Genomic DNA, 262150 nt, shown 5'->3' on the forward strand with positions numbered 1-262150 from the left:
CTAGAATTATCCCCAATGTTTCAGGAATTTTTCTTGCAATCTTAAAATGATGAATTGCCAAAATTCTAATCTAAAATGTTATTTTTATTATATATATATATATATATATATATATGTATATATATGAGAATCTAAGATATTATTTTAATTTTAATTAAATTTTTTATGTAGCCCTCAGCTTGGCCAGAGCTGAAGTCCACAGAAAAAAAGTTAGACTTTTGAAGAGATCTTCCCAGCATTCTAACTATAGCATAGAAGTTTTCTCTTGTTGGTTGTGTTTTAAATCTTTCCAGGTAACAAAATCTAGCTTCACAGAACAAACATGACTTAGACATTATGCACAGAGATGCAGACACAGACAAAATGACATGAAAGAGGACTGTCCCATCTTTGCCAAAAGCCATCTTACTCTTCTCTTGTCCCAAGTGAAAAGGCAGCAAAGGTTCCCTAGGAACTTGACTGAAAATTGCAAGAATTTCCCAGTCTGAGCATCCCCCATCAAGGAAAACTTACTGAGTATGGAGCTCACCATGATGACCCAGACAAGCCTTCTCCTAATAGCTTGGGGTGTCCCACTATAGGATTGTGGGAGAAAAAATGGGGGAGCTTACCTTGACAAGGAGGAAATCAAGCTGAGGAGAGCAGACTTTCCCCATACTAGGCTACCAAATGTACCAGTGTCATAAGGAGTCTCAAAAGAATTTTCAGACTTGAACTCATTTCCTAGTCAAGGGGCAAAGTTTTATTGTAATTGTAATGCCATTTCAAGTGAGCTGAATTCCAAAAGAAGTTAGCAAAGTCCTAAGCCAGAAGAGACCCCTTTATCCAGCTTTCTATCATTGACATGCTAATTCTGTGGCCTAGAGCAGTGGAGTCCCAAATTTGCTCATCACTGACCAACAGATTATCTGACTGATCAGCAATGAACTGAGGAGTGGTCTATTCATTATTGTCTCCAGAGTATGATCTGTGGGACTATCTTGATGCCAGAAGCTATCTGACTGAGAAATGATCTATTTAGAATCAGGCAGATCAGGTGTGGGAGTTTTCTGAGGTAGATTCCAAAGGCAGAAGATTTAGGACTAATGATTTACTGTTAGAAAAGAAGCCCCCTAAAATCAGAGGACCACAAAATCATATTACTTCAATCCCACAGCATAACTCCTAAGGCCTCACTACAACTAAGCCCCAATTTAAGAGCATGTTTGCAGCTGTCACAGGATGCAGGTTTCTAATTGTCCTGTTTATACAAACTGTACCCATGAAAACTAGACAGTAGTCATGTTATCCTGTTTCTTTTCAACAGCAGTGAGTGACATTTGGAGCCATAAATGAGCATGTTAACCATTAGCCAAGAGTGTTATTAGCTGAACTTTGGAGCACTCCAGAGCTTATCAATCTTGTTCTACCTACAAGAAAAGTTGTTGACTGATTATGGAAAAATAAAGCATAACCAAATGTTGTTGTATGTTTTTATTATAAAAACAAATTAAATAAATGTATGATCAGACATAAACAAGAACTTAGGGGAGTGAACTCAGTTCATAGTTCATGGTGGAGAAGGCTGAGAAGAGGAAGAAGAGGAAGTAGAAGAGGTGGGATGATCAACATTCACAGTTTCTTTTTCTTCATATCTGGGAGGTAATTCAGATGAAATATGTGAGGCAGGTGATGTCTCTGAAGATAAATTATTTCCAGAAATTGTATATATAGATTCAGTATCTCTATAAAAGGCTGCTCCTTGAACCTCAGGAATTTGGGTCCTATTAAAAAGAGAAAGAAAAAGCATTTTTTTAAACTATATGAAAACACAGAATTATAATTTTTTTCAATTTTTAATAGCATTTTATTTTTCCAAATACATGCAAAAATAATTTTCAACATTTATCTTTACAAAATCTTGGTATTCCAAAATTTCTCCCTACTTCCTAAAACAGTAGGCAATCTGATACAGGTTAAATGTGTGCAATTCTTCTAAACATATTTCCATTTGTCATGCTGCACAAGAATAGTCAGATCACAAGGAAAAAAATACATAAGAAAGAAAAAACAAGTAAATAAACAACAAAAAAGATGAAAATAATGTGCTTTGATCCACAGTAAGTCTCAATAGATCTCTCTTTAGATGTGGATGGCACTTTCCATCACAAGCCTATTGGAATTACCTTGAGTCACCTCATTGTTGAAAAGAGCCAAGTCCCATCATACTGGTTTATCACGCATAATTTTATTGTTGTTTTGTACAATGTTCTCTTGATTTGGCTCACTTCACTCAGCATCAGTTCATGTCAGTCTTTCCAGTCTTTTCTGAATCAACCTGATTATGATTTCTTACAGAACAATAATATTCCATTACATTCATATACCATAATTTATTTAGCCTTCTGCAACTGATAAGCATCCACTCAGTTTCCAGTTCCTTGCTATTACAAAAAGGGCTGCCACAAACATTTTCATACATGCGGGTGGTTTTCCCTCTTTTATGATCTTTGGAAATACAAACCCAGTAGAGACATTGCTGCATCAGAGTCATAGATTTGAAAGGCCTTCTACTCTAATCCATGCCTTCCAAAAGTAAATAAATAAATAAATCCCTCTACAGTGATCTGAGTAAAAATGGTCATCTCTACAAGGGAAACTCATAATCTTCCCAAGCAACCTATCCAACTTTTGTACAGTCAGAAAATCACATAAATTCTGGTTTGAGAAAGAACTTGGTAACCATCCTGTCCACTCCATTAATCAGAATTGAGTACCTCATTCATTTTGCTCCTTTATTTTTTCTCCAGGGATGACCAGGAGTAAGCTTGTGGACAAAGAGGAGAAAGCTTTTGAAAGCTTTGGTATTGGGAGGCAGCATGCCTAAAGTGAGGAGTAATATTATCAGACTGCTCAGGATCAGCCCAAAGGAAATGATCAGTTAGTCTATCAATAAGTATACCCAGATATTGGGTTGTGTTGGGAATACAAAGAAAAACAAATGACAGTCCCTGTTCTCAATAATCTGATGTGAAAGATACTATGCAAAGATCCATATGCAAACAAAATAATAGGCAAAATAAATTGGAGATAATCAGCAGAGGGATGTCTTTTACATTAAGGAAGATCATAAAAGGTTTGTTATAGAGGGTGGGATTTTTGTCTGGGATGTAAAGGCAGAGATGAGAAAGAAAAGAATTCCAAGCATTGAGGGGAAGGGGAGGGGAGGGAGAGCCAGGAAAAGGTGCAGTTGGGAAGTGGAATGTTATATAAAGCATTAAACCAACCAGCAGATAGAGGGGTAAGGTGTCAAGAAATCAGTAGAGCAGTAGTATATACAAAGGATTTTTGCAAATATTAACTGTTTTTATCCTTGCAACAACCCTGGTGGCTAGATGCTATTATTCTTCCCCTATTACAGATGGAGAAACTGACACAGACAGAGGTTAAGTAACTTTCTCAGCCAGAAAGTTTTTGAAAGTGGATTTCCTCTTCCCTCCCATATATTAAGCCAACATCTGTTTCTTCTATCTATTAACACTAATTCTTTCTGGGGGCAAATAAAACTAATCTGATCTCTAACATGACTGAAAATCCTTTAGATATATAAAGATGGCCACCTTCTAAATCATCTCTTCTTTAGGATAAAGATCCTGAATTTTTTTAGTGAAGAAAACATAATCTCTAGTCCTCTTTTCTCACAAAATGAATTTATTACTAAATAAATTTGGGAGCATTGATGGTTGTCTCAGTGATGACTAAAATTATGCTACTGGCAATTATATTCTTAATGTGACAAGATTGCAATTCCTTAGTCGTATTTTTTCTTAGACTTTAACTTGGTAATATTCTCATAAGTCTTTATCCAAATGAGTTTCAAGTCTTGCCGATTCTGACTCCATAATGTTCCTTTACTCATTACTTTTTTCTACTACCACTGTCCCCTCCTTCACTAATCTCTCACCTGGATTATTACAACAGCTTTCTAATTGGTGCATCCCCCTACATTTCTTTTCCTCTCCCTCATACCCCAATATAACTTATACACCACTGTCTGATTAATCCTGAAATAAAGTTCTAGCCATATCAGCCTCTGCTCTGAAACTATAAATGGGTTCCCATTATCAAGCAAATGAAACCTAAACTTCATAATCTGGCATGTAAAACCCTCCTAGGTCTGACCTCAGCTTACCTTTTTCCCCCACTCCTTCCCTACATGTTCTCTATGCTCTTGCCAAATGGATCTACTTTTTATTCCCTTTCTTGCCTCTCCTCTTTGCTTGTGCTGTTCACACCTTCTGTAGTGTTTTCTCTTCTACTGCTACCTGTTAAACTGCCACCCAACTTTTGAGTCTCAGATCAAATTCTGCTTCTTTCTTGAAGTCTTTACTGACTTCAGTAAATCTCTCTATTCTCTATACCCATAGTACTTTGTGCTCCTTTTTATTGTACATCCAGTTTGTACCTTGTAATACAATGTTATCCCCTGTGAGATCATAGCTTTAGGGTTAGAAGGTACCTTTCACTTCTCACCAGACTGAATCCATTATTTTCTATCATGCTCTAAAAAACATGGAAGATCATTTCAGTCCTAGAATTCATACATTAGAAGTAGCCTCAATCTTTGCAGGTCCTCCCTCTAAACTTCCATTTAAGGAGGATACCCAGGTCACCTATTTCTTCCTTTCCACCACACTGCACTCTGAACTTCTCCATCATGCCTTTCCTCTACAGGAGGTATCTCCTCCCCCTTTATCAGCTTCCTTTTGTGTATTTTCTTCTCCCATTAAAATATAAGCTCCCTGCAAGGAGGGAATCATCTTTCTTTTTTGCTTGCATTTGTATTTCCAGCACTTTGAACAATGCCTGGCACATAATAAGAGTTTAAATGTTTACTGACTGATAGTTGAAAGACTAAGCTTAGACAAAATAATGTTTTGGTCATGTATACTTATTGTGTATCTAAGTTATATTTTAATATATTTAACATCTACTGGTCATCCTGACATTTAGGGGAGGGGGTGGGGGGGTAAGAGGTGAAAAATTGGAACAAGAGGTTTGGCAATTGTTAATGCTGTAAAGTTACCCATGTATATATCCTGTAAATAAAAGGCTATTAAATTAAAAAAAAAAAAAAAAGAATATAGGACAAACAATAAATAAGTCAACAAGCAGAGAGAGTAGCAAGTATGGCAAGGCTTCTGTCAATTACATTGAGCTGTCAAATATCAGGCCTGGAGATTTTGGAATGGATAATAAAACCATAGATATACAATCAAAGCAATAAAGTCTATCTAATCCAAGCCTCTTAGTTTATAAATAAGGAAAATGAGTTTCAGAAAACTTAACTGATATGCCCAGGCTTGAATACCTAGTGTCGGAAGACATGTAAACACTCTATCCTTTGCACTCTATTGTCTCTCACCATAGCCAAAGGCACAAGAGTCAGTCATTGTTTTCTGATTTTACAGGGAGAACATAAGAAGCTTTCTCTCTGAAATTGGTTTAGATCAAGATTCAAAGTCCTCTTAGCTCTGGTGTGTTGTATATGAAATATTTATTGGAGGTATTAAAGTAGCTGATTATTTGTTGGAAATTCCATAAAGAGAATTCCTACTTAAGTATGAATAGTCCTAAATGACCTGTAGGTCTACTGTAACTGAAATTCAACGATACTGTATCTGCTGCATTGGGTACTCAATTTGTCTCTGATTCTTTGTTCTCTAGAATCTTTGCTTCTATTAGCACAGCTTTGATTCATCTCAGTATGTAGACCTTTGGTTTCCTGCATCTTAACTCATTATGCCTTAGCATTTCCTGGTTTACAAAATGCTATTATTTATTCTCCAACACCCATGATGAAATATCTTAACACACGTTTAAAGAATTTCTTTATGAAATACTTCAGCAATGAGTTGAAGAACAAAATAAAAATGTAATTCATAGTTATTGGGTCTATCAAAGCAATATATATATACATATATATATATATATATATATATATATATATATATATTTCACTATTTACCTAAAGGATTGATTTAGTGTTTTGATATCAAGTAGGAATAACTGGAAATCATAATTAAGTCAATTCATATCTGTCTCTTCTCCAGCTAGTTTCTTTCTTGCTCTATTTTCAGACCTGATTTTCTAATCTGTACTAATCTCCAAGAATTACCTTAATGAGTAGTCCTTGGTATTGCCCAGCAACTAACCCATATTTTTAAATTAATAAATCATCTTGATTGTACCCCTTTCACCACTTCTTCATAATTCTTTGCAATATGTTATAGACATTTCATGACCATTCTTCATTGATCCATTACCTTCTTAGAGATTCTTGACTTAGATTCTTTGTAGTGTTCCATGAGTTGAAGGCATAAAATGTTATATTAAAAATATTGAAATAAAAGTTACAACATTGTTTCTACAAAAAAAAAAAAAAAAAAAGACTAAGCTTAGAGATCACCTTCTAACTGGATAAAGAACCTGAGACCCAGATAGATCAAGGACACAGAAATGGAACCTATATTTTCTCACTTTAAGTCCAGCATTATTTTCACTGCATCAGAATGGCCCATCAAAATAATTGAATGTTTGCTATATTCACGGAAATTGGACATTGACTAGAAATGTCTCTGTCTCACAGCAGTTTATAGTTAGTTGGAGAAACAGGATCTGGGCATAAAAATATGTATAACAACACAAAATAACATGTTCATAGGACTGTCAAATGATAGATTTCTTTATCTTTAAAACAAAAAAACAAAACAAAACAAAAAAACATTTACCTAACTTTACTGGTCTCCCTAATTATTGTTATATTTCTTTTTCATCATGTTGCCAGTTTTCAAAAATCCATTTCCTCTTTCCCTCCCTATTACCTGTTATCTACTCCCTCCACTCTACTGAATCTGTCCTCCCAAAGATTGCCACTGACGTTATCAAATTCAATGAGCTTTATATTTCAACCCCAATTTGACAAGCTCCCTACTATCCAGTGAACTTTTTTATGTGATGAAGAAGGGAAGTCAGGGGAGGAGAAGAAAAAGTAGAAGAGGAAAAGGTTTTTTTTTTCCCCTTAGAAAGTATATAGTCTAATTGTCTATAGTCTAAGCTACACAAATAAATACAATACAAAGTAAAATGGAAGCACATTAAAAGAAGAGAGGTATTGATTCTGATTGGGGAATAAAAGAAGGGCACATGGAGGAGAGCTCCAACTATAATCTTTACACTTTTCAAATATTATCTCATGTGATCCTCATAACAACATTGAAAGGCAGGTATTATTATGATCTCTATTTTACTGGTGGAGAAATTGAGGCAGGGGTTACATGACTTGTCCAGGGTCCAACAGCTAGAAAGTGTCTGGATTAGTCTGAAAGTATCTATATCCAGGATTTGAATTGAGATCTTCTGGACTCTAGGTCCAATGCTCTACTTATTGAACCTCCTGGGTACATCTCTAGATACTGGTGTTGCGTCAAAGTTCCATTTTGAGGTCCTGACCTAGTTTCCCCATTGCCCTATTTGGTTATTCTGCCTCAGGTTATAACCTTTCCATCTTAATGTTTGATGAGATAAAGGTTTTATATCTTTAGGGTATAGACATTCCTTCTTAATGTTTGACAGGACAAAAGTTTATCCATTTTAGATATCATTAGAGTATCAGTAACCTCCCTCCATTGTGTCATCCTAGGGGTCTCCCCAACTATTAGGTTATCCCCACCTAGGTACCTCCCCCACTATGTCATTGTTCTGTTATCCTATAAAAAAGCTTGCTGTCCTGATACTCCGGGCTGGACTCTTTGAGATGATAGTCTCGTCCAGCTCTGGGACCAAACATTGGTCCCAGTATATCTTGCCACTTAATAAACTATTGAATTGGTCTCTAATCTCTGTCTTGCTCAGTTTCTTCGGCATTACACTGGAAGAGACAACATTTAGGTTGGATGGTTAAGATCTGAATTTCCAATCAGAGATGTCGAAGTGGGCGTTCCAGGTGTCAGGAAAAGATGCTCTTTTTTCTAGCTTTACTTTTTCTATACATGAGCCAATCTTTCTCACAGCTTCAGCTCCATGCTCTAGGACTAGAATAATGGAAAGAATATTAGATTTGGAGTCAAAAGGCATGGATTCGGACCCAATTTTGTTACTTGCTAAATGTTTGACTTTGGACTCCTCACCTTCCTCTTTATACTTCAGTTTCCTTGTTTATAAAATGGAGGAAGTGGACCCTGTGCCTTAAGGCTACAATTGGGTCCAATTCTATCTCAATGATACTAGTCTAAGGATTGTCAAATCTGTATGTGTGTACATCTGATCATTCCCCCTACCAGGAAGTAAACTCCTTAAACACAAAGGCCTTTTGTTGTATTTATTGCCTAAGCAATTACCTAAGCAAAGCACAAGATTTGGGGGGACCTTTGAGGGGAATAAAGAAAGTCCTGGTTTCATGGAAGTGCAGGCAGGATATGTGAAATGGAGTTGTATTATATATGGCTAGACTTCTCAGCAGCATTTGACTCTTCAAACACCCCTTTCCTTCTTGAAACTTTTCTTTTCTTTTCTTTTCTTTTTTTTTTTTAAATTAAGGAGATGAATAGAATTTTAGAAGAGTTAGGTAAACCTCTGGAGAAAACTGAATGGGAGTAAAAAGGAATATATCTTTTTCTGAGATTTATAAATACCTTCTTTGAAACCGATCATGAATTAGGGCATAAAAACTTCATAAACAAATGCAAAAAACCAAAAATTTTAAATACATCCCTTTAGGACCCTAATGCAATAAAAATACATTCAGTAAAAAGCTTAGGAAGAATAAATTGAAAATTAATTGGAAATTAATCTAATTCTAAAGAATGAGTGGGACAAAGAATAAATGACAGAAACAATAATTTCATTAACAATAATGACAACTATGAAACAATGCACCAAAATTTGTGTCAAAAATTGTATCAATCAAGCAGTACTTGGAGGGAAAGTTATATCTCTAAATGCTTACATCAAATAAAAAATGAAAAGAATAGATCAATTCACTGAAAAAAACAACACCTTGAAAGATAGAATTAATCAAATGGAAAAAAAGAGATACAAAAGCTAACTGAAGAAAATCACACATTAAACTAGAATGGGGCAAATGGAAGCTAATGACTCTATGAGACATCAAGAATCAGTCAAACAAAGTAAAAAGAAAGAAAATAGGAACAAATGAAGCTTTTTCTTAAAATTATAATTAGTATTTATCTAAAACAATCAATTTATAGGGATAAAACAATCCCTATCTGTAATAGGGATAAACTAGAAGCCTTTCCACTAAGCTGGAAGCCTTTCTATTATCAACATTATTATTCGATAATGTACTAGAAAAGTTCATTATAGCAATAAATAGGAAAAAGAAATTGAAGGGATGAGATTAAGCAACAAGGAAACAAAACTATCACTTTTTGCATATGATATTTTGGTGTACTTAGAAAATTGTAGAGAATCAACTAAAAAAGTAATTGAAACAATTAATTTTACCACAGTTGCAAAATAGAAAATAAATCCATTTCGTCACTACCAACAAAACCTAGCAGGAAGAACTAGAAAGAGAAATTCCTTCCATTTAAAATAACTGCAGATAGCATAACATACTTTGGGAGTCTACCTGCCAAGACAAACCCAGAGACTACATAAACAAAATTATAAAACTTCTCACACAAATAAAAAGAGCTCTAAACAATTGGAGAAATGTTAATTGCTCATGGGCAGGCTGAATTAATATAATAAAATTATGATTCTACCTAAATTAATTTATTTATTCAGAGCCAAACCAATTTTAAAAACCATACAATTATTTTATATAACTAGTAAAATTACAAAATTCATCTAGAAGAATAGAAGACCAAGAATCTCAAGGGAATCAATGAGAAAAAATGTGAAGGAAGGTTACCTAGCAGTATTAGATTTCAAACTATATTACAAAGCATTGGCTAAGAAATAGAGTGGTGAATCAGTGGAACAGATGAGAAACATAATATACAGTAGTAAATGACTATAGTAATTTTAGTGTTTGATAAACCCAAAGATCGAAGCTTCAGAGGCAAGAACTCACTCTTTCACAAAACTTACTGGGAAAGCTAGAAAGCAATTTAGCAGAAAGTAGATAAAGACAAACATCTCATACCTTATATTAAGACAAAGTCAAAATAGGTACATTATTTAGATATAAAAATTGATATTATTAGGAAATTAGGGGAACATGGAAAGTTTTATCTTTCAGATCCGTGGATAAAAGAAAAGTTTGTGTAGACAAAAAGATTGTGGAAAGTAAAATGGTTTACTTTGATTGATGAAATCACAAATTTCTCATACAAACAAAAGTAATGTAGCCAAAATTAGAGAGAAAGCAGGAGACTAGGGGAAATTACTTTGATTTCTCTGATTGAGGCCTTATTTCTCAAATATATGGGGAATTGAGTCAAATTTATAAAAATAAAAGTCAATCCCCAACTGACAAATGGTGAAAGTATATAAATAGGCAGTTTTCAGAAGAAATCAAAACTAACAATAGTTATATGAAAAAATGTTCTAAATCACTATTGATTAATTGAGAAATGCAGATTAAAACAAGTTGAAGTTAGTATTTCACACCTACCAGTTTGGCTAGCAAAATAAAACAGGAAGATGATAAATGCTGGAGAAGATATGGAAAAATAGATCCACTAATGCACTATTGATGGAATTTGAACAGTGTAATCATTCTGGAGAATGTAGTGCTGAAATGGATTTATTTGCTATTTTGCAACTGTGGTAAAGTTAATTGTTTCAAATAGTTTTTTTAGTTGATCCTCTACAATTTTCTAAGTATACTATAATATCATATGCAAAAAGTGATAGTTTTGTTTCCTTGTTGTTTAATCTCATCCCTTCATGTTTTTCATGTTTTTCAATGTTACCACAAATAAAAAAATAATGCTTCTTTAAAAAGAAATATTCTTCCATTTCCTCTAAGGCTTCACTTTCTCTCCTGGTTGTCTTCCTCTCTCTTACCACTCCTTCCTTATCTTCCTTATCTTTCCTATCCTATTTTTTTTTATATATATTTTATTGATATTTTATAAAGTTCAGTACTGACCCTTTACTTTTTTTTTCTTACTATATTCTTTTTTTCCATAAGCTGATCTTATTTAATGGATTTTATTAGCACTAAATCTCACATCTCTGTCTCCAGTCTGAACTCTTACCTAAATATCCAGTCTGGATCAATCCACTCAAAATAACTATAAATCATCTCCATTTATAAGTATCACTCTCACCTATCCAAAACCAAATTTTTCACCTTTCCCTAGAAATCCGTTCCACTTTCCAGTTTCCTGTTCCTGCTATTAATCCCATTGTTCTCCCAGTCAGTGATCTTTCCTTTGTCCTGATCCTTTAGAGAAGGAAGGAAGGAAGAAAACAATCTATTAAGCACCTATGTGCCAGGCACTATGCTAATCACTTTACAAATATTATCTTTGTTGATTTAGTGCCTAGCTCAAGTCCAGATTTCTCCAAGAGGTCCTATAATTATGATTATTCATCTTTTGACTTCTAGGACTGCTCCAATTTCAACAAAAGGAAATGTTTCTATAACAAAAATTTCCCAGAGAAATAGCCTTTTTCAGACTATAAGTCTCCATTATCTCCGTTCAAAAAATAAGGTCGCCACACTGGTGATGTATAACACACTGTTGATATTACCCATTTAAGACTTAATCAGATTCTACCTTGTATCTTTTTGTGATCTATATTGTTTCCTATAAATTCAATGTGTAAATGTGGAGGACAGGGACCTCATCTTTTCATTCTTTTCCCCATCCATGGTTCCAAGAATATGGCTTCCTTATATCTAATCAGTTGAATGAGTTAATACTAATTTGGGTGAAGAATTCTTTACTTTCAGCCTTTCTTTCTCAACATTTTTTAGGTCTTGACCGTCTCCTTGCTTTCATTCTTCATTTCCAATCAGTTGCTAAATCCTAGTGATGTTTTCTCCTATTTTTCTTTTTTCTCTTTTCTCCAGACCACCCCACTTTTTGAGGCCTTCATTACCTTTATAATAAATAGCCTTCTAACTGGTCTTCCTGATTCTTGACTTTCCTTCCCCTCTCCAATGCATTCTCCACCCAAATCTGCCCACTGTATTCCTTTACCAAAAACAACAACAACAAAAATAGAAAAAAAATTTCGATGGTTTACTCTAAGATAAAACATAAACTTTTTTCCTGTGGCATTTAAAATCCTCCACAATCTGGCTCCAACTTACCATTACAGCTTGGTTTCCCTCTACTCCCCATAACGCCTTCTGCCCCCAGCCAGATCTAACTCTCACCTTGTACTCTCCCACCTTTGTGCATTCCTGAAGGTTGTTTCCCAATCCTCATTCCAGAAATACCCTCCCTCCCACTCAGCTAACTCAGCTGAGCTCTTTCTCTTCCTTTAAGGCCCAGCAGGTACCACCTACTCTGGAGAGTTTTTCTGATAGCTTCAGCTAAAAATGCTTTCTTCCTCTGCAGATGTATTTTCCTGGAACACTTTATCTATCTTTTTTTCTCATTTTACAATCTACTTTGCACTTGTGTAAAGTAGGTAACATATCTGATATTAGATTTGTAAGTTTTTTGAGGGCATTATGCTATGTTATGAAGTATATTAAGAAGTCACTTGGTGCTGTGTGTGCTTCATAAATTCATGTTCAACAAGGCTTCCCTTTGACTTCCCTTACATGGTAGGGAACAGCTAAGACCAGAGCAGTTCCCCTGATCATGAGATTATATTGATATTTTTGATGGACTGTTTAAGAGGCCCAGAGAAGAGGAAAGGGATCGACCAATGATACCTTGGAATACAGAAATTGTGAATGAAACCCTTGACTCAAAGACCTACTGATATGGGAGTCTCTCCTCAATGGTGGGATAGTATTTTAGTGCCTGTGTGAGGGGTAGGCCATCAATAAGAGCTAGTGAAGGAGAGGTATGGGTTCTTCTGGCTTCTAGATTCAAGAGAGAAGGGCTATCCCAACCCTTCTGCAAGTCCCCAAATGGAGAGAAAGACTTAGGAAAAAAACCTGTAGAGGAACTGGCAGTTTCCATTATCTCCCTATCCCCAACTTGCTAGCTACACCAGAGACTGAAAGGAATTTCATTTTGGTCAAATATGGGGCTTTCTCTTTCTTGGTAGAGCTGAGTTATCTTGCTCCCAAAGTACTATATTATATTACATTGTATTGTCTGGTATACATTTTCCTATGTATTTCTTCTTTTATTTGTTTGTGATAAATGAGCTTGTTTGCTTTTTGCTATGTATTTTCATTGTGGAGCTGATATCCGGCGGGCAGAGAGTCACGCCTTGGCTATATAGCTTGGGGCTGGTGATCAGGAGCTTAGCTTGAATCTAAAAAATCACTTACACTTGTTCTTTTAAGTCTGACTCTTCATGACCCCATTTGGGTTTTTGGGTTTTTTGTTTTGTTTTGTTTTGTTTTTGGGTTTTTTTTTAGCAAAGATGCTGCAGTGGTTTGCCATTTCCTTCTCCAGCTCATTTTACAGATGAAGAAACTGGGGCAAACAGGGTTATGTGGCTTTCTGAGGTCACACAGCTAGTAAGGACTTGAGGCCATATTTGAACTTAGGAAAATGAATCTCCATACTCCAAACCCAGCACCATCTCCAATGAGCCACCCAACGGTCCTAATGACTTCCTCTAGGAAGCAGATAGATATATTTCTATCCCCCGTAACAGACTCTCTCTGAGGAGAGCAGAATGACCGTCCTCTGGCCCCAACTTTCTGCCTTCCAGCAGCAATCCGTCTCCCTTGGAATAGGGTGGGAGGAGGTACTAGAAATATCTACTCTGCCTCCCTGTGAGCCAAAGAACCATCTGGACACACAATAAATAAAAGGGCACCCATGCCTCCCCCACCCTAACACTGGGTGGTAAAAAAGTGCCTACATCATGGAAAGAATGAATGGAATGTGCAGCAGGAAGAGACCAGGTGAGGCTGGAAGATACAAGCATTGTCTCCCCTTAGGTTCCCTCTTGTTTCTCCTCCCCAGGTGACCTCATTGGGTGTTCCTTGGTCTCTATTTCAGTTTGGAGTCACAAGAACAAAGGATTTTGAGTCAGAAAAGCCCTTAGAGATTTCTAATCCAACCTCCCTGCCTAAAGGAGGAAACAAGAGGTTGAGATACTGAATAACTTGCCCAAGATCGCATCTCATAGGCAAGACGGAGCAGAGATAGAATTAAAACCCATGTCCTCTGATTCCAGATCCAAGCCCCTTTCCACCACAGTTGGAGGATCAGTAGGTCCTGAGGTAGCGGGGTACATGAAGAGCTTGCCCAGAACCCATGCTTTAGGCACTCCTGTGCTCCAAACTCATACACAGCTTCACTGGACTCTGAAGAAATAATTATCAATGATCAAAAACTGTGTCAGTACAGCCCAAAGCTGCCTCTCTGAATTGCAACATCTACCACAGTGCACAGAACCCCAGGGCTGGAGTCTGGAAGGCTCATCTTCACTAGTTCGATTCTGGCCTCAGACAATTGAATTACCAGTTGTGTGACCCTGGCCAAGTCATTTAATTTCATTTGCCTCGGTTTCCTTATCTGTAAAATGAGCTGGAGAAGGAAGTGCCAAACCACTCCAGTATTTTCGCTAAGAAAACCCCAAACAAGGTCACAAAGAGTCAGACATGACTGAAAAATGACTGAACAGCAACAAAAGCTTATTCCTGATTTTCTCTCCCTAGAGAACAGTGTTTGCAGGTCATCAAGCAAATATAATAGGGCAGGACTATAACATTTTTTCCACACTTATATTCCTAGTACTAAACACTGTATCTTGCACATGGTCATCTTTTATTAATTAATATAACATTAATTAAAATAACATTAATAAACATTTATAAAATCAGATTGAAGAAAAGAAGATTGGGAGTTTATATTATTATTTGTTAAGACAAATCTTTTGCATTTCATGCATGAATCAATCCAAGACTGAGACAGGGACGAGATATAGATAGAGAGCAGACTTATGACTTCATAGATATAAGGAACCCCCAAGTGAAGAAAATCCCTCTTGCAATGCACATATAAACTTTCTCTGTAATTTGTAAAATACTGCAGAAGCAGGCCATGTATGGTCCAAAGCTGTGTGTGTAACACCTTTTGACTAGATGATTAAGAAGTTACTAATGAGCACAAGATTATACAACTAGTATATGCCAGAAGTTGGACTTAAAATCCAGGCCATTTTAAAAAAATCATTTTAACCCCCTATTCTTCAAAACAAGAAGAGTATGATGGAAACACTTCTAGATTTGTCATCAAAGGTATGGGTGACTTTAAGACCTTTTATTTATGAGACCCTGAGCAAGTCAATTAATTTGAAATTAAATTTGTAAAAAAAAAAGGTATTGGACTAGATGATCTCTAAAGTTCCTTCCATCTCTAAATATTATTATTCTGTTATCCTAAGAAGGTTTTGAGAAGATAAAGTAATGATGGGAGCTTTGGAAAGGAAGTCATATGGAAATATGTTTAAAAGAATGGCATGTATTTAAACTATATCATATTGCTTGCTGTCAGGGAGAGAGGGGGGTAAAAGAGAGAGGAAGGGAGAAAAATTTGGAACACAAAGTTTTACAACATTGAATGCTAAAAACTATCTTTGTACATATTTGGAAAAAATAAAATACTATTAAAAATAAAATTATTTGTTCTATTAAAAAAGGGAATGTGATCAGCTGCTAGGCTATAGATACTTTGGAGAAGTCCCCAACAGCAATGGTGACTTTAAGCACTTCTGGAAAGGAATGCCGAAGAAAAACCAAAGAAGTGAGATCATCCATAGCAGAGGAAGTAGGTCTTCTTAATTAGCCTCCCACAATAATTTGGAAAACAGTTTGTTTTAACCTTATGTTATTCTTGGAAAAGTGACTTCTATAATACAAAGTCAGTAAGACTGAGAAGCAATGAAAACAAATCTATTCAGAGAGAACTAAGAGTCTCATCAGATGACATCACAATACTTTTTTTAATAGCTAATACTATCTAGGCTTATAATGATAAACATTTAGGCAGGTGACAGGTTAGAAACAAGTACCAGCTCATTAGAGATTTAATTTAATCAAATATAATTAATATGTATCTTTCAATATTTTATCCAATCTCATTTCTCCTCCGCCAAAAAAAAGATCTTTTTAATGAAAAGTCATTACAAAGTGAAATCAAGGATAAGGCAGATAAAGCAGGAGACTCTCACCAAATAAAACTCCTTGTAAAAAGGACCAGTCAGGCTCTCACTTCTTTTTTTCAACTGGTTAACACAAGGCTCACCACAAATACGCAGTTGTTAGTTAAAAAGAAAAATTATCAACATTTTTTTCCATGTTGCAGACCCATATAAGCCTGCATGAGCCAAGGTTTTGAGAACATACGTGCAGTTACGCCAGGGACAGGCTGATTGACCAGCAGGGATTCAGGTTGAACTGTCCAGTTGCTCTGGCACTAGGTAGTCTCTGTTCCTATTTTCTTTATTTACAGAAGCTTAATGGGATCAGGAAATTGGGTTAGTGCAGAGACCGCTAGTCTAGGCAAGATGCACAATCTCCACTCCTACTTCTGCTATTCTTCCCTTTGTTCCGTGACCACATTCCAGTTAGGCAAGTTTTTCTGTCTCTCTTTTCTGTAAGTGATACTGTACCTGATTCATTGGAATGAGGACCAAACTAACTTTTGAAACACTGGACTTCCCAAGTAAAAGTAATATTACACACATGAGAAGAATGCATTAGTTTTAGAGGGGAAGAGGCAGGATGACAAATCTTTCTAAATTCAAGATATAGCATGAGGAGGGGAAGCTAGATAATACAGCGTTAGTCCTGGATCATGAGGACCTGAGTTCAAATCCTATCTCGGACACTTAAAACTGTATGACCTGGACGACTGTCTCCCCAAGAAAAAGTTTTTTAAAAGTTATAGAATAAGAAGAAAACCAATCAGTTCTACCCCTAAAGTTTTATATGGTGTATCCTAAAAGTCTTAATTTAGTTTTAAGCTATTAAAGCTATATACATACTTACATATATCATATACAGAAATGCATATCTGTATGTGTATAAAATATTTACAGATGATATACCTTGCATGTGTTATCTATACATATTTTATATATATAATATTTATTATATATAATGTATTACAAATATAAACTATATATAAATGTACACACATTTCCCCATTACATTTTAATCTAGCTCAGGTCCTCACCGACATGTTTGATACATGTAGTTAAGCTATATTTTAATGCTATAGTAGACCTGAACCAAATTAAAATGTAATTGGGAGAGGCAACTAGGTGATACATTGAAGGAGCATTGGTCCTGGAGTCAGGAGGACCTGAATTCAAATCCAGTCTCGGACACTTGACACCTACTAGCTGTGTGACCCTGGACAAGTCACTTAATCCCAATTACCTCACCAAAAAAAAAATGAAATTGGGGAATTGCTTAACACAATAAATAAAAATCTAATACTATATGAATTATGCTAATTATAAAAATTAATATACAGCCAAAAAGGATCCATTTTTGTAATTTGAATTTGACACCATTGGCTTAAGCGCTTTAAGCTTTAACATCTTTTGCCATTGTTCAATCCATCATGTGTAACTCTTCATGATCCCATTTGGAGTTTTCTTAGTAAAACAAATGGAATGGTTTGCTCTTTAAAGTTCTTGTTCAATTTACAGGTGAGGAACTGAGGCAAATAGGGTTAAATACTTGTCTGGGGTTACTCAGCTATTAAGTATCTAAGGTCAGATTTGAACGCAGGGAGAAGAGTCTTTTTGACTTCAGACCCCACACTCTATCCACCCTGTACCACCTAGCTACCCTCTAATACCTTTTAAATGCCCTAAGACTTTTGAGACACTATATGGTTAAACCCTATAAGGAATAAAAACATAGTAAAGTAAAGTAAATAACATTAAATCATCTGTGGCTTGAAGAATTATAAGTTAAACATCTGGTTCCCAGAAATTATAGTGGAAAGTCTTACCCATAATTAAAAATACTGTAATATGATGGTGGGTTCTCACTCAGAGGCAAACTATTAGATGAAGAGTTACGTGTTACCACTGTAGGTGTTGAAACATCCGAAAAATAAGGTGGAGGTGGGGGTGGAAAGATTATCACAGCATCACCTAAGGAAAAAGTGAATAATTAACAACAAGAAGGTAAAAGGAATGACTTTTTAAAAATGCCCATCCATATAAGGCAAAATAAAAAACCCAGATAATAATAATAAATGATATTTATATAACATTTGATACATATTATTTCATTTGATCTTCCCAAAACGCCATGAAGGAATTCCCACTGGGATTTGTGTTCCCATTTTTTAAAATGAAAGAACAGAGATTCAGAGATTTTACTTAAATCTCATAGCGTGGTTATGTCAAGAGGAGGCCTTTAATCCACAACTTCCCTTGTTTCAAGTCTACCACATTTTCCATTACAAAATTGTACCTTTCAGGATAAAAAGCATAAACAAGTCAGTAGAGTTCAATATAAAATTCATTTATATAGTATTCTCTGAAATTAAGTTTTATAGTTGTTTCTTCTTCTCAAAATCTTTTTTTGATGTTACCCAGGATCCAAATGTCCTCCCTTTCAAAATCCTGTATATTTATTTTGTATGGATTTTCTATGCTTATTTATATTGTAGTTGTTCCTCTGTTTTTAAAAAGGACCCATTACATCATGGGATAAAATTTTGACTCATGCATGAATTGGTTTTAAGTGAATCAGAGTTGCACAAAATCATCAGGCTCACTCTCTCTTCCAGGGTCACTGAAGTCCAGAAGACAACTGGTGACAGCCAGGATGCAATGGATGACCCTATTAGTACTTTTGAGGATCTAACCAAGCTCCAAGCATTCCAAGACTGCCTATTTCCGCCACTCATTGAGACAAATTGTTTATATCCACCCATTCTGCCAAAGGAAATCTTCAGGAGGAATGCTTGAGTTAGACCTCCCCTAATTCAACCTGGCTTACTTAGCCCATCTGGTGAAAGGGTTTACTGACTGTGGCTGCTGAGAATACTAGAGCCACAGGGAAGAGCTTGTTTTTATACATTGGTATCAACTAGGTGGCACAGTGGATAGAGTGCCAGGCCTGAAGTCAAGGAAGTCTTGAGCCCAAAATTAGCCTCAGAAAGATGTGTGATCCTTGGCAATTCATTTAACCCAGTTTGCTTCAATTTCCTCATGTGAAATATGAGCCTGGAAAAAGAAATGGCAGCTATCCCTGTACCTTTGCCAAGAAAAACCCAAATGGAGTCATGAAGAATAGGATACTACTGAATATAAACAAAAATTGTGTGTGTGTGTTCTTCCTTGAGAGAATGGAAGTTTCCTGAGGACTGGAACTATTTCATTTTTGACTTGGGATCCCAGTGTCTTAATACAATGCCTGACACATTGTAAGCATTTAACAAAGATCTGTTGACTGAATGATTGAATGATATAATATTTAAACTCTCCTAGACAATTTACTTTTTAAAACTTTATATGTTTTTAATCTAGAAGTTTAAATTCAAGTGGATTGTAATAATTAGATGGAGAGGAAAATGCTAAGGAAAAAATAGTTCTATATAAGAATTTTTGTGTATATATATCCATATATATTATATATATATATATAAAAACACATTATATGTTATATGGTATGTAGTATGTATGGCTACACATATACTTATATCCCACTACATTTTAATGTTTTCAGAACCTCCTTCCCTGATCATTTGTTCCAATGTTTCACAAATTGATAAAATAATAACAATTCATATTTATAAACAGTTGTCTCTTATTTTCAAAGCACTTCTCTCAAAATAAATATTACTATATATTAGACCAGACCTATGATTTCATTAGTTGGGAAAATTCACAATAAAAAAAATTCCCTCTGTTTATGCAGGTTTTCATCTTTTCAGCAACCAAAAATCCTAACAAATTTCCTACACCCTAGATAGTGATTTGCCTAGGGTCACACAGGCTAAACAAAGGTGTTTCTAACAATCAAGCCAGCTCTTTATCCTGTTTCCTGGTAGTAGGAGTAGCAGTAATAATAATAATAATAATTGTACTTATCTTATTTGACTCTAATAGCAATACTATAGAGTAGATGTCATTTTACAGGTAAGGAAACTGAGGCTGAGAAAGATTAAGTAATGTGCCCAGAATCATACCTGGAGGCTGTATGAACTCAAGTCCCTTTCTGAATATAAACCTAGTGCCGTAACCATTGCCTCTCAGGAAGACCTAATTAATATATATATATATATATATATATATATATATATATATATATATTATGCAGATTGAAGTCACTTTCTGGCTGGAGCCTGGAACAAGCATGACTTTTTCCCACTTTAAAAAATTCTAAATTTAACAAAAATAAAATAAGAACATTTCCACATATACTATTGATACAAAGGAGGAGAATTGTATATAAAATTCTACATTTTTTTTTAGAATGTATATAACAAATCCATTGGGTTAACTGTTAAAGATGTTCTTCTCATCTATAATTCATTCTTCTGGCCTTCCTTCAGTTATATTCTCATTAAAAAAAAATCCATCTTCTGTTCCCCAAATTTTCCTCCCCACCCTAAATTAAAAAGAAAAGAAAACTTCTTGTAATAAATATGCATAATCCAAAAAATTCCTGCATTAGCCATGTCCAAATATGAATGTCACATTCTGCATCTTGAGACCATCACTTCTCTAATAAGGAGGTGGAATACCATGCTTCATCATTAGTATTCTATAATCAGGGACAGCTATATTGATCAGATTTGGTTTTCTTTACATTATTGCATAAATTGTTCTCCTGGTTCAACCTACTTTACTTTACATCAGTTCATATAAATCTTACCAGGTTTTTCTGAAACAATTTCTACATCATTTCTTATGGTACAAAAATATTCTATTAAATCTATATTCCATAATTTGTTCAACTATTCCCCACTGTTGGTTTCTAATTCTTTACCACTACAAAAGAGATTCTCTATGTTTTTGAACATATAGATTTCTTCTTTCTTTCTTTGAGCTCTTGGAGGTATAGGAAATGTAGTGAAATGTAGTACTGGAAACACTGTATACATGAATGATGACAATGGTGATGAGATTCCCCACATATCTCTTGAGCATCTTTTCATTATCTGTTTATTCATTCTGTTGATCCAACTGATCTCTTTGATTATGTTATTTGAGGATATATAATCCTGGGACCACTTAGAGGTAGCTTGGTGGTAGAGTAGATAGAGTGTCAGTCCTGGAGTCAGGAAAACTAATCTGCATGAATTCAAATATAGCCTCAGATACTAGATATTAACCTCAGTTTCCCTTTATATCAAATAAGGTGAAGAAGAAATGGCAAACATCTCCAGTATTTTGGCCAAGAAAGCCTCAGAGAGGGTCACAAAGAGTTGCATACAACTGAAATGAATGAATAACAATTCTGGGACTAGCCTTTGGGACTTGGTGAATTTGGTAAATTCATAAAAGCAAGACAAAATATATGCTCCACCTACCTCACTTGTCTTACTAAGAAAGTTTCTAGAGACAATTTGCATATATCCAGATTAAAGACCAAAGGCATAATAGAAATCAAAATGAGCATTACCAGCCCAACTAAATTTGTAAACTGAGTCCAGGCTGAAATAAAGCCGTACAAAAAAAAAAAAAAAAAAAAGATTTAAAAGCTCAAGACTAACTGGCTGACCAGTTACAGCCATGGGTTTGAGCCATAAAAAGGCTGAAAATAGTTATGGGAACTGTGGGCTAAAAGAAGCTAGAGCTCATCCTCTTGGGAGAAAGAGACTAGTTAGAAATTTCAATTCAGGGGAAGAACAGGAGATGAAAGGGTTGGAGATCAGCAAAGGACAAAAAGCAGCAGCACAGTACACCAGCAGATAGTAGCAGTGGAGACAAGCTCAACAGTAAAACAAACAAACAAACAAAAAATCACACATGAGCAGAAGGGCAGAAGATGGAAAGTATATCAAAAGAAGCAAAAATTGACAATCTTGGGGATGGGAGTGGAGATCCAATTGGGATATAAATTTTCAAATTTTTTTTCCTTCCACCAATTTGTAATCAGATATAAATAATCTCATTTGTATGAGGGAAGATGCATTTTTGTCTTTTATGTTGTTTAATTAAATGTTTTATGCTTTAAACAAAAACCTTCTGCTTGGTGTGGTAAGATAAAATAATAGGGGACTTCTGAGTTATGGTTTTGAATAGATGAAAACTAAAAGCATTATCTGATCATGGCATTACTTTCAAGGGGTCTAAATTTGAGAGGAATCTATCCTCTACTTGTTTTCTAAAATCCCAAAGAGAAACCATTATTTCAAGCAAGAAAAAAATCAGCATCCAGGAGTAACTATAACTGGAAATGATCATTCCAGTTTTATCCAGAAAGTGAAAAATTAATATGGATTTTTTGACAATCAGAAATGAGATGAATGTGTGTGTATGTTTATATGTATACATTAAAATAGATCTGTGACTCACTAATATATGAACATCTCTTCCAACAAGGCCCATATCAACCCATCTATGTGTGCTCATCCTATTCAACTCTTATCTATAAGTTCTTCTTTAAATTCACATAGGATGTTAACAATTATTTTGTGTAGAACTTGTTTTCTTTCTCCTGGGGATACTTCATGATGTAGTTGAGCTTTCTACCTGTCATCCTTCATTCTTCCCATGTGACAATCCATCTTCTATTTTGATCAAACATTTTTCCAATTATGTGATTTACTCTAATTCTTCAAAGTTCCTTATTATGCTGTTTTCCTATGTCATGTTTGAACTCAAACTCTGTGGATTATTATGTGTATGATACGGGGCAAGTCAACCAAACTTTCTAGACTTTAGTTTCCTTATGTATAAAATTAAGGAGTCGAACTATATAATAATTTAGAAATGCAACATCTGAAGAATATTGGTATTAGATAAATAAGTCTTCATTCCTTGGAAAAGTTTGGAACCATTTAAAAAGCTTTTTAATTTTCCAAGGACAAGCTAGCATGATGTTCTGTTTTTTAATGTTACACCCAATTATTTTTATCCATTTGTATGAGATGTGTGTGTGTGTGTGTGTGTGTATACTCTGTTATTCATGTGTGTATGTATACTTTTGTTATAATGTGTACTATATTATATGTATTCATATACTATGCTATATATGCTATAGCTCATATATCATGTACTAATATTATAGAAATTATATTACATACTAATTATATTCTAATATTATATTCATGGACAGTTAAGTGATTTAGTAGGTACAGTACCAGACCTGGAGGCAGGAATACTCCTCTTCCCAAGTTCAAATCTGGCTTCCAACACTTATTAGCTATTTGATCCTAGCCAAGCCACTAACCTCATTTTCCTTAGTTTTCTCAAATGTAAAATAAGCTAGAGAAGGAAATGGTCAACCACTTCAGCATCTTAATCAAGAAAATTCCAAATTGGGTCACAAAAAATCAGACATGACTGGAAAAATAACAGAACACTTACATATATACATATATATAGTCATAAACAATGAAGTAAGGTAAAAAGGTGGAACCTGAAGGACCAAGAGAGATCATATCTTCAGACAATCTCCCCATGTTACAAATGAAGAAACTACAGACTGGATAGGGGAAGTGACTCATCCCAAAGTGACATAGCTAATTAGTAGCAGAGCTTGAATAACTATTGAATCCAAGGTTAGTATTCTTCCTTATTTGCCATTCTGCCTTTAAGAGTGAAATGGAATTGAGCTTTCTTATTAGGATGGGAGACATAGTTGAAAGAGCATTGGATTTGTCAAAGGACTTAGGTTTGAACTCAAACTCTGTTGATTAGTACCTGTGTGATATGGGCAAGTCAACTAACCTTTCTAAACTTTAGTTCCTTTGTGTGTAAAATTAAGAAGTCGAGCTTCATAATAGAATTCTTTCCAGTTCAAATTCCATGAATTTGAAGAATTCAAAGGAATGAATTCAAGAAATCAGAGAATACTATGGATACGCAAACTCTATAGCAAGAATCAGGTCTATTAGCTTCTTTTTTCAAATGAGCCTATCTACCTGGTTTGACCTACAATCTGTTCTATTGTTGAGGAGTTTTTCAATCATATATGACTCTTTTTCTTGGCAAAGATACTCTAGTAGTTTTCCATTTCTTTCTCCAACTTATTTAACAGATGAGGTTGCCCAAGGTCACCCAGCTAATAAGTGTCTGAGGCCAGATTTGAACTCATAAAGATGAGTCTTCCTGACTCTACCTACTATAGTATCACCTAGTTGCCTTTATCTTTAATGAATCCAAAGAGCTTACACTCTGGGACCTTTCCAACCAATGGAAGGCTATCCAGACATTGTCATGATAAAAATACCCACAAGTCCTAGCCTGAATGTAGAGAGGATAGAGTACATGCCTGAAGGAATGTATGTAAAGAGAAGTGTTTTTTTGAGCAGTCATACCCAAGTGAAAAAATAAAAGGCATCAACTAAAATCACCCTATTGAATATTTATAAATACTGAGTCTCTTGCTCCTCCTCAATGTCAACCCTACACAAAACAAGAAGTCTAGTTAATGGATTGACTCTTTAGTAATTGAATTAAATCAAATAATTAAATTGAAGCCAACTAAAGGAAAAAAATACAAGTGGTCTCCTGCCCCTGAATGTTAATCTTTGTCAGTCTCAAACAAGAAGGCCTCTAAAGATCATCTTTCCAATCATTCTTCCTCCTTTTCAACTAGGGTGTGGGCCTCTGGAGTTGTTTATCCTTTGTAATCACCTTTGGCTAATTTTTTACAAGCTGAGGTTAAATATAGTTACCAACTAAATATAAATGACCGCAATAACTAATGATCCTGAAAAGGTGCAAAATGTGTGGTTCATGTTTTCCTTTGATTTAAGCCCCAAGAGAGAAACGACTGGTCCTGATTTATAGAGCTCTGGAATCTTTGGAAAATACAAATGAACAAGCCAAGCTGGTGGTTTTCTAATCACATAACACAGAGCTTGGGCTAGTTTGATAAACAAAGTGCTGACTTTGAGCTGCCTCTGATAGACTGCATAATAAAGAACAATTACTTAAAGCAATTCCTTTTTGGTAAAGTGGGGATTATCATATTAACAACAATAATAGTAATAATAGCAGCTGATGTCTATATTGTACTTATTACATGCCAGGCCCTGTGCTAAGAACTTTATAATTATTATTTCATTTGATCCTCACAATAGTTCTTCCAGGTAGTTGCTATGATTATCCTCATTTTTACAGATGAGGAAATCAAGGCAAACAAAGATTAAATGATTTGCCCAGGATCACACAGCTAGTAAGCATCTTAGGCTGGATTTGAGTTCAGATCTTTTTGACTCCAGGCCCGGCATTCTATCCAATAATCTTCAGGAATTTTATGAGGAAAGCATTTAGAGAATACAAAATTGTTGCAGAAATGGGCGTTATTATTACCCCTTATTATCTTATCAAAGGTCAATTTAATAATAATAACAATCCATCAAAATCTGAAGCACTTTAAGACTTGCAAGATGCTTTTCTCACAATGAAATGGAAAAGACAAAAAGGAGTTAAATAACTAGCTTTGGGTCAAATAGGCAGTAAACATTAGAGCCAGGTTGTAAGCCAGAGTATCCTTTTGATCAGTTGCCTGAGCCCAGGACCTTTCAGTCTGATGCTCTAAAATTTGTTTAGAGAGTCATTATTTAAGGAATTTGGAGCAGTTCGGGGAAGAGGTACAAAAGTTCGACCCTTTACTCCATCATCTTGACTCCTCCTCTTAGCTCTTCAGTCTAATCAATGTCACCATCAGATTGACTGTTGTTTGTTCCTTCAATTAATTAGCCCAAGAACCCCATTAAGTGAACACCCCAAAATGATGGGCTCCCTGATTTGGGAAGGACAGCAATGGGCTGGAGCATGTCCACCAAAGGGTGACCAGGATGGCAAGAAGATAGAACACATTATTATCATCATGTTCTTAAAGAGCTGATGCACGAAAGGGAGGTGGTCCCAGAGAGCCAAAGTAGGAGTAATGATTAGAAGTTCTTAAGATCATAAATTTAGACCTAAAAGAGATCTCAGAGAATTCATCAATTTTACACTTGGTAAGTTTTTGAAAAAGCGGAAAGATTAAGTGATTTGCCCCAAGTCATATAGCTAGTAAGTATCTGAGGCAAAATTTGTACATTGGTTTTTCAGATTCCAAGTCTACTCTTCAATCCACCATAACAAGTTGTCTATCATTTTTTTTCCCTCTTTTGGCTACCAAGTTAAGTGACTTGGCTAGGATTACACAGCCAGTAAGTGTTAAGTGTCTGAGGCCGGACTTGAACTCAGGTCTTCCTGACACTGAGCCATCTAGCTGTCCCCTGCCTCTCAAATTTCAGAGATAGATTTTGTCTGGGTGTACAGTTGTCCAAGATGCAGCTAGATGGTACAGTGGATAGCATGTTGGGCCTGGAGTCAGAAATACTTATCTTTATGAGTTAAAATCTGTCCTCAGACATTTACAAGCTGGGTGACTCTGGACAAGTCATTTAAACCAGTTTGCCTCAGTTTCTTCATCTGTCAAACAAACTAGAGAAGGAAGTGGAAAAACACTCCAGTATTTTTGCCAAGAAAAGTCCAAATGGGATTACGAAGATTTGGACATGACTGAAAATGACCTGAAAAACAACCACACAACAGTTGAATAAGTCACCTTGGAGGGAGTTCCCCTTCATTGGAGTTTTTCAAGGAGAAGCTTAAGAGCTCTAACAGGGAAGATGGAGAAAAGATTACTTTTCAGGTACAAGTTGGCTTCTTGATTGATTTTTTGAACCCAAGTTTCTGGACTCTTAAGCATTGTGTTCTTTCTACTTTAAAAAAATATATATATTTTTCCTCAGTTTCATCATTTGTAAAATGGAAATAATTATAATACTTACTTCCCAGAATCATTATGGAGATCAAATGAGGTAATAACTGTAAAGCTCTTAGTAGATGTAGATAGTTCCTGGCATATAATAAGAACTATATAAATGTTAGCTATGATAACGATTTCCTACAGATTACCTTTCCAATTCTTCCAGGATATTCTAAATTCTTGCTTTGCTAAAAGTTTGTTATGAATCCTAGGGGAAAATCACTCAACTCTGTACCCTCAGAAGTGTTTCAAATACGCAATCCTTCAATGGCTCTGTGCTCTCATTCATATGGGTACTCCCTCCAACGCTGCAAGTCCCAACCCATCAACAGTTTCTCATTCATTGCAACTCTTGTCTCCCCTGTCTCACAAAGATCATGCTGGGAACTTTCCTCTACATTTCTTAACCTTGTCCTTTGGCCAGTGGTTCAGGGGAGGCTATATATCTATCATTCCCTGGCTCTTGGTTCATAACTGGCTCATCTCTTTTCCAGGCATATATTTGATGGGATGCCATCCTTATGCGCTTTCCCTTGTATAAATCTTAACATATATGTTACAATTTATTCATGCCTCCAACATCCCTTTCTTGTTGCCTCTTTGGATAGCTAGGTGACATAATATACAGGGTGCTGGGCCTGAAGCCAGGAAAATCTGAATTCAAATCCATAAACCCTTACTAACTATGGAACCCTGGGCAAGGCATTTTACCTCTGTCTCCATTTCCTAATATGTATATAAAATAGGTACACAAATTAAACATTTACTGATAATAAATCATAATTATGCACTCCCACATTCAGTTATGAGATCCCACATGAGATTATGACCCATAGTTTAAGAAGCTCTAATCTAGATAATAGTCATTATTTATCAAGTGGCTTTTTCCTGTTGAAAAGAGTATAATGAAGGCTTGGGGGAAAAACCTTCAGATCTTATTACTATCCCCCTCCCAAGAAAAGGGCTGAAAAAACATTAATGAAATACCAACCTAAATCTCCCTTTTTCATTGCTTATACATTTTTTGAAAATATCCTGCACTTGCATTGATGACATTCTTGATGAAGGTGAGATAAAGGAATAAATAGTCAGGCTCTTGCAAATAATATTCTATAGTAGCCCACATCTTTACCATCATAGACTTGAGAATATAAAATTTCATGGTTCTTATTGTTAATTGATTATTCAAAAAATATTATTTGTTAGCTATAAAAAAAAAAAAAAAAAAAACCCTTAAGATTCTTCTCCAACAAGATGTCTCCTCAAACTACATAAGATTCCTTAAGAGATTTAACAGAAATAATTTGTTCAATGATTCTCTGGCATAAAACAAGGAAATGTATATCCCACTCCCAAAGGATTCATGGGAGAGAACCAATATAGAATCCAAATGTCAGGATTCCCTATGAATGCTAATAGGGTCCGATAGATGCTTATGTTTGTGGATGAGATTGCATTGTTTGCATCAAGCCCTGGAATATTGCAAAGCCTATTGAAATGAGATCCATGATTCTCATAGGTGAAATAAAATAGGAATATTGACCTGTTTTCAGGGTTATTGTAAATTATATACATACACACATAAATTACATATATATATATATATATATACATATATATATATATACACATAAATTATATATATCCATACACATGATTCCTAAGGATTTTTACCATTATCACTTTGGGTTTGGAAACCATCAGCTATAGCCTAATGTAGCCAATATAAATTCATTGTAGAATAGCCTCTAATGGCAATCTCAGCACATTGGTGTGATTTACCCACCTACAGTGACTTGTACAGGTTCGTTGAGCTGTGATCGTCTTTCTTCATTTTCTGAGGAGTCTTGGCTAGAATTCAAGTTGTGTCTTTTCTTAATGTGAGCTGCCACAAAGAAACATAATCCAATGAGCACTATCAAAGGCCCCATTATCTGAAGAGACAGAAACCCACATGCCTGTGGCTCAGCACTGGAAGAGTCTGTGTCATTGAATGGTGGCTGGGGCCATCCTGAGTTACATCCAGGGACCCAAATGCCCAGCACACTAATCAGCATCCCACTGGTTAAAAACAAGAATCCAAAGATGAGGAACTGGGCAAACTGGCGACTTTCTCCACAAAGAAAGAAGCTGTCTGGGTCAATCTGGTTGCCTTGCAGCTGCCTTTCTCTGAGCTGAAGCTTTGCCCTGGAACGGGCCAATATGATTGCTCCAAGGCCAATCACAGCACATGAAGGCCCCACAATTTTCAGTACTGCACTGCAGTCAAGAAAGGTTTCATAATGGCATGTTTGGAAACCAAAGATGGAAAGCAAGATTCCTGCACATAACAAGATGACTCCAAACACGAAAAGGAAAAAAATTATTTTGCTGATGCGCCTTCCACTCACATCCCCACCAGGCTCAGGAGCAGTAGCAGGGGACATTATTAGAAGTGCCCCTTCTTACTCTGCCAATGGAATCCTGAATATCGCCAGCCCTTGGGAGCTCTGAAAATAAATAACAGAATTTAAGTGCACGTGTCTGTCCAAACACTATGTCCTTCCCTACTGTACTTTTCCCTCTTGCCAGAATGTCTCCAGTCCTTTCAGAACGGAAACCCTTCCTCTTTTTTAGTTTGGAACTTCACACAAGTGAACAACATCTGAAGGAATTTTAGAACAATGACTTGGCATATGAGTCAGAAAGCCTAATGCTCAGAAATTCCCAAGTGGGAGATTTTATGGAGATACTCAAAAAAAGAGGAAGTAGAATTTTAGTGGTAAGGAATAAAGGTTTTCTCGGTATCTTTCTTTCTTTCCTTCTTCCTTCCAAAAACTGGGTGTGATTTTTCATATCAGAGGTTTAGATGCTGAAAAGAATTGTCCTCAATGGTGTCCTCAGAAGGAATATGGTACAGTACAAAAAGCCCTGTTACTAGAAATTAAAGGACCAGGGTTCAAGTCTTAACTTTGGTGCCCATCACCTGTATGACCTTAGATAAGTCAGTTTAACTTAGCTTCCTCCTGTATAAAATCAAAGAATTGAATTAAAAGATTTCTGAAGACCCTCCCAGCTCTGACCTTTTGGGGGTTTATTCAATAACAATTAGTGTTCCTTAAATTCAAATTAAATCAAAACTATCCAAAATGATGGTCTTGCTCCAGCAATGTGGGCATGGCCTGAAATGTCACATTTATCATCTTGGACCCAGATAGTTTTTCTATTTGTGGAAACAGCCAACAGTTTTCTGGCACAAGCAGGGAAAGTCAAGGGCAGGTAGGTGAATCAGAACCAGCTTGGTTTAGACTGAATGGAGCCTCTGCACTCCTATTTTTTGAGCCAAGCTGGCCATACTTCAGCAAAAAGTAACTGAGATTCATTTTAAAATGAACAACAGATAGCAAAAGTCATGAGTTAAAGATACTACTCAGTTCAAGACTGGGAGTAGAAAAAAAAATGCCAGAAAAATCTACTAGGAAAAAATGCTATTCTCCAAAAGCTACTCCTTGTCAACATTTTTTTAATGTAAAGGACAGATATTTTTGTGATAATATTGGTTAGTGTTTATATTGTTCTCTGAAAATTTGAAAAAGCACTTTAGATGTTATCTCATTTGATTTGGGATAATTTTGTCATAATCAACATAATAGCTAAAACTAACTAGTATTTATCTCTTTTAAGATTTATAAAGCATTATGGCATGTTATCACCTGTGCAAATTATTAGTGGCAGCTAAGTGGTACAATGGATAGATCACTGAACCTGGAATCCTGAGGGCTTGAGTTCAAATATGATCTTAGTTATATGACCTTGGATAAGTCATTTAACTTCTGTGTCTCAGTTTCCCCATCTATAAAATGAGAACAATAGTAGCACTTCCCTCCCAGGGTTGTTGTGAGGATCAAATGAGATAATATTTGCAAGACTTTGTAAACCTTACAATGCTACATCAATACCAGCTATTACCATTATTCTACTTCAGCTTTTTAAAGTTACTTTTAGATTGCAAACATTATTTATAGATAATTTAATTACTAGACAATTCTTAAAAGGGACTACTTTCAGATGACTCTTATTCTTTGTCATAAAATATATTCAAATGGATTCCAATTTTCAAACATTGCAAATCATTAGGATATTTAAAACTTCCTCAGAGGAGGGAAAAAGTTTTCTAAAGTTTTGACACATTCCGGATCTGTGACATTATGAAGTAACTAAATAGATAATCATTAAAACCCAACTCAGACTGACATTGAAAACACAGTATTGTAAATTAATGGAAAAACAAATGGGCAGTACATTTCCAGGAAGAAACAGAGATGACACAAACTAGGAAGGATGATAGAAACTGGGAGGGGAGAGGGGGGAGGAGGGAAGCAGAGGGTAGTGGAAAGTACCCTGGGTTTAATAATGGAAATCTATTTTGTGCTATACTCAGCTGTTATTTACTACTTCTCTAACTCTGAGTCTCTTTTAATTTACTACTTTACTAAATTTTTAATTTAAAAAATTAGTAGATCCCTTTTATATCAAGTAATACTCAAATTCGTTTATATAACATTTAATAGTTCATGTAGTGCTATGAATGGGGGAAGAAAACTGGCCTGGGAATTAACATCTAAATTCTAGTCTAGGTTGTTCAACTGACTATTATATGACCAGAGGCAAATTATTTTCCTTCCCTGGGCCTCAGTGTCCTCATCTATAAAATGGGAGTGGCCCAAGATAACCTGTAAACTCCCTTCCAATTCTGAGAGTCTAGAATTTTTTTTTTCTTTTTTGGCATGGCAATTGGAATTAAGTGACTTGTCCAAGATCACACAGCTAGTAAGTCTTAGGTATCTGAGGCCAGATTTGAATTCAGGTCCTCCTGACTCCAGGGTCAGTATTCTATTGGCTGCCATTATAGCTGCACCATCTGGAATTGTCAAAATAGTTATTCAGAATACATTTGTTAAAATTCTGATCTCAAAGGATAAAAGAGAAGTTCTGACTCATACTACATGGCCATGCAATTCAACTGAGGTACACATTTAAAAAAAAAAAAAAAAAAAAAAACCTGTACTTTTTTAAATTTTCTCAAAGTTGCACAGAGAAGTACATCCAAAACTTTGTGTATGGTGATTGAGAGGACTAAATCCTCCACTAAGCATTTTAAAGGAGGATTCCTTTTATTTTTCATATTCCCAACTTAGATGATCACTGCAATCTTGGAAAGGAAGGTATGGGGGCAGGGAAAGGGGGATGATAGACAGAGATAAAGAGACAGAGACAATGACCAGAGATAGAAAAAGAGAGAGAGACAAAGAGGGAGAGAGGGGAAAGAGAGAAAGAAGGAAGGAAGGAAGGAAGGAAGGAAGGAAGGAAGGAAGAAAGAAAGAAAGAAAGAAAGAAAGAAAGAAAGAAAGAAAGAAAGAAAGAAAGAAAGAAAAGAAAGAAAGAAAGAAAGAAAGAAAGAAAGAAAGAAAGAAAGAAAGAAAGAAAGAAAGAAAGAAAGAAAGAAAGAAAGAAAGAAAGAAAGAAAGAAAGAAAAGAAAAGAAAAGAAACTTGAAGCGGCTTGTGGTCCCTTTAAGAAATTATATTTTCTATTGATCTCCGATTCCTTTCAAATTCCAATCCCTTCCTAGTTAAGGCATATGCTCCCCAGATAAATTGTCTTCCCAGGATGCCAGAGCCTTTGATTCAATTACAAATCCTGGTCAAAAAGCATCCATTTGAATTCCAATAAGGCTTGTCCCAGCCCCCACTGGATCTGATCTGCTCTTTCTACTAATTATCCCACTAAATTCCCTTTTAAGGGGCTTACCTAACTTCTTTCAAATCCAAATTAAAGTGTCTCCAAATGCCTGCAAACTCTTCCAGTTCCTCTTAATTCCAGGACTTTCTCTCGGATGATCATTTCCCTTTATCCTGTATGTAGCGCATTTGTACCTAACTTTTTTGTTTGTTTGCCTGTTCTCTATCCTATTTAGACAAGGAGCTCATCGGGAACAGGGACTGCCTTTTGCCTTAAGAGCTAGACAGTAGTGTTTATTTACAACGTGATAGAGGCTTAATAAATATTTATTGACTGATTGATTGAAGCTGCAGAATTATTTCTTATTTTGGTGATCTTCATTTTCTAAAAGCAGAACATAAAAAAAGAATTCCTTAAGGGCCCAAAGCTAACCTCTTTCCATTACCTCCCTCCCCCCACTATTCCCGAGGGGCATCTCCTTAACAAAATTTAGTTTAGGCCAAAAGATGTGAGATGAATATTGCCAAACCTTAGCAATTAGTTAATAAGCATTTATTAAGCACTTACTAAATGTCCGGTGCTGTATTAATTGTTTTACCAATATCCTCTCATTTGATCTTCACAATAAGCCGATGGGATAGGTGCTATTACTATTAAACCCCTTTTTGCAGCTGAGGAAGCTGAGTGGCTAGCCTAGAATTACACATCTTAGTAAGGATCTGTGCATGAATTTAAACAGATCTTCGACTCAGCTCTCTAACTACACTGAGGCACCCAGATGTCTCACACACGTACCTCCCGCCCCTCCAAAAGTGAGCCCATCTCTGCCCTCACGTTGAAATATTCCCGTTCAAAGATAAGGAAATGCTAGAGATTTATAGACAATAAATACAAAGTGATTAGTCTGAGAACAATCAGTAAAGGACCCTAGTCAATGAGAAGCGATCATTTATCCTGCAGGAAACTAATTTATAGATTACAACCCCAGAGCAAATGTCCCAGTGTTTGGCGCCTTCAGTCTTCCCGCAACCACCATGTCAATAGCTCAGAACTACTTTTTATTCCCAAACTTTGCAGCCGTGAGGCAAGTGAAGCGAGCGAGTGAAATCCGGCTGGCTCAGCAGAGTTTGGGCTCGGAGGAAAGGGGGTCCCGACATTCCCAGGCCAGGCTTGCCTGGCTGCTAGACCGCCGTGCAGAGCAGAGCGAGTCCCTTACCTGAGCACACTGAGCCTGACCTGACTGCTCCACCGCGGGCGCTCACCAGCAGCCCAGGGAGCCGCCAGAGGGAGGATCACTCTTAGCCCAGCCGGTGTCCTCGGCTTCTTCCTCCTCGCCGGTCAGTCCAGCACTTCCCTTTCGGACAGGGCACAGCGGCAACGGTGTGTTTATAAGCGAGCAGCCCTCTCGCCCGCCCCTTTAGCACCCCCTCTTCCTCGCCCGTGCCAATGCATCTAAAGCACACAGCACCTGGACAGGCCACAGAGAGAAAATGCAAGAGGCCGGTAACTGATGCTTTTATTTATGAGGGAGGAAGAGGAGGAGAAGCAGGTTTAGAAGGCTGAAGTAGGCAGGTGAAAGGCGGAGCGAGCTCGAACTGGCCACCGCCGGGTGGTGCTAAGAAGCGAACAAGTCTCCTTAGAACCCCTGCCCCTTCCTCCAACTGGCCGCCGAGGAGCTAGTCCTAAGGGACCCGGGGAACCAAGGAAGGAGGAGGAAGAAGGGGACAATTGTGCTCCTGAGTATGTAATCCAGAACCTTTCCGACCCGCCGTTTCTGAGGCACATCTCAGAACCACGCCCAGCGACCTTGAATGGCCCTGGGGGCGGGGGCAGATCGCAAAATCCACAGTAGAGTCCCATCCCCGATCCGCCTTTAATTATCTCCATCAGACTCCTCCGTATCCTGTCAGCTCCGAGCACAAGGACTGCTCTGGCTGGGAACCAGGCAAGCTTTGATCCTCTTTTCCCTTCCCCCAGGCTTCACCTCACCCCTGACCCATCCCCTTCCCACTGGTGGCAATCATCTGGTGGGACTTGAATTGGGGCCCGAGAGGGGACCAGGAACTAGGAACAAAGTGAGGTTTCTCTGAGCCAGTCTGAGACCGGATTCCTCCTCCCGAGCCTTGCTCTGCCTTTATTCCTAGATTTCCCGACGCGCATACCCCCTTCGCAAGGCTGGTTTGGAAATGTGCCCGATGAGCTTTTCTCCTAAGCCTTCCTCCCGTGGCTTTAGGAACAGGTTGTCACCGTTGCCGCCCACCCGTTTCGTCCTCCTCAAACCGGTTTAGAGTTCACCTAAGAAGACCAGGTGGGAGCAGTGAAGCAGGCTACTTTCCTAGTGAAAGCATAAATTTGCCGAAAGAAATAGATTTGGGAACCGAAAAGTGGAGTGTGGAGAGCGACACCCTTCGCCTCCAACCTCCTCCCGTCCTTATCCTGCAAATCAGCTAGCAACAATTTGGGATTAAAGCATTGAGATCCCGGTTCCTGGCTCCGGGCTCTTCCAGCCAGTGGGCTGGAGTAAACTCCCCCTTCCTTAGAAATAGAGTTTTTATTAGCATTATGGAAAGGTTTCATGCCCTAATTATTTAGGATTAAATTTCTTTACAAGAAGGCTCCCATTAGGTTTCGTGATATTTCATTCCGCCCCCTACTGTGATTCTTCTCTCTCTTCATTTCAACTGTTGAAACACCCTTTTTAATACACATATCTATTTAATACACATTGTTAGGCCAAGAATTAAGCTGTGGTCTCTTCTCCTACTAGAAATAATGTGGGTATAGAGAATTTTAATCCTACTTCTATCAGAAACTTGTTCCGTATAACTGGAAGTTTATTCCTGTTTCCAAAACAAAAATCAAGGCTTTTGTAAAAAGTATGACAAGAAGGGCTGGCCTGGGCAGAGCAGAAGCACACATGAAGGTGCCCTTGTGTGGGATAAGGGGAGGGAGGGAGGGGAAGAGAAGAGGAAGGATTCTTCCCTCAAGCTGCTGTCAAATATTTTATCTTTAGAGATATAGCCCTTTACACACCATTTTAAAAATGCAGGCCTGCCTGAGATAGATAATTCTATTTTCACTCATTTAAATCATGCATATTTTTTCTAACAAATATATTTATTTTTAATATTCATTGCTTTATGAACCATGGTGGGAGAGAAATATTAGAGCAAAAGGGGAAAACCACGGGAGAGATTTAAAAAAAAAAAAAAACGAAAAAAAGAAGTGAACATAACATGTGTTGGTTTACATTTAGTCTCCTTAGTTCTTTTTCTGGATGCAGATGGCATTTTGTGCCCAAAGTCTATTGGGATTTCTTTGGATCACTGAGCCACTGAGAAAAACCCAAAGTCTTTCATAGTTGATTATCACACATTCTTGCTGTTAGTGTGTACAAGGAGAAACTGAGTAAGACGGAGATTAGAGAGTACTTAATAATTTATCAAATGGAGAGATATACTGGGACCAATGGATTCATGTTTGGTCCCAGGGCTGAATGAGACTATCGTCTCCAAGAATCCAGCAAACAAGAGTTCTCAATGACATATATACTCAGGGCTCAGACACAGAGGGTAAACTGAGGCAGGGATGGAGTCAGGGTACTGAGAGCAGGAATGGGATTCTGACAGGGTGGGGTGAGCCTCTGGAGAGGGAATGACAATCAGGGGAAGGCACCCCAGACTTGGGGAAAGGCATCTTGATAAGACAATATCTGATATTCTAAATGCTTGGGATGGGGAGATGCATTCTGATGTTCTATTAAGTATTCTAATAAAGAGAGAGGGGAGGTTTTGCAGAACTGAGAAGCAGGGAAAGTGAGGCAGGACTGGGTCAGGATAAATTAGGGAAACTGAGTCAGGACAATAAAAGAGAACTGTGGTTCTGCTTGTTTAACCCAGCAACAGTTAATGTAAATCTTTCCAGACCTTTCTAAAATCGGTTTGTTCATCATTTTTATAGAACAATAATATTCCATTACCTTCATATACTACAACTTGTTCAGCCATTCCCCAATTGATGGTCATCTACTCATTTTCCAATTCTTTGCCACAACAAAAAGAGCTGCTACAAACATTTTTGCACAGGGGGTCCTTTTCCCTCCTTTATGATTTCCTTGAGTTACAGACCCAGTAATGGCACTGCTGGGTTAAAGGGTATGCATAATTTTATAGCCTTTTGGGCATAATGGTTCCAAATAGTCATGTATATCATAAGTTGAGGTATGAATTAATCAAATTCCTTTCTCCTGTGGAAGCTAATAGATCAGGGTTTCAGAGAATGAGACTTTTGAAGGGAGAAGGTGAGTGAGGAGAGCAGGATAATTTTGGAATGTGAACTAAAGGGAAGAGAGAAGAATAGCATTTATTATGTGCCAGATACTGTGTTACATGCTTACAGATGTACTTCATTTGAGGCCCCCAATAATTCCAGACCTGAGTAGGGAGATGAGAGAGAGAGAGAGAGAGAGAGAGAGAGAGAGAGAGAGAGAGAGAGAGAAACAGAGAGTGACAGAGAGACAGAAATACAGAGAGACAGCACTTAGGGGGGAGAAATACACAAGGGAAAGGGGAAGATTAAAAATGTAAACTTCATGTATTTTGCAGTATTTTTCTATTACTGATGGTGAATGTGAGTTCTGCCACAGCCTGGCCATTCCTGGATTACTGGCCTAAGGGTGAGAAATAATCATTTAAATTACATATAACTCATTATTGCATTTGTGTGAGATGCAAAGACCTTACTAATAATTAGAGCCTCAGGATAAATGTAGTAAAAAGGAAGTTAATTACCTTTCTTGAAAAAGGACACTCTCCAAAGATCAAATGTGGTGTTAATAGAGAAGTGTGCATGTGTGTTCAGCAAAGCTGATTTAAACTATCTGCTGGGTCTCAGGAGATACAATCTATTCACAGAAATCTATTCCAATACAAAAGCAAAGAAAACTATTTTTCATACTCTCATCAGATGGTGAGGCAACAACCCCTTTCCCTTCTAGTCTGGCGGCTTTGATAACTTTTTAGTTTTGACTACAAAAAGTATGGTTTCAGGGTCATGATGTACTTTAGCTGACATACGATACAGAATATTCTGGGTCCTTCAGAATAAGAAATACTTCACTAGAAAGACTCAAATAGCAAATCTCAATAATCAAAGCTTGAGGTGAATTAAACTGTCAAGGATCACATATCCTAAATAAATATTGACTATAATCTTACATTGATAACAGTAAGAGATTCATACTAGAAAGTTTACAATTTATCTTTCATATCTAAGTAGATAATACAAATCATTTTGCTTTAAGATGCTCAATAACCAATAATCAAATGCTCAATTTTAGAAATATAAAAAAATTCTAAATTGCATATTGACTATACCAAAAGCATATTCAGTTATTAATCATGTTCAAAGGGACAAAGGCATAGACTACTATTCTCAGAATCCCTTTAAATAATGGATATAGCTTTAAGATGATTCAATAATATAAAGGACTTACCTCCATTTTCTTTTCTTTTCTTCTTGAGCTTAAATTCATTCTGGTATAAGAGGTACATTTTAGAAAACATTTCTATGCAATGAATTTGTAACATTTTTCACCCTCTTCTACTTACTTTTAACATCTTTACTGTCCTGAATATATTTTCCCCTTCTCCTCCTTCTACAAAGCTGCTGCAGTGGGCCCTCTTTCCAGAGGGAAAGAGAAAAAATTTCTTTCCTTGCACTCTCCTGATCCCTAAGGAGCCCAGAATTAACTCCCAAATTACCTTACTAAGATTAAAGACCAATACACTCAACCATCCAAAGTGACTTCAGTTTCATACATTGTACAGTCAGAGTTTCAGTTTCAAATGAATCACAACCTCAAAGTTGTCTCCTTGGGATACATCCCTTCTCCTTCCACAAAATAGGTAAGATACTGAATCTGCTAGTTCTTATTTGTAAAAGTGTAGGTTCCTGTTCCCAAAGTTATCTGACATTCCAATTTATTCTCCTACATTCCCTTGCTCTCCTACATTTTCCAAACCTAGGCAGTCTCCTATTTAAAGGGAACTAAGAAAGATACTTCATTCAGCACAAAGTCTGACACAGAGAAATTTAGGACCCTGAATCAAGGATCAGGAGCCCTGACATTGAAACAACAGGATGATTTGAAACTTCTAAAGATCTTTCCTTGAGCCATTCTGAAAGAATTATTACTCTGAATGAATTCCAGCTATTCAACCTGATATTTTTCCGATCCAGCAATACAGAGGCTGAATTCTTCTCTCTCACAAGCTTGCTAACTTTTAACACAGAACACAGAGAGTGCAAAACAGACATCCACACAGACACCTACAAAAATCTCCTATTTTCAGCTTTTACATACAGATTTAAGTCTGACATATTCAATTAGTCCTGGGAGTATCCTCCCAATTTTTTTTTCTCTTTATATTTTGACAGTTCATCCCAATTACTAAGTTTGGACTGCCAAGGGGCTTTCATCTGGCATTTCTGGTGATAATTCCTTTCCACCCAACTTTGAATTTACCTTTCCCATCCTTACATACTCTAACCACTTAGAAGGTCTGCCTTATTTTTCCACATTTATGGACTCTACCCACTTAGGCTCAGGGAGCCCCAGTCACCTAAATTTCATTTACCTGGGTTTGTGCATACAAACTTACGTGACCAATGTCAACTATTTTACTTTGAGCTGCTTAAAATGGTTTTCACCTTACCAATTTCAGAAAGAGGGGAAAAGAAGGGGGGGTTCCATTTACTACTCTGAGGTCTCTTCTTATAGGGTTTTTCTCTCTTTCAAGGGAGAGTTCCAAATCTAGGGTCAAACATGAAAGCTACCTGAAGTTCTGCCATGCACCTGCTTTCGAGTTTGGGTAGGGAACATCCAAGAAAGGAGTTGAAAATCCCAGAGCAGTTCCCAGCTGTGTAGGATGTGAAGTCCCTTACCAGTAATTTTAGAGTCTCAGGATAAGCATAGTAAAAAAGGAAAGTTTATTAGTTTTCTCAAGAAAGGACACTCTCCAAACCCCAAAGGTGGTGTTAACAGAGAAGTGTGCATGTATATTCAGCAAAGCATATTATACAGACCTTAACTGCAAACTACCTCCCCACCCCTTTTTCCCCTTTAATCCATCTACTGGGTCTCAGGAGGTACAATCTATTTACAGAAATCTACCCCAACACAAAAGCAAAGAAAACAATGTTTTTCATAACACATCTCACCAGACCCTTCTAGTCTGGAGGTTTTGATAACTTTTTAGTTTTGGCTAGAGGAAGTATGGTTGGTTTCATGGTCAGGATGTATTTTAGCTAATATAGGACACCAGATATTCTGTGTCCTTTGGAATGAGAAATATTTGCCTAGCATAACGTGAGAGGACTTCATCATCTCATTCACATTATTCGTTGAATCCTAGAACTTTACACCTGAGACAAACTGAGACCTAGAGAGATTAGGCAATTTATATAAACTGCACAGGATCATAGATAGTGCCTGATACAAAGAACTATTGATTGGTGGATTCCATTTTGTTTTCACCCTGTCAGATTCTTAACCCCTGGCTGTGGCATATATTCCTATGGGAACAAGAGAGCAGAAAAAGTTCTTTGTGTAGTTTTGTATGAACTTTGTGAATCTAGTACCTGTAGCCTTTCCATAGACTTGGGAAAAAAAAAACATTTTATTCATCAGCTCCCTGTGACATCATTTCACTTGTAGAGTTAGTGATACTTAGTTCATGTGAGTCTAGGGGAGAACAATAAATATATCAGAGTTTTTTTATCTTCATGGTTCTAATAAAAGTACCTGAGGCACTTTACCTATGAAAAAGCTATAAGTCAACAAAAGCAAGAAAACATTATATACAACAATTACAGCAAATATAAATAGTATAAATGAAACTGAGTGTGGTGTAATTAGCTAAGCTGAAAAGGACCTCAAAGATTATTTAGTTCAACCCTTCATTTCACAAAAGAGGAACTGAAGCTCAGAAAAATGACATGATTATCCACAGGTACACAGGTAGTAGTAACATAACAGGATTCAAATTCAGGTCCCAGGACTTCAAGTTCAGTGTTCTTGGATCAGGATCTTTTCATTGAACTTTCAAAAAAAAAAATTTTAGATAATGTTAACCCTACATCAGGTTGTTGAAGTAAAAGATTATGGGAAGATGTGGTTATCTATCTCTTTTCAATCAATTAACAAACGTTTATTAAGAATTTACTGTATGCCAACATTATGCTAGACTCTGAGCATAAAAAGAAGGAAGGAAGGAAGGAAGGAAGGAAGGAAGGAAGGGAAGGAAGGAAGGAAGGAAGGAAGGAAGGAAAGACAAATCTGGCAGATGTAGTTCTGTTTTCAGTCCTTTAAATCTTAGAATAAGCTCTGACTTTGAAAAGTCACATCTCATTCTTCTGTGAAAGAGTACCAAGGGAATAGGAATTCTGATAAAGAAGAAGGAAGATAGGATAATTTTGGAGCCTATTACAACACCTAGGGATTGCTGGCCTAGTAGAGTATCTCAGTGCTGCAGACATACTAAGTGCATTAGATGGCTAGGAGTGCAGAAAAAGGAAGGGGGGAGTCTAGGAATACCATCTTTCACTTATTTCATAAAGTGATCCAGAACCCATTCTTTCTGACACTTAACTATTAAAGGACCTCCACCAAGAAAGCTCAATATTTCAAGGATACTAAAAAGATGTAACTTTTAAAAATGGAGCAAATTAGGTAAAATTCAAGCATTCATATTGTTTTATTTGTTAAAGTCAGACAGCTATCATCAGACCTTATTGGCTAAGTAGATTAAAGCTATCTATTATTAGGGAAAGAAATTTCCTGGTCATAATGTCAAATGTCAAGAAATGTCAGCTTCTGAAATAAGCCCAAAGCTTGTGCAGCTAACCTGGAGATAACCTAGGACCCCATAATACAATGGGTGCTGAAAAAAAAATAAAGAAGTGCTGTCTCCCTTTTAAAAAAATTTCTCTACTAAGTAGCAACACAATTTAGATCAAAAGATCTGTGTGTCTCCAAAATGTAGTTTTGCTCAAAGGAAATTCTTTCTGCACAAAAAGTCTCTTTTCCTCCTCTATTCAAGCCAAATACTTCAAAATCCTTTCCAAGGGAGTCTTACATGTACTGATGCAAAGTCAAGTGAGTAGAACCAGATCATGGTGCAGTACAAAATAACAGTAATATTGTAAGGATGATCAACTAAAGACTTCAATACTCTGATCAAGACAAAGAATCCTAAAGAGAATTCTAAACGAATTCTAAAGGACTCATGATAAAAAATGCTACCCAAACCAGAGAAATATCTGATGAACCCAAAGCAATTTGAATTATGCTTTTTTTCAATTTCTTTATTTTTCGTGTGTATGGATGTGTGTGTGCTTTTGCAGCATAGCTAATATGGAAATGTGTTTTGCATGATCTTTTATATATATATATAATTGATATTACATTGCTTATCTTCTTTTTTTTTTTCCTTTTTTTTTTTTAATTTAATAGCCTTTTATTTACAGGATATATGCATGGGTAACTTTACAGCATTAACAATTGCCAAACCTCTTGTTCCAATTTTTTACCTCTTACCCCCCCATCCCCTCCCCTAGATGGCAGGATGACCAGTAGATGTTAAATATATTAAAATATAAATTAGATACACAATAAGTATACATGACCACAATGTTATTTTGCTGTACAAAAAGAATCAGACTCTGAAATATTGTACAATTAGCTTGTGAAGGAAATAAAAAATGCAGGTGGGCATAAATATAGGGATTGGGAATTCAATGTAATGGTTTTTAGTCATCTCCCAGAGTTCTTTTTCTGGGCATACATTGCTTATCTTCTTAAGGGATGCAAGAGAGGTTAGAGGAAAAGAGATAATTTGGAAGTTTTTTTTTTAATGAATGTTAAATTTTTTTAATGTAATTGGGAAATGTTTAACAAAATCATATATATGTGTATACAAACACACACACACACACACACACACACACACACACACACACAAAGAAGGCAATCCTCCCAAGACAATTGTCTTAGTGGTCACCAGATGATTAAAGTTCCTGCATTCATGAATGCTTTGGCTGGCGGAACACCAAGGAACAATCAGATTAGCTGCCAGTTGCATTATTTGTGGTTTGAATTGTTTGTATTTTTTGGAGCTCTCTTTGGGGAAAATTAAACAGCTTGGAGATTTATCACTAGTCAAGTAGAAAGCAAAAGAAGGAACCTAGAGCAGAAAACTGAATGAAGGAAGTGTTCTTATCTCAGTAACAGACTCATTCTTGATAAATGTTCATTCACTGACTTTATAATTTCTATGGTGAATACTTTTTTCCATTGTTCTAAGAAAGTGGATTATCACTTAGAAAAATAGTGCCAGATGAAGACAAAAATGTGGGCAAAGATCAGATTCAGGTACTAGAGGTGAAGAAACAAGGCCAGAAATAAGTCTAAAGCAAACAGTAGCCTGTGTAAGGGATGAGGAACCACCCTCAGTTTTATAGCTTTCTAGTTTTCAAAGGACATTCTTTGCAATAAGCTTATGAGGTAGATGTTATAAGTACTATTATCTCCATTTTCCAGAGGAGGAAACTGAGGCTCAGACAAGATTTACCCATGATTACAAAACAAATACAAGCTGGTCCCCAGTCAGTTAATATGTATTTATTAAGTTCTTACAATGTAGCAAGCACTGTGCTAAGAGCAAGGGATACAAAGAAAAGCAAAAGACATTCCATATCCTCAAGAAGATCACCAGCAAGTAGGGGAGACAAGAAATTAATGAGTAAGTACAAACAATACAGGATAAATAGGAAATGATTAATAGAGGTACTAGACTTAAGAGATTGAGGAAGGATTCCTGTAGAAAGTGGGCTGTTAGTTGGGGAAAACTGGAGAAGTCAGGAGACAGAGATGAACAAGGACACCATGCCAGAGACTCCATGCTTTTCCAGTATACTATACATGCTATCTCCATGGGGAAAAGAGTGGGGAAAGTCGGGGAAGAGACAAGCATTCCTTAAGCACTTTTTGTATGCCAGGTACTGAGATAAGTCCTTTACAAATATTACCCCATTTGATCCTCACAAAGACTCTGAGACTTAGGTACTCTTATGATTCCCAATTAATAGCTGGGAAAACTGAGGGGAAATTATAGCTGGAAAAAACAGAGGCTGTGACTTATGGAGTCTAGCTAATAAGTGTCTCTGTAGTGAAAGTGTTGGATGTAGATAAGAATTGTAAATACAAAGCTTGGCTCCATTCTTACTGGCCATGTGACTATGGACAAAATCATTAATATCTGTTAGTTCCAGTCTTCTCATTTGCAAACTCTGGACAATGGGGACTTCTTGTTTTTACTTCATAGTTTTGTTGTTAAGTAAGCACTTTATTCATTCTAAAATTGGTTTTCCTCCTGCCTCACCCTCTGACTGACTCATGCTCAGACTGCCTAGAGTTTGGGCAGGGTCCTAGGGGGAAGCATGGAGCAAAAAGAGCTTCTCAGATCCAGAGAACTTCACATTAAGGTCTCTGACTATTATAATTTTGCTTTGTGTTTCTCCCTGAAATTTGGCTAATTCCACCTTGGTGGAACCAAGCTGCCTGGTTCTCAGGTCTGCCCTTCCAAAAATTCAGGCTCTGATCTTTGGCTGCTATGCTGCTAGCTTTGCTTTCACTTCATCTTGTCTGAATCCAGACAACCATATACTTCCCAGTTTCCATATGGGTACCCCACTTCTAATGCCCCTTAGTGTGTCGTCTTCCTCATTTTAATGTTAGTTCCTTGAAAGCAGGGGTTGTTTTGCTTGTATATGCATCTCCAGCACTTAGCATAGTATCTTGCACATTGTAATTCCTTAATAAATGCTTTATCTGTATATTTGAGTTTGGGGTGCTATGTTATATCGCTTAGTTAGGTTTCATGTTGGATATTTGATTGTCTGATATCTTTGAGTGTGATGTAACTTCCCTGATTATCTCTTTTGCTCCTGTCTTGTTTTTGTTCTTCAATTGGAGAACATGGTTGCTATCACTACTTTTTGGATTTCACTCAGGATGTAATGTGTTCTGCTTTACACAGACCCTTAAAGAGTAGTAAATTACTAAACTTCTGTCTGTTCTTATTTACTTGTATATGTATGCTGCAACCCAGCAACTATGTTAGGGATACATATACAAGTAAATGACAATCCTATTTTAAAGAAGTTTACATGTATTTGGGACAAGACAACACCTAAAGGACATTTTCCCAATCCATTGTAAAAGCTCTTGCATGCCTTTCAAGTAAAATAATTTTCCCCATTCTTCCTCTTCCTTCTCTCTTCTCCCTATTCATTTTTCTTTCTCACACATCCATTTTTTTTTAGATCATCCAACTTAATCAACTCACTTCAGTGTTTTCTGTCAATGTGGAGACCTGCAAACTGTCCTAATGATGATTTTTTTTTAATTTTAAGAGTCACATGTATCATCTTTCTATATAGGAATGTAAACAGTTAAATCTTGAGTCCCTTATGATTTCTTTTTCATTTCTCTTTTTATGCTTCTTTTGGGTCTTGTATTTGAAAGTCAAAATTTATAATTAGCTCTGCTCTTTTCATCAGGAATGCTTGAACATCCTCTACTTCATTAAATATTCATTCTTCCTTTCCCCTTCCCCCAAAGGGGGAAGATTTTGCAGGGTAATTACTCTAGATTATAGTCCTAAATCCTTTGTTTTCTAAATTATCAGATCTCAAACTTTCTGCTCCCTTACCTAGTAGGTGCTAAATCTTGTATGATCCTGATTGTGATCCCACTTTTTTTGAATGTTTACTTTATTTGAAGTATTTTCTTTTTGACCTGGGACCTGTGGAATTTGGTGATAATGCTTCTTGGAGTTTTCATTTTAGTATCTCTTTCAGTAGATGATTGGTGATTTCTATGTCTATTTTATCCTCTGGTTCTTTCTTAAAAAATGGTATCTAGGCTCTTTGTTTGATCTGGCATTTAGGCAATAATTCTTAAATTATCTCTTAGATCTATTTTCCAGATCACTTGTTTTTCCAATGAGATAATTCACATTTTCTTCTATTTTTTTCCATTTGTTTGATTTTGTTTTATTGTTTCCTGATGTTTTGTGGAATGATTAGCTTTCATTTGCCTAATCCTAATTTTTTTTAGGAATTATTGTCTTCAGTGAACTTTTCTCCTTTTTTCATTTGGCTAACTTTACTTTTTAAGAAGGTATTTTCATTAGTGAAATTTTGTATCTTTTAAAACCATTTAATAGACTGTTTTTAAGATGTTATTTTCTTCAGTATTTCTGTGCCTTTTACTTTTACTGTCTTGTTGTCTTTTTTTATAATTTTATGCAACATTTTATTTTGTTTTCTCAATTTTTCCTCTACCACCCTTATTTGACTTTTAAATTTTATTTTTAGATCTTCCAAGAACTCTTGTTGGTCTTGTGCCTATTTTTTTCCCTCTTTGAGGTTTTGCATGTAGTTTTTTTTTTTTAAATAATTGTCTTTTTCTGTGCTTGTGACTTGATCTTCTCTTTCCCCATAATCCCTTTTTATGATTTAAGTTCTTTTGTTTTTTCCTCATTTTTTTCACCATGTTTCTTGATTTTGAACTTTATGTTAAAGTTGGGCTTTTTTCATGTGATGTGAGAATCCCTGCCCAGTGTCACAGGCCTCACCTCCTAATTTCCTAGTTGTCTTAGGCTGAAAATATGTCTAACCCAATCTTGTATTGACTCTACCATTATGGAACTTGATTTTTGGCATTATTTTAAAGTTGTTTGGAAGAATATGTTGAGAAAACTTAGCTATAGTGCTTCTTCTACTCTGCCACCTTGGACCCAACTCAGGAAGTATACTCATTCTCTCTCTGTCTCTGTCTCTATGTCTTTTTGTCACTGTCTCTTTCTGGTTCTCTGTGTCTCTTGTCTTTTTCTTTCTGTTTCCATCTTTCTCTGTCTCTCCCTCCCCTCCAATTAATTGGAGTCATTATTTAAGTACAAAATAAAGAATAGAAAGCCTAATAGAAATCTAGTTGGATGGGAATGAGACATTGATGAAATATTGAATTAAACAAGCATATTTGGGACATCTATTATATTGTAAGAACAACTACAAAGAGAAACTTATGAAATTATTACAAATGAATGTGATACAGCATACAAGACACATGGGGGCCAAAGAATCATTGTGAGTAGGGTTAGAGATGAGGTTAGCTTCTGCCTATCTAGTAGTGGTACTGTTATGCTTCTCCTAGATGGAGACAAGGAACTTACATGTGTGTTGTCTTCCTTTTTAGTGTGTGAGCTCCTTGAGATCAGGGACTGTTTCTGCTTTTCAGTTTGTGTCCCACTACTTAGTACAGTGCTTTACACTTAAATACTTAATAAATACCTTTTTTTCTTTTCTTTCTTCCTTCCTTTCTTCTTTCCTGCAAAAATAGAAGCAGGTACAGAAGATATGGAGAAGAGTAAGGAGAGAAATGTATTGAAAGAGAAGATGTAGTGGTGAGATTCAGTATTTTCTTGATATCTTGTGCTTGCTTTGATCATTCATTTTCTTGTCTGTCCACCCACACACTCACTGATTCCATTAGCTCCATACTCTGCTCCAATTCCCTTCTACCTTCTCCAAGTTGTTTTTGTTATTGTTTGTCCTTGGTTCTTGAAGAGGACTATGGGATCAGGGAGGGGACACCATGACATGCAAGTGAATTGGATTTACATGAGGGAGGCTGTGCAAGATCACCTGCCTCACTTTCCCCTCCAGAGCTCATCTGGATTCAGTGACCAGATAGAGATTAGGATGACTGGATGGCTCTGGATGCATGGGAGACCTTGACATTTTTAAGCTAAAGTCTTCAACAGATCTCAGTTTGACTGAGGCAGCACCCATTCAGTAATTAAGTCTAGGTAGCAGTTGAGGCAAAGAATTTCTAGTTCCTCATCCTCTGTAATCTCCCCACCCAACATGCAAACACATTCTTTCTGTCTACTTCACTCACTCCACTTCTAGATGGACACAAGATTTGACAAGATAGCTTAAAGGAGAAAATGAAAGGGAAAAGTGAAGAACTAATAGTTTCCAAAGAGAAAAAAAAAAGTTTCTTCTAGCTTTAATATTCTATGATGATATAACCTGTGACTCACTTACCCAAGCTCTGGGCTCACTCAAACCAAGTATAGTCTTGAAAGCTTTTCAATAATAACTGTATAATCATGCTTCTACCCAACTTTTCCCCAGAAAATATTGGACACTGTTTTACTTTGCCCTTATCCAGATAATTCCCACTTACCATGGCTTAACAACCAAAGTGTCACAAAGTGTCAAACAGAGAACTGGCTTAATTTACCTCAGTAAAAAACCCAAAGGACTTGTACCTAAGTCCATAAACAGAGTCTCCTTCTTCCCTAGGTTCCAGTTTCTTAAATTGTGGGTCATGACCCAATATAAAGTCTTATAACTGAATATGAGGATTGCAAAATTATGATTTATTGTCAGTGAATGTTTAATTTGTGTATTTATTTTGTATACCTATATATCCAGGATCATGTAAAAGTTTCTTAAGCAAAAAAGGGATATGAATGGAAACAATTTAAGAAACCCTGGCATAGGGACTTAGGTAGTTCTTAAGATTTATAGCAACATGCCTGGTAGTACTGCTGCATGCACACATACACACACACATAGTCCTGCTTTGAGGTAATGATTAGGTCAATTCATAAGACCCATTTCAAATAACTTTTCTGAGGAAAGAAGATATGGTCTGGTACATTATATGAAAAAGTAAAAGAAAATCCTGGTCTTATCAAGCCAGAGTTAATGGGGATCCATTAAATTCAAAAGTTAAGCAGGAGATAGAAAAGGAATTTGTAACATTGGGGTAATTAGTGGTATACTGCTAATTGTCTAACAACAAGTATTCCAAAAAATTAAAAAAAAAAAAGAAAATACAAGAATGCACAGCATATTCATAATCTGTATTAACATTTTTCCATCACATTTTTAAGTCTAGACAAGCCACAAAACAATAAAGTCAGCCCTGATTTGTAATGTTGGTTGATTTCTGAGTTGTAGATGCTCCCATTGAAAAATAATATTCTGATCTCCAAAACTTATACAATATGAGTCCAGTATACCCCTAAGTAGGATATGCTATGAATGACAGTGGTCTGTGTCTCCCTCTGGTGCCAGTATCTTTCCAAAATATGACAAAGAATCTTCCAAATCTTAACTGGCTAGATGTCTACTCCCCACATCTGATGGCTTTTATCTCACAACTCTTTCATCCAACACAACATTTGTTATTGAACAGCTTTCTAGACGTGCACTCTCCTTGCTGAGATCATAGATAATTAATAATATGAAAAGAAGGAAAGAAATAGCACAGCTAAGTGGTACAGTGCACAAAACTCCAGGTCTTGAGTCAGAAAGACTGAGTTCAAATCTGACTTCAGACACTTAGTTGTGTGACCCTGGACAGGTAACTTGACCCTGTTTGTCTCAGTTTCCTCATTGGTAAATTATCTCAAGAAGGAAATGGCAAACCACTCTAGTATCTTTGACAAGAAAATGGGGTCATGTGTTTAACTTATATTGGACTACTTGTTGTCTAGGGGAAGGGAAGGTGGAGAGAAGGTGGAACACAAGATTTTGTAAGAGTGGATGATGAAAACTATCTTTGCATGTATTTTAAAAAAGAAAAAAATTATTAAAAAAAAAGAAAATGGGGTCACAAAAAGTTGAACATAACTAAAAACAATTGAACAAAAATGTAAAATGCTATATGATTAGATATGATAGATACCATGCTACCAGATAGATACCAACTATATGATAGATACCATGCTAAGAATTTTACAAATATTCCTTCATTTGATCCTCACAATAACCCTTGGAAGTAGGTGCTATTTTTACCACCATTTTAGAGCTAAGGAACTGAGGCAAACCGAAGTTAAGTGACTTGCCAGGGATCAGAAAGCTAGTAATCATCTAAGACTGGATTTGAACTCAGAACTTCCTGACTCCTAGCTCAGCATTTTATCCACTGCTCCATGACTTGTGGGACAAATTAAAATGGAATAAAAGTCTAAACTTTGAAGAGAACTTAAAATAGAGTTGAGGATGGAGATATTTTCCCATTTTCTTTGACCCAAAAGCCATAGAATCTCATTGGGTGCTGAGAAATGAAGACATTATAAAATAAATTTCCCCAAAATGAAGTGTGCAGGGTTCCTCAAACTTTTTAAATAGGGGGCCAGTTCACTGTCCCTCAAACTGTTGGTGGGTCGGACTATAGTAAAAACAAAAACTTTGTTTTGTGGGCCTTTAAATAAAACTTCATAGCCCTGGGTGAGGGGAAGAAACGTCCTCAGCTGCTGCATCTGGCCTGTGGGCCATAGTTTGAGGACCCCTGGGCCTAGGGGATCATTGACTTAGTCCTTCCAACCTACTCTGCCAGGGGTAAAAAAGAAGGCAGGAACCATATTTGCCCCATGCAGCAACAAAAGTTGTGATGTCTGTTACGTTTCTCAAAGCCAAGAATCCCGAATAAGGAAGATCCTTGCTTCATTTTTCATCTGCTCATTTGGATATCTTTGTAAGTATGACCCAATATGTATCCTTGGAGTGGGGTGGGGATACTGCTTTTGTAATTGTTTTGATTATGGCTTCCACCATAATCAGAAGACCTATGTTTGGACAGACCCTTAAAAATCCTGATATTAACAATAGAGTTGTCTTTGGGGGCTTGGATTCAAGAGAAGACCAAGAACATCCTAATGCTTGTCAGACTGCATGGCTACTTCTAGTAACATCTTGTTATTCATATAGGAAAAAATTATACTCTTGGAAGGACGCTAACAAGGATTGGTAAAGATTATGAAGTCTTGGACAAGAAATTTTGGGACACATGACTTTGTTTTGTTTTGTTTTTAATCATTGATACATATTGAAGGCAAGAGATAACGGATAAAAAAGCAGATATGGAAAATGAATAGCTGGCTAAGAAGGTGGTATATGAAAATGGGATTTAGATTTCTAGACCTTAAAATATAAGAATGATAGGCTCCTGGTCAGGGATGGAATATATCTAACAAAAACTGGTAAAAATTCATTTGCCTGGAGTTTTAAAAAAGTAAATCAAAGGTTTACAAAAGTAAATTAAATAAGAAAATGGAGGGATAAGGCTGCTTTTGGCTAGCCCTTAGAAGTTTTTCTGGCTGGCTGCATTTTAAATATTTCAAGGTAAAAGAATAAACACGACACAGCACAAACATCCTGCTTTTTACAAAGAAACATAGACAAGATACAAAAAGAAATAATAGAAAAGTACACATGTATTTAAAAGAGAGGACTCATGCTTCTAACACCAATTAATGTTCACCAGATGGAACTGGCCTCTAACTAGACAGAGGTGGCTGGGAGCAAAAATAGAGCAAACTAGAGACTGGACAGGATACAAACACAAGTTTAATTAACTGCTTTTCAAAATATTTTGACATTGTAGAAAATAAAAATAACCATAATATAGAAAATAACCATAATACAGGAAGAATAGCAGTAGATATATATACAAAAGTTCATAGAAAACAGAAATTCAAGAAAAGAAATAAAATGAAACCCAATGCCTTAGATACTCAAACACGAGTACATAAAATATAGTCAGTCACTTAGAAATTCTACACAAGGAAGCAAATTTAACTTCTTAAGTATCATTTAGACTTGTGGTCTAGGCCCCATGACAAGAATATAGTTCAAGAAATATATAACTAATTTAAAAGAAAGAGAACTAGCTAAAAAAAAAGTAGGTAGTGGAGAATGGGAAAATGGAACAGCATCATATATTTAAGATTCATGAGAGAAAATTCAAGAAGTAGAGAGGAAGGGATGGCAGAGAGCAGTGGGGTGAAGATAAGCATATTTACAGATCATCTAGAAATAGGGAGGAAGCATTTTTTAAAAACACTTGCTTTGTGTCAGCCACTGTACTAAGGACTTAAAAAATATTATCTCATTTGATTATCACAACAACCTTGCAGAGATAGGTGCTGTTAATATCACCATTTTGCAGGTGAGAAAACTGAGGCAGGCAGCAGTTAAAGGACTAGCTCAGGATTTGAATTTGGGTCTTCCTGACTTCAGGCCAAGTGCTGTAGCTACAGAACTACTTAACAGACAGTGTCCATGTGGAAAGCAAAAAGAAAATAATTAAGTCTAAGAAAGAGATGACAAATGTGGGGCCATAGCATGATATATTCACACTGTTGTTTGGTTATTTCAGTGTTCTGCCCAGTTCTTACACTGGACATTTGGATTTTCTTGGCAAAGATACTACTGGAGAGATTTGCCATTTCCTTCCCTGTCTCCATCCTTCCTGGGTAACCCACAGGCCTGCTCCCTCCTTCTGAATGGTTAGCCCAGGCCCCTCTAGCTCTGTCTCCATTAGGCAAACATGATTGTTCACACTGCTTGAATGAGTAAGATATAATTCTCTGACATCATTCTGGTTATATGGAGAACTGCTAGACTCACCTGTAGACCTCATAGACATTGTTGTTTGATTTTCCAATGCACCTAAAAGCCCCATGAACTTCAAGTTCCTTTCTCTACCTGCCACCTTCTACATATTCTGTCTCTCCCAATTAGAATGTGAACTCCTTGAAAACATACTTTTCATTTGGACCACAAGGTTTTGCAAAGGTGAATGTTGAAAACTATCTTTGCATGTATTTTGAAAATAAAAAGCTATTACTTATTTAAAAAGAAAAAAGAACATACTTTTCAAGGAAAAAGGATCTCCATGTGCAAAAATTTTTCACTCTTTTTACGGTGGTAAGGAATTGGAAATCGAGATGAATTTGTGGAATGGCTGAATAAGTTATAGTATATGAATATAATAGAATATTATTGTTCTATGAGAAATGGTGAATAGGCTGATTTCAGAAAATCCTGGAAAGATTTATAAGAACTAATCTGAGTGAAGTGAACAGAATCAAGAGAACACTGTACACAGCAACAGCAAAACTGTGTGATGATCAGCTATGACAGGCTTAGCTCTTCTCAGCAATACAATGATCTGAGACAATTCTAACAGACTGGATTAAAAACACCATCCACTAATTTTGGTTATATTAAATTTAAAAGTTTTATACAAACATTATACCAATGCAGCCAAGATTAGAAGATCAGAAGGCAAAAAGCTGGGGAAATTTGTTTATATCTAAGGGTTTTGATAAAGGCCTCATTTCTAAAATATATAGAGAACTGATTCAAATTTATAAGAATATAAGCCATTCTCCAAATGATAAATGGTCAAAGAATATGAACAGATAATTTTCAGGTGAAGAAATTAAAACCATTTCTAGTCATATGAAAAAATGCTCTGATCAACCAAATCATTTCCAATGGAGCAGTAATGAATTGAATCAGCTACGCCCAGAGAAAGAACTCTGGGAGCTGACTAAAAACCATTACATTGAATTCCCAATCCCTATATTTATGCCCACCTGCATTTTTGATTTCCTTCACAAGCTAATTGTACAAGATTTCAGAGTCTGATTCTTTTTGTACAGCAAAATAACGTTTTGGTCATGTATACTTATTGTGTATCTAATTTGTATTTTAATGTATTTAACATCTACTGGTCATCCTGCCATCTGGGGGAGGAGGTGAGGGGTAAGAGGTGAAAAATTGGAACAAGAGGTTTGGCAATTGTTAATGCTGTAAAGTTACCCATGCATATAACCTGTAAATAAAAGGCTATTAAATTTTTTTTTAAATGCTCTGAATCACTATTGATTAGAGAAATGCAAATTAAGACAATTCTGAAATACCATTTCATACCTTTCAGATTAGATGAAATGACAGATATAAATATTGATAAATGTTAGAAGGGATGTGGGAAAACATGATGAAGTTGTGAACCGATTCAGCCATTCTGGAGAGCAAATTGGAATTATGCCCAAAAGGGTATAAAACTATATAGCTATCCTTTGATCCAGCAGTGTCTTTACTAAGTCTACAGACCAAAGAGATCATAAAAAAAAAAAAAGGGAAAAAAACCCACATGTGCAAAAATGTTTATAGCTCTTTTTGTGGTGTCAAGGAATTGGAAACTGATAGCCATCAGTTGGAGAATGGCTGAGTAAGTTATGATATATAAATGTTATGGAATATTATTGTTCTGTAAGAAATGATCAGCAGAATGATTTCAGAAAGACCTGGAGAGATTCATATGAACTAATACTGAGTGAAGTGAGCAGAACCAAGAAAACATTGTGCACAGAAACAGCAAGATTATGTGATGATTAACTCTGATGGACTTGGCTCTTTTCAACATTGAAGTGATTCAGGCCAATTCCAATAGATTTGTGATTGAGAGAGCCATCTGCATCCAGAAAGAGGAATATGGGGACTGAATGTGGATCACAACATAGTGTTCTCACCTTTTTGTTGTTCACTTGCTTTTTTTCCTTTCTCATTTTTTTCTTTTTAATATGATTTTTCTTGTGCAGCATGATAAATGGGAAATTATGTATAGAAGAATTGCATATGTTTAATATATATTGGGTTATTTGCTGTCTAGGGGAGGAGGATGGGGGGAAAGGAAGGAGAAAAATTTGGAATACGAAATTTTGCGAGGGAGAATGTTGAAAACTATCTTTGCATGTATTTTGAAAATAAAAAGCTATTATATAAAAAATGTCATCCCCATCCAGAGAAAGAACTATGGAGATTGATTGTAGACCAAAGCATACTGTTTTCACCTTTTGGTTGTATTTTTTCTTGTGCTTTTTCCCTTTTGTTTTGATTTTTCTTTCCCAACATGACTCATATGGAAATGTTTTGAAAAAATAAAAAATCATCAAAACAAAACCAAAATATATCTATATACTTTTCTATTTGTATCCCCAATGCTTAGAACAATGGCTGGCTCATCATAAGTCTTTAATAAATGCTTTTTCATCCATTTATCTCCATTGCACTCTCTGTTTTAACAAAGAAAAAGTATTAAATTATTTTAAAAGACTAGCTAGCCTAATAACTCACTTCTGTACCTAATGGTGGTATAAATTTATTTTCTCAGGTCACATTTAGAACTCTACTCTCTCCCAAGAAAATATAATTGCATTCCTTAAAGACAAACAATAGAGATTTTTAAAAAATCTATATATAGGGCAAGTTAGTAATGCTTCTGGATCAAATTGCATATTTTTATTTAAACCTCTAGTTGGTAGACTTTGGAGAGACTGGAGAATTTGAAGAGAATTTAAAATGAAAAGAGAAGGGTATAGTATGGTGAAAAATTTTAGTGTCCTTATCCTACCCCTTCTATATATTGTCCAAGAGGGATTGGGAAAGTATCACCATAAATCAGAATCTCTCCTATTTTCAAATTCAGATTTTCTCCACTGTCTGGCTCCCTAGTTTCCAACTCTATTTGGAGAATGTAAGGTCCCTTTAAATGAAGTTAAGTTGTGAGTGTAGGCTCTCAGCTTGCCTTAGGCCTCCCCTCTGGGCTGGCCCACCAGGTCAATTATTCTGCTGGCTCAGCTGTAATATCTGACCAGGTAGAAAATATAATTGCTTTGCTTAAGAACACGGCCTACTGATAGCACATCAGATAGCTATGTATCCAGGATATCTCACTGGTGCGCTGATGGAAAAATAAAACCAACTCCCATTTCAAGTACTCCTGCCTAACCAACCAAGCAACTTCTGATTCCAACCAGGACAAATTTGCCATGTAAAATAATATCTCATAAATAATTGTACAGCTTCACAGATCATTAATGAAACTTACTTCCCCAGAGGTCTAACGGGAGTTTTATTTTTAATTCCATCTTTTACTGTTACAGATTACAAACAACCCTGAAATAATTTCCTCTCCCAAATAAGTTTCCCCAAAGATCTTTGTTATATGATCTATCTCTTCATGTCATCTATAGAAAATTTACCAAATAATTAGTGGAGGGAAAGCATCCACTTAAAACTCAATGAGAAACCAACTTTTAAAGCCACAAAGAGAAATTTGTGACTATTTCACATGTAAATTCCTAGAGGGAAAGTGGCTTATTTTTAAAATTGTGCACACAGCACAGTATACCAAACAGTAGTTCTCTGAGAAGATTTCAAATACTTGTAATATGAGTTAACAGACTGCAGTAAAAAAACAAAACAAAACAAAAAACCACTTTGTTTTGAGAAAGGCATACATGTATTACTGAAAAGTCTGTTCTAGAGACTATTTTAAAAGAAATATAGTCATATTGCTTTCAAAATAACTGAAAGGCCAGAAGGCATTTCCATGAATAGGTGACTCATTTGTAATTTAGGGCACTATTGGTCCATAATCAAAATGTCACAGTCCTATAAAATGGCTTGTTCTTTTAAGTATGCTAAATTGTTTCCACTCATCTGGAAAAATTATTTACATTATTCAATCGCTTGCCAAATTTTCTTCATAGAGAGAGGAAGGTAAACATCAGCCTATCCCCTATCTGTTCATTCCAATTTTAATTAGTAGAGTCTTTGGTGAGGTTTTGCTCTATTTGTATTTAAAACATCAAGTTTTAGCCTTGTTACTATTCACAAGCTCACACAATTAGAAGAAAAAGGGACCTGAGAAGTTATTAACAAACTAGAGAAAAATGGAAACAGGCATCATTTACAACTAAGACTGGAAGAAGAAAAATTATCAAAAAGTGTTGTTCTATCATTTCAGCCACATCCCACTTTTTGTGATCCCATGTGGAATTTTCTTGGCGCAAATACTGGAGTCATTTGCCATTTCCTTTTCCAGCTCTTTTACAGATGAGGAACTGAGAAAAACAGGGTTAAGTGACTTGTCCAAGATCACATAGCTAGTAAATGTCTGAGGTTGAATTTTAACTCAAAAAGAGTCTGGCTCTCTATCCACTGCATCACCTAACTGCTCAATACATATATATCTATTAGCTATATCATCTATATCTATGTAAAAACATTTTTAAAAGAAATACAATATATACTAGAGATAACCATTCATATATAATCATCTTTTGGTATTCTATTGTGTATTTATTATTAATTTATTTTGTTGAAATAAAACTTTTAAAGTATCATGTTTTTTCCCCATGTTCTCATCAAGAATAGCTTCAGCATATGGATAAATGATTCTCAAAAAATATTCTATGATAAAACAAGTCCATGGCTTAGTAGTTGTTGAAGGCTATTTATAGTAAATTCTTCCCCACCAAACTTCTTGATAATCATTTTGTGTTTATTTGGTATACATCTTATATTTATGTATTAGTAAAGATATTCAGTTTCCTCCTTTCCAATAGAATACAAGCTCCTTGAGGACAGGGACTGTGCTATTTTTGTATTTGTGTTTCCAGTGACTAGCATAGTGTACATAGTACATAATACATAGTAGGCATTCAATAAATAGTAGTTGATTGATTGATTGATTGATGGTAAGGGGAAAAAAAACACTCATTATCTTCTCCATCCTTTTAGAATTTTCTCTCCTGTGAGATAATTTAAAACACCAATCTCCGTATGCCTTTAAAACCATATGGCCTCTAATGCAGATTTCCTTTGTATAAATTTGGTCATGTTTGACTACCCTTCCCAGTTTCAACTTTTTAAATGCTACCCCATCTCTTAGGTGGTACACCCTGTTCTAGGATGTACTAGCAAATGAAATTCAAATGTGGTTGTTCAACCATCACCAATAAAAATACTTTGATCTTTCAGTAGATCAAAACAAGGACTCTCTCCAATATCTAGATCATAGTCCATCCATATTAGGTCATCCTGTGCTACTGCTGTTCATATCCTGTAGATCCTCTACAGAGCATCATCCAACATGCTGCGGGCCTGGACATTCTTTAATGGCATCCTTTATACTGCTATTTCTATGAAGTTCTTCCTTGATAACGTGGCACTGGCCTGTTCATGCTTATCATACAACATCTCTCCCTTGCATTCTGTGCAACATTTTGGCATGAGAATAAATGCTTTATTAGCCAGACTTCTATTTCATTTAATCCCACAACAATGTTATGAAGAAGGTGCTATTGTGGATCCTATTTTATAGTTAAGGCAACTGAGGCAGATTGAGATGAAGTGGCTTGCCTAGGGTCAAATAACTAGTTAAGTGTCTGAAATTGGATTTGAACTTGAATCTTTTTGATTCCAAACTCAGCACTCCATCCACTGACCACCTCAAAGATCTGCAAAGCAGTTTACAACTATTATTGGTACTCACAATAATCCTGGGAACCAGGTGCTATTATTATCCCCACTTTACAGGTGATGAAATCAAGGCAAATAATGATTAATTATTTAATTAATAATTAATAATAATAACTATTATTATTTTATATATTATAAACTAAATATTAATAATAATTAATAAAAAGTAAAAAAATAATAAATATCTAAGATTAGATTTGAACTCAGGCTGTTCTAACTCCTGGTCCAGTGCTGGACTCTGGCCCTCACTAAGCTGTCTCTCAGCTTTAAGGCTATGGTATTCAATGACCCCACAGACATAAAACATCACCAGAAGACTATTATTGATAAGCCATTATTTGAAGAAACCTGGGGTCTTAAGTAACCTAGCCTATTATCTTTCTGTTGTTCAATTCTAGGCCAAGCTCATTGTCCATTTGTAGTATCCACCCAAGAGATATGTACTTAATGGATCAGTTTATTGTTTTCTATACAAGTGCATATTATAGGCTTCACAATAAAATTTTCATCCATCTCATTCTTCCTTTCTAGACAGATAGATCAACTGACCAATAGATCACTGAATAAATATGTGGATATAATATTTAATTAATTTTACTACATTTACTATGTGTTGGATACTGTGCTAAGTGCTGTGAAAACAAATATAAGCCAAAAAAAGATAGTACCTGTCCTTAAGGAACTTTTTTTTTTCATGGTATATTATTTTCAACATTAACCTTTACAAAACCTTGTGTTCCAGATTTTTCTCCCTCTCCTGCCCTTTCTCTTCTCTCCAAGATGGCAAGCAATTTGATATAGGTTATGTGCATGCAATTCTTCTAAACATATTTCCATATTTGTCATGCTGAGTAAAAAAATTTAAATCAAAAGGGAAAAATGAAAAAATAAAAAACATGCAAACAACAAAGATAAAAATACTATGTTTTGACCCACATTCAGTCTTCATAATTCTCTCTTTGAATGTGGATGACACTTGCCATCACATATCTATTGGAATTACCTTGAATCACCTCATTGATAAAAAGAGCCATGTCTATCACAGCTGATCATCACATAATCTTGTTGCCATGTACAGTGATCTCCTGATTCTGCTCATTTCACTCAGCATCAGTTCATGTAGGTCTCTCCAAGCCTCCCTGAAATCATCCTGCTGGTTATTTCTTACTGAACAATAATATTCTATAACATTCATACACCATAACTTATTCAGTCATTCTCCAATTGATGGGCATCCACCCAGTTTCCAGGTTCCTGCCACTACAAAAAAGGGCTGCCACAAACATTCTTGCACATGTGGGTCCCTTTCCCTCCTCTAAGATCTCTTTGGGATATAAGCTCAGTAGAAACACTGCTGAGCCAAAGGGTATGCACAGTTTGATAACTTTTTGAGCATAGTTCCAAACTATTCTCCAGAATGGTTGGATGTATTCACAATTCCATATGGTGGTACTATTAATAAAAGCAGGCATGCTGATGTATGTACAAGAATGTTTGTGGCAGCCATTTTTGTAGTGGCAAGAAACCAGAAACTGAGTAGATGCCCATCAGTTGGAAAATGGCTGAATAAGTTATGGTATATGAATATAAATGGAATATTACTGTTCTATAAGAACCAATCAGCAGGATGATTTCAGAGAGGCCTGGAGAGACTTACATGAACTGATGCTAAGTGAAGTGAGTAGAACCAGGAAATCATTGTACATGGTAATAGCAAGATTATACAATGATCAGTTCTAATGGATGTGACTCTCTTCAACAATGAAATGATTCAGTCTAGTTCCAATGATTTTGTGAAGAAGAGAGCCATCTACACCCAGAGAGAGGATGTGAGAACTGAGTGTGGAGCACAACATAGCATTTTCACTCTTTTTATTATTGTTTGCTTGCACTTTATTTTTCTCATTTTTATTTGATTTTCCTGTGCAGCAAGATAATTGTATAAATATGTATGCATATGTTGGATTTTATATATATATATATATATTTTTTTTACCATATTTAACATGTATCGGATTGCTTGCCATCCAGGGGAAGGGGTGTGAGAAAAAGGGAGAAAAACTGGGACACAGGGTTTTGCAAGGGTTAATGTTGAAGAATTATCCATGCATGTATTTTGAAAATAAAAACCTTTAAGGAAAGAAAGGGAAAAAAAAAAGAAAAATTAGATTAGAAAAAAAAAAAAGAAAGACATAGTGGTCCTGCAAAGTAATTCACACATCAGAACAAGTGCTACAGGGGCAGAGGTATCTTCAGGTAAAGAAGGCTATTTATTGGCACAAGAGTGGAAGAGGCTAGAGTCAGAAGCGGGACCAGAAAATAAATGAACATGGATGGAATGTTGTTTTTGAGTCGTTTTTCAGTTGTTTCCAATTCTTAATGACTTTATCTGGGGTTGTCTTGACAGAGAATGACTTGCCATTTCCTTCTTCAGCTTATTGAAAGATAAACAGGAGGAAAAGACTTTTTCAACTAGCAAGTGTCTAAGGTTGGATCAGAACTCAGTTCTTCCTGACTCCAGGTCTGGTGATCTATCCTGCTACATAGCTGCTCAATGAATAGAATTCTTTTAAGTAATTATGGGCTTCATTTAGGAAACTCTGTAATGTTTGGAGGTTTAATGTATTTTGTGCAATGTCATCACCAAACAGAAGCAAGTGGAAGTTCACACCATGTAGGGAATCACTCTACTATTTGGATGTTGCACTGAATAGATACCTTCCACAATGGTGATGAACCCATTTGTAGGGTGTCTTTCTATTTTATGACTTGTTTGATATTAATAAACAAAGGGTCATTGAACAAAGTTAGCTCTATTGTTACATCTTTCAAAGGTTGTCACATTATTTTGACATATGCATGAAATATACCTTGTTGGAGAAAAGGTGGAGCTTTGCTCTATTAAATCAAATACTTTTTTTATAATTCACTAACAATAAGCATGGAGAATAGCTAGATAGCACAATGGATGAAGTGCCAAGCCTGGAGTCAAGAAGACTTATCTTCCTCAATTCAAATCTAGCCTCAGACTCTTGCTATATGTGAGATGCTGGGCAAATAATTTAACCCTGTTTGCCTCAATTTCCTCATCTGTCAAATGAGCTGGAAAAGAAAGTGGCAAACCACTTCAGTATCTTTGCCAAAAAAAAAAACTAAAAAAAAAAAACCTAAATGTGGTTAAGAAGAGTTGAACATGGGTGAAAATGACTGAACAAGGATAACAAGCACAGTGTGATCTTGTTGGTCTCTATATTTTTAGTTACATGATTATAAAGATATAATCTGTTGCAGAATACTATTTAAATCTATTAAAAGAATGATAGATCTGTTGTAGTGATTGTGTTTGCTGTCTTGACTTTTGGTTCCAGCTATATTACTCTCAGCACAATCTGGTCTAATTGGATCTTTCTTTACAGCCTTGATTTCACTTTAAGTATTTTTCCCTGTTTCATAAGGCAATAGTTCTCCACCTTACTTTTCCACAATGTTTTGTGAAAGAGTTTCTATTATAAGCCATTGCTGCCCTTGGTTGCTAAACCTCTTTGACAAGGAAATTAAGTACTTTTTGTCTCTGGTGTTTCTTCTTTCAATCTTTTTGTTGTGGCAATGATTTTGCATATGTGACCTGTGACTAAAACCCCATTCTCAGGGCAGAAGAGTGTAGGAAGGTTTGACATGTTTACCTTTGTCTAAAATGTATTTGTTCACACTTTGCTTCACAAGATTGATACACATGAATGGAGTTCAACCTTTATTTAATTTTTAAATAGTATTTTTCTCATTATATGTAAAGATACTTTTTAACATTCTTTTTTTTGAAAAGTTTGAGTTCTAAATTTTTTCCCTCTATCCCTCTCATCCTCTTTCCCAAAACAACAAGCAATATCATATAGGTTATGCATGTGCAATAATGTAAAACATATTTCTACATTAGCCATATTGTAAAAGAAGAAATAGAACAAAAGGAAAAAACATAAAAATGAAAATAGTATGCTTTGATCTGCATTCAGACTCTACCAATTCTTCCTCTGAATGTAGAGACTATTTTCTATCATGAGTCTTTTAGAATTGTGTGTGATTATCCCAGTGTTACTGTTACTGTGTACAATGTTCTCCTGGCTCTGCTCACTTCACTCAGCATCCATTCATGTAAGTTTTTCCATGTTTTTTGAAATCTACCCACTCATCATTTCCTACAATAGTATTCCATTATATTCACATACCACAACTTCTAAACCATATTTTCCCACATTATTTTTACTGACCTCTATACCCACTTTCACATTAATGAAACTGAGTGTTAAAAGTATATAATGACTTAGAAAGATCTTTTAAAGTCTTCATCTGTCAAATGAGCTAAAGAAGAAAATAGCAAACTTCTCCAAGAAAACCCCAAATGAGGTCATGAAGACTTGGACATGACATAAACTACTAAGCAATAAAATGAAAGAAAGGATATGTGATTAACTTGGACAATGTGAGACTGACGATGTTATATTTGTCTAAAACTGTATTGCTTCTAAATGTGGAAATGGAAAATTTGCCAGATTTGGAGTCAGAAGACATGAAGTCCAATTCTGCCTTCGTCACTTGCTACCCATGTAACCTTGGACAAATTATCCAATCCTTCTGAGCTTCAATTTCCTCATCTTTAAAATGACACGTAGGATTAGAAAACAAGTGATGTCCCTCTCTAATTCTATGATTAATTCCCTAATTCACTTTCGTGAGGAAAATCTGCAAACTTTCCTTCCATTTAGTTTCCTTCTACCTAATATATGTCAGAGAGGGAACTTGAACTCAGGACTTTATAACTCTGAGGTCAGATCAGCATGCCACTCATTCAAGTAATCAATAAGCATTTATTAAGCACTTTTTAAGTGCCAGACATTATGCTAAGTGCTGAAGAGACAAAAAAAGGCAAAAGATAGTTCCTACCCTCAAGGAGTTTGATGGAAGAAAGAACATGCAAACAATAATGAATAAACTATAAACAGGATAAATTTGAAGTAATTAACAGAAGGAAGGCATTAGAATTAAGAAGGAGTAGAGAAGGTTTCCAGCAAAAGATGGAATTTTTTTTAATATTTAAAATTTTTCTCGATAGTATTTTATGTATTCGAAAAGACACATGTAAAGATAGTTTTTCAACATTCATTTTTGTAAAACTTTGTGTTCCAAATTCTTTCTCCTTTCTTTCCTTCCCTCCCCACTGCCTAAAACAGCAAGCAATCTGATATGTTATACGTGAGCAATCCTTTTAAATATTTCCATATTTGTCAAGTTACGTAAGAAAAATCAGATCAAAAGGAAAAACACAAGAAAGAAAATGCAAACAAAAAAAGGTGGAAAAGATGGAATTTTAGCTGGTATTTAAAGGAAGCCAGGGAGGTCAGTTAGCAGAATTGAGTAGGGAGAAAAGTCAGACATGGGAGACAAACAGAGAAAATATCTTCTGTATACCTTCTATGCATAGTCGAATTTTTGATTTTTTAGAAGTTAGATCTGTGATTTCAGCGGTGCAGAGAATTCCAAATAAGAAAATCCCTTCTACCAAAGCATACTCGCACTTGTTCTGCAACTTATAACTGTAACAAGTTATCTGGGACCAATGAGAGGTTGAGTGATCCATCCACGGTCACATAGCCAGTGTATGTTAGCTAAGTCCCCATTCCCCATTTAATTGATATAGTTATGAAAACTCACAGATGAGGTTTTCCTGGACTAACAAGGTGTCAGCACCCTGTTTTCCCTTTACAAAAAAGTACGAACACATTCTCCAAATGAGTTAGAAAAGAGAAATTTCATTATACAAACAAAAAACTGGGCCTTTATCTTTACAGTGCTCCAAATAGCTAAATAAAACTTAGGGCAGGAATCAGATTTCAGGGAAGATTTCAGCTTCTCCCTCCTTATCCTAAGCCATGGCTCTAACAGAAGAGACACACACACCCCATTCAGCAGTTGGCATATAAATTTAAGAGAGTAGGGGAGAAGAAGGGGAGAAGAGACACACATTTCCAGAGAGACATGAATACAAAAGGCCGTTTACTCCAGGCTTGAGGCAAATACAAGTTCCATGACCCTTGGAAGTGGAGAAGAGAGGCAGCTATAGACCCAAGAGAGTCCCTGTGTCCTATGAAAAGCAGTCTAGGAGAGTCTAGCTGAGGCACCCTCCCAGAAGAGATGCTGCATTTAGAAGGCGGCTTTGTAAGAACTCCAAAGGAGAGAAAGGTCCTCAGAACTGGAAGGAAAGGAGGAATGAATAGATTTGATTACATATACATATGTACATTTGTTGTACTCTAACTTTACACATACTATGTTAGTGAGAGGTAGCACCCAGAGCGTGTGAGGGGAAAAGGTATTTCATAACTATTATTTTGACTATACTATTTGAGTAAATGCCTTTGATTAGAGCTAATTGTGTCTACTGGCATGATTGTTAAAGGGAAACACAGTAGTAGAAGAATGTGAACTATACTTTTTATGAATTGCATCCCTTAGGGACTCTTGAACCTGGAAGTGATGGGTGCTTTCTGGGGATCTAACCTATTTGTACATGTTCAGATTCAAATTCATATATGTGTGTATGTGTGTATGCATATGTGGAGAGAGTATATATATATTTACATATGTTTTCATATGGTATGTGTCTATACATATTGTCGTTATTGGTCATCCTTCATTCCTGCAGAGGACCAATGAAATCATGAAGGTGATGACTTAACTTGTGCATAAATTGGGTTTACATGAGGCAGAGTTCCACAAAGTTGTTAGTTTCACTCTCTCCTTCAAAGTAATCAAAGTCCAATGGCAAGACAATTGATGATTGCCTAAGATTCAGTGGATGATGTTGGCCTTTTTAAATAATTCATACACATATAATTAATTATATAATAATAATAATAATAATTACACAATTTGTCTATAACAACTTCCATTTACATAGTGTTGGATAGTTTATAAATTATGTAGCTTCCCTCTAAGGCAACTAAGTGATACAATGGAAAGAATACAGGACTTCCCTAAAAAAAAAAAAAAATTATTATCATTATTTCATCTCAACATTATAAAGTAGATGGTCTCAATATTATTATCCCTTTTTTACAGATGAGGAAACTAAGGTTCAAAGGTTTATCTAAAGCACACAGCTGGTAAGTGTTGGAAGTGGGAGCCAAACCCAGGTCTTCAATGCCTTTTTCACTTCACCATTGTGATTTCCTGACAGAAAAGGTTATTAAGCATGAAAATGAATCACTGAGGGAGGCCTTGCAACCTCCTCCCCCTGGAGGCTTTTAAAAATGAGGGAGATTTTCATCAGTCAAGAAAGGTTTAGCCCTTCATGATCCTTTAGTCCTTAGATTCCATAATGACATGCTCATCTTTCCCAGGCTCCCCATGACTGCAAAATCTGACATATGTCCTATCTAACTGTGTCAATCCATTAAAAGTGAAAGAGGAGCTCTGAAAGGCAGACACATTCAGACCACAGCAAAGAGCCCACATTTGCTGCACCCGGTGAAATTTGAAAATCTCTTCTCTCTGTCAGTGCCTCAGAATGGAGACACTCTGCCTCCCCTTTTCCTAAGAGGCAGAGAGAAATTTCATTTTCTGTCATTATCATTACACCCCAAACGAGCAGATGGACAGCTCCAGCTGGGGTCTGTCCTCGTCAGCTGTTTGATTACATTTACAAATGGATCTCCTGGGCAGTTTCAGCTCACCAAGATCTTTTTCTTTTTCCATTTAAAATCACAGTTTAATTTCCTGTGGGATCCCTGCTTGGATGTTCTAGCTAGACTTGTCAAAATAAGCAATCAAGTTGTCCAAAGTTTTAATCATGTAAGATATCCTATTTCTGGAACAGAAGAAAGGTTTTTTTCTGTCTATGCTCTTACTGTTGGTATGGAAATATTCATAGCTATCAGTGGTGTGAGAGACTTTTAACAAGAATAAGAATACTTAGCATTTATAAAGTGTTTTAAAGTTTGCCAAAATCTTTATATATATGTGAATTCCTTTGGTTCTCACAACTTCTGAGAGGTTGTTGTTCAGTCATTTTCAGTCATGTCTGGTTCTCTTGGCAAAGATACTGGAGTGGTTTGCCATTTCCTTCTCCAGCTCATTTTATAGATGAGAAAACTGAGACAATTAAGTGACTTGTCCCAGGTCACACAACTAGTAACTGTCAGACTGAATTTGAACTCAAAGATATGAGCCTTCCCCACTTCAGGCACAGTGCTCTATCCACTGCCCTAGGTATCATTATGGTCTTCATTTTACGGCTCACAAGTGGTATGGTAGACCTCTGACATTATTTGAGTCTGGTCCATCCTTTCTTTTTTTTCTCAATAGTATTTTATTTTTCCAAATACATTTAAGATAGTTTTCAACATTCATTTTTATAAGTCTTTCTGTTCCAATTTTTTTTCTCCCTCCCTTACTTATTTCTTCCCTCCCCAAGATATCAAGCAATCTGACATAGGTTAAACATGTACAATCCTTTTAAACATATTTCCAATTTGTCATGTTGTGCAAGAAAAATCAGTCCAACAGGGGAAAAATCATGAGAAGAAAAAAGCAAAGAAAGAAAAAAGATGAAAATACTATTTGGAACACAAAGTTTTATAAGGGTGAATGTTGAAAACTATCTTTGCATGTAAAAAGATTTTATAAAACATATTTTAGCAGCCTTCTTCTGGCATACAGCAGTGGAAAAACATGGATGGGAGTCATGCACCCTAAGATGGGAAGAAAATAGCGCAGTAAATAGAGCACCAGCCCTGAAGTCAGGCAGACCTGAGTTCAAATTTGACCTCAAACACTTAAAACTTCCTAGTTGTGTGATCCTGGACAAGTCATTTACCTCAAATGCCTCAGCAAAAAAAAAAAAAGGGGGGGGGAGTTAAAATCCTGCCTTAAGGGGAAGAGTAAATGAATAAACAGGATGGGAAAAGGAAAAGTTGAATTTATGAGGAATCTGTGATGTGGATAACTAAATATTATGAAGCATTAAAATTGTTTGTTGCTGATTCATTCTATACATATATGTTGAACAATGTCCATGCTATACAAGGCTTTATGCAAGAGCTTGAGATTAGTGCAAAAGAGGATGCCCTCATCCTGGTCCACAAGAAGTTTACAGCCTCACTGGGGAGGTGAGACATATAACATAAGGTATAACAAGAAGCTGTGGGAGCTCAAAGAAGGTACTGCTAATGAGATTAGGAACAGCATTGTGGAGAAGGAAGCATCTAATTATCAGGGGTCCTCAGACTACAGCCCACTGGCCAGATGCAGCAGCTGAAGACGATTATCCCCCTCACCCAGGGCTATGAAGTTTCTTTATTTAAAGGCCCACAAAACAAAGTGTTTGTTTTTACTATAGTCTGGCCCTCCAACAGTCTGAGGGATAGTGAACTGGCCCCCTATTTAAAAAGTTTGAGGACCCCTGAATTAAGACATTCCTTAAAGTTGGGTATTATTGGAGCAGTAGAATGAGGGAAAAAAACATTTTGGATTGAGTGATCAGTAGGGATGGCCACAAAGCAGGGAAGCATCATTTGGATAAGTTAAGGCCAAATATGAAAGGCTATAAATGTTAAGCTAAGGATTTTAGTCTTTAGATGATAGGCAATTGGGAGTCATTGGAAGGTGTTTTGAGCCTTGTTTTAATATGTTTTTTCTGGCAGTAATGTGGCTGAATTGGTGTGAAAAAAGAAATTGTAGTCAGGGACACTGGTAAAGAGGTTATTGAAGTAATCCAAGTAAGGAGTAATAATAGAATGCAAGATCTTCATCTTTTAATTAACCAGTTCAACTCTACACATTCTTCCACCTTTAATTTCTTGTGCACTTGTTCTACAATTACTCTTATTTTGCCAGATTCCAAATTTGTGATAGCTTAAATCAGTCAATAAGAATTAAAGTGCTTATTACGTGCCAGGTACTATACCAAATGCCAAGTGCTAGGGATGCCAATACAAGAAAAAAAGAAAGGCAGAACCTGTTCTGAGGGAACTGACATTCTGGTGGGGAAAGACAACACATAAAAGGAAAAGGAGGACATAGCACCTAAATCTCGAGAATGAAGGATGGACTTTTCGCCAGAATGGAGCTGGCTGAAGAGAGGACCCACATAGCAAGATTTGCATTTAAGAAAAATTACTTAGGCAACAATGTACAACAATGGTGTCAAAGTCAAATAGAAATAAATTTCTATATTTCTTCCAACTGCATATTGACTTAGAAAGCCATAAATTAACATTATCCACATTTTATTGTATTTTTGCTTTATTAGATATTTTCCAATGACATTTTAATCTGGGAGTGTGAGAATTTACAGTTTGAGTCTTCTGGATAGGATAGACTAGAGTTGTTGGAAATTTGAGGCAGGCGAATCAATAAGAAGACTGTTTCAATAATCTAGGGAAGAGATGATGAGGACCTGAACTGTAGCAATTATATGAATACAGAAAAAGGTCCATTGTGAAAGGTGTCAAGGTAGAAACATCAAATGACTGGATAAATGGGGTGAAGGACTGTAAGGAATTCAGGATAATGTGAAGTTTATGAGCCTAGGATGGAAGGATGGTGGTATCTTTGTCAGAAATTAGAATACTTGGAAGGCTTTTTCAGTTCTGGAAATGCTGAATTTAAAATGTTTCCATCTGGAAGGTCTGTTGGCAATTCGTCATATAGGACTGAGACTCAGGGGAGGAACTGGGGTCTTACATGAAGTACATGCATACATATATATGTACATATACATAAGCTCTCATCTCTATGCACAGTATATCATTCATAGGGATGAAATTAAATCTATGAGATCTGATGAGATTATCAAAAATGGAGAGAGAGGAGGTTCCAGGGCAGAACCTTGGACAGTACCATATAATATAGATAATGAGCCAGAAAAAGAGACTGAGAATGGTAGACAATATGGAAAACCAGGAGAGAATAGTGTCCATAAAATGAGGGGGCTGTACTAGTTGAACTCTAAGAGAGGCAGAATAGTCAAGTAGAAAGTCTGATGGAATTGAGGCAGAATTTGGAATTTAAATCCTGATTGTTCAACTTACAGCAAGTCCCTCTAAAGGCCTCAGTTTCTCATCTATAAAATGAAGGGGTTGTACTCTATAGTCAAACCCATCTATTTCAGTTGTAAATCTATGGTCCTAAGTGCACTAGAGAGCTGTACAGGTCTGGTAAGATTTTTTTGAGCTAGTCTGGTAAGAGATTTTGATTAGCTAGTGACTTGAGGGAAGGAGTGGAGAAGGTGAAGATGGAGGGCACATAGTAAGTGCTCCATAAATTTTATGTTATTTTTAATCACCATCATTGAAAAAGTCATGGGAAGGTAGATTCCTAGAGCTGCTTTATAGAAAAGAGGGAAAGATTTTGGCAAATTGCAGCATAGAAATGTTTTATGCACACAATAAATAGGATCTCCTTCTTTCTCTCTCCCCCAACCTCACAAAAAAAAAAAAAAAAAAAAAAAAAAAAAAAAAAAAAAAAAAAAAAAAAAAAAAACAAAAACCCAGTATGGAAGCTTGTGAACTTCTGGAAGGTCAGCAAAGAGAAAGCATGACAAGGAGCTAGGTAGCCAGGAACCAGGAAAACTTTGGTTCCAATCTGGGCCTTGGACATTTACTTGCTCTGTGACTCTGAGAAAGCCATCTAACTTCTGACTGCCTCAGTTTCTTCATCTATAAAAAATGAGGGTAAGAGTACCCACCTCCCAGGGTTCTTTTGAAGACAAAAACAGAATAGTATTTGTAAAGCAAACCTAGAGCTATATAAACACTGGGTACTGTGATTTTACTTTCTTTCACAAGGATTTTTTTACTGGTCTTGCCTCCCAAGACTGTGTCTTTGTTAAACATTTTCCTTGTTTACACCTGACTTCCTTTTTTTTCTCTTTGAGAGGGAATGCAAGAATGAAAAAGCATTTATTAGCCACTCACTGTGTGTCAAACAACAGCACTAATCCCTGAGGATAAAAATGGAAAAATTGACAGTATTTGTCCTCAAGGACCTCACATTCTAACAGGGCAGACAACACAGAGGAGATTTTCTTTGCAAGTTAGATGGAAAGCTTGTCCTAGGATTCTTAGGATCTGCAGCAAAACAGGTGGTGTCAATTAAAACAATATTTGATTTTTTTTAACGTTGATTTGTCTGATAGGGTCAAGAACTTTCTTTTTTTTTAGTAGATGTGGCTGTTAAGGAATCAGGGGCTGCAGCTTCAGTTGAAATAATTATCAGATAAAATTTCTACAAGGTTTGCTTTCCCAGATTGTGACTACAAGGGCCATGCCTGGAAGTAGGGCTGGTGATCAGGGAAATACAGCTATTTCCAGGGCTTTTAGAACTGGCTGATGACACAGATAGGGCATTGGGCTTAGAGTCATAAGGACTTGAGTTTAAGTTCAGCTTCAGACCCTTATTAGCTGTATGAGCTTGGCTAAGTCACACAATCTCTATTTCAGTTTCCTCCTCTATAAAACCAATTCCCAGGGTTGTTATGAGTATCAAATGAGACAATATTTGTAAAAAGCATTTAGCACAGTGCCTAATATATACAATTAAAGTTATATTATCTTTATATATAATATTGTTGTTGTTCAATTGTTTTCAGTCATATCTATCTTTTTGAAGGCCCATTCAGGGTTTTCTTGGCAAAGATACTGGTTTGCCATTTTCTTCTCCAGCTCATTTTATAGATGAGGAAGCAGGGGAAAATAGGATTAGGTAACTTACCTAGACATACATACAGCTAGTAAGTGTCTAAGGTCCTATTTGAACTCGGGTCTTCCTGGCTCCAGACCTGCCTACTCATTCTATTTCTCCTTATAACACTCTCATTGCTAGGTTCCATCTAGTTGAATCTGACCTTCTTTTCTCTCTCTTCTCCACTTTCAGTGGGAGGATCAGGAGGCTAGGGTTGCCTCAAGAAGCCTGTGAATAGCAGGAAGAGACACCAGCAGCAATCTGCAGCTCACATATGGGCAACAGTCTAACCTTCACCCGAAGTCAACAAGAAATGCAGAAAGGTTGTTATTAATGGCCACAGAGGCAGCTAGATGGCACAGCAGATAAAATACCAGCTCTGGAGTCAGGAGGATCTGAATTCAAATTTGGCCTTAGACACTTAATACTTACTGGCTGTGTGACACTGGGAAAGTCACTTAACCCCAATTGCCTTACAAAAAAAAAAAGATATTAATAGCCACAAAGTTTTCCTTTTCACAACCTTCAGTCTAATAGTATAGAAAATGAATTGGGTTTTAGAAAGATCTTGGTTTGAGGCCTGCCTCTACTATTTATTAGTTATGTGACATTGAGCAAACCACTAAACTCCTCTGAGTTGAACAAATTTAAAAATGTAAAAGACCTTAAAAATCATCTAATTTAACTCTCTCATTTTACAGACAAGGTAGCAGGTGCATAGAGAAGAAGTGAAATCACTTCCCAACCTGCCCAGATAATAAGGGCCATGCTGGGATTTGAATTCAGGGTCACTGACTCCAAATCCAGAGCTCTTTTGGTAAGGAAGCTTAAATGATAAATGTTAAGAGATGTCAAACTCTTCCTGCACTGCCTGAGGAAAACTCCAACACAGACTAAAATTAAATGGGAAATATTTAACAAAATAAATAAATACTTTATGTTAATTTTTTTCCTTTTTTTTTTTTCTTTTTGCTGAGGCAATTGGGGTTAAGTGATTTGTCTAGGGTCACTCAGCTAGCAAGTATTAAGTGGCTGAGACCAGATTTGAACTCAAATCCTTCTGACTTCAGGGCTGGTACTTTATCCACTGTGCCACCTAGCTGCCCCTTTTTTTTATTTTCTAAGTCAATATGAGTCCATTTCTATTTAAATTAGACACCATTAATGTAAAGCATTACATGAACAAAAAATATAAGATGGCTGAAGAGGAGGCAGATTCCCACATATCTACTATAGCAAAAATCTGAAATATATACCAGACAGAATATGGTTCAAGAAATATGAGAAACTATAATAACTCACCTTCTTACTCATTTAACTCCAGCAGTTTTCTCTCACGTGTAGGATCAAATATAAAATTCTCTGTTGGCATTTAAAGCACTTCATTATCTAGTCCCCTTCCTACCTTTCTACTCTGCTTACACCTTACTCTCCTCCACTTTTAGATCCATTTGATACTGGCCTCCTGCCTATTCTGTGATGAGGTGCAGCATCTCTCAGTTCTAAGTATTTTCTCTGGCTCTTCTCTAGAACTGAAATGCTCTTCCTGCTTATTGGTTCCCTTGGCTTCCTTTGACATTCTACAAAATGCTTTTCCTAATTCCTTTAAATTCTGGGGCCTTCCCTCTATTAGATCATTTCCTTTTTTATCCTGTGCATAGCTTCTTTGTACACATTTCTATACATATTGTATTTGCCATTAAGATTGTGAACTCTTTTGAGGATAAAGATTCTTTTGCCATTTTTATCCTTTGCACTTAGCATGGAGCCTGACACACAGCAGACATTTAATAAATGCTTATTAACTGACTTACAGTAACTTCAAACATCCCAGAACTACATACACAGCTATAAGACTACAGGCGATAACAAAGGGACTACAAGCAAAACCAGAGTTAATGTGGGCAAAGAAGCTGTGAGGACCTCAGCATGATCAAGATGGACTATGGACAATTATAAACTGCAAAAATCTGTGTCTTATGGAGGTGGTAGGATATGGGGGGGGGGGTGGTAAAATTTGGACTTATAATTATTATCCTCTCTTTCCCATCTTGATCCTTTAGTAAATCAGTTCACTGGACAGTACATTATCCTCTTCTCTCAAGTCCCTTACTCCTTTATCCTATTGCAAACCTTGCCCTATTGTTTCTGCTTCTACCTATAGTGCTGCAGAACAAAGTTGGAGAAAATTATAAAACGGTGCTGAATCTTCTACAAATTTGTGTTACATATTATCAACTAAGCCCTTGCTAGGGAAAGTCAATCCTCTTATAAATTTTCCTCATCAATATACTGTGCCATTCATCACACTGGTTTTTCCAAATTTTTGCATCCCTCCTCAAATCTCTCATGCTCCTGCACTTTTGCTTTATATTTCATTTTAAAAATTGAGATCAAAAAGAGCTTCCTCTTTTCTTCCCCCACCTCATCTTATATCATCTAGATTCCTCCTGCCACTTTCTCCTCCTTCATTCTTATCTCATATGAAGATATCCTTTCTTCTTGCCACTCTCTACATGCGCACGTAATCTTATTCCACCCAGTCTTCTCCAATACATTTCTATCATCTTTACTCTCTAACTAATCTTAATCTCTTTCTGTCTCCTGGATGCTTCCCTACTGCCCAGGAAAACATCCTGTATCCAAAAAAAAAAAAGAAAAAAATTCCCCCTTGATATTCATGAAACCTTTTCTTAGATAGGCCATCTTTTCTCCTCTGACACTGCTAACTCCCTAAACAGGCTCTTGTCCCTTTATGCCAATGCTATTGCAATAGTCTTTTGTTGGTCTCTCTACCCCAAATCTCTCCCCACTGCTGTCCATTCATGTTTCAGCTATCCAAATGATCTTCCCAAAGCACAGTTCTGACCTTACCACCACCTCTGTCTTCAATGAATGTTAAGAGCCTTCTTGCTACTTCCAAGATCATGTATAAAACCTTTTTGGCATTTAAAACCCCTCATAATCTGGCTCTTTCCTACTTTCCAGTCTCTTTATACCTTCCTTCCTTCTATATATTATGTGATCCAGCATAGTCACTGGCTTCCTTGCTGATCCTCATCTAATATCCCATTTGCCTGGTCTTGCAATTTTCTTCTTTTTCATTTCCATCTCCTGGATTTCTTGGCTAAAATTCCAGCTAAATATTCTACAAGCCTTTCCTCATACCCCTTAATGCTAGTGCCTTACCTTTAAGGTTATCTCCAATTTATATCTTCTTTTATTATCTAAATCTTGTTTGTAGTTGTTTGTATGTTAACTCCCTCACTGGACTGATCTTTTTGAGAGCAGGAATTTTTTTGGGGGGGGAAGACCACTGCCTAGGGAACATATATTCCCAATACTTATAAGGTATTTAAGAAATGTTTGTTGATGAGGCTTTATTTTAATAGAATGTTAGACTTACAAAGGAAAAATGAGAAGAAACTTATTTTTTTCTGAGAATTTGAGAGTATAGGAATATGGAAGAAGTAGGCATCAGACAAACTTTGTGTGGATCTGACATGGACAAATGAGAATTAAAAACATAGAATTTGGTCAAGAGAGAGATTATTACTAGGGAGGAAATAAAATAGTTCCAAACAAATAAATCCAAACCTTCCTGATTCTGAGGGCAAAATCAAAGGGTGGTTGGGGGGTGGGGACTGAGGGAAACCAGAATATAAGGGAGTGTACATCAATTGGAAAATGGTTGGTCACCATTTTGGAGAGTAGTTTGGAACTATGCTCAAAAAGTTATCAAACTGTGCATACCCTTTGATCCAGCAGTGTTACTACTGGGATTATATCCCAAAGAGATTATAAAGAAGGGAAAGGGACCTGTATGTGCACGAATGTTTGTGGCAGCCCTTTTTGTAGTGGCTAGAAACTGGAAACTGAATGGATGTCCATCAGTTGGAGAATGGCTGAATAAACTGTGGTATAGGAAAATTATGGAATATTACTGTTCTGTAAGAAATGACCAACAGGATGATTTCAGAAAGGCCTGGAGAGACTTACACGAACTGATGCTGAGCGAAATGAGCAGGACCAGGAGATCATTATATACTTCAACAACAATACTAGATGATGACCAGTTCTGATGGATCAGGCCATCCTCAGCAACGAGATCAACCAAATCATTTCTAATGGAGCAGTAATGAACTGAACTAGCTATGCCCAGAAAAATAACTCTGGGAGATGACTAAAAACCATTACATTGAATTCCCAATCCCTATATTTATGCACACATGCATTTTTGATTTCCTTCACAAGCTAATTGTACAATAATTCAGAGTCTGATTCTTTTTGTACAGCAAAATAATGTTTTGGTCATGTATACTTATTGTGTATCTAAGTTATATTTTAATATATTTAACATTTACTGGTCATCCTGCCATCTAGGGGAGGGGGTGGGGGGGTAAGAGGTGAAAAATTGGAACAAGAGGTTTGGTAATTGTTAATGCTGTAAAGTTACCCATGTATATATCCTGTAAATAAAAGGCTATTAAATAAAAATTAAAAAAAAAAAAAAAAAAGGAAAATGGTTGGTCAATCTGTGTCACACAAATGTAATGAAATTTTATTGTACAGTAAAAAAATGAGATAATTTCAGAGAATCCTAGGTAGTATGAACTAATGTAGAGTGAAGTGGATAGAACCGGCACAATTTCAACAACTCTTCAAAGAAAAGTGATTTTGGAAGGAGAATTCTTTTTTTCCACATATCATGCTACTTTATTTTTTTATTTTTAAATAACTTTTTATTGACAGAACCCATGCCAGGGTAATTTTTTACAACATTATCCCTTGCACTCACTTCTGTTCCGATTTTTCCCCTCCCTCCCTCCACCCCCCCCCCCCCCCCATGGCCAGCAGGCCGGTCCATGTTAAATAGGTTACAGTAGATCTTGGACACAACATATGTATGCAGAACCGAGCAGTTCTCTTGTTGCTCAGGGAGAATTGGATTTAGAAGGTAAAAATAACCCGGGAAGAAGAACAAAAATGCAAGTAGTTTACATTCATTTCCTAGTGTTCTTCCTTGGGGTGTAGATGCTTCTGAGAAGGATAATTCTTAAGAATTCTGAATAATGCAATGAATTGAGGAACTATGATGAAGCATGTTACCTACCTCCTGACAGTGACAATGTTTTCAAAATCTATGTATGTTGTCTGAATCTGGTTGGGGGAGGGGGGGGAAGGAGAGAAAAGAGGAATAAAGGAAGAGTTGACAATTAACTAATAAAAAGTTAGGGTTTTTTTTTCCAATTTTCAAAATAATATAGAATATATGATGCGTTTTTTTAAAGTAGGTAGTACAAAACAGCTACTCTTCTATGTTCTATACATATGGAAAGGTTCTTTGTGTGTGTGCAAGAAATTTTTTTTAACATATTTAACATATTTTTAACTATACAGAAGCAGAAAAAAAAAGTAAGCTCTAACTACTATTTTGACCTTTCTTTTTTCTCCAAATAGTTCTTGATGTTCACCTGTATCAAAATGTTGGAGAGGGAAATGGAGAGGGAAAAAGACACAAGAAATTGCTCTGATAAGTCTCATGACCCATTTCTTCCTCCAGTCTACTATATCTCCCTTCCACATACATACCAATTTAGATGCATTCCTGGATTCCAGATTTTTTCTCTAGGAATAATCCTTTCTGGATTCCTAGGATACCATTTGGTTGAACAAATGTCTAATAAGATGGATTTAAACTAACAGGTTAAACTTTAAATTCAGCCATCAGATCTCAAACCTTTGGCGGGGAGGGGAGAGGAAGAAGGGAGCTTTCCATGCAAATTAAAAAGTTCAAATTTCCAAAGTAATCAAACTACTCTGCTAGATTAGCTAAATCGAGCCTTTTTATTTAGCTATAGGCCAACCATATTCACAATAATGACTTAAATGACACAGTCAACATGTCTTCATTGAATATGAAATATAATTAACTTGGTAGGCAGCAGACACTCAATATTCAAGAATGGGTCTCCTTCAGTTTGAGAATGAATCTATAGCCTATGGTTCAATCCTAAAGCCTCTGGTATTCATTCTTGGGGAATGACACAGGGTTATGAAGACTGGAGTTCAAATTCACCCTCAGATATTTAGGAGCTATTACTCTGGGCAAGTCACTTAACCTCTACCTGCCTCAGTTTCCCCATCTATAAAAAGGAAATAGTAATAATATATAGACATTTATAAATCTTAAAGCTATATAAATACTGGTTATTTATTCTGGGATACTTTAGGTTCCCAGACACTTTTTTTTTTTTTTTTTTTTGGACAATCTAAAGGAACTAAAATGAGTGGCAAGTTTTTTGTTAACTTTCTATAAATATCCACTTTACCACTTTTCCCTAAGGAAACAGAACAGGTTTGCACAATAGTTTCTATTCAATAACAACATTTTTCAGCTAAAAGTGTCTCTCCATTGGAGTATTTACTGTGATTCCTATCACTCATAACACTATAGTATTTCAAAAGCAGAGAGAACTTGGAAAGGGATGAAACTCTGAGTTGATGCACTGAGGTTGGACAACCAAGCATTTAAGACTAATTACTGATTGAACACTACTCTATTAGCATATGCTTGGAAAATGGCCCTTCCCACTATTCTGTGCTGGCTCCATCTTTTGGTGTATACAGAGAATTGTGGGAAGGATTAAGGGATGGAGTAAGATAAGCCAGAGTCACTTTGGCAGTAGACGAAGAAAAGGAAGGTCTTGGAGATCCTGTGTCCATCCTGTTCACTTCTACCCCTAAAGACCAAGAATAAAGACTAATCCTGACTCTGAAGGCATCCAGGGTGCTAACTCGGTCTTCACAAGAACTTAGTCAGATTTCCAAATACCATTGATTGTTAAACATTATTTTAAAATACCCAATATCTTGCAAAATACCTAGCTTCTGTTTGGGCACTGACCTTGGAGGCACTACTGAAAGAACAGAGCTAGAGTTTTTTTCCCTTGACTGCAGTAAAGAACAGAGGGGTGATACTAACTTAAGTCTTAGTCATTCTTGAAAAAACTAATCAGTGCTGAACATTTCCAGGATTTCCACAGTAATACAGATCAGTATCTAGAAAAACCTGAATATGTAACATCTAAAATGTTTGATGAGTAATCATTAAAGTTAATATATTAACAAACCCCTCCACAGACCTAAATTATTCATTGCCCCCAATATCAATGTTTTAGCATATATTTTCTAATAATGTGCACCTAAAAATAAAACTTTTAGCAGCAGATGTAACTATTAGATCTTTGTTATTAAATTACTTATACTCCACTCGGCCCCTTTTCACAAACACAAAAAAAGTTAGAAAAAAACATTTTGGCTCATTTAGGGTGATATTAATTTGTACTGCATATTAATATAGTATTGTGTAATTGTGCATATTGTTAACTGCAAGGTACATAGATATCAACCTTCACTATTCTGTTCCTAGAGTAAGAAGCTATACTTTTAAAAATCTTTGAGTTCATACAATCCTTTTTTCTTGCAAAATGAGAATGAACCTGAAGTGAAGTCTAAACATTCTCTTTAAATGTCAAGTAATTTGGGTATAAATACATGAGGAATAGCAATCATGCCTTGCTAGTTAAAACATGGTGATGTAAGACTGAATTTTCACTGGATAAAAAGCACATACTTAATAACAATCTTCTTTACTTCCTTTCTCTGAAAGGGACTACATGATTTTAGCATTCAGTATAGCATTTGGTTCCGGGCCTGGGTCTCATAACACTTCTCACCCACACTCTCTAAAGACTCAAAAAGGTTTTCCAGTACTGGAAATGAATTAAAAAATGGGGGGGAAAATTGCTGGTAAGAAAGCTGAGTCACTCTTCTTTCTTTTCCTTCATTGGGAGAGGGAAGGAGATATAAAATATGATTCAGACCTACAATTTCATTGATAGAAGGAAGTTGCAGTAAGAAACCACCCCCCAACAATGCAGATTGGCAAATGATCTGCAATTTATAATCTCAGAGAGTTGCTTGAGGGCACACTGAGAAGTTCAATGACTTCTGAGAGTAACACAATCAGGACTTCAACCCACTTAACTCAAAGACTGTCCCTCCATCAATTAAGTTAACAGTGTCATTATTTTTTAAAAGACATGGGGGAAAAAATCAAGCATATAGGCAAAAATCCCAATAAAACAAACTATTACATCTTACAATTTTAAAGAAACATTTAAAATTAAAAAGCATACTGAAATTATACTTACATTTGTGATATATTATCTATTTAGATTTATCTCTGTATCTGGTGCATATAAAATAGAAACATTCTTTAATTTCAATCACATGGTTCCAAATTCTACTTTTTTTGGGTCATGAAACTCTTGCTACAGCATGTTTTTTTTTTAAAAATACTAATAACTAGCTGAGAAAGCCAACTAAAATGATAAACACAATCTACAAATACTCAGAAAAACTAGCCTGTACCAGGAGATCATTATATATTTTAACAATACTATATGATGATCAATTCTGATGGATGTGGCCATCTTCAACAATGAAATGAAACAAATCAGTTCCAATAGAACAGTAATGAATTGCACCAGCTTTTACACCCAGTGAAAGAACTCAGAGAAATGAATGTGAACCACTACATAGAATTCCCAATCCCTCTAATTTTGTCCACCTGCATTTTTTATTTTCTTCACAGGTTAATTGCATATTATTTCAAAGTTCGATTCTTCTTGTGCAGCAAAGTAACTATATGGACATGTATACATATATTTTATTTAACACATACTTTAACATATTTAACATGTATTGGTCTACCTGCCATCTGGGGGAGGGGGTGGGGAGAAGGAGGGGAAAAATTGGAACAAAAGGTTTTGCAACTGTCAGTGCTGAAAAATTACCCATGCATATATCTTTTAAATAAAAAGCTATAATAAAAAAAAAAAGAAAAAAGAAAAACTAGCCTGTGACTGAAAACATTTACATACTGGAGTTAATATTTCAAATTTAAGATTTACTAATCTTGCTCAATTAAAACTAAATATGGGTTCTTGGGATAAGAAAATATATTGAAAAACGCAAGCAATGTTAAACAAGATACAGTTATTCCTTCCGCATCACAGGAGTTAGGAGTGTGGGACTCGATCTGGAAAATCTAAGTAAAATTTTTTGACTCTTCCTTTGTAGCAGAGAAAAAAAGTCTGAATCTTTTCTTTTATCTTTTATGTGGTGTTTATAGTACCTTATTATAAAATTTGGGTTAAGTATTTGATTATAGGCTTTGTGTCACCTACTGGCGTTCTTCACTTGTCATCTGTGGCTTCTGCAAAACTCTCCCCAAAATTCCCACTTAATTTCTTAAACCAACCCATAATGTATAGAAACCATATGATGGGGAAAGTCACAATGTGGAAAAGATAACTGTGATTTTTTTATATGTAATTAAAAAAATAAATATCTCAATTTCTTTGATTTATGAAAAATAACTATAAATTATATTAAGTAGTGATTCATCCTTTTGATATATCTTTGGATATGTGTTGTAACTGTTGTGATCACTTAAGAGTCTTCTAAAATTTAAGTACAAACAATAATACACTGTTGATAAATTATATATTACATGTTTATTAAGGGTGCAACTTTTATGTAAAATTTACATTATATGAAAAAAAATCAGATATTTACAAATTTTTGTAAGATAGATTTGCATTGTTCTAATTACAACCCAAAGTAGTAACAATCCATAAAAACTCAGATTCATTAAGAGTTCTGTGTTTACAAATTCTTGGTTAAGACACAGCTACAAAGTATAGCACTATATAAGAGCAAGGACCAGCTTGCTAAATACATTTCTCAATGAATATCTACTGGCATTTGGACACTAGTCATGGGTTTTTAACAGTGAAAAACCAATATAAGCTTGTATGGCTTCAAAATTGTAACCTGCACCCAATACAAATTCGTGTGTCAACACATGGGGTGAAGACTGGTAGTTTAAATGTAATGAAACTTAACCATTCCACTAATTTAGAACTTTTAAGCAATACTTGATTAAAACAAACATGGCAAGTAAAATAATGTCTGGATTCCAATAATAAAATGTTAACTGCCCAATAAGCAGTTTTACAGCAAAACAGATTCCAGTAAGAGACCACAATTGGCAATTAAAGTAGCACAAGAGGAGTTAGAAAGCCTATACTATTTATCCTCACCATTTAGCAAAGATTAACATTTTAGCAAATGATGGATGTGTATTGCTTCAGTCAAATCTATTCCAAAATTTTCTAATAATGAACAAAAAAAAGCACATATAATATTTAACAGTGAGGTGCTTCATTTTTACTGCATTTAGTGTGTAAAAGAATTTACATAAATGTCTGATAATATGGGTCTTAATTTCTGTAAAGCATAACTGACCAATTAGTGGTTTTATAAAAATTGCACACAATATAATATATTATTGCTTCTACTATGTAAAATGAAGGACCTTGGTTTTCAGCATTATATATAATTTCATTTACATTTACATTTGATCAGGCTTTATTTGTAAAATCTGCTAGGTGTTGTGCTATCAAAAGTTAGTAGCTTATTTTAAGAAATGTTAAATAAATGCATCACTCCAAACCCTATTTTTACTGTGTGGCAATTAACAACATACTAATTGAGCATTTTTCCCCACTTGCTTAAAATGAACATAAATGGCAGTATTTTTCCCTCTGCTGCCAGAGATGAGCCTTTCTAAAATGCTATTCCTCACTAACAGTACATTTATGCTCACAAACACATAGCTAATGAACACTTAAATCTCAAATAATGAACAAAAAGTAAAGGGAAAATGCTAAATTTACAGTTTAAAAATCAGTTACATGGTTATTATTTTTATTCCAGAATGTTTTAAACTTCACACATCTTTGTTGAGGTTAGAATTAAATAACTGAAGGCAATTTTTTTTTTCCGTGAGCATATTAAAAATTCTTCATCAGGTACTTCCTTTTATAGTAGTTACATTTATTGCAATTACCCCACAAAGAAGTAATCCAGTATTTTAAAATGCAACTAAAGAGCATCCTCCAGTTATCCTAATTTTCCTTCTGTATCCCAAAGGGACTATAAACAGTCTGTATTTTATATGAAGAACTTTAACCATCCTAAGTTTCTATATGGAAGATCCAGACTTTAAGAAAGGAAGTGAGGCACATTAATAAACACAAAGTGGACAGGCACAATTCTGTTGTTTTTTTTTTAAAGGCACACATTATGTAATTCATATAAAAATAAATTAAATCTACAGCATTAATTCATCAAAACAATCACAACTTCCATAAAGTTAACTAACTGCAGAAGTAAGTCTCTCTGCTGTCCTTTGCAAGCTTATTTTTAAACACATTGCACTTGAGGATTTTTTTAAATCTTATATAAAACACCATTTACACTTAATTAATATGTTATATGGGAATCAAATTATCCTTTTTGCATGCTCTGAGCCTGTTCTCTGATGGCACATAGACACAATGTGAACGAGAGGGTTAAGTTGACATTATCCCAAATTTTGCATTCTTGTTCTGCTTGCATCCAATATCAAACAGATGAACCTGCAAAACTATCTTGGAATTTAAAATTTATGGAGAGCTATAAACATTTTGTGCTTGCTCTCCTTCAATTTTTAAAAGTTTGATGTTTATGCCATAACTTTTCTTTTTCTAATACAGCAACTGGTTATTTTGACTTTCAGCCTATATAAATTTATTTCACTAAGTATTTGAATAAATGTATTTCCTGAATATTGATCATTTACAGTGTTGAAGATCACTTCAGTGCTATTCCTTTCAAATGACTTACATTAAAAGTGCATTTTTAGGTTTTGTAGTCAGCTCCAAAGTAGGTCAAAGATAAAAATATATCGAATACATGTTAAAATAGTGTTTGGAAGGTACAGTTAATGCAGAAGAGCAGGTTTGTACTCCTTTGATCCAATAATTTTCACAAGGACATCAGCAATCTGCCAGGTATCGTCCTGAAAATACAAACAACCCTTTGCAATTATGATTCCCAAAGCAGTGCAGCATTTACACCCCAAATAAGGAAATTTCTGTTGTTATAGATACAGAGTTCAAGTTCATATCTGTTTGAAATACAGACACCATAAGAAGGTTTAACCTAAAATGAATATAATTTGTTGAGCACAAAAACCATTTTCACATGTGCATTTATCTAACATGTCAGGAACATTTCAACTTTATGCCACTGATGATATGACACTTTACAAATTAAAAAAATTTTCTTTGCCTTCCAATTTCAATTTGTATGAAGGGTCTTCAGAAATGTATAGAAAACATGCAAATATTTACTCAGTGAATTAAAAGGTTCAAAATCTCACAACTTACCAGTAGCAAAACGTTTCTTTATTAAGGAAAGCCTATAACCAGTGCCTAGAAGCTCAATGTCAGCACCTGATAAGGTACTTCCCTCACTAATGAACTGTACTGCAAGTGTTGTAGGTTTACTGGGTCCTTCTGAAAGATCAAATTTTGCTCTAAGAGATCCGGAGCCTGTAATGAAACACAGGATGTGAACAATAAACAACTGGCTGTACCATTTTCAAAACACAGTCTGCTGAGCCAAAACACATTTGGCTTTAACTTTTATAAAATAACCAAGAAGTTAATTGCTCTTGTGTTAACCTAAGTTCTGGAAGAGTCTCACCTGAACAGCACCTCCAGAAAACAGCCTTCTTGCCTGACTTATGATGAGTATTAAAGGAGGCTGTGTGTGTGTGTATGTGGGGGGGAGGGGGAGAAGAAAGAGTGAGGGGGGGGGAGAGAGAGGGAGGGAGGGAAGGAGGGAGGGAGGGAGAGGGAGAGAGAGAGAGAGAGAGAGAGAGAGAACACGAACGAGAATGAACTGGCAGGAAAAACTTTTAAGAGAAGACAGCTAAAGGAAGAACAAAGGAGGAATAATAAGAGGTGAAGTCAAAAAATGACTGTTAATGAATTATTAAATGGGTCGTTAATGATAAGTCTTTCATAGCAACTTGGAAGTGTTATGGCAACACTAATCTTCTATTAACTTCTTTCAAATGCAGGATTTAGTTATTAAAATAAAAGTAGTTCTAATGCTTTATTAACCAAAAATCTCTTACAGGAACTTTTAAGTATCTGTATATAATTAATATTCATTATGCTAATTCTGGGGCATTACTGGATCCTGATGTGTCTCCAGAGCTCTATTTATTAGAGAAGCAGGCATAACAATGTGGGCAGAGAGCTAGTCTTAGAATCAAAACAATGAGATTAAGTCCCACATTTGACACATACCAACTGTATAATTATGGGGCAAGAAATTTCACTTGTTAGTGCAACTTCATAAAACCATAAATTAAAGAGCAGGTGTGGATCTGCACCGGTTGACTATGTTTCCCAAAGGGGAGTTCCCAACACCAACAAATCCTAAAGCCCTCTTGATGCAGAATCACACAAACTGATGCATACTGAATGAAGCAGAGCCAGAAAACAATATACTCAATGACCAAAACAATGTAAAAGGAAGAAACAACAGAATGAAACAGAATGTCATGCTATGAATTATCATGACCAAGCTTGGTTCTGCTGAAGAGCTGAGAAATTATACCTCCCTTTTTTCATTGCAGAGAGGGCTCTTTATAGGCATGGAATATGTGCAATGGATATGTTGGTTAGTGCTTCTGAACTGCTATGTTTTTACCACAATCTTTACTACACAGGATGAATCACTGTGTTGGAAGAAAAGGGGAGGGATATTTTTTCAGAAAAGAATGTGACACAGAAACAAACTAAATTCATAGAAATAGGATGAAATTTTAAAAATAAAAACCAAATTATAATAAGTATGATAATTTAGTGTTGATGGAAAAGCCAAGGAAAAAACTTTGTGATTTTGATCAATGTCTTGATGGTGGCAAATTTTTCATTGTTCATTGCCTTTAAATCCCTCCACAATCTAAGTCTCATCTACTTTGCTTTATACATGCTACATTCCAGGCAATCTAGTTTATGCTAATCTGCCTGAAACATGCTCATTCAGCTCCACTCAGCTTCTTAGATTTGACCTCAGGTTTCCTTAAAGGTTCAGCTCAGGGACGAAAGTTCTTCAGGTCCCACCAGTTCTCAATGCTTCCTTTTTTCTAAAATGACTGTATTTTCTGTGAGCATATAGTATCTCTTCCCTATCCCTCCAAGAAGATAAACCCATTGAGGGCAAGAACTGTTTCTTTTTTGTCTGTTTTTGTGTCCCAAAAGCCTAGCACGGTGTCTTGTACATAATCAGTGCTTAATAAATAAAGTCTGGTACTAGGTATGCCATTCCTTGAGATACAATTTATAACAGACCCACAAGATTAGAAATCTTGACCTCTCCCTTACTGGTCCAATCTAGTCCACCCTCCTCATAAAAGAACAAAATCAGCAAGGAGAAAGGAATACTTGATGACAATTCCATTTATGCTTGTCTTTGCAAACATTATCCAGCAGTTCCTTAAAAATTTTAAGTACTATTCTGGCTACATCACCCAATTATGTGCAAACATTATTATAGGCAGAGGTCAAGACATGAAGAACTGACATCAAGTTCAAAATTTCTAATCCTCCTAATTAGACACTTGTCTTTTTATAAGCGCCATTATATCTAATAGTATGTTCTAGTTTTCTATAATCTGGTCTGGAGTTACTTTAAAAACTTAACTAAAGCTACTAGTGAATCTTAACAAGGGAGGCAATTTTTCATTTCCTGACATATATTTTTTGATATTTAACTAAAGGAAATTCTGAAGGTCTCTAGGCTAAAGAAAACTCACAAGTATAGATTTTCTTTCCTTTGTAATGGCTACCTACCTAAGAACATATAATAGTTTATTTCAATTATATAGGAACATATTTCCCTCCTACTTGATCGTAAGCAATTTAGGGAAGAGAAGGAATACCTAAACAAATCAGCACAGGATCCATGATGTTTTTCACCTAGAAAGCAGGTAATATTTGCTTAACAAAATTTTATGAATTAGAGATAAATGGGTTAAATTGGTTCCTTCTAGTTTTAAATAAATTTAAGACTTTATCAACATGTACTACATAATAGCTCTTCAATATTTCACACAACTCTCTGAGACAAAGAATTGTGACTCTTAGCACCTGAGTACATAAGGCACTTCCCACAACAATGAAATCAGAGCTCTAGAAAAATGTAAGAAAACTTTCTTTTAGGCTTTTATATTCTGATAATATCATATTTAAATTTTTAGGAAAAAATTTAACTATAAAAACTATAGCAGCTACCAAAGATACTTAAACATTTTAATGGGATTATTTTAGCAAAAGAAATAAAGTTAGTGCATATGTTAATTTTGTATTTCCTAGAAATTCAATTCAATAACAAGTATTTGATGAAATCAGGAAGGCTATAAATTCCACTTGGTTGATGTGGCAAAAAAAAAAAAAAGCAGATGAATTACCCCAAGTTACAAACTAAATTATCTCAGTAACAAACTAAAAGTTAAAGAAAAATAGGGAAGTTTTAGAAGAGAAACACCCAGGAGAACATTCTCCCTTTCATTCTGGATCCAAAAAAAAGTAGGTTTGGCAAAGGGCAGAGAACCTGTGATACCAAATTGTAATAAAATAAAGTGGCCCTTCAGTAAAAAGATTTGTCCAGGAATTTGTAGAGATTTATTTAGGCCAAGATTGCTTATTAACACTGGGAAGATTCAATGTGAATTCTCATTAGTTTGAGAGAACAAAAGTGAATGGAGTTAAATAATGATTAAAACCATTTTAATTTAGGCAATTTAATTGTACTAAGTTGTTCTACTTCTTTAACTTTTGTAACAAATAACATTTCTTCCTAATATTGCACAGGTAACTAATATTTTAGAATAATAATACTGATTAAAGATTTACAGAAAAACCACCTCCAAAACCAGAATTATTTTGGGGAGAAGTGTGGAATAGTGGCTAGAAATCAGAAGACCTAGGTTTGAAGCTTGGCTTTGCTACTGATTAGCTACAAAAATGTAGGATAGTTACTAAATCTTTGTGAGATTTCTCATGGCCAATGAGAAATCAAGTCCTTGTCCACCTTCTTCTTGGCTGGACAGACATGCTTGGAGGAGAGCCCACACCTCTCTGAAAGCCTGCCACCAATCAAAGTAGAAACCAAATGAATTGTAGGGACAAAGATTCAGGAAGGGACCTTTAGGGACCCTTGTAAATATAACATCTATTTTAATGACTTCACAATGAAAAATATAGTCATATGCTTACTTACCTCCATTTTCTGATTTTTCTGAAATGCCTGACAATTTCCAATAAGCTTTCATTTGTTCTGCATTCCTGTATTAAGAATATAAGATTACCTTTTTTTTGCTCTCAAGGTTTTCACATTTTTAAATTTCTATTTTTATAATAGCTTTTTATTTTCAAAATACATGCAAAGGTAGTTTTCAGCATTCACTCTTGTGTTCCAAATTTTTCTCCTTTCCTTCCCACTCTCCCTTCCCTAGATAGCAAATAATCCAAGTTAAACATGTGCAATTCAAGAATACTACTTTTTAAAAAATGTTATATAAAAATATGTAAGTATGTAATTATGATAATAAATTTGCTATTATAAAATGGAAATGGTATATACTAGTAAAAATTGATAACATACTGTTATTCCAAGGCTAAGAAAATTATACACAAGCTATTTAATTTATCCTGAACTGATATTGGTTACAAAGAGAAAGGTATTCAGAAACTGACACAAAACTACCATCAATGTGAGGCAGTGCAGGTGCAAAGCATAATGGACTGTCACCTCAGCTCTTCTAATCACTGTCCAGGTGACCTTGACCACAGTAAATCCCTAAGCTTCATTTACTCATCTGTAAACTAAAGGGACTGAATTGGACAACCTCTGAGCTCCTTTCAGCTCTAAATCTAGGATCCTGGAAGATAACTTAAAAGTTACATTCTTCCAGTCAATAACATCATTTGGCTTGAAAGGTAGCATATATTAGATGCTCATAATTATTCCTTTTACAAATTCTTTCGACAAGCCAAATATCCTAAGAATGGGGAATCCCCTATCCTAAAGAACTCAACTCAAGAAAGATTATTATGTGTTGTTGCCTTTCACCTTCATCACTTCACTAGTTGGGAGTCCTTTAGAGACTGAAGCTTCTGAAAAAGTATACTACGTTTTTCATGGTCCCTTTGCTTATCAGAGCTCTGGTCTGACTGAAGACTCAGCGGGTGTAGTAGTTATGGGGAGTCCTCCATCTTCTATCTGTACTGATCCCTTGGAGGTACCAGTGCCAATGAACCATTTCTTCTTCCTATGATAAGCAGGAGTCCATCCAGAATGGAAATACCCATGAAGGAAAAGAACTGAACAGAACTGAACTATTATGAAGGAAAATAGGTATTTAGCAATTCCAATTGAGTCTCCAAACACCTGCAGGAACACCCAACCAGGCAACCTACTACATTTTCAGTCACCTTCAATTGTCGAAAGTTCTTCCATTAGAAACTATAAGCAGTCTGCCTATGATTTTCATTCAATAGAACAGATCTAGTTAAAGAAACTTGTGTGAAATAACTTAGGAACATAAGCAGCCTTTATGCTCACCCCAGAACTTAATGGATGTCTACTCAAGTTACTAGAAAAACAGGAGTCCGGTTCCAAATAGCTTACTTGTAAATTAATTTTTGAAACTCAAGGCCTTTGTAAATTGGGTACTTCCAGTATTACAAATAGAAATTTGGCACAAAATCAATAGTACATTTAATTTACCATACTGCAGGGGGAAGTGACTGCATGTTTGTGACACCTCCATCCACTGGTACTACCACCTGTATATTGGAAAGCACACTTGGTGCAATCATAGCCTCTGGATTGTATTTATAATCCACTCTAACATCTGTAGTGCTGGTATTACATTTCCAGTAAGTAGCAAGGTTCAGAGGAGTTGACTGGATACCATTTGATGATACCTTTAAAAGAGAAAGAAGTTATAAAAATCAGTAATTAATTACAGAAATTAATAATTAATAATGATAAAAATGAATAAAATAAATCACTAGGAAATAAAGTAAAGTAGATTCATTTTTAGGGACATCACTCTAAGAGTATCTTTCTAAATCTAAGAGCCTTCTCCTTTATGAATTTAAAAGGCAATAAGGGGGAAAAAACATTATGAAAGAGTTAAGTCAGGATTTCAACAAAACTCAGAGAATAGGAGATAAGAATCATAAATTGAGTAAATTATCTTTTGATAAACTGATCTACAGCAAAATGAAAGAATATTGACTCAAAAGTTATCATATTAGAATGTATTGCCATTGTGGCCAATGCTATAATTACTCACTATCAAAGTTAACTGAATTTGATGACTTGATAAAAGGCATTTTGAAAATTCTGGAACCAATTTTTTCTTAACAAGTATGTACAGAAGATTTATTTTTAAAAAGCAACAATGTGCACAAGTAAACACAACCCAGATAGCTGTAAGCAAGAGACAATGCTGAAACATATATGTAAAAGGAGAATAAATGATTCACCAATATTTATCATAACATTTTTATTCTGCTAGCTAGTTTATTAATGAATATGAAAACTCTCAATTTTCCGTATGTCAACATTATTTATCAAAATATTTCAGTCAGTTTAACATGGATGCAAAGTTTTTTAAATTGTTCTGCAAAAGGGTAAAGGAAATAGTTACCTGATATTTTAAGACATCCACATTATAGTAAGAAGCAGATGGATTTTGCTCAGCTAGCTTTTTGAGGTAGACAGTGACAGCTTGCATGTTCATCCAAAAATCTTTTGCACTGGAATCACACTGTGATGGATCACTATTTGCAATCATTAAGATATAAAGAAAAGAAAGAATTGTTTCATTAGAAGAGAAATTTATTTATCATTTGTGTTTTAAATAATAAGCATAAGATTAATCTGTAAGTACAGAGAAAACCCACTGGAAAAGGAACCATAAAATGAGATTTAAAAGTTGCACAGAAGGAATGCATGTGATAATAGTAAAAATTTGTCAGGAAGGGGTTATAGTAAAGATAATTTTTAAGGGTGTGGGGGGGAGTCTATAGTATCCGTAAAGGATGTCACAGATAAGAAGTCACAAAGCAGAATAAAGGCTAATGACATACAAATGTGAACTATGATGTCTACTTAAATATTATAAGGCATTTCACATGTAAGCCAACAATTTCAAAGCCTAAAAGGGTTTACTTGAAAAATAAAGAAATCACATTTTAAATCTTTTTTTTTTTTTTTTGATAAATAAAGTATACAAAACCTGAATATGAGTTGTGCATTTGGAAGAATCTGCTCTAGTTTGCTTGTATTTTTAACCCTGAAGCAGAGTACAGCTGGAGAGGGATTGCTGGTGAACACTTTAATAATTCCACTTGGAAATGACACTGTCATGTCACCAGTAATCTTTACAATACACCTGAAAAACAATTTAAGAGAGAATTTTTTAAAAAGGCAGCTCTATCTAAAAGTAAACCTGCTAAAGACTCATACAAAAAAAGTATTTTTCTGATACTTGCGGCTGAATATCTTGTCAATTTGAATCATAAAAGAGATTCCAAGTGAGAGCTTTATAATCTATGGGAAATAACCCTGCTCTTTCTTGAGATATGGGTGCAAACATAAATACAAATAAATAAATGAAATGGGAAATAAAAATATTAATAAGAACCACTTTCACAAAAAATTTCTAAGGAAGATTTAACTCCTTAAAGAAAGAAGATAAAGCTGGCCTAAGAGTCTTTATATTAAGCAAGTACATCATATCTCTGCTGTAAAGTTTACAGTCTTACTAGCAATAAATCATAACTTATATTTCCATATAGTGAGCCAGCCAGGCTGACTCTTCCCAAGTTATACTGTATCTATAATTCTGTCCTACAAATATGTAATATTAGGCAAGGGAAGAACTGGCCAAGATTATGGATAATTTAAGGAAAACCCACTACTGATTTCACTGGCAATTTTTAGTACGAAATGGTATATTACAATTAAAATGATAAAATGAAAGGCAATGTAATAATAGCAGCCATGAATAAAGGAAACCAAGAGTCTCAAACCTGTCTTTGACCCATGCTGTCTTTGAGACCATAGGCAAATGATTTAATAACCTCTTAGTATCCCAGGAAAGTCTCCAAGACTATATATTACAAAAGATCTGTATTGATCAAGGGAATTCCTCACTGGGAAAGTTCCCCATACCAATGAAATCACTAATTAAAAATCTAGTTTAAAAAAAGTTAAATAACAAAAACAAAAGAATACAAAGAAGCAAACCATATTCATAATAAAATTTGCAAAGTAAAGTATTGACTAACTTGGAAGGATCTGCTCCTTTAAAGTAAGCATTCACAGATTCAGTAAGGGCTACTGCAACAGGTAAGGTATCCTGATTTCCAAGACTAACAGGGCTGGGACCACGTGAAACGCCTAAAATATACATAAATCATATGTTTAATTCATCTTAGTTATCACAAATGCTCTTAATGTTAAGTTTCAGTGAAGTCCAAAGCATTAATCTGGAGTATAAAAAAAGACATCAACAAAAACAGAAATCGGAAGACAAAAAGAGTAATCTGACACACTGATTTTTCTTTTTAATATGAAAGACCAAAAAGACATAAAAGGGAAAAAAATAATAAATTAGAGTTTAAAAGAGCATTTAAAAAGACACAAAACTTTTCTTAAAACCACCACAGCTTAAAGAAAACAGAAACTAAATCTTTCTAAATACCAGTAGGCAGAAATTGAACAGGTTAACTTTTCATATTTCAAGATCTCCTAAAAGGGGGAATGATGGATGATTCAGATTACAAATACATTCAATTTAAGAAGTTAGTTAAAGTATAAAAGAGTTAAAAAAAAAAAAAAAAAAAAAAAAAACAGAGTTCTACTTATCCTGTTTCTACTGGTATCACATTTACCCTTATTTAAAAGAGCAATAAATAACTTCATTTTATCACATACTATTATTTAGTGGCCACACAAAATCTTTACTATAACAGAAAGATTAGAGAATCTGTTACTGCTATGCTACTTCCATAAACCAATTAATATCAATCTTCTAAAAACCCTTTAGCCTTCTATTCTACTATCTTCCTCTTTTCCAGAAGAAAGATAGCTTATACTGCCTTGTTCACAGAATAGGTATATCTTGTTTCCTAACCAGATAATACGCTCCTTTTGAATATGAGCAAGGCTTTTTATTGGACATTCAATACATCTTGTCTCTAAAAATTTGTAAATAACACTTCTTCTTTTAAAGGATTTTTAGCATAATGCTTATATTCCAGGTCAAAATGATTACAAATTTAACTCTTATAAGCCACTTTATAAAATAGTTAAATTGAACCCTTATATAACTAGAAAGTCATATAGATAAGACTTATAGAAAGCGTATTCTTTATGAAATAATTCTTGTTAAAAACTAGATTGGTTATCTATATTGTAGAACCAAAATTACCTTTGAAAAAACCAGGATGGTTAATTTTGGTGACAATATCTTCCATCAGCCTTTTCTGCTGTTTTGTTAAGTGTGAAAAAAGTTAAGTGAAGAATGAAATTTTTTACAAAGTGGGGATGACTAAATTCTGAACAAAAAGTTAATAACATCAGGTTCACAGGAAAAAAAAAGAACTCAATGTTTAGAAAATACAAAGACAAGAAGAGCTGCTTAAATTTCTTTTAAATGTAAAAACTAAAAAATTCATAAATACTGCCTTCTTTCAAAATACACAATCATAATGGGAAAAGTTAGAAGGAAATGAAAAATGAAGACAGAAATTAAACTTTAAAATCTTAATTGGCACACTTTGAAAGGGGAGGAAAGTTAGATCAAATTCTTCATTCTGTGAAAAAACTGCAAAAACCTATGTCTTGTTCTTACTACAATCAAAACATTTGGGGAAACAAAGTGCTGAATATTTTTTGCTTGATCTAATTTTGGATTGTCAAAAATTAAAGGTGATTGAAAATTTAATATGAAAACAACAAGGCATTAGGGGAAACAATCTCTCTCCTTTTTTTAAAATAGCTTTTTATTTACAAATATATGCATAGGTAATTTTTCAGCATTGACAGTTGCAAATCCTTTTGGGGAACCAATCTCTTAAGAAAAAAGAAGTTGTATGCTAAATTTCCTTAAGTCACCTTCACATATGACAACTTACAGTATATAAAGGATAACATTTATTACTGTTTTGACATATCCAGGATCAAAAGAAACTTATAAAATTGTTCTCTTTTTAATAACTTTTGCCTAGTAATAGGCCTTTTTCTCCCATATTTATAACAAGAAGTATTACCATGATTAATTATGTATTATTTTATTCAAATAGGGCAATAGGATTGCTAGATGGTGTTGTGGATAGCACACTGGCACTGGAGTTGAAAAGATCTGAATTCAAATCCAACCTCAGACAGTTGACACAAGCTGTGTCACCCTGGGCAAGTCACTTAACCCCATATGTTTGCCAAAAAAAAAAAAAAAAAAAAAAAAGAATAAATTAACATGTAATAAGGTAATTCAGTGAGACATTTATTGCTGACACTGATGTTTCTCCTAAAAATTCTAAATATACCATGTGCTGTAAGTTAGAGCTCCTAAGCCTGAGCCAAATAAGGAAATCCCCTATTATACATCTAAACATCTAGAAATACAAAATTTCTCCTAAGAACAGTTTTGGATGCATCCCATAAGTTCTAGTATGCTGTCCCATTATTGCCATTCTCTTGGATGAAATTATCTATTGTTTCTATGATATGTTGTTTGATACACCTATTCTTTAGGATTATATTATTTAGTTTCCAATCAGTTTTTGGTCTATTTTTCCATGATCTGAAAAGAATGCACTTAATATTTCTGTCCTTTTGCATTTGACTACAAGGTTTTTATGTCCTCATATATGGTCAATTTTTGTGTATCATAAAGTGCTGAGAAAAAAGTATATTTCTCTTTAACCCCATTCAAATTTCTCCAGATTTCTTTCATATCTAACTTTTCTAAATTTCTATTCATTTCCTTAACTTCTTTCTTGTTTATTTTGTGGTTAGATTTATTTAGTTCTGAGAAAGGAAGGTGGAGATTTCCCATTAATATAGTTTTGCTGTCTATTTCTACCTGCAATTCACTTAACTTCTCCTCTAAAAATTTGGATGCTACAATATTTGGAGCATATATGCTTAGTATTGATATTACTTCATTATCTATGGTAGTACCCTTTAGCAAGATGTAGTTTCCTTTCTTATCTCTTTTAATCAGATCTATTTTTGCTTTTACTTGGTCTGAGATCAGAGAGATTTCCCTACTCAGTAGACAGGGCCCAGGGCTTCAACATTTTAGTTTCAGTTCTTTGCTTCAATCCATCCCACTGTCTCTAAAAGCTACTTCTTAGTTCACTACTCTTAGCCTTATACAATCTACATTTTTAGTAGAGCTAGTGAACCTTGATTTGAAAAAAAGTAATAAGCATAATATAGGTAAAAATTCCATTATGATAACTATATAATAAAGAAGAGTTGAATACAACCAAGATGTTTCATGCCCAGAGGGGAAAAATCTGACCAATTGTCAGATTGTCTCTTGGTTCATTAACAAATTAACTTGACTTGTCTACTATTTACATTATAAATGTTCCACCTTTTTGTTCCTCTATCAAACAGTAAAAAAACAAAACAAAACAAAACATTTAGCCTCTCTCTACCTGAACTTTCAAATAATGTATCAAAATAAAACAATAAATAAAATGTAATCCAAGAGCTTAGATAGTGGGAAAAGGTTATCAAAGATACCTCAAAGGTTATCAAATGATACTTCCCCCTCCTCCAGTATCTATTTCTTGTTACTTATTACCCACAAAGGACATTGGAAAGAGGTCACATTTCATCTCTAGGTCCTGTAGTTATTTTATGTATTTATTTTTTCTCCCAGTGTATTCATTTTAATAAATTTCATTACAACAAAGGTATTGAATTAGAAATTCCAATTAAATTGTTAAAACATAATACTATCAATATGTCAAATGTTCTTCATAATCTTAGGGGGAAAAAAGCTTACATTTAAGTAATGCACCAAGGCAAAACTTTTTGTAATTTACATGCCAAATTTCAATGGATCCTGGAATATCAACAAAACATTATTAATACAAAATTGAGGTTATTAAACTTCAGAATTATACATTATTTCTATGACACCACACATTGCTGGAAAAGAAATAGGCCACAAAGTGCGAGTATTTTAAGTACACTTTAGGGTAATTAGTTAACATGTAATTTTTTTTTCTGGTACAATACCTGATGATGTCTCAGACTGCTTTTCAATTTCAGAGAGAATTCCAATGAAATTATCATCTTCTACCATATTTAAATAAAACAAAATGTTGCAGGAAAGCAAAACAATTTCAAGGGCAAAAGGAATCAAAATTTCAAATCTATACAAAAGCAATTATTCAGCAAGAGGTTTAAATATAACAAGAATCCTTGACTGTTTATAAAATGTATATAAAATTTTTAACTTCATCACCATCACCCACTTTCTACTGCTTATCTTTTCCCAAATTATTTACAAAACTGCTTATAAATTTCCACCACATATCTCTATTTTCATGAAAAAAAAAAGCCCAACATTTAAAATATAATGGAAAAGAGGTAGTCATTTTTTTCAGCCCATCTGCCTAACTTCTGTTAAAACCCAACCTAAAGTTTTATAAATACTAAAATATTAATTCTGTAAAAACCTATTTTTAAAAATAAGCTATTTTTAAAATATCATTAAAAATAAAAGGACAGGGATAGCTAAGTGGTACAGTGGATAGAGTACCAGCCCTGAAGTCAGGAGGATCTGAATCCAAATCTGGTCTCAGACACACTTAACACTTCCTAGCTGTGTGACCCTGGGCAACTCACTTAAAACCCCAATTACCTCAGCAAAAAATAAAAAAATACAAGAATACTCTATAAGTCTATGTTAAGATACAAATGTATAAAATTTGGAAAAAGACCTATGCTTTTATTTATGCCAAATTTAAGAATATACACATATTTCCCATAGATACAGTACTACATATACTTTTAAGAAACAATTTTTTTTGTTTGTACTATATTTTCTCACATTGAATATGAAATTTCAATATTTTACCTCCACTTACTCTTGAACAATATGAATGTGATTTTTTTCCCCCTAAACACTCATATTTAAAGATAAATCTAGCCAAGCAGCTATATCAGATATGACAATGGATTAACTCTGAAAAGCAAATTTTCAGAATAAAAACCTAGTTCAAACCACCTGAATTTCAACATATTAAATCTTGGCTATATTTTAGGTACTAAAATTTCAGATCTAGATGAGAAACTGTTCAAAAAACTTTAAAGTTTATATATATTTAAAATAAGAGAAAATTCAACAAATCACTTGCCTCCCTTTTTGAATTACTTACCTATTGTGGGTGTATTTGCTGCACTCAGTGAAGCAGATGAGGATATGGAGGAGGTGCTTTCTGCCCGTGCTAAAGGAGCAGCAGGAGGTGGACTGGTATTAGAAGTCACAGGTGGGCTAAATGGCCTGGGCTTCAAAACAAAATATTAAATGTCAAAACACTAAAAACTTTATGCTTAAACTTTACAAAATATTAAAGTCACATGAAAGTTTTATTGGACCTACTTAACAGTTCTATGGTTAACTCTCAGAGAAGCAGCATAAATATAGCTCCAGTGAACCACTGGAGGGAGTTACTTGGGAACATTCCCAGGGGTCGGAGAGGAGCACTCTGGGAGTGGGATTGTGGGATATCTCCCAGCATGCTCTCTTGGCCCTAAGAGCTTCAAGGGAGGTGTGAATTCAGATATCTCTTTCTAAACCCTGAAATCTCCCAAACATGTGAACTCCAATGAGTACTTAAATATTTCTTGCTTCTATGAGCTCTCTGAAGGTGTGAACACAAGCATCGTTTCTATCAGTTGTACTTACTACCTTGTTTCAAGTTCTGGCCCAAAATATCTCCTTCTAAGATCAAATCAATCATATTGAACTATGCTAAATTAAATAATTATTATCTCTATCAACTCTAATGGCTTAATACTTTGTAAAGATTCCAACAAAATATAAAGGAATTCTATTGTAATATGACTTATTAAAGAGATTCAGATGAGCCATGGATCCAACTATGCTCCTTCTGTACAACTATATATGCTACTAATCTAAAAGGAAGCTCTTCAATTGTCCCAACACAAGCAATTTAGAGGTTACAGGAGCTTTTTATTATATTTTACTTTCTAGATAATGAAATGGGTCTTTTTCCTATAATATTCAAATAATTTAATGAATCTATGACTTTATAACATAAATTATAAATAATATAACAATACTTCACATTCCAACAATGTAGATAACAATTCAACTATGTCTTTCCATTCTAGGATGCTTTCATTCACATTATCCCATAAATACACCACAACAGTCCATCCAATGTGCTAGCTGTTTTGCTTGTATTCTCTTGGCATTGCATGAATATCAATGGAATGTGCAGGCTGTCCATTGATTGTCTCTCACTCCAAATGACTGATTCTTCTTCTCCTCCTTCCCCCAGTTATCATCTACCATGCATTTCTCCCTTGTCTTTTAGTGGCCCTCCAATTTTTCTATCACTCAAAAACAAATATCAGTGGAAAACCATTGGTGTTTAAAAAGATTAACTTTATTTCAAGGTGAAGTTTGGAGTCAATAAAAGAACTATGTAATTTCCCAAAGACAATTCAGCCTGTTTTCTTCCTGTTCCATTCTGGGTCCAGCTAGCTCTCACTGTCCCTTCTCAGTATGTGTCCCATTATATATGTATTGAGGGAAAAACTCTATAGAATATTCATTAAATTGGATATATAATCATCTGGACAACAAGTTTAAATTTATTCAGCAATCCAAGAAACCAAGGCCTATCTAGACAATCTTGCCATTTACCCTTCCAGTGCCCTATTTTTCTACCCACCTAAAACAGCCATTCTTTGGATCTGACTTCCAGAGGCCATGACCTCACTCTCTAGAGAAGTTAATTTATTCATGTATAGATCTCAGCCCTGTCCCAACTGACTGATAACTGCTAATTTACCTAACCCACCACATCTAGCCAGCTTTACATCATACTTTTACATTTTATCTAGGAATCTGCAAGACAAAGTTCCAAGCATGATCATTTTATCATTTAGGTTAACAGTATCCAATAAAATTGGGTCAATTGTCTTTTTTGATCACCAAAGACCTTGAATGAGGACTAACAGGGTCTTTACGACAATAAGCAGGATGACAGAGCAAAATCTTGAGCAACAAATTTGCAAATAAAATAAAAACCAGGAATAATCAATGATGGTGGGGTTATGGAATGATAGGATCACTAATGAATGCACTAGTGGTGTAACTGAATTAGTACCATTTTGGAAAGCACTTTAAAATTACTCAAATATCCTTTGACTCAGAGAATCTACTGTTAGGCATATACCGCCCTCACACCCAAATAATGAGTTCAGGGATGGTTTTTTTTAAAGGCCCTATATATAGCAAAATATTTATAGAAGCACTTTTTTGTGGTAGCAAAAAAGTAGAAACAATGTAACTGCCCATTCAAGTGAGGAATTGGTTAAACAAATCACAGTACATGAATTTAATAAAATAAAATTATGCTGCAAGAAATGGTCAATATAATAAATGCAGAGAAGCATGGAAAGAATTATATAAATGGAGGCAAAGTGAAATAAGTAGAGCTAGGAAAATGATAGGAAAATGGCTATTAATATTGTAACAGAGAAATTCAGCAATGTAAAAAAAAATTCACTGAAAATCTATTTTTTAATTTATAATTAGTTTCTTTTTTGTGATGTTATTTGGTGCTTGCTATATCCTGTACCTCCTGATTCTCCTGTCAAGAAAATATTCATATTCTATAGGTCTTAGACATCAATGTAGTCTTTAAGGTTTTAGCTTCCATCATTCCTAACTCCTGTATCATATTTTCAACAATCCTTTGCTATATCCACCTTTCAACAAAGCCAATGAATACCATATTATGTGTTGGCTGAAGTTGAAGATTTTCTCAAGTTCTTTGTAGAATCTCTGACTACATGGTTTTCTAAATACATTATCAGTCATCTGCAAGTAGGATTACTTTTGTCTCCCATGTGCCAAAGTCCACTTTGTTTTTTGTTTTTTCTTCATCCTACTGTTAAGAGCGAGTAGTCCTAAGAACTACATTAGCAGGAGATAGGACATCTTACTTTTTAAAATGGAGCAAGTAGCTAGTTTAATCATTTTTGAATAGTGCTAGCTTTTGATTTCAAGTATACTTCTCATCATAATTTTTTTCTTTTTTTTTTATTTGCTTTTTTTCTCTCATGATTTTTCCCTTTTGTTCTGATTTTTCTTTCACAACAGGACTAATATGGAAATATGCTTTAAATGATTATACATGTATAAGCTATATCAAATTGCTTGCTGTCTTGAGAAGGAAGAAAAAAATTGGAACTGATAATCTTAAAAAATGAATGCTAAAAACTACTTTTACATGTAATTGGAAAAAATAAAATACAACTGAATTTTTAAAAATCCACAAATACATGCTTCTGATCATATTAATAAAAGAAGTTTCCATATTAAGCTTTAGAACATGAGATACTGTATTTTGTGAAGGGATTTTTCTGCATCTATTGAAACATTTTGCAATCTTTGTTGGGCTTAAGAGCATAGTTTTTTCCTTAATGTCAATGACACCTGCATCCCCGATAAAAATTCAATTTGGTCACACAGTGAATCATTTTCTAGACATAGTTTAACTGTTTTGCTTTGTTTCTGAATGAATTTGGCATATAGTTCTCTTTCTATAATTTTTTTCTTCTTTGACCAGGTCTAACTCATAAAATTGGTCTGTAGAATAGCTTCTGCTACTATTTTTTCTTGGAACAGTTTTTTATACCATGGCTACTATTTGTTCTTTAAATAACCTGTAAATCCACCTGGTATGAAGTTGTTTCCTTCCTTGTGACAATTTTTTAAGGCTTGTTTTTTGTCTTCTTTTGAGATTGAATTATATTTGTCTTGCTAGTTTTTGAATTTTCATAGAATTTCATTTCTTTTTATCAATTTCGTTTCATTTATCAGTTTTGTAGAAATAGAACTATTGAAATCCTCATCTTGTTTTTTGGGTTTTTTTTTCCCCTAGTGATTTGATTTTCTTCCTTTTCTAGTTTTCCAAACAAATACTCCAAACTGTCCTTAGTTTTGTTCATATGTTCTAAAAAGGGTCTTTTATTTTTCAAATTTCTTTCTCCTCTAATTTTCTTTTTATGTACTTTTTTAGGTTTGCCAACTTGTTTAATTTCTATTCTTTTGAATATATATTTAGCTAACTGATTTTCTTTTTCTGTTTTATCTTTACTAAGTTTTAATATGTTTCACTGTTATCAGCTCTAATAACACTAGAAATTTAAAAGATTTAATAAGTCTTTGACCCAATCACTAGGTCAAAGAGGAGAATCTTTGCCACAATTGCTACCTATCCTTAATCAATGAATGGGTATTGCCTCAATCAAACTGAGACCTATTAAAGATTGTGACTAGCAAGTTCAAGCTCTCCCATTTCATCTAGAGTCATCTATAATTGTTTTGATCTATATCTTGCCACTGGGCCCAAATGACTCTGGAGGGAAAAGTGAGGCAGTTGAACTTGCACAGCCCTCCCTCATTTAAATCCAATTCACTTGCATGTCACGGCCCTCTTTGAGAATGAAGGACAAAACAACAATTTAAATGCTACCATATATTAAAATTGGACTCAGTGCTTCATATAGTTTAAAAAAAAAACTATCAGGAGTTTTCAGGAGAACATATCATTACAGTTATCTACATTTTGCTACCCAGCTGTAGGTTAGCCCTACACATCCCAACATTCAAAAAAATATCCTTAATGAATATTTTAAAATTTTAATATATTTTTACTTGTCTTACACTTCTTATAAGAAGTCTCTGAATAAAGACTTCTTATTGGCCACTCAATTATTACTATGAACACTGCTTATTGTCACATATGGACAACATAACATCTACAGATAGTATCTGACAAAGGACTCACTAGATAGTGATTTTTGTTAAGTGCTTTCCTTTAACAAATTCTTGGTGTCAGTATTTATACCTTTTTCACTATGTGCATGAAACATGGTTGCTTTTCTGCAATATGAATGAATCAAAAGCCAAGTCTTCTAGCTTTTCAGTATTATCTTCACAGATGCCATCAAGGTCTTAGATGAAGCTGACAAATCAAAGATCATTATTTAAGATTTCTGCACTACCAACATAGTAGATTAAAGAGTACCATTCTGTCTGACAGCATTCTTTTATCTTCTTTGCTAATGAAAGGTGAAGATGGAATATTAGCTATCTTAAAAAAAAAACTTATTTATTTCATTAGATATTTCTCAATTTCAGGTAAAAAGTCAATCATTTAAAATTTTTCTCCCTCCCTCCTACCTATCCTACCTCCTTGAGAAGGCAAGTAATTTTATTTGAATTATGCATGTGAGGTCATGAAAAACATTCCCAAATTAGCCATATTGTAAAAGAAAACTGAAACAAAATAAAACAAAAATGAAAATAGTAAAAATAAGTACGCTCCAAATTTGCACTTAAGCAGGAGCAGTTAGAAGGCACAGTGGATAGAGCACCAGCCCTGAAGTCAGGAGGACCTGAGTTCAAATCCGGACTCAGACACTTAATACTTCCTAGCTGTGTGACCCTAGGCAAGTCACTTAACCCCAATTGGCGCAGCAAAAAAAAAAAAAAAAAAAAAAGTTTATCTTTGGAGATAACATTTTCCATCATGGGTCTTTGGTATTGTGTTGGATCACTGTATTGATTAGAGTAGTTAAGTCTTTCACAGTTGTTCATCCCTACAACATTGCTATCACTGTGTACAATGTTCTCCTGGTTCTACTCATTTCATTTTGCATGAGTTTAAATAAGTCTTCTCAACTTTTTCTGATAATATCCTATTAAGCATTTCTCATAACACAATATCACATCACAATCACAAACAACCAGTCATTCCCTAACTGGTGGGCATCCCTTTAATTTTCAATTCTTTAGCACCACAAAAAGATTAGCTTCACTCTCTTAAATATGCTTTGGAGTGGTTTACTGTAAATTTAACAGAAGTGCACTTCTATTTTACATAATGCCAGACCATATTTCTTTTCCCCCAAGATTTCCTTATAATATGTGACTTTGAAAAGAATTTCAGGCATAAGCAAAATTAGGAACTGCATTTTTAATATAACAATATTGACAGTTATGTCTATGTCTGTAGGATGTATCAAGTTTATCATTAACTCTTTTATAACAATACTGACTATTCTGAAAAACACCCTGATCCATAGTTTGAATTAGTGATTTAACATAATGGGAAAAGATGACAATAAAGATATTTTCATATATTTTTATTTTCTCAGAATAAGAATCATAGAATTCTAGCAATATTATAACTTTGCTTTTTTTAAAAAAAATATATATCACACAAAAGGTGTAAAAACTGACAACTCATCATAAAAAAATCTCATTCCACATATTAACTCATCTGCAAAATGGGGATTATAATATAGCATTATCAACCTGATACTGTAATGCTCTAATATAGGCTAAGTACAAAACAGCTAAGAAATATATCAATAAAATTTCTAAGGACCTAAACCACATATAAACGTTTCACACATGCTTCATAAAGGAACAAAATTTTAGAAGTCTACAAGTGAGGACAAAGGGTATAGATATGAAAAACAGCACAAAAAGGAAGCAAATATTTTTCTTGAAAAATATGTAATCTGAATCTTTGTAAGTTAAATTAAATCAGTTTCTCATTAACTGACATAAATTTAGCCTATAGAGGTTTTATTTTGTTTTTGACTGGTTGTCATTACTATTAAGTAAACAACTTAGTCAACAAACAAGAATTTAAATGGACTGAGTTTATTTAAAAAAAAAAAACAAAAACAAAAAAAAACACCAAACTATGATGAATCCTTTCATCATCCAAACCAATATCTCCTCTTTAGTTTCAATTCCAAAGGCATTTAGTGTTGATAAGGATCTTTTTTTGTTTTTAATAGGTGAGAAAACTGAGGCCTTAAGAAACTGTTGTTTAACTAAGGTTGCACATCTAGTTACTGGATGAAAGAACCAAAACTAGAATCCAGAACAGTGGATTCTTTGATTCAAGTACTTCTTCCCTCTATAACACAATGCTCTACAAGTATTTTCTTTTCTAAAACAGGATATACCTATATTGTACAAATCAACAGAATTTATTAAATGCTTACTCTATATTAGACATGGTACTAAGTTCTAGAGATACAAAGTCAGTCAATCAATGAACATCCACTTACTGCTTACCATGTGCCAGGCATGCACTGGGGATACCAAAAAAAAAAAGGCAGTCTCTGCCCTCAAGAAGCTTATCTCCCATGGGGGAATACAACACACAAAAGAAAGATGAAAAGAAGAAGACAGAAAGGAAAAAAAAAGTCAAGAACAAAGGAAAGAAAAGCAATCCCTGCCTTCAAAAAGCTTACATTCTAAAGAGATAAACAACATGCAAAGAACTAAGTATGTAAAGGGACATACAGAGTAGGCAGAAGACAAACTAAGACACGAAGGTCCTAGTAATTGGGAGGACTGATAAAGACCTCTAACAGATGATGAAATTCAAGCTGAATCTTAGAGGAATTTAAGGATGCTAAAGTGGAAGTGAGGAGGCAGAGCATTTCAGACAGGAAGATAGCAAGTATAAAGGAAACGGGTTAGAAGAATAGCAAGAAGGTCAGTGTGACTAGAATATGGAAGAATATGGAAGATTACAAAACTAAGAAGGGGCTAAGTTTGGAGCTTTAAATTACCAAAAAGAGAAGTTTATATTTGATCCTGAAAGCAAGAGGTAGCTCACTGATCAGAGGAATGTCAAACTTGATGCTTTCAAAAAAATCACTTTGGCAGGTAAATGGAAGATAGGTGGCAAGGAGAATAGATTTGAAGCAAGTAGATTAGTTAAGATGTCTACTCTAGTTTTCTAGATAAGACATGGTGAAGAGCTGAACTAGGATAGTTCCTATCCTAGATATCTAGGATAGGATCGATATCTGGATAGGATAGATATCCTATCCAGAATAGAACCTATACTCTATTCTCTACAGAGAACGGAGGGGGAGGGAAAGAAAGGGGGAAGGGGTGTGTGTGTGTGTGTGTGTGTGTGTGTGTGTAAATAAGAGATGTTTCAAAATATTAAAGAGAAGTTTGACAACTGATTGGGTATGTAGGATGAGTTAGTGTTGAGCATGACACTAAAGTAAAATGATGAGCTCCTATGGCCCTTCCTTTCCATTTCTATAATTCCTTTATCTTCTGTATGGTGAGAGATGTGTGGCATTTTCTTGGCCCAAAGTCAGAAAAGCTCAAAGAGCTTCAGTGGCACAAATTACAACTCTTTTGTAACTTAGTGTTAGAGCCTGAGGTTTGAAACCTTGAGTGATTTGTCCAAGGTCACACAAATGGAAGGTATCAGAGGTGGGAACTGAATGTAATAGCTCTTTCTGACTCCAAGGCCAGCAGAATGCCAGTGGTATATATAGAGTTGTTTTTTTCATAACACACAGTATATATATGTAAAATCTGTACATAGTGCTCAAGCTCTACAAAATTGACCTTAAAGTCAGAAATATCAATCAATCTATGTCTGTCTGTCTGTCTATCCATCCATCCATCCATCCATAATACCACAAAACTTAGCAACTAATTATATATAATCTTATATTGGTTTATGATTTTTCCATGTCTATAACAAGACTTAAAAGTCAAATCTTAGGGCAGTTAGATGGTGCAGTGGATAAAGTACCAGCCCTGACATCAGGAGGACCTGAGTCAAATGTGGTCTCAGACACTTAATACTTCCTAGCTGTGTGACCCTGAGCAAGTCACTTAACCCTAATTGCCTCAGCGGAAAAAAAAAAAAGTTTTTTAGCTTTAAACACTTGTACAACCATTCCCTATCCAAGAAAGTATATTACTTTCTTCAAGATGGATATGAATAATAATCCTTCATAACTGTACTTTTTGTTTTGTTCACTATTTTGGAGCAAAAAAATTTCTTTGGACTCATTTTCCTGCCTGGAAAATTCTATATACCAATCAAAAAATGTTTCATGGGATATTGGTTGTTTTGAACTATGGGAAAAAAACTTCAATCTTAATAGTAACTTCCCTCATAAATATTAAATATGTATATTTAATTTCTTGTAATTTGCTCTAAAATTTCTCCAATCCTCTGTAATCTCGGTAGCATTCTATATCTCTTAGTCAATAATACCCAAAGGTATTGTAGCCAAATTAATTTGTGAAATGCTGCTTTATGCTATCTTTAACAAACTTAGTTTATTAAAATTCCCAATATGAAGCTGTGTTGTTTTTTTTCCCCCTTTTTTCAATGAAAAGTATCTACTTGTATGCCTGGATTAGGAATAGTATTTAAGTTACTAGTTTCAAACTCTGAACTATAATTCTTATGTAACAGCTTCTATAGGGATCTAAATCTAAAGAAAATGTTTTTCATATTTCTTATTTTTAACAGTTTCATTATCCTTAGACTTCCCAAATTCCTAAAGGCAGAAAACCAAACATTCAAGTTAAATAAGTGGGTACTTCTCAGGTGACAGTAATTTAGCTTCCAGAATCAAAGAATATTATACCTGAAAGGAATCTTAACTCATCCTATAATTCAATCTTTTTCAAGTTGTATGAAATGATTTGGCTAACATTAAATCCCAGCTAAAAAGTGGCAGAAGAGGGAAACTTGTTTCCACAGTTGCCATGACTGATCTTTTCACTTCAACTATATCATCACTAATTCAGATAATTTGTCTACTTATAGTACACAGTTTATTTACAGTTGTTTAGCTGTACACATTTCATGTGTACAAAGAAAAATCATGTCGAATCAAAACTGTGATCAAATTTTAAAAACTTAAATACATACTATTTCATTTATCCCGCTAAGCTTGCTTGAAGTAAGCTTCGGTCTTGAAGTAGGTCTGGGAGGTGGGACAATGGTGCCTGCAGAAAGAGGAGTTGTAGGCCTGGCTAGTGAGGAAAAAAAGAGAATTTGAAGAAAATAATTAGTAACTAGAAAAATCTGAGCCTCTCCCATCATAATCAAAGTAAAAAAATTAAATTAGGCAATAATTGCTTTTGTGAGCTCTATTTTCAAAATAAAGAGTAAATTTAAATTTTGATTATCAATTATGATTCAAAAATCTATCAGATATGGTTTTAAAAACATCACTAATATTACTGAGGAAATTAATACCCTCCTCCATAACATGACTGAAATGTTATTTCCATTATCATTATTATTACCATTACTATTAGCATTAAATCTATGAAACTGAAGAAAAATAAATATAATACTCAAAAATTAGCCTTCAATTTCTCCCTTCTGCGTTTGCTTTATATGGAGTTATTACAGGATAAAATTTAAAAAAATATTTTAGGGTTTAAATCCAATAACCTGGACCTAGTAACTTTAATTACAAATACAATATAAAAAATACTTACCTGAACCAAAGAGTAACTTAACTCACAATTCAAATATTTGCATATGCAGATAAAAAGCATTAAAACTCCGTACTGAGTTACTAAAAAATCTTCTAAATTAATAGAAGCTAAAAAACTTAAAAAATAATATATTTTAAAATTCAAATAGAAACAATAAAAGTTCACTTTTCCCCAGAGCTACTTGTTGACTCCTAAATGTTTAGGTTTTTCGTCTAATTAAAAAATATAGGCCTGAATATTTTCTGTTAAACTATATTAAGTTATTTCCACTTGAAACATGAATTGATTTTTTCCCACAGAAGGAAATTACTGAGTGGTCAGGTAATCAGATACACTATAATGAAGAAGCCACAAATGAACTAGTATAAAAATTATTGGGAGAATGAAGTGTGGGAGCAGAAATGCACAAAATCATTATTTCAGCAAAGGAATTATTTGATAACTTAAAAGCTTTCTCTCATGGACTAAGAGGTCCTAAGACTTAAGGAACATCATATATTTTTTCACTTTTTTTAAAGAGTGGTCTTTGCAAAAGAATACATGTATAATTTGATTGTACTGATATAACATAAAAAAGGGAAGTAGATATGGAAAAGGGATGATGGCAGAATAAGGTGGGAAGGAGGGATAAAAAGAGGGGAACCACATCCCACAAAGAGGCTAAGGAAACTTATCATATCTGAGGGAATTTAGAGAGGGGGAGGAACATTGTGTGAATCTTACTCTCATCAGAGTTGGCTCAAAGAAAAAATAATTGACATTTGTTTTAGAGAAAATTCTCTCTCGCCTCATTAAAAACGGGGGAGAGGAAAAGGGAAAAGAAAAAGAGTAATAAGGGAAGGAAGGGGGAAAGACTCAAAGGGGGGGGAGGGAGGGATTATAAAGAGGATAAGTATCGTGATACAAGAGGGGTACATAAGTTTAAAAGGGGGAAAGAGGGTTGGGGGAGGCAAGAATAAGTAAAGAGTGGTCTTTGCTTCTCTTTTTCCTTCCTGTGTCTCCTCACCTCCCTCTATTGATATATATTTCTATATCTACAAGGATATATCTAAAGAGATGGTGGATATATGTGTAGAGATATAGGTGTAGAAATATTCTTAAAAGGGGGAAGTATGTTCAGCATATTTATATCTAAAAAAGACATGAAATTTAGCAGACAGCTCCAGTCAAAAAAAAAAAAAAAAAATTAGGCATAAAGGGAAGGGCCTAAGATAGGCAACCACAAAAAGACATATGGCAGGGATGGGAGGTATGTGGGGAAAAGAGTATTGATTAGTGAACTGGAAGAAAGACACCAGGAACTAAAGATGAATTGGGTATATATCTATATTTTTAAAATATTAAGATTAAACTTGATGGGTAAAAAGAACAAAGGTAGAAAGGAAGGGAACTTCAGTAGAGATAGGAAATAAGAAATAAGGGTATTATTTTTGATGATGCCGTTTTAAAACCAGACTTGTCATTTCACTGGGTAGAGATTTCCTAGTAAGGAACTTCCTCTACCAATTCAACCCATAATTACCTAGAGTTGCCTAACTAATAGGCTAAGTGACTTCTCTAGAGTTATAAAATATGCACAAAGGCAGGAACTGAATCCAGGTCTTCCTGACTCTTGAGGATAGTTCTCTGTCCACTAAAGTACAATGTCCCTCTCTCATTCCACATAGTCAGCAATGTGTAAATTCAGAAAATGGAATCTGCTGTGACTAAGCCAGCTGGAGAAGATCACATAAAAAGACGTAAAAGAAAACGAGGGGATAGGAATGGGGCTCAATAAAAAAGATGTGCAGGAAGAGATGATTTTCAGATGAGAGACTAAATTGTGTCAAAGAAAAAATAAAAGGAAAAAGAATGAGAAGACATATGATCTTGGGAGATATTGCCTAAACTAGTCCAGATCCTATTATGTGCTTTTCATTATACCCAAAATTCTTTTGTTGTCATTTGTAACTTGTACATTTTAAGCTACAAGTCAAAAGATAAGAGAGTACAAATTGAGAGCTATATCTAAAGAAATGCATAAAACCAGGTCTTGGTTAGCACTGTAATAGGAAAAAACAGTCATATTATTCAAATTCTCACTGCATACTTTCTTTGGACTGGAATCAATTGCCCTATTTGCATATAATTATAATTTTGAATAGTGTGAATTCAAATAATATAACTACATCAAAAGATTATTTGTTCTCATTAATCAGGAGTGACTTAATTGTGAATGTAACATGATCATTTTTAAAGCTTTAATATTTCCAAATCACCATTAGCTCTGTAAAGCTTTTGGTTATTTTAAACTTGAAAGACAATTCAGAAGAATACAGTCATGTATCTGAAGCCAGTGACTACCTCTTTCTTTAATATAATTCTAATTTATGAAGGAGACTATGGGCTAACTCAGAACAGTAATTACAATTTCTGCACCCATAAGCTCCCACATTTCATTATCTAGGAGGAGAGGAAGGGATTGTTTATGTGTCAAGAAAATTAGTATATATCTTAAATGTCATGTAGCCACTGCTTCTAAAAGGATCTCATGGGAATAAAGCGTTTCTTCAACACATTATTACAGTGAACAACCTGTATTAGTCTCCATAGGATAGCCCTGATTTACTATTTTTTAAATGTTGATTAGTTGGGGGGCAAGACAGGTTCCACAGAAGTGAGTATTAATTTTTTAAAAGTGATCAGTAATAAACAACAATAGGAAATATAGTAATGTGAGCCTAAACCACTCTTCTGACATTAGCTATTAGCTAAGAGCAATGTACAATGCATGCTTGCCATACCATCATATATCTGAGCAAAAGTAGAAACTATACTAGAGTCCAAAGATATTGAAGATGATGTGGAAGAATTTTCAGCAGCACTCTCAGTCTCTTCAGTCAGCATTATTTCAGGACATATAACATTATAGCCACGGTTACTTTGATCCTCAGAGGTATAGTTGTTGGAAGATCTCCCAGGAAAAGTATCAGGGAACTCGAAGACATTTTCAGTTTTACAATGCAATCTTTGGAATGCCTTCTGGTCTGCATTTGTGTGTTTAATTATAACAAGTTCATCAGTAAACGAAATCCACTGACTTTGTGACCATGATGCAAAAGATAATACATCTGTGCTTTCTGATGATGCTGCTACATCAGGGTGACACAGTGAGTTAATAGAAAAGTCTGGTGAGGGGCTCCTGGCCCCAAAATCTGACTCACTTCCAAGTAAAGGTTCAGTTATTATACACCCAGGCAAACCAATGGGAAAGGAAGAGGAGTTCCTATTCTGCTCTTTAAGGATAGCTGAAGGAGAAGAAAAAGATTGAAAACTAAAAGCAACAGGAAAATTCTAAAACTTGTATTTTAAATGTACATAATAAAAAGCTATACTGTTTTTAATACTTTTACATGACTTGAAACTGCTAACCAGTATACATTGTATATAAACACTTGGCTAAAAACATATTAAGTTTGAAAAATAAAGAATATGTAAATATATTTTAAATTTTATACATATATAAAGAGTATTTTCTTAAGAAATATAATAGGCTATAGTATTAGGTTTTTTTCCCCCATACAACTACCACAGAGCAGACTAAATTCAACAAAGTCAGAAAATAGTACTGGATTTATCTGATCTATAATAATATAAACACCAGATCTGTAAAAACAAAACAAAACTTATATTCTTTTGAGTTTTAAATATGCCTCACTGAAAATTTTTTTTAAAAATGACCAAATTTTCTAAAAGATGGATTATAGTGGCTTTCTATGGCACCTGGCCAGTTCTCCTTAGGCAGGGCAGGTAAAGTGAAGAGGACTCTGACAGAAATGTCTTCCCCACCCAGACTAGGGCAAATCATTTCATCTCTAAAGGACCTCAATTTTCTGATCTGTAAAATGAGGGGATTAAACTAAATGGCCTCTAAGGTCCCTCCTAGCTCTGATATCCAAACCTATGATTTCATGACAATGTATACCATCATGCCATAAGATATTTAAATATCCTTTTGAGATTTTAGAGAAATTAATAGTCATAAGCAGTTTAGGATGATTTTTATTTTCTGACAGCTAAGGTCAGACCACAAGAGGACTTTGATGGACAGAGGAGATAATGGTAAATAGAACATTGCTAAGAGGGAAGATCTGGGTGGGATACTAGTAGGGAGAATGAGGTGCTAGGTTTAAGGGAAAGAATAAATACCGAGTAGAAAAAGGAAGTAGAAAGAAACAAAACAAATTGTGCCCAATTTTTTAAGCTTCAAGATAGGAAGGAGCCATTCAATATAGTTTAGGATAATGTAATATAATTTGGCAAATGGTTTATTTTGAATTCAAAAGCAGATTTAAATGATAGTTCGATAGAATAGGATAACTTGTCAAGTCATCAATTTTTTTTTAAGCAAAATGTGTTCTAATGCTGTTACACAAACAATACTGAAAGGTTGTTTTTTCATGCATAATGAACTCTGAACAAATTAGAAAAAAGTTTAAATAATGGCTTTGATAAATATTTCAAATAAGAAACGGTTATCAAATGGATTACTACATGAAAAAGTTTTACCTGAGGAAAAAGTAAAAAATTCTTTGGATGGAAGGCAAGAGCAAGATAATACTCTGAGATAGGGAAGAAATGCACACATTATATTAAAAAAGAAAGCAGCATGAAACAAAAGATTGATTTTAAAAATATTTTTTCTGACATACTAATTTAAAATTTTTCTTTTGTGATTAGTTAACAGTGATTTGTTGATTTTAGAAGATACCACTAGCCACACTGGGGAGAAAAAAGAACTCTATTCATTTAAAAAAAAAAAAACCTCATTTAAAAACAAACTAAACCAAAACAACTTAAAACAAAACAAAACAAAAGACTTCGATAATAAATCTTTGTTGCTCTTGCATTTTTTTCCATATTTTGTCCAATCACATCAAAAGATAATCCAATTGGGGCAGCTAGGTGGCACAGTGGATAGAGCACCAGCCCTGAAGTCAGGAAGACCTGAATTCAAATCTCAGACCCGTAACACTTCCTAGCTATGTGACTCTAGGCAAGTCACTTAACCCCAATTGTCTCAGAAAAAAAAAAAAAAAAAAGACAACCCAATTTATGTATTCAACTAGGTTGGTTAACAGTATCATAGTACTTGAAGTAGTCAACATGTATAGAAAAAATACTTTTCAGTAACCAAACTAATTCAAATATTAAAAAGTAAATTTATAAACTTGCAATGATCTAATATATTTTAATAGTGTATAATTTTTCCAAATTATCTCCAAAATTGTTAGGCCTGAGGTTGCTGAAAAATCTTCTGCAAGGGGCAGCTAGTTAGTGCAGTGGATAGAGTACCAACCCTGAAGTCAGGAAGCCCCGAGTTCAAATCTGGCCTCAGATACATAACACTTCTTAGCTGTATGACCATGGGTAAGTCACTTAACCCCAAATGCCTCTGCAAAAAATAAATAAAATTTTAAAAAATATCTTTTTCAACCTTAAATCATTCTGTGGAGCTAGAGGTACCATTAGAGATCTAGTCCAATGCCTTACTTTTACAATTAAGGAAATGAAGCTTAGCAGGATTAAAAAATTTTCCTCTGGCCACATAGCTTGTTATGAATAAAACTCAGCCTAGAATCTACATCTAAATCTTGATATTACATTGTATTAAAATAAAAATTAGGGAATGAAAATGACTGAAGTAGAAATTCTGACATTCAGGAAAACATGCTAAGACATGTTTTGGCCTTTATGTTTTGTAATCCCAAATACCATATGCTCATTCTGTAGTCCATATCAGTAAATGAGTGGAAATTTTGCAATCAATCCAAATAAGATGTTCTAAACAGGCTGTGAACAACTTGTATCTGTCTTTGGTAACTAGTACAACAGTACTTTTAAGAAAAACATGAAGATAATTCTATTTTATTATCACCAAAATTAAAACTAAAAAGCAGTTACAATTTTTGGCAAGCTTTAAATTTCATGAGTGATTTCTTTTTGTCTTAATTGAAGAGTGATTAAAATTAATTTTCTTTCAAAACTGCTTCCTATCTAAAACTACTTTGCCAATGAAATGAAACATTTTCCCCAAGTAATTCCATGGTTTTTGTTAACAAAATAATACATACCTAAGAAATACAGAAATTAGTTTTTTAAATTGTGAAATTTATAAATAAATAAATAACCCTAACCCTAACCCTAACCCTAAATTTCCTTCTCAAAAAGGATGACGCATATTCAAAATTTAGGTTATAAACAAATATCTACAGCTAAGTTGTATAAATGTATTTCATATTTTAATTTCTGTTATGGTGAGTAGCAGCAATAGCTCAAATGATTGCAAATTATACTATACTATCATGTAATCATATAAGAAGAATTTCCCCCCCCTAACATAATTCCTCTAAATTTCTTTAAATAATATTCTTCAATACCTATGCTTTGCTCAAAATTCCTTTTTGTCCATGAAATATTCCCAAATAGCTATAATTATTCATCAACATTCCCTTCTCTCAGTGACAGCATTTACTGACAATAGCACTTATTTGGCAATTAATCATTTATCACCTTAGGATAACTTTTGTTTATTTTCTCCTACCCAATATTAATAAAATTACTGTATTAACTGATGAAATAAAATAACCTTTAGTTATTAAAGTCATAGGAGTACTGGTAATAAATACCAATGCCATTTTAAAAATGAATAATTTCTCTTTGCCAAAAATTTAGACTTTTTTGCAACAAAAAAATGACTCATACATACTTTTTAACACATAACACACTACTTCATAGTATCTAAGTATCAGTAACATCTTCATTACTAAACTTAAATGTAGAAATAGTAAATAGCACACAAAAACTTATAAATGCTATTGAACAATTTAATGCAAAAAATAGCTAGTTGATACAATTTTTTCAGAAAAAAATTCTGGTTTTTACCTGATGTCAATTGTGTTGAGTTAGATGTATCAAGAGATGGTCCAAACAATGGGTCCCATACAAGTAAGTCATTGTTCCCCTTTCTAACAAAACATTCCAAAAACAAAACAAAAAAAATTAAAGACCAAATTTCCTTTAACAACATAAAAGACCAAATAACTTGTCTTTGATTTATATTAAGATTCATAAATGATCAAAGGTATCTAATTAAAACAAAATCTTATGTTTCATAAATGTTAAGTTTAAAATACATTTCCATTTTTAAACTATACTGTAAACTTTCCAATGGTCCTAAAAACAAATTGCCTAAATAACATTTAAATGTAAAAATGTAGAAATTTTCATTCTGAAAAAAAAAAAATTTTGTGTCCACACAGTCTGCTTCACTTGTATCAAATCAAAATTTTACTTTGCAAAGTTAATTTTCTTTTAGAATTAAGGATCAGGTACAGAAGAAAACTAGTGATATCTTCTCTCAAGGAAAGTGATTTCAAAGTAAAAATGTTTATTTCTGGACAGATTCAAAACAACATCTTCAAAATACAACTCACTAAAACGGCTTGCACAATTTCATTAAGCAAACAGTTATAATTAAGGTTTGTATGCCTGCCTCACCTATGTAGAAGTACTATTCCAAAATCAAACTAGAATTTTCACCATCCAGAAAGATTAATATTCTAAAACAATTCCAACAGAAAAACGTACTATTGTATTCCAAAGAATTAACTGTCCGTAGCCTGAACAAGAGAAAGAGCTAAGGATTTGACACTGGAAAGGCAAATTTTAAAAAATCAAAACACATTTTAAATTTATTTATATATCCATGTATTTTTAGTACCATTTACCTTCCTGAAAGAGTTAATTTGTTATCTCATTGATCTTTATAATGCTCTAGTAAAGTTAGTAGGTTAGGCTAAGTAAAATAAGCCTAGTTTCAAGGTGAACAAGAAGAAAATTGTCAAGGCAGTCATCACCATGGAGATGCTTTCTGTGGTTACTGTAAGCATTGTAGAATACATACAAACTCCACAAAGAGAATGGTTCAAAACTATCTTGGCCTGGCACATCAGTAATGAGCTCAAGATGCTTTAAAAAAAATTGTTACACACTGAAGGAGAGGTCTTTATCAAGCACTGCAAAGAGGATGCAGATTGGCAGGATGATGAAGGCAGGAAACAACTAGACGTTCAATGGCATAAAGAGTCATTGCTAAGTTATCTGAGTCATTGACTATGCCCAGGTGTTTCTGATTCCTGTAAAGCAGAAAGGTCTCACCTGATGGAGAGCCAAGTGAATAACAGAAATGTGGCTACTGGACAGGGTCCAGGAAAAGCCGAAACAGCAGATGTATGTATCCACTGTCTATGGGCAGAATAAAATGACTGATGTCAATACAGTGACCAAGGACAAGAGTTACAAAGAAATCACCAACTGCTGACAGGCAAAGAAATTGTCATAAAATCTACCAAGGCCTGCACAAAGTGATCTGTATTGGAGTTCACCATCCTGTTCATGTGGCACTCTCTGTTGTCCAGGGTGGTCAAAAGGGCTACTGCATTGAGATCAACAAAAAGAATCTACAAAATGGGACAAGGCTACCAAATCAAGGATGATAAACTGATCAAAAATAGTGCATCTACTGGTTATGAATGACTTTTTTGATAAGAACATTATTCTTTGGGAGGATTTTGCCCACTATGGTAAAGTAACCAATGACTTATAATAAAATTGGAAGAAAGAAACATGTCCTCACTCTATGAAAGTTCTTGCTGGTACAGACTAAATGTTGTACTTAGGAGATTAACTTGACATTTGTCAAGACTCCCTCCAAATCTGGCCATAGCCAAATTATTAAGGAAAAGAAATCTTTCATGAGACCACTCAAAAAGGATGCTGCCAAAGAAAAGGATACTTAACAATTGCAAATAAGCTGGGAGCTGGTGGATTCTCAACAAAACTGCAATTAAAAAAAAAAAAATTTAACTGATATCAAAACATGGGTAATTTTTAAGAGATTAAACTTGCTCACAAACTTGAAGTTATAAATTATAAGACAGAGATTGAAGCTTGCTTTAGTTATAATTTTTTCTTTTTTGAACACATTAAAATTTTATAAATAATTCTTGAAAATAAGATCTTCCTTTTAAAACAATGACTATTTTACATTTAAAATATAACAGGAAATTAACATCATGATGTATAGTTTCTACCTCTAAGGATGCTATTAAAAAATATCAATCTGTTGGGGGCAGCTAGGTGGTGCAGTGGATAGAACACCACAAGTCAGGGCTTCAAACCTGGTCTCAGACACTTAACATTTCCTAGCTGTGTGACCGTGGGCAAGTCACACCCCAATTGCCTCAGCAAAAAGCAAAAAACAAAAACAAAAACAAATTATGTATACATATATTGTATTTAACATATACTTTAACATATTTAACATGTATTGGTCTTCCTGCCATATGGGGGAAGGGATGGGAGGAAAGGAGGGGAAAAGTTGGAACACAAGGTTTTGCAAGGGTCAATGCTGAAAAATTACCCATACATATATCTTGTAAACAAAAAGCTATAATAAAAAAAGAAAAAAATATTAATCTATAAATGTTCCTAAAATTTATCTTTGTAGATGGAAAAAATACAAGCAAAGAAATAAAACAAAGAGTTCAAGACAAAATTTGTAATTATGGCTTAAGTAATAAACAGCAATGATTTTCAATATGCATGTTGACCAAACTTTTTGCTAAGTTGAAATTCACACCATGCCTTCTTCTTCTTTTCCTAACTTTGCAAGAACAGAGTTATAACTGATGCATCACATAGTCCATTGATAAAAGAAATTAACTTTTTTGAATGAAAGTCAATTGAAATGAAGACATCTGTAGTCTTCTGAAACTTCAGCTGAGCTGAAATAATCATTTTGTGTTTCCTTAAAATGTGAAATAATTTTAAATATCCAGAAACAATAATAAAACCATAGCAATGGAAAAAAAACCCACGTCAGATTTTTTTTCTTTTAAAATAAAGAGGAAAAGGATGATTGATAGCTAACAATTAGAAATAAAAGCACAACTGGATAGTCAAAAGTAATTATTTTCAAAAGTAACTTTCTACTTAAAAAAAAAAACACAATGTAAAAAAACTGATAGAACATGTAAAATACAACTTTAAATAATGAACTTACTCATTTGATGGAGCAGAAAGCTTTGATTTTGTTAACTCTTCACCTAATTAAAAAATTAAAATATTATGACAAATAAAAATCATGTAATTTGAGTAACAAAATCAGTCAATGCCATGAGAACAAAAACACAAAATACACACACACAGATAAGAATGACATCGCATGCACATAAAAACCTGAAAATGCAAGGAGCAAATATGAAAAATTATGAAACAAAAAAAAAATTAAGATTTTCTACAAAGTCTAGGAATGAATGAAATCTTAACTAAGTAAAAATGAATGTGTGTCAAATAACCTGTCCATAACCTTTACTAGGACATTTTTTGCTTCCACTCAGCTACTATATTCACTTATTTCTTTAATAATAGAAAATTTGGCTTGGGGTTAGGAGATGAGGGTGAGGGAAAATAGCAGAGAAGTAATTTCAAGTGAAATATGTTTCACTAATTTTAGTTTTTAATTAGCAATAAAGCAAACCCTTGTATAAACTTCATTGCCTAACAATGCTGCCATTGAGAAAAGCTAGTTTCATTCATGTAGTTATATTTGCATCAAAAACCTAACTGAATAGAATACTAATAAAGTGTAATATGTATGTACAAGTACATATTTAGATTTTCATTTAAGTAGCCTTTAAGTTATTTTTCAATGTTACAAGCATTTTTCAGGTTAAAAGATACTAGAATTATTTGGGGTCAAAAAGGATTGAAGAAAGAAGAGACTTAAGATTCTAGTTTTGAGCCATGTTTCTAGTTCTAGACTTAAGAACTTCTTGGTATACCACTAATGATGTCAAATTTCCTCAAAAAGGTGCTTTCTGGTATAAAATTCCATGGGCCCAAATGAATGAATTAACTACTGAATCAAGTAATCAATTTTAGTAAAGCAAAATTTAGCTATGATTTTTATGAAATTTAAAATAAATTAAGATGACGTTTCAATTCCAAACTTCCAAAAAATTATTTCTGAATTCTTAAAAGTTTAGGGTTGGGAGAGAAGGAGTGGGGATAGCATATACTGCCATCAAGAAAAAATTATGTAAAAATATGTATTCTCAAACTCTATTAACTTTATTTAATAATAGCATCTGGTCAATTTTGAGAAAAGTAGAAGGAATTTCAGCTGAATAATCTCAATATTGTTATCTTGTTCACAAAAATCTTCCTTGAACTTGCCATCAGAGTAACAGGAACCCAAAAAAGAATATGAGATCACAGAGCTTTCCTGTGCTCTCTAGTGGAATCCTCCAAACATATAATGCCATTAAAAGCCAATAACTAAATTGAATACTGTCTTATTTAAATAAGATTCACTCCTTAAGTTTGTAAAGAAATATAAAAAAATAAATTTACTTGTTCCTATCTTTTGGTGTTTTTCTCTTCTTTAAAATAATAATAATACTTCTCTCTGGGAGAAAGCAGGTTTCTCGAGTAGGTTTTCTGGAGGCAGCCTTAGTTTCAGTTACAAGTAAATAATTACTCCAAAATCGCAGCCAGCTAATAAAAGTTCAGATCTTTTATTGTGTCCTTCAATACATCCCGGTTAGCTCAGAGGCCTATCTCTCTGCTTGGTTCCAAGAGCTCTTGCAGCTTTGCCCTTGGCTTCTGCCTCCAGCCAGCACCAAGGTAGAAGATGCAATGACTCTCTCTTGCCTTTGAGAGAAGGCTTGTGGGCTTCCTCCCAGAGTGCTCCTCTCCGACCCCAGTCATTGTTCCAGAGAAATTCTTCTAAGCTCTAAGAGCTTCCTCCATATATATATATAAAAATCTCCCAAAGGTTAACTCCTCCTTCTGGAGGCAGGGATTATGGGTTATCTCCCAGAGTGCTCTCTGGTCCTAAGAACTTCAAGGAAGGTGTGAACACAAGCATTATTGTCTATCAGTATTAGCAACCCATCATCCTGCAAGGATTCTCTCTAAGGTGTGAACCAACAAGCACTGTATCAATTCTACTGAGTTAACACCAAGACCCTGACATCACCCTTGAGTTTTCACTTTGTTTCAAGTTGAGTTGACACTAGGATTCCAACACCTATCTATGAAATTTAACAACAACAACAATAACAAACAAACAAAAAAAAAAAAAAAAAAAGAATAAACTTTTTTTCCTAATCAAATACTGTTATATTCTTTATATCCTGTCCCTTAAATATTTACTGAGTTTTAGAAAGGAGAAATAATTCTACTATAAATGCCAATTTATACAAATGTTTACCAAGTGACTTAGAAAATATTTATGGTATATCATACAACTTGAAGTTAAAATTTATAAAGCTAAAAATATGCTGAATATATTTGACATATCTTGAAGCCACATAGGACACTAATGTCTTTTATCTCTATAATGAATAATATAAAGTTGTACTAACTTAAAAAAAAAAAAAAAAGTTACATGTACTCAATTTCTGCTGTAGCTGTGAGGAGCTGAAAAATTAAACAATCTTATAGATATGACAGGAGAAGGATCACCAAGACTTTAAAGGGACCCAAACAAGTCTTAAACAGAACTGTTGTGGGTTTTTTTGCATTACATTACATTTTATATTACATTACATTTTTACACATTACATTACACCTTTTCATTTCTGGCCCTCCTACATCCAACTCAGAACCACCCCATGTCTTTACTCTGCTATACCTGAATAAGGGAGTGGGGCAGGGAAGGGAACATTAATACCACAGTGCTAGTCATGTATAACACTGTAATGCTTTATCCCTCTCCCACGTAGCTCTGCATGTTGAAACAGCTAACCTCAGATTAAAGGAATGAATTTCAGGGACTGTCACACCTGAGTAAAGAGTTATTTTGGTGATAGAAGACCTTCCCAACAATTCAGATAAGTGTAAAAGACAAAACAAACAAAACCACTGCAAAATATTAGCAACTATGTGAAAGATTATTAAAAAGTAGAAATGAAAATTAAAATAATTCTGTTGGGAGTCCTTTGGGATTACAGATATAGTTAATGTACTGTTGGAGCTGTGATTTGGTCCAATCTTTCTGAAAGTAACAGAAAGTAACTGAATTACTCAAGAAAAATCACTAAATTGTTCATATCCTTACAATCATCAATCCCATTCTGAACGTCTCCAAAGAGGAAAAAAGATAAAAAATTTTATGTGTATATTAGAATGATAACAATCAGTATTTTTTTAATGGACAAAGAGAGATTTGAAAAAAGTAGATACCAACTGGATAGCTGAATACTATGAAGATAGCAGAATATTATTACACCATAATAAACTACAAATATGAGGACTTTAGAAAAATTACAACATAAATATAGCTAACAGATTTTAGAATCCTTCTAAATTACACATATCCGACCTCCCCCCCCATCCACATATTTGAGATTTATTTAAAAAGACTTGGAGAAAACCTATCTGATTTGGGAAAATACCATATATGATTGGTAATGTAAATGAAAATTTAAAATGGTAACTGTAATCCCAAGGAATCACTGATGTATTATTACTCATCCCCCCTTTCAGTACAGGAGGGATCAGATACCTGCTGTCTTGGCTGATTTTGCTTAACTCTGTTCTTATGATTACAAGGGGTGATTCAAGGATGGAGTAAAAAAGTAGGAGAGGAGGAAATGACAATGATGTACAAATTTTAAAATAACAATTACACTTTAACAACCATGACAAATTTCCAAGTCTGACATTCTCCACCATTTTGTCTACTTGTAAAAAAAATTTTTTGGAAAGAAATATTTGGATAATACTGAACTTTTTTTTCCCCTTTGTTACCAGGGATGGCTTTCTGAATAAGGTGGTACAGAGGATATATTAGGGAGAAAAGACGCTAATAAAAATATTCTTTATAAAGAAATGTTTGGTCCAATTGTGACTTCCCCATAGTATTAAACAAATAACATCCTTCCAAATATCAAATAGGCTAAGAATTCCTTATACAAATTATTACTATAATATTCCTATTGAAGAAACTCTTTTCAAAACAAATTTTATAAAATCTTTCAAAATATATATCCTAGTGATGAAAAAAATTTATGTAAAGATGACCTAATAGCCTTAATTGGTATAAGTTGTACCTAGCAATGCTTAATCTGTTGAGAAATTGTGAAAATAACAATTCATCTCTTGAAAACCTTTTTTTACTAAAGGAATTCATTTGGCAAAGATTTTCATATGTATTATCAACAGGTTCCAAAACTGTCACTTGTACTTTTCTTAAGTATACAAATATTCGTAATTCTTTAATTAATTTTGGAATCATGGTGAATAATTAAAACATATTGTTTTTAGTTAACTTAAAAATGTGATTCCTCTTTCATTCATGTTTTACAGAACTACTGAAATATGAGAAGGAGGTTGATTTTGATTGGAAATTGATTTTTTAGGGAAAAAAATCTATGAGTTGTAGTAACTGTAATGGAGAACTACCCATCTCCTTGGACCACAGGGAAATAAACATCTGTCTCTCTCTCATTCACACATACTCACTCCACCCCAACACACACACATACAGACATAGACACACACACACACACACACACACACACACACACACACACACTTTCCTTCCCCCACAATCCACAGTGTTGTTCTATTCCTTGACTTTATGAAAAATCAGTTCAGAGATTTCAGTCGTAGAAAACTTTCATTTTTGCTGTCTTCTCATCTAGTCAATTCAGAAACTGTGGACATGTGGTATATTATCTTTTCAGAATGCACGGATATAAGTACATATAACACAGAAACAATCTTATCAGGTGGGCTGTAGAACAACAAAGATTTTTCATTGGATAACTGATCACACAATCGTGCTTATCTTTAAAAGAAATGAGATAGAGGAATTCGGATGTTATGAAATTCTTTAAAGTGATCCAGCTAGGGAATATTTCATATACTAGAAGAGATTAAACATGCTTAATGTTTCTACTGACTTCTTCCTTTTTCTTTTAAAATTTTTATTAAACTATTGAAGGCTCACTGGGTTTGGAACAAAAAATATGCATTAAAAATGTATGTGATGCAGAAGGCATCAATAACAATACTGTCTTTAAAAAAAGAATTTCGATGCTAAAAACAATACAAAACAAAATGAATTTTTAAAAATTTAGAATAGATTCATATGTTAATTTAAAAAAGGTCACAATTATTCCTATGAAACTAATTACTTGTTGTAATGTTATTTCTTTGTATGTCATGTTTTCATGGACTTATTAACAATGTTTTTTAGCTTAAAAATAAATGAAAATTTTAAATGATTTCATTAGAGAAATATATGTTTGAGAGAAACCAGAAATAAACTCCATTTGTATCCTCATGAAAAAAAAAAAAAAAAAAAAAAAAAAAAAAAAAAAAAAAAAAAAAAGAATAGATTCATAGTTGTTTTTCTAATTAAAAGTTTGTGGATTTTAGCTTCTAACATTAATATAAGAACAAGGGAACAGCAATCTCAAATTTTTAAAATAAATATGTTCCAACTATATTTCTTTATTCTAATCTTCTTTCAAGGCTCTTTAAATTTAGTACAAATAAATATCAGTTTTTTCTTTGCAAAGTTTTTGGTCTAAGGTAGAAATAAACAAATGAATTACAATGACTGCATACATTTGCAGCCACAGGTAATCATCTTTTCTCTATCTACCTTTGTGTTTTGAACCTTTTCTCTCTTATTTTGTTGCCAATGGAACAAGGTGATAATTCTGGTAAGATTATTCTATTATTTGAAATCATTGTGACATTTATTAAAGTATTTTCACCTTCTAATTGTACAGTACATCTTTTCTATATTACTGCAATCAAGAGAAACAGAACTCAATGATAACAAATTTGTTATGGAACACTTTATTTAAAGTTCCTTCTTGTAACACAGAAATAGGATTATAGGGAAATACTTCAGCTTAAGTATTTACTATAAAAGCACAGTACTTTGCAAAATGGTAACCACTTAAAGATATCTTTTTGAATGGATTTTTAAAAAATATATGAAGGGTATCATTTTAACTTCATAAGAAAATAAGATTTGACTAGGTAATAAAAATTTAGGCTCAAACTATGAAAATTGAAATTTTATAATTTTCCTATTTTATAGCTAATAAGCAATCTATAAAAATTTCATTTTTACTCACTTGCTATTTAAAAACTTTTCTTTGTCCTTGTTGTCTCAGCAGAAGCTGAAAATTCTGATAGTTTATAAGAAATGAGAATAGCCCTCTGTTCTGCCCTCAAGTCAGATGATGAGGAAAGTCCTTTTGTTACTACTGCTGCACAGGATTGAAGTAATTAAACAATTTGCATGATAAAATGTAGTAGCAAACACAAAATATCCTTCAATTAAAATTTTACACTTACTAGATGAATTCCTGTTCATTTGTACCTGAAATAGAAATGCAAAATTAAATGAGAACCAGAACAAACTGTTCATTTTCAAATTGTTCAATTTCTGTTTAAATTATGTATGGAAAAAAAAAACTACAAATATTATATTGATACTCAGGGTCAAAGTATTTAATTACATTAAAAGATATTAAATTGTCAGGTACTTTTGCATACTGAAAGTAGAGGTCCTTAAATATGTGAATGCAAAACAAATTTTAAATCATTTGTTTTCAATGAAACTGCAACCAGGCCTAAATAAACAAATGTTTATTCCAGTACAACGTTAACATGATTAATGAAAATCATTTGTAAAATACTACTCTAGTATGCTGTTCTATATGCTTCAGGGAAACCCTGTTATCTTTGACTCTTTCCTTTTCTTCTCTTTCATATCCAATAAGGCTCTTTTTAGTTTTCTTTCTTCCTTCCTTCACTTTTTTTTTTTTTTTTTTGGGGGGGGGGGGGGGGACCCGCGCGGGGGGGGGGGGGGCGGGAAGGTTTCGGGCCTGTGGTTTTTATGGTATAGTGATCCTTCAGTGAATTAACACCTTAAGTAATGAATAACAATTCTTTTGCAATTTGAACATCTCAGAAAGGTATGTTTCCCCAAAACACAATAGCAAATGTGTGTCAGAGATAGGACTGAACCTGGGTATTTCTGATTTAAAAGATCCTCTTTCTGCCCGCAATACCATGTTGCTTTTTGCCATCCAATCAGTTATTCAATATCATTGATCCTACTTCTGCTGTACCTTTTGTTATCTGTACTTTCCTCTCTAGCTCCATTGCCCATGATCTAGTATGGATGCTTCTTATCACCCCCGTGAGAGAGCTAAGAGCCTCCTTCTGGCCTTTTCTTTTTATCTATGTTCTTTCTGCCCTCCTTAAAATCATCACCCACATTCCTCTCTAGATTTATCTTTCTCATGTATTGATATGCTCATATTACTCATCTGCTCAACATGCTTCAAAACTTTCCCTAATGTCTACTGAATAAAGTCCAAACTCCTTTCTTTGGTATTTAAGGGCTCCTACAATCAATACCACTCTGCCTTTTCGGAGATAAGACTATAAAGTCCAAAATGACAGTAATCATATTTTATCTGTAATTTTGTATCTCTATTAGCATTTAGACAGTACTTTAGATATATTAGGCACAATAAGTATTTACTTAATTAAGAGTTGATATCAACCTAACATAAGATAATATTTAATGATTAGTATCAATAGCTTAGGTTTAAAAAATTGTACTTACTGGACTGTGTCTCTAATATCACATGGAAGGAAAAATAAAAAAGAAAGAGGTGTATATTAGGTTTAAAATTTTGAGAATATTTTTCTGTTGACCTTTTTGTTTACATGGATATGAGGGGATTCCAATATTTCATAACACAGAGATCAGCTCTCATGACTTAATATTATTATGTGTCACAGAATCATAATCATCACAGAAATTAAACTGACTTGACAGTTCCTATATATCAGAAGCAGGAACTAAAACTAGATTCAAATGACTCTAAGCTCAGTGCTCTACCCATTACTTGACCTTTTCTACATTCTATTTCTTTCTGGTCAATCTTAAAACATTCCGTAAATTTCTGTTTAAATTATGTATGAAAATAACCCTTTATGACCTTGATAATTTGTTAGTGAAAGTCTAGAATGTTAGAGTAAGAAAAGATCTCAGAGGCTTTTTTTTTTTTAGTTCAACTTGTAATTGATCAAGAAACCCCTTTATAACATTCTCATGTTCAACCTTTGCTTGAAGATCACATGGCAGAATAACCCAACAGATATATTAGGATGCCCCACTATACTACTGGACAGCTCTGATTAGTTGGGAATTTTAGGAAAATACCAAAGCTTGAGACACTTTTTCATAGCATCTGCCCACTATTTCTACTTCTACTCTCTGAGTCTTAACAAGAGTAACTGTAACTTGAAATTTTAAAATTAAGTTTAGAACAAAAAAAGCCTATTACACCAATGAAAAATTCGTTTAATACAAGATATTTAATACTGTATCTACAATTAGAAATGATCTATGTCAAATCGTTCCAGTTAAACAGGCCTTACTAAATTTTAAGAGAAGAAATTAAGCCCTGAAACCACAAATTCTGTCAAGCTAATAAGTACATCAGCAGAGCATTGAAAGTGAAAATAGGGTCGGTCAGTGTTTTCCATAAATATGACAGAATACTCAAAAGACAGAATTAAATAACATAACATAACATGGTATCAAATATTTCTTTATGATCAAGCCCTCTCTTTTAAGTTACTTTGCTTTTAACTACTTTGTATAATTAGCATTGTTTACTTTATATTTATGCTGTACATATATTTACAGATACTTAATGTCTTTCTAATTAGAATGAGATTCTATTATTCTTTGAACTTGTGTCCACAGAACCTAGAACAATGTTGGCCTGGGATATGCTGTAGTTAATTAATTTTCTTAATTAATAGTTAACCAGTAATAGCTGGTTAATAAAACCTTGTTAAATGATTGAAAATAATGTGTCTTTGCATCTATATGTACACAAGTACACATACACACATTTTTTTATGCATATGTATAACTTCTAATGAAAGGCAATTGTGGATAGGGGGCTAGTCTTGTGATAAGTCCTACTTTCTGACACATACTAGCTATGTGACCATGAGCAAGTCATAATTTCTCAGTACCCGATACAGTTCTTTAAGACTGTAAGTTAGAGATGAATAGTCAATCTGCATTAATAGTTCCCCATATTGGAAATTCCTAGACCACTAAAATCATAAATTGGGCTCAAAAAACAAACTCTTTATCTAGTTTAAAAAAAAAAAGTAAGCAAAATCTTCTATCTTCTTTATTCAAGTATACATAAATGAAGTGGATTTATGAATCAGGTGTCCTATCTGCTAGTCAGCCATGTGACCATAGACAAATCATTTAACTAATGAGTACTCCTACAATGGAAATAATATTAATTATACTAACACATATATCATACAGTAGTTGTTAGGTGCTTTGTTAACTCTAAAATATTAAAGTAACATGAGTTTGTTATTACTAAATACAGCTTTGGTATCTAGTTCTAGCCAGAAAATTTTCTAGTCAATAAGCCTTATTATATATCAACTATGTCATCAAATAAAATTCCCTGGTCAGGAGAGTAAACGGATGTAAATATTACCTTCTCCATAATGTCCCCTTCTTCCCTTATTGTCCCACTCAATCCTGATCTTTCCTCACTCTGAACTTCCATGAAACTTTGCTTTCTCTACTCTTTGTAACATGTATTATTTTGCATTATGGTTATTTGTACATCTTCAGTATACTGAGAGGGTAAGCTCTCTGGCAAGGAGTTCCAAATGAGGAAATGTAAGGTATTTCCCTGCAACTCCCAAGCAGGAAGACTAGGGCAGATCAGCAACTATTTTGTGACTTAATATAGTATGACATTTATTCCTTGGGTTACTAAAAAGAACTTGCCCAATATCACACATCTAAAATGTCAGGTGCAAGGGTTGTACCAAGATCTTGTGAATGGGCAGCCTAGCTCCCTCTCCACCACCACATTCTGACTATATAGGAATTAACATGTATTTATTACCATGAAAGCAAGAACATTGATAAGAGGGCAGGAAAATGCTGATTTTTTTAAATTGTCTGATATAATCAGCCATAAAATTCGTATGCCATAACTAAAGGATATGCAATGATATAAGATGGTATTTGACTACTTTTTTAATGGTTTGCAAAAATGTTTTTAGCTTGAATATGATGCAACACCAAATTTATATCAACAGCTTAATTATTCCCATTAGATTTACATGCAAAAACAAATCTCTAAAGTTTGCAAAAATTAGATAAATAAACTATGATTAACAAATGGTTATAAACATAAATTTAATGTTTTGTTCTCCCCATCCCCACTATATAACATTTGCCAAATTAAGCATTATCTTAGAGAATTATAGAAAATCTGGACCATCATCTTGGCTCCCAGGCTCAAAGTCCTGCTCCTTCACTTGTCTGTGTAATCTGGAACAAGTTGCTTCACCTTTCTGGGATTCAATTTCTTTTAGTTAAAAATTCTAGGAGCTGAACTAAAGAGTATCTAACATTCCTTCTAGCTTCAAAACTGGGACCCATGATCTTTGTGTGAATATCAGAGGCACCAAATTATCTAGTTATAATCTTTTATTTTTTAGATAATAGGAAAAGTGCATATTTAAAACCCCAGAATCTACTCAACTTATTTGTAACAATATGATGCCATATTTTGTTATCCCTGACAACATTAAATGTCATTCATATTCCTATATCTTGTTACACAAAATGGTAAATTAAATCATCTCATATTACTTACTGATACTGCTGGTGAAAGACTTATATTTCCAATAGATACTTTCAATTCATCCAAAGAAGCCATTGTATGATGAGAATTGTTGGGATGCACAGGCTTGATTTCTATGCGGTACTTTTTTGGTTCTTCATCTTCAGAGTCAGAATCACTGGATGAGTAGAAATGGTTTTCTTTGGTATGTTTGGGCTAGTTGAGGAAAAGTATTTTATTTTTAATTTTTTTTAAAGTATGCTTGAGCAGACACCATCAGTTCTTTCTCTAGGTATAAAAGTATTTTATTTTTAATTTTTTTTAAAGTATGCTTGAGCAGACACCATCAGTTCTTTCTCTAGGTATAGATATCATTTTCTATCATAATTCCTTCAGAGTTTTCTCAGATCATTGTATTTCTAAGAATAGCTTAAGTCATTCACACCTGATCATCTTACAATATTCCTGTTATTTTGTACATAGTATATTTCACTTTATGTCAGCTCATGAAAGACTTTCCAGGTTTTTCTGAAAACATCCTACTCATCATTTCTTATAGAACAATAGTATTCCATCATAACCACATACCACAATATGCTCAACTATTCCCCACAATTTCCAATTTTTTACTCTCAGAAAAGAGCTGCTATAAATATTTTTGTCCTTTTTTTTTTTTTAATGTTATCAATAAAAGCCTAATTTTACCCAGAGAAATTAGTGGCGCATAGATATAATATTTTAGCTTCATGAAGGCAAGTTTTAACAAGTTGAAAGGCAAAACCTGTAACTGAATGAAAACAAAAACCAAGAGGAAATATAGAATCATTTTTAACCAATACTTGTTGATTCTGAGATTATTTTCAATAAAATGAAATGGAAACACACTCCAGTTTTATTAATGAAAACCTGTCAAGTAAGAAATAGCAAGCTGAGAAATAAACATAAGGATTTTGGCAAGAGGGTCAAGTGATTAGTCATAACTAAGTCCAATTCTCTTTTTAATTCCCATTATCATATCAAGAAGTAACACCAAAATACAGTCGAGAAGCACTACCAAAAAGCAAAAAAGAAAAAAAAAAGGGGGGGGGGGGGAAGAAATTTTTTTTCTGAAGAAAAATCTCACAGAAGAGCTAATAGAGAATCTGAAAAATGAATAAGTAAAAAAGAACCTAATTCAATTTAATGACTATTAAATACCTACTATATAACAGGAGAAAGGCTGCTTGACATAGTGCATACAAAACTGGCTGATCTAGGAAAAATACTCTTAGTGCCCCAGGTAACTCTGTAAGACAGGAATGGGACATCTCCAGCCTTCACAGGAAATTATTTGCATAATAACCGACTACAGATGATGATGAGTTGAAAGTGAAGTACAACTACCTCCCATAGGTTGAGTTCTCTATTAAGTTGATAATTTTGTATGGCCCAAGAATGATCTGATAAATAACCAATAGCTGAAAATATCCATGGCAGAAAAAGATTCCTTACTCCTACTACAAAACAATACATTGCAGAACTGCTGTCCATCAATATAGTAGAGATCTTTCCAAAAGGGGATTTCCCTAAACTAATAAAATCATAAACCCAAGCAAAACTAATTTTTTAAAATGTTAAGTGCTCTGTACTAGGCACTAGCAATTTTAAAAGAGCAAAATTTGGGTCACCTCACCCCAAGGTGTTTAAAATTCTACTTATAATAATTAAGATAGATTAAAATAAAGTAAGGTGAAATTCTTCAGAAAGAACCATCTGCTTTTTCCCCTCAGCCCCTCAACCCTGGGAAAAAAATACAGATACATTCACTGAAGAAACGGACCTTAAGATCATCACTGCCAAATTCTGAAACCTCTCAATCAAAGAAAAAAATTTATGAGCAACAAGAAAAAAAATTTCAAATAAGGCAGAACCACAATTAGAATCATACAAGACCTAACAGCAGCTCCATTAAAAGACCACAGGTCAAAAATTTTAAAGAAAGAAAGAAAACACAGGTCTTGAAACACTATATATCAAAAAGCAAAATAAAATAAAATAAAATAGGGCTATGGGAAAATACCAAGTTAAGCATAATTCCAAATTTAAAAAAAAAAAGGACATTTGGTAAACAGCCAGATTTTCAGGATTTTGTTACCAAAAAACCCTGAACTTAATATTTGACATGTAATATTCAAAAGAAATATAAAGTAAACATCAAAGACTAATTTCAAGGAACTCAATAAGTACAAACTTTTTATGTTTTATATGGAAATGTAAATGCTATATATAAGATTGTCATTAGTAATTAAGTAGTGTGAAAGAAACATTGGGGCAAAGCTAAGTATATGATTCTAAAGGACAAAACTGTGTAAGAAAATGTGGAAAGAATATGTTATGTGAAAGAGGTGTGAGAACAAGAACTGACACATAGGATTTAGATGGAAGAGGAGGACTGATAGTTCTGAAATCCTACTCACATTGGGAATGGGCTGAAGAAGGAATAATACATATATATATATATATATCTACAAAGGTATAAAAGTCCTCTAAATGTATAAAGAAATAAGGGGGGAAGGAAATAGATGAGAGGGAGTATTATAGAAGGGTATTTAAGTTAATAGGAATGGGATAAAGTGTGAAGATTATTGGGAACAGGACAAAGAGGGAGGGAAAAGATAGACGTTTTGAAAGGATAAGTGAAGAATCCTTGGAGTGGGGGGTTAAGGGGAGGTTAAATAATAGCAAGGCAAGGTAGCAAGCAGAAGTAAAGCTAGTAGGGATAGGAAATAAAGGCGATACACAAACAATAACAAAGATCAGGTGTAGAACTTATTAAGAAAAAAAAAAAGCAGGGCTTTTTAATCACTGATCTGAGAATTAAAGCTAGAAAGTTTTTGATTAGAATAGATTTAGTAAAATAAATAAATAAATAAGGAAACTATACTATATGCCAATCATATTAATCAGTATGTGTTGTTTTTAACTATTTAAAATAACTAGATAGTATAAAGTTTAAATATTGCTGGGGCACAGAAAATGATGATTTGTTGGATTTAGAAAAATATGGAAAGATTTGTATTTATGGATGATATACAGTTGCATAAAAATAGAGGACAAATAAATATAGTATAATCTTAAATAGATCTATATGATGTACAATGTATATATGTATGATTATAGAGGTATCTCTATATATGTGTGTGTCTATCTATCTCTCTGTGCACACTTTAATTATAGCCTTCTTCAGGGAGGCAGCAGGGAAGAAAAGGGGGGAAAATAAAGTAAAAAGTACATAGCAGAAAACAAAAGGAAGCAAAGATGGGACAACTCTGAACACAATGTGCATATTTATTATTCAGATTTTCTTGAAATAGAAATTTATTGTCTCATATTTTGTATGCTTTCTTATGGTCTACTGTGCATATAGCAATAATTTTTCTTTTTTTCTTTTCTTGATCTATTTTGTTTGTTTTTCTATTTTGAAATTTAAAAAAAAAGACAAAAAAAAAAAAGTGGATCTTAAAAAATCTCCTGGGGGGTAGGGGGAGAACTCATTAAGAGGAATAAGGGAAATTTGCTATCTACAAAAAAAAGAATATAACAACAATGAAAGAAAAAGACAAACAAAATTCAACAGTTTGGAATATTTGATGGAAAATCTTAATAAAAAAATGTTTTCACAGAGGGAAACAAGAGCAGCCAGATTGGGGAGGGGAGGGAGAGAGGAATGTAAATAAATATGGGAAACCTTCCCCATACACACCCAGTCCCTAACAAAACAGAACAACTGGAAGACCAAGATATCTACAATTCAAAAATAACAAAACTAGCTTGTTTGGTCTCTGAAAAATAAGCAATTGAATACACTAATCTCCAGGCAATCATAAAATAAAATTATCTGAAAAGAGAGCAAAGCACAAACCAAGAGAATTTGTAGAAATGCTCCCCAAATTTAATTCACCCAGAAATATAGAAAAACTCCAGAGCAGTAGTATCAAAGAGAGACTCTTATAGGAAAAAAGAAAGAAAGAAATACATCAAACATCAAAATCATAATGGAACATATTGGCACAAGAAATGAAAGAGGGTGAAATGCAATACACTAACAAAGGGAAATAGATTGTTCAATAAAACTAAGCATGAACCTTCATGAGAAGTAAAGTTGGGCAGGACTTTTTACCAACAAATCCATTATAAAGTACAGCCTTAACAAAGCAAAAGAGCTTTTAAAGCAGACATTTTTAACCTTGTGTGTGCCATGAACTTTTTGGCCACCTGGTAGAACTTATGGACCTCTCCTGAAAATAATGTTTTTAAATAGAAAAATAAAATACACAGAACTACCAAAAAAAAAAAAAAAAAAAGGCAATTAGATTAAGTTATCAAAATATTTTTATAAACAGCTTCATGGATCCTAAGTTCTTAACTTAAACTAAAATAAGAATTGATGATGTGATCAAGATTAATAAGGAAATTACTAACTATCCACAGAATGTTAGAAAGATAAATAAGAATTTGCTAAAGTGCCTACTATGATAGATTATGAAAAATACTGAATAAGAACCTTGGAGATTCTCAACCAGATCTTTTATAATAATTGATTATGCTATAGGACAAAAAAAACTCAAATGCAGAAAGAATGAAATCTTAACTATGCTCTACAGATTTTGGGAAGTGGGTAGGAGAGAAAAGAGAGAGAAAAAAAAAAGGAAAGGAAAGAGAATCAGACTTGCTATTTCACTGGAATATAAAGGGTATTTCATTTCAGTGCTCCAATAACAGATCAACACCAACTCAGCAATTTAGAGTCTTTCAAGCTTGATTGGGGCACTGAGAGATTAGTTAATTAACATGGCCAGGAACACAGTCTGTATACACCACAGGTGGAAGTTTAAAGATCTTTCTGATTCTTGAAGCCAATATTCTATTAAACCAAGACGCTTCTTTTTTTTAAGACCACAACACAATAAAGAATATTTAATTAAAAATGCTATAAACAAAAGATGCAAACTTAAATGGAGACACCTAAAAAATTATACCCCAAATAATGACTGGATCAATAACTCAACCATTGAAATAAAGTGTTTACTTATCTATTTATTAAAAAAACATACATATAAATAATAAATTTGACAAATATGTAGATGAAAGGATATCATTCTGATTTGCTTCTGGTTTGATACTATAACCTTCCTCATCTACATCAGGAATGTTCTGAAAGAAAAAGAAAAATTTTATTACAAAGACAGCTGTAATTCAGCAATTTAGTTTTATTTAAAAATACAACATATGATCAGTCATTTGTCAAATTCTATCATCAGATTAAATGTGTATAAATTATTTCCACTTTTAGGTAATTTTAAATTATAACATATGCTTCAGAAGCCTAACAAATTAATGAAAAATGAAAATGACAACTATATTATTTCAGAGAAAAGGGAATAAATGACAAGACAATATATGTGTATATACACACACATTATTTTGCAATGACAAATCTAGCTACAGATAGCTATTTACTCAGTAACTGATATTCTATATTGAAATCAAGAACAAAAAGCAAATTTACAATATTTAGAAAACCACCAAATATGCTGAATAAATTTATCTACAACCACAATGTTGGAAATATGAAGAAATATGAAGAATGTAAAATAAATACCACATGTGGTCCCTATCAACAGAGTTTACAAAACAGATAAAAGAAAAACAATCAATATGACATTATTTTGTGTATAACCATAGACCTGTGATTTCAACAGTATAAGAACTCCCTCTACTACAGTAAATCAAGGGTGGGTGGATGTGTGTGTGTGTGTGTGTGTGTGTGTGTCTATTTTTTGTATAATTTGTAGTCTTAGATAATTGCCCATTGCCCAGGATACAGATATCTAACATAGAGCCCCATCCCCAACATTCCTGAGTAATGAAATGGAAATGTAATTGGGAAATATTTTGTAAACTAAAGATAGAACATAAGTAATATTAAAATGTGGTTTTCTAAGTCAATATGAGGCCCAAATGGAACTTTATGTATGTTTAATGGCCCCTTTTCTATTTAGTTTGACATCTCTAGTCTAGAGCAAAGATTCTTAAACTGTGGGTTCTGATCCCATATGGAGTTGTGTAACTGGATGGGGGGTTTCATGAAAAATTTGGCAATAGTAAAAAATATCAAGTATTCTGCCAAGATTAAATTCTTTATGTAAAAATAAACAAGCACATCTATCTCATTTGTATACAAATTTGCTTTTGTTTTTAATAAATAGTAAAGTAATATGTATACAAAAGAATTGTTTTAAAATAAATTTCTTTATGTTTTATTATCACTAAATGATTGATTTGCATATCTACTTTACACACCTAAATACCCAGAGTATCACAAAAATTTCATGGGTGTAAAGGAGTCAGTCACAAGTGGAAAAAGTTTAAGAAGCCCTGGCCTAGAACACTGTAAGATGGATCAGATGTCCAAGGTCAAATAGCTAAAAAATATAGCTAACAAGTATTAGTGGGCATAACTCCGACCTAGATCTTCTTGCCTTAAAGGTCAGTCCTAATGAAACAGGTTGGGGTCCCTTTAAGAAACTATTTCCTATTGATCTTGTGATTTCTTTCAGATTCCACATTGGAACTTGAGGGAGGGGGAGCTCATCTAAACCCCCAAATCTTGCTGGGAGAGCAAGACCTGGAGAAGATGGCCTCACCGCTCCCCCTCCCTCCTCCAAGAAGTAACAGCCAAGGGTAAAGAGATGTTCTCCAAGCTCCTCCAATTCAGTGACCTTTCTCCTCATGGTTATAGCCTGATCATTAAAGACCATAGTGTATGTAACAGTGGAGTGGGAGAAAGACTTAAGCATGGCTTCTCTTAAGTTTTTCTGTTTATCTCCCCAAGACAGATCAAAGAGAGTGCTGGCCTTAGACACCCCACCCTACCCCACCCCACCCCTGGTCAGAGGGGTCCCCAAAACATCTGGGGGAGGGGGTGTTAAAGAGACACTTCCTCTCGTGTCTCAGAGTTCCTGCCTGAGGGCAGGGCTTTCTAGTGAGAGAAAAAGGTATTCAGGAGTGCCTTGAGATGCAACGGAAGGTCCTTTGTCTCTGGAAGGACTGGACAGAGGGAGTTTCCTTAAACCAAGTATCTCTGCTGAAGGAAGGATTTTTAGAGGCAGAGGTATTCCTAGGTTGTGGACAGGTAAAAGCTTTTAGTTTTCCCAAATTCCTGCAGCATCTTGTGCAGGAGTGTAGAGCTCTAACAACGATCCAAACCTGGTGGCTTGGGTGTCCACTACAGAATAGGGAAAGAAAAAAGGTCTTTTACCTTGTCCAGAGTTCTGGGATTTCCTGGTCCCACTATCTCTAAAAAATAGAGAGTGACAAAAAGGAGGCTTTCTGCCAAAAAATGCAGATACTCTCCCCAGGAGAATACTGCCTACAACCCAGAAACTGTCTGGGTGCCCACTATCTTTAGAGATAGAGTGAGACAAAAGAAGGAAAATGCAGATATTCTCCCTTGAAGAATATTGCTCCAACAGCTCAAAACCCAACTTGGCTCTGAGTGTCCAGATATTCAGGATACCCGATCAGGGAACCATAAACATGATGCTGTTTGAGTGGTCTAGAGGTTAGTGGCTGTAAGAGAGTTATTAAGAATCCCCATTAAATCAGCCGCAGGTTTTAGGAGTGAAAGAATTCACCCATTCCCAAATATTAGTTGCAAAATGAAAGTTTATTGTTAGATAGAAATCAGTTTACCAAGAGACTGACTTCTATAGTGGCAGGTCTATGGAAAATGGAGTTTTGTACTGAGAATGCAGTTCTCAGTGGACAGAAGGTCCTGGCAATAAAGGGAGCTGCCAAGGTCCACCTGCAAATAACTTAGTTGATGGAAGCTTATGAGATTGGGTGTCTTGGTGGGGGCTGGGACAACGGGAGCAGATCAGAACACAGTGGGGGCTGGGAAAGCCCAGATCTCCTATCAGAATTCAAAGGATGCTGTTTGACCAGGATTTGTAATTGAATCAAAGGCTCTGGCATCCTGGAAAGACAACTTGTCTGGGATGATATGCCTCAGCCAGAAGAGGTTGGGAATCTGAAAGAAATCACAGATCAATAGGAAATACTGTTTCTTAAAGGGACCCCAACCCGCTTCACTGTTCAATATGTCAGTGCACATAACATAATGAATGCTCCTTGAAAGAAGCGTGACCATCTTTTAACTTTTCTTTGTAATCCCAACACTTAGCACAGTGCCTGCAAATAGTAGTGTTATTTTAATAAGTGGTTTCTGACTGACATTTACTTATCAACTTAGTTTTAACTTTTTCATAAGAAATTTATCACCCAATAAGTTAGGTAGTCATTTCTTTTGAAAAAAATATGCTATAGTTTCTAGGAATACATTACAGTGAAAATTGAAGTCTGCTTATACTAAAATAATACCATTATTATAAATCTTTTGATAAGCATGATAATTCCATTATCTCCTAACTACTCAGAAGCTGATATGAACATTAGAGGAGATTAGGAAAATTTGCTTTGAAAAAAACTTTTGTCTAAATTAATAGTATTTAGTTTCTATTTTTCCGTTAGATGTAAACAAATAAAAACAAAAATGAAATAGCTTAGCATTGGGCAGCTAGGTGACAAAGTGGATGGATAGAGCACCAGCTTTGAAGTCAGGAGGACCTGAGTTTAAATCTGGTCTCAAACACTTAACACTTCCTGGCTGTGTGACCCTGGGCAAGTTACTTAAACCCTAGTTGCCTCAGCCAAAAAGAAAAAAGAGCAAAGAAAAAAAGAAATAGCCTACCATCATCTTTCAAAAATATATATCTAAAGAGGATTTATCATCTCTACAATATCTAAAATAATAAGGGTTGAAAGCATTAAACTACATAAATTATTCAGGATATGCATTTCTTACTGAGAAGAGCTACTAAAGTAGAGAATACTGGAAATTTTTTTTTAATGACTTCTTGTCAGGCAACACACATATATTCTTACTAATAAAATAGCAAAGGGAAAAAAAAGTAGAAGTGTGTTCACATAAAAAGCTCCAATCTACAAATCTTTTTAGGTTAAAGGGAGTTGGGGGGGATGGGAAAAGGAAAAAACAGAGAATAAAAACAAAAACCTAAAGTCTATGTTTAAAACAATAAAACAAATCAAGTAAAATAAATATTAGAGTCATACAACTGATATCACTATAGAAATCAGTACTTAAATTTAATAATAATTAAAAAAAAATCTATAGAGTTTATTCCTGTTTAGCAAATACATTGAAAACCTAAAACATCCTTTTAAACACATTAAAAAGAGTATGTGATTCAATTTCAAAATACAGAGTTTATATATTAATTAAAGATTCTGGTAAAATCTGAAATAAACATGTAACTCAATACACTGTAGATAAATCAGATTTTTAGTTTGATGCTACCTGTAATACAAATAGGTTTCCATACAGTTGTATGAAAAGTGCTATGTGAAAATGACAGCTATGAGAAAAATTCTCTTCCACTCCCCAAAGTATTTTTTTATAAACACTTTAAGACTTATAAATATATATTATCTCATTTGATTTGGTTCTGAAAACAACTCCTTTAGGTAAGTGCTATTATTATTCCAGTCCTTTTTTTGATGAGAAAATTGGAGCTAAGAGGTTAAATGACCTGCCCAAGGTCACATAGCTAGTAAATGTCAGAAGCAGGACTTAAACTCAGGTTTTCCTGACTCTAAAACTCTAGCATTCTAATCCTTTAGCCAAGGCCTCAAAACCAAGAAGCTCCAGGTTCAAGGCTTGCTTCTGATACTGTGTGAATCCCACACTACTACCTGTATGATGCTAAGCCAGTCACAGTTGTAAATGCTCTAGACCAAGGTTTCTTAAAACTTTTTCCTCTGAGAACTCCTTTTCGCTCAAGAAATGTTTATGTGACCCTGGGTGTTCAGATAAGAAAATAAGTATATAAATAAAACATTTACTAATAAAAAATCATAATTTCATGACTCCTACATTCAGGTATGTGACCCTGTGGGGATGCACCTGACAATTTAAGAAGCTTTGCTCTAGACAACTCTCCAAAACAGTAGATACAGAAAAGGTTCCAAATTGCACTGGTAGAGGGAGTTTCCTCATTTGGGAATTCTCCCTACCAATTAATTAATAAGCCTTGCCCCTCTATCCATCTATCCACAAACAATTCTTATTTATAGGCTAACCATTAATTAATGGATTCTGTCTGTTTCAGTTGTATGTACTAGAAAGGCTGCATGTGCATAAAAAACTTGGGTATTATTAAGAAACCAGAAAATTTACCATCTGGTAGGTGGTTAACACAAAAACTAAAGTACCAGAGATTTCATCAAATCAAAAAGTATAATGTATAAAAAAGTATTATTCCAGAAACATGACAAACATAATAAAAGCATATCCCAAAATGACTTAGAAAAATACGGAATGACCTCAAACACACTCATCATTTTTCTAGAAATCACTAAACTTTTCCACAAAAAAATTAAGTCACTATAAGCAGCAGTTGGTTAAATTAATCTTCAATAAAGGTATATTGGTTATACTGGGTTGTACTGGTCCATATTAAAAAGTTATAAATGGTATAATGTGTAAAAATTCAGACTATTCAAGAAAAAAAGCACAATTATTTGATAAAAATTATAAAAATTTATTTTATAAAATATTCTCTGCATTTTTATTAATATATAGGAAATTTGAGAACTACAATGTTTACAAGAAATGTCAGTAACATTTAGATAAATACCTTCTTAATTAGGGGAATGAGTACTAAAATAAATCATTAGTTAATATTGTTAGTTAAAACTAATTATAATTCAGTCTAGAAATTTTTAATCTTATAGTTGTCATAAACCATTTTTCTATTAAAAGTTATTACAAGGATTCTGTCTCTCACCTCTCTCCACACCTTTCCTCCCCAACCCACTCCTGGTTGAATTTATCACCCAAATAATCTTTTGTTCTTTCACTAACATGGAAAAAGTAGAGGAATAAAAATAACAGTTGTGATTCAATTTGATAAGCTTTAGATGCAAAATGAAATAAAAGTCTATTAAAACTTTATTTTTAAACATTAACATTAGAGTCTAGAAAGACAAGTGAAAGCCTAAAAAATAAGTAACAAGTGTTGATAAGAAGCAAAAAAATTAAAAATTAAAAAAAAAAAAAATGAGTGAGGGCTTTTATTCTTACTAGCATCACCTACATTTAAGGTGATTTAAAAATGTTTCTATAGATTATTTGGTAAACCTCTTCTCTCACTGTAGACATGGAGAGTTTCATTTGAAGTTTCTGAATTAAATAAAAGAGGCTTTAAAAAAAAACCCTTTAGAAATTATTAAATCTGACCATGGTTTGTTTGTTTTTTACAATTATAGTCTCTAGAAGTTGATTTATAATACAAATAGAAAAGTATGACCTGATGAGAGATCTGAAAACAAGGAAATCTCATGTTCTTCAAGGGGAAAAAAAGGTAATATAATAGCAGCTCCCAGTTGTTCAAAACATCTCACCATACTTTCTACTTAATGAGAATGAGCTGACAGGACTTTTGTGTTCATCAAAATAACTATTACGAAATCATTACATATGACATTCAGCCAATATTAAAATTAAAGAGTTAGTAATTTTGTCTTTCTCATGAAAACAATTAATTTATATCATCTGTACTATGAAGAAATCTACTTACAACTGAATCTGCATCTGGACATTCCCTATTTAAAAAGAAAAAAGAAAAAAATCTGCTTAGGCATTTTCATATACCAGAATTAATTACTAATTATGTTTCAGTTTCTTCTTTAAAAGCAGTTTAAATGTAATCTTTTTTATTTAACTAAATTATTTGAATTAATTGACATATTAAGTACAAACATCTTAATGTGTTAATGGGAAACATATTAGACATTAAAAAGAATTGAATCTTCAGAAAATATTCATTCAGACGTGATTTAATTAGTTAAAAATTCTCTAATATAAAATCAAGGTAAATGAAATAAGTAACAGTGCTCATGTAGCACTTTTAGTATAAAAGCATTTTATATACATTTGTTCATTTGAGCTATAAATCTATTAGTAATTTATAAACAAAAATTGTCCTCACTGACCAAAACAAAATTTTGATATCATTATAAATTATTTTTCCCATGAATATGTTCTCATAGAATGTACTTTTAAAGAAATTAAGTCTTAAAATAACTGTTAAATAAATTTTAATCAAGCCTATTCATTTAATATACCTTCTGTACCTAAAAACATACAAATGAAAAACAATTTTCCCAAAGATATTATGTGCACCCATAAGTGTAAAAACATTATTACAAAAACTAAACTTAAAAAAAAGTTTCTGCTTTAAAAAGTTTGCTTTCTACTATGGAATACATACAAAAGTAAATACAGGACAAGAACTAGAAGTCTACAAAGAGGAAGTGGCTGAGCTGGCCAGGCGCCTCTCTCCTACAGTTTGAATAAAGTGGAGACTGCTGGCTGTAGCATTTCAAACACAGTAACTTCCACACATGCCCTTTACCCAGAATGTATGTGGACAGACATTATATTTCAACAATAACCAATACTGGTGGCACTTTCACTTATTACATGTGTTTGTCACTCACTGGTGAAGGCTGGGGAATTGAACACTCTCTTTACTTCTCAATGTTAACTTTCTTCACTACCACTATTACTTAGTAATATTGTCCTCCTTTGAGGTTCATTTAATTTATATTCATCATCCAATTAAGAGATTCTAGTGGTTGTTGTCCTTTATTTGGCATGTAAAGTTTTTTATAATCAGGCCTCTTCCTACCTTTTCCACCCTTCCTGGATTCTTCAATCTCATAACACTGGGCTCCTTGCTTTTCCTCATATAGGGCATCTCTCCATTTTTTCACTGACTGTTCTCCATGCCAGGAATTTATTTCCTCTACATCTCTACCCCCTGCTTCCTTCGAGACTTAAAAGTTCCATTTTCTATAAGAAGACATTACTGGTCCTCCCTAGTACCTTCCTTCTCAGTGTATCCCCAATCTATCCTGTGCATGACATGTTTGTAATCTGGCTGTACTGTCACTAGAATGTTAGCTCTCTGAAGCAGGACTATTTTTTGCCTTTCTTTGTAAACCCAGTGCTTTACCAATTGTCTGAAACATAGTATGCTTGATGACTTTGAAGCATTTGAAATCTCCTCCTAAACATTCTCTCCTCTCTTAAGTTTCATGATTCTGACCATTCCCTGAAGGTTCTCCCTCAAAGTTAGATCCTAGATCCTCCTCTCTTTTCCCTTTATACTATTTCACTTGTGACCTTATCAGCTCCCATGGGTTCAGCTGCCATAGACATCTCAATCTCAACATGTCCAAAAGAAAACTCTTCAGTTTTGCATCTTTCCCCTACCCCATTCTGACATTCTTTGTTATTGTTAAGGACAATACAATATCATTAATAATTTGGGTTCCGACCTCCATGTTTTACTTAAGTCTTCACTCTCTCCATATATACAATCTATATGTTCCAAATTTTGGAGCCTATACATACTTTCACAATGTCTTTCATAGATTTTTTTCTCTATTTATAGAGCTACCACTATAGGTGAGGCTCTCTCACCTTACACCTATACTAATGTAATAGCTTTTTAATTATTCTCCCCATATATCTTACCCTTCAACTGCCAAAATGATTTTCCACAAGCACAGGATTTCCCATGTGCCTTCTCTTTCCTGCCCTTCCAATTCCATTCTTCCCTTCACCTCTCCAAACGATCCCTGTTTCCTCTATGATCAAATATAAATTTCTCTGCTTGGCATTTAAAACCCCTTACATTTATAAAGTATGTAAATAAAGATATATTATTTACATGTCTCTTCCACTAAAATCTGAGTTCCTCAAAGGCATGAACTTTTATTTTCCTAGTGCTTACACACAGTACCTGGCACACAGTATACACAAAGGTTTTAAACTAATTATGGTCCATAAAGATCTGTTAAGTAATATTACACCTTTAAATCTAACACTACTTCATTAAATCTAACCACAAATGATAATCTCTTTTCTAAAAGAAAATATATTACTTCCAACCCAAGGCACCAGAAAAAGAGAAATAGGGAGGAGTCTCCTAGTTCTAGCAGCAACTTCAAGAGAAAGCTAAATTCCATGACATCTGGAGTTTGGAGGCCCCAGTAAATTTTTCACAGTATGAATAATAGAGCACCTCCATTAGCTGGGAAAAATTAAGTATAGACTTTAATGCTATAACATTTAATGCTATATAACAATGCTATTAACACCAAGTGTTATGAACTAGGGAAGAAAAAAAGGACACTTGATCAAATATGAGAGGAGCATTAAAAAAAGAAGAAATTATTTAATATACTTACACTGACTCTGCATCCTTTTCCTTCTTAATTATTCCTGACAAAGCAAAAGTCTTTCTTTTTCTTGGCTTTATCCCTTTAAAGTGAATTTTTATTGTTAACAGAAAATGAAGAATCATTCACTGGATGCAATATCAGAGACATTATTTGAGTATCTTATAAATCTCAGCACATACTTTGTTTAGAGCTTTTAATACTGATATGAAAACAGAACATTTTTCTAGGAACATCATTTTAATTTGACCATTACAAGTCAAATCATGTTCTCATGTACACAATATTTACATAATATTCTTCTTTCTTTCATATAGCAGGGTAACAACACAGACAAAAAATCAGTAGGCTAGGCATTCTGTAGTTGCAGTTTTTTGTTTATCCATCTTCTGCCCTCTTCTGTTGTGTCTACATGCAGTTAATGGCACAAAGCAATGTTTTATGACCCACATGCAGAATGAATACATTATAATGATTAGAGCATTGTACTTTAATTGGTTGTATGTAATTATATAACACAGAAAAGATAATACTGGTATTACCCTTGTTTTTTCAATATCATTGCCATAAACTGCAACATAGCAGTAAATGTCAACTTTTTTTTTCTTAATCAATTGGGTCATCTTTATTATTATATATCAAAATGAATGTTCCTTAGAATCTATCGTATCAACTTAATCTAGGATCTAGAACTTAAGGTCTTTAGGAGAAAAAGGTCTTGTTTTACATAATGTTACCTAAACAACATCTTAAAAGTAGAGACTTTATATTAATAATTTAATTTTCAAAGTCTTTTCACATGCTTATCATTTTATCTTTATCATACCCCTAAGAGATAAATAAAAGCTAGAAATATTTATTATTCACATTTTGCTAATAAGAAAATGGGGAGATGAGAGCTTAAGTGACTTGCTAACAACGAAAGCTTTTAAAAATGAAATAGATTGTTTTAGAAAGTACACTCTCTAGAAATCTTTAAATAAAATCTGAATGATCTCTCATTGAAAAAATTATAGAACACAAATATGATTCAAGTGGCAATTGGCCCGAACAATTTTCTCATTCTATGATAAATTTGGGCTAAAATCTAAGACTCCTGAATGTTACCCAATGCTTCTTCAACCTGCACAATTCTGTATTACTAAAACATAAATCAATAAACATTTTATATTATTATATATCTATGTACTAGTTATTTTATAACTTCAATATGCATATAATTCTAAACTATTACTTTTGCTGCAATGAAGAGAAGGAAAATATAGTCAATGTTTAGAAACAGTATTAATTCCTGTCACTCATATACCAGTGAAGGATTTGAAAAATCTTCTTTCTGACTCCAAATTCAGCACTCTATGTAAATATATACAACACATCTTCTATAAAATATACTGTATTTGGACAACAAGTTAACACTTTCTTTTGATGACCCAAAGATCTACTTTTAAGTAAATAAAGATAAGATGCTGCTAATTTTCATGACATGTTAAGATATTATAAGAGTGAAATTTTTTTTTTCTGTAAGTACATCCCTTGAAATGCTTATTGTTTGTAATTACTTTTTTTGATGTTCTAATGTTCCCTAATGTTTATTTGTTCAAAACAACTTATCAGGTCACTAATATTTAGGGGATATTAACTAGTTAAATCTCAATGTTATAATTCATAACTTGTAACTTACCTTCAACTACGCTAGCAGCATCGCATTCCTCAAATTCAATAAGGCCTAGAGGGGAGAGGAGGAAGAGAAAATTTAGTAGTTCAGTGGAAAATAATAATCAAATTATAGCAAATCAAAATACTATCTTTAAAGACAGTTTTCAAATATTTTAATAATTTTCTAATGCTAATTAGTTGATATTTTAAAATATGAAATTATATTAACATTGCTATATTAAGTATTTTCTACATATAAAACAATATTCTGAAAAGGTAAATAGATTTTAAACTGCTGACCTTAAGCAGTGTTTTTTTTCTTATTTTTTAACCATTCCCAGAGTCCAATATGTTGTACTTTGCCCTAATAGTTGCTTAATACATGTTAGTTTTCTAAAAGAACTATTAGAAAACCTAGTTCTTCCTTCAAGGAGATTATAACAGCTAGAGAGAAAGGATAAATGTAGTACAAGAAAGATAAAACATAGTCGAATATGGTAATACTAAACAAATTATAGGTGTTTCAGAATATCAGAGAGGATTGTGCTTTAGTGAAGGTTGAGGGGCTTCTTTAAGGAAAGGATGTTAGCTAGACAATGAATAAATAAAAACATCAGAGAAAAGAGAGAGGAATTCTAGTTTAAGAGTAAAATTACAAGTAAACTGTGCAAAAAGGAAAGCATATAGCTTGCTTACAGATAATAAGGTCAGTTTGGCTAAAGAGGATAAGTAGTTGTGTAAAGGAATTGAGAGATGAGAAATATTGACATATAACAGGATATAAATTTATACTACAATTTTATTTTAAAAAATCAAATGTTATCAAGGACTTTTAAGCAGAGGAGTTAACACCTGTAAAGCAGTATAAGAATAGTTAAAAGAAAGAAAATGGAGTGAGGGAAATGGTTAGAAACATTTGCAATAATCTAAAAAGGAAATGATAAGCACCTAGATTGGTCATTATATATAAAAGATACACAGAACAAAATACAGTTTATTTTTCAACTAAATATCAAATGCTATAGCTATCTGGGAAGGAAAGAAACAAGATCATTAACTGTCTTGTTTATATGGCAGTTTCCAAAGTTTATAGATTATAAAGTCAAATTTGGTAAGGAAGAGGGTCCCACTGATAAGCAGTTTGGTAAAATAACAATAATAATAAGTTTAAACAGCGTATTATATCACACACCACAATATCATTTCATATGGGGACTTCATTTAAATATAAAAGGTCTCATCATACAAGCAAATGGTGCGAAATTAATGGAGATTTCTTTCCATAATTTTTGCTAGAAGAGGAATTTTTAACCAAATAAAAGAGAAGAAATCATAAGAGAGAAAATAGAAAATTTTAATTATATTAAATTTAAAAGCTTTTGCCAAAATCAATGCTTCTAGGATGAGTGAGAGAGGAATGGAATCTTTGTACCAAATATCTCTAATAAAAATCTGACATCTAAGATATATGAGACCAAGAATCATTCCCTAAAGGATATGAACAAAATTATCAAAAAAAATCCAAAATATCAAAAACTATAAGAAAGACTGCTTCAAATTAGTATTATAAAGAGGAATAAAAATTTACACAACTCTGAAGTTTTGCCTCAAATGTAGTCAGTTGTTAAGGGCTGTAAGAAGACAGATATACATGTATATTGCTAGTGGATCAGTGAAATGATCTGATCATTCTAGGAAGCAATTTGAAATTATACTAAAGAGGGGCAGCTAGGTAGTACAGTGGATAGAGGGCCAGCCCTAAAGTCATGAGGACCTGAGTTCAAATCTGGCCTCAGACACAATATTTCCTAACTGTGTGATCCTGGAAAAATTACTTAACCCCAATTGTCTCATCAAGAAATTATATTAAAGAAGTAACTCAAATGCACATACCTTCTAACCTATCTCACTGCTAGGGACAAACCAAAGAAATCAAAAGAGGGGTTTTATATATAAAATTTTTTTGATAGAAGCATTTTCTGTCCTGGTAAAGAACAGGAAGGGCAGCTAAATGGTACCGTGGATTAAATGCTGGGCTTAGAGTCAGGAAGACTCATCTTCATGAGTTCAAACCTGGTTTCAGACATTAGCTATGTGACCATGGGCAAATCACTTCACCCTGTTTACCCTATCAAGTTTCCTCATCTGTAAAATGAGCTTGGGAAGGAAATGGCAAACCATCCCAGTATCTCTGCCAAGAAAACCCAAAATGAAGTCAAACACAAATGAAAACTGAAATTTTAAAGAATTTAGGGAAATATAGGAAGACATATAAATTGATGAAGAGTGCAGTAAACAGGACCAAAAATCAATATATACAATGATTGCAACAATTTAAATGAATATAACAATCAAGAGAAACAATGTTGTCTAATGATCAAAATTAAACACAGAAAAGCACTGAAAAAATTAATCTCCCTCTCTTCTGACAGAGACATGAGATATGGAATTCTGCATTTATTATCACAGAGCACTAACATATTGACAGATATTATACAGCTGTTTTCTTTTTATTTTTTTAGACAAAAAGTCCCCCCCTTTTTTTTGACCACTCCTTTATTCCTATTATTACTCAATTCCAAACCATTTATATACTGTTCTGCAAGTGTATTTATAAACATTTATGTTGTGGCTTTAAATAAATATGAACTACGCTATGCTTTTTATTTTTAACATTTTTATAAACAGACTCATTGAAAGGAATATTCACAAACAAATATTATAAAATTAAGTTTTCAAAAGATAGTTCTACCTGAAAATGCTTGTCTATTTTGTACAAAATGGAAAGTGAAATTCAAATAAATCTGTGAAAAAACAAGCACAGTTTCATTTTTAAGTGATTATTAGAAAAATCTATTAGGACAAGAAAATAATAAGTTACGCTTGCTTGAAATGTAAACAAAGGATAACATGAATTTGCTAAAGATTCTCACAAATCTTTAGCTAAAATACAGAGAAGCATTAGCAAATTCCTTACATGTGTTTTCAAAAGTTTATTATAAAGAATATCCATTAACTAAACAGAAAAAAAAAAAAACTGACTACAAGGATGTGACAATATTGATTAAAATCTCTTTCCTATCTGATAAAAGCAGATATGAAATTAAGAGTACTATTAAAATTCAAAAAGGATCATTCACTAATGAGTATTAATAACTAAAATGAAAGAATTTAATTCAACTAACCCAGTTGACAAGCAAGCAAGATCCTAATTAATAAATTGTCACAACTTCTGGGACTGTTCTACAATAAAATACAGAGTTTAATTAGATGACTTTCAAATCTCTTCCCACTCGAAATTCATAATCCTAATACCTTCACTACTGAATTTTTAAAAAGAGAAAATGGTTACAATTTCATAATATTATGAAAAGTAAAAATAATACAAAATATTGTTACGAAAAATAAGTTCAAAGAACTTATTTTTATATTTATGCTGCAATTCCCATTATTAGAAATTATTACACAATTGGAGACTGGCAATGATTAAATTCCTTATATCAGATATGCCTAGATGATGCCTTTTAGGTTAGAAAGCTATATCTGTTAAGTGGTATTGATATGTTGACAAATTCATTAAGTCACCTTGTTATGAAAGAATTAAAAGTTAGATGTATTCAATGAAAAACTTTTTACTTGTATAATTTGCTTGGTCCAGATCTAGAAGAGATCTAACTTTTAAAAAAAAAAGGTCTGAGAAGATGTGTATCACTGGAGCAGATCACCTACTGAAATGATACTGCTCTGGGGTTATTCATGTAAGCGAACTTTGCCCATCTTATCTGCATCCTAGCTCCTTCATAGTACCACTTTTCCACTTACTGATATAATTAATATTAAAACCTATTTTGTTAAATGAACCTAAATGAAATACAGACCATCACAACTGTTATCAATCAAAAACTCTCCCTATATCTGATCCAAGAACACAAGTGTGAATGAGTCCAGAAATTTTATTCTGAAGGATTGAAAAAGTATGGACTCAATTTAAGAGCAAAAAACAACTACAATGCTGTACCAGCACTTGGTGCTTAACAACAAGATATAAAATTAATCTACATGATTTTAGTACACAGCCAAAATTTGCTTTTCTACCATTTCCTAATAACAATAATTGTCATATTACACAGAAATAATTCTGACAAAATTGAATATAGCCATGAAATGAAGCCTTTAATCAATCATTAAGAGTGGATTCTACAAGCTCTCCTAATAAGCTGGGATATTTCTTAGCCCAATTGGTAAGAAATTCTTCCATTAATTTAAATAAACTTTCCAAATACATTTTAAGTTCATTTTCTCTTGCTCATTATTTTCTGGATTAATGTTTATGTGTATTTTAAATACTTTTTAAAATCATTCCATCCCTAGTCTTGTTAGTGAATCTTTAATCTTTCTTTTTAAAACTCATTTGCTAGTCTCATCATTTTGGTTGCTTTATTTTGCAAGTCTAGCACATTTTTAAAGCTTTCTATATAAAGAAAATATAGTTAAACATACAAAATGATTTTTTCAAAATAAGGGTCATTTTTAAAACAAATTTTTGTAAAAGCTTGTCCATCAACACAACTGACTATGAAGGGAAAAAACCTAATATGTGAATAAAAATTTTAAACTGCTTATATTTATTATCTATACTTATAAAGATTTTTGTTCAGGGTACAAATAATTATAGATGGTTCTGGTTTCTGATTTTGAAAGTTTAAAAAATACTCACTTTGACATTAAACTGTGTGTAAAAGTATTTTTGAAAATGTATATGCTTGACATGCTACTTCAAGAGGTGAAGTTGGCGTGCTTGGCTCAGAGCCAGTCAGCAGCTCAGCTGGACATCAGTGCACATTATGACCTCCCTTACAGTGTGTCACTTCTGAATTGTTTCTGAAGTAGAAAGTTTATTCAACCTCTCTCTCAAAATCAGTGGACCGACTATCATTCTGCTATTTAATCAAAGAAGGACAGGTTATTTTTCTGACAGTACTAAAGCCAGAAAGCAATTCCTAATGAATAGTTTGATAAAAGTGGAATTTCAACTGATTTAGCCTCAGTTAATCCTTCTGTCAAAATAAATGCTCTAAAAGCTTAGATGTTAGACTGACTCACAAAGATCAATTTAACATATAAACAAGAAAACAAATTTTGTTCCTAACATCTGATTAGTTTATTTTCAAGCTTATTTCCTAAAGAAAAATATATCAGTTTTTAAAGATAAAGGTAGAAGAACAAACCTAAGAAAAGCAATCTCCCACAATATAATGCTTTGATTCCCAATCCAAAAAACAAAAACACAACACAACATCAATATCCTTCCCAGAAAACAAAACAAGAATAAAGCTTTTTTTTTTTTTTTTTTTTTAAAGTTTTAGTCAAAAAATGAATAGTAAAGAAAGAATAAAGGGCTATTTCGTTAAAACTTACCATCACTGAATCAAATTTTTTAAGCTCATGGCACAATAAGGCAAACCATCCATTATTTTAAGAGCAAGTCAGGGAAGATAGTAAGAAGATGGCAGGGTAGATCAGAAAACTCTAAGAACTCCAGATTTCCCTCACAATCAAAATAAAACTGTGCCTCAAGACAAATGTAAACTGGTAAAAACAAGCAAGACTTGGGATGGAGCAGTTTACCCAGAAAAGCACCAAGCAAAGACCAAGGAACAGAGGATTAATTAATGTGAAGTGTAAATACCTCCAGACTAACTCCTCTAAAACAAGTGGGGAGTCCTGGGGGGAGCTGGGTTGGGATCCTCAGCCCAAACCATAGGAATTTTCACCTCCCCAACAGCTTGGGAAGTCAGGGTTCTGAGCTCAGGAAGATGGAAAGACCCTCTTGTCATAAGGAATGTCAGGCCTTGTTGTGCTGCTGAAAGTAGATCCTGAAAGGTGAGAAGGAACCAGCATACCTGGTGAATGCAGAAGCTGTGGGGAACAGTAGCTACTGGCTGCAGGACTTACAAGAGGGTTTGAAAGTTCCAAGCCAGAGAGAAAAATTGAAGTGAAGATAGGTGATTACACTTTTAAGTTCTCATTTAAAAAACAGAGAGCAGGGAAAAAAGAAAGAATAAAACCACATATAAAGTTACTTTGGGAATAAGGAAGACCAGGGTTCATCCTTAGAGGAGTATATTTGACGTAAAATAAAAAATCTCTCCAGTCCAAAGAGTAATATTAAATGGCTACTTGCCCAACAAAGAATTTATAGGATACCTTAAATAAGACTTTAAAAATCCAATGAGAGATTGAGGAAAAAACTTAAAAAAAAAAAAAAAAAGAAAAAAAGAACAATCCAAGAAAAACAAGAAGATTATGAAAAGAAAATCAACCAACTAGAAAAGGAGAAATCTGAGTTTTAAAGCAGAAAATGATTCTGAAAATCAGAACTGGGCAATAGGAAGCCAGTTACGTTTTAAAAAGACCAAAAAATAATCAAACAAAAATAGAAAGGATGAAAAAATTGAAGAGAATATCAAACATCTTTAATATCTACAGACTTAGAAAACTGATCATGAAAAGAAAACATAAGAATAATTGGATTACCTGAATGCTACAACCAAAAAAAAAAAAAGAACCTTGACACAATAAATCAAGAAATAATTAGAGAAAATTATTCTGAAATCATAGAACAAGAGTGGAAAGTATTAATAGAAAAAAAAGATCTACCAATCACCACTTCAACAATTTTCCCAGCAGTTTTTATCAAATAGTGAATTCTTATCCCCAAAGCTGGGGTCTTTGGGTTTGTCAAACACTAGATTACTTTAGTCATTGACTATTTTGTCCTGTGAATCTAACCTATTCCATTGATTGACTATTTTATGTCTTAGCCAATACCAAATAATTTTGATGACCGCTGCTTTATAATATAGTTTTAGATCTGGTACAGCTAGGCCACCTTCATTTGCATTTTTTGCATTAATCCCTTGAAATTCTTGACCTTTTGTTCTTCCAGATGAATTTTTTTGTTATTTTTTCTAGGTCTGTGAAACAGTTTCTTAGGAGGTTGATTGGTATAACACTATACAAATAGATTAATTTAGGTAGTATTGTCATTTTTATTATATTTACTCTACCTATCCAAGAGCACTTGATATTTTTCCATTTGTTTGGATTTGACTTTATGTGTGTGGAAAGTGTTTTGTAGTTGTGTTCATATACTTCCTGACTTTCCCTTGGCAGATAGATTCCCAAATATTTTACACTATCAACAGTTATTTTTAAATGGGATTTCTCTTTGTATCTCTTGCTATTGGACTTTGTTGGTGATATATAAAAATGCTGATGAATTATGTGGATTTAGTTTGTATCCTGCAACTTTGCTCAAATTGTGGATTATTTCTAATAGTTTTTTAGTTGATTCTCTAGGGGTCTCTATGTACAACATCAGATCATCTACAAAGAGTGATAATTTGGTTTCCTCATTATCTACTCATTCTTTTAATCTCTTTTTCTTCTCTTATTGCCCAATCTAGCATTTCTAATACACTACTGAATAGTAATGGTGATTGTGGGCAACCTTGTTTCACCCCTAACCTTATTGGGAATGATTTTAGTTTATCCTCATTACATATGATGCTTGCTGATTCACCACCTCAATAAGATCTTACAAAGAAAAAACATGGAAATATCACTGCTAATTTTTGAAACCCCCAAATCAAAGAGGAAATTCTACAAGCAACAACAACATTTTCAAATATGCTGAAGTTACAATAAGAATTATACAGGATTTATCAGCTGCAAGGTCCTGTAATGCTACATATCAACAATCAAAATAACTAGGGTAGCAATTGAAAACAATACATCCAGCAAAATTAAGCATAATATTGAATGAAAAAAAAATAAAAATTCAACAAATTCTTAGATTTTCAGGATTTTGTCTCAAACCTGAATTCAATAGAAAATTCAACATATAAGAGCAACATCAAAAAGTAATTCAAGGGGCTCAATAAGAACAAACTGTTGTTTTATATGTGAAAATGTAAACTATATATCTAAGACTGACATTAGTAATTGAGTAGTCCAAAAGAAAGATTGGGGTAGAGCTGAATATGATGTGTGCAACACATTAGAATTAGATGGGGGAAGGCTGGAAGTTCTGAAAACCTACTCACCTTGGGAGTGGGTTAAAGAGGAAACAATGCGTACATACACGCACACGCACGCGCGCACACACACACACACACACACACACACCCCAAGAAGCATACAGCACCTTCCAAAATCTATAAAGAAATAAGGGGGAGGGAATAGCATATTGTGATATAAATCAACCAGAGTTTGATAAGATATGTAGATTAATAGGAATAGAATAAAGAGGGAGGGAAAGTTGGGGGAAGAGGGAGAGAAGAAGGTAAGTAAATTATGTAATAGCAAGGCAAGTCAGCCAGTAGAAGTAAAGCAAAAGAGTTAGTCAGAATAGGAAGTAGAATTGGGAGAATCAGGAAAAGAATATATTAGGAAAAAAAAAAAGTAGGGATAGTAATCATTGGTCTTAGACAAAGTCAAACAAAAAATATTCAATCAAGAGAGAAATCTACATTACCTATCAACCATATTAATACTGTATTAGATGTTTGTATATCTATGTGTATATGCATATGTAGATAAGTGTATCTATATAGATAGGCGTAAGTGTATATATATATATATATATATATATATATATATATATATATATATATGTACATGTATGTATAAGGTTGTGTGTGTATACATACACACAAATATATCTGTGTTTAACTGCAGGTTGTTTCAGGGGGGAGATTAAGGGGAAAGAAAGTAAAAAGTGCACAGCTGAGAATGGAAGTAAAGATGTACAGTTATAAATACAATGTCATCTATCATTATATATACGTTCTTGGAATGGAAATTTATCGTTACATATTTTGAATCTTCCCCAACCTTCTGCTGGGTATGTAACAATTTCTTTGGTTCGTCTTTCTTTTTACTATTTTCTTTTCTACGTACTTTGCATTAAAGTCTTAAATAAATACATAAAAAAATTAAATTAAATCCCAAAAATTAAAAAAAAAAAAACTACAAAGGCAAAACATTAAAAATCTGAAGACTATGTATTGGGGGAGAGCTATGTTAACACCCCAATATTTGATCTATACCATAAAAAAAACATATCCTTCATCCTCATGTACTGATATTTGACTAATGAACTTTTAATTCTAAGGGAACGAAAAGGATGATGATAAATTATAAGAGCTCATTCTAAGAGTTGTCCATAGACGTGACTTCATTTTTAAGTCTGATGATCAACTTGTGGAATCTATTCTATGACCCTAAGACTGCAGGGGAAGAATGGCTTACATCTTTAAAAACAATAAAAATATCACTGGCTTCAGCTTTCCCACCAATCATAAAATCAATTGAAGGGACTGAGAGGCATCTATATTAATAAATGATCATCTGCAAAGGTAGCAGATTACTCTCTAAAGCAAAGTCAGAATTGAATCCACATGCTAAAAACCAGTAATAGAAAAAAATTTTAGATCTTATAATCTACTTTTACCACCAATGTCATCCACTCAGAAAATTTCAAATGTGATGAGGAAGGGAGGAAATTAAAGAGCATTCAAACCTCAATCATAAGAGAAGGAACAACATCATGAATAATTTATATATATATATATATATATTTTTTTTTTTTTTAATTTAATAGCCTTTTATTTACAGGTTATATGCATGGATAACTTTACAGAGTTAACAATTGCCAAACCTCGTTCCAATTTTTCACCTCTTACCCCTCACCCCCTCCCCTAGATGGCAGGATGACCAGTAGATGTTAAATACATTAAAATATAAATTAGATACACAATAAGTATACATGACCAAAACATTATTTTGCTGTATAAAAAGAATCAGACTCTGAAATATTGTACAATTAGCTTGTGAAGGAAATCAAAAATGCAGGTGGGCATAAATATAGGGATTGGGAATTCAATGTAATGGTTTTTAGTTATCTCCCAAAGTTCTTTCTCTGGGCATAGTTGGTTCAGTTCATTACTGCTCCATTGGAAATGATTTGGTTGATCTCGTTGCTGAGGATGGCCAGGTCCATCAGAACTGGTCATCATATAGTATTGTTGTTGACGTATATAATGATCTCCTGGTCCTGCTCATTTCACTCAGCATCAGTTCGTGTAAGTCTCTCCAGGCCTTCTCATGAATAATTAAATGAAATTTTGTCACCCTGATTATGATCTATTCATTAGCTAAGAGAAACATTTTTAAGCTACTGAATATGTAATAGAGAGCCCTATACTGTTTAAAAGGTAAAATTATTAAGTAGGTTGATTATGAAGTTCATAGTCTCTTCTTTTGATGTTCCATTCCTCCCCTGGGTAATCGTCCCTAGTCATTGTCTTAGTACTACTCTAAATTCTGAACTGCAGTAGCCAAATTTCGACTATCTTTAGCAAAGATGATATATTCATAATTTAACTCTTCTCTGAGACTGTCTCTCATCAAAATATACCTATCCCAGGTCCCAACTTATTGATACTAATATGTTAATGAGTGTTGAAAACAATATTATTTTAGAAGTTTGAGGAAATCATTTCAATTCTCTGGGCCTTGGTTTCTTCATCTGTAAAATGATGGGTATGGGGTTGGTGAAGACAATCCAGGTAGACAGGGTATCTATCATATCCAAATGATCACCTAAAGCTGCGATAAGGAATCTTGGCTAGGAAACTAGGAAATCAAAAAGTCAGGGACTCAGAAGAGCTAGATAATAATAATTTAAGAAACCAAATTAAGTTGTTGGGATCTAAGCAAAATATTTTAGTAGTAAGATTATATACCATTCAGCAAACATAAGTACAAAATGTACAAAATATTATGCCAGATGCTGGGAATATAAGGACAAAAATGGAAGATTCAAGAAGAACATATTTATACTAATCCAATTATTTTTGAGCAGATTCTATCCTTGTTTCTCAGAACAAAAATAAACTAGCATCTAGAAGTCATCTAGAAAATTATCTATCACCTGAGGGGAACAGGTAAACTTGGTTCAAGTAACAAAGCATGAGGATGAAGAACCAAGAAAATTCAGATAGTTTCCTAAACTATAAATCTTCAGTAGGATTCCATTCCTTTTAGGATGAAATCTGTTCAAATATTTCAATGATTAAGCAGCAAGTTTTAACGATGTAGGACAATTTTCCTAATCAAAAGCTGAAACCACAATAGTAAACTACAAAATATAGCAATATGTTTTCAACTACAGCTTGAAGAAAACATTTTGTCTTAAAGAACAGCAAATTTACTATTGAAGATTCTACACAGGACACTGATAACAAAGAATACAGTGAGCAAAAGGAAAAGCCAGGAAATATTCACTGTGTTCTTAAAAGTATACTGACATATAACTCACTCAAAGGCCTAATTCTAAAGATAATTAAGAAAGAACTGCCAACTGTTCATCTAATCAAAAGGATCCTTGTGGAATTGTAAAAGTAAGCATGTCCTCAGAAAGTGTCTGTCATATGGTATCTATTGCTACATGAAAAATTTGTATTTATCTAGGAATGGGAAACTATTAAGGGCTTGAAAGACTCAAAAACCGTAATGAGTGGTAGTTTGATAATCTGGCACCCACTCATTAGACTGGAATTTCCAGTTAAGCAATGAGCTTTGTGCCCAATTATTTATTAGCCATCTGCCCAGAGGTAGCATGGGGCAATGGAAAGAGTACTGGCACTGCAAGCTGAGTATCCAAATTCAAATCATGTGCTTTCATGCTTAATACCTGTGTGGCCTTGGGCAAATTATGTAAGCTCCTTGGGCCATAGTTTCCATATTTGTAAAATGAGAGAGGAAATAAGGTGACTTCTGGGGTCCTCATAATCTTATGATTCCATGAACTAAAGAGCTCTGGACTGTACTCTTAACTACATCTGAGGGATTTCTTGCAAACTTTATGATTCCAAGTACAATGATCCTTTAGTTATAACTGATCAACATAGACTAATCACAATTCCAAAGGATTAATGATGAAACATGCTATCTACCTTCAGAAAAAGAACTGATAAATTTAAGGTATAGGCTGAAACATTTCTTTTTCTCTTTTTTTGAGGGGTATGTAGCTAATGTGAAAATTTATTTAGTATGTCTAAACATTCTTAATGATTTTGGTTTTTGTTGCCTTCTTAATTGGTGGAGGAGGGAGAAGATAATTTGGAACTGAAAATTAAATTAAATAAATTTTTAAAAAAGCAATGAGGGTTAGCGATGTATGATTCACTTTTGACTGACCAATAACTATATGAAATTGCAATTTCTAACCAGAGTTAATGATGACACATAGAAGTTAGAAATTGTTAAACTTCTACCCTTGCAACTCATTCTTCCATGTATTCTGAAAGAAAGAAAAAAAAAACCTTACTTCCATATTTCTAAAATACATTTTTCAATGGTGTAGTTAATACTAACACAAATTTAGAAGGCAACTTTCTTAAGGTCTTAGTTTTTATTAATTACTGTGACTAAAAAAAATCGATGATCTGATGGTCAGCCTTTCAATGATAATTCTTGTTCTGTTTAGGTGAGTCCTCAAATGACATAGCTCAACAGAGCCTAACAAGTCTTTTCCACCTTGATACAACTTGTGAGAAACGTGCTATTCTAGCACAAACTTTGAGACCCTAAGATTGCCTCCGAATTATAATGAAATTTCAGGAGATGAATAGAAAAAGATAACCTACACTCACTCATATTCATTCTCTCTCTCTCTCTCTTTCTCTCCCCCCACCTTTCTCCTCCCCCTTTCTTACTTTTCTTTCTCTTTAAATTTTAAACTGAAATACAAAACGAGAAAAGGAAAAAAAGGGGGGAGGGGACATTTCTGTAGGCACAGGAAAGGATTCAATATAAAATAATAAATTTCCAGCTCATGAAAATCTATGTAATAAATCCTACACATTGTTTTCAGAGCAATCAAGCTTCTTGTGCTTTCCTATGGGTTTTCTTTTGTTTCCTACTTTATTTTTTTGTTCCCTCCTCTGCCCCACTCCCCAGAGAAGGCTATAATTAAATGTAAATGTACAGACATACACACACACACACACATCTATAAAGATGCACATTATACACACAAAATACCACATGCATATTTCTATTAGTCATCTTTCTCTGAAAGTAGATAGTCATCTACCTTCATAAATCCAAGTTTTTCCATGTTTTTCTAAATCAACCAGTTCATCATTTATTTTATCACAACAGTATTCTATAACAATCATATACCACGACTTGTTTAGCAATTCCCCAATTGAAAACCATTATTTTAGCCAATCCAATAGCAGTAAGGTAACTTAGTTAATTTACATTTCTCTAAGCAATGATTTAGAGCATTATTTCATGTGATTAAATATAACTTTCATTTCTTTATCAAAAACTTCCTGTTCATATCCTCCAATTCATTAACTGGGATATGATTTATTTTATACTGTCTAGTTATTTTAGATGGTCTAAAGCAACACTGAATAGTATGTGACATAGTTTCCCTATTATTTTCTTTTAATTAAATGTATTTTAGCTTTAACTTTTGTCTAAGATCATCGACTACCACCCCTGATTTTTTAACAAAATAAATTCTGAAACTGAGTGGATGCCCATCAATTGGAGAATGGCTGAATAAATTGCGGCATATGAATATTGTGAAATATTATTGTTCTGTAAAAAATGACAACAGGATGATTTCAAAAAGGCCTGGAGAGACTTACATGAACTGATGCTGAGTGAAATGAGCAGGACCAGGAGATCATTGTATACTTCAACAACAATACTACATGATGATCAATTCTGATGGACATGGCCATCTTCAGCAATGAGATGAACCAAATCAGTTCCAATAGAGCAGTAATGAATTGAACCAGTTACACCTAGCAAAAGAATTCTGGGAGATGACTACGAACCACTACATAGAATTCCCAATCCCTCTATTTTTGTCCGCCAGCATTTTTGATTTCCTTCACAGGCTAATTGTACACTATTTCAAAGTCCAATTCTTTTTGTACAGAAAAATAATTGTATGGACATGTATACATATATTGTATTTAACTTATACTTTAATATATTTAACATGTATTGGTCAACCTGCCATGGGGCGGGGGAGGGGGGAGTGGAAGGAGGAGAAAAGTTGGAATAAAAGGTTTTGCAGCTGTCAATGCTGAAAAATTACCCATGCATATATCTTGCAAATAAAAAGCTATTAAAAAAATATAATAAATTCTGTTCCAGTCCTTTATTTTAATCCTGTATGTTATCTCTCATTTTTACTGATTCCTAAAAGTAACACATTACTAAGTTTGGATTTTTATTCCATTCTGCTATCTGTTTGCATTTTATGGATATAATTCATCTCACATTTTTAGATATAATTATTTATATATTTCCCTCCATCTTATTTGTGCTCATTATCTTTCTCACTCTATTTATCCAATTGCTCCTCACTAGTCTAATTTACTTTTCTACAGGCTACCTTGCCCTCCTATTCCTTAATCTACCTATCTTTCAAAGAGCCTTTTCCTTATCATCTCCCCACCCCATCCTCCACCAAAGAACTATCAAAGAATTTCTCCCTTATCCCTCCCCCCCATTGTTAATTTATATAACTTCTAAAAATCCTTCCCTTATCCTATTCCCCAAACTATTTATAATGAGAGTAAAGTGGTAGCACTACCAGAACTCCACTCCTACTCCCTCCTTCTCTATCAACTCTTTCTTTTAAGCCTTACTTGTAAGAGATAACTTTTTATCTCTCCCTACAGAGTTTTATTTTTTAGACTCACTCCATCATATACAGCTTAGCCCAAGCCTTTCAAACTACCTAGATAATAATGGCAGAGTACTGATAAAATTTTCACATATAAGTTAATAGACCTTATTGAGTCTCTTAAAATTGACCTTTAATGTTCAGAATATATTTCTCCTGGATCTGATATGCGAAAATTTCTATTAAGTTCTGCTCTTTTTGTCACAAATATATGAAATGCTTTCAATTCACTAAATGTCCTTCTCCCCCCCCCCCACTCCATTACCCTTGGTTGTAATCCCAATTCTTTTGCTCTATGAAATAATAGTATTTTAAAAACTATGGTCCTTCCTAGTAAAAGCTGGTAGGTTTTGTGCAATCCTGATTGTAGCTCCATGGTGTTTAAATTGTTTGTTTTTTTCCTTGTTGCTTCCAATATTTTCTTAGTCTGGGACCTCTAATACTTGGCTATGCTATTCCTTTGCGTTTTTCCTTGGGATCTCTTTCAGTGGATTTTTTTTCCTATTTCTGCTTTGCCTTCGTTTTCTAGAATTTCAGGGCAATTTTCCTTAATGATTAATGATTTCTAGTAATATTGTATCAAATTTCTTTAGTTTTTTTAACTTAGATCTTTCAGATAGTCCAACAAATCTTATATTGTCTCTCCTCAATATGTTCTCCAAATTGTTTTTTTTTTTTGATGAGATGTTTCACATTATGTTCTATTTTTTCATTCTTTTGATTTTGTTTGATTATTTTTTGGTGTCTTATAATGTCCTTAGTTTCCCCTCGCCAAATTCTAGTTTTCAAGGAATTATTTTCTTCCTAAAGTTTTTGGTTCTCTTTTTCTACTTGGTTGATTTTTTAAAAAATAATTTTCTTCATTTTCTTGGATTGCTCTCATTTTTTTTCCTATTTGTTGAAGTATCAGGTATGTGTCATGGTGTTGGCTCTGAAAGAATTCTGGTTCAGATAGTCTCCAACACAAGCAAAGGCATTTTCACAAGATTGACATATCTAGTGGACGGGCTAAATTCTATGAAGAAGTCAGAAGCCCAGCAAATTAAGACAAAGATGTGTAGGCTTTGAGGCTACAGAAGGAAAGTGCTAAAATAGGGAGGTCCTAAAATCTTAGTGGAATTGCAATTGTGGTTAGCCAGAATGCAGAATACCTCATTCAGGGTTAGTATGTGGTGGTGACTATAAAACTAGGTTCATCCAAAATCAGAAAAGAAGGGGAACTGCACAGGTACCATATGAGGGAAAAGATTTACTGGTTTACTGAAGACCGTAGTCCAATGTCCTGTTCTGCATACTGTTGTTGCTACTTTCTTATTGGCTGCTTTCTGAGTTATGTTTTATAGTAGCTGTTATGTAGTAACCTGGTGATATAATTACAGAACATACTGATCTGCTCACTGTTCTAATGTATGAGACCCATGATTAATGATTTCTGTGGGTTTAGAACTGGGAACATATTTGTGCTGAGTATCAATCAGAATTCCATCACTAATTTTTCCTCAATCCCTCTTATTCAATTTTTAAAATCCTTTTAATTTCTTCCAAGAACTCTCTTTGGCCAAGAACTCATTTGACATTTCTCACTGAAAAAGGAATGGCTTTTTAGCTCTACTATCTTTCTCTGAATATAAACCCATATCTTTCTGTTTCCATAGTTCTTATCTATGGTTAGATTCTTTCTCCTTTGTTTACTCATTTTTGTTTTATTTATTTTTTTTAGCAGCTTATTTTTATAATGATTCTAGTCCCAAAGTGTGGGGAATGATGCCCCAAGCCTCATATACTTCTTATTTTTACTTTCTGAGCTTTGTCCCAGAGCCTAAATTCGATACTCTTCCCTATCCCTAGGTTAAGGCCTGGCCACCCAAACAACTGTCCTGGCAAATGTTCTTGCTCCCTAAAGTTCCTTTATTTTTTTCTTTGCCTTGGAACTGAAACTAGAGAATCTGCTCTCCTACAAATGTCCACAGCTGGAAGGTCCCTATCTCTCTGCTACTGTACTCACTAGATCAGATGCATGCTAGCTCTTTCTCCTCGGGAAGTCACAGACCTGCCAGCAACACATCTGGTCAGCATAGCTGTGCTTGGAGTTCCTTGATAGTAAAAGGTCTTTCAGTCTTCTCCTACTCAGTCACAACCCCCCAACAATGTGGTAAAAATTCACTTATCACTTTCTAGCTGCGTGATCCTAGGCACGGTCTACACCAAAACACCTAAATCAACTCACAAGTTCTATTATTTCAAACTCTCATTTGTATTGTGAGAGCTCTGGAGCTCTCAGATCCATCATACTATCCTCTTGCTATCTTCAGCCCTAACATGTGGATAAAGATGTGTTTATGTGTGTGTACACATTTATACATATGTAGAGTTAGTGAAGACATACATACCTATGCATAAATACAACCTATGTACATAAGAATAAGAGAAAGCTAGTCTCTACAGATACATCAATGGTTGTATGGCTATGTCTGTGTATATATGTATGCATACACACATGGATAGAAATTATTTATAAAATACTATTTAAACCAAAAGGACAACGTGAATGTCAGTTGTAATTATTGTACAAAATCTTGTTTCTCTCAAAAAATATCAGTGACCCCTTTTCTGGCGAAATGTAATGATTTCAATTTTCCAACTGCATCTAATATCATTAAACTTCTAATTCCTCTCTTAGAATTCTCCTGGATTTCTGGCACATTTATACCTTCTTTGTTCTCCTACAGTTTTTATTCCTTTATTAGATTCTTTTCTTCCCCAAGCCTTTTAATTTGGCCAACTACCACTCCCTGCTCCCTTTCTTACTCCCCGCTCCCTTTCTTACTCCCCAGGAAAGTTTAATCTTTGGTTTCTATTATCCCTCTATATTAATTCTATTAAGGAGTTATTTTTAAATACCATCTATAAGATTCCAAAATTGACATTCTCTCCAATCTATACTTCATACCTTAAATGTTTTTCAAAAATATCTCCTCCTTCAAAATGGTACTTTTCCATTACTGCCCAAAATATTTTCATTATTTTTGAGGTATTCCAGGCTCAAAATTTTAAGATATGATTTATTCTTTTATTGTTGTCTCCTACATTCTATCCATCACAAAGACCTATCAATTCTTTCTCTATAATGTCTCTCATATATTCCATGTTTCATTTTAATAACTCCAGTCCAGGACTTCAATGTCACACTTGGCTTACCACCATCTCTTACCTGATGCTTATGTTTCTGATCTTTCCTGATTCTAGTTGGCCTACGTGTAGCTACCAAAATAAATTTTTTTTTCAAACTCCCTACTTCCCTTTCTTCCCCTTCCCTCACTCCAACTTTCCTTAATTTCCCATAGTGAGTAAAAAACGGGCAGGTAGGTGGTACAATGGATAGAGAAAGTCCTGTGTCTTGGAGTCAGGAAGAATCATCTTCCTGAGTTCAAATTCAGTCTTAGACATTTACTACCAGTGTGACCCAGGGTAAGTTATTTAACACTAATTATTCCAGTTTCTTCAATTATAAAAATGAGCTAGGGAAGAAAGTGGCAAACCACTCCAGTATCTCCTACAAGAAAATCTCAAAAAGTTGGATATAACTGAAAAATGAATGAATAAAAACAATCCAGCATTGCTGAGAAGAATTATCACCCTTGGCTACAACATATTTCCTGGTGAGTTTAATCTTTACATAATAAAATATTTAATACATTTTTTATAAAAATGTTTCTTCCTTATAAAAACATACTTAAAATAAATAAAATGGTGTGAGACAATTTATTTACTGGGTATCAAACTGTATAGAAGTTCTGGAACTTGCTGCAGAAAAAACTAGTTTTCTGCCCAAAGGATTATAAGTCTTTACCACTAAGTCTGTACTTTAGAGATCAAAAAAAAGGGAAAGGACCTTTCTGTACAAAACTATTTATGGTAGCTGTGTGTGTGTGTGTGTGTGTGTGTGTGTAGTGCAAAAAAATTGAAAATTGAGGGAATGCCCATCAGGTGGGGAATGAATGAACAAGCCACATATGATATATGGTACATATATGATATATATGGAACATATGACAGTGAGGTGAAACACTACCATACCATAAGAAATAATGAGCAAGATGGCGTCAGAAAAACTTGGGAAGATTTATATGAACTGATACAAAGTGAAGTGAGCAGAATCAGTGGAACATTGTCCAAAGTAACAAAAATATTCTAATGATGATCAACTGTGAAAAACTTTGCTCAATAAAACTATCCGATCCAAGACAATTGTAAAGAATTCAGGATAAAAAATATTCGCCACCTCCAGACAGAGAATTGCTAAGTTCTGGGTACAAAATGAAAGCTTTTTTTCCTCCACTTTCTTATTTTTCTTGCTTTTTTTTGCAACATGGCTACTAATATGGAAATGTTTTATATAAATTCATATGTATATATAATTGATATTATATTGTCTACCTTCTCAAAGGGTAAGTCAGGGGCTGGAGAAATTTGGATCACAAAGGAAAACAAAATAATGATAAAAGAAAAAAGTTAAGCTCTATTCTGCTGCTTATAAATAAACTACTAGCTATCACATATATAACAAGTCCAATTTATTATATCATAATTTACCCTTTATCCCTTACCATGTTGTATACCACATCTTTTACAAGGCAAATAGATAAATAGCTGACAGTCATTCACCCATTCCAATTATATGCAAAGTATGTGTATTCTATTTCCACATCCTCTGTGGTCTGTACCCAGAAATCTACTCTATCATTTGTCTCTTTCTCACTGGCCTCTCTTCCTTCATATTATTTAGTGCCCATCTACTCTCTTTCCTTTTCTCTCTACCTTGTTTTACCCTGTCTCTTTTTATCCATCTTTATTCTCATGGTCCTCAAATTTCTCACAAGAAAACTGCCCTTTTTAAACATTCTCTGCCATGATCAGTAGTCCTATACATTTGGTAAAATGGAGGTTATCCTCATTTAATAGCTCAGGAAATCGAGGCCAATGGAGGTCAAGTGACTTGGCCAGGATCACAAAGGTTTAAGTATCAGCCACATTTGAACTCAGGTCCTTCCTCCTGCCTCCAGGCCTCTACCCAGAAGGTTTCTGGTGGCTGTGCTTTCAGTTGCCTCTTACACTGTAGGCTCTCTTCCAAAGGCAGCCAAGGACAGAGGACGTCCCTTGAGAAAACCAGCAACTAGTACCCAAGGGTTCTTGAATAATTTCATAATGGTAACAGATGTTTCACAAGAATTATAAAAATATCAGGAAGAAATGAAACAAAAGGAAAATTAAATAAAAGCTCCACATGAAAGAATTAAAAGGATAAAAAGTAACTTAGAACAGCAGTTACCAAAACCATTTGGTATTGGCTAAGAAATAGATTAGCTGATCAGTGGAATAGGTTAGGTTCAAAGGACAAAACAGTCAATAATTTTAATACTCTAATGTTTGACAAACCCAAAGACCCCAGTTTTTGGGATAAGAACTCGAACTCACTGTTTGACAAAAATTGCTGGGAAAATTAGAAACTAGTCTAGCAGAAACTAGGCACTGACCTACACTTAACACTGTACACCAAGATAAGGTCAAAATGGGTCATTACTTAGGCATAAAGAATGAGATTATAAATAAATTAGAGGAACACAGGATAGTTTACCTCTCAGACCTGTGGAAGAAGAAGGAATTTATGACCAAAGAAGAACTAAAGATCATTACTGATCACAAAATAGAAAATTTTGATTATATCAAATTGAAAAGTTTTTGTATAAACAAAACAAATGCAGACAAGATTAGAAGGGAAGCAACAAACTGGGAAAACATTTTTACAGTCAAAAGTTCTGAAAAAGGTCTCATTTCCAAAATATATAGAGAATTGATTCTAATTTATAAGAAATCAAGCCATTCTCCAATTGACAAATGGTCAAAGGATATGAACAGACAATTCTCAGACGAAGAAATTAAAACTATTTCTAGCCATATGAAAAGATGCTCCAACTCCAATTTATTAATCAGAGAAATGCAAATTAAGACAATTCTGAGATACCACTACACACCTGTCATATTGGCTAGAATGACAGGGAAAGATAATGTGGAATGTTGGAGGGGATGTGGGAAAACAGGGACACTAATACATTGTTGGTGGGATTGTGAATACATCTCCATTCTGGAGAGCAATATGGAACTATGCTCAAAAAGTTATCAAACTGTGCATACCCTTTGATCCAGCAGTGTTACTACTGGGCTTAGAAACTGGAAAATGAGTAGATGCCCATCAATTGGAAAATGGCTGAATAAATTGTGGTATATGAATATTAAGGAATATTACTGTTCTGTAAGAAATGACCAACAGGATGATTTTAGAAAGTCCTGGAGAGACTTACACGAACTGATGCTGAATGAAATGAGAAGGACTAGCAGATCATTATATACTTCAACAACAATATTATATGATAATCAATTCTGATGGACCTGGCCATCTTCAGCAATGAGATGAACCAAATCAGTTCCAATGGAGCAGTAATGAACTGAACCAGCTACACCCAGTGAAAGAACTCTGGGAGATGACTAAAAACCATTACATTGAATTCCTAACCCCTACATTTTTGCCTGCCTGCATTTTTGATTTCCTTCACAGGCTAATTGTACAATATTTCAGAGTCCAATTCTTTTTGTAGCAAAATAATGGTTTGGACATGTATACTTATTTTGTATTAAATTTATATTTTAACATATTTAACATGTATTGGTCATCCTGTCATCTAGGGGAAGGGGTGGGGGGAACGAGGAGAAAAATTGAAACAAAAGGTTTGGCAATTGTCAATGCTGTAAAATTACTCGTGCATATAACTTGTAAATAAAAAGCTATTAAAAATTTAAAAAAAAATAACTTAGAAAAGTATTAAATCCTATCCAAAATATGGACTCCTTGATGACCAGGATAAACTAAATAGAAAAAACAACTTTGAAAGACTTAAGAATTCTGATCAGTGCAATGACCCACCATGTCACTAGAGAACCTATGATAAAGCACATCTTGACAGAGAGATGATGGGCACAAGGTACAGAAACACATTCATTTTTTTAAAATTGTCACTAAATTAATTATTTTTTACTTAACACTACAAAGCTCCTTCTCTTTATTTTCTTAATTTTATTCAGTAGGGAGTCAAGAAAAAGGAAATATTAGCAGTAATGATGACCTCAAAATAGGGTCACTGTAACATTTTTAAAATGCACACAAGAAAATGAAATGAAACTCAGAAGGAAGAAAAATTGAGACAATTTTGAAAAAAATGTAAAACATTTCTTTCTTTAAAACAATAAATGGATTACACATTAAATCTTTTGGAGTTTCACTATGTGTATGTAAACACTTTTTTTTATAGTTAAATTCAAAATGAAAAATGTTTAAATAAAAACAAGATCTATCATGACAACAAACATGAATTTTTCAAAATCATGCCAGAACTATAATGCATCTAGTTTAGTAATAACAGAATTTCTTAACAAATTAGCCCTATTTAGAATTAGTGTTAAAAAACAAATGACAATATTTTACTTAAAAATTTACTACAAAAAGAACATAAACAGATTTTGAGACAGAAAAAATAAACTTCCAATATTCCCAAATTACTTTACAATTAGTGTTTTACATAGTAAAGAGTAATTTTCTCTTTTTTTTTTAACTGAGTAGCTATATTTCAAAACAAAGAGAGACAAGTTAAATGTTAAACCTATACAAACTCAGATTTAATATTTTCTATTCCCCAAACCTATATATTGACAGATTACATTAAAATTCTTTAGGGGAAAAGATTATCCACTAGAGGGCACTCTTGCAAAGCAGACAGGGCTCAAAAAATAGTTTATGACCACAATAAACTCAGTAAAATACTTCCCATAAGAGAATATGATATTAATTCTGTGCCCCACCCTTCCCCACACCACCCTTAAATACAATTATCTGAAAAAAATGAATAGGTAAGGGGGAGGATAAGAAGGGGGAAAGGGATAGGAGTTACATGGTAAATAACACTCAGTAACAATCATAAATTAAGGCTGCCAAAGCTGAGCAAAAAACAGAACAGTAATTGTTAGCTATTAACCAAGCATGTGACCAAAACATGGTGAAATATTCTTATAATCTTCAAAAAAAAATGACTCTTTAGATAATGATAAATCTTTAGGAAAAGTGTATTCTAATACATAATAGCAAAATAAATGAATGCAACCTACATTTATAGGACTTAATTTGATATTTTTTTGTTAAAACCACCTATCTCCTTTCTATTATTTACTCTGTTAAATCTTTCAAGGAAACTATATGATTCTCAATAGGTTTGGCCAAATATATTAGCACAGGTAAAACATTAATAGGAACAGGGAGTAGACAGTGTCCTTTTTTAAGTTCCTAAAAGGTAGTTGCAAAGTTTAGAGTTGGTAAAATATTTGCTAACCTATATTTTTAAAAAATGCATCAAGCTGCTACTAATATTCCTTTTGCCTAAATTATTTCATTAGCTTGTTTGTCATGTATTTAAAACATAATTAGATATATTGCTAAATTATAAATGATTTTAGACTTACTTTCATGTTTGTTTACATCTTTGTTTTTCTAAATTTTCAGGAGAAACAATGAGATGAAGTACAAAAAGAACAATTATTTCTGAGTATGTATTAATCAGCTACTGATATGTGATAAGCTAAAAAACAAATATAATTGCTCCACCCTCAATTTATTCAATCTTAAATACTCTAAGGTCTAAATATTACCTTAAGTCTATTAACCTTAAAGCTAAGGCAGGAAAAAGAAGGAAGGAGGAGGAGATAACACTTAGAGCAGTGGAATGAGAGAAAAGAAAGAATACATAGGGTGTGACAGGATAAAGGGACATCAAACACCCCTGCCACAGACTGTCTATCCCTGAGCAAGGCCTCAAATGAAATGAAATATAAGCTTAATTCAGAGACTAATCTATGTGCCAGTTTTGTTCTGGTTCAATAATTCAGGAAAAACTTAAGTGCTATTCTAGTTCAAATTGCTTTATTAAAGTTTTTGTTATTCTATTTAAAAAAACTGGATTTAAGATTATAATTTAACAAAATAAAGATATTTGAGATCAGTTCGGCTTAGGGTTCAGCAAACTACTAAGTTCTTTCTATTTTCTACGTCAATTCAAGTCCCTGGCTCTAAGGCATCATTCAGACTCATATAATAGCTCTCTTTACTTTACCCTAACAGTTGAATAAAGAAAAAAAAATTTATTCAACACCTACTGTGTACAAGGCATTCTGCTAGTACAGAAATAAAAGTCCCTTTCCTCAAAGATATGCCATTTCCCTGGATGGGGAAAGTATGCTGATAAATAAAATATAATGTAATTAAACCAAGAGAACATGAGCAACTTAAGTATAAGAGGGTAAGATTAGAAAATATTTCTTAGGGTGGTGGCACTTTAGCTGACCTAATGCAGTCAAACTATGAACTCTCACTGTGAAAAGTAATTCTCAAAATGTTTTGCTCAGATCCATCTTCCTCCAACCTCCTTGGTTCTTTATAAGCTACAAGGGAGCTATGACATTCTGTATTCAATAAAGAACTCTCCACCCATTCTCCCTCTATTTTTCTATCTCGTTTTTCCTGATTCAATTCTTCCCATTTCTTTTGCCAGCATTATCTTCCCAGTTATTCAGGTTCCCAATCCAAAGAGTCATCTGTAATTCTTTACTCTTTAATTCTGTAACCAATCAATCTTGTCAATCTTCCTTCCACAACATCCTTAGAATTCAGCATTTTCTTTCCACTTACACAGTTCTTAGTTCAGACTCATCAGCTCTCAAAAGGGAACATTACACAATAACAGGCCTCTCCTCTCTCAATCTCTCTACCACATAGCTGCTAAACATTCCTAAAACTAAGATATGACCATTTAACCCCTCCACAAAAATCTTCAATGGCTCCCAATTTTCCCTAGGATACAATCCAAACTCTTCAGCTTACTTTTAACAATCTTCACAATCTGGATTCCATCTACCTTTCTAATACCAATTCATATTATTCTCTTCCACATTCTCCATTTCTGTCAAATTGTCCTGCTCTACACACATTCCATTTTCCACTCTATACCTTACACAGAAGGTCTTCTGTATCAGAAAAGCACTCCCCTCTCATCTTTACAGTATAACAGACCTCAGATGGCTTTCCTGATGCCCTCCCTCTGAATATTTGCAAAACTGCTTGAACAGAACATATCAGCATTTAACAAATGGTATTCTCTTCTTTCATGTAAATGCTCACTGGGAACTTTCCCAACTGCTACTTTATTCTTTACAATCCTCATTAATACCTACTCTTCTTAATAACTGTGGAGAAATATTACTGAGAATATTCATTCCCTTTCATTTGGTCAGATCACATTTACAATAGTTCCTGAATTTTTCAATTGTGGAGTCACCTAGATGTCTTCTACCTAAAACACAGGTAGTAAAGTCCTTAAGACTCCTCCTTTATTGTTCATCATATTCATAATCATGTTAAGAATTTGTCTTAGTTAATATAAAAATAGCACTAAGATATGACCATTTCACCCCTCCACAAAAATCTTCAATGGCTCCCAATTTTCTCATCATAACTAAAATGCACCTACTGCCAAGTTATTCTGTTGTAATATTCGTTTTAATTTGTATCAAATTTTTAGCCCTACCCTCCCAAAAAGGATATTAGTTTAAAAGCTTAGATATTTTATAGCTATATTATATAGCTTACAGATATTTTGTAATATTACAAACATTATTTAGATTAAGTTTATCACATTATAGCTATAATCAAGAGCTGCTAAGAGAATTTAAAAGTTAGCTAAGTCTATATAGAGCTAAATGTATTTTAGAATTTTTTAGAAAATGTTCTTCTGAATAATTTTTAATCTTACCAGGTCTTTCCTTCCCAGTGCCTTTTGACTCAGCAAATTTCTGTATCAAACCTTCAACTGTGGTGTTTGCCATGTTGTTTATAAATTCTTCATGTATCTAAAGAAAAGTACAATTAAAGACTATTTTCTTTTTTTTAAATTTCTATTCTAATTAAGAAGCAACTGCCATTAAAAAAAAAAAAAGTTAGCACCAACATGAGATTTTTCCTTTTATTTAAGACTGACTTTAAAAGAGCTTTGAAAAAAATATATAATCTATATATTCTGAAAATTAACTCAGGTGCCTAAATCTGGACAAGTGAACCACTTCTCTTGTGCTTCCAGTCTTGTGGTCTTACTTACCTCACAGGAGAAAACAGCTTTTTTCCAACTTTTTCACATTTTATCAATTATTCCAGGGTAGACAATACCCAAAACAAATGTTATGCGATGTTATCAAATCAGTTGGGATATTTTTAAACAAAAATGACTTATATTTTCACAATGTAATCCAATGCTAGAAATTGACCATCAAGGCATCTGTTTCTTGTCCCCCCCCCCCCCCCCCCAATAAATGGAAACAAAAGTAAGGACTCTTGAATTTTGAAATTTCAAAACAATATGGTTAAAATTTGCTAGTGCAGATGGCTATTTCCATAGCAATCAAAAACTAACTTAGTTATTTAACAGATATGATAGTTAAATATATTCACTGTGAAAAATACATCTGAATCTTCTTTCCTGGTGATTTTCTCAATAAACTTATGAATTGTATATTTAAGTATGTGCCTATATACATCTGTTTTTTCTAATCTAATGTCAATATGTAATATAAAAGCAGCATGGCACAGTAAAAAGAACAATGGCTCTAGTCAGAAGACTTGGGTTCAAAACTTCCTCTGAGACTCAGTGACATAGAACAAATCACTTAATCTTCAGGGCTTTAGTTTCTTCCTCTGCAAAAAGAGGGGATTGTTCTGGGTGATCATTTTTTCTATCTATGATTCTTACAAGCAGACATTCTGTGCCAGTTCTCATAGACTCTAGAAATTAATGATAATGGGAGTGTTATTTACTATAGTATCAAAAATGAATCTACTAGATTTTTTCTTTAATTAGTTCTGATTATGTTCTGCAGCCAAATCAATATTGTCTGGATTTTTTTTTTATCTCATTCACTTTTGATACAAAACAATTTCTGTCTAGAGTAGCCAACTCTCCCTAGCTGTTAAAGCACAAGTTTAACGTAGAGATAAGAAGATAATTGTTTATTGTATATTAGTCATATATACTAGTCATTGAGATCCAAGAACATAAACATTGTATATTCTGGAACATGACAAAAATAAAGTTAAACATATTATCTTAAAAAAAAAGTTTAATATAAAATAAACTTACCTGGCCTATCTGTAAATGAATTTCCTGAATAGCCTTTGACAAAGATTCTATAATCTCTTTTATATGAATAAGGTGAGTTTCTTCAATATCTTGAAATTTCTGTGCAGCAAATATAAAAAATTACAGTCTTGTCAGTAATAAATTTTCAAAATTACTTCAATGAAACTTTAATTGAACATATCTAACTTAGTAAATATTTAATAACCAATAACTGAAAAATATTCTAAATTACTGCCAAGATGATTATAAGCAAATAGATTTTACAAAGTGTAGATACTTAATAAATCTCCTTGGTAGTTGCTTATAAGCTAAATGCTTATATATGGTCTAAAACATAATATGAAAACATATTTTTTAAAAAATTACTCTGGAGGACAGATATAATTTTATGAAGGTAAGCTAACCCTCATCATAACAAAATAACAAACCAGCTAATATTGCCAAGAGTTCCTAGATGTATACCTGTGTTCAAAATCATCTACCCAACTTTCTCATTAAAAATATTTTTTCTATCTTTATGAAACTGCATCATGAGTTCAAATCTCCAAGCCAAGATGAATTACACATCACTAAAGATAGAGAATAGATGTGATCACACATTTATAGTCAGCAATCTTTATGAAATTAGGGCAGTACCAAACAACTGGACATAGGAAAATATTCCTTTTCATTTTTCAAAAAAGTAAAAAGAAGCAGAAACTACCACCTGGCAAATTTGATATCAATTCCCCATCAAAATCCAAGGATTATTAAATAAATCACTTACAAAGAACTTCAAAAGAAAACAGTAATCATTAGGAACAAGTGTGAGTTCACTTAGAATTAGATCACAGAGAAGATACTTTTTTAGGGTGATTAGGAAGAGTGATAAAGAGAATGCTTCTGATATGGAATATTTTAAGCACAGATTTGGATATTTTTCACTCCCATGCAGAGAAATCAAATCTTGAGTAATTCTTTGTTGTCTATGATGGTTAAAATTCAAATTCATCTTCTACATAAATACCTCCTTGATTGATGCCCTTAATCAATAATAACTATCCTCCCTGGACTTTGCATGTCATTAGTAGTAACATTCTATATTACACTTTGTATTTGTATTTTATTTCCTACAAACATTTATGTTCTATGAAATCAGAAACCACATCTTATCTAAACTTTGTATCTCTCCCAGCAACCAAGATATTGCAGTTTTGCACACCGTGGAAAATAATGACAAAATCTCTCATGACATCTTTATGGACAATATAAAGAAATGATGGCTAAATTACAAAAAATCATATGAAAAAGATCTATACTGACTTGCATGAGATATATAAGCTTTTTAAATATGCTGATAAGAATTTCACTGAGAGTTACTTAGAGACTGGTAATGTTTAAACTAGCTGAATTAGGCAAGTAGGCCAAAATGTAGGCTAGTATAGGGGGCACAGAGAGCCATGATTATAATACAATATATATAAAATACAGCACTGACTGCATGAAATCCAGGAGGAAGCACTTGTTCATTTGCTTAAGAAACTATACTAAGTTCAAATATATATGTAGAGAATACTTTTCATCTAGTCAGTTATCTATCATATCAGACTGTTAAAAGGACACGCATTTCCCCTGAATCTTCTTTGAAAACTTCTTATTCTTTTACAAGAATGGCTTTCAAAAGTCTTCAGCAATAAAAATTTACAACAAAACAGCTCAAATACCCCATTAAAGAAATCTTTTGAGCTCAAAAAGTAATTGTGCAATTGATTATTTTCAAAGCTGTACCAAATATATCTTTAGAAAAATAGGCAAGTGGTTCAGTGATCCCTAGCAATTCCAATAGACTTTGAATAGAAAATGCCATCTTTATCCAGAAAAAGAACTATGGAGAGTGAATGTAAATCAAAACATACTATGTTCACTTCTTTTTTCTGTTTTTTTTTTCCTCTCCCATTATTTTTCCCTTTTGCTCTGATTTTTCTCTCCCAAAATGATTCATAAAATAATGTGCATTAAAAATAATTTTTTAAAAAAGGAAAATAAGGCAAACTAATTTTTATTTCTTATTGCATAAAAAAGTGTCAAATCCATTGACTACAAAACAGTAAGAATAATAAGGGGGGAGGGAATAATATTTTTATCTTTATAGTTTAAAGGATAAAAAGCTGACCTCCAGTCTTGGATTCCAGTCCTTCCTCTGGTATATATTAGCTTGCTGACAGAACAAGTTATTTAATCTCTTATTATCCTGGGAGGCAGTTGGCCTAAAGGCACCTGGGCAATACAGTGAATAGAGTACTAGACCAATAGTCAGGAAGACCTAAGCTCAAATGTGACCTCTAAACATCTCTTTCTCTGGATGACAGTGAGGACTAGTTTAGAAGCAGCAACAATGATCTGATGCTTCTAGCTACCTTAAGAATCCTGTGTTTATTTGACTGTTGGCAGCAGTTGATTAGAAGTTATGTGACCTTTGGCAAGTCATTTAATGGCTGTTTGTCTCAATCTTTTCAACTGTAAAATGGGGATAATAAGAGCACCTACCTCCCAGGGTTGTTATGAGGATCAAATAAGATAAAATTTTTCAAGTGCTAGCGTAGTTCTTGGCATGTTGTAGGTGCTTAATAAATACTAGCTTCCAGGTACCTCTTTAAGACTGTTCAGTTACTAGTTACTAGTAAAGAGAGTTTCATCCCTGCACTTCACTACACCAACTAAATCTGTACCTGACAAACAAAGGCACTTAATAAATGTTTTTTTCTTTCTCCCTCCCTCCTCCAGAACCTTTTTAAGATTTTAAGTTAGAAAACAGGTGCCAATCTGTACTGGTAGAGGATATTTATTGAAAGCTCACTAAAGCAATTAAATCTGAGCTGAGAAACCTATGTTGAATAAAAAAAAGTATTTTTATACTCGATTTTTTAATAACAAATATAATCCTACAACTATAAAAACACAATCTTAACTTCATATAACAACAACTCAATTTTTTTTCCTATCAATTTTATGTTTAACAGAACTGGCCCTAATTTTTTAAAAGTGAAATATACCCTTATTCCATGACCAACCTGTGCCGTTTCTGTCATTTTCTGTTCAAAATCAGATTTGGCTGTTGCATATTTTTCCACATACAGCTTATAGGTATCTGTAGCTTTCTTAGATTTAATAGCTGCCTGTAACAACAACAACAACAACAATTTATTCTTCATTTCATATGTAGTTATATGAAATAAAACAATTCAAGGAGCTTTTTGAAGAGATAATATGGTATTTAGTAGTAGCCAATATCATATGTGGTAAATTTAAATACCGTAGCACTATTTTTATCAAAACTGCTTTAAGACATTTATTTTCTTCTTCCTTTTGTGAACATCAATTATTCAAAAGTTTTATCTTTGAATTTAAAGCATTATCTTTGAATTAGTTGAGTTTTACTCATTCTTCCATCTTTAGAATACATAGAACACCTTGAAAGTTAAATGCAGTATCTAATTTTTCTGAGTAACTTATGGCATTATTTTATGATAAAATAAGCTGTGCTGTCTAAGATTATGGCAGTCCACTGCAGGTTATTTAAATTCTCTACTACCATATCATACACATAGGGAAATCATTAAAAAGTCAGAGACCATCACCACCTCCCCTTTAAAATTTTATATTTAAAACATGAACTCAAAACCAAAAGGTCCAAAGATCTAAGATTTTTATGGTAGACCATCCCATATGTTAAAGCCATGTCTTTATTTCACATCCTTTAGGTTTAGGAAACCTCTCTCAAACATCACTTTATCTTCTTCTATTGCCTACTTCATAAATGCCAAGAAATTTTCCTCCCTTTTGAAGACGGTAACCATCTTGAAGGCAAATATACCAAACTCCTTTTAATCCCCATAGTTCTTACAACAGTAATAAGTATTTACTATCCAATGAACCAGTTCCATATTTGTTGTCCCTCTATAATCCAAATGCAGTTACAGAAAGAAATCAAAGAAGGAAATAAATTTCACAAACAACAATTAAAAAAAGACTGAACTATCCATTTTTTTTTTTTTTTGGTGCCTTCTACTATATACTCAGTAGGCACTGACCTCTTTATAATTTTTACAATATAAGCTTTATGAAAGCATTAAAGCAATATTTGATAATGATAAGCTTCCCAATATTCAAAAATTATCTTTAATGCCATATTTCCTCAAATGTCATATATTCCATAAGTTTTATATTTCCATGGTGTTTTATTTTTTGTTATCTTTACTACAAATTTCCTTTCTGGCAAAAGATTGAGAACTCTTAAGAAAATTGAAACCATCAGCAAGAAATAACTTTTGTCTTACCCATACCTCAAAAACCTTCTATGTTATCTCCATTTTCCTCTTTTCCTCACCTGTGAGGGTAGCCCTTAAGTAAAGGTGATCATAAAAAAATAATAATCAATTCTAGTCACAAAATTAAAAAACTTCTGCACAAGCAAAATCAATAAATAAAATAATAAAAAAGAATTATCTAATGGGAATAAATATCTTCATTGTAAATATCTCTAGTAAAAGTTTGATATACAAAATATATAAGAAACGGGTGAAGGAATGAACAAATGAAGCATTTATGAGTGCTTACTATAGGCAAAGCACTCTGCTAAATTCTGGGACACTAACAGAACAGCTCCTGCCATCAAGGAGCAAGGCTCTATTGGGGGAGGCAACACATATGGAAGGTTCTAGGTGTAAGTCAGATACAAAGGCCCCTTGATCCTTAGAGTGCACAACCAGAGGAGAAGTTGATATTTTTTCATTAATGTCATATCCACTGATAAAATCTTGTCAGTTTCTAATGATGAGCTTTATGAAGTGCCAAGGACTTTTGTGATGAGAACATTCCTTCCAGGGTCTTCAGGAGTCAGGGCTAGAGTACCTGCAGGAGCACTCTCCAGGTGGCATCTCTCCAGGTATGATGCTTCTTTTAAAGCTGATTGCTACAGAAGTATCATTTCCAAGGCATTTTCGGGATTTTAGGGTCTGGGCCATCTCCATCGGGGTGAAGGGGAGGTGGTGGCCAAGGTAGTAGAATAGGGAAGCCTGACTTTTCTGGCACAAACTGCTGCCTGACTCTCTCTCCAGGCAGGTACTTTCCCACTTCAACTAAGTTAGTATGAGTAGCTGGAGTTTGATACAGCTGATTTCTTTTCCACAGGAGTTTCTTCTCCAGATAAAGATAGAGAATAGTAGTCTAGAAGCAGGAATAATGGGCTAGTGGGTTCTGCTGCTCCCAAGGCTCCTGTATTTATCTGCCTATAGTGACAATTAGTTAGCAGTTGTTGTTGGTGATGATAAAGGTGCCCTTCACAATGATTTCTGCCCACAATGATGGCTATACTAGAAAAATTCTGGTCTTAATTTCCTAAGATTTTTGGACCCTGGGATGTTTCCATCAGGGTCTGAGGAAGGACAGTGATAATGTGGGTGATTTGACTTGCCCAATCCATGCTGCCTCCTGTCACTTTCTTAGGGGACTTTGCTACTTTAACCAGATTGGATTGCCCTGTGGTGGTAGTTGGTTGGAAGTTAGTAGAAATGGTTCCTTCTTCACAGGAACCACTTCCCTGAATGATGACTGTGAGAGATGATACAAGAACAAGAACAATTTCTAAAGAGTGAATGAATTGAAAAAAGCATTTATTATGTAATAGAAGTAATATGCTGTGTAGTGATGCAACAACAAAAGTGAGAAAATGCCTGACCATAAAAAGCTTAAATTCTAATTGGGGTATAATATAATACTCATGAGCAATGATATCCAGGGTGGTATCCTTGTGAGTTTACAGGCAAGATGAGTGGATCTACAAGATACTCATGTGACTTGTCCTTTCTAGAAGTAAGGAAAATAACTGATTTTTATTTCTACTCCCTGAACAAGAAGAAGGGGGAGGGAAGGAGAATACAAACCACAGTATAATATGAAGCTGATGAAGCCAGGTTTCTGTGGCTAAATACATGTACTTCTAAAGAGGTTCAGTTGAAAAGATGTAGTGGTATGACTAGTAGGTCTGAGTTCATTCTAGGAAGGAGGTGAGGTGGCATGATATAACTACACACACATACACACACACACACACAGTGAGCTCTCACCAATTAGCAGAAAAGTGGATAAAATATGTGAACCACAAGCAGAAATCAAAGGAAAAAATGGATTTTCAACAACTACATGACTCCCTAAAAGAAAAAAGCAAGAGTTAAAAATTTTTTTTTAAATTATAGAGGCAAAAACTGAAAGAATAATTTAAAATAGAAGTTACACCTTAACCAAATAAAAGACTGCCTAAAAACTAGAACAGACAAACTATGAATCAATGACTCACTGAAACAGAGGTATTAGGGAAAAAAAAATTTTTTAATACAAGAAAATGTAAGACATCTGCTATCAAACAACCAATTTGGAAAATGGTCAAAAAAAGATAATTTAAAAGGCAATGAAAAAAATTTTTTTAAATACTGAACACTGTATTTCAAGTTCTCTTTCTCTCCCTCTTCTTCTCTCCCCTTTTTCCTCCCCCTCTCCATAATAAGGGTCCACCAATGACCGTTTGATTTGAGAAAGGAAGAATATCGAGGAAGTCAGTGGTCAAAACACAGAACTCTCATGTCAAAGAAAAAAATGCTACAAATAAATATCCAGAAAAAGCAGTCAAATACCAATGACAAGGAGTCAGGATCATACAATCCTGGCTATTTTTACTATAAATGAAGAAGAAAAGCTGTGATTCAATGTACCCAAAGGCAAAGAGGTTTTACATCTAAGAATAAGTTAACCTAGCAAAGCTGAATGTAATTCTACTGGGGGTAGGGAATGGATTTTTAATGGAAAGAATATTTTTCAGCACTACTAGTAAAAAGAGCTTTGTAGGAATACTGAAATAGAAACAAGAGGCAAGAATAACTTAGAATTATGTGAACAAGCAGAAGAGGATGTATGATGAAGGGATGTTAATATTCTAACAAGGGTGAAGAAACAGGCATAACTTCAAAACATATTAAAGGAGTTAAATAAGAAAAATAGAAGACGTGGTAGAGTTTAAAAGGGGAAGAAAATCAAAAGAAAGGTAATAAAAAGATTGCCCCATTCCTTTCTAGGAAGAAGAGGGAAGAACTTCATATTTCTTGTAACTGAGGTAGGATGAAGAATATACAAAAACAGAATGGTGGGGGGAGCTGAACAACAATGTTGTTATTTTCTGATCCAGATAAAGAAGCGAACACATACATACACTTCAAATGTGTAGAAATACATCAAACAAAGGAGAAACAAGCTGGGAGAGAAAGGAGTTGGATTAAAAGGAAGGATGATACCAGACAAAAGGTCAAAAGCAAAACAAAACGTCCTTATCTTGAAGGGCAAGGCAGGGCAATAAGATATCATCATCAACTGTGCAATGAATAAATGATGATATATTAATATAATGGAATATTATTGTGATAAGAAATTATTAAAGATGTGATTTCAAAGAATCCTGGACAGTATAAACTAACATAAAATAAAATAAGAAGAACTGGGAGAACAATTCATGCAAAGACAAAACTGTAAATTAACACAACTTTTAAAAATATACAAATTCTGATCAAAACAATAACCAATCACATTTCTAAGACCTTGTGATGAAGCATGTTTCTCCTTATAGAGGGGACATATATTCAAAGTGCGGACATAAAAGAAAACACACGTTTTAATGGGAATTCATAGTTTCATTTAAAATCTTTTTGTACTCTATTATATATGTGAAGTTGCTCTTTTGTCATTTAAACTCAAAATTTTAAAAATATATATTTTAAAAGGAAATGCATTTTTGGATATGGCAACTGATGGATTTATTTTGTTTCACCATGTTTTTTTGTTATGTGTTCCTTTTTTTCTTAGTTTCCAATGAGGGTAGAGCAGAAAAGGGTTAGCAATAGTCGTGTCACAAAAAAGAGGGAGGGATGGTTTACAATAATTTCAAATAATATTCAAAAGAGAGCAGAAGGAAGTTGAGAAGTACAGTAAGTACAGTTGTTTAAACTTTTATTGCATTTTTTTTAAAAAAGCAATTAAAATGGAGATAAATATTTTCATATAAAATCCTCTTTTTCCTATGGTTTTGTTTATGGCAATGGTCCTACTAAAGGTGTCTAAGTTCAGAATAAAACAAAAATTTTTTAAGTTTTTAAAAACAAACAATATAGTCATATAAGTTCTACAATAAATTGATGGCATTTATTTTCAACCAGGACCTCACTGCTTCACTAAATTCCTCTAATTCTTAATTTATTCTATTTCATTATCCTCAACTATTGTTCCAAATGCTTTTTTCTATCCTTAAACTCCCACTGTGGGGGGAAAAGATCCCTAAACAGCCTTTTATGACATGAATATATTGGTAGTTTTTTTAAAATTGGGAGATGCCTAGCAGGGAAAGCAACAAATAACAGAAAAAGAATGAAAGACATTACATTTTTAAAGATAGGAAAGGATTTGTTAATGAAGTGGGACTTCTCCCCAAGTGAGCTTTCAGACCAGTAAGATCAAATTGTCAGAGCAAATATCAGAATTAATAAAAGACAAAATTAATAATAATTAAGGAAATGTATGGCATACAACTGAAATGAATTAATTTTAAAATATCAGAACAAGTAATTGAAAATCAAAAATAGGAAATGGACAATAGAAATGACATCAATAAATTATCTAACAATTTTATTCAGAAGTTTAATCAATATAAATTAACTATCACAATAAGAGAACCAAGAAAGTCATTTTAGTCAACAAATACCTGACTTAGCAGTCAAATGAAAAAAGGAAGCTGACATTACTGAGTTAGATTATAACTAGTTTGTAAAATTTTATGAAGAAATGTAAATGAGTAATACTGTTTCAAAGGATAAAGAAAAGCAATGAAGGCTAAAATTAGTTATAAAAAAGGTTAGAAAGATATTCAACTAATCAAAATTATTCCAATGGCATTCAAGAATAAAAATGGAAAGACTATAAGTGGAAGAAAAATGGGGAAAAGATTGCAAAATACATTTTGACAAACTTATCACTATCAAAAAAAGGAGTGATTATCATACTGGTATCCTACCATCACAGTTCCAGATGTTCTTAAACAGGGCATTAAGAGAACAAGGATAAGAAAAGCAATGAGACTGGACAAAGTATTCAAAAAAGACATCTATGCTGAAGGTGATACAATTGTGAAGGGAATAAACAAAACCAGTATATTAGGCTTCTAAAACCAGGGGATGATATCAAAAGGTCAAGAAAAAATTTCAGAATTTGCCCCCTAACTCCCAACCCTGGGGAGAAAAAGTGCAACTGAGAAAAACATCAATAATTGTTCACCTTTATGTCTACTCTCCCAACTATAAGAAATCTTTATGAAAATCATCTATACTCAAACAAAAGGTATCTTCAATAAGATTATTATAGTAGGGAACAAGCATGTTTTACTAGTGATATTTAACAATAGACCATATCTTCACCATCTGACAACTGAGAGGAAAATAAAATCCCACAGTGGTTACCAGGGTTGATTACAAAAAGTATTTGTACCATCTTAAACATTCTTTGATACAAGGGTCTACCATTCATATACCAGTCTTTCAAAATTCCTTGAAATGATAAAAAAGCAGAAATAATCCTATTAAGTCTTGTGTTTTTCATGTCCAGGCCTAAAAAGAAGAAAAGGGTATGCTTACAGAAGTTGCTTGCTATTGTGACATAGGAAATCCAAAACACAATCTAAGTGGAAGAGAACTTCTGTGGATGGCAAAGCCCTCCAGATAATCCTATTTATGAATGACATCATGCTGACATATCAGGGTTCAGAACTTAACACAGTCTCCTGTAAAGAGATCTATAATCACTCAAAGTAATTTTGCCAGTCCATTCATGAAGAAAAATCAAGTAGATGTCTATTATCCAGGTTTTAACCATGATGCATTTAGGTGTATGCCTTATAAAAACTGTTTAGCACATGCATTTCTGGGAAAACCCAAGAATCAAGAGAAACATAAAGAAGTTAAATGAAATAATTTTATGATGATGAAGTTTTGCATTTTATTTGGGGGAAAGAAATAAGAAATGTTCCCTCAGAATCCTAAGGTCATCTGGGAACAAAATTAACAAAGGGCCTGGCCTGAAAATAATTTTGTTGTTTTGATGATCTCTAAGTACTAAAGAAATTGAAGGAAAAAAGATACATAAGGAAAAAAAGGTAAGGGGGAACTTGCTGTTCAGTCATTTCAGTCATGTCTAACTCTTCATAGTCTCCAACTAAGGTTTTTCTTGGCAAAGATATTGGAATGATTCCCCATTTCCTTCTCCAGCTCATTTTACAGATAAAGAAACTAAGGAGGATTTAAGTGCCTTGCCCAAGGTCACCCAGCTAGTAAGTGTTTAAAGACAGATTTGAACTTAATAGACCAGTCTTCCTAATTCCAGAAACAGCACCTATTCAAATGCCACCTACCTGCCCTGAGGGAACTCACTGTCTAATATAATTAGGTTGGGCACATAGAAATTAGTATAAACAAGAAAGAGGTAGAGGATATGTGCACCCACTTACAAATGAACTGGTCAAAAAAGGGCACAACACTACACACTACACAAATACACACAGTTTTGTATGAAATATTTTTAACTCAATAAGAAACAAGAAAGAACAGGAAGAGCAGAAATGGGGGAAAAAAAACAACAGATTCAAGGAGAGTTTAGTTATGTGCAAAGCAAGTTCTAAGCTTATAGTGGAAATTTGGAAGAAAAGTTTAAAAAGAAAGAATATGAAGTTGTGATTGAATTCTGAGCAAGGAAAAGAAAAATGGAAGCAAAATACACTAAGCAAGCATAGCGCTCTAGTACTAAATACTACTCTCAGCAAGAGGGAAACAAAGCAGAAAAAGTGGAGAATAAAATGAAGGTAAACATATAATAAGCCATTTTAACTGTGAATGTGAATAGGATGAACTCACCAGAAGAATCAAACAGAAGAATAGATTAGAAAGCATAATGCAACGTTATTTACCCCCCAAAAAAAAAATTTAACTTAAAAAAACAAAAGACTCATCCGGAATTAAAATATGAGACAAAACTAAATCTTTTCTTCAAACAACTTCAAAACACTAGGCACATTCTGCAACTGATAAATGGTCAAAGGTATGAACAATTTTCAGATGAAATTTAAACTATTTCTAATCATTTAAAAAAATGCTCTAAATCACTATTGATCAGAAATAAAAAATTAAAACAACTCTGGGGTACCACTACACACCTCTCAGATTGGCTAAAAGTTGGAGGGGATGTGGGAAAACTGGGACACTGATGCACTGTTGGTGGCATTCTGAACTGATCCAACCACTCTGGAGAGCAATTTGAAACTATGTTCAAAGGACTTTAAAAAACTGTACATACCCTTTTGATCCAGCAGTGTCTCTACTGGGTTTATATTCCAAAGAGATCTTAAAAAGGAGGGAAAGGGATCGACATGTGCAAAAAATGTTTGTAGCAGCTCGTTTTTTGTAGTGGCAAGGAACTGGAAACTGAGTGGATGCCCATCAGCTGGGGAATGGCTGAATAAGTTATGGTATATGAATGTTATGGAATATTATTGTTCTGTAACAAACGATCAGCAGGATGATTTTAAAGAGGCCTGGAGAGATTTAAATGAACTGATGCTAAGTGAAGTGAGTAAAACCAAGAGAACATTGTACATGGCAATCATGTGCACAATTGATCAATTCTGATGGACATAGTTCTTTTCAATAATTACATGACTCAGGCCAATTCCAATAAATTTGTGATAGAGAACCAACTGGATACAGAGAGCAGACTGTGGGACACGGTCACAACACGGTATTTTCACTTTTTTTGTTTTCTTTCTCATTTTTTCCTTTTTGATCTGATTTTTCTTGTGCAGCATGATAATTGTGGAAATATGTATAGAAGAATTGCATATGTTTAACATATTGGATTGCTTGCCTTCTAAGAGAAGGGAGAGAGGGGAGGAGGGGAAGTGAGGGAGAAAAAAATTTGGAATGCAAAGTTCTGCAAGGATGAATGTTGAAAACTATGAATATGTTTTTTAAAAAAAGCCCTATATGAACTGATTCAAAGTGAAGTGAGCACAATGAGAACACTGAATACAGTAGCAGCAATATGTTAATAATAATCAACTGTGAGAGAATTACCTGCTCTAATTAAATTAACAATGATCCAAGTAAATCTGAAGGACTTAGGATTTTTTTTTTAAGTTTACTTCTCAGGGAGAGAAGTAAACTCTTGAATGCAGATTAAAGAATATTTTTTTACATTTTATTTTTCTTTCCTTTTTTTGCAATATGGACAATATGAAAATGTATTTTGCTTGGCTTCACATGTACAATTAATTTCATACTGCTTGCCTTCTCAATGGGTAGAGTAATGGCGAAAGGGAGAGAATTTGGAATTCAAAATTTTAAAAAAAATAAAAGTTTTAAATTAAAAAAAACAATAGGCATGTTCTTAGATAAGAGTAAAAATTAACTTGATTAAGAGAAATAAATAAAAGAAGTGAATTATGTTGAAAGGCATCATATATTTACTTAAAATATAACCACTGAATTTCATTGTATTAAATGTTTAGAGAGAGAAAAAGACAATAAAACCATAATGATGGAGAATTCAAAGTATACCTTTCAGAGTTAGACAAATGTAACAATAAGAACAACAAAACAACAAAAATTGTTGGAACCTACATAGACAAAAATATTTACACCAGTTCATTTTATGATGGCAACCCCTTCCCCCCCAAAATTGAAGGAATGCCCATCAATTGGAAAACAGTTAAACAAGCTAGGTATATGAATGTAATGGAATTTATCATAGAATAAGAAATAATGAGAGGATGATTTCAACAAAACCTGGAAAGACTTGTACAAACTGATGCAAAGAGATATGAGCAGAACCATGAGAACACTGTATACATAGTAACAGCAACACTGTGTGATAATCAGCTATGCCCGACTTAGCTCTTTTCAGCAATACAACAATCCAAGACAATTACAAAGGAATTATGATGGAAAATGCTATCCACATCTAGAGAAAAAACTAATGGTCCCTGAATGCAGATCAAAGGATGCTATTATCACTGGTTTTTTTTCTTTTTGAACAGTTTCTTCTTTCGCAACATAACTACTATGGAAATACTGTTTTACATGATTGCCCATAGATAATGTATATCAAATAGTTTACTACGTTAGGAAGAAGAGAGAGGAAGGAAAGAAAAAGATTTGAAAATTAAAATTTTGTAAAAGTGAATGACAAAAAAATGTCTTTACATATAATTGGAAAAATAAAATGATTTTTGAAAAACTTGTAGAAAAACTTAATAGCAGGTTGGTAGAAATGAGGTACAGACTAACAACTTATATATCAAGATAAACTTGAAATGGGTACACAACTTACACATAAAAGGGGACAGCATAAAACAACCTGGAGGGGAAATTACTTTTCAGAAGTCTAATTAGGGAAAGCTTATGACTACATAAATCATAGAGAATATTACAAAAAATAAAATGAAAAATTTTGATTATTTAAAGTTTTGCAAAGAGAAATACATTAAAGCTAAAATTAGAAGATTGTTTAATTGGAGGAAAATATTTGCAGCAATTTTCTCTAATAAAGATATCCTTTTGAATATATAGAGAGAAATAATTTAAAGTTATAAAAGTAAGCACCATTCTAATCAGGGTAAATGATCAAAGGATATGAACTACTGATGCATCTGTGAATTGATTCATTCTAGAAAGCAATTTGGAACTATGCTCCCCAAATTACTTAAGTCTACCTTTGACCTAGTTAAGACTTCTGAAAAGTAATTTTTTCTTTGTACATTTTGTGTAATAAAAACACCATAAAGACAAACAACTTTGGAAGACTTAAAAACTCTCAATGAAGTAATCAACCATAATTCCAGAGGACCAGTGACGAAGAACATTAACCACTTCTTGACAAGCAAGCAATGAATTAAATATGCAAAACCAGACAGACATTTTTAGATCTGGCATCTAATTTATTTTGCTTGATTGTACATATTTGCTATAATGGTATGTATTTCCTTTTTTAAAATCTAGAACTAAGAGTTTCCTGGAAAAGAAATTTTTTTTTAAATATTTGATTTAAAAAAAAATTCATTTGGCACTCTAGACCAGGTTACCATTGGCTACTACTATGTCTCTCTGGTTGGCAAGAAGATTGAATATTTGCTGGCCAATATTTGTTCTCTTTGTTATAGCAACTGCTTTTTATGTTAAATGTCTATAGGAAGAAATGGGAAATATCAAAGTATATTTCTTTACCTATTTCCAGTACTTCTTTGGGGGGGGGATTAAATAGCTTGCTTGCCACAGGTCAGGCTAATGTTATTCTAATTGCACGTACAATGTTTATACTTTCTTATAATTCGTTAATCACAGAATCACAGATTTAGTCATTCGTCAATCTTCATTTCACAGATGAGAAAACACGATGTCTAAAGCTCTAAAATAACTCATCTAAGTTTACAAAGGTAATAAGCTACACAGTAAGGATTCAAGCATAGGCTCTCAGACTCCCAAACCAGTGCTCTTGATTTTGACCTTTGTTCTAACTGATTAATCAATGGTCTGAATTCACCTAGCACTGATTACAAGACTTTTCCTTTCTCTTTCTTTTCAAACCTATTCTTAAGAAAAGAATTAGATAGGATATAAAAATGAATTAATAAAACTTATTTAGATAAGGTGACCTTTTCTCAAAAAAAAATCCATATATATGTGAAACTTCTGAATACACTACAAAGTTTTTGGCCTCTTACATTTCTTAATACACAACTAAATTTTCTAATAGAAACATCATTCTCTATGCTGCTAGCTTCACAATGAAGTCACCGAGTGTACAAACTGAGGGTGTATATGTGTTGATATTCTCTGAATACATACATTGTTTAGGAAGATCTTGTCAAAATCTTCATAGAATTTTTCTATTCTTCTGCAAGAGATGTTGATGGTTAACCTGAAATTATCTTCATAGTGCCTTTTTGTTTATATCATGTATATCCATGATCACCAACTGTCTCATTTTTTTCTTAATTTTCTTACTGTCTTTGAACACATAATAAGACCAATACTTTCTTTACTTGTTCGCCCAATGGATCTATGAACTACCTTTTCATCTAGTTCCAATGTCCTTATATCCTTTTGGTTTTAGTTATAGCAAGATATGCTTTTATTCTTTTAAACTCTCACCAACATTAGACTTCCACTAGAGTCAGTTAGAACAAAAATATGGTTAGTTTTTGGTTTGTTTTACTTCTGACTAGGTTTCCCTATCTTACAGATAAGTATTTATAGAAGCTTCTAATGGGCCCTTCCCATTACCAACCCAGGCAGTTCACCCCTTTAGGGGCAGCCTGATGGCTCTTTGCTAGGGGAGATGGTTCACCATATTGGTTCTGGATACTGCAAAAACACCTAATAAGCTGCAATTCATAATGCCCAAATTCAAGCAATCGAAAAACCTCAGTCTCTTCCCTTGTAAAACCTCAAATATTAGCAGATATTACAGATGTGTGTTATCAAATTTGATAACAATGTTTATAGATGATCTAAAAATTGTGACTAACACTTCTGTCCCCTTTTTTGCCACTGTCATCGTGAAGGAAAAAGAGTTCATGTGGGATTGTGGATCATAATGAAAAGCTTCCCCACAGATTGGTCCTCAGAGAGCAAATTCAGTCCATCCTAAGACCTACTTGTTAAAACTTGCCAGGGTTTGCACTCCACTGATAAAACTTTCAATAATCCAACATCAACTCCACAGAATGATATAACACTGGACTAGAACTGTCAATCTCACCATTCATAAAAAGTATTTCCTTGTATTCTTAATCTGAATAAAGACTTAGTTATCATTAAGAATAAATTAATATCACAATTGAATGCTGATTAAGACATTTTAAATAAAATTCTTTCAGAAAGACTACAACGATTCATCTAAGAAATTATTCATCATGACTGAATTTATACTAGGGATATAAGGATGACTTAACATTAAACATAATCCTATTTAAAACATCCAAACCCAAGTTTTCACACTACATATACAAAAAGCTTTTTACAAAGTACAATACTCACTTGTAAACAAACAAAAAGCCCTGCAAATTATGGATGGAGGGACTTTTTTAATATTGTAAAAGTATATAAAAATAAAAAATAAGCATCACAAACAACAAGGAAACACTAGAACCTTTTCCAATAAATACAAGGATGTTTACTCTTCTCCCAGTTATTTGATATCATTTTGGAAATGCTACTAACAGCAGACAAAATAAAGAAATTAAAGAACTAAATATGGATAAAGAGGAAATAAAACTATTCCTGTTTTCAATGATATGATGCTCTATTTAGAAAATCCTAGGGAATCAGCATGTATACTACTAATAATAAATTCAGAAGAGTTGCAGACTTACAAAATAAATCTTCAAAACTCAACCTAATAACTAAATAATCATAACAAAATCCAAGAGATAATAAAAGAAATTCCTTCAAAACAACCTATGCAAAACAAAATGCATATCTAGGGATCAATTCACCAAAGCAAACAAAGCACTCCTTAAACATATAAAGAAGACATTGTTGAGGAATATTCATTGCTCACCACTGGACAATGCTAATATAATAAAAATGACAATATTACCAAAGTTAATTCACAATTTCAATGCTATATCAATCAACCTATCAAAAGAATACATTACAGAACTGGATAAAATAAGAAAAAAAATCATTTGGAAAAAATAAAAGATCCAGATTATCAAAGAAAATAATGAAAAGAGGTAGAGATGAAGGAGGTATATCACAACCAGAGCTTAAACTATTTTATAAAGCAGCAATTATCAATATCATATGATAGTGGTTTAAAAAAATAGATCAAACAAAACTGTGCATACCCTTTGATCCAGCAGTGTTACTACTGGGCTTATATCCAAAGAGATTTTAAAGAAGGAAAAGAGACCTGTATGTGCAAGAATGTTTGTGGCAGCCTTCTTTGTAGTGGCCAGAAACTGGAAACTGAGTGGATGCCCATCAATTAGAGAATGGCTGAATAAATTGTGGTATATGAATATTATGGAATATTATTGTTCTGTAAGAAATGACCAACAGGATGATTTCAGAAAGGCCTGGAAAGACTTACATGAACTGATGCTGAGTGAAATGAGCAGGATCAGAAGATCATTATATACTTCAACAACAATACTATATGATGATCAATTCTGATGGATGTGGCCATCTTCAACAATGAGATGAACCAAATCAGTTCCAATAGAGCAATAATGAACTGAATCAGCTATACCCAGCAAAAGAACTCTGGGAGATGACTATGAACCACTATATAGAATTCCCAAACCGTCTATTTTTGTCTGCCTGCATTTTTTATTTCCTTCACAGGCTAATTGTATACTATTTCAAAGTCCAATTCTTTTTTTACAGCAAAATAAGTGTTTGGACATGTATACTAATATTGTATTTAATCTATACTTTAACATATTTAACATGTATTGGTCAACCTGCCATCTAGGGGAAAGGGTGGGGAGAAGAAGGGGAAAAACTGGAACAAAAGGTTTGGCAATTGTTAATGCTGTAAAATTACCCATGCATATAACTTGTAAATAAAAAGCTGTAATAAAAAAAAGATAGATCAACAGAACAGACTAAACAATGAAGAACCTGAAAGAAAAGAACTCACTGATGCGATATTCAATAAAAAAGAAAACATAAATATTCTATTTGATTAAAAGTTACTAGGCAATATAGCAGAAATTAGGCTTAAATACCTTATCCCATAATCTACAACAACATTTCTTACACTTTTTCCACTTACAACCCCTTTTTACCCAAGAAATTTTTACATAAACCCAATATATCTGTGTGTGTGTGTGTGTGTGTGTGTGTGTGTGTGTACAACACGCATACAAATCAAACATTTACTGATAATAAATAAAAATTTGTGACCCTCACATTAAGTTATACAACTCCACGTGGGATCATGACAGTTTAAGAGGCTTTGATCCACGATACACTGTGAATAAATTGATACTGTTGTTGTTCATCATTTCAGTTACATCCAACTCTTTGGGAGCCCATCTGGGGTTTTCTTGGCAAAGATATTGAAATGATTTGCCATTTCCTTCTCCAGCTCATTTCCCAGATGAGGAAACTAAGGCAAACAGAGTTAAGTGTCTTGCCCAGGATTTCACAACTATTATGTGTCTGAGACCAGATTAGAATTCAGGAAGATAAGTCTTCCTGACACCCAGCCCAATATCCTAAAGAACAAAATTTAAAAATTAGCATAAGTTGAATGATAAATCTTTAACAGTTATGGATAGGAAATGTATTTTTTAAAATGTTCACTTAACAGAATTTTATTTTTTCAAATACATACAAAGATAATTTTTAACATTTCACCTTTGCAAAGCCTTGTGTTCCAAATTTTTCTCTGCTCCCCCTCTCCCCCTACCACCTAGACAGCAAGCAATCCAATATAAGCTAAACATGCACAATTCTTCTAAACATACAGGAAATGTATTCTTAATCAAACAAGGAAGAGAAGAGATAAAATAGATAGCTTTGATCACATGAAACTGAAAAGCTTCTGCACAAACAAAATTAATGCACCTAGAAAAAAGGGAAGTAGTCTAATGGGAAAAAAATTTTGAACAAAATTTCTTTGATAAAGCTTTAATATCTACGATATATGTAACATCTAGCCATAGCTATATCTATGTGCATAGATATCAATATGACCAAAAACCACTGTCCAATATTGAAGTGGTCAAAGAATATCAACAATATTTTATTACAAGAAGGTCCATGAATGTTCCACAACACTAAAAAGAAATGAAAATCAAAACAACATCCTAGTTTTACTTCACACCAAGAAAACTGGTAAGAATACCAAAACAAACAAATACCAAACAACAACAACAACAAAGAATACCAAAAACAAACAAAAAAATGAAGTCATGTTGGCAGGGTTGTAGAATAAGCACACTAGTTCAATATTAGTGGAGTGAGCAATCAGAATAACCAATTTAGATGAAAATTTGTAATTATAAAAATAAAATGAGTGAAATATCCATACCTTTTGACTTAGAGATTCTATTACTGGATTTATATCTCAAGGAGGCCACTGATAAGAAGGTTCCCATAAACATCAAAATATTTATAACAGAACTTTTTAAAATACCAAAAAATTGGAAACAAAGTAAGTGTTCATTCATCAATTAAGGATGCCTAAACAATTACTATAAGTGTGTGAATGTAATGAAATTATTACTGTACTATAAAAAGTGATTTATGCGATGAATACAGAGAATCATGGAAAGATCTACATGAACCAATACAGAGGAAAGCAAGCAAAGTCAAGAAAACAACACACTATAGACAATGGCTACAATAATGTAAGTGGAAAGAAAAAAATTACAAAGCAAATGTTGCAAAATTGTAAAGAACAATCATAGCTCAAAAGAAGAAATAAGAAAATTCTCCTATCCCACCTCATTGTAGAGATGTATTACAGATAGTTCACACTGAATATATTTTTCAGGTCAAAATTTTTTTGAAGCTATAGATCAATTGATGAATTTTTCCTCTTTTTTTTCCCTTTAAAAAACATACTATGAGGCAAGAAACTGAGTGGTTGCCCATCAGTTGGAGAATGGCTGACTAAGTTATGGTATATGAATGTTATGGAATATTATTATTCTATAAGAAACAATCAGCAAGATGATTTCAGAGAGGCCTGGGGAAATTTACATGAACTGATGACAATTGAAATGAGCAGAACCAGATCATTGTACACGGCAACAACAAAATTATATATACAATGATCAATTCTGATGGATGTGGCTCTTTTCAACAATGAGATGATTTAGACCAGTTCCAATGATCTTGTGATAAAGAGAGCCATCTACACCCAGAGAGAAGACTATGGGAACTAAGTGTGGATCACAATATAGCATTATCACTCGGTTTGTTTGCATTTTATGTTCCTTCTCAAATTTTTTCCTTTTTGATTTGATTTTTCTTGCGCAGCAAGACAATTATATAAATATGTATGCATATATTAGATTTAACATACATTTTATCATGTTTAACATATAGTGGATTACTTGCTATATAAGGGAGAGTGTGGGGGAAAAGGGAATGGAGGGTTGGAACACAAAGTTTTGCAAGGGTTGATGTTGAAAAATTATCCATGCATGTCATTTGAAAATTGAAAAGTTTTAGTTAAAAAAAAAAAAGAAAAAATACTATGTTACATATAATGATTATTTGAGAGAAAGAAGGAATACTGAGGAAAACTAACATGTTGTAAAAAAGAAAAAAGCCATAAAAACTGTAATAAAAACATTTTTTAAAAAAAATATATGACGACAACAACAATGTATGTAAAAACACACACAAATCAAAAGTAAATGTAAAATTACAAAGAACAAGCCCAGCTAGAGAAAAGATTAAAAAAAAAAAAAATCCCCCATGTCATCCTGTTGCAAAGAGTAGAAGGCCAAGTACTGTCCAATGCACATCAGACATTACTGATATGACTAACTACGCTGATTTTCTTCCTCCTCTGTTTTTTTTTTTTTTTTTTTAGTTTTTTAAAAATCTCTAAAAAATAATATATATTACATGAAATAGTTCTTGGAAGGGAAAAGAATATTGGGGGAAATTTTGGTGATGTAAGAAAAAGACGTCAATAAAAAACTTCTTTTTAAAAAAAACAAATTCAAATTATCCACAGAGAACAAGATTAGAATACATCAAATGGTCAACTTAAAAGAAAATCTATACTTCATACTGAAAGTATAACACATTTTTTAAAAAACTCATAATTTCTTTTATTTAAATTTTCATCAGTAACCAGTTATTAATTGAGCATCTATGTTCATGGCACTGTATAACAATGTAAAGAGAAAAGATAGCAGCAAATCACTAGCTTTTTTTGGCTAACAAAAAGTCTTTTAGTTTGTATAGATGTCCAATGGAAACAGAATATTTGCATAAGTGATTCGGAAACCTGCACTCAGTTGCTTAGTGAATTGTGGTTACAATTCATCTTAACAGTATTATGTGGCTTACTTTCTAAATAAGTGTATAGCATCACACAAGTGAATGGTTGGGTAAACCTTCCTTTAAAAATATTTTTCCAATTGAAATTTGGGGGGAGTTTGAGGTTTACCACAAAACCATAGTGCATAAATAGCAAATAAAAGTGGCATTCAACCAATCATTAGTGCTTTCATATATACCACAACTTTGCTTTAAAAGAAAACAAGAACAGCCCATTACTACACCTTGAACTCAATAGAACTCAGGTCAAATGTTCGACTACAGAAATCCCAATAAACATTTTTGATTAGTAAAAGAAACATTATTTTAAATATATTTGAACACAGTGCTCAAAATGACCATAATAATCAATATAAACATAATAAGCAACAATAACAATAAAAAACTGCTATGTCATTATAATGACCAAACTTGATGACAAAACCTCCTTCCCTCTGCAGAGGTAAGAGTATAAGTTTTGAATACTGAATATAATGTTATAATTGGTTGATACGATGTTTAATTAAAAAAAAAAAGTTTTTCCACTTTGTTTTTTAATCTCTGTTATTTGGATTAATTCTTTGGTGAGAGGTATATATTTGGAAATAAAGATAATGCAACAACAAAAGCTATTGATCTTTTAAAAAGAGAACAATGAGTAAATGTATAGATTTAAACATATCTCAAACTATAAGCTTATAGGGGTAGCTAGGTAGCACAGTGGATAGAGCACCAGCCCTGAAATAAAGAGGACCTGACTTCAAATCTGGTCTCAGACACTTAATACTTCCTAGCTGTGTGACTCTGGGCAAGTCACTTAACCCCAAATGCCTCAACAAATACAAAAAAACAACTATAAGCTTACATACAAGAAGCATTGTAAAAGATATCTGAGTCTGATTGGAAAAGGAGATGAACTGATTAAAAGATAGCATGAGTGCTATACAACCACCAATAAAAATAGTGTAAACAGCAGAGGAAAATCTCTAAACTCTGGGGAGATCCTCTATGAGAAAATAACATGAAAAGATATAGTCAAAGACTAATGGCAAAGAATGTTTCCTGACCCTTGACAAAGAAGTGATAGAGTGCAGAATGAGATACTTTTTTCAGCCTTGAACAATATCTTGGTCTATTTTGCTTGATTATATTTATTTGTTACAGGAGAAGGCTTTTATTCAGAGAAGGGGAAAATGGGGGATAGAACTGGTGAGCAGAGATACTGATGCAAAAAAAAAAGATAAGAGCATTAATGAAACATTGTTTAAAAATATACTGGGAAATCAGTTCAAAAGAGGACACAAAAAAGGACAGCTTAAGGATAATTTTTACTATCATGTTAGATTTAAGAGCTGTGTTTCATTCTCCCACTCCAATGGCCAGAGAAACAAGATCCAAATTTTCTCTCTTCTTTTTCCACATTTCTCCTACCCCTAACTCAATATAGAAAAACAGTTTACATGCCCAACATCCTGGCATTTATTTTTTTAAAGTTACTTTGTAGAATGGGAATAGATTTGATCCTATGATTCCTATTAAGTTGACAACATGAATAGATATAGAGCCTATAACATATTCCAAGAAAAATCTGAACAGGATCCCAGATGAAATATCAATAAAGAATTCCTCATCAGCCCTTCTCAAAAAACAAAAACAAAACAGAAAAGTCTCCATTCACTCCAGAAAAAAAGGCAGCAAGAAGCTAGCAATGCCTAAGAGAAAGGTTGCACCAGGAAGCTAACCCAAATCCTAGTAAAGGAACTTAATGAAGCTGCAGGCTTGAGATTGCACTGAAGAAAAGACTGATAAACATTTAAAAAATGGACACAACAAAGAAATACTATGGATTAAGGGGAGTTCAACAGATAAATCCATAGAAGGCTGCATATAGTGGGGGAACTCTGGGTAAGGTATCAGCCCAGAGGGAACGTGCTGACATTGTCTGGTTTGGCTCCCCATCTTCCCTAAGGGTTCTCAGCTTTCCTGAGAAGTCAAGGAAGGCATGACCACCTGTGTTCTACTTTAAGCAAGAGACACTTACAATAAAGAGATGTTAGGATTCTTACAAAGTGATAAGTTGGTTGTCTAATTTAGCATGCATGGTACTTAACAAGTCCAGGAGATTCACAAGTTCAGTGGAGGAGATTCACAAGTCACAGCTCCCATAATCCCATTCTTGGAGGAGGAGTCAACCTTTGAGTTCACACCTTTAACAGATCATATATAAGAAGCTGCCACAAGCCAAGTGAAGATTTTTTGGGAGATTCAGAGCCAGGATTCAGAGAGATTTGGAGGATGAAGTTGGAAGAGACAAAAGACTAATGGCAAGAGCTCTCGGAACCAAGGAAAGCTAACTGGGCTATTTTGGAAGAGATAAGGGACTGGATTTTAACTCCTGGCTGTATGTGAGGTGATTATTATTCTGAACTGAAAGTAAGGCTGCCTCCAGAAGCCCCCAAGAAATCTGCCCCCAGAGAACAATTATACTTTAGAGAAGAGAACACTACAAAGAGAGGCATTTAACATATCAATAGCAGAATGCTTATAGTTAGCACTTGCACAGTGTGATATGATGTAATGGTTCTCTAGTTGGCATATACTTATTGTGCTGTAATGATATAATATACCAAGGTATTTAAGGGCTGAGAGGACTTGAAATAAGGACTCCATCTTTGACCATCTTCATGTTCTCCTGCCTTCTTCACTCCTCCACTAAGACCAAGTTGGTCCTGAGATCCTACAGAGAGCTAGTCCAGAAGGTATACTTTGGCACCCCAATCTGGGGGCTCTAGAAAGCACACTACATTTTGGTACCCAAACAGGGACCTTCAGAAAGACACTACATTTTGGCACCCAATGTGGGGTTCTAGACATGAGGTCCTATTTACAAACAGCTCTTGGGCACTGCTGCTTATTTATTTCTTATGTTTGTGTCCCTGTTTGGGCGCCATATGCTATGATGCAGGAACCATCTGCCAATGGCTGTTAGATTCACCAAGGCATGGTCCTTAACATAAATCCAGACAAAAAGAATAAATATACAACAAAAAGTGGGGGGGAGGGAAAGGGGAGGGTTAGTTATAAGGACCATAAGAATGACTCAGAAAAATGAAGAAGGATATAAATAAATAAAATTGAAATTGAAATAAAAACTCTGGAAAAAAATATTAGAAAATAATTTAGAACAGAAGACACAAAATGTTGCCTAAGTAATGAGTATAGAAAAATTAGATCTCAATGACTCCATGAGACAAGAAATATTCAAAGTCAAATGGGTGGGAGGGGAAGGAGGAAGAAGAAAAAGAAAGGTAAAGAAAGGTATCTACTAAGAAAAGTTGACCTGGAAAACAAAATTTAAGATCATCAGATTCCCTGAGAATCATAAACTAAATTAGGAAAAAGGAAGGAATAAGCATTTATATAGCATTTACTATGTGCCATGCACTGTGCTAAGGGCAAATATTATCTCATTTAAGCTTCACAATAATCCAATGAGGTAGGTGCTGTTATTATGCACATTTTACAGTTCAGGAAAGTGAAACAGATCAAAGATCTTACCCAGGGTCACACAGGCCTAATTTAAATTTAGATCTTCCTGACTTCAGGCCCAATACTCTATCTACTGCATAACTTAGTGCTTCATAAACATATTAGAGAATCAGGGAAAGAGATACTATTCACATCATAGATAAATGAATTCTTAAGGTTAAAGAGGATCAGAAGAGCATCACAATGGATAATTTTAATTTTACAAAATGGATAATTTTAATTTTTAAAAATTGAAACAATTCTGAACAAACAAAATATAGTTAGAAGAAAAGCTATTAAACTGAGGGGAAAATTTTTTTTGCAGTAAATTTTTCTAAAAAAAAAGTTGATGTCTATGATATATAAGGAACTGATTCAAATATAGAAGAACAAGAGTCATTCCTCAATAAGTATGAGGTCAAATGATATAAACAGGCAGTTCTCAAAAGAATAAATGCTAACAATTACCAACTATGCAAAAAAAAAAAATGTCCAGATCACATGAAAGGAATGTAAATTAAAATAACTCTGAAGCTCTACCTCCCACCAAACAGACTTACAAAGGTGACCAAAAAAAAAACAACAAACTAACAATTGCTGAACGGACTCTGTGGGAAAACAGGCACATTAATAAATTGTAAGTAGGGCTGTAAGTATGGATTCAATCTCTGTAGAAAGCAATTTGGAATGATATCCAAAAGGTCACTAAACTTGGCCTAACTATGATCCAATGACAACCCCACTAGGCTTAAACCTCAAAGAGATAAAAGAGAAAAAGTAGTTTCAGGCACAAAAATATTTAAATCAGCACTTTGGGTATACAGAATATCAGTAAGAAGTATACTGAGTTACCCCCAACAACTCCTCCAAACAAATGTAAAAAATTCTAGGCCTAATCCTAATTGAGAAAACAAAGAAAATTAATCATAGTAAAATATCTTTCCAGCCCAGAGTGGCATAGGAAAGTAAAGAGGGGTCTGGCCAAAAAGGACTTGATATAGGGCATTCCAGTGTAGATAGAAACCATTCACCAGGGAAAAAAGAAGTTCCAGATTCTGATCTGGTTCAGGGTAGTAATTGGTGCCAACAGAGTATTTATTCATTCCCTCAGTTCTGGGTCAAAGATCCAAGACAGAATGAGGAAGGAACCTCTGTCAGGAGGTGGGGGAGTGAGAGGTTGACAGGAAGGCAGTAAAGAATGGTCCCGGGCTCTGATATACAGGGCAAGGAGCAAGTTCAAAGGCAGCTGTATGGTACAGAGCTCATAAAGAGAGGGAGATTTTGCTTCCAATCTCTCTCTCAGTTTAAAGCACAGATAAATATTATAGAACAGGAATCCCAAAGGCACCCTGACAGTTCGTTCCTTCTTAAATAACATAAGCTCCTCTGCGGACTGACAATGGCCAAGTTCATCAGCACTCACTGTTGCTGGTACAACTGTGATCACACTTTGCTCTAGATCAAACAACTTTGAAAGACCTGAAAATTTGTAGCTTCTCAACCTGTACTGCCTGAGAGGCTTCTGAATAATATGATATTCAGAACCCCAAGAAAATGGCAAAAGGATCAGCCTACATATTCCTCCAGAAGTGAGCAAAACCTAGCCCTAACACAAAGTCTGAAATCAAGAAACAGACTGGAAGAATAAACAAACAAAAATGAACCCCACTATAAAAAGCTATTACCATGACAGGAAAAATTCAAGGCACAAATCTAGATATAAAAAGGAAATTTTCAGAAGAAAAAATCGAAGCTATCAATAATCACATGAAAAAATTCCTCAAAATCACTACTGATCAGAGAAATGCAAATTAAAACAACTCTGAAATACCACTCACACCTATCAGATTGGCTAACATGACAGAAAAGGAAAAAGACAAATGCTAGGGGAGATATGGAAAAATTAGCAGAGTTGTGTAGTAGTCCAACCCTTCTAGAAAACAATTTGGAACGAAGCCCAAAAGGCTATAAAATTGTGTATACCCTTTAATCCAGCAATACCACTACTAAGTTTCTATTTTCAAAAGATCAAAGAAAAGGGAAAAGGACCTATTTGTTCAAAAATTTTTATAGCAATTCTTTTTGTGGTGGCAAAGAGATGAAAATTGAGGCAATGCCCATCAAACTGAATGGCTGAACAAACTGTGGTATATAACTGAAATGGAATACTACTGCGTTTTGAGAAATGACAAGGAGGATAGTTTCAGAAAAACCTGGGAAGACTTATTTATGTAAAGTGATGCAAAGTAAGGTAAGCAAAACCAGGAGAATAATGTACTTAATAACAGCAACATTGTAATAAGCATGATCAAATATGAAAGATTTAGCTACACTAATCAAAGTAATGATCCAAGACAATTCCAAAAGATTCATGATGCAAAATGTTAACCTACTTCCACAGAGAGAACTCTGAATGTAGACCGACAGATACTTTTTAAATTTTCTTTATTTTTCTTGTTTGATTTTGCTTCCTTTTGCAACATGAAGTAATATGGAAATGTTTTTCATGACCTCACCTGAATAACCAAAATCAAACTACTTGCATTCTCAAAGAAGGGAGAGGAGCAAGAAGAAGAGAATAAATTTGGAACTCAGTATTTTTAAAAATGATTGTTTATCACGATGTTAACCATGAATGATGCTATTTATCAGCAGCTACGTGGTACAGTGGATAAAGAATTGGAGGATCTCACACTTAACACTTACTAGCTATGGGACCCTGGACAAGTCACTTAACCTCAAATGACTCCCCCCCCAAAAAAAAAATTGTTAGAAAAATGTTTACATGTGATTGGGAAAGTTTAATGCAATAAATGAAAATAAATTTTTAAAAAGGCATAAATCTAGAAGAAAGAATTAAAGAATGTTTTTTTTTTATAAAGGAAATGAGAAGCCTGGAGGGAAAACTGGAAAAGAAATAAGAAAAAGAAATTAAGAGAAGAACATGGAACAACCAGAGGTACAAATCTTTGCCCACACAACAAAATCCTTGAAAATCAGAATAGAACAAAGAAAAAACAGACTAAGGAGAAAAAATTTAAGTCATTGGCCCCTTAATTGCTCCTCATAAGTGCCCCCCAAAAAAGCTCTCTCATTCATAATTTTAGAAAGATGAATACTGAAAAATTATCTTTTACATATAACTGGAAAAAAACAAAACACTATTAAGTAAAAAAAAAAAAAAAAAAAAAAAAACTCACATACCCTCTCATAACAAATAAAAATGATCAAGCACTGACAGTGTCTGAAAATTTAGGCCTTTTTATTCACCTCTCTATCAAGAAACATAATTGATCATTAGTCCTCTAGAGTTATCTTTGATTATCACATCTATCACAGTTCTCAATTATCTCATGATTTTTTTTCATTTAGGGCATAGTCATAATATAAATTGTTCTCTTGCTTCTAACAACCTTATTCTCTATTAATTCATACAAGTCCTCCCTAGTTTCTTTGAATCTTTGTCCCAGTTTCTAATGTCATAACACATAAGGGATGTTAACAGTGAAACAAACAAAAAGACATACCTATAAGTGATGGTGACACCATCCTCTTCCCCAAAAAAGAAACTCACAGAAGAGAAATTCAAAAGGGACAAATATGGATAAGCAGGGAAGAATTGAAACTATCATAATAAATATAATTTATATAATGTATATATTTTAATGTTTTGCATAATAGAAATTAAATAGTGATACAACAATGCCCTGTTCCCAATTACATGATAAAATACTCATATTTACTGATGATAGGTTTATATTTAACTTATATTTAACATGTATATTTATAAAAGAAGAAATTTTAGATATAATCTTTTTTATATTGTTTATTGAAATGTTGAATTTAGTTAAGTTCATAATAAAAATATAAAAGAAAGATATGTTTAAGAATCACATAAAAAAGGAAAGGAAGAGATTATGAGACACACTGATGAGCTCATGGATCTACTGAACTATCAAAGAAACAAAACTCTAAACCCATTTATTTTAATTACCTTTTCTATTTCTCTCTGTGTAGCTCCTTCTTTTTTCAAACGTTCTTGTTCTAGACATTTGGCATTGTAATTTTCCTTGGATTTCTGGAGGGCCTGAGTTATACTCTGAATATTTTGTACAGCTTCAAGAGTTCCTGCAACTTCTTCCTTAGTCTTTTAAATAAGAAGCAATACATCAAAATGATATAGCAACAGGAAAACAATATTTAACAATATATTCTTTGGTAAGACAAAAGACCTTTTTGTGAGATTTTACTTGCTCTTCTCCATACTTCTGTACTTCCTTTATTAGTTCTTGTAGCTTTCGAACAAGCTCCAAGTGGCAGCTTGCTAATTTTTCTGTTGATGACTTAAACACATCCCATACAGGTGCAAATGTTCTAGAAAAAAATCACAAGTAATCACTGGTATAGTTAGATCTAAACTTATATCTTAATTCTTTATTACTTTTTTCTCAAGTTTAGCAAATATTAATAAGCAGGAAGACACTCTAAAGATTAAGTCAAGTTACCTATTTTCTTCTCTCCCAGATTCATTCCCAACTCCACTCCAGACTTCTCCTTCTGTACCTAACCTGCCTTCTTACCCTAGAGAGGCTTCCATCCCTGTAGCCCTATACTCCAAATGGTGAGTTCCTTCTGCCCACAATCTACAAATGAGCAAGTGCTTATGCTCATTTATCTCTCAGCTCTGCTCTTTCTTCTCCATTTTCATATCCTCTTCTCCACCACCCCTCCTCACCTCTATCCCAAAAGGGGCAGAAATGATCCTCATGGTCTCAGATGTCTACATATCAATTCCCAAAATCCAGATCATAAACAAAGCAAGCTAAAGATCCCCCAAGCAGACTATAATTGCAGCCTTATTGGTATCTCTAAAACGTGCTATAAGATAGGAAATTACAGTGAACAGAACACTGGATTTGAAATCAGCGAGTACTTAGTATCTTTGTGATCATGAGCAAGTTCCTTAACCTCAATTTCCTCATTTTTAAAATAAGAGGACTGTTATGAGGACCTCTAAGGTCCCTTCCAACTCTAAAGCTATGATCATATTGAAAGCAATTGAAAGAATACAATTTTATGTAAAAAAGAAGAGATTAAATAGGAGAAGCAGAGCAGCAACATAAAGATTCACATATAGAAAACCACAAATCTGAAAAGAGCACTGTAAAAAACATCTGAGGGAAGAAGGAAACACAAATCTGAAAAGAGCACTGTAAAAAACATCTGAGGGAAGAAGGAAACAAAGTCATTTTGTAGTGAAAATATATGTCAAATTGTAGAGCAACTTGAAGAAATGAACGAAGAAGTTAAATACAGTAAGTGTAAAATCCTACACAAGTTTAAAAAAAAAAAACTACATAAATTTAGGATGAGGCAAGACTTAACCAAAATACATTTAATGGAAAAAGAAATAGAGGTTCTGTGGAACACAAATGTACTATGAGTTAATCATATCTGTAACTCTATATCAGCACACACACACACACAAAAATCTAATGCCCTCTTAGGCTATATTAAAAGAAAGAGAAAAGTTGTTCAAATTATATAGAGAGAGAGACAGACAGACAGACAGACAGACAGACTGAAATGTACTCTAAATAAATGGCATCTCTAATAATTTGTTCTACATGCCCTATTTTTGAAGGGACAACATGACACAATAGAAAGAACACATGTAAAATGGGCATAGTATGTCTTGTCTTTTCAATGGGGTAAGAGGAAAATAAATTTTTTTAAAGAATACTTAATTTTAGTCAAACTGAAGACAAAATAAGTTTTGTTTTAAACTGATTATGTCAGAACAATTTAAGTCTATTTAGGGATACCCAAAGATAATTCCAAATTTTTTATATATACCCATAACAACATATTTTTTAAATTGTGTTTTGTGTACAAATTGTATAATAAAAGGAAATATCAAGTGTCTGGTTCATTTCAAAACTATTATTTGATTTTTATATAAATTTTCTACTTAAACTGCATAATCTCCCAAAATAAAAACCTTTGGACATATATAGCTCTCTTATTGAATAAAATAAAGACTTCTGGCTTATATAAAAATACATGGGCAGCTTATAATCATATATTCAGGGTGATAAACACTAAGAAAAAAGGTCTTTTCTGTAGCAACAGAAACAGCAATAACAGTTTGCCACAACTTGCTGAAGGATCCTATGCTGGATACCCAATATTGGTGAGATACCGTAAAAGAAGCAAATGCCCCTACCCTGTGTTCTCCCAGTGATAGTCTGCATCATTCCAACTATTCACTTAAAACAAGATAAACCTTTTCTGTGTTATTTGCAAAAGCTTATGGACCATTCTCAGCACTATTCTGAAAATACTCCCTCTCTATTTGCCTTAGGCAAGAAAGAACTGCTATGTGTGAGTTATAAAGAGGGAATTCTTAGGATGTAGACTCCCTAAAAGGCATGTTTTGTTCTGTGGTTTAGCATGTGTTTACAGAGGAGATGGCAGAATTCAGTATCACTGAAAAGTAATAAAGGAGGAAGGAAGGGATAACAGACTCCACAGATTACTAGGGTTTCCAAATTCTGCAAAAGATTCAGGTAGTGCCCTGGGTACAGACTGAGAAGTTGTGGAAAGATTCATTTGTATTAGTCCTCTCTTTAGCCAAGAATAGTCAATTTCTCATTCTTGTTTGCTATTCAGAATTTCCCTACTTTCTTAGATCTTTTCTAACTTGCTATAATGCAAAATTTTTGTGCTTATTTGTTTTTAGAAAAGAAAAATTGATACTTCTAAGCAGACTGTGTTAATACTAATTTTACATTGTATACCTACTTTTTTCCCTCTTTAAATGAGAGCTCATAGAGACATGGCCAAGATGCATGGCTATCCATATACTGATACAAATGAGGTATTTTACACAGACACCTAAAATCATGCAAAAAGATAAACAAATTTACATTAACTTACCCAAGTTGAGTATAATTGCTTGCTGATTTTGCTAGTTTTGTCATGGACCGTGAATATGCCTCTTCTATCGTAGCCCTATTTAAAAAGAAACAAAGTTTCCATAACAATACCTATAATTTACAAAATTACCTATAATGTACCAAAAAACCATCAAGTTAGAAGTCCTACATTAATACCAGATACACTTCAAATGACAATATTTTTAAATGGGCATATTTTTTATTATGATTTTATTTTCCATACTAATATTTTTACAAACAGATCAGAGTATGAGCTAATTAACATTTATACCTATTTTAAAGACATTCATAGAACCTATAATTAACCACAAAATAGATAGTTACCTCTTCCCTCTTCTATTTCGTACTCAGTGATTACAACAGGAGTGATGCTTATCTTCTCTGCCATGCTATATCTCTTAGTATAATACTTAATTTTGCAACATGTTTTACATACTTTTACTAGTACTCAATAGTACTCTGATATAGGGCATTATTACACTCATTTTACAGATCAGTTAACTGAATCCCAGTGACCTGCTCCAAATTAAATAATGAATCATCAGCTCCTGAATTCCAATTACTTTAAAATTATATCTACTAGCTTCACAAACCAAAATTGTGATTTATACATTTATTATTCAATTTAAGCCTCTGGGTTGCTGAAGGATAAAAAGGGAGCATCAAGTAATGATACAAGGGTATAAAATAGTCCTTTCTACAAAATCGAATTTCATAGCATTCAAATTTCTGGAAATGAGCTAGAAACACCATTTGCCCCCAACAACACTTAGGAACAAGGACTGAAGTAACATGCCATCTACATGCTTTTTTCCCTTTCAAAGCTTATACTTTTAAACCACAACAAAATAGGCATCATCATTTAAAGCTACTGTAATATGACAAAATATTGTAGTCATAATAGAAAAAACTAAAAGTAGTAAGATAACTCAAGGATCGAAAAAATAAAAAGAAAGGAAATTTTTATCATCTATACTTTCAAAGAATTGATGCAACTAAAATTAGCGCGTAATTTTCTAAAGACATCTTGACTACAACTTCCTTCTAGTTATCTTTTATTGCCTTGGTTTTCTGTGGCACCATACCATCCCAGTGACTCCCATAAATCTTTTTCTCGATCTCCCTCCCCCCCTCATCCCAAATTACAGAAAGACTTTCTAAAAAGATCAACTTCTAGGCCCCATTTTCTTTTTCTTTATATACTTCCCCCTTAGAAAGAACATCCATCCATTATTCTAACCATCTTCTAAGATAATAACAGCATTACAAATTGAAGAACTGAAAAGATAGTGGTAACTTTGAGGGAAACAGAAGTTTAGAAGATGAAAAAATTTAGGAGGAAAAGCAATGATTTCAGTTTCATTCACATTGAGTTTAAGATATCTCTGGGACACAGAGTTTGAAATGTCCAATAGGCAACTGATGATGCAGAACTGAAGCTCAGAGGGGAGATTAGGCTGTAATCATCTTCAAAGATGCCAGTTAAATCCACGGGATTTAACATAGTTCCAAAAGAAAGAGGGAATCTTAGAAGAATGGAAGAAGACTCAAGAAAGAACTTTGGAGAAGACCCACAGTTTAGGGAGCATGAGAAACATGATGAACCAGCAAAAGATATTAAAGAGTTCATGAACCAGGAGAGAGCAATGTCATGAAAAGCTAGGGAAGAAAGACAGTATCTAGGAGAACTGGTCAATAGTATTAAATGGGTTTAGAAGGTTTAGGACTGAAAAAGGTCATCAAATTTGGCAATAAATAGAACATTATTCAATTCTATAGGATAAATGATAAATCATGCTACCCCCCCCATCCTTAACTGAGAGGTAATGGAAAATACATCATATCCATTTTTGGAACTGGCCAATATAGGAATGCTTTATCTATCTATTCATATTCACAGAGAAGATCCACAGGAAAAGAAAAGGGAAGAGAAAACAAATGCTTGTTAACTGAAAATAAGTAATATGAAATAAAAGTCACATAAATAAAATGAAGCAGGGCATATTTTCAAAGAGATTAAATCATTGATAAGTTTGGAAAGGGCAATTTTAATTATCTGATAAAGTCAAACACCAAACTGCAAGGAGTTAAGCAAAGAGATAGAAAAGAAGCAGAGGCAGCAAGAGCAGACAATTTCATCAAGGAAGTTAGCTAATATAGGAGGAAAGACACAGGCTAACAGCCTTTTAGGAAAGGACAGGATTCAGTAATTTTTTTTTTTTTTTTTTAAGAATGGGGCACAAGCTAAATATATATGACTATACTGAATTTAACATTTAAAAATATTCTCACTATGTTTATATTTACCATTTTAATAAATATCTTTACCATCTTTAACCATCCAATATATATTGGATTACATGCCAACTGGGGGGGGAGGGGAAAATTGGAACACAAGCTTTTTCAAAGGGTCAATATTAAAAAAATCATCCTTGCATATGTTTTAAAATAAAAAACGTCAATTAAAAAATAAATTAATAAAATAAGGACAAAGAAAAAAAAAAAAGAAGAATGGGGCACAGCTCTCTTAGAGCCAACAATACTGCTGCTAATAGGGTAAAATATTCCCCAAATCTAGAGAATTTACTTTAAGGTTAGCAAGCACCAGCTTCTTACAAAGTGATATATACAAGAGTAAAGACTCCTTCTACACTCAGAGAAAACTTTTTCCACAAAAGCTGAAATTACAAAGAAGACTATACAGTCATGTTTGTGGGTCTTGGAGGAAGATGGCCATTAAGGAAGATGTAAGTAAACATCATGAACTGGGAGAAGATAAGAAAAGAAAGGATCAAGTGATTCAGGCTTAAGCTTCATCTTTTGTTCTTAATAAAAACAAAATGCTTAAGCTATATAACCTTTAAATTCTTTGGTCTAAAGCCATTTTGTTTTTTGGGGGGAGGGGAGAGAGTTGAATCATACCATATGAAGTTTTCTCTAGCACAGTAAAAGCTAATTAATGCTTGAAGAAGTGGCTGAGTATATAACTTAGTGAGATACTAAATAAGATTTAAGCGAGGTTGACATAAACATTTTATTCAATTTTAGTTCAAAATCTTTTCTCATTTAGAAAACCCACCTGGAAATCTCAGGGGCCCTTCTGGGAAAAGAGATGAAAAATATTAACAAGGGGACATCTTACAGCCTAAGTTATCATCTCCAAAGGCTTTTTTAAAGTACTCTTTTAAATTAGTCTTAAAGAAGTAGTTACTTCCCATATCTACTTAGGTAAAAAGTAATCCTTCAGTATAATTTGTTTGGAAGGAGTAAAGAGACAAAGTTCTAAGCTAAAAGAGGAGAAAGGCAAACAGTCAATCAATAAATATTATGTTAAGTGCCTACCAAGGGTTAGGCATTGTGCTAGGAGTTAGACAAATACAATGAATAAAACAATCCCTTCAAGGGATAAATAAATGCTTAATAAATATTTGTTGATTGACATTCAATGGCCTATATTAAGGATTCTTAACCTTTTTTTTTTATATCATGGGAATTTGGCAATCTGGTGAAGTCTACAGATCCTCTCTAGGACTAATGATTTTAAATAATTAAAGAAAATTCAAAATTTCAGGGAAATATAAAGTTGTAATTTTTTTTCTTTCTTATGCATATTCAAAGGGCCTGTGGGCACCAGATTAAGAATTCATGTCCAATATAATCTGACTTCCTATTATTTATTCGGCTAGGTAACATAGTGGAGAAAGACAAAAGCTCTGCACCTGGAGTCAGACATACTTGACCTTAGACATTTACTGGTTTTGTGACTCTGCATTAAGTTGTTTAGTCTTTGTCTTCCTGTTTCCTCAACTGTAACATGGAGATAATAATAGAATCTACTTCACAAAGTTGTGAAGATTAAATGATATATTTGTAAAGCACAGTGATTGGCACATAATAGGCTCTTAATAAATGTTGTTTCCTTCCATTTTCTCCATAATATTTATTTATATGCATTAGCAGTAAGGGTAATAGAAAGATACTTGGTAAGTAAGAGCCAACCATATTTCACCTTTGATACTTCTGACATATTATGTGTTTGTAAGAATTACTTAAATCTCTCAGTGTTCCAAGAAATTCTAAATTATGAGCTGAAAAGCAGTTGCTGAAATACATTAGTGACGGGAAATTCTTCACCTGAAATTTTTGCCGATTTTAATGATATCACAAGTCCAGACTATTTTTAATATTTTGAAAACTATTTCAACATTATTTCTTTTGTAATCCTAGGTATTTTATACATTTAAAAGTATTATTCTGAAAAAGGATCTATAAACTTTTACCAAACTCCCCAAAAGACCCCATGATTCAAAAAAGGTTAAGAATTCCAAACATCATCATCAAAATACTTATATAGCACTATGTGCCAGGCACTATGCCAAGCACTTTACAATTATTATCTTATTCAATCCTTATGACAACCTCAAGCTTCAGGTATTAATACAAATGAGAAAAGCTGAGATGAACAGTTAAGTGACTTGCCCAGGATCACACAGCTATTAAGTGTCTGAGGTCACATTTGAACTTGGGCCTTCCTCATTCAAGGCTCAATGCTCCATCTACTGTACCACCTAGCTGCTTGTATCTAAGAATTATCAACTCTAATCAGATGTTTTGCCACTGTCTAAAATGACTTATCCCTATCCCTTTCCCTGAATTTACGTATACTGTTCTAGGATACCTGGATTGTCTTTCTCTCCATATATTCAAATTCTACTCCTCATTCCTAAAGTAGCTCAAGTCCCATTTCTTCCCTAACAAATCAACATATCTTTTCCTCATTCTTCAATATCTGTCTATGTCAAATATTTGAGTGCCTAATCTATATTTAATGTGAGCTATTTTTAGCTTACCAATTATTTGGATATTATGAGAAGCAGACTGAATCAAGAAACCTTAACTATATCACTCACTAGCTATGTGATCACAGGCAAGGCAATTGCTAAGCTTCAATTTTCTCATCCCTTAAATGCACTATAAAATCACAAAAATCACAAATACCTCAGAGTGTGTTGTCTTGAGGAAAGAACTTTGTAAAACAAATAAAGTATATAAATGTGAGTAGTTATTACCATTTTTGTAAGAATCATTATTATTATTCTCCTATTTAAATAAAATCCCTAGAGGGGGTAAATTCTAGAGCAGAGTATCTTTATCTCAGGTATATATATACATGATCATGTTTTTTAAATTATTCTGGTAAATGTATTTAAATGTAATTTGTTTCCTTTGTAATCCGATGTATTTTATGAGTTTAAAAACAATAGTTCAAGAATGAGCCTATTAGCTTCATTAAACTGTTTAAAGAGGTCTTCATGAAACATAAAATTAAGAACTCTCTTCTAGACTTCCTTGAAAATAGGGAAATACATAACAAAAATGAAGATAGAAGAAGTAAACTAAGAATGGAGTGTCTAGTGAAAGAAAACCCATCCTGTTTCTTTTCTTTCTCCTTTCTTATCTAAAGCAACCTGCCCTCCCCCAGCAAGTACATAATGTTTGGCCATCCTTCTTCCTCCTATCCTTCAATCATTTCACTAGACATTTCAGCTAGGTACTAATCTTACTGAAGTATCAATACCTGATTGGCTCCAGCCAGATGAAGATAAGCTTCAGTTGTATGGAAAATTAATTTATGATGAATAATTCGTTCTCTAATGACAAATTCTATTTAATGAAAGCAATGCACAACTACTGAGAATGGGGAAGAGCGCAAATAAGTAAGATAGTAAGTAGGTGTTTCTAATCACAAACTGACTTGCAAACAGCACTACAAAAGTTGAATTCCATTAATAACCAAAATCTATTTGAATAACTCTGAAATTAGTAGTACTAATCTAAAAGAAGCCCTGTAGTTCTTGTAAATATATCAAGATGGAATTTCTAAAGTAATATCTATCAGCTAAACAGTTGGTGATTCACATAATTTCAGATAATTTAGCATTTTCTTATTATAGAATTACAGCAATCCTTTTTGGCTAAAGAAACAGCATTTCTTCCTTGTAGTCTACCAAAAAATTCTTTCATATAAAATGTTTACTGTATCACCTTACTCTCTATCCTATACTATAAAAAATATAAGTTGACATTTTAAAATTATTGTACAGTTTCAAAGTATTTTGATTTGATTACTTCTACATACCTTTTAAAAATGCCAATGTCATTTTAACAGTTTTCTTTAAAAGTTAAAAATGAAATATTTATATTAAAAACACATACCTTTCTCTTACAAAATCTGCAAGTTCTTTTGTTGATATCTGTCCATGTTTCATGTTATGGTAGAGTACATCAAAGCCACTATTCCTTTCCCCCTAAAGGTTAGAAAGAGTTTTAGTTAAACAAAAAAATAGATCAACATCTTTACAACACTGCAATAAACATTAACACTCAAAATGATAATTTCATATTAACAGCTCTGTTCAAAATGGTTCAAACTGTTTTCATAACATTTCAAGTTACAAACTCATCATTCCAGATAAAATCACTCTCATTAACTTGTAGGCTTCACTTAAAAAAGAAAGAAATTTAAGATATCTTAGGTGTTCAATATCCAAGAGGTAAATTTTTAATTTTTAAACATTATTACTAGATCTCAGAAAGGTTGTTTATTTTAACAGATGTTAAATAGTTCCACTATCTTTAACTCAAGGTGTAACAAAAAATGGTTATCATAATACACTTTAGATTCTAGCCTATAATCTACTTTTATGTTTTGGTGAATTTGAGAAAGGAAAAAGATGAGAATAACAAATTTCAATAAAGGAAAGTAGTGTCTAATTTGTTTAAAATTGGTCTTGATAAGAAATCTTAGCTTAATCACCAGAAAGGGCAAATAATATTCTCTGGCATACTATCCATCTTAGTGCTGTATAATCATGAACATAGTGCTGTATAATCATGAATTAAAACCCTACAAATGACAAAGTTGATTAAGATTCAATAAGCAAAACACCAGCAAATCAAGGTGAAAAGAAATATGATTTTAAATGTGTACTTTATAAAATATACAAATGACTCATAATAAACTTATTATACCAGAATTCATTTAAACATCAATGTTCAATTTTTAAATTAGCTTTATTTCTTAATATTAAAGCCCAATATTAGTAGCAAAAAAAAAAAAAAAAAGTAAAATCTAAATAGTCCTTAAAGCTAATTAAGTATCTTAAGAACTGACAAATTAGACTTGGCAATTTCCTTCCTTCAACTATTCAGTTACATGACAAATATAGAAATATGTTTAAAAGAAGTTCACATATTTAACCTATATCAGATTACTTGCTATTTTGGGGAAAGAGGAGGCAAGATAGGGAGGGAGAAACATTTGGAACACAAAATCTTACAAAAATGTATGTTGATGTGCAAAATATTAGTAGCAGTCCTTTCTGCAGTGGCAAGAACTGGACACTGAGTGGATGCCCATCAGCTAGGGAATGGCTGAATCAGTAATGGTATACAAATGTAATGAAATATTGTTCTATGAGAAATGATCAGTAGGCTGATTTCAGAAAGGCCTGAAAAGATTTATATGAACTGATGCTGAGCGAAGTGAACAAAACCAATGTACACAGTAACAAAATTATGTCATGTTAAACTGTGATGGATTTTGTCTTTTCAACCATGAGGTTCCAAGGAAATTCCAATAGACTTGTGATGGAAAGTATCATCCACAGCCAGAGAAAATTGTGAAGACTGAATGTGGTTTAGCATAGTATTTTCACCTTTTTGCTGTTTTTTGTTTGTTTGTTTTTGTCTTTCTCATTTTTTTCTCTTTTCATACCATTTTTCTTGTGCAGCATAATAAATGTGAAAATATGTTTAGAAGAACTGCATATGTTTAGCCTATATTGGATTACTTGCTATCTGGAGAAGGAGGAAGAGGGAAAGAAGGAAAAAAAATTGAAACACAAGGTTTTGCAAGGGTGAATGTTGAAAATTATCTTTGCATGTATTTTGAAAAATAAAAAGTTGTTATAAAAAAGGAAAAATGAATATTGAAACTTATTTTTACATGTATTTGAAAAAATAAATATTACTGAAAATTTAAAAAAACATACAGTTAAGCCATCCAGTTTGGTTTCTCTGTAATAGAAGGAAAAAAACCTAATGCTAAAGTATATTTGTTGTAAATGAAAACAATCCTGTAAGCAAATATTATGCAATCTGAAACCAGCTTTTTCCACAACTCAAAGAAAACAGGAAACAGATTATAGGAACTTCCAGTTATGCTGAAGGGGTCCCTAATAACCTCATCAAATTGTATGGTAAAAATGTATTTTGTTACACAAGATACATTTCAGCCCTATAAACATTCTTTAGAATGTTGAGCATTTCTTCCCAAACATAAAAAAAAAAAAAAAAAAAAAAAACCTAACTAAGGTCTTTTCTGAACAAATATTTCAATTGAAAAAAATTTCAATTGAATGTTTGGATTTTTTAATTTCAAGTTAAAAGATAGGAACATATTTAGCAACTAACTTTGGCCTTCTGAATTATCTTGTGCCACTCAAATAATAGAGAGGCAACCTTCCATAGTAGAGACATCACTGGTTTCCAACTCAGGAAAACTTGGGCTCCAATTCAGTCTCTGATCCTTACTTGCTATGTGATCCTGGGCCAGTTACTTAACTTCTAGAGCTTTAGAAAGCTCTTATATCTACAAGGTGGGGAAGACAGTGTCAACCTGCCTTGGTAAAAAGAAGTTCCTCACCAAGAGCTACCTGTACTAATGATATTAGAAGGTTCTGTCATTGTTTCTGCTCCAAAGATCATTTTCCCCCAATAGATGAACCTAAAATTACTACTAGTAATTTAGGTCAAGGTTGGTTGTATAAACTTAAGGACTACAGCAAAGCAGTCATGAATCTGGCTCTCTTCTGATTCTATTACTCATATACGGGCTATTCTAAATATTGTCAAATAGATTCCAATAAAGATAATTTTTTTTAACCAAACCTGTGATTTTGTTGGTATAATGAGCTTTAGTGAAGAATTTACTATATGAATGTCATAAAAGTAATGATGATAATTATTTATACAAGGCTTTGAGCACAGGGGTCCTCAAACTTTTTAAATAGGGGGCCAGTTCACTGTCCCTCAGACTGTTAGAGGGTCGGACTATAGTAGAAATAAAAACTTTGTTTTGTGGGCCTTTAAATAAAGAAACTTCCTAGCCCTGGGTGAGGGGGATAAACATCCTCAGCTGCTGTATCTGGCCTGCGGGCTGAAGTTTGAGGACTCTCTTAAAGTTTAAAGTTTGCAAAGCACTTTACAAGTATTATTTCATTTGATTTTCAAAGTTAACACTGGAAAATAGGTGCTATTTTTTCCATCTTATTAATGAAGAAATTGCAACAGTTAAATGACTTGCTCATGTTCACACAGCTATTAGGTGTTTGAGTTTGGAACTGAACTCGGGTTTTCCTAACCCCTTGTCCAAAGCTGCATCATCCACTGTGCCTCCTGGCTACCTCTAGGTAGCTAGGGTGTACTGCCTCTGTCCTTAGTTCAAAGCTTTGTACTAAGTAGGTAGGCACTTAATAATGTGTGTTGTCAGAACTGCAACAAAGTTGATAATGGGCCTGAGGTTAAATGAGAGATTAGTCCTAGAGCAAAGAAAAGACACAAAGCCAAATTTTTTTGATTTTGAGGCCTGCTCTCAATATCCCACATAAAGAGCCATGCTTTGATACTACCAAACTTGCGGCAACTAAAGCTGGTGCATTTTGCTTATAACAGAACCTTTTAAGTTCCTCATTCAAATTCCATTTTCTCTGATTTTTTTATACTTGTCCATCACATACCTGATCTCCAAATCCCCAAGAGACTGGCAGAAACAAAGTAGAGGGTAGGAAGAGAAAGCAAATAGCTAGTTTTGTAAGAGTTACAAAGTACATCATAGATATTATCTCTTGATCTTCACATTCCTATAACATAGGTCTTATTATCTCTATTTTACAGTAAGGAAACTGAGGCTAAGAGAGATTAAGTGACTTGCCCAGGTCACATAATATTGTCTCACAATTCAAACTCCAGTCTTCCTGCTTCCAAGTCTTATGCTCTTATCCACTATACACTATTGGCTGACATCCAAAAGTACTCAGGTTGACAATGGCCACACTTTTATGTTTAAAGGCCACAGTTCCACATGTAAGCAATAAGAATGTAAGATGGCAGAAATGATAAGATAGCTGAAAAGTAAGCAGGGGGTAAGAGACTTTGCAACTCAAGAGAATCATGATTTTTTTCATGGCCATTTGCTTCCTTTCTCATAAACTATGGCAGCTCCCAATTCTACATCTTGCATCATTTTCTCCAAAATAAATACTTTTGAGGAGGAAATCACAGAAAATAGGCTATATAAAATTTTTGGCAGTTTTACTTATAACAACAAAAAAATAAAACAATCTATTAAGAACCATGCCTAAGTGTGAAAGGGCAGGTCGATTCTTTGAAAACCCCCAGAGCTATGAATCATAACACTTGAAGTAATTGCAAATCAGCCTTCAAAGAGGCAGATGATGCTTGTGAACTGGGAATGAAATAAATTGGAGGCAGGAGGAAAGAGGTTAGAGAATGAAACCACCTCTCAATCTCCTTGTATCATTATTATCCTCTCACATAAAGGGATTTATTCTACTGGATAGAATTAGATTCCCAGCAGCCATTATCAGGTGGCTCCTGTAACAAATGGTGCCCAACATGCGGCACATGAAACAAAGAAGCAGCAGCTCTAGAGAGCTGTTCATGAGTAGGATTCTCTCAGGAGAGATCCTTTGGTAACTCGCGGGGAAAGAAAGGGAGAAGAGATCCTGGTAAGACTTTTTCAGTAGGGATAATTAAAATGGTACAACACATCAAAGAGCTGAGCCAGGAGACTGATGAGGAATTTATGAAATATGCCTGCTCTGACTACAATCCAACTTCTCCATTTATCAGAAAGTTTGCCTCCACGATGGACTATTATGATATTAGATGATGTCAGTAAATTATATCTCATAAGATTCAACACCTGCTATAGCATCTCACCCTGCAACCATCCAGAGAGGAATAGGTTGGAAAACACTTTGATAGTGCTGTTTGCATTCCTCAACATTCAGACTCAGATAACAGCTGCTTCACAATATTGGACAAACTTACTCTTGGGGGGAAAATAATTATATTCCATAAAACAAAAAATGGGAATTGTTAAAGACCATAATTAAGTGTGAAAGAACAGATCAGTTCTCCAGAAAGCCCCCACAACTATGAATCATAACACACTTTAAGGAACTTTAAGAAACTTTAAGGAATTGCAAATCAGCCTTTAGTGATGTAGATGTTGCTTATGAATCTGGAATAAAAATAAATTGCAGGGAAGAGGAGAGAGGTCAGAGAATGCAACTGCCTCTCAGTCTCCTTATATCATTATCATCCTCTCCCAGGAAAGGATCTATTGTGCTGGACAGAATTAGATCCCCAGCAGCCACTAGCAGGCCCATAGCAATAATCTACATGTTCAGCAATTGAGGAAAGATTCTACATTCCTCATATTTTTTCATTATAATGATGTAAAGAAATATAAAATGTGAAGAAAGCAAAATTAAAATTATATATTCAATATTGCTAATTAAATGAAAAGAAAAACATTTGGGGGTCTACCACTACTATTTCTTCAGTGCTTATGATCAAAGTTATCTACTCACCCTAAATTACAAAATTTAGATTAAAAGGGACTTTGACTTCACAGAATTTAATATGTGTAAAATAGATAAGATAACACATATTGAAGACATACAATATTTCGTTAAAGCATTAGCAAATTATAAAATAAGGCTGTTATGGAAGGGTAGATTAGCAAGAGATAATATTTGAGTTTTGATTTAAAGGATGAGTAGGAATTTGACAGAAGACAAGAAGAGAATTATACCTGATATAGGCAATAATATGAGAATCTGGGGCAGACATAGTCTAATATGACCATATCATATAACACATGGAAAAGGAGGTAAGGGAAACTAGAACTCAAATTGTGGAAGGCATTGAATACCTTCAAAGAGCTTATATCTTCCAAGAGGAAAACATCTACTATTCAAATAAGAAAATACAGTATACATATAAATATATAGTGACAGGGGAAGGGGATAAAGGGCATTGCCTTATTGGGATCTGAAACGGAAATATCTCTTGCAGAAAACTCAAGCTGGGTACTAAAGGGAGTCACGAGTTGCAGAAGCAGAAGTAAAACATAATAGAATGCCTGTGCAAAAAGCAGCAAACAGAATAGAACATAAACATATACAGGAACCAGTTGAGCTTGAAAATGGAATAATTTGAAAATGGACTTGGAAAGACAAGCTAAAGCCAAGTTATGAAAGGATTAAAATACTAGAGTTTGTGTTTTTTCTAAAGGCAATGGGTAAGCACTGAAAAATCTTAAGGGAAGTGATATTCAACCTACGCATTAGCTGTCTGGAAGATGGGCTAAGAATACAAGAAGGATAAAAATGTAAGTTCATTTGCAATAGTCGCAGGCAAAAGATAATGAAAATTTTATCTAACTCAAACTTGGTTTGAGTAAGAGTAGAAAGAAGGGAACAGATCTGAATAGGGATGGTAAGATGGTGACAAAACCATTTGTCTTATAGAACCTTTAACACAAATAGGGAAGTCAGAGTAAAAGATAAACCCCAAAGTTATGACCATGGGGAAATGGATGAATGTTGATACCATAAACAGAAATAATGAGGTCAGTAAGATTACAAAGAAGAATAAAGGGAAAACATAATGAATTCTTCTTGGCACATAAAAACAGATAGTAGTTATATAGTGTTTATAGGTTACAAAGAGTTTCATAAACGAGACTCAAAGCTTACAACAACCCAATGAAACAGACAAATATATTATTGTCTTCATTTTACTGATTAAGAAACTGAGTGTCAGAGACATTAATAATTCCCCCAAACTCAAAAAACTATTCAGTTGTAGGGCTATAATCTGAACACAAGTCTTTCTATTTCAAATCCCAATGTTTCCCTTTCCACTTTATCAGTAAGTTTTAGTTATATTGTCTTATATGGAGCTGAGGATGTGGATCTTGAGTTCAAAAGTGAGAGGCTTCTAAATACATGCTTGATATCTTCATAGCTTCAAAACTTTGAGTATGCCTAAGTCTACCAGATTCTTAGAACACTTACATTAGATGAGCAAAGAGAGGATGCAGGAACAAGGAAACGAAACAGAGGAGTGATTGAAGAGTAAGGAAAACTAGAGAATTCTGGTGTGTATGAAACTGCTAGAGGAAAAGTACACTTAGAAGGGAATGATTAACATTGTCAAAAACGGCAAAAAAAGATCAAGAGGGATAAAGACTGAAAAAAGACCACTGGATTCCTTTGTTAGGTTGCCATTAGTGACCTGACAAAACAGTTTCCTTTCTGACCTTTTTAAACAATTTATTTTACTCTCCCTTCATGAACTCATAGTCTCAAGAAAATTGTCTGACCAGCTGTTCCTCAACCTCAACACTTTTCCTACCTACATGGCTTTGAATAAACGGAGAATGGCTTCCTCCATCCTTGCCTCTCAAAATCTTCAGCTTTCCTCAAGACTCAGGGAGAAATGCTATTGTTTTCATGAAGAAACCTTTCCTGATGCCTTAAGTTATTAGTCTCTCTTGTCAAATTACTGGGTATTACTTGCCTAATCACATATTTTCTCTCCAGTATACCGTAAGGTATTCAAAGGAGGGAACTGTTTTCATTCTTGTCTTTTCATCCCTTGTGTTCTAACAAGATCCCTTACAGATAGTAAACACTTTTTAAATGTTGGCTGAATGAATTCCCCAACACTTATTGATAAATAGGACATGTTTATATTTGAATATATAATGGACAACGCATGATAAAGTCCTGGCACAATCTGCTCTTTTGCACTAACACATGAAACAACTTATTATAACTAGGCCTTTTTCCAAATGAAAATGACTTTCTAGACAGACAGGAGGTCAGGACTGACAATCTATCTTGTGGATCATGTAGCCCTGCAAAAAAGATTTACTACTCAAAAAAGACTTCTAACAATCCACAAGAGAAAAAACAAACAGATGAAGAAAATTCTGTCTACAACAGCAGTTCTTATCTCCTGGGGACCATGGACAAGAAGTCTGTGACCTTGAATGAGGAAAAAAAAAGTATTACATCTTTCTTTTTCATTAACCTCAAATTCAAATTTAGCAATTCTTTCAATTATTTAAAACCATTATTTTGAGAAGAAGTCCAGTGGCTTCACCAATTATCAAAGGGAGTCTATGACTGTAACAAAATTAAGAATCCATGAATTAGACAAGCTATTATTTGTCAATCTATAATTTGAACAAATAGCAAAAGGACAATAAACTAAAAGTTTAGAATTGAATAGGAAGTAAGGAAGAAAGCTGAGTTGCATTTCAGAAACTGTTAAGTAATTTCAATGATCCCAAACCTCATTTACTTATTTTTAAAACCAACACTTTACTTTCTCTGAGATGCTAGATGGGTGAAAATCAATTGAAGAAGCAACAACTACGAATCTGCCAGCCTGAAACATTTGTTTCAGGACTTATTATGTAACAAAACTTTGTGAATACAAGCAGAAAGATAGTACCTGCCCTCAAAAAATTTGCATTCTAATGTGAGAATACAAGACAAAAGGAAGCTTAGGTTTCAGGGACTGGAACATAACTGAAAAACTAGATAGTGCCCCCTGCAAAGGAATGAAACATGGCCACCCTGGGTGTACTCCTTAAATAGAAGGTCTAGGAGGAACCATCTAATCAGAGGAAGAGCTTACAGGAATCGGACAATACTTCCATTGCATGAAATTCCAGGATCGGAGTGATTTTTCAGGATGAATTGGTTTCTCAAGATGAATACAGTCTGAAGATTAGAAGGGAAACAATAAACTGAGAAAACATTTTTACAGTCAAAGGCTCTGATAAAGGTCTCGTTTCCGAAACACATAGAGAATTGAATCTAATTTATAAGAAATCAAGCCATTCTCCAATTGATAAATGGTCAAAGGATATGAACAGACATCTTCTCAGACGAAGAAATTGAAACTATTTCTAGCCATATGAAAAGATGCACCAACTCATTATTAATCAGAGAAATGCAAATTAAGACAACTCTGAGATACCACTACACACCTCTCAGATTGGCTAAGATGACAGGAAAAGATAATGCTGAATGTTGGAGGGGATGTGGGAAAACTGAGAAACTGATACATTGTTGGTGAATTGTGAACACATCCAGCCATTCTGGAGAGCAGTTTGGAACTATGCTCAAAAAGTTATCAAACTGCGCCATACTCTTTGATCCAGCAGTGCTACTACTGGGCTAATATCCCAAAAATATCTTAAAGAAGAGAAAGGGACCCGTATGTACAAAAACATTTGTGACAGCCTTCTTTGTAGAGGCTAGACACTGGAAACTGAATGGATGCCCATCAACTGGAGAATGGCTGAATAAATTGTGGTATATGAATGTTATGGAATATTATTGTTCTGTAAGAAACAACCAGTAGGATGAATACAGAGAGGCTTGGAGAGACTTACATGAACTGATGCTGAGTGAAATGAGCAGGACCAGAAGATCATTTTATACTTCAACAACAATACTATATGGTGATCAATTCTGATGGGCGTGGCTCTCTTCAACAATGAGATGAACCAAATCAGTTCCATTTGTTCAATAATGAATAGAACAAAGTACACCCAGTGTTCACTTTGTGAACTACTACATAGCATTTCCAATCCTCTGTTTTTGTCCGCTTGCATTTTTGATTTCCTTCACAGGCTAATTGTACATTATTTCAAAGTACAATTCTTCTTGTGCAACAAAATAACTGTATGGATATGTATATAAATATTGTATTTAACATATACTTTAACATATTTAACATGTATTGGTCTACCTGCCATCTGGGGGAGAAGATGGGGGGAAGGAGAGGAAAAATTGGAACAAAAGGTTTTGCAAGGATCAATGCTGAAAAATTAGCCATGCATATATCTTGTAAATAAAAAGTTATAATAATAGTAAAAAAAAAAAAAAAAAAAAAAAAAAGAATACAGTCCGAAGACAAATCAAAGTGACAGGGAGGCAACAGATAGATGTATGGAAGACATAAATAGGCTGTAGTATATCAAAAATAACTTAGATATCCAGGAAATACCTAATTTGAAAGGTAAATCTTCATGCAAACAGATTAGTAATAAGTAATAAATATACAATTGTAATATGACTTTGGTACCCATAGAATGCCAAAAGATCTAGAGGAAGCATTTCAGATGTCCTATGAAGGATTTATGGGAAAATATAAGAGAGAAACTATATAAGATGAGAAAGTGTTGTGGATAGGATCCATACCAATGGAAGGAATGTTCACATTAATAAGCTTGTGAATACACTGAAGTACACATCTCATCCTCCATCTATCCCAATTAGATTATATTGCATTTAATAAATGTTTGTCAAATGAAAGTAGGTTGAATGAATGAAAAAGTATTTATAAGATGTGTCAATCACTAAAGCTAAATCCTAAGGATCTAAGGACACAAACAAATCCACATATTAGAGAGAGACAGACAGAAAGAGACAGAGAGACAGAGAGACAGATCAAGACAGAGCGAAACAGAGAGAAAGAGATATTTCCTGCATTTAAGAAGGCTTATGTGTCAATAGGATGAAATATTATGTATAGGATAACCAGGGAAGAGTTTTTTGGTCTGGGGAGTTACAGAGATTCAGAGTAGAATCATAGGGCAATTAAGCAACACACTTTTTCCAAAAGTAATGGGTATGCTGATTTGATTAGTTTCCAAAGAAAAAAATTAGTAGGAGGTAGGGATGGATGATAGATGAAGGTAAAGAAGTCTAGTCCGAAAGCAGGTGTTTAGAGATAAATTAAATATTTAATAAATAATAAATACTTAAATATTACATCTAATTGGCATATTAGTTGATTAGTAGTATAATTAAGAAAACCATAGTTTAACTTAAACTTAAAAAAAGAAACATCAACTTTCCTTATATTACAGAATCTCAGAGCTAGAAAGTGTCATGGAGTCCAATTTATCAAAACAAACACTAGAAATAAAAATTTAATCAAAAACTCAGGAGTCAGTATTTAAAAAGATCAAATGCACCAGAAAATTTAGAAGATAGCGTGTGGCATAAAACAAGCATTAAATTTGGAGTTAAACAGGGATTAAATCCCAGATTTTCTACATAATAGCTATACGTCCTCTATACTTGCACATCCAACCTTTTCCCTCCACTCAGATTGCCATCAATTTAGTTTTAAGACCATCAGCTCCTCCCACCTGAACTATTCTACAATCTTCCTAAATTGGTCTTCCTATCTCAAATATCCATTTTACCTATCCTTCACACAATTATCAGATGCACTTTAGGAAAACCACTCTAATAATTTTCCTAAATTATCCCAAAGTACAGGAAAAGTACAATTTCTTAACCTGATTAACTATAGAAAAGTCCCTCCCTACTCCTAAATTTCTATGTCTCTAGCTTAACACCTGGCTAAGCCCATAAAACTCTCAGCCCAGTTTCTTTATCTGGAAAGTAAGGGATTAAATTTGAGGATTCTTAGGGTTTCTTTAGATAAAAGAAAGATTAATATTAAATGTTCCACTCATATTGTCCTCTGCTCCACACCTGGCAAAGGGGTAAGGCTTATAGAGGAGTTGATTTCTGAACCCTGTTGACATATCTGTAATTTTATCACAATTCTTAAATTGACCTACTGTTTTTCAACAACCTTTTTTGTCTCATCTGAAGACAAGAAACCCTAACGGGTTCTGCAACTTTCATATTACATTTATCTTTATTTTTAAGCATTATTTTTTTAATCTTATGCATTCTTTTTTACATTATACCTAAACTTACAAAGTATTTGTTAAAAAAAACTTTGAGAAATATTAACTCCATATTAATTTCTAACAAAATAAATCTTGAGAAACTATATTTATGTTACAGTAAGCTTCATGGTTGTTCCATGAACGAGACATTCTGGTTTCAGGCATTTCTCTGGCTGTTTCCTATGCCTGGAACATTCTCCCTTCTCCTTTTTGACTACTAAAGTCTCAACAAATCTGACCTTCTATAGGAGACCTTTCTTAATCCCAGTGACTTCTCTGTTAATTATTTCTGACTGATTCTTTATAGAACTTTCAACTAAAAATATTAATATAAAATAACTAAATACATTAATATAAATATATGATTTTAAATTAACTAAAAGTTCCAAATCTTCATGGAAGGCAAGCAGGCAGGGGAAAAAAGCATTTATTAAATGACTACTATGTGCTAAGCATTTTACAAATATTATCTTATTTGAGTCTCACAACAAGCTTGTGAGGTAGGTGCTATTACATTTTAGAATTGGGGGAAACTATGGCAGATAGAGGTTAAATGATTTGCCAGATCACAGCTAGTGTCCCAGGCTCAATCTGAATACAGATCTTTCTGACTCCATGTTCAGTGCTCTATCCACTGGAATATTTACACTGCTTCTGCAAGAATCGTGAATTCCAAAACACTTCTTACTGATAAATCTGTATTACATTTTTATAATGGAAACTTACCAGGGTAAAAAGTAGAAGAGTTGTTTCTCTCAAAAAGGTATTTTTCCCTCAGGGAGGATAGCTATTTATATTACTATGCATCACCTTGAAAATAGTTATAATCATAAGGTTTGTTAAAATGCTTTTGGTATGCTATAATTGTCAACATAAAACCTTGCTCACAAGTTGGAAGTCTTTAAGTCTGGAATTAAATGACATTCTTACCCAATTGTGGCAAGCTTATTTACAGCTGGATTATTCATTAGTTTAATTGATACTTAAGTCAGGCAAATAACATTTTTGTGCACTTACTCTCCCGGGTTTCAGTATTAAGTATTTAACAAGCTTCTATTGCCTGAAGCAGTTTTGGTTAGAAGAGTACAACATATTCTCCTGGATGTATTCTTTTAGAGAAACATTTCTTAATTGACAAAAACATATATTAAAATACTACTGGTAAACAGAAAAGCAAAAATACAGAAGGCCAATAATTTTAGCATCTACTGTCACTGGATAATGTGTGCTAATGTCAAAGTACTTTACAGAATTCTGGATTTTCCAATGAAGAAGTGCCAAGACAAGAGTCAGAAAGTTCCAAGTTCTATCTGACCTTGGAAAAGTCACTTAACTTCGCTTGCCTCAAGTTCAACTGTAAAATGGGGAAAAACACTACTATCTCCACGGGTGATTGTTTGGCTCAAATGAAATAATCTTTATAAAAGTGTTAAGCACAGTGCCTGGAGCATCATAGGAACTATATAAATGTTTTAATACTAAATTCCACATTCTATATTTTACTACAATTAAAAAGTTAAAAATTTTTCACAAATATCATATATATTACGAATCATTACAAAGTCTTTCCCTCCTAAAGAGACTCAAATGACTGGTCTGAAGTCAACAAGTTTTCTTTAGAGAACACTTCCAGCATCTAAAGCTCCTCTAGCAACAACAATAATGAATACTTGGTATGTATATTAATTTTTTAAGGTTACAAGCTATATTATTATATTTGATTGTCATGATCACTTTAGGAAATTCTATTCAAGTTCTATTCTATTCAAATGATCACTTTGTCAACTTCATTGGAATTTAGTAGTTAATTAAATTATAAATTAAAGCCTAAAGTCACAAAGACTGTCTAGATTTTTATCTTATCCTTTTGGATAAGATTTTCTTTTTAGAAACTGGGAAAACTAGAATCTTCTTGAAGTTTCTAATGGAATAAATCTTAAGTCCATCATTAAGGATGACTGAAAAAATTCAAAGGTATTTTCTCAAAACTTTTCAGTATAATTATAAATTCAAAAGTATTAAACTAGCACTACTGTATTTCCATTTTGGGAGAATAAATATATAATTGGACATTAGTGACAATGATAATGAATATATATCAACCATGGCAATGTTGCCTATTTCAAGTGTCAAAGATCATATGATGGGATATAAGGATAGGGCATGTGGCAGAGGAAAAATAATAATCCACAAACTTTATTTAGCAATGGTTTTGCCCTTTTTATACATTAAAGCTCTCAACAAAATAATATGATTTACTGATAAAGATTCATCTTAAATGACTGATAAATGATTTAGATGTCCAAGTTGCAAGAACAGGGAAATGATCCACAAGTAGTATAATGATAATTAAGAATTGATTATACATTGTTCCCTCATCTTTTCCTCTTACTTTCTCTAATAAATAAGGGAAATAATGTCTCTTTCAGCCTCCATCTCTCTTCTCAATGACTCCAAAAGAAGATATTGTTCTATCTCCACATTTTCTATTACTTTCATTATTATCTCTTTGTATTCTTTTACATCTATCCATTTTCTTCCCTTACCTTTTCCAACAGGGCTCATAAAACACATAAAATATTGTATGTTTCAAACAGTAATTCCAAAATCTTTTCTTTTAATAACTCTACTAGCACCAAACATAAATTTGATGATAGACCACTGCTGCCATTTTTTATTTTGAAGTCCACTAGAAAGTGCAGAAGTACCTAAGTACCTGGCAAAAAAAAAAATTTCCTAAACTATTAAGGACTACAAAACTGCTGAATTCAATTACAATTGTTAAAGTTATGAAATGTTTTTTTTTTATCTGCAACTTGCAGAAAAGTTAGAATCACTCTCTTATCAGAAATTTGTACATTTGATATCTTTAGATTAAACTACCTTAATTTAACATGTGGACAGACTGAACCAGATGGCATCTAAGGGTCCTTTCAGTTCCAAATAAATGATCCTATCAATACCAAAATTCTACTAACAAAGTCAATGACAAAGTTTGCCTAGAATAGACTATAGTGTCCATCTTTTTATAGATGCACGTTCTAATCCAGTAACTGCAGGACTAGGTTTAAAACATGAGGAAGTTATAGACAAGAATAACAAAAATATTTATAGCACCACTATTTATAACAACTAAGACAAACTATGTGCCCAGCAATTAGAGAATGACTGTACAAATTGTGGTATATGACTTTTTGGGAATATCATGGTGCCATAACATATAACAAAGACAAAAGAAAAAAGAACATTTGTAAGTGATGCAGAGTAAAGAAAGCAGAGTCAAAGAACAATATATGCATCATATAAATTATCACATTAAAATGCAACAAAACTCAGGTCAAATACAAAGGACAATGATCACACTAACTTGTTCTAAGTTAAAGCACAGACTGCTTTTTATGTTAGCAAAATACTGTGATATAGATGTCTATCAACTGAAGAACAATGAAACCAACTAAATTTTTTTTTAGTGTAACAGAATACAATGAATATGAGAAATTCCAACATACAATGGAAGACTGAAATAAACAGAACCAGATTAACTGCATATACATTGGAAACAATGTAAATAGAAAGACAGAAATGAATATAACTCAAAAATTAAGAAAATGCACCTTAATTAATTAATAAGCATTAATTAAACATTTGCTATATCCCAAAAGATATTTTAAAGCACTGGGTATATAAAGACAAAAACGAAACAGTTCCTGTCTTCAAGGACATAGCATGCTATTGGGAAAGTTGACATGTGCAAATATAAGGATGTTAAAAAATACATACAAAATAAATGCAAGAAAATTTGCAGGATGGGAAGATACTAAGAGCTGTGAGAACCAGGAAAGGCTTTTATGCAAGAGTTTGCATGTTATAGTCAGTGAAACTAGAGATTTTAAGAGGCCATGTTAAGAAGGGAATGAATTCCAGACTTGGGGAACAGAGTGTTGCAAAAGTCCAGAAACAGAAGACAGAAAGGAATATCTTGTTTGAAGAATAGCAAGAACAACAGTTTGGTTAAACTGAAGAGTGTAGAGGTGAGTAATGTATAATAAGTATAGAAATGTGGGTTGGAGCCAAAATGAATGAGTTTTAAATATCAAACATAGAAATCTGTATCTTATCCCACAAGTAACACAGGGTTGTTGAAGTTTATTGAAAGCAGAAAAGAGTATTTAACATCTACTGGTCATCCTGTCATCTGGGGGAGGGGGGGGGGAGGTAAGAGGTAAAAAATTGGAACAAGAGGTTTGGCAATTGTTAATGCTGTAAAGTTACCCATGCATATATCCTGTAAATAAAAGGCTATTAAATAAAAAATTTTTTTAAAAATTAAAAAAAATTTAAAAAAAGAAAGCAGAAAAGAGATACATGGACAAACCTGTGCTTTAAAATCATCACTTTGGCGATGGTAAAGAGAATGATATGAATGAGAAATTAAAAGGCAAAGAAAATCAATTCAAAATTGAAAAATAGTATGGCAGAAACTAGGCAATGACCAACACTAATACCTTATACCAAGATAAGGTCAAAATAGATTCATGAATTAGACATAAACCAGTGATACTATAAGCAAATTAGAGGAGCAAAGGATAGTCTACCTCTTAGATCTGTAGAGAAGGAAGGAATTTATGGCCAAAGAAGAACTAGAGTACATTATGAAATGCAAAACGGATAATACTGATTAAGTTTAAAAGTTTTTGTACAAACAAAACCAATGCAGACAAGATTAAAAGGGAAGCAAAAAAACTGGGGGGAAATTTTATATCCAAGGGTTCTGTTTCTAAAATACATAGAGAATTGACTCAAATTTGTAAGAATATAAATCATTCTCCAATTCATAAATGGTCAAAGGATATGAACAGACAATTTTCAGATGAAGAAATTGAAACCATTTCTAGTTATATGAAAAAATGCCCTAAATCACTATTGATCAGAGAAGTGCAAATTAAGGCAACTGTGAGGTACCACTATACACCTCATAAATGGCTAAAATGACAGGAAAAGATGGGAAACCTAGGACACTAACACATTGTTGGTGGAGTTGTGAACTGATTCAACCATTCTAAAGCACAATATGAAACTATACCCAAAGGGCTATCAAACTTTGCATACTCTTTGATCTAGCAGGGTCTCTACTGGGCATGTATCCCAAAGGGATCATACAAAAGGGGAAAGGAACCACCTGTGCAAAAATGTTTGTAGCAGTCCTTTTTGTAGTGGCAAGGAATTGGAAACTGAGTAGATGATCATCAGTTGGAGACTAGCTGCATAAATTATGATACATTAATATTATGGAATGTTATTGTTCTATAAGAAATCAACAGGAGGATTTCAGAAAGGCTTAGAGAGACTTGCATGAACTGATGCTAAGCAAAGTGAGTAGAACCAAGAGAACATTGTACAGAGCAACAAAATTATGTGATGATCAATTCTGATGGATGTGGCTCTTTTCATTGTGATGGAGAGAACCATCTGCAACCAGAAAAAGGACTATGAGGACTGAATGTGGATCACAACATAATATTTTCACAGTTTTTGTTCTTTGTTTGCTTTTTGTTTTCTTTCTATGATTTTTCTTGTGTAGCATGGTAACTATGGAAATATATAGAGAAGAACTACAAATGTTTAACATATATTGGTTTATTTGCTTCTAGGAAAGGGGGTGGGGAAAAGGAGTGAGATAAATTTAGAATACAATATGTTGAAAACTATCTTTGCAAATATTTTGAAAATAAGAAGTTATTATTTAAAAAAAAGAAAATCAATTCAATTCAATTACTGAAACAGTACACACACGACATGATGAGGATGCAATATAGTAAATCCAAGGCAATTCTGGGCTGGAAAATGCCATCCACATCCAAGGATAGCAGAGTTGGAATCAACAAGATGATTTGAAAACTGTATGGCATTATAGCAGAGTTGAAAGCATGCCAGATTTTAAGTCAGAAGATCTGGATTCAAAACCCAAATCTGTCACTTATATGTATGATTTCAACTAATTGCTCCAGGTGTCTATTTCCTCATTTATAAAGTGAGGGTAGACTAGATGAGCTCTAAAGTTGCTCCCAACTCCAAATTTATAACTCAATTATGACATGGAGTCAAGGTCAACTCACAAGCTATATTCTTGGATAACTAGAGGGAGTTGGAAAAGGGGTCAATTTAGAGGTAAAAATGAGTTTCATTCTACAGAAGTTGATTTTGAGATAACTATGGAATACCCAGTTCAAAATACTCAATGTACAGTCACACCCAGTGTGTAACTAGAACTTGGGAGAAACTAAGTTTAGAAGAGACATAGATCTAGGAATTAGCTCCCTGCCTTCACTGCTGAGCCAGGGGACCAAGAATATGAAACACCATATATACTGTCAGATACTTTCCCCTTTTCTTTTTTCATCTTTGTTATGAGGGGAGATTCTCTGGATAGGGAAGGATGAGACATTTGGATTAATGTTAAAAAAAAATAAAAAGTTATCTTTTAAAAATTAAAGTTAAATACAAATGCAATTAATTGAATGACTCAACAATTCTGGAAAATGTGAAACTATGCCAGAAAAGTTACTAAACTGTTTCTAATCTCTTACCCAGTGATTTTACTATTGGTTTTGTAGCTTAAGGAGATTATTGACAGCAAAAAAAAAGACCAATATGTACAAAAATATTCATAGTGGCATTGATTGTAATGGCTGACTGAAAATAAAATATATGTCTAACAACTAAGGAATGACTGAATAAACTAGTATGTTAATATGCTGGAATATTATTACACTAAAAAGACTGGAATATATAATGAATTCAGAGAAACATGGAAAAACATATTAAGTAACAGAGTTGATAAAACCTTCATCAAAAGAATTTATATATATATATATATATATATATATATATATATATATATATGTCTCCAACAATGTAAATAGTAACCATTAAGAGACAAAAGTATTCTGGTCAAATATGGCAGTATGACATTCTCAAAATTAAAAGACATATTACTCCTCTCTCATAATAATCAATATTGTTATGCCACAGTTTTCTTTTATTGTCCTGACTCGGTTTCCCTAATTGTTCTGCTTATAATTGTCTGCTGAGTCCTGTGGAAACCACCCCTCCCTCTTAATCAGAATATCTGATAAGGATAAAAGATCTTATGTTTTAGGATATCAGAATGCCTCTCCCCATCCCAAGTTATTACAATATCAGATACTGTCTTATCAAGATACCTCCCCCATCTCCAGTGGCTCCCTCCACACTATCAGAGTCCCGTTCTGCTCTCAACACCCTGACTCCACCACTGCCTCAGTCTACCCCCTTGAGTCTGAGCTATGCATATATATGTCATTGAGAACTCACATTGTTGGCTGGATTCTTAGAGACGATAGTCTCATTCAGCCCTGGGACCAAACTGTGGATCCATTTGGCCCCAGTAAATCTCTCCCTTTTAATAAATTATTAAATACTCTCTAAGCTCTAACTTGTCTCAGTTTCTCCGGCATTAAATTATAAACTGGGAGAAAGAATGTGAGAAAGTTGAGGCACATAGTCTTTTCTTTTAACGAAGAGTAAATTACAAAAAGGTAAGATCAAAAATGTACTTATAGTGATAATCACTTTTATGCTACTTTGTTCAACTCTTCTCCTGGGGAAAAAATTGTTGGTAGTTTGTTGTGTGTGCTATGAAACACAAAACTTAGGAAATAAAATAAAAAACCATGTGGAATAAATAAATGTCATTTCTTCTCCACATGGTATACATACTACCTAATACAGTATATAATTTAAGAACTAAACTAATTAAATATATTTTATGTCTGTTAACTTAACAGTCAATCTTTTCTATTCTCCAAGTTACTCTCTTTAAGCTTATCTACTGTCTCTCTTCCATAGCTTTATGTATCACCCTTAAAAGGTAAAATACATGAAGTATTCCTGATGAATCAAGACATGATAATTTTATATATTTAATAAATACTTGTCAACTACAGTTTCCTCCTTTCAATCTATCCTATACGTAAAACAGGATAGAACTACATGTTCCTCAACTGTCATTTTGTTCCTTTAACTGCCTTGTTTCTCTTCTCAAAGGCTTTCACAGATTCTTCAATTACCCTCAGTCAACTTAAAACTCTTAAATTGATTTCTAAAAACATTCAATGATTAGCACTCCTATTTTTCTTGCCTTATTATGTTTCTTACTATCCACTCTGGCTAAATAAACATGCATGCCATCTTATCCTTGAATCACATCTTTTCTCCTCCCTACATCATTTACTGTACCTTTCCAAATTTTCTTCTTCCCCTCCTTCAAAACATTGTTCAAGAATTAATTTCTTGAATTAATTCCAGATTAATCTCAATTAGCTCTGAATACATCAACAATATTCCCCAAAACAGAGCAAATGAAAATCAATTATTTTATAGGTTAAAAATTATTCTAAATTCCATGTATTTGGACAAGTATTATGTAAGATATGGTGCATAAATCATGTTGTACTCTTGAAAGTTTTGCCTTTTGGTTTTCAGTAACTTTAGTAACATCTTTCTTTTGTTTAATAGTAACTTAGAAAATTTAAAGTTTATAAACTTTTTGTTCAATTCTTTAATAAAGTTACATAATATAATCAAGTCAAGAAGCATTTATTAATAAGAACTTAGTGTGAGGCACTGTGCTAAATACTAGTGATACAAAGAGAGGAAAAAACAGCTCCTTTTTCAAAGGAGTTCACAGCTTAATCAGGAAGCTAATATACAAATGACTGTGTAAACAAAAAGAGGGCAGAGATAATATCAGAGGAAAGGCATTAGGACTAAGAACCAAAAAGACTATTTTGCAGTAGGTAGAATTTTAGTTGGGACATAAAGGAAGTTAGGAAGGTACAAATTGGGGATAAGGAGGAAGAGAATTCCAGGCCTGGATGATAGCCAATGAAAATACATGAAGTCAGGAGTGTCTTGACTAAACAGTAAGAAGTACAGTATCACTGGACTATAAATTATGAGGAAGAGAATAAAGCATCAGAAGAATGCAAAGGTAGGGGAGGTACCAGGTCATAAAGAGCTTTAAATGGCAAAGTTTATATCTGAACTTGGAAGGCAACAGGACATTGTAGTTTTCTGACTGGAGGAGCAGCATGGTCAGACCTATGCTTTAAGAAGAAGATCACTGATAACTTAATAGACAATGCACTGGAACACGGAGAGATGTGAAGTAGGAAGGCAAATCAGAAAGCTATTGCAGTAGGTTAGGCATGAAATGATCTCAGCCGAACCAGGGTAATGGCAATGTCAGAAGAGAGAAGGAACTTTTGCGGATAGATGTTATGAAGACAGAATCTTCAGGCTTCACAACAGGTTATACATGGGGAAAAAAGACATAAAGAGATTGTGGAGTTAAGGATAACACCTAATTTCCCAATTTGGATGACTAGGAAGCTAGTGATGCCCTCATATAATAAAAAAAAAAAAAAAAAAAAGTTGGGAAGAGGGGCAGGTTTTGGGGAAAGATGATGAGCTCAGTGTTGGACATGTTAAATTTAAGATGTCTACAGGACATCCAGTTCAAGATGCCCAATAAGTTGAAAAGGGAAATTGGATGAAGGGAGAAAAGTTAAACCTAGATAAACAAATATGAAAATCACCTATACTGAGAGAATAATGGAATTCAATATCAAATTACTTATTTTAGGCAATAAACTGAACTATTTATGGATAACTTCAAGTATATCAAATTTAAATAATTATAGTCACATTCATTTAAGTGTTTTCCATTTTACAAAGAGCTTTCCTTATAATAACCCCATGAATTAAGTAACATAAATTTTATTCCCATTATATGTGGATAGTTAAAAAAAAAAAAAAAAAAAAAAACTTAAGAAGCTAAATGACTTACCAATATAATACATATAGCTAGTAAGAATTCTAGGAGAGACCCTCAATCCAGGTTTTCTGACTCGACATCCAATATGAGTTCTACTCACTATCTCATCCTACTCTAAATATACATATGCAAAAACTGTAGCCACTCAGATCAATTCATGCAGTATACATTTACACTTGACTTCAACAGACTTCTAATTTTTTAATACAAATAAATCTCTTTTTCAAGTAATCCATTCTACTGAAGGGGTTAACAACTGTTTTCCTATATGGAAGACAAAGATTCTTGCTTTCAAAGTGATTTTAGCTGACTAATTTAGTTTAAAGGAAAAACAGTTTCAGTTTGAATATCAAAGTTACCATACTGTGTAGCAAAAACTTACTTATCAGCAATAAAACACCTGTTCTAAAGGAAGTTTTGAAATACATTCTCAACTTCAAAATAGAATACTAAATGAAGGAATTAAGCACTTTATTATTATTAATCATTTTGGTCAAGAATAATACTTAAAAAAAAACTTCTTTGAAAGTAAGAATATGTTTCCTCTCACAAATGTTTAAAAATGCTACAGTAGAAAAATATCTTATAAATGCTAAAAAGGGAACAAAACTAATAGTATAATTTAGACCCAAATGTTTGTAGCATTCTCACAGCCTTACCTCAACAAATTTTGGTTCACTTCAAAAGCATTATTATCCCTTTATGCATTACAACATTCTATATTTTTATACTACATAAGATTCAAATGTTAAATGGGAGGTAACTTGACAAAATGAAAAATATCCTGGACTTAAAAGTCAGAGAACCTGAGTTCAAATTCCCCCTTGGGTCACCTGAGCAACATTTCACTGGGCCTGAACTTCCTCAGCCTTCAAATAAGGGCTTTGGCCCAGCTATTCCAACTCTCAAACAGTAGTCTATATAGTTTTAATTCTTTCGTGGGGAAGAAAGGGATGTAGGGAACGGAAGACCTGTGATTTCATTTGTGTAAAGAATTCTCAATGAGAAACTCTACAATGAAAATAAGCCACAGCTCAACCACTTATTAAGTTGACTGGGATACTAAAATCTCAGGATGATACAGCCAATATGAATTAAATGTGGGGCATTGTAGAATAGATAAGTTTTAACCTCTATTAGGGCAAACAAAGGCCTTTCATTGCAGGGAAGGAAGTAAAAATGAATCAATCTCATTTTCCTATCTGAACCATTTTCGGGTGTATTAGAAACATTGGTGAAAAAGAAGTCTAAAGCACTTTTTTACAGAATGAAGCTTGGGGATTCATTCTCTGGATCTTCATTATCCCAAATATTCTTGTTACTCCATTGCTATAATCAATAATCGTGTAAAAAGTCAAATTACGATTTTTAAAAAAAACAAATTATAATTAACATCAAGTCAGAGAATTTCAAAAATACGGAGACAAAATGTTTATAACAACTTAAATTTTCACGTAAGATTCGGTCTTGGGGGGCGGGGGGGACTAGCTTATTAAATCGCCTAGCAGCTAGGTTTTACAATACTTCCGAGGAAAGAAAAATTTAACAACAGCAACAGTTGTTCCAAGTTCTATAATCGCATCCTGAAAAGTCCGAATGAAAGAAACACTAAAAACTAAAGATTTGGGCTTCAGTAACCCAACCATAGCCCTGCCTTTCCTCCTCCCTCCAGTTAAGGCGATATTCGCCGTACTTCAAAGTTTTGTGAAAATGGAACGTCTGTCTCTAGCTGGCAAAGGGATGGAAAAGTGAGATCCATCTCAGTTACTTTTGTAAACACGCTGCTTTCCTGTATATGGCTGAACTGTACTTCCCAATCCTGCAAACAATAACTGCAGGAAAATACGGAGACTCAGAAACGGGAGACACAGAAGGGATTTTTTTTTTCCCAAAGAACAATCTCTGTGTCTAATATTAAGGGCTCGGAGGAGGGTCGCGACAGAAATGAAGAAGGCAAAAGGAGATCTGGGTGAAAAAAAAAAGGGGATGGGGGTCTCGAGGCATTGAAGCGTAAATATAAACGTTTCTACTTTTTAGAAGCTTTTTTTTTTGTATAAATAGGCCCAGAGGGCAATGCAGTGGGCAAGGTAGTAGAACAAGCAGAGATGGGGGCGGGGTGGATGGGGCGGGGTGGGTGGGTGGGGGGGCTTCGCAGGCATGGGGGAGGGGGGGCTGCACAAGGGCAGGCAGGAGGCTGGCCCGAAGATGGGGGCGGGGGGAGCGCTCCCCTTTTCTGCCGTAGGGTCCGAGCTTCGCTACCGGGGGAGGGATGGGCCCACGTCCTCGGGGCCGCTCCTCAGGGGTCCGTTTGTAGCACTCCCCGCCAGTCCTACCGCGCTTTGTCCCGGTGACAGCCACTGGACGGGAGAGCACGAGAAGACCCCGGAGCCCGCGGCTCCTTGCTCCCTCCCTCCCTCCCTCCGTCAGCTTTGCCGGAGCCGGGTTCCCTCTCCGCGCCGAGCCCGAGCTCCCGGCGCTCCCCTTGGCCGCTGAACCCGACCGACCGGCTCCCTTCCTCTCCTTCCCTTCCAGAACGCCGCCAGATCCTTCTCCTACCCAGAAACTCTCAACGAAATGCGCCATGACCATCGTGCCGCCGCCGCCGCTGTTGCCGCCACTCGGGCTTCAGTGTCCTCTCCCGGCCACCCCCGCTCCGCTGGGTAAACACGGGCCCGGCCCCCAGCGGCACCCCCACCCTCCTCCTCCTCAGCCGCCGCCGCCGCCACAGCCGCCGCCGCCTCTGTCCCCGCGGCCTGCTCGGACGCCTCCAAGGCGCATGCGCCACCTAGCGGCCATCGCGGCCCCTGCAAGCCATCTCACCCCGCCTCCTGGGCTTCGCGCACGCGCCCCCGCTTCCTCACTCCCCCGCCCCCAACCCCGCGGCTCAATTCCCAGACCCCAGGCGGCTGCTCTTTCCTCTTTCCCTTCCCCTCGTCTGCGGGATGTTATTGGTTGCGGCTCCTCGAGCCCTCTCCCCCTTCTTTCGAGAGCACTATTTCCTGCAGAATTCGCCCCAGGGAGCTAAGTGAGGAAGGGAGCGAGGTGGAGGGGAGACGGCGGGGACAAGGTTTATGCGCCGGAGGCACGGGCATGGGCTGGGGAAGGGGGAGGGGTCTCTTGGTCGCGCTGGCTCCTAGGTTCACCCTTCACCCCACCCCGCCCCCCCCTCGCCTTCCCGCTTCCCCGGCCCCGCCCCTGCGAAGAGAAAGCAGCCAAAGAGGAACCGCCCCCTCCCTCCCTCTCCCTCCCTCTCCCTCCCCCTCCCTCCCTCTCCCTCCCCCCCCCTCCCTCTCCCTCCCCCTCCCCCCGCCCCCGCCTCGGCCGACTTGGGGGGGGGGGGGGCGGAATCCTCGCGGCCTCCCGCTGGAGCGGAGAGCCGAGCACGGAAGCTAGTTTTGCACTCTGCCCCTGGACGCGTGATCTCTTCGGCCCGGAGTCGGGGGCTGATCCTCCCGGGGCGGCTTGCGAAGTCGTGGGAAAAGCAGCAAGTTTTAACGCACCTTGGCCCAAAACGGGCCCCCTTGTGTTCCCAAGGCAAAGTGAATCTCACCGAAATTCACCATTTACCCAACGTTTCCAGCACGAGAAGGAAGTGAAACGCACGCAATTCAGAATTATTCCCAGCACCCAGAACGATAACTAGGCCCTCACCCCGAATTTTCCCCATACAGCCTCCAGTGTAGGATTGTGGGAAATTGCCTTTTCCTATCTTCAAAGACTTTACTCTTTAATCGTTGGAGAAAAGTTTACTGAAACTTTTTTTTTTTCAAAGTATCCTAATGACTTAAATGCTTCTGAAAAGATTTCCAAATAGTAAAATATTAACTGAAAAAGCCGCACCTAATTCCAAATAAAGTCAACTTGAAGATGGCCTTCAGGTACACCGTAATCTAATTTATCAGCCTGGAATTGCCTTTCTTAATGGCAAGGAAATTCCAAAATAAGGAAGTCAAGCACTTGCCTTTGACCTTAAATTCTCAAAACTAAGAAGTTTATCCCAGTAGATAACCATGGTCCAAACAATGTACTGCTCTTTAGATTATTAAAGTGATTACATTTCAAAAAAGATGCTTCAATAACATTAAGTATGTGTCTATGTATGCACACCCTCTAAGTTTATTTTCAATGCGCAATAGGGAACCAGTAGAGCTTTGGGGACAGAGGTAAAATGGTTAGAAATGGGAGATTCCTTTAGGAATATCCCTTTGACAGATATATGGGGGATGGATTGAAGAATGAAAAAACTGAAGACATTACTTAGAAGTCTGTTGCAATAGTCCACGAAAGAGATGCTGAATGCTTCAATTAGGTGTTGGCTTAAAAGGGAATAGAATAGTATTTATAAGAGATTGTGTAGCCCAATTAAGGAGATTTGACAGATGATTAGAGAGAGGGATGGAAATTGAAGAATGAAGGATTAACTCGGGTTATCTGGCTAGGAAAATGGAAGATGATGTTGCCTTCCATAGAAAAAAGGCAAGTCAGGAAGAAGAAATAAAAAGATTAAATAAAATTAAATTTTCTTCCTGTCCTCATAAAGCTTATATTCTGTGAAAGGAATATTATACAAACACCAAAAAACTATGTAATACTAAGTGCATAAGAGGTGCAGACCAAGTACATTCATGGTCCAAAGGGTGGGGGTGAAGGCATGAGGATTTTTATTGCCTAGGGAGATCAAGTAAAGATTAATAGACAAGTCAATAGTGCAAGAGAAGTAGATAGACTGTCAGTTTTCTATCCACTTTAATTAAAGGAAAGTATATCCATCTCTGTTAAGACAGTGGAAAAAATAATGAATTTGGAGAAGATCTTAGCTGTAACTGACTGATCAAATCAATCCCTTAACTTTCTGGAATTTAGTTTCTACTATTGTGAAAGGAAGGAGCTGGATAAGATAACCCCTAAGATTCCTCCTTGCTCCAAGTCTACCATTTGTGCACTTGCCCAAGATCATAAGGTACATAATAGGATAATACTCAAACCAGGATTTATTCTACTACAAAATGCTGCCTCCATTGAATAGATTCTAAAAAAAAAAAAAACCTTTTGTAGTTCCTTTCCCTGAAATGCAACTCGAGTACATTTGCCTTGAGATACTACATAACTTCAAGGACAAAATAGTTCAGCCAAGTTCTCGTTTTCAACTAGATCCAAAAAAATTGCTTTTTTTTTCCCTTCCTACTTCCCATATATCAGCAAAGACTACTTCCTTCCTTTACTCAGAACTATCAATATAACTTCCTCCCCAAAAAGTTGCCAAATGCTTCTACTTTCCTCTCTCATATCTCACTTTTATCTTTTTTTCTCTAGCCCCTCTCTTTATTCTCTGTCACAACCTTTAATTCGACATGCTTATATCCATCCAGGATCCTGTGCCATTTTTGCTTGCCAACTTTCTTTGTAATAATATTAACTAATCTTCTATGATGTTGCTTCCTTCAGTCTTCAATGTCAGCATTGTTAGTTTACTCAATAGTATTTTGACTATATCTTTCTTCAAAGTTCTCCAAATTGAGTTGAAACTACTAATTGGTGACTTCCTTTTTACCTCTTTCATCTCTTGCTCCTACCACTCCTGCCCTTTTCATTTGTCAATATTCAGTTCTGATCAATATAGGTTTCTGTCACCTAGCTCTCAGCTTTTCTACTGAATTCCATATTTATATTAAAAATGCATTAGTCCATCTATACACATGTATTACATTACAAACCATACAAACTAGAGTCCTCCTCACACTGGTAACATACCAGCAAACTAGAAAAACAAACTTTCTGGTGCAAAGCATTGTTTTTTTGTTTTTTTTTTCCTAAGCAAACTTACACAAAAGAATTTATTTTTGTTCCAAACCTTTGATTTCATCTAGTAATGAATTCCCTGGATGGAAACTCTGCCCACCCACAATTTAAACTTCTTGAGAGTTTCCTAGAACATTCAGAAGTTGAGTGACTTCCCATGCTTACATACCTTGTATGTATCAAATGTAAGTTGTAAACTGAAGTCTTTTTGATCCCAAGACCATCCTTTTAATTGATTAACTGTACTACTTTTCATGAAAGAATACTCCTAAATTTTTTATGAATTAAAAAAAAATTTTTATTTATTTAGCACTTATTAGCACCTGTTATATGCTAAGCACTGTGTTAAATCCTGGGGATACAAATGAAATAGAAGCTTATGTTCTGGGGCAGTTAGGTGGCACGGTGGGTAGAGCACTGGAGTTAGAAGGCCCTGAATTAAAATCTGGCTTTTGACATTTATTATTATTGTGTGATCCTGGGCAAGTCACTTAACCCCTCCAAAAAAAAAAAAACCCAAAAAAAAAAAAACCTTACATTCTGCTAGGATGATGCCACATGCAGAGAACCAGCCAAGATGGAATAGGAAGAATCAGTATATCCTAGCATTTTCCTACAACTACTCAACAAAGATCTAAGAACACCAGACCAAATTTTGATCAGAAATTCCAGTAACAAAATTTGATCAGTTTTCTAGCTTAGGGAGCAAGAATAGGAACCAATCAGCATCTTAGGTCTTTTTTACCTCAAAAATGACTTGTAGATTTAAGAGGCAACTTATAGCAAGGTATGGGTCAACCTCAGGCTAGTTTTCAGGACATGAAATAGTCCTGGATCTGAGAGGGATTGGACCTGACCCTTTATGCTTTGCAGAAGCAAAAATAGCCCCAAGCCTGAAGATGTGGAACCCTAACTCTTGTTTGGTTGCAGATGCAGCTTAGAAAGGACGATCCACACTTAAGTGGGAATTTGCAGCTAAACTAATTTGTGACTCTCTTTCAGAATAAGGGGCAATGAATCAGGCTTGATGCAATGTATTGGACAAGGAGCAAGATCAGAAGAATTTTAGTAACTATGACACTAACTCCAAAATAAAATCTAGGATTCAGTCCCTAACTCATTCTGAGGTGTTAATCAGCTGTGGGATTTATGCAGAGCTCAGATAACAGGAATTTGTAGTTTTGCCTGGGGCCAGCAGCAATTTACTGGATCACCAACAAACTGGGATTAGGAGTTTGCAAAACAGACCAAAAGAGTAGCAGTCAAATTATATCCTAAATTAAACATTTTAAAGCACACTGAAACTTGGCCCATCCCAGACTGAAGCACCTCTGAAGACATCCTTGAAGAATACATTCGACATCTAGAGAAAACATCAGCAGGACTCCAGAGAATAAAAAAGTTGTTCTATTAAGACTGATATTCTCTGTAGAAGAGCCTGGCCCTAATGCAATACCTTAATTTGTAAATTAAGGCTGGAAGACTGAATAAAAAAACAAAAGACTCACAACAATGATTATGATGCCAGAGATGCCCAAAACATAAACCCAAAAGAAGAAAATAAATCCAGAACAACTATAAGCAAAGCCTCAAAAAAAAATGCAATTTGCCACAGGGTAAACAAGAATTCTTGGGGAAATTTAAGCAAAAATCAAGAAAAAGTCTTTTAAATGAAATGAGAACTCTAGAGGGAAAAGTTGGAAAAGAACTGAAAGATTGAAAGGAGAATTAACAGTTTTATTGAAGTATAAAACCTCATCCAAATAACAGATTCTTTGAAAATTAAATGGGCTCTGTGATGAACTTTGGTCTTTTCAGCAATGAGGTGATTCAAGACAATTCTAATTGACTATGACAGAAAGCCATCTGTATCCAGAGAGAGAACTATGGAGACTAAATGTGGATTGAAGCATAATATTTTCACCTTTTTTTGTTGTTTGCTTGATTTTTTTTCTCTTATGGTTTTCTTTTCCGTTTGATTTGATTTTTCTTGTGCAGCATGATGAATATTGAAATATGTTTAGAAGAACTGTACATGTGTAGCCTATATTGGATTGCTTATTGTTAGGAGAGAGAAAGTAGGAGAGGGAGAGAAAAGTTTGGAACACAAGATTTTGCAAAGGTAAATGTTGAAAACTATATTTGTTTGTATTTGGAAAAATAAAAGGCTATTATAAACATTTTAAATTAAATTGACTATATGAATTTAATGACTATGAGATTAACAAATTAAATATAAAAATACAATCAAAAGACTAAAAAATAGAATTTAGTTGTCTCATATCAAAAACCACTGACCAGGAAAAACAATTTGAGGAGAAAAACATTGAAAAATGAGAATGAAGGAAGGCTTAGAGTCCCAGATATCAAACTACACAACAAGGCAATCTATGATTTGGCATTGATTAAAAATTAGAAAAGTTGATTATAGGAACAGTCTGTCAATAAACTTTTACTAAATGCCTGCTAGATGCCAAACACTGACTATGTCACTGATTATGATTTCACTGATAAGGAGGATATGAAAAGTTTTGTCTTTTCAGTGCCCAGCATTAACATAGCTGAGATATGTTGCTGGTGCTCTTACTCCAGTAAGTTATGCTATTACATTTTATGGATGATATGTTGGGATGTGCACCTGAGGAACAAATGTTAAAAGCATGTCTTCAAAAGACCATGGAAACACTAAGATACTACAAATTGCACATAGCTCCTGAAAAAATTCAAAGACATGCTCCTTTTCAATATTTAGGATATGAAGTATATCCTAAGGTGCTCACAGTACAAAAACTTTCCTTAAGAACAGAAAAGCTAAACACCTTAAATGACTTTCAGAAATTGATAGGAGATATCCAATGGATGCGTCCAGTGTTAGGCTTGACTACCTATCAATTGCAACCATTATATTATATTTTAAGGGGAGACAGTGCTTTAAACTCACCACACCAGCTTACAAAAGAAGCTAAAAAGGCCTTTGAGAGAAGTTGAACTGATTTTATCCAATGTGGTTGAAAGGGTCACTCAAAAACCCTTGGAGATATCAGTTTTTGCCACACAAGAGGCACCCACAGCAGTCCTTCATCAAGGAGACAGTGTGATATAGTGGGTGAACCTCCCAGCACAACCAGAACAAAACCTTACTCCTTACCCAGTGCTTGTGGCTAGAATGGCCATTAAGTGAGCAGTACAATTATCTGGGATAAGACCTGACAAGATATACACCTTTTATACTAATGCACAAATTAATGTATATTGTGAAACCATCCCAGAGTGGCAAATTTTATTGGCCACAGCTCCAAATTTTGCACATGGGTCTCCATTAAAGATAACCAGACTATTACATAACTGGCGATGGATTCTTGAAGAGATTTCTAAAGTTCCTCTTAAAGGACCAACTATCTTTACAGATGCATCCAAACATAATATTTGAGCTGTATACTCTCGTGACTTAACTATAAAGAGAGTAGTCAAAACTCCTTTTCAGTCCACTCAGCAGAATGAATTGTATGCAATCATTCTAGCTCTTACTTATTATCCAGGAGATATAAATATAATATCTGATTTGGCCTATTCAGTAGGTATGGTACAAAGAATTGCCACAGCCCAAATAAAAGTTCTAGCCTCTAATATATATCAGCTCTTCAAGGAACTTCAAGAGCAAGTGAGAAAGCATCCAGGTAAGATTTATATTTTGCATGTCCACTCATAGTGGACTTCCAGGTCCAATTTTTGATAGTAATTCAAAGGCAGAAAGCCTTCTAACTATGTTGGCCAATACTCCTTTATTTCAAGAAGCCCAAGAATCTCATTTTAAATATCATCAGGCTGCTCAAGCTTTACGTTTGCAATTTGGAATAACAAGACAGGAAGCAAGGAGCATAGTAAAAGCCTGTACAGCTTGCCTTCCTTTCCATGCTCCTACACTGCCTCCAGGGAAAAACCCTCATGTTTTGAGACCCAATGAAATTTGGCAAATGGATGTGACCCATTATAAATCTTTTGGTTGTTTGTCTTTTATCCTTGTTGTGGTAGACACTTGTTCAGGATTCACTTTTGCAATACCAGCAGCAAAAGAGACAGCCCGAGTAGTCACTGAATTCCTTATACAAGCATTTGCAATTATGGATGTGCCACGAGCCATAAAAACAGACAATGGTCCTGTATATACTTCCAAACGTTTTGCACACTTTTGTGCACAGTATAAGATTTTACACACCACTGGCATACTCTTTAATCCTCAAGCACAGGCAATAGTAGAGAGGAGAAACAGAGACATTAAGACGCTCCTCCAAAAACAAAAGAAAGGGGGAGCCACAGGTAACCCTAGAGAACTTCTAAATCTAGCTCTTTATACTATTAATTTCTTGATTTTTGACAAAGATGCACTGGCTCCAGCAGACAAGTTTTATAACCCACTGGAAGGGCAGTATCCAGTGCGAGCAGCTCCACTATCTTTAGATAATCACCAGGTGATGTGGAGAGACCCAGAAAGTGGTGAATGGAAAGGACCAGATAGGCTAACTGCTTGGGAGAGAGGGTTTGCTTGTATTTCCACAGGTAGAGACGGAATCAGATAGGTGCCAACGAGCCGTATTTGCCGTATTCCATCGGAGGGAGATGGAGCAGACCCTTGAAACAAAGGAGAAGACCCAAGAAACATTGGATGGTTCTGTTGCTGACTGTGCCCACCACTTAAGAGCATGGCAGTTATGGTGTTTGACTCATGGACATCAAAAATTGTTGGACTTTAAAGCCTTCAGGAATCATTGGATTCTCTGAGACATGATAAGATTGTTGTAGGACTTTAAAATCCTCAGGAATCATTGGATTCTCTGAGAAAGGATAAGATTGTTGTAGGACTTGAAAACTCTCAGGAATCATTGGATTTTCTGAGAAATGATAAGACTGTTGCAGGACTTCAAAATTTGATGGGATCATTGGATTCCCTAACACATAAAAAGACTGTTGCAGGACTTCAAAAACTTGGGGGGCAGGGGTAATTGGATTCCCTAAAACATGAAAAGATTGTTGCAGGACTTCAAAAACTTTCAGGGATCATTAGATTCCCTGACATGTGAAGCAATAGACAATAGATTGGTTTTGGACTATCTCTTGGCTGCTGAAGAAGACATATGTGTGACTGTTGTTTACATACCTTCCTTCTAGGACTTCTGGAAATCTCTTATAATACTATATTGATTTATATTGTTTGTTATATCACTACTTGCATGTACAATTCATGTCTATTTCACCACATTGAGCCTGTATTGACTGTGGGGAGAATCATCACTAATAGCCTGTGCATTATTGCTATGTGATCGTGTAATACCTCCTATGCTGATGGGTTTGTGCATACCTGTTTCTAATAAGAGCCTTCAGCCCAGAAATCTGCTAGCAATCCCCTTCCCTTTGGTGCTTTTCATCTCCCTTCCTGAGATGTCAGGGAGGGCGTGATCATCTCCTTTTTAGTGTTTTCACCTCCCTTCCTAAGAAGTTGGAGAGGGCATGATCACCTCCTTTTGGGGGCTCTCACCATCCTCAGAAGTCAGGGATGGCGTGATCACCTGTACTCTAAAACAAAAAGCGGGAGATGTAAAGGGCTGAAACTATGAAATCAATGCACTGAGGTCAGGACTGCTGAGTGCTTGAGGCTTAACTTCTGATTGAACAGTACTCTATGGGCATATGCTTGGAAAATGGTCCTTTCCACTATCTATACTGGCTCAATGATTGGTGTATAGAGGATTGTAGGATGGACTAGGGGGTGGAGTAAAGCTAGCCAGGGACACACTCTCAGCAGTAGACAAGGGAGAAGGCACTTGAAAAGATTCTCTTCCATCCCCTTCACTTCTACCCCTAAAGACCAAGAATAAAGATGGACTTTTGCTCATCCTGACTGTGGCTGATTCTGGGGTGTCCTGGGTGCTAGCGTGGTCATTACATATACCGAGCAAAAATAGAGCTTCAGTGAGCCAGTCGGGGGCAGTTCAGAAGAAGCCCACTCTCGGAGGTGGAGTCAGATTCATTCCAACTTTCACCTTGGTGCTGGCTGGAGACATTTGGGAGAAGAGAAACCAAAGCTGGCAGAGGCAAAAGATTAGCGGTGAGAGCTCTCAGAACCAAGGAAAGCTGAGGCCTCTAAGAAAGTTACCTGGGCCCAAGGAAGGAGAAAATAAATGTTTGCATTTTTATCATTTGGATGTGTTTGAGGTGATTATTACTTTTAGCTGAAACTAAGACTGCCTCCAGAAAACCTCCCCAAGAAACCTGCTCCCAGAGAGAACTATTATATATATATATATATATTTTTTTTTCTTTTCTTTTTTTATTTTAATAGCATTTTATTTACAGGTTATATGTATGGGTAACTTTACAGCATTGACAATTGCCAAACCTCTTGTTCCAATTTTTCCCCTCTTTCCCCCTACCCCCTCCCCCAGATGGCTGGATGACCAGTAGATGTTAAATATATTAAAATATAAATTAGATACACAATTAAGTATACATGACCAAACCATTATTTTGCTGTACAAAAAGAATTGGATTCTGAAATATTGTACAATTAGCCTGTGAAGGAAATCAAAAATGCAGGTGGGCAAAAATACAGGGATTGGGAATTCAATGTAATGGTTCTTAGTCATCTCCCAGAGTTCTTTTGCTGGGCGTAACTGGTTCAGTTCATTACTGCTCCATTGGAGCTAGTTTGGTTCATCTCCTTGCTGAGGATGGCCAGGTCTATCAGAATTGGTCATCATATTGGACCAGGCCATCCTCAGCAACGTGATCAACCAAATCATTTCCAATGGAGCAGTAATGAACTGAACCAGCTATGCCCAGAAAAAGAACTCTGGGAGATGACTAAAAACCATTACATTGAATTCCCAATCCCTATATTTATGCACACCTGCATTTTTGATTTCCTTCACAGGCTAATTGTACAATATTTCAGAGTCTGATTCTTTTTGTACAGCAAAATAACGTTTTGGTCATGTATACTTATTGTGTATCTAATTTATATTTTAATATATTTAACATCTACTGGTCATCCTGCCATCTAGGGGAGGGGGTGGGGGGGTAAGAGGTGAAAAATTGGAACAAGAGGTTTGGCAATTGTTAATGCTGTGAAGTTACCCATGCACATATCCTGTAAATAAAAGGCTATTAAATTTAAAAAAAAAAAAAAAGAATTGGTCATCATATAGTATTGTGGTTGAAGTACATAATGATCTCCTGGTCCTGCTCGTTTCACTCAGCATCAGTTCGTGTAATTCTCTCCAGGTCTTTTTGAAATCATCCTGTTGGTCATTTCTTACCGAACAATAATATTCCATAATATTCATATACCACAATTTATTCAGCCATTCTCCAATTGATGGGCATCCACTCAGTTTCCAGTTTCTGGCCACTACAAAGAGACCTGCCACAAACATTCTTGTACGTACAGGTCCCTTTCCCTTCTTTAAGGTCTCTTTGGGATATAAGCCCAGTAGTAACACTGCTGGATCAAAGAGTATGCACAGTTTGATAACTTTCTGAACATAGGAGAACCATTATATTTTAAAGAAGAGACCACACAAGACCAAAGGGAGTCAGTAATTCACTTGCTCTGAACCTGCAGAATTTCCCAGTGGGCTGTCAGTGACTGAGTCCCTCAGCAGTCTACCAAAACCGAACCATATCCAAGACAACAGAATTCAACTTAGATCAGAAACTTGAAGAGCTCAAACCAAAAAGTCAGCAAACAGACCTTTCCCTAGATCACAACACTCTGAGAGCACTAAAAACTTGCAAGCTCCCAAAATGAGCTGTGAAAAGAGCTGAAGGACATAAAAGATTAAACACCCAGAAGTGAGCATAACCCAATACTATTATAAAGTATAAAGGCAAGAAGTAGGCTGGAAAAATGAGAAAACCAATAAACAAAAAAAGAACCTGACCATAAAGAATCGCTACAGTGACAGTCTAAGGCACAGAGACAAAAGACAGTGATTTGAAACCATTTACAAGCAAAGATTCAAAGAAAAAGGAAGATTGGACACGAGCCCAGCAAAAATTCCTAGAAGAGTTAAAGATTTCATAGAGCTAAACAATGATTTTTAAAGACCAAATAAAAGTAGTTGGAGGGAAATGGGGAAAAAACTGAGAGTTATGCAAGTAAATTTCAAAAAGAGAATCAACTTGGTAAAAGATACTGAAGTAAATAACTCCTTAAAAATTAGAATTGGAAACCAAATTATCACTCTTTGCAGATGATATGATGATATACTTAGAGAACCCTAAAGAATCACTAAAAAAAACTCTTAGAAATAATCCACAAGTTTAGCAAAGTTGCAGGATACAAAATAAATCCACATAATTCATCAGCATTTTTATATATCACCAACAAAATCCAACAGCAAGAGATACTCCCCACGAGAATAGCCAAGGATAAAGTCCAAACTCTATATTATCTCCTTCAGTCTAGTTTCCTTTCCTGGGGCCCAGGCTAGCTTTCTTGAGGTCCTCCAGAACGTGTTTTGTTTTCTGTGGTCTCTGTCTTGAAGTCTGTCTTAGTTCAAGAGCTGTGCTCCAGCCTTCAATCCTCTGTCTTCTCTGAATATGTCTCCCAGCCCTCTCTGAGTCTGTCTCTGGCTCAGATAGTCCTTGTTCTCAGTGGAGAAATGAAGGAGTTCAGGCCTGCCACCACGGTGGTATGAGATGGAATGAATGAATCTGGCTCAGTTTGTCCCAGCTTATGTACTCTATTATAATTACATTATCATGTCAATCTTGTAGAACTATATTAAGTACTAAGCACATGTACTGAACTAGAGAACTATTAATCACCATGCTAAACTGGATAACCATTGTATTATCAATTCCATTGAGTTATCACCTTGTAAATCCTTGTTTCAAGTACAGAGTTCTGCTCCATAACAGAAATCTATCTGCCAAGGGAAAGTCAGAAACTATATGAGCAAAATTACAAAACACTTTCCACACAAATAAAGTCAGATCTAAACAACTGGGAAAATATCAAGTGCTCATGGATAGATTGAGCAAATATAATAAAGATGACAATACTACCTAATCTATTTATTTAGTGCTATACTAATCTCCCAAGAAACTATTTTACTGACCTAGAAAAAATAGCAAAATTCTTCTGGAAGAGCAAAAGGTCAAGAATTTCAAGGGAATTAATGGAAAAAAAGCAAATGAAGGTGATCTAGTTGTATCAGAGCTAAAACTATATTATAAAGCAGAGATCATCAAAATCATTTGGTACTGGCTAAGAAATAGAGCAGTTGATCAGTGAAATAGGTTAGGTTCAAAGGACAAAATAGTCAATGACTACAGTAATTTAGTGTTTGACAAACCCAGAGACCCCATTGACTCACACCTAACACCATACCAAAAATAAAGTTGAAATGGGTTCATGAGACATAAAGAATGATATTAAAAACAAATTAAAAGAACATAGGATAGTTAACCTCTCAGATCTGTGGAGAAGGAAAGAATTTGTGACCAAAGAAGAACTAGAGATCATTATTGATCACAAAATAGGTAATTTTGCTTATATTAAGTTAAAAAGTTTTTGTACAAACAAAATTAATGCAGACAAGATTAGAAGGGAAGCAATCAACTGGGAAAATATTTTTACATTCAAAGGTTCTGATAAAGACCTCATTTCTAAAATATCTAGAGAATTGACTCAAATTTATAAGAATTCAAGCCATTCTCCAATTGATAAATGGTCAAAGGATATGAACAGACAATTTTCAGATGAAGAAATTGAAACTATTTCTAGTCATATGAAAAGGTGCTCCAAATCACTATTGATCAGAGAAATGCAAATTAAGACAACTCTGAGACACCACTACACACCTGTCAGATTGACTAAAATGACAGGAAAACATAATGATGAATGTTGGAGGGGATGTGGGAAAACTGGAACACTAATACATTGTTGGTAGAATTGTAAATGGATCCAACCATTCTGGAGAACAATTTGGAAGTATGTGCAAAGGGCTATAAAAATGAGCATACCCTTTGACCCTACAGTGTTTCTACTGGACTTATATCCAAAAGAGATCTTAAAGGAGGGAAAGGGACCCACATGTACAAAAATGTTTGTGGCAGCCCTTTTTGTAGTGGCTAGAAACTGGAAACTGAATGGAAGCCCATCAGTTGGAAAACAGCTGAATAAACTGTGGCATATGCATGTTATGGTTATGGAATATTATTGTTCTGTAAGAAATGAGCAGCAGGATGATTTCAGAGAAGCCTGGAAAGACTTATATGAACTGATGCTAAGTGAAATGAGCAGAGCCAGGAGATCATTATACACAACAACAACATTATATGATGATCAATTCTGATGGATGTTGCTCTCTTCAACAATGAGATGCTTCAAACCAGTTCTAATTGTTCAGTGATGAAGAAAGCCAACTACACCCAGAGAGAGGCCTGTGGGAACTGAGTGAACCACAACATAGCATTTTCACGCTTTCTGTTGATGTTTGTTTGCATTTTTGTTTCCTTCTCAGGTTTTTTTTTCTTTCTAGATCTGATTTTTCTTGTGCAACAAGATAACTGTATAAATATGTATACATATGTTGGATTTAATACATATTTTAACATATTTACGATGTATTGGAATACCTCTATCTAGGGGAGGGGGTGGGGAGAAAGAGGGAAAGATTTGGAACAGAAAGTTTTGCAAGGGTCAATGTTGAAAAATTACCCATGCATATGTTTTGTAAATAAAAAGCTTTGATTGAAAAAAATTAGAATTAGCCAAATGGAAGCTCATGACTCCATGAGACATAAAGAAAGAATAAAATAAAATTTTAAAAACTGAAAAAAAATAGAAGAAAGATAGCTTAGAACCATAGAACAAAATAGAAATTGAAAAAAACTTCACTAGTCACTTCCTGGAAAAAAAAAAAAATGAAAACTCTTAGGAACACTATAGCCAAATTCCAGAGCTTCTAAGTCATGAAGAAAATACTTGAAACAGTCAAAAAGAAAGAATTTAAGAACCTCAGAGCCATAATCATTTAGCAGCCACCACTAATAGAGGACTTGGAATATAATATTCTGAAAGGCAAAGGATCTAGGACTACAATTAAAAATAATCTATCCAGAAAACTGAGTATAATACTGGGGATGGGGAAAAGGGAGGAATGGAAGGTGAACCTTTAATGAAATAGGCTTTTGAATGTCTGATAAAAAGATCAGAGGTGAATAGAAAATTTGACATTAAAACATACAGTAAGAGGTAAACATGAGGGAAAAAGCATCAAAGACTACAAGATGAAACTACATTCTTAAATGGGGAGATAATACATGTAACCCCTCAGAACTTTATTATCAACTGGAGTTTTAGAGGAAATCTAATTAAACTGATGCCTTGTGACAAAAGACAAGTAGCTGACAGGCCTGCAAGTGGATGAGCAAGGCAAACGTTTAGGACCAAGTTCTCCTTTTTCAGTCCCAGAATCTCAAAGCAGATTTCCAAGAAGAAAGTTCCACGAGGTCTTTCTTCTGCTTTCACTTAGAGGATTATTTTTTATGCGTTTTTTTGGTTTGTTTGTTTTAGAGTTGTGGTTGTTGTTGTTGTTGTTGTTTTTAAGCTGGGAGACTTTGAACACCAAGGTGCTAGAGGAAGGAATGGAGAGAAAGAACAATACTCTACAATAAACGTGTTTGTTTGGTTTTTTTCTTTTGACATTTGGATTTCTTTCAGAATTCAAGTTAAATCTGTATAATGTGAATTTATATTAAGTCAGAATTGTTGATGTATCATCTTCCCATTTATGAATATAATCATTTTAACCTTGTTTAATGTCTTATTTGCTCATTTATGTTTAGCTTTTTAAAGATTTTTTAAAAATATTTTTATTTCATTATTTCCCAATTACATGTAAAAATATTTTAATATTCACTTTTTTGAAAATTTTAAGTTCCAAATTCTTTTCTTCTTTTCCAGTCTTTCCTCCTACTTGAGAAGACAAATAATTTGATATTGACTACATGTGTGAAGTTACACAGCCCATTTCCACAAGCCATTTGCAAAAGAAAACATAGTCAAAAAAATGAAACAAGAAAAATAAAGCAAAAAAGTATTTGTCAATCTATATTCAGAGTTCCATCAGTTCTCTGTCTAGAAGTAGATAGCATTTTTCATTATGGGTCCATTGAAATTGTCTTAGATCACTGTCCTGATCAGAATAGTTAAGTCTTTCACAGCATGTTTACCTTTTTATGCCTCTTGACTCCTTTTAAGGTTTCTACATACCTCTGAGCTTTTCATAAGGAATGCTCAGAAATCTATTTCACTTAAAATCCATTATTTCTTTGCTTGTTTTTACTGTAATATTATACTGTTTTTCTGAGTAAGTTATTCTTGATTGTAAGCTTATATCTTTTACATTCTTTACATTCCAAGCTCTCCACTCCTTTACAATGGTTACTGCTATATTGTATGTGATCCTGAAGGTGGCTTCTCACTACTTGAATACTTTCTGGCTGCTTACAGTTTTTTTTTTTTTTCCTTTAATCTGAAAGTTTTGGATTTTGGCTATGAAGTACTTAGGGATTTTCACTTGGAGTTTTTTTGGGGAGGTGGCAGATGCATTCTTTCTATTTTTACTTTACCCTCTGGTTCTAGGAGATATGCACAGTTTTCTTTTACAATTTCTTGAAATATGATATTTAGTTCTATTTTTATTATTGTGCATGGCTTTCAGGTAGTCTTATGATTCTTTAATTATCTCCTCAAAATGTTTTTCAGCTCCATTATTTTTGCTATGATATACTCCAAATGTTCTTTTTTTTGAGTCTTCTGATTTTTAAAAATAAGTTTTGATGTTTCATGGAGTCATTAGCTTCTACTTAGTCAATTCTAATTTTTAGGGATTTATTTTCTTGGTAAGGTTATGTGCTCTTAATTCTTTCATATCTTTTTTTCCCCATAGATTTCATTTTTTTTTTCATTTCATAGATATCATAGATTTCATTTCTTTTTCCATTTTTTCCTCTTCAATTTTCCTTTGGCTTTTAAAATGATGTTTAGATCTTTAAAAGAAGAAATCTCTTGCTTTGTTTTGGTTTTGGGGGTGTCAATCAAGGTTAAAAAATTGCTTTTATCTGAGTTGTCTTAGGAAGATCCTGAAGATCCCCTGACAGGATGAGGTCCCAGACTCTGAGATCCTTTCTCAAGCTAAAGTGCCAAGCATCCGTATTCTACTCTAGAGAGCGCAATTCTGATAGGCTGACCACGTTGTTCACATGTTAAACGTGTTCATAGTCAAACAGCTAGCAAATGTCTGAAGTTGCATCTCAACATGTCCTCCTGCCTTCAGGATCAGTACTTTATCCATTGCACCATTTTAATGCCCTTCTTGCTTTGTTTCTTCCAGGAATTCTGCTTGGAATTAGTGTCCTAGCTGCATTTTTGAAACTTTCTTATAGATACTTTGGTATCATTTTCTTTATCAGATTTATATTTTGTGTTTTTGTTGTTGTTGCTGTTTGGTGAGGTGAGGGAATTGGGTTTAAGTGACTTGCCCAGGGTTGCATAGTTAGAACATGTCAAATGTCTGGGTCTGGATTTGAAACCAGATCCTTCTGACTCTAGGGCTATTGCTCTATCCACTATGCCAACTAGCTGCCCCCTCCTTTTTTTCTTGCATCCTTCCACTGCATTCACAGCTTTGATTGGGGGCCTGCCAGCTTTCACTGTTCCCAAAGTGACATAAGCTGGGGCAAAGTCTGCTCACTGTCTTTCTGATCTGAGTTCAACAAGTTTCTGGCCCAGGTTTGCATTTGTCAGTTTGTCTCTGGTTGAAAGTTTCAGTGGACTGCTGCTCAATTCAGTCATTCTTAGGCCATTGGCCCACTTTTAATGTTCAAAGCAATTGAACAGCTGTGTCCTCTTTGGTTTGGGATTCCTGCCCTGTTGATTCCATTGCAATTTTCTCCTAAAATGAAAGCTTTACAGCTACTCTTTGCTTCTAAGCTTGTTCTTCACTCAGTAGCTAGAGTCCATGACTGCTATTCTTGGATGCAGATCTCCTCCCCAATCCATCTTGGCTCTTTGATCTGGAACTGAATAGTAGACAACAGGGCTGCCAGTCAACACCTATTTCTGCACTGTGCACTTATTCAGGGAACCTGGGATCTCTTCTTTTCCTCGTACTTCTATCCTGATGCCCATTCTCAGCTCTCTGTTATTAGCTGGGTACAGGAATGTTCTACATATAGTAGGCTCCTGACCAAACTGACCCCCTATTTTCTGCAAACCTCTCTTTCTCAAGCCCTCTAAGCCCACATAGGATAGAAAAATGGCTCATTGTGAGTTTTATCTCCATTTTGCTTATCTTTTCACTTTATTTTCATCCTCTTGTCTTATTACTATTGCTAATATTTTCAGAAATATATGCAATAATATTAGAAAGAATGAGCATTCTTGTTTTACTCTCATATTTATTAGAAAATGTTCTAGGATATCCCCCCCCCCAACTGTATATAATGCTTGCTTTTGATTTGTCTTTTTTTTTCTTTTTTTTTTTCTCTTGCTGAGGCAATTGGGGTTAAGTGACTTGCCCAGGGTCACACAGCTAGGAAGTATTAAGTGTCTGAGACCAGATTTGAACTTAGGTTCCCCTGACTTCATTCTGGTTCTCTATCCACTGTGCCACCTAGCTGCCCCTTGCTTTTGGTTTTAACATTTTAAGGATATTAGATGGCTTTTAAAAAAAAAAAACTTTAGGTTTTAAACCTACATTTTGTAGGGTTTTTTTTTACTTAAGTATTATATTTTATCAAAGGCTTTTTATAATTATTGAGATAATGATGTGTGTTTTGATGTATTTTTAAAATTTGATTATATTAATTGATTTCTTAATGTTAAATCATTATTGCATTCTTTATATAAATCCAACTCAGTTATAATGAATGATTTCTTTGATTAATTGATATAGTCTATTTGATAAGATTTTACTTAAAATGCTCTAATCAACATTCATTAATGATATTGATCTATAGTTCTTGTGTGCTTTATTTTTTCCTGTTTTATATATTAGGACTCTATTTGTCTCATAAATGCAATCTTGTAGAGTACTTTTTTCTTCAGTTTTTAAGAATAAATAGTATTAATACTAATTGTTCTTTAAAAACTTGACCAAAAGGGTTTTTTTTTAATTCCTTCATAGTTAGTTTATTTATATTTCTGAGATGCGATTATTTAAGATGAACATTTGGTCTTTTATTATTATTTTATATTTTTGAAAGTATTGGTCTGTCTTATTCATTCTTTTTAGTAGGTTCTAATAATTATTTTTATTTCTTGTGGTTTTCTAGTTCATCTATTATTTGTTGATTTTATTTTCTGTCCTTTATAATCAGGTTGGCTAGCTATCAATTTCTTTTAGTATTGTCAAAGAATCAGCTTTTAGTTTTGCTTATCATATTACATAGTCTTTTTTCTTTTCCAAATCATCTATTACTCTTTTAGTTTTTAATACTTCTTTTGTTTTTATTTTGTATTTATTTGTTGGCTTTTTATTTAAAAAAAAAAGTTTATTCAGTTTTTTATTATTATGCTTTTCTATTTTGTTAATATATGTTTTTAGGGATTGTTGGAGGTATGATTCTAATATCTGTATACTCTTAGTTCAGGTTCAATGAAATGCTTGAAATGAAATGCTTTTAATGGGAGCATTTAACAAAAGAGGAAGTTTACTTTGCCCTATTACAATAAGAATGTGCAAAAAGGACACAGTGGCTCTTAACTTTTCTAGATACAACCCCCTTCATCTCCATCTGGAAACATATCTGGGCAGTAGGTCATTAGGTTGTGGTAACTCAGATGGTTTCAGACACACTCCAAGGGTTTTGCTTCTTCATCAAATCAGCTGCATCAGGGAAACTGGTGCTGAAGGAAGTTGCTTCAGGAAATACTGATTCCATCACATGCCTCTCCTTGGTGGTAAGAACCTAAGGATCTTCTAGAGGACCTTCTACCACTTAAATGCTTACAGGGCTTTTACTATCCATTCTTCCTGTTATGAATAGGTTATTAAGTGATTGAAAAGGATGGAAAGAGGAAAAAAATCAAAACAAAACAAAAATGTGGAGAACAAAAGCCAATAATCCTAGGTCTTTTTTCCTTCTTTGGAAAGATGAAACTTCAAGTCTTTTACTGGACAGACCTTGCAGCATGGGTGGTACTAAAAAAAGAAAAAGAGGAACAGAAACAAATCAAGCCAAAAAAAAAATGTGGAGGAGTAAAAAAAATCAGAAGCTCCAACTCTTTCCTTCTCCCTCCAGAAAAACTATGTCTCAGAGACTCACAGCTGAATCTATATGATGACATCTTTGCAGTTTACAATGGCTTTCCTTGTGCAAAATGGTGATAATAAACCAGAACAGTACTGAAAATAGCAGAGCCATAGCACAGATGATGACACTTTAGGGATAATGGCAGATTCCTTCTAAAGTGAGATGGTGATGATGATGAACAGGAGCAGTTAAAGGAATATCAGGGCATCTGCGCAGACACTTCTGACACAGTCAATTCCTTGTCTTCTATCAGAATTGCCTGCAGTAAAATGGCCAAGAATCCTTAATCTCTTACATGCAACCTGTCTCAGGATCTCCACTGATACCAATGCTATTCTTATACATTCCTACCTGCCAAAACGTCTCCCTCCATGAGAATTAAATCAGGGAAATGATTGTTGTTGGAGTTGTGGACTGATCCAATCATTCTGAAGAATAATTTGGAACTATGCTCAAAGGGTTATAAAGCTGTTCATATACTTTGACCCAGCAGTACCACAACCAGATCTGTATACCAAGGAAATCTTAAATCTTAAAGGAGGGAAAAGAACCCACATGTGCAAAAATGTTTGTAGCAGCTCTTTTTGTGGTAGCAAAGAATTGGAAAAATGAGTAGCTGCCCATCAATAATGGATGAATAAGTTGTGGATATGAAAATAATGAAATATTATTGTTCTATAAGAAATGAACAAGCTAATTTGAGAAAGGCCAGGAAAGATTTATACAAACTGATGCTGAGCAAAACAAGCAGAACCAGGAATATACTGTACATAATAACAGCAAGAATGTGCAGTCATCAACTATGAAAGACTTGGTTCTTCTCAGTGGTTCAATGATCCAAAGCAATCCCAACAGATTTTGGACAGAAAATGCCATCAGAATCCAGAAAAAGTACAATGTGGGTTGAATGTAAATCAACACTTGCTATGTTCACTTCTTTTTCTGTTTTTTTTTTTCCTCTCTCTTATGGTTTTTCCTTTTTGCTCTGATTTTTCCCTCCTAATATGATTCATAAGGCAATGTGTATTAAAAAGAAATTTTTTTAAAAAATAAAATAAAATTGTTTGAAGGAGAAAAAACTGAATAGTTGCCTTTTCTTTAGTGAGGGAATTATCATGTAGTCCCATTTCTAGTACAAATGTCTACTCAAATGTCCAAATTGATACTGGACTCAATCCCTCATTTCTACTGTTCTTGTAACAAGTGTTTAGCACTTGTGTCTAATGAGTGTTGTCATGCTTCACAAATAACTATACAGAATGTAAAATATTAGCAAAATTCTTTGACTGACCTCAACTCCAAAGGAAAGAGCCTTTGATTGTCCAGTCCTGTGTTCTCTGGGCCTTGGTTAACTAGAGTACATGACAAGATTAGCCAGACCACTTAGTTAAATATGTGGCTACTGCCCAGAAACTTGTATAGATAAAGATCTTCTTCGTCCCATTGCCCAAGTCTCTCTCACATGCCAGCTATGTATCCTGGAGTTCAGTCAAATGGAAAGACTTGCCAATACCCCTGTTCAGGTAGCTCCAGTTACCAAATTAATGACTGCTGAAATCCAGTTGTGATCTCTCTTGTCTTTGAGAGAGCTAATGAATCATTGGTTATCTAGGCAAAATGACGTGCTTCAGGAGCCAGATATCCTATAAGGAGCCCATTCAGCCAGAGGAGGAGGGAGGGTTTTAAGGTCTGGACTGGAGGCCATCATCTATGACCAGAGACATCCAAGTAAGCTTGATTTTTAATATAATACTTCTATTTTATTAGTACAAATCTCCTGTGCTTTACCCATCTTTCTAAAGGGACCAACTTGCAAGTCATGCTAGACAAGTCTGGACAAAGGATGATAGTATGACCTGTGTCATATAGTCAAGAACTAGGACCCAATAAAAGGCCTACAGCTATTTTTCAAAAGCATTATAGTGAGTAGTTGCTCTGTGGAGCTTGAACCTCTAAATACCTAATGTTGTTTTATTGTGGCTATCCTTTGGTGCCTGCCAAAAGTGCCACTCAGTCTGTTCCTTATGGACAGAGATATCAATATGAAGAAACATGGGCCTTGCAAGATCATAGACCAAAAGGTAGAGAATGCTGGACAGTTTCTTTCACATCATCCAGTTACCTGTTTTGGTCCCTACTTGAAAGACATAGACTTATGGGCAACTCAGTTAATGAGGGGTAATTACAATATCCAGTTAGGGAATGTGGATTTTCCAGAGTCCAATAAATCTCTGGATTCTTAGAATGTGGAAAGCAATATTAGTAGCTTATTCTTGACTGTTGCTGAAATTCCCTAGGTTTTCCTTACCACTGTATTATACTAAAACTTGACTAAATGCTCTGGAGTCTGGATTTCTTAAGATTGATTTCCTACCCCTTGTACTTCATATAGACCACCATCTGAAATAGGGCCTCTGCAAATGTGCCCTTATCAGATTCAGTCCATTTTATATTATCAGTGTAGTGGTGCAGACCAATGCCCTCAGGAAAGGAAGTTTCCTTCAGGTCTCTGCCCACCGTAATGTGGCGGTATGAGGGAAGAGTTTAGATAGCCCTGGGAAAGGAACAATGAAGGCTTATTGGACTCCTCAAGTGAAAACAAATTTTTCCTTACTTAGTCTTGTGAATAGAGAAAGAAGAAAAAAGCACTAGAATTATTGATAATCCCATATCATTCACCACAGGCATGGGTTATCTGGTATTGATGAGATCAGGAACAGCTCTAGAGATAAACATGACTATGTTAATCTTCCTTTAGTCCACTGTAATCTGATAGGTACCCCCGGCCTTCCTCAAAGGTAACACAAAATGATAAGAAAACTGGTATAATGAATACTCTTGCCTCTTTCATTTACATCTCTAGAGAAGAACTATCATTTCCTTGGGGATTTTACATTGTTATTGTATAATTTATTGTATAATGTTAACTACTTGGGATGGTTCAAGTTCAGGTTCTACTGTATCTGGCTACTGGACCTAGATGGCTCTAGAGGAGAAAGTGAGGTTGGTGACTTTGCACAGCTTTCCCTCACTTAAATCCAATTCACCTGCAAGTCATGGTTCTCTTTGAGAACAAAGAACAAACAACAGCCCACAGTACATGCCTAAAAGTTACTGGAAGGGCTTGCACAAATATGGAGCCCATAGTTCCCTCTTCCTCTGCAGCCTCTACTGAAGGATACAAATGGGACAAGGGCTTTGGAGGCTTGGGTGGGGCTAAAAGGGCACATAGTATTCTGGTGCTTAATTTCCCTCTGCATGCTTACTAGCATCTCCATGGACTGGACATCAACTACATTCTCATCAATGCCATGTTTCAGTAGCCATAGCCAAAGTCCCCTCTAGGGGAGATTTCATTCTCCCATCACCACCCACCTGGGCAGTTGAATGTTCTGTGACTATTTCCAGAGTCAGCCCAAGCCTCAAATGTCCCAACTTCCTGCTCAAAATTCACCACTTAATCCTACTTGTTCGGTTGTGTACTGGGGAAGACCCATAGGCAAAGCCTGAAACCTAAAAGATAGGATCTAACTATTCTGGAGACTGACTGGATTATAAAGTGTTGCAGTTCATTACTCTTGAGTGCCCTCATTATTTCCCCCCACTTTCCACCCACCAAAAAAATCCTCACTAGTTCCTTATCCTCCTACTCTTCTTCATATCAGTTGCCTTCAGAAATTTCAATTTTCCTCCTGAAGGTAGATATTCTTCATGGAAATACAACACTCTTTTAGAAGTAGTGACCTCTCTAAACATCAAATTTGTGCATTTAAGATCCCCATTTCCTATTAGAGAATCTTCTACTACGGGAGTGATCTATCACAGATTTGAGATTTCCCCATTTTCTTCGTTTTAATCTGTTATATTGCCACATTATTCTTTCTCTTGTAGCTTTCCTCTTCATAGGAAACTTCCTTCACTATTTCTATTTAAATTTTTTCACCTTTGTTTCCTTGTGTTCTTTTAGAAAAAAAAAAACCCTCTTAACGGTTCTGTCATTAGTCATATATTGTTGTTTTTTTTTTCATTTTCTTCCCTGTTTTACTTATTTAATAAATATTTATATATATGATATATAATATGTTCTATAATGTGTAAATTATATATATATATATATAATATAATGGTATATGCAATATAAATAAAATATATATAATATACGTGCTATATATTGTATTTATAACTATTTTAATACTTTTATAATTGTGAATTACAAATATAATTTATAGTTTTGCCTTTACAAATTTTATTTTAATGTAACATAAATGTTACATTTATTTCTATTACAAATTATTCTATTACATCTTGTCTGCTTGCTATATTTGTTTACCTACTTTTTCTGTTGTGTAGGATATTGGTAAAGCAAATAATTTGTTAATCTGGGTTTTTTGGGGTAACAAATAATGCTTCAAATTCACTTTTACTGAGATGTATCTTTTTTTATTAGGCTCAGGTATGAGGTATGTAGATGGATTACATCTTGAGCTCCTTGGCTCTTTGCAATAAATTTCCTTTTATCTTGTGATTTCTGCTGAGTACAGAATTTGTTATTTGCATTTCCTTTATATTTCAAAGTTTCTTGATTGCTTGCAGAATTTGTTCATTAGGATTGTTCAATTAATTAATTTTAAGGTTTTGGAATTTACAGCATAGGTTTATTCCTTTTTCCTTTCCCCTACCCCCATAAGTGACCTATGGATTCTTTAGATTGGCACTTTCTTTTGTGTTCACAAAAGCTTGTTTTGGGCAAGCTCATTTTTATTCCTATTTCTTACATTTATATTTTAAGGTTTTTTGACTTTGTTGTTTTCTGAGAAAACTCCAATCCTTGTCTTTCTGCATCCTTTCATGATCAGTGTCTTTTCCTCCTAAAGTTTCTTTTTTTTTCCTTTTGCAAGTTAGAAATATGAATATGCAAAAGTGAAGGGCAGTGTTTTTTCTTTAGCCACTCTGAAATCTTCTTGCTGATCGTTTCTTATAGAACAATAATAATCCACAACATTCATATCCCATCACTTACTCAGCCATTCCCCAACTGACTTATGACCATGGATTCAGTGTTTTCCTATCATGCTAATTACTTCTACTATATAGGATATAAATTTTGCTTTTATGAGTATTTCCTTATTGAACCAAATTCAGTTCTGTTATGGTTCTATGCCCTTTGGGAAATACAAGTAGTTCTTTGGCTCCTCAGATGTCATTTTCCTATGTCTTGCAATAATTATTGAGAGATGTTTGGAACATTTAAATGTCCATAGACAATCTTCCTTTCTTTTATAACATCTTCCCTTTTGATTTACTGACTTTTCAGATTTTGTCTTTTTTTTTTTTTTTTTAACAAAGTTTTCTTCCTCTTGAGATCTTTAGTAATTTTGGTCTATTTAATTTTTTTTTGAGGCAATTGTCTGAGACTAGATTTAAATTTGGGTCCTCCTGACTTCAGGCCTGGTGCTCTGTCCACTGTATTACTTAGCTGCACCCCCTCCCCCCTTACAATTTCTTAACACTTATTTTCTGACTTCTTCCTCTTTGATAATAGATTCCCCAAGTTCTGAACTTCAAAGGTTTCTCAGTTTAGGTCTTGGTCAGAATTCTCCATTCTGAGGAATTCACTTTTCACTGACCTCAATCCCTACTCCAAGTGACTTCCTGGGGGACAAAATTGGCCCCAGGTAGATTTCAATATCCTTTCCATGAGACCTAATGGAGACTCATACTCTGGCAGTCTGTTCCGGTTCCAGTTTTTAGCTGTGTGGTTGAGTTTTGCCGTAGTTTAGTGTTCCTATGCTTCCATCTCTTCAGTATGGAGTTGGGGTGAGAAGGAACAGAGTTGAGGTCCACTGCTTGTTGCCACATAGTAGAGCAATAGTTTTGGGGTCAGGGGGTGAGGAGAGCGTTGGCTGAAACTGCAGCAGCATCAAGAGAATTGCTGAATGAATTGCTAGAACACAAGTCTGTGGGTCCCACTACTCTACCAGAATGGGTTGTTAGTGGGTGAGGAGGTGCTGAATGGCCTTATTAGAGATTAGGAGGTTGACTTTCTCTCCTGTTTATCAAGTTATTAGGGTTTTTGGTGTTTTTGCCTCATGCATAGTTCTTATTTTGTTAGTATGCTTTTATACACACACATAAACTTTGTTAGATATGTAAGTATACAAGCATTTTCTGTACATATATACATTCTATATGGAATGAAAAATAGAACATTCTGTATCTAAATGAAAATAAATTTGTGTGTATATATATATATATATATATATATATATATATATATATATATATATATAAAACAGACACATTGAGAGGAAACAGCAATCCTACATATATTAAACATGCTAATACATTTGTATACATAAACATACTCCATGTTGAAGTAACAATATGTACTATATACATATATTATGTACATATACACACATATACAATTACATGAAGTGTTCTGGTTGTACATTCTATATCAAAGTGAGATCCAAATGATACTTGCTCTCCATCTCTCATTTGTATACATTTCTACTAGCACCTTCTACTTATGTAAATTCTCATTCTCCTTTTGTTTACTAGTCAATCCCTTTTCACCTGTTACTCCTTCCCTTCTAGTATCAAAACATATCGCAGTTCTCTTCTAGGTTCTCCATCTTATTTGACGCTTATGAATCTGATATTATGGCCCTTAGGGTATGCTTGTATTATCCCCACTTTCTCTTATCATCCTTTGTATTCCTTATTCGCTTCTTTATAGTGGTGGCTGCTAAATCTTATGTGAACAAGAGTGGGGTTTCAGGCCCAGATTATTGGATTCTATTTTTTACTTTGTCCTCTCATTTAAAGATATCTTGGCAGTTTTCTGTCATTTCTCAAAATAGGATATTTAGGCTCTATTTTTGGTCATGGCTTTCAGTCAGTCCAATTATAATTTTCCTGGGATCTGTTCCTGGGAGAAAAGTTTTGTAGCCATTTAATAAGCTGTCAAAAAACTGTTAATTCTCTTTCCAAGTTTCTCCTCCACTCCAATTCTTCTATTCTCATTTTATTTACAATACCGTTTCCAAACTTTTATAGGGATTTTAATTGACCTCATGAGCAAGTGGTGTGTCATTTAGAATCATGCTATTCTGGGTTTGAGTCTTAAATATCTCTGGCCTTAAAATAACTCTGCATCTTTAGAAATTCTTATTATTTATATATTGTCTTATGATTTGCAAAATGCTTTATGAAATTTTGAGCTAATTTTTCTCACTACAACCTTTTTTCTTGGTTATAGGCAGTAGCAGCAGGAGAACGTTGAGACTTGCCCAGAGTTGCATTAGTGTCTGAGACACAGTTCGAACTCATTCAGGCAGGTCTCCCTGATCTCAAGTTCCTGACCTGGGCTGGGGGGTCTGAGATCAGTTCTGGGCTTCCTAGTAGTGCTGCTTGCCTATCTCAAAGCTATGAGTTCCCAGCCCATGATCCCATTTCATCCCTTTTATAGTCTCTGCTGGTCACTTGCTCGTAGGTCAAATTAACAAGCTTGAGATAAAAAAGATAATTTCTTGGCATTATTCTTATATTGCTGATTTTGTAATTGTGGGGAGAGAGAAGATTTGATACTTCTTTCTAATCCTCCATATTGGTTATTTTACAAAACGTTATCTTTTAAAATCATGTGTTATATTTATACCAGATTGCTTGTTGTCTTGGGGAGGAGTTGGGGAGGAAGAAAAATTTGGAACTCAAAATCTCAGGAAGAAAAACGAATGCTGCAAACTATATTTACATGTAATTGGAAAAAATACTATTTACAAAATTAAAAAGACCTAAAAAATGAAAATCATGTTACATAGCTTGGCATAACAGGTATAAAAATTAGCTTTTACAGTCGTAATACTAGTATCCCAAAGAAATGATTTTAAAAGAAAAAAAGGGAAAGGATCTATTTGCAAAAAAGCATTTTGTAGCAGACCTTTTTGTGGTGACTATTGGAAATCTATCAATTGAGGAATGGCTTCACAAGTTGTGATATGATTGTAATATTGTAATAAATTGTAAATTGTAATAACCTACTATTGTAGGGTGGTGAGCAGCTTTTCAACAATGATGATTGAGGCCAGTTCCAATGTTCTTTTGAAGAGAGCCAGCTACACCAGAGGGAGAATTGTGGGAATCGAGTGTGGACCACAACATCTCATTCTTTGTTTGCTTGCATTTTGTTTTTTTCTCATTTTTCTTCCTTTTTGGTCTGATTTTTCTTGTGCAGCATGATAATTGAATAAATATGTATACATATATTGGTTTTAACTTTTTAAAAAACTGTTTTTAACATATATTGGATTATTTGCCATCTAAGGGAGGAGGTGGGGTGAAGGGAAGGAAAAATTTGGAACACAAGGTTGTGCAAGAGTTGATGCTAAAAAAAATTATCCATGCATGTTTTGAAAATAAAAGCTGTAATAAAAAATAAAAAAGTGTTAAAAATGGCGAGCAGGATAATTTCAGAAAAACTTAGATGCAGTGAATAAATGAAAAATCAGGAGACCATATACCAACAGTAATATTGTACAATGATTTATTGTGAGGGACTTAGCTATTTTCAGCAATGATCTAAGACAATCCTCAAAGATTCCTAATAAAATGTTTGAAAGTAGACCAAAGCATACTATTTTTCACCCATTCATTTACCTACCATTCTTCCTCCACAAAATGAGTAATATGGAAATATGTCTACTAGGTCGATTGCACATGTATAAATTATAACAAATTGTTACTGTCTCTTGGAGGGGAAAGGAGGAAGAGGGAAAGAAAATTTGGAATTCAAAATTTTAAAAAAATGTTAATTGTTTTGATGTTACTGGGGAAATACTTTTTCCTCAAAAAGCTAGCTTTAGCACCAACCACATCTCTGCACTTTCTTCCTCTTCCATAAAATGAATTTAGGAATTTATGACATAGGAACTAGATTAATTCTGATATATACTGGCTGTATGAGCTAGACAAGTCACTCTTAGTAACCTGTGCAAGTCTAAAAATGGAATTGAAAAACCATCTGGATTGAGGAAAAAATGCTAATTCTAGAACCATGAAGCACTTAGATTCAAATCTTACTTCTGATACTTACCAGTGTTATCTTGAGTAACAATCTCTCCAAGATCTTGTAATTTTCATGTCTATAAAATGGATGTAGGGAGGAACACCGGGGAGAGGCAAGAAGTTTCCTTCTAGTTCTAGATGAGCCTATGAAATACTTGGTGAAACTATTATACAAAGTCTCAGCTATTGCTCCTTCAAATGTGAAAGGCTGTATATCTAATTTGAGGATGAAATTATTCCTTACTTTTTGAGGAAAACATATTCCCTAGATTGTAATACTCATTTAAAAAATATAAACCTAAAACAAAGTTGTCGATTCTGACTTATGTGGTTTTTAACATAAAAGTGGTTTAAAGGCCATGCTTAAATTCAGATATTTTTGTTTAAAATCAGTCATTACAGGGCAGTTAGGTGGCACAGTGGATAGAACACCAGCCTTGAATTCAGGGGGACCTGAGTTCAATTGTAGCCTCAGACACTTCCTAGCTGTGTGACCTTGGGCAAGTCACTTAACCCCAATTGTCTTAAGGAAAAAAAAAAAAATCAGTCATTACTTTGTTTTATAAATGAAATATGATTCTAAATGGCTAATCACACTTCATTTAAAGAAGTCACTAGAGAAAAGAGAACATAAAATATTTAAAGTTACATTCTCTGAAATAGTTGCAGGTTATACTACAGATTTATTATTACTACTGGGCATAGAACAATGAAGATAATGGTAGTCGCCCCTTTATCTTGTTTATCCAAAATAACTAGCTTGTATATAGATTTTTCCATGTCTCCATTAGACAGTAAGTGAAAGACTTTAGTAGACACTCCCTACCGTAGATTAGTATAGTGCCTGGCACATAGTAGACACTTCATGCTCAAGTCATTTTATCTCCGCTAGAGTCTAGCAGTTTTACATGCAGTAACTTTAAATTTTGTTAATGTGATACTGAAGATCCTTATTCTGATTGTAGACATCAAACAGGATTTAATTCCTCTCCACCTATTTTATCAGTGTCAACCTTCAATGACTTAGCTAAAATTGGTGCACTCATAATTGTCCAGAAACTGAGGCTGCCAAAATATGGCTCTCCACTTGGTTGTAAAAGTTTCTTAAGTTTTATAACCTAGAATCATGAAAATGAAGCAATTTGGTTAAATCGAATTTAGGATTAAATTACTGGCTTCAAAATGGTGAGGCAGACAGACATGTTTGTCCTTTAGGAATATATACAATGTGTTTTATTATAGTCATCAAATGTAAGCACATTCAATTGTATTTTATACAAAAAAAAAGATTTAACAGCAGAACATACTG

The 262150-nt window shown here is 34.2% G+C and overlaps 2 protein-coding genes across 6 annotated transcripts; both read right to left on the reverse strand.

Annotated features, from left to right (window-relative positions):
* Nucleotides 1-1428: 1428 nt before the first annotated feature.
* TMEM171 (transmembrane protein 171) lies at nt 1429-34601 on the reverse strand. Its single transcript, XM_003759466.3, has 4 exons — nt 33956-34601; nt 28806-29508; nt 18072-18216; nt 1429-1763 (listed from the first exon to the last, which is right to left on the reverse strand). Exons 2-4 carry the CDS (start codon nt 29443-29445, stop codon nt 1550-1552), a joined length of 999 nt encoding a protein of 332 aa, XP_003759514.1. The 5' UTR covers nt 29446-29508; nt 33956-34601; the 3' UTR covers nt 1429-1549.
* A 45701-nt stretch (nt 34602-80302) lies between these two features.
* FCHO2 (FCH and mu domain containing endocytic adaptor 2) lies at nt 80303-232430 on the reverse strand. Of its 5 annotated transcripts, XM_031966637.1 has the most exons (28): nt 232204-232430; nt 208097-208188; nt 201861-201935; nt 199154-199295; nt 198916-199068; nt 173313-173417; nt 170263-170361; nt 168886-168982; nt 143219-143263; nt 141547-141619; nt 138867-138891; nt 132303-132360; nt 127201-127376; nt 124101-124112; nt 122819-122843; nt 116493-116535; nt 113312-113394; nt 109171-109674; nt 105810-105913; nt 96195-96324; nt 95050-95109; nt 91077-91188; nt 90023-90178; nt 89432-89564; nt 88501-88700; nt 86992-87056; nt 83082-83246; nt 80303-82711 (listed from the first exon to the last, which is right to left on the reverse strand). In XM_031966637.1, exons 1-28 carry the CDS (start codon nt 232234-232236, stop codon nt 82689-82691), a joined length of 2988 nt encoding a protein of 995 aa, XP_031822497.1. In that variant the 5' UTR covers nt 232237-232430; the 3' UTR covers nt 80303-82688. The 5 variants fall into 5 exon arrangements, with proteins under 5 accessions (XP_031822497.1, XP_031822507.1, XP_031822519.1 ...); XM_031966647.1 differs by lacking the exon at nt 124101-124112; XM_031966659.1 differs by lacking the exon at nt 109171-109674.
* Nucleotides 232431-262150: the final 29720 nt, after the last annotated feature.

The sequence above is a fragment of the Sarcophilus harrisii genome, chromosome 1 (genome assembly GCF_902635505.1).
Source record: "Sarcophilus harrisii chromosome 1, mSarHar1.11, whole genome shotgun sequence".
NCBI lineage: Eukaryota > Metazoa > Chordata > Mammalia > Dasyuromorphia > Dasyuridae > Sarcophilus > Sarcophilus harrisii.

What these genes read in the sequence shown, in the direction of transcription:
- TMEM171 (XM_003759466.3), bottom strand. Translation starts at nt 29,445, where the DNA reads ATGTCCCCTGCTACTGCTCCTGAGCCTGGTGGGGATGTGAGTGGAAGG. An exon ending in ACCTGTACAAGTCACTGTAG is followed by an intron (nt 18,217 to 28,805) that starts GTGGGTAAATCA and finishes CTTTTTCCTTAG; the next exon opens with GTGATGCTGTGATAATCTTT. An exon ending in TACAGTATTTTTAATTATGG is followed by an intron (nt 1,764 to 18,071) that starts GTAAGACTTTCC and finishes TCTTTTTAATAG; the next exon opens with GACCCAAATTCCTGAGGTTC.
- FCHO2 (XM_031966637.1), bottom strand. Translation starts at nt 232,236, where the DNA reads ATGGTCATGGCGCATTTCGTTGAGAGTTTCTGG. An exon ending in CACTGGGAAGGAAAGACCTG is followed by an intron (nt 143,264 to 168,885) that starts GTAAGATTAAAA and finishes TCTCCCCTCTAG; the next exon opens with GCCTTATTGAATTTGAGGAA. An exon ending in AATGCACAACTCATATTCAG is followed by an intron (nt 89,565 to 90,022) that starts GTTTTGTATACT and finishes GATTGCAAATAG; the next exon opens with TGATCCATCACAGTGTGATT.